The 255654-nt window shown below is 38.7% G+C and overlaps 9 protein-coding genes across 20 annotated transcripts in view; 3 read left to right on the forward strand and 6 right to left on the reverse strand.

The window, feature by feature from the left end:
• The first annotated feature begins 47507 nt into the window (after positions 1 to 47507).
• On the forward strand, positions 47508 to 82329 carry scarb2a (scavenger receptor class B, member 2a). Of its 2 annotated transcripts, XM_062025059.1 has the most exons (14): positions 47509 to 47683; positions 47763 to 48206; positions 59267 to 59424; positions 59512 to 59659; positions 59777 to 59971; positions 62457 to 62548; positions 65679 to 65798; positions 65997 to 66175; positions 69189 to 69307; positions 69396 to 69469; positions 69547 to 69598; positions 69679 to 69831; positions 73892 to 73939; positions 77076 to 82329. In XM_062025059.1, exons 2-14 carry the CDS (start codon positions 48084 to 48086, stop codon positions 77205 to 77207), a joined length of 1593 nt encoding a protein of 530 aa, XP_061881043.1. In that variant the 5' UTR covers positions 47509 to 47683; positions 47763 to 48083; the 3' UTR covers positions 77208 to 82329. The 2 variants fall into 2 exon arrangements, with proteins under 2 accessions (XP_061881044.1, XP_061881043.1); XM_062025060.1 differs by lacking the exon at positions 73892 to 73939 and having other exon boundaries at positions 47508 to 47683.
• Positions 82330 to 93955: 11626 nt separating this feature from the next.
• Positions 93956 to 138760, reverse strand: ppef2a (protein phosphatase with EF-hand domain 2a). Of its 2 annotated transcripts, XM_062025061.1 has the most exons (16): positions 138452 to 138760; positions 138229 to 138288; positions 125104 to 125231; positions 124980 to 125034; positions 124726 to 124901; positions 119431 to 119545; positions 113203 to 113249; positions 112863 to 113029; positions 108276 to 108312; positions 105736 to 105885; positions 105337 to 105669; positions 102513 to 102841; positions 102334 to 102440; positions 98541 to 98707; positions 98383 to 98470; positions 93956 to 94569 (listed from the first exon to the last, which is right to left on the reverse strand). In XM_062025061.1, the coding sequence occupies exons 2-16, from the start codon at positions 138278 to 138280 to the stop codon at positions 94316 to 94318; spliced, it is 2205 nt and encodes a 734-aa protein (XP_061881045.1). In that variant the 5' UTR covers positions 138281 to 138288; positions 138452 to 138760; the 3' UTR covers positions 93956 to 94315. The 2 variants fall into 2 exon arrangements, with proteins under 2 accessions (XP_061881045.1, XP_061881046.1); XM_062025062.1 differs by lacking the exons at positions 138229 to 138288; positions 138452 to 138760 and adding an exon at positions 131012 to 131039.
• A 3331-nt stretch (positions 138761 to 142091) lies between these two features.
• On the forward strand, positions 142092 to 200991 carry LOC133632591 (flavin reductase (NADPH)-like). 2 transcript variants are annotated; one of them, XR_009821689.1, is made up of 9 exons: positions 142092 to 142166; positions 142797 to 142932; positions 143122 to 143323; positions 144879 to 145043; positions 147337 to 148120; positions 151310 to 151391; positions 183142 to 183222; positions 200533 to 200762; positions 200867 to 200991. XR_009821689.1 is itself a non-coding variant. In XM_062025090.1 (4 exons), exons 1-4 carry the CDS (start codon positions 142798 to 142800, stop codon positions 147492 to 147494), a joined length of 660 nt encoding a protein of 219 aa, XP_061881074.1. In that variant the 5' UTR covers positions 142257 to 142797; the 3' UTR covers positions 147495 to 150538. The 2 variants fall into 2 exon arrangements, 1 of the variants encoding a protein (XP_061881074.1); XM_062025090.1 differs by lacking the exons at positions 142092 to 142166; positions 151310 to 151391; positions 183142 to 183222; positions 200533 to 200762; positions 200867 to 200991 and having other exon boundaries at positions 142257 to 142932; positions 147337 to 150538.
• On the reverse strand, positions 149642 to 175454 carry LOC133632584 (long-chain-fatty-acid--CoA ligase ACSBG2-like). Of its 2 annotated transcripts, XM_062025073.1 has the most exons (12): positions 174993 to 175454; positions 168792 to 168880; positions 168412 to 168532; positions 168254 to 168334; positions 168035 to 168184; positions 166927 to 167094; positions 166677 to 166858; positions 161548 to 161781; positions 161162 to 161376; positions 155301 to 155437; positions 154977 to 155217; positions 149642 to 151186 (listed from the first exon to the last, which is right to left on the reverse strand). In XM_062025073.1, exons 1-12 carry the CDS (start codon positions 175311 to 175313, stop codon positions 151101 to 151103), a joined length of 2025 nt encoding a protein of 674 aa, XP_061881057.1. In that variant the 5' UTR covers positions 175314 to 175454; the 3' UTR covers positions 149642 to 151100. The 2 variants fall into 2 exon arrangements, with proteins under 2 accessions (XP_061881057.1, XP_061881058.1); XM_062025074.1 differs by lacking the exon at positions 161548 to 161781.
• Positions 181594 to 200598, reverse strand: LOC133632583 (long-chain-fatty-acid--CoA ligase ACSBG2-like). The gene is made up of 15 exons (XM_062025072.1): positions 200524 to 200598; positions 195723 to 195782; positions 195545 to 195657; positions 192075 to 192358; positions 188877 to 188965; positions 188502 to 188622; positions 188344 to 188424; positions 188125 to 188274; positions 187041 to 187208; positions 186791 to 186972; positions 186408 to 186641; positions 185885 to 186096; positions 184460 to 184599; positions 184133 to 184376; positions 181594 to 182983 (listed from the first exon to the last, which is right to left on the reverse strand). The coding sequence occupies exons 2-15, from the start codon at positions 195767 to 195769 to the stop codon at positions 182907 to 182909; spliced, it is 2142 nt and encodes a 713-aa protein (XP_061881056.1). The 5' UTR covers positions 195770 to 195782; positions 200524 to 200598; the 3' UTR covers positions 181594 to 182906.
• A 2975-nt stretch (positions 200992 to 203966) lies between the features above and the next one.
• On the reverse strand, positions 203967 to 213650 carry hint2 (histidine triad nucleotide binding protein 2). 2 transcript variants are annotated; one of them, XM_062025091.1, is made up of 6 exons: positions 213290 to 213649; positions 211168 to 211305; positions 211005 to 211109; positions 208815 to 208887; positions 208622 to 208748; positions 203967 to 204284 (listed from the first exon to the last, which is right to left on the reverse strand). In XM_062025091.1, exons 1-5 carry the CDS (start codon positions 213374 to 213376, stop codon positions 208657 to 208659), a joined length of 495 nt encoding a protein of 164 aa, XP_061881075.1. In that variant the 5' UTR covers positions 213377 to 213649; the 3' UTR covers positions 203967 to 204284; positions 208622 to 208656. The 2 variants fall into 2 exon arrangements, with proteins under 2 accessions (XP_061881075.1, XP_061881076.1); XM_062025092.1 differs by lacking the exon at positions 203967 to 204284 and having other exon boundaries at positions 208511 to 208748; positions 213290 to 213650.
• On the forward strand, positions 211141 to 224628 carry mrps30 (mitochondrial ribosomal protein S30). 3 transcript variants are annotated; one of them, XM_062025088.1, is made up of 6 exons: positions 211141 to 211291; positions 215773 to 216428; positions 216507 to 216652; positions 223862 to 223967; positions 224045 to 224221; positions 224287 to 224628. In XM_062025088.1, the coding sequence occupies exons 2-6, from the start codon at positions 215828 to 215830 to the stop codon at positions 224541 to 224543; spliced, it is 1287 nt and encodes a 428-aa protein (XP_061881072.1). In that variant the 5' UTR covers positions 211141 to 211291; positions 215773 to 215827; the 3' UTR covers positions 224544 to 224628. The 3 variants fall into 3 exon arrangements, with proteins under 3 accessions (XP_061881072.1, XP_061881073.1, XP_061881071.1); XM_062025089.1 differs by lacking the exon at positions 211141 to 211291 and adding an exon at positions 213124 to 213241; XM_062025087.1 differs by lacking the exon at positions 211141 to 211291 and adding an exon at positions 214233 to 214347.
• A 3812-nt stretch (positions 224629 to 228440) lies between these two features.
• On the reverse strand, positions 228441 to 242812 carry emb (embigin). Of its 3 annotated transcripts, none has more exons than XM_062024077.1 (9): positions 242618 to 242812; positions 241998 to 242075; positions 241750 to 241933; positions 239519 to 239601; positions 239305 to 239441; positions 232409 to 232570; positions 232187 to 232307; positions 229041 to 229110; positions 228441 to 228958 (listed from the first exon to the last, which is right to left on the reverse strand). In XM_062024077.1, exons 1-9 carry the CDS (start codon positions 242778 to 242780, stop codon positions 228898 to 228900), a joined length of 1059 nt encoding a protein of 352 aa, XP_061880061.1. In that variant the 5' UTR covers positions 242781 to 242812; the 3' UTR covers positions 228441 to 228897. The 3 variants fall into 3 exon arrangements, with proteins under 3 accessions (XP_061880061.1, XP_061880062.1, XP_061880063.1); XM_062024078.1 differs by having other exon boundaries at positions 228442 to 228958; positions 232190 to 232307; XM_062024079.1 differs by lacking the exon at positions 242618 to 242812 and adding an exon at positions 242356 to 242398 and having other exon boundaries at positions 228442 to 228958.
• Positions 242813 to 244779: 1967 nt separating this feature from the next.
• malt1 (MALT paracaspase 1) overlaps positions 244780 to 255654 on the reverse strand; it is a 37601-nt gene continuing 26726 nt past the window's right edge. For 2 of the 3 annotated variants that reach the window (XM_062025081.1, XM_062025082.1), the window contains exons 8-10: positions 248150 to 248307; positions 247946 to 248071; positions 244780 to 245999 (exon numbers count right to left, since the gene is read on the reverse strand). In XM_062025081.1, coding sequence (XP_061881065.1) covers positions 245583 to 245999; positions 247946 to 248071; positions 248150 to 248307 — 701 coding nt within the window. In that variant the 3' untranslated portion in view covers positions 244780 to 245582. Of the gene's footprint in view, positions 246000 to 246240; positions 246477 to 247945; positions 248072 to 248149; positions 248308 to 255654 lie in introns of those variants that run through there. The other variant, XM_062025083.1, reaches the window with a different exon arrangement.

Here is a 255654-nt window from a genome sequence, read left to right on the forward strand (position 1 = left end):
TTGTCCGGGCACTAATCAGAGGGCTATTTAGTCTTCGCCCGGGCGGCACTCTGCCTGGCTTCCTAATTTGCTTTCACGCAACAGCTAACGACCACTTTGTTTCCTGCTAGCTCTCATGCTATATTATTTTGCTTGCTAGCTCCCACGCTAGTCGTTTTTGTTTTTTCCTGTCTGATTTAGTTCCTGAATAAATCATTTTCCTACCTGCAAGCTGTGTCCGAGCCCGTCTGCATCCTTGGGAGAACACCTCGCACCACGATGCGACCAGGTCGTTACATGAGTATTGGCCTGAAGAGTTTGCCCGTCTATGCTGTGCCATGTGTCGGCTCAGTGGTTGTTGTGTTTCCCCAATATATGAATCGGTGCATTCATCATTACACTGGATAGCATACACCAGATTGTTTTTGTGGGTGTGGGGCGTCCGGTCCTTAGGATGCACCCGTCTCTGTCTCTACACATATCAGAATATATAGTCGAAGTTTCTGTGGTTTATCTGTTACACAGTGCTCAATACCGGGGTAGAGCGGAATATACGTTAGGTCAGGAAAAAACACAGAGGCTATTTCATCCCTACTAGCCTGTTTCGCAGGTTTCCCTGCTTATCAGGGGATTTTATTTCATTTATTTTCCATCTATCCATCTTCTTCTGCTTATCCGAGGTCGGGTCGTGGGGGCAGCAACCTAAGCAGGGACGCCCAGACTTTCCTCTCCCCAGCCACTTCATCCAGCTCCTCCCGGGGGATCCCGAGGCGTTCCCAGGCCAGCCGGGAGACATAGTCTTTCCAACGTGTCCTGGGTCTTAACCATGGCCTCCCACCGGTCGGACGTGCCCGAAACACCTCCCTAGGGAGGCCTTCGGGTGGCATCTGACCAGATGCCCGAACCACCTCATCTGACTCCTCTCGATGTGGAGGAGCAGCGGCTTTACTTTGAGTTCCTCCCGGATGACAGAGCTTCTCACCCTATCTCTAAGGAAGAGCCCGCCACCCGGCGGGGAAACTCATTTCGGCCGCTTGTACCCGTGATCTTGTCCTTTCGGTCATAACCCAAAGCTCATGACCATAGGTGAGGATGGGAACGTAGATCGAGCGGTAAATTGAGAGCTTTGCCTTCCGGCTCAGCTCCTTCTTCGCCACAACGGATCGATACAGCGTCCGCATTACTGAAGACGCCGCACCGATCCGCCTGTCGATCTCACGATCCACTCTTCCCTCACTCGTGAACAAGACTTCGAGGTACTTGAACTCCTCCACTTGGGGCAAGATCTCCTCCCTAACCCAGAGATGTTACTCCACCCTTTTCCGGGCGAATTTATTTTATTGTATAAAAACCCCTAAAGAGCAGAGAAACCTGCGACACAGGCTTGTAGGGATGAAATAGCTTCTGTGTTTTTTCTGACCTAACGCATATAGGAATATAAATAGGTAGGAACCAGACCAAGAACATAATAGAACCCCTGGAAAAATAATGGGACCACTAAACTTGGACGATGTTCATTCAGTTGGTTATTTTGTAGGGAACAAAGCAAACAACACAAAACTATAATCATTTCGAATAGCATCTTTTCCCAAATGTTGACATTGTGTGTGAATGCATAAAAGTGAGCTTTGTTGACGTTACAACGTCTGTGTTTAGTGATCAGTGGAGTGCTCCGTGCCGGCTTTGCCGCTCCCAGGAGAAATTAATCATGTTGAATTTTTGCAAAGGGTGTAGCTTGTGTTACGTATTTCTTATATGATTCAAACAACCTTATCATTGAATTGATTTGCTCTTACCTTTTTATGACCGCAATTCTTTACAACAGCAAAGGGCAATGTTTTAGTGGTTATGCCATTTGTCTTAGGCCCCTTCTACACTAAGCCGGCTAAGATTAGCCAGGGTAAATGCGACCTAACCTTATCCTTGTCCACACACACCCAATGCCACCGTTTAAGACCCCCACACCCCTCTTGTCCGCCGGCACAACGCAACCTAGTACGCATGCGCGGAAAATACGCACGTCATAGTTGCTTTGTGTGCAAGTTTTTAAATTAAACTTATCTGAACAATATCCAGTGTTGTGGTATTTCAATTAACTGGAATCCAGCGTGCTGTGGGGCCCTATTGTAGGGAGTCACACCTGAGCCATCATAAATTAATCAAACCCTTAATGGACATGTGAAAGTAAACAACTTGTTAGCAAACTTCATATACTCTGGACCAAGACGCTGAATAATCGCTCGACATACATGGCGGACAATAACTGATACAGTCCAAATGCATTCGCCGTTTTCCGTAGTCTTCCCTCGTCGGCCAGGTGATACAAAGAACACGCTACCTTTTTTATCACATCCACGCATTCTCGTTGTCTCTCCTTCGACAATTGGACAACGTTTTCCGGTAAGTAGAATGACAGCTGACCTCGACATTCGAAAGTTCTCTTGCCGTTCCCCTGGCACAACGCGCTTATTGACGAACATATTTCCCCAGGCTGACATTCTTCTAGGATTTATCCAAAACCGTCGTGTGGTTGGGGGCGTGGTTAAGAGGGGAGGAGTATATTTACAGCTAGAATTCACCAACTCGAGTATTTCATATATATTTCATATATATATATATATATATATATATATATATATATATATATATATATATATATATATATATATATATACATATATATATATATATATATATATATATGTATATATATATATATATATATATATATATATATATATATATATATATATATATATATATATACATATATATATATATATACTGTGTATATATATTTATGTATGAAATACTTGACTTTCAGTGAATTCTAGCTATATATATATATATATATATATATATATATATATATATATATATATATATATATATATATATATATATATATATATATATATATATATATATATATATATATCTATGTATGTGTGGGAAAATCACAAGACTATTTAATCTCTACAGGCCTGTTTCATGAGGGGTTTCCTCAATCCTCAGGAGATTTTAATGGAAGCATTCACATACCATGGTTTATATAGGGCACAGAGCGGGTGGGTACAGGCAGGCGTGGGGGCGTGGTGATTGACTCATGTGTTACCTAGGAGGTGTTTCCTTCTGTGACGGCATGCTGATACAATTTCGCTGCGCTTGTTGAGGGATGACAACTCTGGACGGTATATGATAAACAGTTTCTCTTTTAAGCATAGGTTGCATCTTTTGTTACCACTGTTGTAAGGTGTGCTGGATGCAAGAATTTGCCATGTTATTGAGTATTCAACATTATTGTCTTTGAGATTCCCACACATATTTCCCACACATACATATTACGCTCTACCACGGTATCGAGCACTATTTTTTGGATAATCTAATTAAGACATATATATATATATATATATATATATATATATATATATATATATATATATATATATATATATATATATATATATATATATATATATATATATATATATATATATATATATATATATATATATATTTATTCTATTATACATATAAATAAAATAAATACTTGAATTTCAGTGTGCCGGAGGCTATCCAGTAGATGGCAGTATTGTCCTGTTTAAGAGTGTCACAACATTGCTGTTTACGGCAGACGAACTGCTTTACGGTAGACGAAAACGTGACTGCTGTTGTTGTGTGTTGTTACCGCGCTGGGAGGACATTAATGAAACTGCCTGACAATAAACCCACATAAGAAACCAAGAACTCTCCCTCGATCATTCTACAGTTATAACGTGACTGGGCAGGCACGCTGTTTATATAGTCGGAAAGCGGACGTGAAAACAGACTGTCGCCGCTGTCCCCACTCAGGTCCGCATGGAGCTGGAGGGGGCGTGGCCTCCAGCTCCGGCTGAATTCCGGGAGAAAATTTCTTCCGGGAGGTTTTCGGGAGAGGCGCTGAATTCCGGGAGTCTCCCGGAATTCAGCGCGAGGGTTGGCAAGTTTGAGTTAGGGCTGCATGGGATTTTGGGTATTTGTTCTGTTGCGTTTATGTTGTGTTACGGTGCGGATGTTCTCCCGAAATGTGTTTGTCATTCTTGTTTGGTGTGGGTTCACAGTGTGGCGCATATTTGTAACAGTGTTGTTTATACGGCAACCCTCAGTGTGACCTGTATGGCTGTTGACCAATTATGCCTTGCAGTCACTTACGTGTGTGTACAGAAGCCAAATTCAACATGTGACTGGGCTGGCACGCTGTTTGTACAGGTTGTAGAGGGCGCTAAAGGCAGTGCCATCATGGCACGTCCTTAATATTGTTGTTTGGGTGAAAATCTGAAGACATTCGAGAGAATGGTTTTCCTGAAATTCGGGAGTCTCCCGGACAAATTGGGAGGGTTGGCAAGTATGACGCTGTCAAGCGGCATTCATATTAAGGTGCGGGCCGCAAAATAATGTCTCGCGGGCCGCAATTGGCCCGCGGGCCGCGTGTCTGAGACCCCTGATGTAGAGGAAGGGGAAACACGGGCATGTCTGAAGGACTCGCCTCCATCTTTCCAGTGGTTAGCTCCGAGTTACGAAACCAGTTGTTATGAAGCTGGCTGTGGCGTGTTCTTTCTGACGTCACTTCCTGTGTGGGGCGCGGTCTTTCTGATGTCACTTCCTCTCCGAACTCAGTTCGTCAACGATCAATGAGTCCAATCAAAGCTAAGAGCCGGAGATTCAAGAAATACACGCACTTACCCATTGTGAACGACTCTTGCTGTCGTCCGGGTTCGTAGGACCACCAAGGAAGGACATTCTGGTGAGCATGTTTAGACTTCTTTATTATTTCAATAAGAAAAGTCAGTGTTGGTCGCTTTTCATCTCCGGCTCCACCTGCTCGCTCTTCCGCTTGCTTTTCAGCCGCGAGAGTCGTCGTCTCCCTTGCGCTCTCAGTCTCTTTCTCCTCGCTCCTTCGCTCCAGCTGCGTGCGTCGCCGTGGGCTCTTTGTCGCTCTCGCTCAGCTTCCGCTTCTCGTTGGCTCCTTCTCTCATTCCCGCCTCTCTCCCTGATGTTTACGTCTCTCGCCCTTTTATACGGTGCGAGAGGATAATTTAATTGTTTCCTTATAATGATTGCATACAATTAATCTCTGCCGGCGCGCCCCGCCTCGCTGCTCACGCGCCGTCCACGCCTCCTCGCCGCCATCTTGGAGCGGGCTCCGGTGTGCCCTGCCTCGCTGTCGGTCTGCCGGCCCCGCCTCCCCACACCTGTGTAAAAAAATTATCGAGTAGGGCAGGGGTCGGCAACCCGCGGCTCCGGAGCCGCATGCGGCTCCTTGACCAATCTGATGCGGCTCAGCTACATACATGCCGACCCCCCCAATTTTCCCAGGAGATTGATGGATGTCAGTGTCTCTCATAAATTACTCCCAGGGAAAAAATAATCCTATTTACACTGTAATTACTAAATAAAGGGCGTGCCCTAATTGCACTGCAGTAATTGTCCTCTATAGCATTTACATACAGCGTGCCAGTCCAGCCACATGTTGCATGTTGTTATTACTTGCACACACAGGAGACAGCAAAGCAAACTTAGTCATCAGCCACACAGCTTACACTGACGGTAGCCGTATCAAACAACTTTAACATTGTTACGTTACAAATATGCGCCACACTGTGAACCCACACCAAAAAAGAATGAAAAACACATTTCTGGAGAATATCCCACCGTAACATAACATAAACACAACACAACCATTACCCAGAATCCCATGCAGCCCTAACTCTTCCGGTCTACATTATACACCCCCGCTACCACCAAATCCCCCCACACATCAACCCCCCCCCCTCTCCGTGCGTTGGTTGAGCGGAAGAGTTAGGGCTGCATGGGATTCTGGGTATTGGTACCGTCAGTGTAAGCTGTGTGGCTGCTGAGTTAGTACGCCTTGCTGTCACTTACGTGAGCAAGCTGAAATTGCATTCTACGTGTGGTCGAGCAGGTACACTGTTAGGGCAGACTGTAGAGGGCGCCAAATGCAGTGTCATCATGCTCTGATATTCGGGAGTCTCCCGGGAAAAGTGAGAGGGTTGGCAAGTATGACGCTATCAAGCGCCATTAGTTCAAAACTCGCGGGCTGCACTAACATCAAATTTCCACATTAAAGTGCGTGCCGGTGCGTGTGTCGGAGACCCCTGGTTAACATAGCACAAAGCATTAAAGCTTTGTATGCAGTGTTTTTCATTTTAAAATTTTTTTTGTGGCTCCCATTACTTTCTTTAATTTGTGAAACTTGCCAAAATGGCTCTTTGAGTGGTAAAGGTTGCCGACCCCTGGAGTAGGGGAACCTTAAACGATGGGTTAGTGTGGCTGAAACTATGCTTAGGCTAAATAATTATTCGTTTAAGGAGTTACCCGGCTTAATGTAGACAGGGCTTTCGCAAGCTTCCTGATGATTGCAAAATGACCAGCTAGTACTCAAATATTGACCGGGTTGCATTTGAAGATGCGTAGCGAAGCCTGCTTTGTTTGTATTCCAAAGCTGTCCTAACGTGAAGTGGCTCATCTCGCCCGGGGTAGGTCGGGGGTGGTATCATGTCCTCCACCAAGCAGATTTTGTCTTCATGAAGCCGCAACCTAAAAGTGTGTGCGTCTTCTCTCACAAGTGAGGAAGATGACAGATTTTTTCTCAAATTTCAGGACACATTGCTCGAAAAATGTTTCCTATAATAGGGAACTAGTGTTGTCCCGCTACCAATATTTTGGTACCGGTATCAAAATAATTTCCATACTTTTCGGTACTTTTCGATACTTTTCTAAATAAAGGGGACCACCAAAAATTGCATTTGTAGAGGTTGCCCTCTCGTGGGTTCTCCTGACCACCACACACTGGCACGAGAGCCCGGTATTCAGGTTGTATCAAGTCTTTTAATCTCACACACCAGTATGGTTTGCTTTTCAGCACTATCGTTAGGACTTTTCAGTCCGGCGTGTCTCTACTTTGCTCTCTAATGTGTCTCTCTCACTCGCTCCAACTCCCACACTCGTGTCTCTGCCCGGCTGCTGCTAATAAGCATGGCAGGTGATTGGATGATCAGCCCCAGCTGGGTAATCCAATCACCTGCCAGCTGTACTTCAAGGCCGGTCCTCCCATACCCCGCTTCCGCGGCAGGCCCGCGGACCACGCCCCCCTCCACAGCATTATTGGCTGTATTTTAACAAAAAAATCTTACGGTACATTAAACATATTAAACATTAAACAACTTGTCTTTTAGTAATAGTACACAAACAAAGGCTCATAATTTAGTCTGCTGACGTATGCAGTAACATATTGTGTCATTTTCCGTTCTATTATGTTGTCAAAATTATTAAGAACAAGTGGTAGAAAATGAATTATTAATCTACTTGTTCATTTACTTTTAATATCTGCTTATTTTCTCTTTTAACATGTTCTATCCACACTTCTGTTAAAATGTAATAATCACTTATTCTTCTGTCGTTTGATACTTTACATTAGTTTTGGATGATACCACAAATTTGGGTATCAATCCGATACCAAGTAGTTACAGGATCATACATTGGTCATATTCAAAGTCCTCATGTGTCCAGGGACATATTTCCTGAGTTTATAAACATAATATACATTTTAAAAAAACGAAAGACGATGTGATGCCAAAAAATATCGACAATCATAGTAGCATGAACTAGAGACGCTCCAGTACTTGGTATCATTACAATGGATATCAGGTGTAGATCCACCCATGGCGTTTGTTTACATTGTGAGGCCAGTGAGCTACGGTGTGTAGTGAAGCATGTTTAGCTATTCCTCGTCCTGCAGGGATGATACCTGTAAGAAACTTACTTTATTTGTCGCCATGGTGACAAGGATTAGTGATTTAGAAGTAGCTAAAACACTGCCGACTGCAGCTAGAGATTAACTGCTAGCTAGCTAACCATGTCTTAAAGCACCTTTTACCATGAATTGATTAACGTGGACCCCGACTTAAACAAGTTGAAAAACTTATTCGGGTGTTACCATTTAGGTACTGTAGGTCTTTATGGTAGGTCTTTAGTGTCATTGCACAAGTACAACGAAACTTTGTTTTCAGCACAAACCCGTTCAAGATTAGACAAACAAACAGTGTACAGGGTTACAGAACAGGAACGCTGATGGGTCGCCACAAGGCGCCCCGTAAAAGATGGGGAAAAAGGTAAAACGCTGGGGAAGGATGAGTAAGAAAATACAATACAATCAATTAGTGGTAAATTGTGGGGAAAAACCTCTTCCTGAGGGCGTTGCAGTGTTATAGCTTCACCTTTATTGTTAGTTTTTAAGCCAAAATGCGTCCATTCTCCCTTTTCTGTCTACACGCTGTGTCTGCTTGTAAGTACTCCGTGTGTGTGCTTTGCCGAACATGCTCCTCTGCTCGTAAACCAGCAATGACACGACGTGACGACAACGAGGCGCGGGGGTGCGGGGGGCCGGTATTTTTCAGAGGCGGTATAGTACAGAATATGATGAATAAGTATCGCGGTGCTATACTAATACCGGTTTACCGTACAACCCTTTAGGGAACCTTTCATTGCTTTATTTAGCATGCTGCTAGCTTTTGTAGAAACACTTTGGCGAAACATTTTTTTTGTTTCTGTGTCCTCCCTGATGAGGGTGGTAAAGTGCACGTACTTTGTCGCATTCTGCCTGCTAGCACGAGTTCTTCCTCTGCCGCGGTTCTCTCCGAGGAAACCCGTAGATAAATCCAGCATGCTATACCTTTTAGTGGCCGGCCTTGCATGCATATATCAGCTCCAGTGAAAAGGGCCTGGCACTGCGCTCCCACAGCCTGGCTTGTATATCAGCACCTCGTCTTACACGGCCTGTCTCGGCGCGCCAAACCACCGTGACTTAATGCGCGGTACCAGGCTCCGCTCTGGTATTTACTCAACGTGTTAATGTTAACCCAGCCCCACCCCCGCACTCCTCATGTTCATGTAATGAAGCAGGATGCATCGTTTTACTGTGAATCCATCCCAAGGACCCAAATCCAACCACATTAAGTATTGTTAGGATACCAACATAAAGTTTATGATAATAATAATAACTAGAAAACTAGAAACCCCGTTTCCATATGAGTTGGGAAATTGTGTTAGATGTAAATATAAACGGAATACAATGATTTGCAAATCATTTTCAACCCATATTCAGTTGAATATGCTACAAAGACAACATATTTGATGTTCAAAATGATAAACATTTTTTTTTTTTGTGCAAATAATCATTAACTTTAGAATTTGATGCCAGCAACACGTGACAAAGAAGTTGGGAAAGGTGGCAATAAATACTGATAAAGTTGAAGAATGCTCATCAAACACTTATTTGGAACATCCCACAGGTGAACAGGCTAATTGGGAACAGGTGGGTGCCATGATTGGGTATAAAAGTAGATTCCATGAAATGCTCAGTCATTCACAAACAAGGATGGGGCGAGGGTCACCACGTTGTCAACAAATGCCTGAGCAAATTGTTGAACAGTTTAAGAAAAACCTTTCTCAACCAGCTATTGCAAGGAATTTAGGGATTTCACCATCTACGCTCCGTAATATCATCAAAGGGTTCAGAGAATCTGGAGAAATCACTGCACGTAAGCAGCTAAGCCCGTGACCTTCCATCCCTCAGGCTGTACTGCATCAACAAGCGACATCCGTGTGTAAAGGATATCACCACATGGGCTCAGGAACACTTCAGAAACCCACTGTCAGTAACTACAGTTGGTCGCTACATCTGTAAGTGCAAGTTAAAACTCTCCTATGCAAGGCGAACACCGTTTATCAACAACACCCAGAAACGCCGTCTGCTTCGCTGGGTCTGAGCTCATCTAAGATGGACTGATACAAAGTGGAAAAGTGTTCTGTGGTCTGACGAGTCCACATTTCAAATTGTTTTTGGAAACTGTGGACGTCGTGTCCTCCGGACCAAAGAGGAAAAGAACCATCCGGATTGTTATAGGCGCAAAGTGTAAAAGCCAGCATGTGTGATGGTATGGTGGTGTATTAGTGCCCAAGACATGGGTAACTTACACATCTGTGAAGGCGCCATTAACGCTGAAAGGTACATACAGGTTTTGGAGCAACATATGTTGCCATCCAAGCAACGCTACCATGGACGCCCCTGCTTATTTCAGCAAGACAATGCCAAGCCACGTGTTACATCAACGTGGCTTCATAGTAAAAGAGTGCGGGTACTAGACTGGCCTGCCTGTAGTCCAGACCTGTCTCCCTTTGAAAATGTGAGGCGCATTATGAAGCCTAAAATAGCACAACGGAGACCCCCGGACTGTTGAACAACTTAAGCTGTACATCAAGCAAGAATGGGAAAGAATTCCACCTGAGAAGCTTCAAAAATGTGTCTCCTCACTTCCCAAACGTTTACTGAGTGTTGTTAAAAGGAAAGGCCATGTAACACAGTGGTGAACATGCCCTTTCCCAACTACTTTGGCACGTGTTGCAGCCATGAAATTCTAAGTTAATTATTATTTGCAAAAAAAAAAAAAAAGTTTATGAGTTTGAACATCAAATATGTTGTCTTTGTAGTGCATTCAACTGAATATGGGTTGAAAATGGTTTGCAAATCATTGTATTCCGTTTATATTTACATCTAACACAATTTCCCAACTCATATGGAAACGGGGTTTGTACTATTCAGTAGTGACACCCAATGGAGGAACACTCTTTAATGACTCCAAATGTTCCGACAACCGCTCCATTGCGACACGCCTGTTTATCCATGGCGTCTTTGTTGACATGTGGCGATACGGGCGAGGACGCCTGCGTGTTGTTTGTACCGCGACCCACAAAGTACGGCACAATCGTCAATCGTCGATGACATGACTCAGTGTTTGATGGCCGGTCCTGCTTTGCTTTCTTAACCAATCGCCCTTTTAGCGAGAAAGCTAATGTGTTTTTGGCCGCATCCGAACTAGACAAGTGTTGTAATTATTTGCCTGATATTTTCCTGTCCTTTCTCATGAATGGACATGTTGTGCTTTGCTGTTGGGACCAAAAAGCTATCGCAGCATTTTTTTTTTTTCCCGGTGGTTTGAGTCACACTGAGCACAATGAGGGATTTGTATGGACAAGACTAAGATTCTTTTATCCAAAATCATTTACTTTCTGCAATAAAAGTATCCTTGTTGTGCTCCATGTGAATTTATTGTGGGATGTTTGCATGAAAAAAGCTCTTGTGAAGAACAAGGCTTCCTCCGAAGCTGGCTATGTCGCCATGACAGGGATGTCCAAAGTATGGCCCAGGGGCCATTTTCAGCCCGTAACATGTTTTTACAGCCATATTTGAATAATACAATTGAACAATATCTTCTTCCATCTAAATATGTAAAGGTTGTATAGTGTTTTTTTTTTATCTACAAAGACGAAACAAATGTTGGACATCCAATTTATGTGACATCACGTAGGTCCATGTCCGGTTCTATACACCTCTGTGCCAAATTTGATCACTTTTTTTCTAAGAGGACTGTCAGAATAATTGTATCTAAGTTATCACAAAACTTTGTGTTTCAATTAGTTCCCGGCTAGAAGACAAAAGCTGTCTTTGATCCTACCAAGCAAAAGGCTTGTAAAACTCCACTGTGTGGGATGGGGAGCGACATGAGGGTGTCGGTTTCTTTGATGCATTGTAATCCACAGGAAGATTTGGTCTTGACCCGAGATCTACAAAGCGGAGGGGAGGCAGGGCCTGACCTCCCTCCAGGCACCTTGTCTTTGAACTGTTTTACGACCTTTTCTTTGAACTGTTTTGTAACCAAAGGCGATGGCTGTTTACGACCCCCCCTCCCTTAGAAACAGCTGTTGCCATGTAATCAGGGAAAGTCCGAATAAAAGAGGAGGCGGACAATCTTTTCGTCAGAGCGTGGGACGACACTGTACACGGGTACAGTGTCTACGCCAGGGGTGGGCAATCAATTTTTTACCGGGGGCCGCATGAGCAACCCGAGCATTGCTGGATGGCCACACCGACAATATTTCAATAAAATTTTGCTGAAATTATTTTTGATATACCGTAAGATAAATACTACTACTACTAATAATAATAATAATAATTTCATTTAACCTAACTTAACTTTATACAAAAGCAGATTGCTTTTGATGGTTTTATTTTTAACACTGTCTTACACAACACTTCCTGATGTATAATACAATGCAAAAATGTCAATTTCTGTCACTTTATCCTGCATTCTCTTTAAAAGTCCAACATTTTTCCCCGTCAGATTTAGACAACCATCTGTTGTCACACCTGCCACCTGCCAGCTTGTCCCATTTCAGTCCTAACATGTCCAAACACGCATTTACCTATGTGAACAAGTCATTACCTGTGGTTGTCTCTTTAATTGACTGCATGGCTTGGTCTGGTCTACGCGTTTCTCCTCAATTGAGCTAAATTGAATTCTGCCTCTGTTTAATTCCTTGCTTCTTGTCTTGTTTAATAGATGTCATCAGTGTTTGAACCTGACAAGGACCATCTGCATGTTCAATGTGCACCGCAGAATAGTTTAGTTGCTCAGACAGTAATGTGTTTATATAAGTTTAGATTGGATTATGTAGATTATGAATGGGGAAAGACTAATGTCTAGGGCAGACCTGGGCAAATGAAGGCCTGCTAAACTTTTCAATCTGGCCCGCCATTCCCAAATGGACATTCCTAAATCATATTTTTAGATCTTTAAGATGGAAAGTGTAGCTGCCATTACGATGTGCAGTGATGTTTTCAAATGACCGTAAGTCTTGAACTATACAAAGTATTTAAATGGTTGGAATCTGCGCTTTTTGCATGATATACTAGTTACTATGGTAATGTAATTAGTTACTATGGTAATGTCATTAGTTACTATGGTAATGTAAGTCACAGCAGCTCAGACGTGGCACCAAGCAGTGTGGGTGGGGAGCGTTTCCACAGAGTGTTTCCAGAGCCTGAAATGCGGGTGTCAGGGACAGACGCGGAAGGAGATTTCTACAACAAAGTTCTAAAGCTTAGTGATTTATCAGATATTTCAGATTGTAGGTGGGTTTATTTTTTAACCTTTGCGTACATATTTTGCTGTGTTTGTTGCCTTTCGCTTAATTGTAAAATATGTGGATGGAGAGGGGGTGTGACGTTCTTATGTTGTCAATATTTAGTGTTTTATCGTTTATAGTTAATATCGTAAATCCCACGTTCTTTATGTTCATGTACATTCTGGGTGTCTCATTCAGTCAAAATAGTTGTCTGGGCCTGGTCTAGAGTACACAAATATCTATTTAATTCATATTAGCATTTAAGCAAATTATCCATTAGCACGCTAGCTTGATTCTCCAATAAATGAGCAGTATCACCAGTCCTTGAGTGGGGCTATCAATCACGTTTTTAAAGGCCTACTGAAATGAGATTCGGACCGAGAAAGCGGCGATTACCCCATTAATTTGAGCCAGGATGAAAGATTTGTGGATGAGGAAAGTGAGAGTGAAGGACTAGAGTGCAGTGCAGGACGTATCTTTTTTCGCTCTGACCGTAACTTAGGTACAAGCTGGCTCATTGGATTCCACACTCTCTCCTTTTTCTATTGTGGATCACGGATTTGTATTTTAAACCACCTCGGATACTATATCCTCTTGAAAATGAGAGTCGAGAACGCGAAATGGACATTCACAGTGACTTTTATCTCCACGACAATACATCGGCGAAGCTCTTTAGCTACGGAGCTAACGTGGTAGCATCGGGCTCAAATGCACATTGAAACAAAATAAATAAACCCCTGACTGGAAGGATAGACAGAAAATCAACAATACTATTAAACCATGGACATGTAACTACATGGTTAATAATTCCCAGCTTGGCGAAGCTTAACAATGCTGTTGCTAACGACGCCATTGAAGCTAACTTAGCAACGGGACCTCACAGAGCTATGCTAAAAACATTAGCGCTCCACCTACGCCAGCCAGCCCTCATCTGCTCATCAACACCCGTGCTCACCTGCGTTCCAGCGATCGACGGAAGGACGAAGGACTTCACCCGATCATCCGTGCGGTCGGCGGCTAGCGTCGGCTAGCGCGTCTGCTATCCAAGTCAAAGTCCACCTGGTTGTGTTGCTGCAGCCAGCCGCTAATACACCGATCCCACCTACAACTTTCTTCTTTGCAGTCTTCATTGTTCATTAAACAAATTGCAAAAGATTCACCAACACAGATGTCCAGAATACTGTGGAATTTTGAAATGAAAACAGAGATTTTTTGTATTGGATTCAATGGCGTCCGAATACTTCCGCTTCAACGATTGACGTCACGCGCGTACGTCATCATACATAGACGTTTTCAACCGAAAGTTTTGCGGGAAATTTAAAATCGCACTTTATAAGTTAACCCGGCCGTATTGGCATGTGTTGCAATGTTAAGATTTCATCATTGATATATAAACTATCAGACTGCGTGGTCGGTAGTAGTGGCTTTCAGTAGGCCTTTAATATGGTTTATCATTACATCCCTATATGGCAGTTTTCTTCCATTTGTGCATATTTTAGAGTGTTTTCTAGTACGTATTAGCAGGTGTTGGTTTCAGCCTGTTTAAACAATAAAAAAATGTCACAGCGGCCCTCGGAGGAAGAAGTTAGGACACCCCTGGTGTCGAAGAAGAAGAAGACAAATGATTGTCGCTCTGCTGAGCAAACACAAAAAGGTTTAAGCCATTTTAGCCCCTCTTCACCCGTCTTCCACCCTTTTCTTTCGGCCCAAACAAAGTTGCCGCAAACTGTTGTCCTTCCCCCCTGATGATTCTCTTCTGCGTTCTCTTGTTTGAACAGATGCCGGACCCCCCCGGCCTCCGACATCTCCCGTCCTCCAACACAATGAGGTAACACTCAGTGACCTTAATGTTAAGAGTTCAGCCCAGTGGGTTCCTTCCAGAGAGGACCACATCAAACGCCGCCATGCATGTCACTTCCTGTGCGCAAAAAAATTTAAGAATGGACTTACGCAAGAGGCGGTGACCGCGCTCACCTTGTGCAATACAGTACGGCCTTTTTATTATTCATCTTTTATATGTCAAATAAAACACAGTCATATTTCATAAACCCATTCAGGTGTTCACTAATGTCACAGGTGTCAAATCTGGCCCGCCACATTATTTTATGTAGCCCGCGAAAGCCTGGAAACAATATGCCTTAATAAAATGCTTAGTCTTTTCTTACTAAATATACTTATTTCCCTTTTGACATTAAAAATCATGCACTGCATGCAATTGCATATCTTTTACAATTCAATGTGGAAGTCGCTTCCTAGCAGCTCCACTGTAGAGCCAAGCGTGCAAGTTTTAACAAGGTTTTAATGGTCAATTGTTTCAACACAAGCTTTCTTTTAACACGTCCGTATCCTCTCTCCCTCTCTGCTCCCGGCTGCTCACTGTTAAAGACAACAGATGCTTAGGTTACCACGTACCACCTGTGAAATCTAATCACCTGCCAGCTGTGTCTCGCCGTCAGCACATGCCCCGCCCCTATCCGATGGTGCTCCGCCCTCAACCCCATCGACAGAGGCGGTGACCTTTGCTCCTGCTCCACATTCAATATAATCAAAATCTAAATATTATATTATCATGTATTCCCCCCAATTTTTTTTTTTTTTTAAATAAAGATAAATACTGTACTTAAATATCTGCTTGACTTATGATTTCCAAACAAATTATCAATCAAATTGTAGACTGTAAAATTTACAATAGATTTTACGGTTAAATTTGGTACGTTTTTTTTTGCATATACAGTAAGACACTAAACTATTAAAAAACAAACAAACAAAAAACATTAAAACAACAAGATTTTACGGTAAAAAAACAAAGCTGGCAGCTCTGTTGCTCGAATTTTACTGCTAAAAACAGTGGTATTGTTTTTCCACTCCATTTATTACATTTTTTTAAAACTGTAAAAAAAACACTGCTTTAACTATAAAATTCTGCTGACTGAGCAGCCAGTTTTTGAAGCAAAATTTAAAAAATTTTTTGCAGCTTATGTAAAAAAATATTGTGGATGTTGCCCTCCAGCGGGTTCTTCAGACCACCACACATTGACATGAGAGCCCAGGTTTCAGGATGTAATATTGTTTTATTTTCAATGTTCGCCATTCTTCTGCTTTCCAGCACAAAGTCTGTCTCTCTGAGTCGGTGTCGGTGTCGCTCGCGCTCGCGCTCTCTCTCCAGCTCCAACTACTTCTCTCCTACCGGCTGCTGCTAATGAAGGGCGACAGGTGATTAGATTAGATGACAAGGCCCACCTGGGCCATCTACGCACCTGTCGCTGTCTTCGAGGCCGGTCCTGGCACACCCCGTTCTGCTGCAGGCCCGCAGGCCACGCCCCCCTCCACAAACATATTGTTAATGTATTATATACAGCAGTGGTCCCCAACCTTTTTGTAGCTGCGGACCGGTGTCCCAAAATGTGTCCCACTGACCGGGGGGACACATTATTTTTTTATTTTTTTTTATTTTTTTCATAAAGAAATACAATCATGTGTGCTTACGGACTGTATCCCTGCAGACTGTATTGATCTATATTGATATATAATGTATATATTCTGTTTTTTATGTTGATTTAATTAAAAATAATAATAATTAAAAAAAATTTAATTATTATTATTATTATTTTTCTTGTGCGGCCCGGTACCAATCGGTGATGGTCCGGTGGTTGGGGACCACTGATGTACAGTACAGGCCAAAAGTTTGGACACACCTTCTCCTCATTCAATGCGTTTTCTTTCATTGTAGATTGTCCCTGAAGGCATCAAAACTATGAATGAACACATGTGGAGTTAAGTACTTATCAAAAAAAAGGGGAAATAACTGAAAGCATGTTTTATATTGTAGTTTATTCGAAATAGCCACCTTTTGCTCTTATTACTGCGTTGCACACTCTTGGCATTCTCTGGGTGAGCTTCAAGCACACCTGTGGGTGGCTATTTTTAAGAAACTAGAATATAAAACATTTTTTTAGTTATTTCACCTTTTTTTGTTAAGTACATAACTCCACATGTGTTCATTCATAGTTTTGATGCCTTCAGGGACAATGTACAATGTAAATAGTCATGAAAACAAAGAAAACGCATTGAATGAGAAGGTGTGTCCAAAATTTTTGGCCTGTACTGTATATATATAAATATATTCATATATTACTCATCGTTAAAAGCGGCCCTCAATGAAAACCAGTTTGACACCCCTGGCATATGCTATACAAACTGAATTATGTGCACTTACTGGTTACAACATTAGGTACTCCAACCCTTACTAAAAATAATGATAATCCGCTTTGATTGATACGGAGTCCCTAAAGCAGGGGTCACCAACGCGGTGCCAGCAGGCACCAGGTAGCCCGTAAGGACCAGATGAGTAGCCCGCTGGCCTGTTCTAAAAATAGCTCAAATAGCAGCACTTACCAGTGAGCTGCCTCTATTTTTTAAATTTCATTTATTTACTAGCAAGCTGGTCTCGCTTTGCCCGACATTTTTAATTCTAAGAGAGACAAAACTCAAATAGAATTTGAAAATCCAAGAAAATATTTTAAAGACTTGGTCTTCACTTGTTTAAATAAATTCATTAATTTTTTTACTTTGCTTCTTATAACTTTCAGAAAGACAATTTTAGAGAAAAAATACAACCTTAAAAATGATTTTAGGATTTTTAAACACATATACCTTTTTACCTTTTAAATTCCTTCCTCTTCTTTCCTGACAATTTAAATCAATGTTCAAGTAATTAATTTTTTTTTATTGTAAAGAATAATAAATACATTTTAATTTAAATCTTCATTTTAGCTTCTGTTTTTTCGACGAAGAATATTTGTGAAATATTTCTTCAAACTTATTATGATTAAAATTTAAAAAAATTATTCTGGCAAATCTAGAAAATCTGTAGAATCAAATTTAAATCTTATTTCAAAGTCTTTTAAATTTATTTTAAAATTTTTGTTCTGGAAAATCTAGAAGAAATAATGATTTGTCTTTGTTAGAAATATAGCTTGGTCCAATTTGTTATATATTCTAACAAAGTGCAGATTGGATTTTAAGCTATTTAAAACATGTCATCAAAATTCTAAAATTAATCGTAATCAGGAAAAATTACTAATGATGTTCCATAAATTATTTTTTTTATTTTTTCAAAAAGATTCAAATTAGCTAGTTTTTCTCTTCTTTTTTTCGGTAGAATTTTGAATTTTAAAGAGTCGAAATTGAGGATAAACTATGTTTCAAAATTTAATTGTCATTTGTTTCGTGTTTTCTCCTCTTTTAAATCGTTCAATTAAGTGTAAATATCATTAATTATTAATAATAACATAGAGTTAAAGGTAAATTGAGCAAATTGGCTATTTCTGGCAATTTATTTAAGTGTGTATCAAACTGGTAGCCCTTCGCATTAATCAGTACCCAAGAAGTAGCTCTTGGTTTCAAAAAGGTTGGTGACCCCTGCCCTAAAGGGACATGGGGGAAATTTTTATTTTTATAATTTTTATTTTTTATTTGTTAGACATGTATCTCGTGCGCACGAGAAACTTTTTATAAAGTTATTAAAAAATTTTTTTTTAAAAAAGTATAATTTAATTTTTTTATTTTTTATATCCCGTGCGCACGAGAAACTTTCTCGTGCGCAAGAGATACATGTCTAAAAAAAAAAAAAAAATTATACATTTTTTTTCATTTCTTTTATAACTTTATAAAAAGTTTCTCGTGCGCACGAGATACATGTCTAAAAAATTTTAAAAAATAAAAATAAAAATTATTAAAAAAAATATTTACCCCAATGTCCCTTTAGGGGCTCCGTAGATTGACACTGTTAGTGATGCTTTTTTTATTTTGTAATTTTTTTTTAGGAATACACAACACAAGCGGTCGGTTTGGAAACAAAATAATATAGTTTGGTCTTCTTCTAGGATGGATTGTGTGGTCTAAACATGAAGCTGACATAAGCAGATGGTGTTGTCTGTAAATAAGCTCGGTCACTAGTATCACGTTTCCTCCTGGGATATATAGTTGGAGTGCCGCAACGCAGAGGGGATCGTAAAAAAAAAACCCTGACATGTCACCTCTGACCTTCTTCTGACTTCAGAACCCGCTGGTCTTTCCTACCAACTTCTGGTAAAAAAAAAACACTGACTTTGCTGTTGGTCTGATGGCATTTGGAGGTGTGGGACGTCTTTGTGTTTGCTGTTTTCACATCGTGGCTCCCACTGCTGTGGAAAATCCTGGAGCAAAATCAGCTATGAGGCGAAATTATTAAAGTGTTGACTACCATATTTTTCAGACCATATGGCGCGCAGGTTCAGAAGGCGTGTTGTCGATGAACAGGTCTGTCCGGGTTTATAATCTTACAAAAGGTGCACCAGATTTGAAGGATTTTCAGATTTTAAAAACTAGAGATGTCCGATTATATCGGCAGTGTGATATTATCGGCCGATAAATGCTTTAAAATGTAATATCGGAAATTATCGGTATCGGTTCCAAAAAGTACAATTTATGACTTTTTAAAACGCCGCTGTGTACACGGACGTAGGGAGAAGTACAGAGCGCCAATAAACCTTAAAGGCACTGCCTTGGCGTGCCGGCCCAGTCACATAATATCTACGGCTTTTCACACACACAAGTGAATGGAAGGCATATTTGGTCAACAGCCATACAGGTCACACTGAGGGTGGACGTATAAACAACTTTAACACCGTTACAAATATGCGCCACACTGTGAACCCACACCAAACAAGAATGACAAACACATTTCGGGAGAACATCCGCACCGTAACACAACATAAACACAACAGAACAAATACCCAGAACCCCTTGCAGCACTAACTCTTCCGGGACGCTACAATATACCCCCCCCCCCCCCCCCCGCTAACCCCACACACCTCAACCTCCGCATGCTCTCTCAGGGAGAGCCTGTCCCAAATTCCAAGCTGCTGTTTTGAGGCATGTTAAAAAAAAAATAATGCACTTTGTGACTTCAATAATAAATATGGCAGTGCCATGTTGGCATTTTTTTTGTCCATAACTTGAGTTGATTTATTTTGGAAAACCTTGTTACATTGTTTAATGCATCCAGCGGGGCATCACAACAAAATTAGGCATAATAATGTGTTAATTCCACAACTGTATATATCGGTATCGGTAAGTAAGAGTTGGACAATATCGGATTATCGGATATCGGCAAAAAAGCCACTATTGGACATCTCTATTAAAAATGCTTCCTTGTGGTCTACATAACATGTAATGGTGGTTCTTTGGTCAACATGTTGCATATATTGTTGTTCTGACCGTCTAATCAGGATGCACCGTTTTTTTGGGCGGGTCTTCTTTTTCGTGTTTCCACTTCGACAGCGTCTTCTCCCCATTGTCTTATGTTGTGGTTTTAGCGCTTCCATAGTGAGTCTACTGACAGACGTATAAGTTCGAACTATACGCTACTTTATATTAAAAATGGCAACAGCTGAGGATGCATGTGCATGTATGAGCCAGTCTGCCCCACAACAAGAGGATCGATCAAAAAAAGAGCTTATTGACTACAGCGCGAACTACAATGACGACTGCGAGCAAGGCACTCTGGGTACATTAATACCATATTTGGATAATCCGGTGAAGTTTTTCCCGACCCGTGATATCACATGTTGTGCAAATTTGGCTTGTTTGGCGTAGGTAGGAAGAAAGGCAACAGTGTTTTATAAATATATCCACATTTTCGGGACTTATGCAGATCACAAATACACAACAGCAGGTAGCAAGAGGTAAGAAAAGCTGGTTTAGCGTTGTTAGAATAATTGTATCTAAGTTATCACAACACTTTGTGTTACCATGAGTTCCCGGCGAGAGGACAAAAGCTGTCTTTGAACCTACCAAGAAGAAGGCTTGTAAAACTCCACTGTGTAGGATGGGAAGCAACATGAAGGTGTTCTGTTTCTTCCATGTATTGTAATCAACAGAAAGGTATAGTCTTGACCCAAGAACTACAAAAGCGAAGAGGAAGCAGGACCAAACTCCCCTCCAGGCACCGCTTCTTTGAACTGTTTTACGACCTTTTCTGTGAACTGTTTACGACCTTTTCTTTTGAACTTTTCTGTAACCAAAGGCGATGGCTGTTTACGACCCACGTCCCTTAGAAACAGCTGTTGCCATGTAATCAGGGAACGTCCAAATAAAAGAGGAGGCGTACAATCTTTCACCAGAGCGTGTTGAGACACTGTTACAGTGTCCAGGCGTCTCTCCTCAATTTGAGCCAAATTTAATTCTGTCTCTGTTTAATTCTTTGCTTCTTGTCTTGTTTAATAGATGTCATCAGTGTTTGAACCTGACAGCGTAATAGGGCCCCTTTAAAGTTCAATATTGTAGGCAGTCGTACTGAAGGTGCGTCTCAGAAAAGTCTGCAAATTAAGTTGTTAAATTTGTTTTTTTGCAATAAAAACTTACATTATTGAACAAATGCATTTCTCATGAATCTGTGCCGGTATAAAACACGCATCAAATTAAATTAAAGTTTCATTTAAAAAAGTATATAAAAATCATCTCACGTGAATAAAAAAAAGTGTGGAAATTATTGCGCAATGGGTGGGTGGTCCTCCAAATAAAATTATACTTAGGCCCCTCACTCTAATTCTCTAATTCTCCATATACTTACATGATATGAGCAATATGAGGGAAATTTTCACATAGAAAGGATTTGTGTGTTATTGTAGTCTGTATACTGCAATGTTTAGCCTTGCTGTATAATAGTCATAAACTACGTCAATTAGAGATGTCCGATAATGGCTTTTTTGCCGATATTCCGATATTGTCCAACTCTTAATTACCGATTCCGATATCAACCGATACCGATATATACAGTCGTGGAATTAACACATTATTATGCCTAATTTTGTTGTGATGCCCCGCTGGATGCATTAAACAATGTAACAAGGTTTTCCAAAATAAATCAACTCAAGTTATGGAAAAAAAAATGCCAACATGGCACTGCCATATTTATTATTGAAGTCACAAAGTGCATTATTTTTTTTAACATGCCTCAAAACAGCAGCTTGGAATTTGGGACATGCTCTCCCTGAGAGAGCATGAGGAGGTTGAGGTGGGCGGGGTTGGGGGCAGGCGGGGTTGAGGTGTGGGGGTGTCCCAGAAGAGTTAGTGCTGCAAGGGGTTCTGGGTATTTGTTCTGTTGTGTTTATGTTGTGTTACGGTGCGGATGTTCTCCCGAAATGTGTTGGTCATTCTTGTTTGGTGTGGGTTCACAGTGCGGCGCATATTTGTAACAGTGTTAAACTTGTTTATACGGCCACCCTCAGTGTGACCTGTATGGCTGTTGACCAAGTATGCCTTGCATTCACTTGCGTGTGTGAAAAGCCGTAGATATTATGTGCTTGGGCCGGCACGCAAAGGCAGTGCCTTTAAGGTTTATTGGCATTCTGTACTTCTCCCTACGTCCGTGTACACAGCGGCGTTTTAAAAAGACATACATCTTACTTTTTCAAACCGATACCGATAATTTTGAAACCGATACCGATAATTTCCGATATTACATTTTAAAGCATTTATCGGCCGATAATATCGGCAGTCCGATATTATCGGACATCCCTAACGCCAATACATCTCTAGCAGGCTGCATATTCCATAGCAATAGATAGATAGATAGATAGATAGATAGATAGATAGATAGATAGATAGATAGATAGATAGATAGATAGATAGATAGATAGATAGATAGATAGATAGATAGATAGATAGATAGATAGATAGTACTTTATTGATTCCTTCGGGAGAGTTCCCTCAGGAAAATGTAAATTCCAGCAGCAGTGTACAAAATTGTAAAAAGTAAATAATGGGGGTTTAAATGGAGACAAAATAGAAAAATATTACAATAGAATAAAAATAAAAAGCAACGATGAGAATAAAAATATAACAGTAAAATAAGAATATAACAAGAGAAACTAGGCAGTAGTGACCATGTTATGAAAAAGTATTTCACTGTTATTGTTTTGACATTCTCGGTATCGCTAAATATGATTGGAAGTTGGAAGTAAACATTGCTGGACAATAACAACAATCTAACTGAACATCGCAGCACAATATTAACTATAAATGACAGCAACTTACTTGCAACAGAAGATCATTGACATTGGTGGATATCCGCAATGTATAGACGCTATTTGTTTTTTGAGTTTGTATATTAAATATTGAATGAATATTGTATGTATTTGTACTGAAAGCCCTTCCACTTCATCCACTCTAAAGCCTACATGATTCTCACATGAAAACTTTAATGGGTACTCCCAATCTCAATCTACTTCCAAATCGGCAATGCACTGAGACCACAGTAAGTGAACCGCAAAGTGGCGAGGGAACACTATATTATTCTCGGGGGCATTCGATCGATCGCAACAGGACAGTTCAGTTTTCCTGAGAGAATGTTTTGCCCGACGCCCCGATCAGGCTTCATCAGTTTTGACTTCGCTGGGTCACATCTCGTTCTGGTCTCTGACGAGATCTCACCAATCGAAGTCTATTGATTGATTGAGACTTTTATTAGTAGATTGCACAGTACAGTACATATTCCGTACAATTGACCACTAAATGGTAACACCCGAATACGTTTTTCAATTTGTTTAAGTCGGGGTCCACGTTAATCAATTCATGGGTGATGAGCATGAGGTGATGAAGCCTGCTCAGGAAACTTATGAAGCTTATTCTAAGACAAACTGAACAGTTGAGTAGTGATCGATGGAATAACCCGAGAACATCCATAGACAACAATATATTGTATACAGAAAGTCAGAACAACAACATAACACCCATAAACAAAGATTGGACTGCATCAACTAACGTCCATCAAATACGTACTTAGCCATCAGAAGTGGGTAGACTGGCCAAAAAATATAATTAAGTACCGTATTTTCTGGACCATATAGGCCAGGGGTGTCCAAACTTTTTCCACTGAGGGCCGCACACGGAAAAATTAAAGCATGTGGGGGCCATTTTGATATTTTTCATTTTCAAACCATAACAAAATATATGGATTTTTAAATTTATTTTACCTTTAGGAGTCCCGGGGACCATAAAGGGTCTCAGTCATTAAAATGTTAAAAATAAGTCCTTTTTTTTTTGTGTGTGTTATTATTTAACGCTTGCAGTAAATCTCTATAACAACTTCAAGTTGATATAAAGTAATAAAAAATAAAAAGGTTTCATGGCTTTTCTGTCAAAAACAACTTCGTTTTTTTTTTTTATAGTAAAACTGAAATATGCAGTATTTAGTCATTAGAGCCCTAAAAGATTAATAATGCAGGACACCATTGATTTTAATTATTTAATATTTTTGAGTAATCACAGTGAAAAGATAAATAAAATTCCACTAAATATATTTGGGATCCAAAAGGTGCCCCACTCATAAAGTGATACATTTTTATTAGGTTTTTATTTTACTATCAACACTTACACTACCGTTCAAAAGTTTGGGGTCACCCAAACAATTTTGCCTTCATTTCTAAGAACAAGAATAGACTGTCGAGTCAGATGAAAGTTGTCTTTTTCTGGCCATTTTAAACGTTTAATTGACCCCACAAATGTGATGCTCCAGAAACTCAATCTGCTCAAAGGAAGGTCAGTTTTGTAGCTTCTGTAACGAGCTAAACTGTTTTCAGATGTGTGAACATGATTGCACAAGGGTTTTCTAATCATCAATTAGCCTTCTGAGCCAATGAGCAAACACATTGTACCATTAGAACACTGGAGTGATAGTTGCTGGAAATGGGCCTCTATACACCGATGTAGATATTGCACCAAAAACCAGACATTTGCAGCTAGAATAGTCATTTACCACAAATGTATAGAGTGTATTTCTTTAAAGTTAAGACTAGTTTAAAGTTATCTTCATTGAAAAGTACAGTGCTTTTCCTTCAAAAATAAGGACATTTCAATGTGACCCCAAACTTTTGAACGGTAGTGTAAGTTACGAGATCAACTTCAGATATATCTGTCCATTTTACGTTTGAACTATTATGCGCTTTTGTCAAAGAAAACGTTGATGTTTTTATATGGCAACTACACAATATATGTAATATTTACCGCATACAACATTTTTAAGTGAAATATTTGAAGTAATTGGAGCCTTGAAAATAATTCATTATAACATGGATTTTTTTGTCTTTTTTTTTTTTTTTTTGGAGCAATGGCAAAAAAAATAAAAGAAAGAAAGACAAAAGAAAAAAATCAGCCTGCATGGCAGCTTTGTGTCAACGTTGCAGTTTTTTCCCGTTAGATTTCATCTCATTCCACTTTTTGTAATGTTCTTTTTTATTTTTGCAAAAGCATTTCCAGAATGTGTGGCACGCCGGTAAACAATTAGCTGCGGGCCGCAAATGGCCCCCGGGCCGCACTGTGGACACCCCTGATATAGGCACACAGGATTATAAAGCGCACTGCCAATGAGCGTGTCTATTCAGGTCTTTTTTAATACAAAAGGCTCTCCGGATTATAAGGCGCATTAAAGGGGTCATATTATGATTTTTTTCTAAATGTAAAAGACTTCCTTGTGGTCTACATCAGTGTTTTCCAACCACTGTGCCGCGACACACTAGTGTGCCGTGAGATACAGTCTGGTGTGCCGTGGGAGATGATCTAATTTCACCTATTTGGGTTAAAAATATCATTTGCAAACCAGTAATTACAGTCTGCAAATGATGTGTTGTTGTTGAGTGTCGGTGCTGTGTAGAGCTCGGCAGAGTAACCGTGTAATACTCTTCCATATCAGTAGGTGGCAGCCGGTAGCTAATTGCTTTGTATATGTCGGAAACAGCGGGAGGCAGTGTGCAGGTAAAAAGGTATCTAATGCTTAAACCAAAAATAAACAAAAGGTGAGTGCCCCTAAGAAAAGGCATTGAAGCTTAGGGAAGGCTATGCAGAACCAAACTAAAACTGAACTGGCTACAAAGTCAACAAAAACAGAATGCTGGACGACAGCAAAGACTTACTGTGGAGCAAAGACGGCGTCCACAATGTACATCCGAACATGACATGACAATCAACAATGTCCCCACAAAGAAGGATAAAAACAACTGAAATATTCTTGATTGCTAAAACAAAGTAGATGCGGGAAATATCGCTCAAAGGAAGACATGAAACTGCTACAGGAAAATACCAATAAAAAGAGAAAAAGCCACCAAAATAGGAGCGCAAGACAAGAACTAAAACACTACACACTGGAAAAAAGCAAAAAACCCAAAATAAGTCATGGCGTGATGTGAAAGGTGGTGACAGTACACCTACTTTGAGACAAGAGCTATAGTGATGCATGCTTGGTTATGCTTTAAAGTCATATCCAACAATTGCGACAACGACTTTTTACTGTCAACTGAGTTTCGTTTTTTAATGACTTCTTCTGGTGGTGTGCCTGCGCATTTTTTTCAGCACAAAAAATGTGCCTTGGCTCAAAAAAGGTTGAAAAACACTGCTCTACATAACATGTAAAGGTGGTTCTTTGGTCAAAATGTTGCATAGATGATGTTTTACAGATCATCTTCAAGACGCTTTCTGACAGTCGCTTCAGGATGCGCCATTTTGTGGGCGGTCTTATTTACGTGGCTCACCTTCGACAGCGTCTTCTCCCCGTCATCTTTGTTGTAGCGGTGTAGCGTGCAAGGACGGGAGTGGAAGAAGTGTCAAAAGATGGTGCTAACTGTTTTAATGACATTCAGACTTTACTTCAATCAACAACGGAGCAGCATGTATCCCGTGAAAAAGCGTCCGACCGGAACTCTCTAATAACTAAAGTTCCTTGGGTGAATAATGTAAACTCACTACACCGGTATGTTTTAGCGCTTTCATGGCGAGTTTACTGACAGATATAAGTAAGAACTTTACACTACTTTATATTAGAAATGGCAACAGCAGAGGATGAATGTCCCATAACAAGAAGATAGAGAAAACGAAGAAGCTTGTCAACTACAGACTACAAAGGCGGATGTGCGCAATTTTTCAGGATTTATGCAGATCCCAAATACAGATCAGCAGGTACCAAAAGGTAAGAAAAGTTGCTTTTGCATAATATCGTGAAACAAAACGGCAGATAATACACTACCGTTCAAAAGTTTGGGGTCACATTGAAATGTCCTTATTTTTGAAGGAAAATCACTGTACTTTTCAATGAAGATAACTTTAAACTAGTCTTAACTTTAAAGAAATACACTCTATACATTGCTAATGTGGTAAATGACTATTCTAGCTGCAAATGTCTGGTTTTTGGTGCAATATCTACATAGGTGTATAGAGGCCCATTTCCAGCAACTATCACTCCAGTGTTCTAATGGTACAATGTGTTTGCTCATTGGCTCAGAAGGCTAATTGATGATTAGAAAACCCTTGTGCAATCATGTTCACACATCTGAAAACAGTTTAGCTCGTTACAGAAGCTACAAAACTGACCTTCCTTTGAGCAGATTGAGTTTCTGGAGCATCACATTTGTGGGGTCAATTAAACGCTCAAAATGGCCAGAAAAAGAGAACTTTCATCTGAAACGCGACAGTCTATTCTTGTTCTTAGAAATGAAGGCTATTCCACAAAATTGTTTGGGTGACCCCAAACTTTTGAACTGTGGTGTATAATCTTAGAGAAAAATGCAATTTAAAACATTTGTATGCACGTACAACACTTAAGACCTTCAGTATATCAGTATGTGGAAATACATTATGGAATGGATTAAAGGCCTACTGAAAGCCACTACTACCGACCACACAGTCTGATAGTTTATATATCAATGATGAAATCTTAACATTGCAACACATGCCAATACGGCCGGGTTAACTTATAAAGTGCAATTTTAAATTTCCCGGAAAACTTCCGGTTGAAAACGTCTATGTATGATGACGTATGCGCGTGACGTCAAGGGTTGAAGCGGAAGTATTGGGACACATTGTATCCCAATACAAACAGCTCTGTTTTCATCGCAAAATTCCACAGTATTCTGGACATCTGTGTTGGTGAATCTTTTGCAATTTGTTCAATTAACAATGGAGACAGCAAAGAAGAAAGCTGTAGGTGGGATCGGTGTATTAGCGGCTGGCTGCAGCAACACAACCAGGAGGACTTTGAGTTGGATAGCAGACGCGCTACCGTGACTACAGCTTTGGCTTCCAAACATTTCATCGCTTGCCCGTACGTGCGTGGCGCTATGTGCATGTCACGTACGTAACTTTGGGGAAATATATTTATTCTTGCCGACTCTGATGGCGGCCGGGGTGTCATCGAAAGCTACGACGCCCGCCGCCGCCGCACCGCTGTCCTCACCTTGACTTCCTCCGTCTCCGGGCCGCCGACCGCATCGATGATCGGGTGAAGTCCTTCGTCGCGCCGTCGATCACTGGAACGCAGGTGAGCACGGGTGTTGATGAGCAGATGAGAGATGGCGTAGGTGGAGAGCTAATGTTTTTAGCATAGCTCTGTCGAAATCCCGTAGCTAAGTTAGCTTCAATGGCGTCGTTAGCAACAGCATTGCTAGGCTTCGCCAGGCGGTACAGCATTAACCGTGTGGTTACAGGTCCAGAGTTTAGTAGTATTGTTGATTTTCTGTCTATCTTTGCAGTCAGGGGCTTATTTCTTTTGTTTCTACCTGCATTTAAGCACAATGCTATCACGTTAGCTCCGTAACTAAAGTGCTTCGCCGATGTATTGTCGTGGAGATAAAAGTCACTGTGAATGTCCATTTCGCGTTCTCGACTCTCATTTTCAAGAGGATATAGTATCCGAGGTGGTTTAAAATACAAATCCGTGATTGATTGATTGATTGATTGATTGAGACTTTTATTAGTAGGTTGCACAGTGAAGTACATATTCCGTACAATTGACCACTAAATGGTAACACCCGAATAAGTTTTTCAACTTGTTTAAGTCGGGGTCCACTTAAATGGATTCATGATACAGATATATACTATCATATATACTATCATCATAATACAGTCATCACACAAGATAATCACATTGAATTATTTACATTATTTACAATCAGGGGTGTGGAGGGGGTGGGGTGGGGGGGGGGGTATGGACATCAAGTAGTGGACATAGAGAGAGAGAGAGAGAGAGAGAGAGAGAGAGAGAGAGAGAGAGAGAGAGAGAGAGAGAGAGAGAGAGAGAGAGAGAGAGATCAGAAGGCATAAGAAAAAGAAAAAGTATCTGCATTTGATTGTTTACATTTGATTATTAGCAATCCGGGGAGGGTGTTAGTTTAGGGTTGTAGCTGCCTGGAGGTGAACTTTTATTGCGGTTTTGAAGGAGGATAGAGATGCCCTTTCTTTTATACCTGTTGGGAGCGCATTCCACATTGATGTGGCATAGAACGAGAATGAGTTAAGACCTTTGTTAGTTCGGAATCTGGGTTTAACGTGGTTAGTGGCGCTCCCCCTGGTGTTGTGGTTATGGCGGTCATTTACGTTAAGGAAGTAGTTTGACATGTACTTCGGTATCAGGGAGGTGTAGCGGATTTTATAGACTAGGCTCAGTGCAAGTTGTTTAACTCTGTCCTCCACCTTGAGCCAGCCCACTTTAGAGAAGTGGGTAGGAGTGAGGTGTGATCTGGGGTGGAGGTCTAGAAGTAACCTGACTAGCTTGTTCTGAGATGTTTGGAGTTTAGATTTGAGGGTTTTGGAAGTGCTAGGGTACCAGGAGGTGCATGCATAATCGAAAAAGGGTTGAACAAGAGTTCCCGCCAGAATCCTCATGGTGCTTTTGTTGACCAGAGAGGAAATTATGTAGAGAAATCTCGTTCGTTGGTTAACCTTTTTGATTACCTTGGTTGCCATTTTGTCACAGGAAAGGTTAGCCTCTAGAATGGAACCTAGGTAGGTGACCTCATCTTTCCTGGTGATGACAATGTCACCCACTTTTATGGTGAAGTCATTGACTCTCTTAAGTTTGATGTGGGACCCACAATAGAAAAAGGAGAAAGTGTGGAATCCAATGAGCCAGCTTGTACCTAAGTTACGGTCAGAGCGAAAAAAACATACGTCCTGCACTGCACTCTAATCCTTCACGCTCATGTTCCTCATCCACAAATCTTTCATCCTCGCTCAAATTAATGGGGAAATTGTCGCTTTCTCGGTCCGAATCTCTCGCTGCTGGTGTAAACAATGGGGAAATGTGAGGAGCCTTTCAACCTGCGACGTCACGCTACTTCCGGTACAGGCAAGGCTTTTTTATCAGCGACCAAAAGTTGCGAACTTTATTGTCGATGTTCTCTACTAAATCCTTTCAGCAAAAATATGGCAATATCGCGAAATGATCAAGTATGACACATAGAATGGATCTACTATCCCCGTTTAAATAAAAAAATGTCATTTCAGTAGGCCTTTAAGCAAAGAAATAAAACAATGAACCAATATGATCCACTTCAAGAAACTCTTCAAACTTAAAGTGTTTACAAAGTATAAAGAAGAAGAACCATGATGAACATTCTGAATTTATTTCATCCATGAAATAAACCCAGGACGACCGATCACCTCCTCACAGCTGCAGGAGGCTGCCGGAGCTCCGGTCTGTCGGATCCCCGCCTATGGTGCGCCTACCAGCACTTGCTTTTCTCTCAGGGTGTGCTCCCCTAGCCTTATGTCTTCCCAGACTAACCCACAAGGCAGCGGGAGCATAATACTACCACCACCTGCTGTTCCTGGGATTAAAGGCCTCACCTTTTCTCCTCCAAACATAATGCTGGGTATTGTGGCCAAACAGCTCCATTTTTGTTTCATCTGACCACAGAACTTTCCTCCAGAAGGTCTTATCTTTGTCCATGTGATGTCAGATGAAACAAAAATGGAGCTGGTTGGCCACAATACCCAGCAATATGTTTGGAGGAGAAAATTGCAGTGAAACTTGCCAAGGGACATGTAAGCAAATATTAACGTTGCTGTATGTATACTTTTGACCCAGCACATTTGCTCACATTTTCAGTAGACCTGTAATAAATTCATAAAAGAACCAAACTTCATGAGTGTTTTTTGTGACCAGCAAGCAAGCTATCACAAAAAATAAGAGTTGTAGAAATTATTGGAAACTCAAGACAGCCATGACATTTTTTTTTTACAAGTGTAAACTTAACTTAACTTGACTTAACTTTTGACCAGGGGCCGTATTTATCAAGCGTCTTAGAGTGCCATTTTACTCTTAAGTCCTAAGAATTTGCGAAATTTAGTCCTACTCTCAAACTTAAGAATAAAAGCTATTCATCAACTTTCTTAAGTCTAAGAATCACTCCTACTCTCCACGATATTTAAGAGACCTTCGGAGGTGTCCTAAGTGGTTAGGAGTTGCCAGCGGGGGATGGCACTGAGGCGAGAGAGACGTGGGCGAACGTTCAGGGAGCGGAAGGATGTCCTGGCTTTGTTTGATGACGAGCAGCTGATCAAACGGTATCGTTTAGACAGAGCGGGTATTATTTTTCTCACAGATTTAATAATTTTCGATTCCATGTTGATTTCTGCATGTGGCTGCAGTGGGCTAGTACATTGGTCCCCAACCACCGGGCTGCAGCCCGGTACCGGTCCGCAGACCGATTGGTACCGGGCCGCACAAGAAATAGAAAAATAAAAAAATTATTATTAGGGTTCGCATGTACCCTGTATAAAGGAGTCCCACAGGGAGTCCTTTGTACAGGTACAAAGGAACCTATTGAAATTGTAAGGTTGATTATTATTCCGCAGCTTTGCGCACTACTTTGCCCCCCTTAACATGCTTCAAAACTCACCAAATTTTATACACACATAGAAAAACTGGGACAGCACACTTTAGTAAAAAAAAAAAAAACCCTAAAAATCAAAATTGCGCTCTAGCATCCCCTAGGAAAAAAACAAAAACAAACTGCCTGTAACTCCCACTAGGAAGGTCGTAGAGACATGAAACAAAAACCTGTATGTAGGTCTCACTTAGACCTACAATTCATAATTTCACATCCTCGGGCAAAAACCTACAGGAAGTTGGCAATTTCCCCTTCAACACAAAAAATGACTAAAAACAATTTTTGCCTCTTTGAGCTGTAATTTGACCCCCTTAAAATACTTCAAAACTCACCTAACTTTTTACACACATCGGGACTGGTGGAACTTGCGATATAAAAAAAAACCGAACCCCAAAACTCAAAATTGCGCTCTAGCGCAGTTTTTGAATAAAACAGAGACAAAACTGCTCCTCAGAGGAAAACTCCGACAAAACTGCTTGTAACTTCCGGTAGGAACGTCTTAGAGACATGAAACAAAAGCCTCTACGTAGGTCTCACTTAGACCTACATTTCATAGATTGACATCCTTCAGCAAAAATCAACAGGAAGTTTGCAATCCCTCGTTCAAAACTAACTTTTTGTTAAAACCGGTCACCTAACATCAAACATTATATCCTCTGAGCGCGTTTGTCGTTTCGGCTTCAAAATACTACAGGAGAGAGATTGAACCCTTCTGATTAAAAGCTGACAGAAGCGTTTTAATAAGTGCTACGGTTTTGATTTTACGAGCATTCAAAGAAAAGAACCATTGTGCCGCAGCACCTAGGAAAAAAACACAGACACAACTTCCTCTAACTCCCAGTACGAATATCGTAGAGACATGCAACAAAAACCTCTATGTAGGTCTGACTTAGAGCTACATTTCACACACTAACATCCTTCAGCAAAAATCAATAGGAAGTTGGCAATCACCCCTTCAAAACAAAAGTTTCATAAAAACACTAATTTTTGCCTCTTTGCGCTGTAATTTGACCCCCTTAAAATACTTCAAAACTCACCAAACTTTTTACACACATCAGGACTGGCGGAAATTGCGATCTAATTAGGACTAGCACCTGCCAAAATGCGGACCCGACCAACGCTGCTTGCAGCTTTAATTTTTTTTAATTTTTTTTTTTAATTATTAAATCAACATAAAAAACACAATATATACATTACATATCAATATAGATCAATGTAGTCTGCAGGGATACAGTCTGTAAGCACACATGATTGTATTTCTTTATTTAAAAAAAACACAAAAAAAACAACAACAACAAAAATTTATTTATTCTTAGACAAGGGGTTCCCTTCCGTGATTGGTCATTTCTATGGACACAGAAATGACGTCACCTAAAATTCCACATAGTAATGTCGTAATTCAGCTCTGAGTGTGACACTTAAGATTCAGTCCTACACTTCGCTGAAAGTGTGAGTAAGATGCTTGATAACTAACTTTTAAGTGCAGCTTTCAGCGAATAATTTCTTTACTCATAAGTCAACTCTTAGCAGACTTCTTAGGAGTAATTCTAAGAAGTTTGATAAATACGGCCCCAGGACTGTAAATGTAACGGAGAGTAAATGTAACCCACCTCTGTTACCTAAATCCAACATTGTCTTTCATGGTCTTGGTCCCTAATTCATGGACCCATCCAAATGTAAATCATGTGCCTCAATACTTTTGTACTTGTAGTGACTGTAGTCCTCGCAGATGTAGAGAGAAGTGTTGTCAATATGATAGTGTGTCTGTAAAGTCTTTCTTATTAGAATCTATCAATGCACCTGATCACATTCAGCTATTTTTTGTGATATCTGGCTTGTGCATTCCTCTCTAAACGTTAATCATACTCTGACATCTTTACAGCTTCTGTCAATTGAACGGAAGCTTTTGCATTGTTGGGCCCCAAGAGCGTTAACAGGAAGTGCCTCAACTGGAGGCAACGACCCAGCAATGCAGTTGCTACTGTACTTGCTACACAACTCTGGTCGCTGTGTTGGAAAAACAAAAGTGGATTTTCATGTGTTCATTTTGTTTAACTGCTGTTTCTCCCCCATTTACGTAGACTGACCATACGTCCTCTTTTCCCCGGACATGTCCTCTTTTGCGGGGCTGTCCGGGCGGGGTTTCTTAAATGCATTTTGAATTAAGGTTGCGTGTATTTTCAATGTACGTCCAGGGTTAAGAAGGGGTTGAAAACAAAACAAATTGTGAAGGTGTGCGCACGCAGCAGCATTCATGAGGGACGGGGATTGATTGATTGATTGAAACTTTTATTAGTATATTGCACAGTACAGTACATCCATCCATCCATTTTCTACCGCTTGTCCCTTTTGGGGTCGATGGTAACACCCGAATAGGTTTTTCAACTTGTTTAAGTCGGGGTCCACGTTAATCAATTCATGGTACAAATATGTACATAAAAAAGCAACATAAAAAAAATTAAAGCTGCAAGCAGCGATGGACGGGACCGACTTTGAAGGCTCATAAAATCCAAACCGGAGCAGTAATTAAAACTCTTTCATCAACTTGTAATCAGAAGGGTTCAATCTCTCTCCTGTGCTAATGTGAAGCCGACACGACAAACGCGCTCAGAGGAGATAATGTTTGAAAAAAGGTGACTGTTTTTACTCAACTTTTGTTTTGAAGGGGGAATTGCAAACTTCCTGTTGATTTTTGCTGGGGGTTGTCAGTGTATGAAATCTAGGTATAAGTTAGACCTACATAGAGGTTTTTGTTTCATGTCTCTACGACATTCCTACTGGGAGTTAGAGGCAGTTTTGTCTGTGTTTTCTTCCTAGGGAGCGCTGGAGCGCAATTTTGAGTTTTGGGGTTTGGTTTTTTGATTAGATCGCAATTTTCGCCAGTCCTGATGTGTGTGTCCAATTTGGTGAGTTTTGAAGCATGTTAATGGGGTCAAATTACAGCTCAAAGAGGCGACGGTATAATAATAAAACGCTAGAAATTCAATAGGGTCCTATGTCCCAAAGGGACTCGGTCCTTTTACTCAACTTTTGTTTTGAAGGGGGAATTGCAAACTTCCTGTTGATTTTTGCTGGGGGTTGTCAGTGTATGAAATCTAGGTCTAAGTGAGACCTACATAGAGGTTTTTGTTTCATGTCTGTACGACATTCCTGCTGGGAGTTAGAGGCAGTTTTGTCTGTGTTTTCTTCCTAGGGAGCGCTGGAGCGCAATTTTGAGTTTTGGGGTTTGGTTTTTTGATTAGATCGCAATTTTCGCCAGTCCTGATGTGTGTGTCCAATTTGGTGAGTTTTGAAGCATGTTAAGGGGGTCAAATTACAGCTCAAAGAGGCGGCGGTATAATAATAAAACGCTAGAAATTCAATAGGGTCCTCTGTCCCAAAGGGACTCGGTCCTTTTACTCAACTTTTGTTTTGAAGGGGGAATTGCAAACTTCCTGTTAATTTTTGCTGGGGGTTGTCAGTGTATGAAATCTAGGTCTAAGTGAGACCTACATAGAGGTTTTTGTTTCATGTCTCTACGACATTCCTACTGGGAGTTAGAAGCAGTTTTGTCTGTGTTTTCTTCCTAAGGGGCGCTAGAGCGCAATTTTGAGTTATGGGGTTTGGTTTTTTTGATTAGATCGCAATTTTTGCCAGTCCTGATGTGTGTGTCCAATTTGGTGAGTTTTGAAGCATGTTAAGGGGGTCAAATTACAGCTCAAAGAGGCGGCGGTGGTATAATAATAAAACGCTAGGAATTCAATAGGGTCCTATGTCCCAAAGGGACTCTGTCCTTTTACTCAACTTTTGTTTTGAAGGGGGAATTGCAAACTTCCTGTTGATTTTTGCTGGGGGTTGTCAGTGTATGAAATCTAGGTCTAAGTGAGACCTACATAGAGGTTTTTGTTTCATGTCTCTACGACATTCCTACTGGGAGTTAGAAGCAGTTTTGTCTGTGTTTTCTTCCTAGGGGGCGCTAGAGCGCAATTTTGAGTTATGGGGTTTGGTTTTTTTGATTAGATCGCAATTTTCGCCACTCCTGATGTGTGTGTCCAATTTGGTGAGTTTTGAAGCATGTTAAGGGGGTCAAATTACAGCTCAAAGAGGCGGCGGTATAATAATAAAACGCTAGAAATTCAATAGGGTCCTCGGTCCCTAACTAAAACATTTTGAAATGAGGGATAGATCTGAAGTTGATGTAGACTCCAGAGATTTAAGCGTTAAATATGAAATGTATGTATGCCCTGGCACACCATTATCATCATTTCATGACCCAAGCAAAACACTTTTTACACTTTTATACTGAAATAAATGCACCTACAACTTATTAAGTAAAATCATGGAAAAAACTACCAGCAGTGGTAAAGTTTAGATCCATGAAGGAAAGAAGAAAGTGAATGAATGTTTATAACTGAAAAAAATTACATCGCATACAAATTTGTTTTCTTTTTTTAAATTATTTTTTTAATGAATTAAGTGACGTTTACGACAACCTTTTTCCAAAACACAATGCAGAATGTGAGATAAAACAGGATACGTTTTCAAAACGCTTGCAAAAAAGTGGGACCCTAAAAATGTACTGTGGGACCCCATTTTTATGACTTGATGGGGTCTCTGGGACGCCATTTTGAAAATTCCTAGCGCCAACACTGCTGTCAACAGAGGAGAAAAAATGCTTTATTTAAATAAATATATTATTTATAAAGCAGTGGTTCTTAACCTTGTTGGAGGTACCGAAGCCCACCAGTTTCATTCACCGAACCCTTCTTTAGTTAAAAATAAAATGTTTTTTTTTTCAAATTCAAGACAAAGTTATGTTTTTGGTAACACTTTAGTATGGGGAACATATTCTAAGTAACAAAGACTTAATTTAGAGTTATTTGGTTAGGGTTAGAGGGTTAGGGCATACTTGCCAACCCTCCCGTTTTTAGCGGGAGAATCCCGGTATTCAGCGCCTCTCCCGACAACCTCCCGGCAGAGATTTTCTCCCGACAAACTCCCGGTATTCAGCCGGAGCTGGAGGCCACGCCCCCTCCAGCTCAATGCGGACCTGAGACTGAGTGGGGACAGCCTGTTCTCACGTCCGCTTTCCCACAATATAAACAGCTTGCCTGCCCAATGACGTCATAACATCTAGGGCTTTTAGAGAGTGGAGTGCACAACTGCGCACACAACAAGGAGACGTTCGAAGGGGAAGGTGTATGTTGCCTGTGAATATGTAGAACAGACTTCTCCATTGAACGCGGTGGCCGAAATGATATACTCATCATGAACGGAAAAGTTAAACAGGACAATACTGCCATCTAATGGATAGCCACCGGAACACTGAAGTTCAAATATTTATTTTATGTAAATAAAATAAATATATATGTATATATATATAGCTAGTATTCACTGAAAGTCAAGTATTTCATGCATATATATATATATATATATATATATATATATATATATATATATATATATATATATATATATATATATATATATATATATATATATATATATATATGAAATACTCGAGTTGGTGAATTCTAGCTGTAAATAACCACGCCCCCAACCACGCCCCCCCACCCCCCACCTCCCGATATTGGAGGTCTCAAGGTTGGCAAGTATGGGTTAGGGCCAAGGTTAGGGTTACTATAAGGCCATGCCGAATAAGGCATCAATAAGTACTTAGTAATGACTAGTAAAGAGCCAATATGTTACTAATTTGCAGGTTAATAAGCAACTAATTAATGGTGAATATGTTCCCCATACTAAAGTGTTACCATGTTTTTTTTACTGGTGCACAAAATGAACCGTGCATGAACATCACCTTGTTCAAACAACAAAACCAACACAAATTACACACCTGCAAATCAGTGTGACTTCAGCTGTTGCCGTATCCGTAATACGCCGATAGGGAGAAGTTTGTATTTGCACGATGAGTCGGGTGTGTTTTGACCTCCACCGAACCCCTGAGCCCGACTTACCGAACCCCTAGGGTTCAATCGAACCCAGGTTAAGAACCACTGTTATAAAGCAAGTTCGAGTATCATTGGCACATTTTCACCTAGTCCCGGCCTTGGCGTGCTGCCCGCCTTGGCACGCATATGTGTGTCCCCTTTTTGGGATTTCAGAAAAAGGTCAGCCTAATTTACGTCACAACATTTTGGTACGCCAGAGTACAAAAGGCCAAATTATGGACAAAAACAGAAAAGAAAACTTGATAGATGCATTAGTCAGATGTTGGAAGCCGTATCTCATCATTCAACAGTTCATGTTCTACCACCTATCCTGTTCAGGGTCACAGGTGAGCGGTCAATCACAGCCTTAATTTACGCTGTCAACAAAAAAAATCAAGGAAAAACAATTTCCTGGATCCAAATATAATGGCTTCTTCCTTGTCCTGAACTTCATCCGTCCACCAAATTTCACGGACATCCTACTGTCTGGTAAACATCGAGGTAAAAAGACAATTATAGAACCGTTCCTAGTGGAGGGCAAACCTGTGCTAGGGCCTAATAACCTAAACGGTCCCAGAGTATACTAACTCAGTGTTTTTCAAGATACAGTCTGGTGTGCCGTGGGAGATGATCTAATTTCACCTATTTGGGTTACAAATATTTTTGGCAAAGCAGTAATTATAGTCTGTAAATGATGTGTTGTTGTTGAGTGTCGGTGCTGTCTAGAGCTCGGCAGAGTAACCGTGTAATACTCTTCCATATCAGTAGGTGGCAGCCGGTAGCTAATTGCTTTGTAGATATCGGCAACAGCGGGAGGCAGACTGCAGGTAAAAAGGTATCTAATGCTTAAAACAAAAACAAAAACAAAAAAAAGGTGAGTGCCGCTAAGAAAAGGCATTGAAGCTTAGGGAAGGCTATGCAGAACGAGACTAAAACTGAACTGGCTACAAAGTCAACAAAAACAGAATGCTGGACGACAGCAAAGACTTACTGTGCAGCAGAGATGGCGTTCACAATGTACATCCGAACATGACATGACCATCAACAATGTCCCCGCAAAGAAGGATTAAAAACAACTGAAATATCCTTGATTGCTAAAACAAAGTAGATATATCGCTCAAAGGAAGACATGAAACTGCTACAGGAAAATACCAAAAAAAGACCAAAAAGCCACCAAAATAGAAGCGCAAGACAAGAACTAAAACACTACACACAGCAAAACAGCAAAAAACTCCAAATAAGTCACAGGGTGATGTGACAGGTGGTGACAGTACACCTACTTTGAGACAAGAGCTATATTGATGCATGCTTGGTTATTATTTAAAGCAGGGGTCCCCAAACTTTTTGACTTGGGGGCCGCATTGGGTTAAAACAATTTGGTCGGGGGCCGGGCTGTGTGTGTGTGTGTGTATCCATCCATCCATTTTCTACCGCTTGTCCATTTTTGGGGTCGCGGGGGGTGCTGGAGCCTATCGCAGCTGCATTCGGGTATGGGTGTATATATATATATATATATATATATATATATATATATATATATATATATATATATATATATATATATATATATATATATATATATATATATATATATATATATATATAAATATATATACACTACCGTTCAAAAGTTTGGGGTCACATTGAAATGTCCTTATTTTTGAAGGAAGATAACTTTAAACTACTCTTAACTTTAAAGAAATACACTCTATACCAGGGGTCACCAACGCGGTGCCCACAGGCACCAGGTAGCCCGTAAGGACCAGATGAGTAGCCCGCTGGCCTGTTCTAAAAATAGCTCAAATAGCAGCACTTACCAGTGAGCTGCCTCTATTTTATAAATTTCATTTATTTACTAGCAAGCTGGTCTCGCTTTGCCCGACATTTTTAATTCTAAGAGAGACAAAACTCAAATAGAATTTGAAAATCCAAGAAAATATTTTAAAGACTTGGTCTTCACTTGTTTAAATAAATTCATTATTTTTTTTACTTTGCTTCTTATAACTTTCAGAAAGACAATTTTAGAAAAAAAATACAACCTTAAAAATGATTTTAGGATTTTTAAACACATATACCTTTTTACCTTTTAAATTCCTTCCTCTTCTTTCCTGACAATTCTGACAATGTTCAAGTAATTATTTTTTTTTATTATTGTAAAGAATGATAAATACATTTTAATTTAATTCTTCATTTTAGCTTCTGTTTTTTCGACAAAGAATATTTGTGAAATATTTCTTCAAACTTATTATGATTAAAATTCAAAAAAATTATTCTGGCAAATCTAGAAAATCTGTAGAATCAAATTTTAATCTTATTTCAAAGTCTTTTGAATTTATTTAAAAATGTTTGTTCTGGAAAATCTAGAAGAAATAATGATTTGTCTTTGTTAGAAACATACCTTGGTCCAATTTGTTATATATTCTAACAAAGTGTAGATTGGATTTTAACCTATTTAAAACATGTCATCAAAAATTAATCTTAATCAGGAAAAATTACTAATGATGTTCCATAAATTATTTTTTAAATTTTTTCAAAAAGATTCGAATTAGCTAGTTTTTCTCTTCTTTTTTTCGGTTGAATTTTGAATTTTAAAGAGTCAAAATTGAAGATAAACTATGTTTCAAAATTGAATTGTCATTTTTTTCGTGTTTTCTCCTCTTTTAAACCGTTCATTTAAGTGTAAATATAATTAATTATTAATAATAACATAGAGTTACAGGTAAATTGAGCAAATTGGCTATTTCTGGCAATTTATTTAAGTGTGTATCAAACTGGTAGTCCTTCGCATTAATCAGTACCCAAGAAGTAGCTCTTGGTTTCAAAAAGGTTGGTGACCCCTACTCTATACATTTCCAGCAACTATCAATCCAGTGTTCTAATGGTACAATGTGTTTGCTCATTGGCTCAGAAGGCTAATTGATGATTAGAAAACCCTTGTGCAATCACGTTCACACATCTGCAAACAGTTTAGCTCGTTACAGAAGCTACAAAACTGACCTTCCTTTGAGCAGATTGAGTTTCTGGAGCATCACATTTGTGGGGTCAATTAAACGCTCAAAATGGCCAGAAAAAGAGAACTTTCATCTGAAACTCGACAGTCTATTCTTGTTCTTAGAAATGAAGGCTATTCCACAAAATTGTTTGGGTGACCCCAAACTTTTGAACGGTAGTGTGTATATATATATAAATATAGCATATTCCTCGCGCCCTAATTGACTGAAAGAGCGTGCACTTTGCCGATGATGTCATGTTATCGATGGGAAAATGCATTTATAGACAATATGATTTGCCTGAGCGGCTAGGAGACACAGAGAGTAACAAGCAGTAGACAATGGATTTCAAAGGACAGATTTTAAAAAACAATATAAAAAATAAAAAATAAAATAATAATAATAATAAATTTTTTTAAAATAAATTCAACCTGGGGCTTCCCGCGGGCCGGATTTTGGATACTGGTGGGCCGTAATTTAAAGTCATGTCCAACAATTGCGACAACAACTTTTTACTGTCAACTGAGTTTTGTTTTTTAACGATTTCTGCTGGTGGTGTGACTCCGCATTTTTTTCAACGCATAAAATGTGCCTTGGCTCAAAAAAGGTTGAAAAACACTGCACTAACTGACTGATGGATTTTAAGACGTGCAGCGAAGCCTGCTCTTTTTTTTTTTTACAAAGTGGTGGCCTCTTCTCTAATAAGTAGGTAAATAAGTGAGGGAGATTTTTCCTCATACTTAGTGCTCATAAACACTTACTACTGTTAGATATCACTAGACACGTCACGCCCCCTTTTAGTTGCATGCCCACGGCCAGCCTAAACTAGTTGGCACAAAGTGTCACAGTATTCCTTTGTTGTAGACCCAGGAACGGAGACAACAAGCATGCCGGTGTGGAGCAACCCGTCAAAATGAGCTCCCTAACGCTACTGAGAATGTGCACCAGGGATGCGAAGCTCTACGATTCTGTTTGTATCCTGATACATGGGTTACAACTCGATTAAAAAACAATTAATATATAAAACACAACGATTCAATGCAATTCAGAGTATGAACGATATTCAATAACATTGGATACGGTGTATGATCGATTCGATTCTATGGTTAACATTTGCTGATGGACACATTCTTTTTAACACCACATAAGAACATAAGCATTCCTTCCTGTGCATGTTAGGATAAATAGTTAGGACCTTAGCACCAAGCGCTCAGATCTGTCCAAGCTAAGTCTATGAGCATGAACTGATAATAAGTACTCAAACGTCTGCAAAAATGTCATTTAAAGCATTTGTGCGCACGTACAACACTTAAGACCTTCAGTATGTCAGTATGTGGAATTAAATGATGAAATGGATTAAGCCAGGGGTGTCCAAACTTTTTCCACTTAGGGCCGCATTCTGAAAAATCAAAGCAAGCGGGGGCCATTTTGATATTTTTTTATTTTAAAAACCAATACAATATATGTATAAAAAATATACATTTAGGCCTCCACTCAGGCTTGATCCCGGGGACCCCAAAGGGTTTTGGTCAAAAAAATATTAAAAATGTGTAATTATTCAGTATTATTATTTTTATTCTATTCAAGTTTTAAATCTCTTGATCAACATTAGGTCTATCTGTCAATGTAACGGTTTTAAAGATTTAAGTTGTATGCTCTTGTTGTCAAAGAAAACCCTGTTTTTTAATGGAAAAAATACAAAATATGCAATATTTTCACACAATAAAATTTTTAAGTGGAATATTTGAGATTATATAATAATTGGAGCCTTAAAAAGGTCAATAACTCATTACAACATTGATTTTAATTCATTATTATTTTTTGAGCAATGGCACTTAAAAACAAATCACACTAAAATTATTGGGGATCCAAATAATTATAGTGTTAAAAAATACATTCTTTTTTTTTTTTTTACTGTTTACTTTTAACACAATAATCTCGAGATCAACTTCAGATCTATCCGTCAATTATACGTTTTATTGTTGTTTATGTTTTTCGTTTGTTCGTTTTAGGCCCTTTAAAAAAAAACAGCTCAGTTTTTTATATGGCAAACACAAAATATGCAACATTTTCCCCAAAAATATCTCAAATGTGACATAATTGTACCCTTGAATAGGTCAATAATTCATAATGACATTGATTTTGATTCATTATTATTTTTTAAAGAAAGAAACGGCCTGCATGGCAGCTTTGTGTTATTAGAGTAAACATTGCGACATTTTCTTGTTACATTTCACCTGTTTGCTCTTTTATACCACTTATCATGTTTTTAATTTTTTTCAATCGTACTTTTAAAATGTGCCGTGGGGCCGTTAAAAAATGACCTGCGGGCCACAAATGGCCCCCGGGCCGCACTTTGGACACCCCTGGATTAAGCAAAGAAATCAAACAATGTACTAATATGATCCATTGGGGCGGTATGGCTCGGTTGGTAGAGTGGCCGTGCCAGCAACTTGAGGGTTCCGGGTTCGATCCCCGCTTCCGCCAACCTAGTCACTGCCGTTGTGTCCTTGGGCAAGACACTTTACCCACCTGCTCCCAGTGCCACACCCACACTGGTTCAAATGTAACTTAGATATTGGGTTTCACTATGTACAGCGCTTTGAGTCACTAGAGAAAAGCGCTATATAAATATAATTCACTTCACTTCACATCCACTTCAAGAAACCCTTCAAACTTAAAGTGTTGACAAAGTACAAAGAAGAAGAACCATAATAAACATTCTGAATTTATTTCATCCATCCATTCATTTTATAGAAAATCTTACTCATCTCACCATATGAAATGTAACTTACTTCACTCGTTATTATTTTATTTGGTAAATGGGTTGTACTTGTATAGCGCTTTTCTCGCTTTGACACTATTTCCACATTCACCCATTCACACACTGATGGCGGGAGCTGCCATGCAAGGCCCTAACCACCACCCATCAGGAGCAAGGGTGAAGCGTCTTGCTCAAGGACACAACGGACGTGACTAGGTCGGTAGAAGCTGGGGATCGAACCAAGAACCCTCAGGTTGCTGGCACGGCCACTCTCCCAACCGCGCCACACCGCCCCAGTTATTCAGTTATTAAATGTTTGGGTAGAATTTTATTTTAAAACATTTTTTTTAAGTAATACAAACATTTATCAGAGCTGTTTGTTTATCTTATGAAGGAATGTAGTTCATCATAGAAGTGGCACCTAATGTTATTAAAAAAGTAAAGATTTTGAATTGGGAATCGATTCTGAATTGAATCGTTACCCTCTAGATTCCCATCCGTAATAATTATATATTTAAATAAATTTTTGAAGATTATGAATCGATACCAAATCGCAATGAATAATAATTTGCGGATCCGATTTTTTTTGCGCAGACCCCATCACCTGCTACCACAAAGTTAGCATTTTGAACAAGTAAATACCCAAACCGAATTAAAATAACAGTAAGTCGGACCCGTTCCCAGTGAGGGTTGGACTCCGCCAAGGCTGCCCTTTGTCACCGATTCTGTTCATAACTTTTACGGACAGAATTTCTAGGCGCAGTCAGGGCGTTGAGGGGATCCGGTTTGGTGGCTGCAGGATTAGGTCTCTGCTTTTTGCAGATGATGTGGTCCTGATGGCTTCATCTGGCCAAGATCTTCACCTCTCACTGGATCGGTTCGCAGCCGAGTGTGAAGCGACTGTGATGGGAATCAGCACCTCCAAGTCCGAGTCCATGGTTCTCGCCCGGAAAAGGGTGGAGTGCCATCTCCAGGTTGGGGGGGGGGGGATCTTGCCCCAAGTGGAGGAGTTCAAGTACCTCGGAGTCTTGTTCACGAGTGATGGAAGAGTGGATCGTGAGGTCGACAGGCGGATCGGTGCGGCGTCTTCAGTAATGCGGACACTGTATCGATCCGTTGTGGTGAAGAAGGAGCTGAGCCGGAAGGCAAAGCTCTCAATTTACCGGTCGATCTACGTTCCCATCCTCACCTATGGTCATGAGCTTTGGGTTATGACCGAAAGGACAAGATCACGGGTACAAGCGGCCGAAATGAGTTTCCTCCGCCGGGTGGCGGGTCTCTCCCTTAGAGATAGGGTGAGAAGCTCTGTCATCCGGGAGGAGCTCTGTCATGTCTGTGTGATCATGTTTTGTTTTGGTTATGTTCGGTTTGGTTTTTGGACTCTTTGTGCACTCTTGTTTGTTTTGTGTCCATGACAACCCATTAGTTTTCACCTGTCCTCATGTCACGCACCTGTCTCACGTTTTGCACTCGCGCACCTGTCACTGATCATGTCGGTATTATTTAAGCTTTCAGTTGCCAGGCAGTCCGTCTGGCGACATTAACTCTGACTTCTGCTACCCTTGTCACCCATGCGTTCATTCCAAGCCATTGTTCCATGCACGTTTTTCATGCCACAGGAAGTGTTGTATATTTCATGTTCATAGTTTTTGCCTTTGTGCTAGTCTTTTGTTTTCATTAGCCAAGTTTGTACTTCTGCCTTGTGCGCGCTTTCTGTTCCTTTTTATAGTAATATTAAATCATGTCCTTACCTTCACGCCATGTCCACTCCAACTTTACTTGCACCCCGGGAAAACGAACACCCCATAGTCCACGTTATGACAAGCTCAAAGTAAAGCCGCCGCTCCTCCACATGGAGAGGAGCCAGATGAGGTGGCTCGGGAATCTGGTCAGGATGCCACCCGAACGCCTCCCTAGGGAGGTGTTTCGGGCATTTACGACCGGTAGGAGGCCACGGGGAAGACCTAGGACACGTTGGGAAGACTATGTCTCCCGGCTGGCCTGGGAACGCCTCGGGATCCCCCGGGAGGAGCTGGACGAAGTGGCTGGGGAGAGGGAAGTCTGGGTTTCCCTGCTTAGGCTGCTGCCCCCGCGAGCTGACCTCGGATAAGCGGAAGAAGATGGATGGATGGATGGAAATTAAAATAACAATTAAAGACCTACTGAAATGAATTTTTTTTTATTCAAACGGGGATAGCAGATCCATTCTATGTGTCATACTTGATCATTTCGCGATATTGCCATATTTTTGCTTAAAGGATTTAGTAGAAAACATCGACGATAAAGTTCGCAACTTTTGGTCGCTGATAAAAAAAGCCTTGCCTATACCGGAAGTAGCGTGACGTCGCAGGTTGAAAGGCTCCTCACATTTCCCCATTGTTTACACCAGCAGCGAGAGCGATTCGGACAGAGAAAGCGACGATTACCCCATTAATTTGAGCGAGGATGAAAGATTTGTGGATGAGGAACGTGAGAGTGAAGGACTAGAGTGCAGTGCAGGACGTATCTTTTTTCGCTCTGACCGTAACTTAGGTACAAGCTGGCTCATTGGATTCCACACTTTCTCCTTTTTCTATCGTGGATCGCGGATTTGTATTTTAAACCACCTCGGATACTATATCCTCTTGAAAATGAGAGTCGAGAACGCGAAATGGACATTCACAGTGACTTTTATCTCCACGACAATACATCGGCGAAGCACTTTAGCTACGGAGCTAACGTGATAGCATCGTGCTTAACTGCAGATAGAAACAAAATAAATAAGCCCCTGACTGGAAGGATAGACAGAGAATCAACAATACTATTAAACCGTGGACATGTAAATACACGGTTAATGCTTTCCAGCCTGGCAAAACTTAACAATGCTGTTGCTAACGACGCCATTGAAGCTAACTTAGCTACGAGACCTCGACAGAGCTATGTTAAAAACATTAGCTATCCACCTACGCCAGCCAGCCCTCATCTGCTCATCAACACCCGTGCTCACCTGCGTTCCAGCGATCGACGGAGCGACGAAGGACTTCACCCGATCATCGATGCGGTCGGCGGCTAGCGTCGGATAGCGTGTCTGCTATCCAAGTCAAAGTCCTCCTGGTTGTGTTGCTGCAGCCAGCCGCTAATACACCGATCCCACCTACAGCTTTCTTCTTTGCAGTCTCCATTGTTCATTAAACAAGTTGCAAAAGATTCACCAACACAGATGTCCAGAATACTGTGGAATTGTTCGATGAAAACAGAGCAGTTTGTATGGTGACACATTGGGTACGAATACTTCCGCTTCAACCATTGACGTCACGCGCATACGTCATCATACATAGACGTTTTCAGACGGAAGTTTAGCGGGAAATTTAAAATTGCACTTTATAAGTTAACCTGGCCGTATTGGCATGTGTTGCAATGTTAAGATTTCATCATTGATATATAAACTATCCGACTGCGTGGTCGGTAGTAGTGGCTTTCAGTAGGCCTTTAACAAGACTGGAGACAAACACCAGTTTACAATTTTCTAAAATCATCGAAAGGTGATTTCACAAAATATACGACACGGCGAGGTTGGCCATATTCATTCTTATTGTTATTACTTATGGAGTATATTGGGGATGAATCGAGAACAGGAAGGGAACAAAAGTTTTCGCAACTAAAGGAAAAGGGGTAGGATTAAATAAGCTCTGCTTCTTCCTACTCCCTTTTCGGACATGTTGAATAGAGAAACTAGGGAATTGTGATGTATCATGTTGTACTCAAACATGTATCCAGGCTCACAAAGCCGCCACATTCTTCTGCCGTTTCCCGCACGACCAGCATCACCTCCTGTGGTTGGATGGTGGTCATCTTCTCGTCCTCCATGGCTCCCCACTTTAAATACCAGTCCCGCCCCGAAATCAGTCGATCAAATTCGGCATCGTACCCACCGGCTGCGGGCCAATCGGCGCTCGGAGGGGCCGGTCTCGAGACGGTGGCGTGCAAGCGTCGGCCAATGGGAGGACGAGCTCGACGCGGGGAGGCGGGGGGGACGGGGTGTGACGTCAGCGCCTGTTGGCCAGTTGAAAGGCTCATTACGTCGTACATGTGGTGGCTTATTTAAATGAGGCAGCGAGCGTTATCTGGCTAGGACGCTTGGTTTTTAAAAGGTAAATATTGTCTTTTTTTTAACGAGGGGTGGACGTCACCCTTTTTTAAAGTGCTGGGATATGTTCACGGAGTCCAATGCTAATGCTAACGGGCAAACAATTCTACTTCCGGTCCGTGCGGCCGCACAACAAAGACCTCACAGAGAAGTCGCGTAATAAGTAAAGAGATGTAAGAGAACAAGGGTGTGACATGTTGTGTGTCAACTCTTTTATGTCATGGTTTTTTTTCTAACTCCACTCTTGCCCAGCCTCCAGCACGCCTGGCTCCGCCTCCACCCGGCCGGCTTCGTTCCAGCAGTGGCGGCTAACGTAGAGGCTCCTCCTCGTCTCCCACTTCAAAAAGACATTCCCACTCCCCGCAAAACTCGCCGGTCGTCCTCGCACTCGCTGTCCGTGGAAAGAGCCACACGGAGGAGGAGAAGTTGGACCACCGTCACCACCACTACGACTCACCACCGGACCGCCATCCCCGCCCTTCCTCTCCTCTCTTCCCAGGCTACAACCCACATTTTGGGTTCAATTTTTCATCCCCCCTTCTGGACAAAAAGGACCGTCATCCACGCCGCATCATGACCCGCAGGTCGTGTGCCATTTACGCCACCGGCATCGTGTGCGCCCACCTCCTCATCGTGGGGATCGCCCTGGTGGTGGCTCAAGTCTTCCAAACCACCATTCACAACCGCTTGAAAAAGGTAAGCGTTCCACTTTTACACATGGTCAATGCCACTTTACACATGGTCAATGCAAACAAACATTTCGGCTTCAGCCCTAATGTGCACGCCTTTGCACCGGTGTGAGTCTTATCTCTTCCAAGCCTGGCCGTTATTTCCAAATTAAAGCCATCCGTGCATTCGTTAAACTGGTGAAGTCAATCACCAGTCTGCAGTACTGTGACCCAGTGACACATTCCCTAATACGACTAGCATTTATTTATTCATTTCTTTTCATTCCAGTCCTCCACTAATCTCCCCCAAAGGACCGGGTTAGTCTCCCTGTTGTGCATTTTGCAAGGTCTCAAAAGGGTATATATAGGTATGTACCCTCTGGAGATGCAATTAAAGATTGTTTTAGTTGATGCATCCTGTGTGATGGAGGTTTTAATTGAATTAATATAGTTATAGACTTAGACGTCCATTTATTGTCATTCGAATTTGAATTTTACAGTACAGACAAAATTGTGTTGCATTAGTTCGTTGTAGTGCAGGATAAAAGAGCAATAAGATGCAGATATAAATAGATTACTGTACAGATAAATATATTGCACTTTTGTATACGCATCCACGTTTATGGATGTATGTTATATTGTCTTTATATTCCAGCGAGTTAATCCGTTTTGAGGGGGAATTGAGGAGATTATTATGATGCGTTCAAGAGTCTTATGGCTTGAGGGGAAATAGCTGTTACAGAACCTGGAGGAGGTTCTGCTACGGAGGCTGCGGAACCTCTTTCTAGAGTCCTATGTCTGCATGTTGAGATGTTAGTGGTTTGAAGGGTGTGATGGAGGTTTTAATTGAATTTTTAGTTATAGACTTAGAGATTTAGACTTCCATTTATTGTCATTCACATTTGAACTTTACAGTACAGATAAGAACGAAATGTCGTTGCATTAGCTCGTTGTAGTGCAGGATAAAAGAGCAATAAGGTGCAAATATAAATAGATAACTGTACAGATAAATGTATTGCACTTTTGCAAATGCATCCATGTTATATTGTCTTTGATATTCCAGCGAGTTAATCCGTTTTTGAGGGGGAATTGAGGAGAATTTTATGATGCGTTCAAGAGTTTTATGGCCTGAGGGAAAAAGCTGTTACAGAACCTCTGCTACGGAGGCTGCGGAACCTCTATCTAGAGTCCTATGTCTGCATGTTGAGATGTTAGTGGCTTGAAGGTGTGATGGAGGTTTTAATTGAATTAATATACTCCGGTAGTTCTAGACTTAGAGATTTAGACTTCCATTTATTGTCATTCAAATTTGAACTTTACAGTACAGATAAGAACAACATTTTGTTGCATTAACTTGTAGTGCAGGATAAAAGAGCAATAAGGTGCAGATATAAATAAATAGATTACTGTACAGATAAATGTATTGCACTTTTGCATATGCATCCATGTTATATTGTCTTTGATGTTCCAGCGAGTTAATCAGTTTTTGAGGGGGAATTGAGGGGATTATTATGATGTGTTCAAGAGTTTTATGGCCTGAGGGGAAAAAGCTGTTACAGAACCTGGAGGTTCTGCTTCGGAACCTCTATCTAGAGTCCTATGTCTGCCTGTTGAGACTTTAGTGGCTTGAAGGTGTGATGGATGTTTTAATTGAATTAATATACTCCGTAGTTATAGACTTAGAGATTTAGACTTCCATTTATTGTCATTCAAATTTGAACTTTACAGTACAGATAAGAAAGAGATTTTGTTGCAATAGCTCGTTGTAGTGCAGGATAAAAGAGCAATAATAAGGTGCAGATATAAATAAATAGATAACTGTACAGATAAATATATTGCACTTTTGCATATGCATCCACGTTTATGGATGTATGTTATATTGTCTTTATATTCCAGCGAGTTAATCCGTTTTTGGGGGGGATTATTGTGATGCGTTTAAGAGTCTTATGACCTGAGGGGAAAAATCTGTTACAGAACCTCTGCTACGGAGGCTGCGGAACCTCTATCTAGAGTCCTATGTCTGCCTGTTGAGACTTAAATGGCTTGAAGGTGGGCTGGAGGTGAGTTCTTAACCTTCAGGTGTAAAGTGACTTTTTGACGGCAAGCATCCACTTGTAAGACAATGTTTGCATTCCCAGCTCTGGAAAATTGCAGTCAAAAAAGCGCAGCCTTCTTCCATAAGGTGGATTTTTTTTTTTCCCCCTCCTGAATAGCAGCTCTTTTCCATGCTCTTAAGGTGCGCTCATACTAGTCGTGTTTGGTTTTGTTAAAAGAAATTATGTTCACTATGTTATTTGCACGGTGGAAGAGGGGTTAGTGCGAAGGTCCTGGGTTCGATCCTGCGCTCGGGATCTTTCTGTGTGGAGTTTGCATGTTCTCCCCGTGACTGCGTGGGTTACCTCTGGGTACTCCAACTTCCTCCCACCTCCGAAAACATGCACCTGGTGATAGGTTGATTGGCAACACTAAATAGTGTGTGAATGTTGTCTGTCTGTCTATCTGTGTTGGCCCTGCGATGGCGACTTGTCCAGGGTGTACCCCGCCTTCCGGCGACCCCCAAAGGGATAAGCAGTAGAAAATGGATGGACGGATGTTATTTGCTCTGCTGTTGCGGTTCTCGTGGACATGTGTATGCGAACTCTGGTGTAAACCAAGAAAGTTTGGTTTAGGACACTTGGGCTCAAATGTGAATGCTACACAAACCAGGGTTAAAATAACAGCAAAACGTCTGCAGAAATGACAAATATGAGAGAGAAAATGTTTGACAGCTGTACTCATTTAAAAGCTGTACAATGTTTATTGTCAATTCCTCCATGCATGCAAGACATAAGGCAGAATTGAGATACTGTTTGTTCTCTCACCTGTTCACTGGGGAAAATGTTACAAGTTCTAGGAATTTGTGAAATGCAACCCGATAAATGTATCAAAGTATGAAATAACATACATATTCAACCCTGAAGACAGCGTTTTGGTTTGGGATATTTCAGTTGTGCCCAAAGTGCGCACCACTTATCTTATTTTGGAACCAAAGCACAGGTGTGAACGCAGCATTAAGGTGCTATAGTAGCGATGCAGCAGCAATGGGGGGTCAGGCAGCTGACATGGCATCCCACCCGGCAGACCGACCGCTGCTTTGACCTTTTTGGGGATTGTTCGCATTCCTCTTACAGACATGAATCTAGCTCTTTGGTGCACTATGCCAACTAATCTGTACTTAAAGAGTCCAGCCTCCTTAAAGAGGGGAGCCAAAAAAAAGCGCTCCCCTCCTTTAGTCTAAATTAAGTTTCCTCATTGAGAATCTCCAAATGAGGAGAGTCTGTCAGCAGGGAGCGTCTGTCTGACTTTACACAACAGCTAATCCTCTTGAATTAAGCGATGCTGAACGCCCTCCAAAAATGAGCCTTATCTGATGTTTTCATTTGCCGGGTTTTATTTGTTGTTGCAAACCAGCTAACGGGCAACGGTGCACATACTCTTGAAAGGGTGTGGAAGGAAGCGGCGCATAAGTCATGTGAGGAATTTCTCGACTTCTTTAACTCCCGAGGGCATGAATTTTAGCCTGACGGCAAGCCTAGATAAAGCGTTGTATCTCGGGCAGAGGAAACAGAGCCTCAGCGGTGCCGCTCCTCCTCAGCCCGTCTTTCCAGGGTGACTGGTTGTGCTTGAAGCGTTTGGCTTTCAATGCAGAATGGTACGCCATAATCACCTTGTGGTACGTACGTCAGTTTTTAGGCCACGGTTCGATTAATTCTGGGTACTGTAAAGGAAGCCAGGCCATGCTTGCTACCCAAATGCTGGGCTGCCCTGTGTTTGTTTCATTCCACTTCATGTCCCTCACCTAACGTGTACCCAAGGGACAGGAAGTGTTACTAACAAACTAATGTTCCGTACACCCTTTTTGCCTTGTCTACTGTTTGTCTTGTGTACTCCCATGTTCGCGTCGTCTGCTCCTACTTGTTTTTTAGGACTGTCAAATTGAATGCATAAACTTGTGCAATTAATCACAAAAAATATCGCATTAATTATGTATGAACACTAATTAATCGTGCAATTTTCACCACAAATGATCCTTTACCTTAACCGCGGAGGGTTACTGAAAAAGCGGTGCCGGTTCCTGTACGGTCAGTAATCAAGTCAATGTGTACGCCAGTGCAAGGATGAGTGAGGAGACTCCCGACTGGTGGCAAATTTGCTTCAAAATACACCACCACTGATGACCAGACTTCAGTTAAAACTAAAGATGTCCGATAACACCGATAAATGCTTTAAAATGTAATATTGGAAATGATCGGTATCTGTTTCAAAAAGTAAAATGTATGACTTTTTAAACCGCCGCTGTACGGAGTGGTACACGGACGTAGGGAGAAGTACAGAGCACCAATAAACCTTGAAGGCACTGCCTTTGCGTGCCGGCCCAATCACATAATACCCACGGCTTTTCACACACAAGTGAATGCATTGCATACTTGGTCAACAGCCATACAGGTCACACTGAGGGTGGCCGTATAAACAACTTTAACACTGTTACAAATATGCGGCACACTGTGAACCCACACCAAACAAGAATGACAAACACGTTTCGGGAGAACATCCGCACCGTAACACAACATAAACACAACAGAACAAATACCCAGAACCCCTTACAGCACTAACTCTTCCGGGACGCTACAATATACACCCCCGCCGCCCCACCATCTCCCGAATTCGGAGGTCTCAAGGTTGGCAAGTATGCTCTAGTATACTCTGGACTTAAGCTGTGTGCCTTCATTGTTTTTGTAGCTGTTGTTTTGAGGCATGTTAAAAAAAAGAATGCACTTTGTGACTTCAATAATAAATATGGCAGTGCCATGTTGGCATTTTTTCCCATAACTGGAGTTGAAGTTGTTCTCTTATTTTGGAAAACCTTGTTTTTGATTGATTGATTTAAACTTGTATTAGTAGATTGCACAGTACAGTACATATTCCGTACAATTGACCACTAAATGGTAACACCCGAATAAGTTTTTCAACTTGTTTAAGTCGGGGTCCACGTTAATCAATTCATGGTAAAGTTACATTGTTTAATGCATCCAGCGGTGCATCACAACAAAATTAGGCATAATAATGTGTTAATTCCACGACTGTATGTATCGGTATCGGTAATTAAGAGTTGGACAATATCGGATATGGGCAAAAAAGCCATTATCGGACATCTCTAGTCAGTAATCAAGTCAATGTGTACGCTAGTGCAAGGATGAGTGAGGAGACTCCGACTGGTGGCAAATTTGCTTCAAAATACACCACCACGGATGACCAGACTTCAGTTAAAACCAAGGTCATTTGCACATTTTGCAGCGATTAATCCTCTTATCAGTATTTAAGTTACCATCTAACAGCAAAAACGTGTCTTTAAGGCAACAATGTTACAAGTACGTCGACAACAAGTGGTGGACGCTATGTTATCGAAAGTAAGAAAGAAAAGTTTGACACTTTTGTAGCAAAAGTGATTAATCTCATTTTGAAAAAGAATAATTTGACAGCACTAGTTTTTTTGTTTTTTTTGCAAAAGCACACCTCAACTGTGCCCCAGAGCTGTTTGTTTAAGGCCTGCCTGTTGTGCAACTAAACTCCTCTGCTCATGAGTGGAAAGAAACCTTCATGACTGCAACTAACCTCCACTTTGTCCCTCAGCTGATTGCGATAGTGATAGTGTCCACGTATCGCACACGAAGGCCGTTGAGAGATCAAGGTTTTTAAAAAAAACAAAAAAAAAACAAGGTCTGACTGCTTTAATTTGTGATTTTTGCAAAAAAGGAGGAACTTTTTATTTGAAAAGTATTTGTTCAATGTGCTGTCTGCTCACTGGGAATGGTCACGTGTCGTTGAACTGCTAACTCATGGTTCCGCTCCAGCTCTTAATTAAGCTGCAGAACGGTCAAACTCAGGAGAGGTGCAATACATTAAATACACCAAGTTCCTCATACGTGTGTTAAGTCCGTAACTCAACGCGGTAGATGTGAGTTACGTGCATCGTAAAATGCATAAAATGGACCAGTTGGCGCGTTTTTAGAAAGTAAGCCCCCCTAGATTTGTGGGTTTGCAGGACGCCCCGGCGGTGTTGAGAGGATACAATCGCCAAGAAACAAGTGAAGATCTGATATTGCTAACAGGAAGTGGCAGCCACGCCTCAAGTTACTTGTAAACATAACATGGAGCCTCCTTGTGAGAGTGTGAGGAGGCAATGTATATGTGCCTCTTCAGAGAACTTGCGATTAAACGAGACAAAAGGGGAAGTGATGTCTGTTGAAAATAGTCCGGAAGTGTTAGGCTTCCAAAAAAAAAAAGCTTACACATGCAAGTTGTTTGGTTCTAGTAATGTCATAGTTGTCAAAGATGGAGGCCAGATGTGTCTTAATCAAACCACATTTTGGTTTTGGTCTGAATATCAGATCCCTTTTTGTGTGTCACGTTTTCCAAAACAAAATTGCAATATCATCTCCTAACACAACTCTTTGCGTCAGAAAATATGCATTTAACAAATACAAATGTACTTTAAACTGAACATTTGCTTAGCGTATGAATCCCCTTTGGGCTGAACCATATTCCTCATTCCGCACATACAAGAACAAACATGTAAAAAAAAAAAGTCTCTATTAAAATCAAAGAAACCTCCGAACATGACAGAGCTGTTTGCTGGAGTAAGTGTAAGATCATTTCAGCTAATCAGAAAGTCATATCTGGAAGAGGCACAATGGCTAGTCAAGAAAAATGGTGAATATCACACACACATCAGACAGTTGGAAAAAATGGAGAGAAAATGTGTCGTTACGCACCTTGCTGAAGGTGCAAATATTTGTACTTGATATCTCTGAACACAACCTTCTTACGGTCATTCATCTTGTTTTATTAACTTTTCCAACAGGATATTTTGTGGCCCTCTTTTTATATTCATAGTTTAGTTTATTGTGGCCAGCACACCTAATCTTTAAATATATTACTACGACTATAACTCTATTAACTACAATAACAGTCTCAACCAGTGGTTCTCAAACTTTTTTCACCAATTTCTACCTCAGAAAAGACGTGGCTCTCCAAGTATCATCATAATGACTAACATTAAAATACAGTAGCGTAGTAGGCCCAAGTATTCATTAAAAACAAGGCAGAGGTTTTATTTAACAAGTATGTTTAATATTTTTGGCCACTGTGACATTACACTCAGCGTGAACAGTAACACTGTTTAAATATAGGAAAATAACACACTGTACTTTAATCAAGTGATTCTTTGGCATACCACTGGATCAAGATCAAGATGCTTTATTTAGTCCATTCTTTAACATGTACAAGACACATAAGTACTGAAATTGAATTCTCGGCACAGTCCCACTAAGAGCAGACATACGTTACAAGGGGACAAGACGGGACCGCCAACGGATCAGCCACTTACGGCACTCCTTAAAAAAAGGTGGGAAAAAGGTGACATTGGGAAAGGGGGAAGAGTAAAAAAAAATATCAATCTAAGGCTGGACCCTCAGGAGGGATCCAGACTGAGTCCGAGGAAAAAACCTCACATAGCATGGCACACATAAACATGATACATGTAATCACAACAACTCTCAACAGAGGGGGGGGGGGGGGATTTGGGGTCCTGGAGGCCGGCTGCTGCTATAAAGCGCTACTCAGCCATCCACAACCCCGGAGGAATTAAGCAGTGGTGAAGGTGTTGATTGGGGGAGGGGCGGGTGCGTGCATGTATGCCCAATTAACTTGGGTGAGATGTTGAAATGTTTTTGTGGACGGGCCGATCTCAAAAATCGAGACCAGGTGTTATTGATATGGTGCACATGTACCACTAGTGGTATCCTTACCACAGTTTGAAAGTCCCTGGTCTAGACAAACACACATTGGGCAACACAAAGAACAACTTCCCTTAAGCAAGCGGAAGTGATTCGACAATGTCAAAATATATACATTTTACTTTACATTTTAATTTAGAATGACTTACGGAAGGTTACAATTACAAAATATTTGCATATAAATAATAGAACTATTTCAAAACGGGTTACAAAGGCTCCTAATTTAGCTGCTGACATATACACTACCATATTGCACCATTCCTGGTTGTTTTTTCTCAAAACTATTATTAATCCATTTGCTCATTTACTGTTTATCTGGTGACTTTCTGCTGTAACATGTTTCTATCTACACTTTTGATAACATGAAATAAGCACTTATTCTTCTGTTGTTTGGATCTTTTACATACATTTTTGGCGATACTACAAATTTAGTTATCGATGCAATACCAACTAGTTACAAGAGCAAATATGGCCATATCAATGCTGATACTGATACTTAAAATTTTCAAGATCATTGAACGAAAAAAAGACAAAAACACAGGATGGTGGTATAACAATATCAACTGGATATTTAAATTAGTTCCTACTATTGGCTTTAAAATAAATCCTTTAGTTTTTGCCCTTAAAACGCCCCAGTGTCCAGGGACTTATTTCCTGCCTTTTGTAAACGATAACAACCACGACAAAAGATTTTTTAGTTAATACAAAATATCGATCTAACCATTGTAGTATCGACCAAATGATACTATACTTGGTATCGATCCGCCCACCTGTGTTTACTTTCAAAAGCTCTAGCTTGCGGTTAGCGTATAGTGTAGTATGTTCAGCTATTCCTGGGCCTCCGGGGATGATACTTGTTTACCGTATTTTTCAGAGTATAAGTCGCTCCGGCCGAAAATGCATAATAAAGAAGGGAAAAAACATATATAAGTCGCACTGGAGTATAAGTCGCATTTTTGGGGGAAATGTATTTGATAAAAGCCAACACCAAGAATAGACATTTGAAAGGCAATTTAAAATAAATAAAGAATAGTGAACAACAGTCTGAATAAGTGTACGTTATATGAGGCATAAATAACCAACTGAGAACGTGCCTGGTATGTTAACGTAACATATTATGGTAAGAGTCATTCAAATAACTATAACATATAGAACATGCTATACGTTTACCAAACAATCTGTCGCGCTAAATCCGATGACGTGAATGAGCTAAATAATATTATTTGATATTTTACGGTAATGTGGTAATAATTTCACACAAGTCGCTCCTGAGTATAAGTCGCACTCCCGGCCAAAGTATGAAAAAAACTGCGACTTATAGTCCGAAAAATACGGTATTTTCCGACATGGAGGCGAGGATTTCTGACTTGCATGTGTCTGTGTACTGTGGAGAGAAGTCCGTCGCCAGCTAGAATGTTGTCACTTTCAAATTTGCAGACTCATACATTATCACGATTATAACGACAGTATTAAGAACTCTGTCGGACAAATTTATATCAATTGTATAGTCTATATCGCGCAACTCTAGTATTTAATCATTTGGTTTTAACTTAAAACCCACCTGTGTGCAGTGACTTACATCCTGTTTGTAAACAATAACAAAAACGACAACAAAAAAATCAAGTGATTTAATAAATATCTATTTATACAATATATTGAACATATAATGAATGATATTTGGTATTGTTAGTCGATATTTATCAATCCGCTTTCCAGTGACTTGTTAGAAACTTTGTGTATCTGCCGGCATGGAGAAGCAAGGATTAATGACTTGCGGTTGGGCGTTAGCCACTAGCAAGGACGCTACATTGCGTTGAGGTTGCGGCCGTTCGCTTGTCGCTGTCAAAATTGTGAGACACATAGTGTGATATCAACTTGCATCATCACGATATAACGATAGTATTAAAATCTCTATCTTTGGCCAAATTGACATAATTCATATCGTCTATCACGCAATCCTACATTTAAGATAATTTTAGCCAATCAAAGTCCAATGTGGGAAAAAAACATGGCAAAAAAAGTTCAGACTATCACACATAAAGGTCACAAAAAAATGGTTTTCGTGTGAACCAAAGTTAAAGTACCAAAGGCTGAAACAAACATGGTGCAACTTGACTGTGCCACTGTAAGCCCGCATGAATGCATGAGCAACAACGAGACAAAGATGCAGTTAGATGTTTCATATCGGAGCTTACACTGTATCTGGTTCATGGTCCTGTCTGGGCTTGTTGAGGTGGGTGACTTAAAACCTTCCCTCCCCGAATAACCTCGGTGTCACTCCACGTTTTCTCATTCATACACTTTTCAAATGTTGTCAGACAATATTTTTGGTATAATGGATGGAATTTTTCAGATGTCCGATAATATCGGTCTGCCGATATTATCGACCGATAAATGCTTTAAAATGTAATATCGGAAAAATTATCGGTATCCGTTTCAAAATGATCAGTATCTGTTTCAAAAAGTAAAATGTATGACTTTTTAAAACGCCGCTGTGTACACGGACGTAGGGAGAAGTACAGAGCGCCAATAAACCTTAAAGGCACTGCCTTTGCGTGCCGGGCCCAATCACATAATATCTACGGCTTTTCACACACACAAGTGAATGCAAGGCATACAGTATTTGGTCAACAGCCATACAGGTCACACTGAGGGTGGCCGTATAAACAACATTAACACCGTTTCAAATATGCGCCACACTGCGAACCCACACCAAACAAGAATGACAAACACATTTCGCACCGTAACACAACATAAACGCAACAGAACAAATTCCCAGAACCCCTTGCAGCACTAACTCGTCCGGGACACTACCATATACACCCCCCGCTATCCCCCACCTCAACCCCGCCCACCTCAACCTCCTCACGCTCTCTCAGGGAGAGCATGTCCCAAATTCCAAGCTGCTGTTTTGAGGCATGTTGAAAAAAATAATGCACTTTGTGACTTCAATAATAAATATGGCAGTGCCATGTTGGCCTTTTTTTTCCATAACTTGAGTTGATTTATTTTGGAAAACCTTGTTACATTGTTTAATGCATCCAGCGTGGCATCACAACAAAATTAGGCATAATAATGTGTTAATTCCAAGACTGTATATATCGGTGTCGGTTGATACCGGAATCGGTAATTAAGAGTTGGACAATATCGGATGTCGGCAAAAAAGCCATTATCGGACATCTCTAGTTATGTGCTGTAACAACTGTTTAATTAGTGGGGTTTTTTAAGCGTCTTTCTCTTGTGTCGTTGACAGGAAATCACTCTGACCGAGAAAAGCCAAATGTTTGAGTCGTGGAAGAATCCTCCTCCACCTGTTTACATGGAGTACTACTTTTTCAACGTGACCAACCCTCAAGTGTTCTTAGCGGGCGGCAAGGCGGCCCTCCAGCAGATCGGACCCTACACCTACAGGTAACTGAACCTCACTGCCAGCGTTGTGGTGGTCTCCTCCCGTCCAATCTGGAGTCACCGGTCCTTTTTTGCCTTTCCGCGCTCCAGAGAGTACAGGCCGAGGGAAAACGTCACTTTCCTGGAGAACGGCACCAAAGTTTACGCCCTGAACCCCAAAACGTTTGTCTTCGTGCCAGAGAAGTCAGTCGGCAACCCAGAGGTGGACATCCTCAGGACCATCAACATCCCGTTAGTGGTAAGACCTTGTCCAAAAAACAAGTTCATTTTGTTGCAATTGTTTGTCCTTCTCTCTGTAGGCCATTGTTCTTATAATTGTGATCTGGATATTTCCCCGCTCACCTTCCTCCCTCAGGTCGTCATGAACGAGCTGAGCTCCTACTCATTTTTCCTGCGCACCTTCATCTCCATGTACATCAAAGGTCTGGGCGCCGAGCTGTTTACCACGCGCACCGTGCACGAGTACCTGTGGGGCTTCAAGGACCCCATCCTCACCAAGATCCACTCCCTCCGACCGGAGGTGGACGAATACTTCGGGCTGATGTGGAAGGTAGTGTGGAGCTTTCTAATGTTTTTTTTAAAACTCCTCGCTAAACGGGCAGTGAGAGAAGTAAGACTGTCCACATGCTGATAGAGAAACCTTGGAACTTCCTGTTTATCCGCAGAGTAACTTCTGCAAGGCTGCGGCGAGGCAATCAGCCTCGTCATTGTCCGGTCCAGTTTTTATCTTGATGACTCAGGCAGGGAGTTGACACAATATTCAACTAATGCATAACGAGGAAGACTTCTGAAGCTGGGTGACTGCAGTTTTTCTCCATTTTCATTTCCTCTCGGTGCATCTTTGACAATAATGGTGATATAATTCATGCCCTGTCTTGGGGGTGTGGTCTACAAAAGCAAATAACCTTTGGGATCTCTGATGAGCCCAGGGCTTTAATAGCCGTGGCTGTAAGCAACCTCCTTCTCCTCGCAACACTACAAAACAGCAGTAGGTGCATTTGCAATATTAGCATCGAGCAGTTTTATCTACCTTTTTGTATGCGCTTTTAAAATGCTATTTAAAGTTAAATCATCAGCACTAAATCTACTGACTGAGCGGTTTGCTCGCTATCGCTATCACAACATTGGTTCTGTTGTTGTGCAATGCACTTGTTAATAGAGATGTCCGATATTATCGGCCGATAAATGCTTTAAAGTGTAATATCGGAAATTATCGGTATCTGTTACAAAAAGTAAAATGTATGACTTTTTAAAACGCCGCTGTACGGAGTGGTACACGGACGTAGGGAGAAGTACAGAGCAGTTGCGTCTCCCAGTCATACTTGCCATGCCTCCCGATTTTCCCGGGAGACTCCCGAATTTCAGCGCCCCTCCCGAAAATCTCCCGGGGCAACCATTCTCCCGAATTTCTCCCGATTTCCACCCAGACAACAATATTAGGGGCGTGCCTTAAAGGCAGTGCCTTTGCGTGCCGGCCCAATCACATAATATCTACAGCTTTTCACACACACAAGTGAATGCAAGGCATACTTGGTCAACAGCCATACAGGTCACACTGAGGGTGACCGTATAAACAACTTTAACACTGTTACAAATATGCGCCACACTGTGAACCCACACCAAACAAGAATGCCAAACACATTTCGGGAGAACATCTGCACCGTAACACAACAAAACAAATACCCAGAACCCCTTGCAGCACTAACTCTACAATACACACCCCTCGCTACCCCCTACCCCCCAACCCCGCCCACCTCAACCTCCTCATGCTCTCTCAGGGAGAGCATGTCCCAAATTCCAAGCTGCTGTTTTGAGGCATGTTAAAAAAAATAATGCACTTTGTGACTTGAGTAATAAATATGGCAGTGCCATGTTGGCACTTTTTTCCATAACTTGAGTTGATTTATTTTGGAAAACCTTGTTACATTGTTTAATGCATTAAACAACAAAATTAGGCATAATAATGTGTTAATTCCACGACTGTATGTATCGGTTGATATCGGAATCGGTAATTAAGAGTTGGACAATATCGGATATCTGCAAAAAAAGCCATTACCGGACATCTCTACTTGTTAATGAATGACCATGTGGTCAAAGAGATAGAACTTCCTTTCTCCTTCTTTCATACTCTATACCAGTGGTTCTCAACCTTTTTTCAGTGATGTACCCCCTGTGAACATTTTTTTAATTCAAGTACCCCCTAATCAGAGCAAAGCAATTTTGGTTGAAAAAAAGAGAAAAAGAAGTAAAATACAGCACTATGTCATCAGTTTCTGATTTATTAAATTGTGTAACAGTGCAAAATATTTCTCATTTGTAGTGGTCTTTCTTGAACTATTTGGAAAAAAGATATAAAAATAACTAAAAACTTGTTGAAAAATAAACAAGTGATTCAATTATAAATAAAGATTTCCTACACATAGAAGTAATCATCAACTTAAAGTGCCCTCTTTGGGGATTGTAATAGAGATCCATCTGGATTCATGAACTTAATTCTAAACATTTATTTTGTTGAACTATTATTCAATAAATATATTTATAAAGGATTTTTAAATTGTTGCTATTTTTAGAATATTTTTAAAAAATCTCACGTACCCCTCGGCATACCTTCAAGTACCCCCAGGGGTACGCGTACCCCCATTTGAGAACCACTGCTCTATACCGTCTTTTAGTTAAAAAAAACAAACTTAAAATGTATGCGTTTTCTCATTTCACATTGTCTTTGCAGCTATACCTGACACATTTACAGTGTTCTACATTAGGAAAATGAGATTTGCCAGCAATTTGGAGAGAACACGCAGTACTGTGTCTTGCCTCCACCTCCAATTATTGGTGTTATTCATGCTTAGTTAGCTGTCGCTGGCTTATTGCGCACTAAGCGGTCATGTCTGTAAACACAAAGCAGTGTTTCTTTCCCGTTCTCCGTGCTCATTAAGTCGATAGACGCAAACCTCTTCTGACTCGGTGCCTCCCGAGCATGTGTCTGTCCCAGCGCCTTTGTCTCAACCTCCTCCACCGTCTCACTTTTTTTCCAGAAAAACGGAACCCATGAAGGGGAGTTTGTGTTCAACACCGGCGAGCAGGACTACTTGGAATACGGCAAGATCGACACGTGGAACGGCCTCCGGTAAACACGCCATGTGGCTAATATGCTATGTGTGATTTAAAAGATATATGTTTTGACTCCCAGTAACCCATTCCGGTCAGGACTTCCTTCCAAGGGTGGTGTTTACTCTGTTACACAACTTTTGAATAATGTCCACAAGGGAAAGCCTTTGCTCCCTGGATTTAAGTGGAAAATGATTGCAAAATGAATGTTTGGCTATCCAACGTGACTTTGCACTTTAACACTGAAATCTACCGGCATTCAGAGTAGCAGAACAATTCCAATGATTAATGATCTACTTATGGTATGTTTTTAAAAATATTTATTTAGTCTAATAGTAGTCAAGTCCAGTATAAAAACAAATTGTTAAGTACATGTAAAGCTGCAAAAACAGCCTTTGGTGTTATACCATACCATACCAAATGTACTTTTAAAGCCCTTTTAAAAACAACCACAGTTGAAGATAGGGATGATGTTTGATAAGAAATTATCGAGTTCGAGCCCATTATCGAATCCTCTTATCGAACCGATTCCTTATCGATTCTCTTATCGAATCCAGATAGGTTGTTGTATATGGGAGAGAAAAAAAACAATATTTGGTTTAACAAAAGCTCACTTTTATTTTATAAGAAAAAAATAAAATAAATAAATATTGACTGTTACCCCCCTTAAAAAAAATAAAATAAATATTGACTGTTGTTACCCAAAGTATATTAAGTGGGATTTTTCAGAAAAACAAATATATACAGTAACACAAAAACAACCTGTCTGTGTGATCACTATAGGTGAATAGGCATGCTTTGAGGCGTTTTTTTCCGGTCCATTATTTTTGCTGCTTGTGTCATTTCCTGTGATGTCCCACAGGGCATTTTTTGTGGGACGGATTCGTTCCCAGGGATTCGAATAAAGAACCAACTCTTTTTCTTTACTACAGTGGCCTCTATAACGGGAACCGGTTCTCAAAAAGGGATTCGAGTCCATTAAATCGGTTCTTTTCTTATCGAACAACCTGGAGAACCGGTTTCGAACATCATCCCTAGTTGAAGAACAAATGGCTGTACACCACAAAGAAATGGAGGCAAAGGACAGACTAAAAAATAACATTTAAAACAAAAGTAAAATACACATTGAAAAAGCAAATACAAATTATCCTAAGAACAATTTGTTCGATAAAAAGCAGTTAAAAAGTTAAAAACTGTTTGAAGTCTCATGCTGGGTTGAAAGCCAGTGAATAAAAATGGGTTTTGAGAAGGGTCTTAAAAGTAGCCTTATAGGTGGCGAAGTTAGTAGTGTAATATCTTATTACTGCATAAATTGCTTTTTTTTTTGGTTATGGACGACGGCCCCTGTGCCAATCATTGGACACCCCTGTCTTATGTGATTCATCTTTTTTGTACAAATGTTATGGTGTTTATTTCAAAGATGCATACAATTACAATATGATACATCACATATTACCAGTTGCTTATTACAGCATGTCCAAAAAGGAGTTGGAGGAATCAAAACGTATTTATTAATCCTACCCCTTTTCGTAGCATATCAATTTTTTACATATTTGTTTGTACGAAATCTGTAACACAACAGTGAATATATGTTGATAAATGAGTAGAAAAAATAGTAAGTAAATCGTTATTACCGGGTAAATACATGACAATTCGCCCTACAAATGGATTAACTCGCTGGAATATAAAGACAATATAACATACAGCCATAAACGTGGATGCATATGCAAAAGTGCAATATATTTATCTGTACAGTAATTTATTTATTTTTATCTGCACCTTATTGATTTTGTATCCTGCACTACCATGAGCTAATGCAACAAAATTTGGTTCTTATCTGTACTGTAAAGTTCAAATTTGAATGACAATAAAAAGGAAGTCTAAGTCTATAAAGTTCTCATAAATAAAAAGATAAGTAATTCATGGTTCACATTATGAGATGAATGAGATCACATTTTTGATATTCAACATGTGAAGCTAGGCGAACATACGTCTACAGGGCTAAATGTATCTTGTTGCATACTTGCCAACCTTGAGACCTCCGATACCGGGGGGTGGGGCTGGGGGCGTGGTTAAGAGGGGAATATATTTAAGCTAGAATTCACCAACTCAAGTATTTCATATATATATATATATATATATATATATTTATATATATATATATATATATATATATATATATATATATATATATATATATATATATATATATATATATATATATATATATATATATATATATATATATATATAATGAAATACTTGACTTTCAGTGAATTCTAGCTATATATATATATATATTTATCTTATACATATAAATAAAATAAATACTTGAATTTCAGTGTTCTGGAGGCTATCCAGTAGATGGCAGTATTGTCCTGTTTAAGAGTGTCACAACATTGCTGTTTACGGCAGACGAACTGCTTTACGGTAGACTAAACGTGACTGCTGTTGTTGTGTGTTGTTACCGCGCTGGGAGGACGTTAATGAAATTGCCTAACAATAAACCCACATAAGAAACCAAGAACTCGCCCTCGATCATTCTACAGTTATGACGTCATTGGGCAGGCAAGCTGTTTATATTGTGGGAAAGCGGACGTGAGATCAGGCTGTCTCCACTCAGGTCCGCATTGAGCTGGAGGGGGCGTGGCCTCCAGCTCCGGCTGAATACCGGGAGTTTGTCGGGAGAAAATTTCTGCCGCAAGGTTATCGGGAGAGGCGCTGAATACCGGGAGTCTCCCGCTAAAAATGTGAGGGTTGGCAAGTATGCTTGTGGCGTACCCCAGGGATCAATACCGGGACCAAAATTGTTCAATCTCTAAACGACATTTGTAAAGTTACAAAGAATTTAAAGTTAGTGTAATTTGCGGACGTCACGACTGTGTTTTGTTCAGGAGAGAGCGCACACGAGCTAATACAAATAACAGAAGAAATTAACAAATTAAATGGATGGTTTGACAAAAACACTATCTTTGAATCTCAGGAAAGCTAAAAATGCTATTTGGTAACAGTAGAAGAGAAAGTCAAACAAGTTTTCGGGTGTAATAATGGATGATAAAATGTAGTTTAACATGCCAGCAATAATTATTTGCACCACATTTAGTGTTAAAAACCAAACAAACATATTTGTCTTTTGTGTGTGTCGCTAGGGAGATGACGTTTTGGTCCTCCAATCAGAGCAACATGATCAACGGCACGGACGGCGCCGTCTTCCACCCCCTCATAAACAGGAACGAGCTTCTGTACATCTTTGCCGCCGATCTCTGCAGGTACGCACGTGTTTTTTTTCCTACTCATTGTTTACAGGCCGCATTGGGGCGGGTCAGAACTTCCAGTACTTGGGAATATGAATCACTAGATAAGGATCAACTGATAAGGCTCACATGGAGCGTATTGGGGTAGTTGTGGTGCCAGAAGAGTTGAGGCACAGGAAGGGACTTCCCTAATGATAGTGGCCGTCCTTTCAGGTCCATCCATTTGGCGTACGTGAAAGACGTGGAGGTGAAGGGCATCCAGGCGTACCGCTTCGCGCCCCCTGAGGACGTGCTCATGAGCCCTGACAACAACCCTGCCAACGAGGGCTTTTGCGTGCCAGCCGGAGAATGTCTCGGCACCGGCGTGCTGAAAGTCAGCGTTTGTCGGCAAGGTAGGAAACTGTCCGTCTCCTCGCCCTCCCTTCATCCACCCATCCATCCATCAGTCACCCTGACCCCTTTAGCGGCCCCTGACCCACTTTGCCACCACATGTCTCCACACCAGCGCCCACCCCCCCTGAAATTGTCCTTAAAACCAATAAGAGCTGGTGTTTCCCGCTTTGACTGGTTGAATGATTAACAGTGCTGAGTGTGTGTAATCATCGCAGTGTTTGACTCTTGAGTGGAGAGTGATTGCTCTGATAAGAGCAACTGAGATACGATACGCTAACCTCTCGACTCTTGTGTTTACATTCCTTTAAAGATTCAACCTTTTTTATGATCAGCTCGTGCTTGTGAGATCACGATTGTGACTCCATGTGACCCCACCGACGTATTGTTTTTTTCATCACTCTCTACTCCGCCATACATTTAGAACAGGGGTGTCCAAACTTTTTCCACTGAGGGCCGCACACTGAAATATCAAAGCAAGCCAGGGCCATTTTGATATTTTTTATTTTAAAAAACAATACAATATATGTATAAAAAAAATATACAATTAGGCCTCCACTCAGGCTTGATCCTGGGGACCCCAAGGGGTTTAGGTAAAAAAAATTATGTCATTATTTAGTATTATTATTATTATTATTCAATGTCTAAATCTCCAGATTAACATTAGGTCTATCTGTCAATATAAAGTGTTTTTTCAAGATTTAAGTTGTATGCTCTTTTTGTCAAAGAAAACCCAGTTTTTTTATGGAAAAAACACAAAATATGCAATATTTTCCCCCAATAACATTTTAAAGTGGAATATTTGAGATTATATAATAATTGGAGTTCATAGCATAACTCATAACATTCATTCATTATTATTTTTGAGCAACTTAAATAGACACTTAAAAAAAAGTCCCTCTAAAATTATTGGGGATCCAAAAGGGTCCTGCTCAGTAAAGTATTAAAAAATAAATCATACTTTTTTTTTAACTTTTAACACAATAGTCTCAAGATCAACTTCAGATCTATCCGCCAATTATAACTTTTGTTGTTTATGTTTTTTGTTTGTTCGTTTTAGGCCCTTATTTAAACAAAACAGCTTAGTTTTTTATATGGCAGACACAAAATATTTTCCCCAAAAAATATTCCAAAGTGGAATATTTAATGAGACGTAATTGGAGCTTTGAATAGGTCAATAATTCATAATGACATTGATTTAGATTCATTATTATTTTTTAAAGAAAGAAACAGCCTGCATGGCAGCTTTGTGTTATTAGAGTAAACATTGCAACATGTTCTTGTTACATTTCTCCTGTTTGCTCTTTCATACCACTTTATGTTTTTGTTTTTTTTTAAATCGTATTTTTAGAATGTGCCGCGGGGCCGTTAAAAAATTACCTGCGGGCCGCACTTTGGACACCCCTAATTTAGAACATGACCTATGCATGTAATGAGAAACAGTATGTTATAAAACATTTTTGTCAAAATTTAAAAATTAGTGAAAGCGTAAATAAAATATTTATTTCACTTAAAACAGTTAGGTTTTTGCCGCTTTCTTAACATTTCCAGCGAAGATACCCAACACATACACAGTACAGAAAAAATGATGTTAAATCCAAACAAATGTTTTAAAAAATAATTAAATAAAATATAAGATTTGCATAAATAGATTTTTCAATAACTGATTTTAAAAACACATTATTTTATTATGTCTAACCTGAAATCAAATCTAAATACAAAAAAATTATAAATAGAAAAAATAAATCTAAACATTTAAATATATTATCAACAATATTAATAAAAACAAAAACAAATGTACATATAAACAAATTTTAAAAACAAAATTAAAAAATAATTGGTTAAATGGGGGGAAAAAAAAGATTAAACATTTAAAATGACATGACAAAAAACTAGAGATTTCCGATAATGGCTTTTTTGCCGATATTGTCCAACTCTTAATTACCGATTCCGATATCAACCGATATATATACAGTCGTGGAATTAACACATTATTATGCCTAATTTTGTTGTGATGCCCCGCTGGATGCATTAAACAATGTAACAAGATTTTCCTAAATAAATTAACTCAAGTTATGGAAAAAAAATGCCAACATGGCACTGCCATATTTATTATTGAAGTCACAAAGTGCATTTTTTTTTTTTAACATGCCTCAAAACAGCAGCTTGGAATTTGGGATTTGGGACATGCTCTCCCTGAGAGAGCATGAGGAGGTTTGGTGGGGGGGGGGGGGTTGAGGTGGGAGGGTAGGGGCTAGCGGGGGGTGTATATTGTAGCGTCCCGGAAGAGTTAGTGCTGCAAGGGGTTCTGGGTATTTGTTCTGTTGTGTTATGGTGCGGATGTTCTCCCGAAATGTGTTTGTCATTCTTTGGTGTGGGTTCACAGTGTGGTGCATATTTGTAACAGTGTTAAAGTTGTTTATACAGGTCACCCTCAGTGTGACCTGTATGGCTGTTGACCAAGTATGCATTCACTTGTGTGTGTGAAAAGCCGTAGATATTATGTGACTGGACCGGCACGCAAAGGCAGTGCCTTCAAGGTTTATTGGCGCTCTGTACTTCTCCCTACGTCCGTGTACATGGCGGCGTTTTAAAAAGTCATACATTTTACTTTTTGAAACCGATACCGATAATTTCCGATATTACATTTTAAAGCATTTATCGGGCGATATCGGCAGTCCGATATTATAGGACATCTCTAAACAAAACAGTTGTTTTTGTTTCAAGTTGGATTAATTAATGTAGATATCATAATCATGTCCCGAGAAACACCCTGAAGCCACAAAATTAGATATGTTTTATGCATGTTTGGACATGCAATACTTGTAAGTGTTTGCCTAAAAAGTAAATCTAGATGTAGTGTACAGCAACATGGCCCCGCCCCCATCCCAATCACGTCCTAGCGTTATCTGCGGCTGTATATACATTTCTTCTCGACACAAACATCGCTTTTTATCTGCTGCCAAGCCTTGTCGAGGCTATGAGCGGCTATTGACTTTGTTTCTACCTCTGTAGGCGCTCCCATCGTGGTGTCTTTCCCGCACTTCTACCAGGCCGACCCCAAGTACATCAACGCCGTCGAAGGGCTCAGTCCCAACAAGGAGGAACACGAGACTTACCTGGATCTGCAACCGGTATGGCCCAAAATAGTCCTGGGATCACAGGATTGTAGTCTAAACTGTATTTTTTTTTAATATCATGAATACAATGTGTCTTTTATAGACCACCGGTGTTCCCATTCGCGCTTGCAAGCGAGCTCAGCTCAATGTCATCGTGAAAAGAGTGACGGGATTCCCGTGAGTCAAACTCTGTTTCCCCTTGACCTTCCATTTAGGACCATGTCCTCTTTAACCTGTCTCTTGCCTTCTCCCAGTGAAACCAAGATGATCAATGAGACCATTTTCCCCATCATGTACGTGAACGAGGTGAGACAAATGGCCGCCAAGTGTAACTGACGCAATGTGTCCTCAACTGAGCTTTAACGACGCATCCCTTCGCCGCACAGACGGCGACGGTGGACGACGACTCAGCGGCTCAGATGAGAACGCTGCTCTTAATCGTCACCCTGGTGTCCAACTTCCCCTTGCTCATCGTAGGCTTGGGCATCATCCTGCTGCTCGTGCTGGTCGTCTTATTCTGCCGAAACCGCCAGAAGAAGGTAAGATCCTGCGCCGCCATCGCCCCGGCTTATAAGTAGCAACAATAATATAGATGTGATGCTAGCAATAGTATACTAAATGCTAGCTTTTAGATGGTTTAGGTCTCACTTAGGAAAGCTTTTAAGCCCTAACTTTGTGCATGAGAACTAACACGCTGCATGTAAAAAAACAGCACGAGCATGTTTGTCTTTTTTGGAGTTTTGCTGTGCGTTTTCCAACTGTTATTGCATCGTTTTGTGAATTGTGTTAAGTCAGAAAAGATGCTAGGTGTCATCGCATCACACCACTACGCACGTCACACAGGAAGGCGATCCGGCTAAACTTGCACTTGCTGAAAAAAACGAAATTAGCGCTGTAATTAGTATCGTGCCTCTCGAACGTTGACCAGTTACTTTCCATTAGGGCTGGGCGATATGGCCTTTTATTAATATCTCAATATTTTTGGGCCATGTCACGATACACGATATATATCTGGATATTTTGCCTTAGCCTTGAATGAACACTTGATGCATATAATCACAGCAGTATGATGATTCTATGTGTCTACATTAAAACATTCTTCTTCATACTGCATTAATATATGCTTATTTTAAACTTTCATGCAGAGAGGGAAATCACAACTAAGTCAATTGACCAAAAGTGTATTTATTAAACAGTAATTAAGCAGTGGCACAAACATTCATGTCATTTCAAAACAGAAAGTGCAAGATTGTCAGAGACATTTTAAAACAAGCAAAAGTGCTGAGTGCACTTTTGTGCATGATGTCACTAAGATGACATATCAAAACACTACATTAAAGTGCACTTTTTGTACAGAACGCCACTACAATAGTTAAAAAAATGTTAAAAACGATGTCACACAAGATATTTCAAAAACTGTCAAATAAAAATGAGCTGCATAATAGGAAGGTCGGTTTTTTTTCATACAATGTTGATGTGGAAATTGTTGCGTCTGCATTTTGTGGGTGTGACATGCAGTTTCAAGCACTTTTCATTCTCTAGCGGGTGACTTTTCAAATGATGCTACAAATTAGCAGTACTGCTACTTTTTGTAGCAACGCTTTTGCCGCGCTTGAAGCCAAACCACCGCCAGACGATGGACCCCGTGCTGTTTTTCTTGGCAATTAATTATTCCTCCATTTGTTACCAGATTCGCACCTTCTTTCTCTCTTATTACCACTCGCAACGCACCGTTAGCATCACAGCTAATGTTACCCATGTCGCTCCCTCTCTTTTCGGGGAGGGCGTATGACGTTGCACGCGCGACAGTATGTGACGTATGTAAGAAGGTGCGCTTGTTTAAGTCTCTGTGAGAAGGAGAGACAAGAAAGAGTGGTAAACGCACGCAGTGTAATGCCCGCAGCTAAAAGCAACTGCGTGAGAATGTATACTCCAATATCACGATATAGTCATTTTCTATATCGCACAGAGACAAACCCGCGATATATCGCCCAGCCCTACTTTTCATACATGCCAACTTCTACTTAAACAACACTTTTCCTGTTTAAATCATTTAAGATACTTTTTGGCAGCCAAAACAAAGAAAGATGCTTTTACAATAGCCATGGAAGCTAAGTAGGTGCATAACTGTGCGTGTATTCTTAATCATGTGTATACTTTGTAAACAAATACAGTGCAGGCCAGCCTTTTCTACACTTCAATTCTCCTATTGGGCAACATTTGGGCTTCTGGGTTGTTTACCCCAAAGCTAAGCAGTTTTACATTTTAGTTCCCTTACGGTACTAAAAATAACCAAATTGTGGCCATAAAACTCAAGTATATACACTGCAAAAACTGAAACCTAAGTAAGATTAGATATCTCAAATAAGGGTGATATTTGCTTATTTTCTGTCTGATAAGATAATTCTTCTCACTAAGCAGATTTTATGTTAGTGTTTTACTTGTTTTAAGGGTTTTGGTCCTAAATGATCTCAGTAAGATATTACAGTTTGTTACTGAGATTTGATGACCTATATTGAGTAAAACATGCGTGAAACTAGAATATCAAGTGTTGCAAAGCTGTGTCATCAACACTCACAAGTATAAAACTACTTTTTTAAAGTAATAATTTCTTACTTCAAGCATGAAAAATAAGTCATGACTTTGACACAATTGTGTCTCATAATTAAAACAGATGACAGCCAAATGGACTTTGCTGTTTTATTTTCAATGAAACAATAAAAAACACGTACTCGTATAGTAGTACAGTTGGCACAGTACACTAAACTGACAGTTAATATTTAAACATTTAACATGTGACATTTCTAACAATTTTGAACAGAAATAGTTCATGCACATTCAGATAAATTCTTCAAAATTACAATTAAAAAAAAATTGTGGCCGGGGGCCGGGCTGTATATATGCGCACTAATTGACTGAAAGAGCACACACTTGGCGCGATGATGTTATGTTATCGATGGAAAAAGGCATTTTTAGACCATATGATTTGCCTGAGCGGCTAGGAGACCCCGAGAGTAACAAGCGCTTGCCTTGTTGCCTTTCCATTAAGAACACTAAATTAGTTTTTAGTATAAGTTTGATGGTTTCAAGAAATGTAATGCCGAGCGCATATCATCATGTCAAGATAATGGCACTAGCATTTACTTAATTTAAGAATATTTTTCAACATATTGAGCAAAAAGGTCTTTTTTTTTCCTATCAAGAAAAGTGCACTTGTTATTAGTGAGAATATACTTATTTTAAGGTATTTTTGGGTTCATTGAGGCTAGCTAATTTTACTTGTTTTGGAAAGTCTGGACAAGCCGACATTTCTTGTTCTGTTGGCAGATAATTTTGCTTAGTTCAAATAAAATACCCCTAACTTTAGTAAATTTTTTTCTTGTTTTTGGACACTGACTTTTTGCAGTGTATTTAACTGTGATTGTTACACCCTTAAAGTTAAGCCATATCTAATATCTAGTCAGTTTTCTCATCTAGTTTTCCAGCAAAGAACATGACATAACGAATACCGTATTTTCCGAACTACAGACCGCACCGTTATGTAAGCCGCAGCCACTAAATTTTAGGGAAAACATTCTTGTTCATATATAAGCCGCAGATATATATACGTTCTGAAATGAGTTATTTACACAGAAAGATTTTGTAAATGTTTATTTACATACCTTAATTGTTTCCAAATGACTACTGTAACACGGCAGTCAAAATGACTGATCAAACAAAATCGTCATGGACCCACTAGCTGTGGAATCTAGCTCTCCAATCAGCTAAACCCATTCAATAACTCCACGGTGACGTCTTGATGAATTTACTGAGGAATTTGTGAAACTGAAACGATACAAAAAGAACGCTATTGTAAGTTAATACCAACACAAACGCTTGTAAACGTGGTACTCGTGTCGGCATATTAGCTAATGCTGACGGCGCTAGCTTGATTACGTTACGACAGCACATACAAATATGCTTGAAAACACAACTGACAAATATGACGGTTTAGAAAGTATGAATTGTTTTAGTTATATTGTAAAACTTGTCCAAACAATAAAAGTCCTTTTCAGGGTCTGTTTGTGTATTAGAAAAACTATTCGTTGAATACAAAACACTACCGCCATTAGTGTGGAAAAAAAAATCCTTAAATTAGTCGCACCGTTTTATAAGCCACAGGGTGCAAAGCGTAGGAAAAAAGTAGCGGCTAATAGTCTGTAAAACACGGTAGTTATTTGACAACACACAGTAAGTTCATGCTATTAGCGTAGCATCTTGCCGAACACGGACATGAAACTGCTGGCTTGGTTAAAAGAAACATTTTAGTTTGATAAAATTGACAAACCACTCTTAAATGTTTCAGTGTTTTCACCAAATAGAAGCCAGCCGTTTCTCCTTGTTTGGAAGCTAAGCATGCTAAGCTAACGATGCAGCTCCACACATACATCATTTGTCATCTAAGTCATTTCTCAAATGTCACACGATTGTCAGCTTAGATTATAGCACTGTTTGAAAAAATGTTGAATATGCTTAATTGCAATGTGAAGCATTATATTAACCCTGTTGTTCAATTTTTTACATTTCTGTAACCCCCTTTTTTTCCCTTTTCTGTTTTAGAACGAAGTAAAACGTATTGATTTTACTGAGGCTTTTCATTCTTTTGCTGTAAGTCTTTATTCATTTTTGCCACCTTATTTGCTGTTCTCCTATGTTTAATTCAGTTTGTTAGCCAACAAATATGTTTTAATGTACATTTGGGTCTTAATTGGCACCTTGTAGTATATTTGCCTTTTATTTATTGACTTAAATGTATGTTGTGGTGCTTTATATTTATAGCTATGTCTATATGAACATGGATATTTTTACAACGCAAATCTTCCTTTTGCATTTTAACTTTTCGTTTACACTCAAAATGTCCACTTTTATCCTTAAAAACTTTGAAAAACTTCATTGTTTGTGGGTGGACGAGTAAAATGTAGCTTGCGATATGATCTCACTTGTTTAATCTTTACTTAATAACAGAACACCAGCCAGTAAGGTATTGATTCATGACTGCAGATGTGATTTTATGCAATAGTATTTGCGTGCCAGACTTAAAACATGCATAAGCGTTAAAAAAACATGTTTCCTTCGTTTTTTGTGAGTGTGTGTGTGCAGATTTTAAAGTTAATGTACACATCTGTATGTCTATCACTATATGAAATAATTTAAAGACAGTATACACATCTGTACATCACTATATTGATGAATTTACAGCTAATATAGCACTTAATTGATGAATTTGAAGATAGTATACATCTAATATATTACTATATTGATTAATTTAAAGATAGTATACACATATGTACATCTGATATATCACTATATTAATGAATTTACAGCTAATATAGTTGTGTATATATAATATATCTTTATTGATTAATTTGAATATAGTATAAGTCTAATACCACTATTTTGATTAATTGTAAGATAGTATAAACGTCTGTACAGCTAATATAGCACTTAATTGATGAATTTGAAGATAGTATACATCTAATATATTACTATATTGATTCATTTAAAGATAGTATAGACATATGTACATATAATATATCACTATATTAATGAATTTACAGCTAATATAGCTGTATATATATAATAATATAGCTTTAATGATTAAATATAGTATAGGTCTAATACCACTATTTTGATTAATTGTAAGATAGTATATACGTCTATACAGCTAATATAGCACTTAATTGATGAATTTGAAGATAGTATACATCTAATATATTACTATATTGATTAATTTAAAGATAGTATACACATATGTACATCTGATATATCACTATATTAATGAATTAACAGCTAATATAGTTGTGTATATATAATATATCTTTATTGATTAATTTGAATATAGTATAAGTCTAATACCACTATTTTGATTAATCGTAAGATAGTATAAACGTCTGTACAGCTAATATAGCACGTAATTGATGAATTTGAAGATAGTATACATCTAATATATTACTATATTGATTCATTTAAAGATAGTATACACATATGTACATATAATATATCACTATATTAATGAATTTACAGCTAATATAGCTGTATATATAATATAGCTTTATTGATTAATTTAAATAATATAGGTCTAATACCACTATTTTGATTAATTGTAAGATAGTATATACATCTATACAGCTAATATAGCACTTAATTGATGAATTTGAAGATAGTATACATCTAATATATTAATATATTTATTAATTGAAAGATAGTATACACATATGTACATCTAATATATCACTATTTTAATGAATTTACAGCTAATATAGCTGTATATATATAATAATATAGCTTTATTGATTAATTTAAATATAGTATAGGTCTAATACCACTATTTTGATTAATTGTAAGATAGTATATACGTCTGTACAGCTAATATAGCACTTAATTGATGAATTTGAAGATAGTGTGCATCTAATATATTACTATATTGATTCATTTAAAGATAGTATACACATATGTACATCTAATATATCACTATATTAATGAATTTACAGCTAATATAGCTGTATATATAATATAGCTTTATTGATTAATTTAAATATAGTATAGGTCTAATACCACTATTTTGATTAATTGTAAGATAGTATATACGTCTATACAGCTAATATAGCACTTAATTGATGAATTTGAAGATAGTATACATCTAATATATTAATATATTGATTAATTGAAAGATAGTATACACATATGTACATCTAATATATCACTATTTTAATGAATTTACAGCTAATATAGCTGTATATATAATAGCTTTATTGATTAATTTATAGTATAGGTCTAATACCACTATTTTTGATTAATTGTAAGATAGTATGTACATCTATACAGCTAATATAGCACTTAATTGATGAATTTGAAGATAGTATACCTCTAATATATTAATATATTGATTAATTGAAAGATAGTATACACATATGTACATCTAATATATCACTATTTTAATGAATTTACAGCTAATATAGCTGTATATATAATATAGCTTTATTGATGAATTTAAATATAGGTCTAATACTACTATTTTGATTAATTCTTAAATAGTATATACGTCTGTACAACTAATATATTACTATATTGATGTATTTAAAGATGGTATACATGTCTGTACATCTAATATACCACTATATTGATGAATTTAGAGGTAGTATACACGTCTGTACATCTATATCAATATATTGAGGAATTTAGAGGTAGTATAAGTATCCGTACATTTAATGTATCACTATATTAATTAATTTACAGCCAATATAACACTTTATTGACAAATTTAAAGATAGTATATACGTCTGTACAGCTAATATATGATTATATTCATGAATTTAAAGATAATATAGACATATGAACATCAAATATATCACTATTTTGATTAATTTAAATAATGTACATCTAATGTCACCATATTGATTCATTTAAAGATAATGTACACATCCGTATGTCTAATATCATTATATTGACAAATTTAAGGATAATATACATATTGTATCTATCACTATGGAGGAATTTTAAAGATAATATACACATGTACATCTAATATCACTATTTTGATAACCAAATTTTAAAGCTAATATACACATTATTTTATATATAATATATTGAGAGTGTCAAATATGTGTCGTTGACGTAGGGACGCTTAATTAAGTCAATGCTACCCGAAACAGCAGCACCTAGTGAGTTGTTATCAGCTGTTTTAGTTCATATTTTACATATTTCACGTGCTTTTCCACTAACGCCCGTGTTTCTTGGGACGCAGACGGCCAAAGACGAGACGGCTTACACGCAAGTCAGCGACAAGACGGACGAGTCGCCGGACGCGCCGGCCAGCCAGCCTATAAGGAACGGCTCGTACATCGCCATGTCTCCAGTGGAGGCCCAGAAGTGTTGATACAGGATGCTTGCCAACAACCACCCCACGCCCCAAACCCCTCACCCCAAGCCTGGCACATGGGAAGGGGGCTCGAGGGATCAGTGCACAGCAGGGGGGGGTCAACAAAAGACAGCGCTCCTCTCCCTGAGCCCTCCTAGGACGGTTTATTGCGTCATCACCTCCGACTTGACTCGCCTTCCTCCCCCTCCTCCTCCTCCTCGTCCTCTCTTGGTTGACTCCAAAGATGAAGGACTCGACCAGGACAAGCCTTTTTTTGTACCCCCTAAAAGGTAGCATAGGTGTCTCCATTCCTACACGGACGCATTCTTTGGCCGGCAAAACTTATTAGGAACCACTGAGCCAAACCTTGTTTCCTACACACACAAACTGTGTGTGTTTAATCCAACACTAGACGCATTTCAGAGTCCCCCTGGCTGTGAAAGCAGTCCCCCCCCCCCCCCCACCTGTAGCCCGATGCACCTTTTTGTAAGCGCCACAAGAACTAAGAAGGGAGACCTGCTTCCTGCCTTACCACCATGATATCTCATGACACTAACGTCGCACGCCAACACTGTTACTCAAGCACAAGATGGACTCCCGGCAGTCCTCCGTCGAAGCTACCAGGTCGTCTCCTTTTTTTTTTTCCTACCTTGGATGAGTCCAAGACGCTGTGGAGCGCCACCCGGTGTTACTGTGCAGCACTTGAATCACTCTTCGTGTCTTACACTGCACGGCGCCCCGCGTCACGCTTAAGACCGTACCGCCAAAAAAAAAAACGAAACGACAAACATCCCCGCACTTTTTGCCTGGAAAATGTGCCCTGTTGTATTTTTATTTTTTTGTCACGTCAACTTTGTGGTCCACGCGTTCAAAACATTTCAGTGTCTTCTTTTTCATGTTTGTTATTGCTGCTAGTGTGGCCATAACCTGTGGGAGTGGGGTTTGTGTGGAAGGGGTCACACCAGTCTTAAGTCCGTCATTTCATCGCAACGTTTTTTTTCACGACTTTTGTGTAGGCGGGCTAACACGTCAGTCTTAAGATTTTGTGCCACGGGTCAGTTTAAACTCTTACTTCACAAAGGGCCTTTTTGTTCACTCTTTCTCACCAGTAGAGGTTCAGTTCGCACTACTCGTTCGGTAAATTTCCAGTTTTGTTACCTTTTTCCGATCGCACGTTTTCATCGTTACGCAGGAGTGACGATTCGGTCGACCATTTCAAGTTAAACCAAGATGGCCAGTTTGATTAATTCTGGCGAGACCTGACTGCTGCCAATTCATCTCATCGCAATGCGATATTTTTAAGAGGTGCTTTTTTTTCCGTCAAAACCAATTCAAGAGCATAACATGTTGTTCCCATTCCGATCTGTGTCGATCCTACAAAATCGAGCTAAATCCTCCGACTGGAAAGTTCTCAGCTCTTTTGACGAATTTTCCAGTTTTGCTACCTTTTCCGATCGCACATTTTCATCGTTACAGAGGAGTGACGATTCGGTCGACCATTTCAAGTTAAACAAACTGGTTCTGTCAAGTTAGATCCTTTAACTCGCACCCGACAGAAACGGCAAAATATACGTACTCCACAGAACTGTACCGAACCACTTGTGATCACGAGGATTTTAAGTCTAGTTTCCACCAAGGAGCTCAAGTTAATTCGCACAAGTTCCTCTTTGTAATCTACAATATTTTTGGATGTCTTGCAGAAAAGTTGAAAAAATTGTCTTGCTCTGATCGTGAAATTTCATCGTAACAAGTGTGTCGACCAATGACAGTGCAAGCATGTCTAGCTCCGCCCCAAACAACTTCGGATCAGACCTAACAGTAACCGCAAAATATACGTACTGTACTGTACCGAACGTTTCCACCGAGAAGGTCGGATCGGTTAGGTCCAATCAGACTTTTCCACCCTCCGAACAGAAAAGTGACCATTCTGTCAACCGATCCGAGGACCCCAGTTAAGTCCGTCTTTGCCTCAACAGAAGGTTACTGCAAAATGGGTAGAAAAATATCGGACGTTTTTTTACCAAGATGGCCAGTTTGATTAATTCTGGCGAGACACGACTGCTGCAAATTCATCTCATCGCAATGCAATATTTTTAAGTGGTGCTTTTTTTCGTCAAAACCAATTAAAGAGCATAACATGTTGTTCCCATTCCGATCATTACAGAAGCAACGGTTGTGTCGATCCTACAAAATCGAGCTAAATCCTCCGACTGGAAAGTTCTCAGCCTTTATGACTGAACCCAAGCTCTTTTGATGAATTTTCCAGTTTTGCTACCTTTTCCGATCGCACATTTTCATCGTTACAGAGGAGTGACGATTCGGTCGACCATTTCAAGTTAAACAAAACGGTTCTGTCAAGTTAGATCTTTCAACTCGCACCCGACAGAAACGGCAAAATATACGTACTCCGAAGAACTGTACCGAACCACTTGTGTTCACGAGGATTTTAAGTCTAGTTTCCACCAAGGAGCTCAAGTTAATTCGCACAAGTTCCTCTTTGTAATCTACAATATTTTTGGATGTCTTGCAGAAAAGTTGAAAAAATTGTCTTGCTCTGATCGTGAAATTTCATCGTAACAAGTGTGTCGACCAATGACAGTGCGAGCCCCAACCAACTTCGGATCAGACCTAACAGAAACCGCAAAATATACATACTGTACTGCAACGAATGTTTCCACCAAGTAGGTCGGATAGGTTTGTTCCGATCAGAATTTTTTGTCGTAATGCAGGAGTGACGATTCTGTCAAGTTAGATCTTTCAACTCGCACCCGACAAACGGCAAAATATACATACTCCAAAGAACTGTACCGAACCACTTGTGATCACGAGGATTTTAAGTCTAGTTTCCACCAAGGAGCTCAAGTTAATTCGCACAAGTTCCTCTTTGTAATCTACAATATTTTTGGATGTCTTGCAGAAAATTGGAAAAAACCGTCTTGCTCTGATCGTGAAATTTCATCGTAACAAGTGTGTCGACCAATGACAGTGTAAGCGTCCAACAGCAACCAACTTCGGATCAGACCTAACAGAAACCGCAAAATATACATACTGTACTGTAACGAATGTTTCCACCAAGTAGGTCGGATCGGTTAGTTCCGATCAGAATTTTTTGTCTTAATGCAGGAGTGACGATTCTGTCAAGTTAGATCCTTCAAATCGCACCCGACAGAAACGGCAAAATATACGTACTCCAAAGAACTGTACCGAACCACTCTGTGGACACAAGGGTTATAAGATTCGCACAAATTCCTCTCTGTTTGTAATCTACAATATTTTTGGATGTCTCGCAGAAAAGTTGAAAAAAATTGTCTCGTTCCTATCGTGAAATTTCATCATAACAATTCTGTCGACCAATGACTGTGCAAGTGTGTCTAGTTCCGCCCCAACCAACTTCGGATCAGACCTAACAGAAACCGCAAAATATACGTACTGTACTGCAGCGAACGTTTCCACCGAGAAGGTCGGATTGGTTAGTTCGGATCAGACTTTTCCACCGTCCAAACAGAAAAGTGACCATTCTGTCAACCGATCCGAGGACCCCAGTTAGTTCGTCTTTGCCTCAACAGAAGGTTACTGCAAAATGGGAAACTTTGAATAGACTTGTTGCCACAAATGGTAGAAAAATACCGGACGTTTTTTACCAAGATGGCCAGTTAGTTCAGATCAGAATTTTCCGTAGTAACGCAGGACTGAAGATTCTGTTGACCGATTAAAGTTAGATCCTGCAAATCGCACCCGGCAGAAACGGCAAAATATACGTACTCCACAAAACTGTACCAAACCACTTGGTGGACGCGAGGATTTTAAGTTCTAAGATTCGCGCAAAGTTGAAAAAAATGGTCTTGTTCCAATCGTGGAATTTCATCGTAACAATTCTGTCGACCAATGACGGAGCAAGTGTGTCTAGCTCCGCCCCAACCAAAACAGTACTGTAGAGTGCGATGCTTCAGATCGGACCTAACAGAAACCGCAAAAGACACGTACTGTACTGTACCGAACGTTTCCACCAAGTCGGTCGGATCGGTTCGTTCCGATCAGACTTTCCATCGTAACACAGGAGTGACGATTCTGTGGACCGACGAAAGAACAGATGTCCATCTCGCTCCGCCCCAGCCAAAGAGTAAAAGTGGGACCCTTCGGATCAGAAGTACCGAAAGTTTCATGTTGGATCGGTTAGTTCCGATCAAAATGTTCCATCATGACACAGGAGAGACGGTTCTGTCGACCGCAGTTTCAGTTGATCTCCAGCAGGATACTTCCAATTGGACTCTTTGCGGGAAATGGATTTGCAGCGGATCGGTTATACCTGATCAGATTGAACAAGCGACACAAATTCATCTTGCTGTCACTTTTACCGATCTATTTCAACCCCTTTGTTGGATTTCTCTACCAAGACCATCGTAACAACTCACATATTCCGATCAAACATTCCATCCGAACACAAAAGTGACGACTCTGTCAACCGACCCGAGGACCCCAGTTAGTCCGTCTTTGCCTCACCAGAAGTTTACTGCAAAGTGGGAAACTTTGAACAGACTTCTTGCCACAAACGGTAGAAAAACAACGGACGTTTTTTTTACCAAGATCATCTCATCGTAATGCACGATATTTTTAAGTGGTCAAAAACAATTAAACAGCGTATCATGTTCCCATTTTGATCGTTACAGAAGCAACGGTTCTACCAAATCGAGCTAAAATCCTCCGACTGGAAAGTTCTGAACCCGACCTCTTTTGGTGAACTTATTTATTTTATTTTTTTTTGTGTACTTTTTTTTTGACACGAGACCTTAATCCCGATCACCTGTTCACACCTGAGCCATCGCTTCTCCGTTTTGGAAGACTGAGCCCGCATTCGCTCATTGGCTCGTGACCAAAGATGACCTTTAGCTTCCGTGCCACAAACCGCTCCCGCCTAGCTTTCCCTTCAAGACAAAAAAAACAAAACGTGTCACTGTTAAAGTATTTTGCTGCGTGGACACTTTTGTGTGTGTGTGTGTGTGTGTGTGTGTACGAGAATGTGTGTGTGTGTGTGTTATGTGCCTTCTTGACATCAAGGCCGAAAGAACACTGGCTAGTTTTTGCCTCTAAGTCTCAGTATTATGTAAAATAAAAGCAATACAAACTTGTAAAAAAAAAAAAATAGTAAGGGGCCACTCGATATTTATCCCCCCTCCCCCTCCCGGAATTGTGATATTTTTATTTTTTTTCTTGGTGTATATTGTTTGTAGATATTCTGCTTGGGTCCAAGCTTCATTTCACTTTGTTTTGACCAGAAAACGAGTAAAGTTACACATGGACGGTGGCGCGGTCACGTGACCTCGCCCAAGGTCACACTGGACGGTTGCTGACTTATCTTGACGCGAGTTATGCCAGCAAGATGAATGAAGCCCCTCCTCTTCCTCCTTCAGGACCAGCGGTCATGCCATAGCCTTCGCCCTGTTTGCAACAACAACAACAACAACAACAAAGTGTTTTTTTGGTGTCTGAGCAATGGCGGCGTGTGACCACCGGCGCCCCCGTGAGGTCACTGCTGGTTTTGTTTTGCTGCTGAGAATGACAATCTTTCCTTGTCATGTTTTGGTGCAAAAATGATTAAAACTCCTGTTTAGTTTTGATAATTTACACGGCACACACCTTTCTACTGTGCTTTTGTAAACATTTCTAGTGTATTTGCAAGAAAATAAACCTTGCCGTCAAGCGCAAACCTTCCTGCTCTTGTCATTTTTTCCCCCAAAAAATATTTACTGGAATGTGGAAAAATTGTAAAAATGTCTTCACGTGACCATAAAGATGGTGAAAATGTAGACTTTCTATTATCGGTAAAAATGATCAATAGTTTATGGACAATTTGTTGCTCGCCAAATATATTGTATGATTTTTAATCTATGGAGCACCAAAAGGGACACAATTAATTAAATAAACCTTAAATTACTTAAATGTGTCATTGTATATTTGTAAAGAATGTGTAAAATAACATTTTTTTATTATTTAAATAATGACACATTTAAAGTAATAGTTTAGAGCAGGGGTCACCAACGCGGTGCCCACAGGCACCAGGTAGCCCGTAAGGACCAGATGAGTAGCCCGCTGGCCTGTTCTAAAAATAGCTCAAATAGCAGCACTTACCAGTGAGCTGCCTCTATTTTTTAAATTTTATTTATTTACTAGCAAGCTGGTCTCGCTTTGCCCGACATTTTTAATTCTAAGAGAGACAAAACTCAAATAGAATTTGAAAATCCAAGAAAATATTTTAAAGACTTGGTCTTCACTTGTTTAAATAAATTCATAATTTTTTTTTACTTTGCTTCTTATAACTTTCAGAAAGACAATTTTAGAGAAAAAATACAACCTTAAAAATGATTTTAGGATTTTTAAACACATATACCTTTTTACCTTTTAAATTCCTTCCTCTTCTTTCCTGACAATTTAAATCAATGTTCAATTAAGTTTATTATTTTTATTGTGAAGACTAATAAATACATTTTAATGTAATTCTTCATTTTAGCTTCTGTTTTTTCGACGAAGAATATTTGTGAAATATTTCTTCAAACTTATGATTAAAATTCAAAAAAATTATTCTGGCAAATCTAGAAATCTGTAGAATCAAATGTAAATCTTATTTCAAAGTCTTTTGAATTTCTTTTAAAAATTTTGTTCTGGAAAATCTAGAAGAAATAATGATTTGTCTTTGTTAGAAATATAGCTTGGTCCAATTTGTTATATACTCTAACAAAGTGTAGATTGGATTTTAACCTATTTAAAACATGTCATCACAATTCTAAAATTGATCTTAATCAGGAAAAATTACTAATGATGTTCCATCAATTCTTTTTTTAATTTTTTCAAAAAGATTCGAATTAGCTAGTTTTTCTCTTCTTTTTTTGGTTGAATTTTGAATTTTAAAAAGTCGAAATTGAAGATAAACTATGTTTCAAAATGTAATTGTCATTTTTTTTTGTGTTTTCTCCTCTTTTAAACTGTTCAATTAAGTGTAAATATCATTAATTATTAATAATAACATAGAGTTAAAGGTAAATTGAGCAAATTGGCTATTTCTGGCAATTTATTTAAGTGTGTATCAAACTGGTAGCTCTTCGCATTAATCAGTACCCAAGAAGTAGCTCTTGCTTTCAAAAAGGTTGGTGACCCCTGCTCTAGAGATTTAATGACTTAATTGTGTCCTATTAGCTTCACAAATCAATTGTGTCTGTCAAACTCGGTGTCAGTGGGCGGATCCTAACACCTGATTGGTTACCACTTCCACTTGCAATGATTGGACGACATTTGTTGGCCCCGCCCACTGAGTTTGATGGCCGAGACACATGTTCATGAAATAATGGGCTCAATAACTAAATTGTAGAATAATTAAATCATTAAATAGTATTAAAATAATTTAATTAATTATCAAAATAATTGATTAAATCAAATCATTAGATAAATAAATAAATTAGTATTGAAATATTTAATTAAATGACTAAATAAATAATGTAATAATGAAATCAATAATGAAATTGTAAAATAATAAAATCATTAAATAATGTTAAATAATAATTACATAATTTAATTATTAAATAATTATCAAAATAATTGTTTAAATCAAATGATTAGATAAATAAACAATTACGTATTGAAATATTACATTAAATGCTTAAATAATGAAATCAATAATGAAATTGTAAAAATTATTAAATCATTAAATAATATTAAATGATAATTACATAATTTAATAAGTGAATAATTATCAAAATAATTGATTAAATCAAATAATTAGATAAATAAATAATTATGTATTGAAATATTACATTAAATTATTAAATAGATAATGAAATAATTAAATCAATAATTAAATTGTAAAATAATGTAATAATATTAAGTAATATTTCACAATTAAAAATCAAATAATGATCAAAATAATTGAATAAATCAAATAATTAGGTAAATAAATAAGTATTGAAATATTAAATTGAATGATTAAATAGATAACGATATCATGAAATCAATGATTAAATAGCGAAATAAATAACTAAATCACGGAAGAATGAAGTTAATTAAATCATTAATTGATTAAATAATAATTAAATATCTAATTAAATGATGAAATTCTTAAAACAAATAAATGATGATATAATAAATCTACCATTATATTAAATAGATGATTGGCAAATTAATTACTGATACATATAAGTAATTATCTAAAGATGTATCTTTTAATTTTGTCCCATTTGACCCTCCATACCTTTTAGTCCCCTAAAGGTGTGTACCCAATTTGGTGATGTTTTGACAAAAAAATAAGAAAAAAAGTTCCAGTGGGTGTTTTTAGTACACCTGTGGGAGAAATTTCATGTCATGTTTTTTCATTTTTGTTTAAAATGTTCACAACTGTTGAAAACAGGTGAGAACAATTAAAAGCTGTCCAACTAATAATAGTTGAAAGCTGTTAAGAACTGTTTAAAACTGTTCAAAACTATTAGAAACTGTTGAAAACTGTTGAAAATTATTAGGAACTGTTCAAAACTGTTCAGAATGGTTCAAAAATGTTAAAAACGCTTGGGACCTGCTGAAAATTCTTGAAAACTGTTGTGAACTGTTAGAATAATTGTATCAAAGTTATCACAAAACTTTGTGTTACATTGAGTTCAGCTCGCCCGGCGAGAGGACAAAAGCTGTCTTTGATCCTGCCAAGCAGAAGGCTTGTAAAACTCCACTGTGTAGGATAGGAAGCAACATGAAGGTGTTCTGTTTCTTTGATGTACTGTAATCCACAGAAAGATTTTGTCTTGACCCGAGATCTACAAAGCGGAGAGAAAGCAGGACCTGTCCAATCTCTTCTTTGAACTGTTTTACGACCTTTTCTTTGACCTGACCTTTTCTTTGAACTGTTTTGTGACAAAGGCGATGGCTGTTTACGACCCCTGTCCCTTAGAAACAGCTGTTGCCATGTAATCTGGGAAAGTCCAAATAAAAGAGGAGGCGTACAATCTTTCGTCAGAGCGTGGTGAGACTGTGCAAAGAGTACAGTCCAGACGTTTCTCCTCAATTGAGCCAAATTGAATTCTGTCTCTGTTTAATTCCTTGCTTCTTGTCTTGTTTAATAGATGTCATCAGTATTTTAACCTGACAAGAACTTTTCAAAACTTTTTAGAACTATTTTAAACTGTTGAAACCCGTTGAAAATTGTTCAAAACAATTCAAAACTGTTCAACACTCTTAAGAACTGTTGAAAACTGTTGAAACCTGTTTGATTAGGCATTTAGTAACAGCCTGACTGCGTGTTGTGTTTGTCAGAAAAATAATGGCAGACGCCGCACATTTTTGGTGAATGATTGGACTCGTGTTCCTCCTTTTGGAGACTCTTTTTTTTTTCCACACGCCTTGTGATTCCATTCACTTCATTTTTATCGTCTTTGATCAAAGTTGGATGAAAGGTTACTTAAAGCGTCAAGACGAGGTGAGGAGGAGCAAACAAACAATAAGTGTGTTGAAGTGCACTCAGGACTCCATTGGAGACACTTTGTTCTCTTGACACTGACTTCTTTAATTAAGCAGATGTCATTTTTAACGGCTCAAAATAGAGAAAAGAGAAGTTTGATTGATAGACATGAGTGGCGTTCATTGACCTGATGTGACCTGCAGGGCGTCACAGACACTTCTCACGTCTTCTTTGGGTCATGTGACTTCTTTTTGTGGCCTCTTGACGTGTTTTGTGTTTGCTGACACAGTGCTTCCTCTTTCTACCCGAACTTGAAAAAAACTGCACTTTATTGACCTTTTTAAGAACACACGCATGCTGCATGACCGACAATTTTTACTGCAGTTAATAAAGTTTATTGGATGCAAAAATATCTGTCATCTACTTTTTGTTACACGTGGAAACTCTTGTCCCAAACTGACCCACTTAAAAACAGACTTTGACTTCCATCAACGCACACAAAGGTTTATTGTTAGTGTGTGTGTGTGTGTGTGTGTGTGTGTGTGTGTGTGTGTGTGTGTGTGTGTGTGTGTGTGTGTGTGTGTGTGTGTGTGTGTGTGTGTGTGTGTGTGTGTGTGTGTGTGTGTGTGTTAATAACAGTTGAAAAGTGCTCATAAGTGTTAATAAATATATATATATATAGTTTGTTTTTTTTAATTGATAATGTACATTGCTATATTTTGTTCAAAACTGTTAAAAGAAACTGTTCAAAACTGTTAATAACTATTCGGAACTGTTGAAAACCATTGAAAATTGTACAGAACCATTTAAGAACTGGTGAAAACTGTTAAGAACTATTGGGAACGTTTGAAAATTGTTGAAAAATGTTAAGAACTATTCAAAACGGTTTAAATTGTTCACAACTTTTCAAAACTGTTAAAAACAGTTGAGAACTATTAAAAACTGGTGAAAACTGTTAAGAACCTATTGGGAACGTTTGAAAACTGTTGAAAAATGTTAAGAACTATTCAAAACTGTTTAAATTTTTCACAACTTTTCAAAACTGTTAAAAACAGTTGAGAACTACTAGAAACGGTTCAAAACTGTGTAGAATTGTTGACCACTGTTCAAAACTGTTGAAAACTGTTGAAAACTACCGGAAACTGTTGAAAATTGAAAATTGTTCAGGAACTATTGAAAATTGTTCAAAACTTTTCAAAACTCTTGAGACCTGTTGAAAATTGTTGAAAACTGTTCAAAATTGTTGAAAACTGTTCAAAACTGTTGTGAACTGTTCAAAACGTTTAAGAACTATTTTAAACTGTTGAAACCCGTTGAAAATTGTTCCAAACTCTTCAAAACTATTGAAAATTGGTCATAAATGTTCTGAACCATTGAAAATGGTTCAGAAACTGTTCAAAACTGTTCAAAATTTATCAAAACAGTTTAAAACGCTTCAGAACTGTTCAAAACTCTTAAGACCTGTTGAAAAGTGTTAATGAGTGTTAACAAAAGGTTAGGAGCTGTTGAAAAGTGTTAAGAAGTGTTGCTAACAGTTGAAAAGTGTTAATAAGTGTTAACAAAAGGTTGGGAGCTGTTAAAAAGTGTTAATAAGTGTTAATAACAGTTGAAAAGTTCTCATAAGTGTTAATAAATATAAATATATATATATATATATATATTTTTATTTATTTATTTATTTTTATTTATTTATTTAATAATGTACATTGCTATATTTTGTTCAAAACTGTTCAAATAAACTGTTCAAATCTGTTAATAACTATTCGGAACTGTTGAAAACCATTGAAAATTGTTCAGAACCATTTAAGAACTGGTGAAAACTGTTAAGAACTATTAAAAACTGTTTAAATTGTTCACAACTTTTCAAAACTGTTAAAAACAGTTGAGAACTACTAAAAACTGGTCAAATCTGCTGAAAACTGTTTAGAATTGTTGACCACTGTTGAAAACTGTTGAAAATTGTTGAAAACTGTTGAAAACTACCAGCAACTGTTGAAAATTGTTGAAAATTGTTCAGGAACTATTGAAAATTGTTCAAAACTATTCAAAACTCCTGAAACCTGTTGAAAATTGTTGAAAACTGTTAAAAATTGTTGAAAACTGTTCAAAACTGTTGTGAACTACTAAAAACTGGTCAAAACTGTTTAGAATTGTTGACCACTGTTAAGAACTGTTGAAAACTACCGGAAACTGTTGAAAACTGTTGAAAATTGTTAAAAATTGTTCAGGAACTACTGAAAATTGTTCAAAACTATTCAAAACTGTTAAAAACAGTTGAGAACTACTAAAAACTGGTCAAAACTGTTTGGAATTGTTGACCACTGTTAAGAACTGTTGAAAACTGTTGAAAACTACCGGAAACTGTTGAAAATTGTTCAGGAACTATTGAAAATTCCTGAGACCTGTTGAAAATTGTTGAAAACTGTTCAAAACTGTTGTGAACTGTTCACAACTTTTCAAAACTGTTAAAAACAGTTGAGAACTACTAAAAACTGGTCAAAACTGTTCAAAACTGTTTAGAATTGTTGACCACTGTTAAGAACTCTTGAAAACTGTTGAAAACTGTTGAAAACTACCGGAAACTGTTGAAAATTGTTGAAAATTGTTCAGGAACTATTGAAAATTCCAGAGACCTGTTGAAAATTGTTAAAAACTGTCCAAAATTGTTGAAAACTGTTCAAAACTGTTGCGAACTGTTCACAACTTTTCAAAACTGTTCAAAACAGTTGAGAACTACTAAAAACTGTTGAAAACTGTTCAAAACGGTTTAGAATTGTTGACCACTGCTAAGAACTCTTGAAAACTGTTGAAAACTGTTGAAAACTACCGGAAACTGTTGAAAATTGTTGAAAATTGTTCAGGAACTATTGAAAATTCCTGAGACCTGTTGAAAATTGTTGAAAACTGTCCAAAATTGTTGAAAACTGTTCAAAACTGTTGTGAACTGTTCACAACTTTTCAAAACTGTTAAAAACAGTTGAGAACTACTAAAAACTGTTCAAAACGGTTTAGAATTGTTGACCACTGTTAAGAACTCTTGAAAACTGTTGAAAACTACCGGAAACTGTTGAAAATTGTTGAAAATTGTTCAGGAACTGTTCCGAATCGTTCAAAACTGTTCAAAACTCATGAGACTTGTTGAATGTTCTTGAGAACTGTTCAAAACTGTTGAAAATTGGTCATTAATGATGAAAACCGTTGAAAATTGTTCAGAAACTGTTCAGAACTCTTCAGAACTGTTCAAAACTCTTAAGACCTGTTGAAAAGTGTTAACAAAAGGTTAGGAGCTGTTGAAAAGTGTTAAGAAGTGTTGCTAACCGTTGAAAAGTGCTCATAAGTGTTAACAAAAGGTTAAGAAGTGTTAAAAGTGGTTAAGACCACCTGCAAAGACAACACAATAGTAGCACCTCCCCCACTCCCACCCCTCCCCCCACGAGAAAACAAGGACCATCTTCTTTGTCCTGATGGTCAGCAATTGTTGTTTCACATGCTGGGGTCACGCAGGAAGGAGGGGGGTGGGGGGATCGTGGGGGGGGGGGGGGGGGACAAAAAGAAGACGGGTCTGGAAGAAGGGTTTGAAGACAGTGTTAGGGTTTGATATAACGCTTTTTGGTTTGACTCTCAAGTTCTGGTTCTGGTTCTGGTTGGGTATATCACTGTTTTATTTCCCTCCAAAGTCTTTTGCTTTTCAGCACAGTGTCTTTTCTGCGTCTGTGTCTCTCAGCAGCACCTCCAACTCCGACTACTCGTCTCGTCACAGCTGCTGCTAATAAAGGCGACAGGTGATTAGATAACAAGGCCCACCTGGGCCATCTACGCACCTGTCGCTGTCTTCGAGGCCGGTCCTGGCACACCCCGTTCCGCTGCAGGCCCGCAGGCCACGCCCCCCCTCCACAAGGACCATGATAACACGGGGCTTTTGTGTCTTTGTTTCCAATTAGGTTTGGCGTTTCGAACAATATTTTCCTTTAAATATCCTTAAAATATTTATTAGAACTTTTTAAGTCATGTACAATGTGTACTTGTATTTTTTTACGTTATGCTAACACGTTTTTTTGCATAAATCGTAAAATGACGCGTTCAGGATCACTCTCGCATGTCCGCAAATTGCAAAATCACTTATTAGAAGCCCTTTGGATCCAAAAGGAGACGAGCTGGTTGTTAGCGCTGACAGCTGAGCTTTTCTGCCCTCTGGTGGTGAGTCTGAGACACTGCACGTTAACCATGTCAACATTTTCATTCATTTTGGACCCTTTTCTTATCGTTCTGGTGTGCGTATTTGTACAATTATCTAACAAAAGTAATGTGAATTTAAGGAAAACGGATGAAAAAGTTACATTTTTATTTAGGATTCAAATGTTTTTGAGAATTTTCCTCCCTATGTGACCCAATAAATACATGTATTCATCCTTTTGGAACAAAATCCCACTGGGGGGGGGGGGGGGGGGGGGGGGGCGTTGAACTACCAACCACAAGTCATGTTAGTGTTAAATACATCATCAATAAAGACGTTCTCTCTTCTGTTTCAGGATGAAAATGGCTCTTTAAGGCACTCCTTACATTTCGTGGCAGCTCCTTTATGTGCTTCTATGACAACACAAAGTCATTTTTTAAAAAACAACATCTTTAGAGCAAGGTCCTTTTTTTTCATTAATTTCTTAGGTAATACAACTTACACTCATGTTGCCTTAATAATTAATAAACAATTGTTTACGCACAGTATTAATAGCTTGTATCAACATTCATGAATCCAAGTAAAGTCAATGCATTGTCATGAATTAGAGGTTATTCAAACTTGTAAATTTATTTACTTCTATTTTTGAGATGCATCTTATTGCTTATTTGCAAGAAATAAAAATGCTCTTAGCCTCTTAAGTCATTTTGTAAAGATGAAAAACAAAAACATGTATGTAAAAAAAAATTGGAACGTTGAAATCCGTTTAAAGATGTTTAGAACTTTTCAAAACTGTTGAAAATTGTTCAGAAATGGTTCAAAACTATTCATAATTGATCAAAACGGGTAACGGTTGAGAACTGTTTAAAAATGTTCATAACTGTTTAAAACGGTTCAAAACTGTTAAGAACTATTGAAAACTGTTCAAAACTGTTCAAAACTGTTAAAAACTGCGCAGAGTTGTTTAAAAATATTGAAAACTATTTAAAACGGTTTAAAACTGTTTAATTTGTTCACAACTGTTCAAAACAGTTGAACTATTAACAACTGTTCAAAACTGTTAAAAATGGTTGAAAACTGTTCAAAACTCTTAAGACCTGTTGAAAAGTGTTAATAATTGATAACAAAAGGTTAATAACTATTGGAAACTGGTAACAATTGTTGAAAACTGTTCATAATTGTTGAAACCCGTTGAAAAGTGTTTAGAACTTTTCATAACTGCTGACAATTGTTCAGAAATGTTCAAAACTGTTGAAAATTGTTCAGAAATGGTTCTAAACTGTTCACAGTTGATCAAAACTGTTAACAACTATTGGGAACGGTTGAAAACTGTTTGAAATTGTTCGTAACTGTTTAAAACTGTTCAAAACTGTTAAGAACCATTGAAAACTGCTCAAAACTGTCAAAAACTGTGCAGAATTGTTGAAAACTGTTGAAAACTATTTAAAACGGTTTAAAACTGTTTGAATTGTTCACAACTGTTCAAAGCAGTTGAGAACTATTAACAACTGTTCAAAACTGTTAAAAATGGTTGAAAACTGTTCAAAACTCTTAAGACCTGTTGAAAAGTGTTAATAATTGCTAACAAAAGGTTAATAACTATTGGAAACTGGTAACAATTGTTGAAAACTGTTCATAATTGTTGAAACCCGTTGAAAAGTGTTTAGAACTTTTCATAACTGCTGACAATTGTTCAGAAATGTTCAAAACTGTTGAAAATTGTTCAGAAATGGTTCTAAACTGTTCACAATTGATCAAAACTGTTAACAACTATCGGGAACGGTTGAAAACTGTTTAAAATGGTTTGTAACTGTTTCAAACTGTTCAAAACTGTTAAGAACTATTGAAAACTGCTCAAAACTGTTCAAAACTGTGGAGAATTGTTGAAAACTTTTGAAAACTATTTAAAACGGTTTAAAGCTGTTTAAATTGTTCACAACTGTTTAAAACAGTTGAGAACTATTAACAACTGTTCCGTCAGTCTACCCCAGGGCAGCTGTGGCTAAAAATGTAGCTTACCACCACCAGGTGTGAATGAATGATGGGTTCTCACTTCTCTGTGAGCGCTTTGAGTATCTAATAATAGAAAAGCGTGATATAAAATAAAATCCATTATAACTGCTCAAAACTGTTAAAAATTGTTGAAAACTGTTCAAAACTCTTAAGAGCTGTTCAAAACTCTTAAGACTTGTTGGAAAGTGTTAATAATTGCTAACAAAAGGTTAATAACTATTGGAAACTGGTAACAATTGTTGAAAACTATTGAAAACTGTTTTTTTAAAAACTGTTCAAATCTGTGAATAACTATTCGGAACTGTTGAAAACCATTGCAAATTGTTCAGAACCGTTTAAAACTTTTGAAAATTGTTCATAAAAGTTTAAAACTTTTGAAAATTGTTCTTAACTGTTCAAAGCCGTTGACAACAATTGAAAACTGTTCAAAACTGTTCAGAATTGTTCAAACCTGTTTAAAACACTTAAGACCTGTTGAAAACGGTTGAAAATTGTTCAAAATTTATCAAAACTGTTCAACACTCCTAAGACCATTTTAAAAATTGTTAAAAAAATATTCAAAACTGTTCAAAATTGATCAAACTGTTCAAAACTCTTAAGAACTGTTCAAAACTCTTAAGGTCTGTTGGAAAGTGTTAATAATTGTTACCAAACGTTAAGAACTATTGAAAACTGTTACAAACTGTTCAGAATTGTTGAAATCTCTTCAAAATCTGTTAAAATAAAAACCCGTTCAAACCTGTTTAAAACAATTAAGACCTGTTGTATTGAAAACTGTTGAAAACTTTTGAAAATTGTTCGAAATTGATCAAAACTGTTCAACACTCTTAAGACCATTTTAAAAATTGTTAAAAAAAAATCTAAACTGTTCAAAATTGATCAAACTGTTCAAAACTCTTAGATCTGTTGGAAAGTGTTAATAATTGCTAACAAAAAGTTCAGAACTATTGAAAACTGTTACAAACTGTTCAGAATTGTTCAAAACTCTTAAGATCTGCTGAAAAGTGTTAATAATTGCTAACAAAAGGTTAAGAACTATTGGAAACTGTTGAAAACTATTCAGAATTGTTCAAAACTCTTTACAACTGTTGCAAAATGTTCAAAACTGTTCAAGTCATTTTGGAAAGATGAAATCAAGTTTGAGGCGCTTCAAAAATAATTTTTAAAATATATATATACAAAAAGAAAACAACTTTGTTATTTTTGAATTAAAAAATATATTTAATATTTAATTTTATTTCACCATTTTTTTTTTTTCATGTAAAAAAAATCGGATGATTTTTGTTTAATTGAATGTTTTTTTTTTTGTCACACAAAAACTTTTCAATGTATTGATTTGAAGCTCAGTAAGTCCAGGGAGAAGCCCTTAAATGATGGTGAGGATCTGGATAAAGGCGCAGATTTAGGAAGTTATTTTGTTTGCAGTGCCCTGCCACGTCCAGCAGGGGGAGCTCCACCTCCAACAACATCAATCAGCAGCGTAACAGTGGTGGGAAAGTGTGCACCAGGTCACACGTTGGCGTCCCCCTCCAGCGCGCTGAGGTCGGTGGTCGTGGCCATGAACATGCTGCGGCCTCGCTCCAGCCGGCTCTTCTTGTCGGTGAGGCGGAAGGCCTCCATGAACTCGTCGATGTCGATGCTTCCGTCGTGGTTGCTGTCGATGGTGACGGCCAGGTCGGAGATGGCGTCGTCCGTGATCTCCATCTTCAGGTAGACGCTCAGCAGCTTCCACGTCTGACGGAAGTCCTCCATGGTGATGAAGCCTGAAGTGTGGACGTCACAACCGGTTCAAATAAAAAATAATAATTGTTCCCCTGTTTTTATATTAATTAAATAATTTTGCAGTAAAAAAAAATCCATGTAAAATACTTAAAATTGTGTAATGCAACTGCCGAGCCACTAGTTGGCGATGTCTGTATAGAAACGTTACACACCAACTTCTTGTTGGGCAGTAGATCAGCTGATAATAAAAACTATATATATATATATATATATATATATATATATATATATATATATATATATATATATATATATATATATATATATATATATATATATATATATATATATATATATATATATATATATATATATATATATATGTAATTTATTCTTACTGTAGTGTATCCATAAATTATTTTATTTTGAAAAATTTAATATGAATGACAGTTTAATTGTTTAATGCAAAATAGCAAAGCTCAATACATATATTGGCAATGTTGTTTCATAATGCTCGGGTTATAACAATAACAAACAATAGATTTTATACTTATTATCAGATCTAAAGTTTTTGTGTAATAATCGTGATATTTTAAGAATATTTAATTGGGTTGATTTATTTTATTCTACTAGTAGTGATGCACTGTAAAAAAAAAATTAAAAAATCTGTAAAAAAACGGTCATCTACTGGCAGCTACGGCTGCCAAACGAAAACCATAAAATTAAAGTAAAACATTGTAAACCAAATAAAGATCAAAAACATTATAATTACAGAAATTTTCATGAAATGTTTTACGGAAAAATATCGTAATATTACATGAATTTGAAAGTAATTTAATAAAACAGAAAATGCTATGTATAATTAATTTGGTATTTTTCTGTAAAAAAAATAGAAATATACATAGTTTGTCGTTACTGGCATATTACTTAAAATAACAGGCGGATTGTTTATTTACACATAATGTCTTCAATTCTACAGTTTTATAAACTATTTTTAAAAAATAGATCAATTACAGTAGAAATTTAGAGTAAATTAACCATACAAATAGGATTTTTTTTACAGTGTGGACATTCAACTAAAATATCTTTGATGCAGTAATTGAGAAAACACTTTTTTAATTACATTTTTTAATTCAACTAAAAATATTTGTAGAAAAATACATTTCTCTTTACAATTTTATTTTGTTATTCTATTAGGGATGGATAGCGGACTAAAATGTAATTGACCAATTCATTGGAAAAATATAGAACAATTTATTATGTAATATTTATTATTCTTAGATATTACATAATTATTATTTTTATAATAACTTAAAAATATATTATTATTTTTCAATTTACCCAAAAAACATTTTTATTTTTATCATTTTCAATTTACCGAAAAATAATTGATAAAAAAATATTTTAGTGTTGTTGCACATTTAGGTATGGACATTTTTCATATATTACATAATCATTTTGTTTTATAAGGTCTTTCAAAAAATATTATATTTTTTAATTCAACTTAAAACATTTATGGAAAAATTAATATGCATTAATAATTGTATTTTGTTATTCTATTAGGGATGTATAACGGACTAAAACGTCATTGACCAATTAATTGGAAAAACATAGGAATATTTATTATGTAACATTTATTATTCTTGAATATTACATAATTATTATTTCATAATAACTTAAAAATATATTATTATTTTTCAATTTACACAAAAAATATTTTTATTTTTATTATTTTCAATTTACCAAAAAATAATTTAGTTTTGTTGCACATTTAGGTATGGACATTCCTCATATATTACATAATAATTTTGTTTTACAAGGTCTTTCAAAAAATATTATATTTTTTATTTCAACTTAAAAAATGTATGGAAAAATGAATATGCATTAATAATTTTATTTTGTTATTCTATTAGGGATGTATAGCGGACTAAAATGTAATTGACCAATTAATTGGAAAAACATAGGAATATTTATTATGTAACATTTATTATTCTTAAATATTACATAATTATTATTTCATAATAACTTAAAAATATATCATTATTTTTCAATTTACCCAAAAAATGTGTTATTTTTTTATTTTCAATTTACTAAAAAATTATTTATAGAAAAATAACTGAGTTTTGTTCCACAATTAGGTATGGACATTTCTCATATATTACATAATCATTTTGTTTTATAAGGTCTTTCAAAAACTATTATATATTTTAATTCCACTTAAAACATTTATGGAAAAATGAATATGTATTAATAATTGTATTTTGTTATTCTATTAGGGATGGATAGCGGACTAAAATGTAATTGACCAATTCATTGAAAAACATAGAACTATTTATCATGTAATATTTATTATTCTTAAATATTACATAATTATTATTTTATAATAACTTAAAAATATATTATTATTTTAAAATTTACCCAAATTGTTTTATTTTTTAATTTTCAATTTACAAAAAAAATATTTATAGAAAAATAATTGAGTTTTGTTCCACAGTTAGGTATGGTCATTTCTCATATATTACATAATAATTTTTTTTTTTATATGGTCTTTCAAAAAATATTATATTTTTTGATTCAACTTAAAACATTTATGGAAAAATTAATATGTATTAATCACTTTATTTTGTTATTCTTTTAGGGATGGATAGCGGACTAAAATGGCATTGATCAATTCATTGGAAAACATGGGAATATTTATTACGTAATATTTATAATCCTTAAATATTACATTATTATTATTTTATAATAAGTAAAAATTATATTTTTATTTTATAATTTTTCAATTTACCCCAAAAATATTTGTATTATTACTATTTTCAATTTACAAAAAAATGTCTTATAGAAAAATGATTTTGTTTTGTTCCACAATTATGGACATTTATCATATATTACAAAATTATTTTGTTTTATAATATCTTTCAAAAAATATTATATATTTTAACTGAACTTAAAACATTTAAGGAAAAATTAATTTGTATTAAAACAATTATTTTGTTCTTCTGTGAGGGATGGCTATTTGACTAAGATGTCATTGATCGATTAATTGGGAAAACATATGATTTATTCTTATAATATAATTTCTATTCTTATTCTTCACATAGTTATTATTTTTATAATAACTTAATTTTTTTGTAATTACTTTTCAATTTGACAAATATATATATATAGAAAATGAATTTTTATTTAGTTCTACTATTACATATTTTATATATTACGTAATTATAATTTATAATAACGCAAAAATATTGTAATTTTATTGTCTAATTGAATTAAATTATTTATAGAAAAACAATATTTTGTTCTACTATGGAAATTTGAGTACATTTCTTTTACAATAAAAATGTTATATATATGCTTTTTTTATTGGTATTGTTATTTTGAATACTCGTTATTGTTAAACATTATTTATTTTTGGACATTTTATTGAATATGAATGTGTTTCTTTTTTTGGATACACAATATAATGATTGTATTATTTCAATGATTGTGTTGTTTATTTCCACAATTAATAATGTGGTTAAAAAAAAAGAGAGAGAGAAATTGATTGAGTAGCACTTTGGTAAATAAAACATTTTACGTTGAAGACGTTTTTGGGGAAAACCCCCCACTGGTGTGTCCGTCGAGGCGAGTGGATCAGTGGGTTAATCTCGTTGCTCTTAAATCCTGAGGACGTCACTTTCTGACGCCGATGTGGCCTCGGTGACACGTAAACTGCGGATTAACGGGCGCAATGTTGTCACATGATGCTGACACCACAGCCAAAGGTGTCGGCAACAAGGAAGTGTGATGATAACCATAGAACCAGGAATTGTCTTCATTTTGGCACACTTGGTGGAAAACCGCTACACCTTTACCTGAGTTGTCCGTATCGACGATCCTGAAGATGGTCTCCACCGTGGAGCGGTGGCGGTACAGCGTCTCCAGCAGACCCTGGTCAATGTGCTGCGCGGAGAGAGACGAGTCACACGAGACGCCTGGGCGCGGTTACCTGCGGCGGATGGCGTTCTCTTACGTCGGCGTTGGCTCCCTTGATGGCGAGCTCGTTGAACCACTCGTGGTAGTCGATGAGGCCGTCGGCCGTCTTACTCGTGACCAGCTGGGAGCGCAGCATCCTCCACGGGAGACCCAGGCGCATCACGCTCTCCACCGCAGATGCCCAGTCGTTCAGGGAAAGCAGACCTAGTATCGGGGGAGGGTACATTTACTAATTAACACATCGAATTAATTCATCGACACGTCAATCGCTGAAGATCTTTTTGAAAGTCGGTTTCATGCATCAATTGAATTAGTTTTAGTCCGCCCCTTAAGTTTTACGAGCACATCAGAGGGACTATTTAAGCCTGCCTTTGCCGGTCAGTCGGGCTGGCTTCATTCTGCCACGTGGAGGGTGGGGGGGCGCAGCTTACTGCGGGGTTTGTTTCCCCGGGATGCAAACGAACCACTCCGGACAGGACGTGCAGGTAGGAACATGATTTATTCTCGAAAAAAATCAAAGAAGTACAAAAACAGAAAACAAGCCGAAGGGACAACGTGCCGATCGCACTCGAAGCTAAAGCTAACACTCGGCATAGACTAGAGATAAGGAATACTCACGTAACCGTGGTAAGAAGCAAACAATGAAGCCAGGCCGACTGACCGGCAAAGGCAGGCTTAAATAGTCCCTCTGATTAGTGCTCTGAAAACAGGTGAGCATCCCGAGCACCAATCAAACAGGTGGAAACAATACACACCCATGGTAACTAAAAACAAACAAGGGTGCACAAAAACAGGAACTCAGGGAGTCCAAAACTAACAGAATATGACAAAAACATGATGCGGGCCACGGATCATGACAGCTTGTGCGTAACTGTGCCAGTTTGCACGAACTTTTCCGACGTGCTAAATGTAGACGCAAAATAGCCCCCGCAGAACATCTTCAGCCTTGATAAATCACAAACCGCGTGCTGAAAAACTATATTTGAATCTTCTCCTCCCAGTATTGTGAGCGTTCCGACAATTAGCATATATTCTGCATATTGTAAAGACAGACACGCTAAATGGATTGCGCTCCTTATTTTTGCTCACTTAAGCGACACAATCCTAGGCTCATGACCTTAGTAGATCAGTTTTTGCGCTGACTATCAGGTTTGCACATGTTTTAGTACACTCAAACCTTTAGTCGATCAGGCCCAACGTGTATTCTTACAATCCTGGACTCGTTCTATAAGTCATATTTGTGAGGTTGCTACCAGTGATGGGCACGCTACTGTACATAAATATATATATATATATATATATATATATATATATATATATATATATATATATATATATATATATATATTTTTTTTTTTTAAATGTATTTATTTATGTACATAAATAATAATGTATATATATATATATATATATATATATATATATATATATATATATATATATATATATATATATATATATATACATATATATATATGTATGTATATATATATATTTATGTATTTATTTATGTACATAAATAAATACATAAATACATATATATATATATATATATATATATATATATATATATATATATATATATATATATATGTATATATATATATATATATATATATATGTATATATACATATATATATATATATTTTTAATGTATTTATTTAGGTACATAAATAATATATATATATATATATATATATATATATATATATATATATATATATATATATATATATATATATATATATATGTATGTATATATATATATATATATATGTATATATATATATACATATATATATATATATATATGTATATATATATATACATATATATATATATATGTATATATATATATATATATATATATATATATATATATATATATATATATATATATATATATATATATATATATATATATATATATATATATATGTATTTATTTATTTACATAAATAAATACATAAATACAGTAAAAAACAACAACACGCATCTATCTACATCTTGACAAAAAAAACAATGACCTTGTGGAGGGGGGCGTGGCCTGCGGGCCTGCAGCGGAACGGGGTGTGCCAGGACCGGCCTCGAAGTCAGCGACAGGTAGTTGACAAGGCCCACCTGGGCCATCTAGGCAACTGTCGCTGACTTCGAGGCCTGGCACACCCCGTTCCGCTGCAGGCCCGCAGGCCACGCCCCCATCCACAGACCTGTAAGTTGAGACCTCCGAATTCGGGAGATGGGGGGGGGCGAGGTTGAGGTGGGCGGGGTTGGGGGGGCGGGGTTTGGTGGTAGCGGGGGGTGTATATTGTAGCGTCCCGAAAGAGTTAGTGCTGCAAGGGGTTCTGGGTATTTGTTCTGTTGTGTTTATGTTGTGTTACGGTGCGGATGTTCTCCCGAAATGTGTTTGTCATTCTTGTTTGGTGTGGGTTCACAGTGTGGCGCATATTTGTAACAGTGTTTATACGTTCACCCTCAGTGTGACATGTATGGCTGTTGACCAAGTATGCTGGCATTCACTTATGTGTGTGAAAAAGCCGCATCTATTATGTGACTGGGCCGACACGCTGTTTGTATGGAGGAAAAGCGGACGTGACGACGGGTTGTAGAAGACGCTAAAGGCAGTGCCTTTAAGGCACGCCCCCAATATTGTTGTACGGGTGGAAATCGGGAGAAATTCGGGAGAATGGTTGCCCCAGGGAGATTTTCGGGAGGGGCACTGAAATTCGGGAGTCCCCAGGGAAAGTCCGGAGGGTTGGCAAGTATGCCTTAATGTGTGTTCCTAAATTTGTTTTCCATGTCTTCGATGAAGAGAACAGTTCTGATTTTGGTTTCCAGAGTAAACAACTACAAACTAAAGTTTTGTGCATTGTTTTCTCCAAACACACAAATGTGTCTAAATATGGCCGAAGACACGCATTATTGTGGGTTTCCTGCACAAAGTCTTCATTACTAAAGGAAAAATGTAATCTTCGGGAGAAAATCACTCTGACATTTTCGAGAATTGTTTATTTTATTTTATTTTGAGTCGTCAGCTTGAAGCGTCCCTCTGTCTCCGACTCCCTCGTCGTCATGTGACATGAGAGCGTTTCTGTTATGATTTTTGCTTCTTGCCTCTGATTGGCCAGTCTCTAATGTTTCGCCCTAACCTTAACCAATTGTGACTCATCATACGAACACCAACCAATCATCATGGATTTTCTAGGTATTTTTTGTTGGCCTGGACTCCCAGTCCGTTTTCTCTCTTTGTGGCTTGTAGCTTTGATGTAAGCTACCTCACTACATGGGTCTAAAAGTAACTAAGCTACAGGAATAGCTACTTGTTCAAAAAATAGTGAAGTTACTGCCGAGCTACCGGGAAATGAAGTTAAGCTACGCTTCGCTACATGTAGCTTGTTACTGCCCATCTCTAGTTGCTACTGAGACTGAGTCTAAAAGGCTAATGGGTGAAATGAAAATATGTATTTATTTTTTTCACGCTCAAAAGAATCCTTTGTTTTGAGTAAATTTGTTTTTTGGAATTACGCAGGGTTAGGTCCAAACATATATGAACCCATGACCGAAGATCTCCCAGTGTCTGTAAGCAAACTTGTACAATGCTAACCGACTGAAAGAAAGCAGAGTGAATAGAATCTGGTCCCGGCGGATTGTATCACGTGAAAGGATTAAAAAAGCGGTCTCTGAGAAACTGGGATGGTTTTTGGATCGGTTCCATTCTCCTTTCATCTGGAAGGTTTATGACAGTGAGTACAAAAGTCTTGGCAGCCTGTGTAATACACGGACTTGACCACACCTGACGAGTAAAACCTGATCCGTTGACGAGACTCACCTGTGTTCTTGCCGTCCAACCTCTTAAAGGCACAAATGAGGTCCGACTTGTGGGAAAACAGCTGCTCCCGGAGGACTTTGAGGGCGGAGCGCTCGGTTTTACCCACGCTGCCGACAACCACAGAACAAAAGGCTTCAGATCTTGGACAAAACAAGCGAACTCAAGACCATGTGGGGTACCTCTGACGCACGGTGAGCTCTCTTGTCATGCTGCTGGCCTGATACTGAACCACATAAGGCACCAGGTTGGGTCCCAGCTTCACGTAGGCCCCTCGGTTGCTTCCCACGTCGTAGTAATTGGAGGCGGAGAAGAGCGTGAGGACCTTGCGGTTGTGGCAGAACTCGTAACCGTCCTGCTTGCACTCGTGCGAGCGGATGATGAGCTGCAGGTGGTGTTTGCCCAGGAAGTCCTCGGTGACGTCGGGACCCCAGTAGCAGCCGCCGCCCCTCAGCTCGTTGGGTATGCAGCCGTCCTGCGACATCGGGTCGCTCCATAGCAGGTCCAGGATCTGGTAGCACACAAGCGTTTTCACGCTAAGTTAAGAAATTATGTATGGAGTTCCTTTTGTGTAGGCTTGACCCGCGCGGTTCAGTCCCTGCTTTCTGTTCCACCCGGGACTCTAACCTGGGTCGCCGGCATAAGAGACGAGTGTGCTAGCCACCGTGCTGAGACCGAACCACGAGGGCTCCAGTGGGGCCGTGACCCGGATGAGAGTGAGGCAGGGCCGTGTGTACATCGGTAAACCTCGCTCCCTGACTACCTTAAGAGCAGGGATGGCTATCGGGTTGATAGCCGGGCTTTTAGCTCAGTAGCTCTAGTCACGGGCGGAACATAGAGCTATATAGAACATAGACACTCATCTGTTCTCATGTAAAGTACAACCGTTCCTGAACTTTTAGTAGAAAAAGACCTATAGCTTCAAAATCCCAGCACTTGCATGCCTCAGGAGATCACGATGCTGCATATGTCTAGTGTCAGTCCCACTTCCTGAAAAACCACGGTTCTTAAAAGCGTTCCTTTGGAAATGGTTAAGCTGAACCCTTAACTGTGGGTTCAGAATATTGCTCAAGGACACCTCAAAGTCCACGATGGCTAACACATAAGGGCGCATTCATGCATTTGCTCGGTATGCTAAGTCACACAATGCTAACCCATTCAGATACTGTCATACAGTTTTAGCTCCCCAGGGCTCTTGCTGTTGTTATTGTGTCAGGCAATCTTTGCCAACCTTTGGGTCAGGCCCCAAAATCCTGATCCTAAGTTTACAATTGTGTTTGGATGTTGGACAGGAACCACATATAGGGTTTACGTTGAAACAGTTTGGGAAACTGTGGTATCTTTAAAGGCCTACTGAAAGCCACTACTACCGACCACGCAGTCTGATAGTTTATATATCAATGATGAAATCTTAACATTGCAACACATGCCAATACGGCCGGGTTAACTTATAAAGTGCAATTTTAAAATTCCCGCCACACTTCCGGTTGAAAACGTCTATGTATGATGACGTATGCGCGTGACGTCAATCGTTGAAACGTCGGACACCATTGAATCCAATACAAAAAGCTCTGTTTTCATCTCAAAATTCCACAGTATTCTGGACATCCGTGTTGGTGAATCTTTTGCCATTTTTTTTAATGAACAATGAAGACTGCAAAGAAGAAAGCTTTAGGTGGGATCGGTGTATTAGCGGCTGGCTGCAGCAACACAACCAGGAGGACTTTGAGATGGATAGCAGCCGGCGACCTCACCTTGACTTCCTCCGTCTCGGGGCCGCCGACCGCATCTATGATCGTCGCTCCGTCGATCGCTGGAACGCAGGTGAGCACGGGTGTTGATGAGCAGATGAGGGCTGGCGTTGGTGGATAGCTAATGTTTTTAGCATAGCTCTGTGAGGTCCTGTTGCTAAGTTAGCTTCAATAGCGTCGTTAGCAACAGCATTGTTAAGCTTCGCCAGGCTGGAAAGCATTAACCGTGTATTTACATGTCCATGGTTTAATAGTATTGTTGATTTTCTGTCTATCCTTCCAGTCAGGGGTTTATTTCTTTTGTTTCTCTCTGCATTTAAGTCCGATGAGCTATCACGTTAGCTGCGTAGCTAAAGAGCTTCGCCGATGTATTGTCGTGGAGATAAAAGTCACTGTGAATGTCCATTTTGCGTTCTTAACTCTCATTGTCAAGAGGATATAGTATCCGAGGTGGTTTAAAATACAAATTTGTGATCCACAATAGAAAAAGGAGAAAGTGTGGAATCCAATGAACCAGCTTGTACCTAAGTTACGGTCAGAGCGGTAAAAGATACGTCCTGCACTGCACTCTAGTCCTTCACTCTCACGTTCCTTATCCACAAATCTTTCATCCTCGATTAAATTAATGGGGTAATCGTTGCTTTCTCGGTCCGAATCGCTCTCGCTGCTGGTGTAAACAATGGGGAAATGTGAGGAATATTACCTCCTGTGACGTCACGCTACTTCCGGTACAGGCAAGGCTTTTTTTATCAGCGACCAAAAGTTGCGAACTTTATCGTCGATGTTCTCTACTAAATCCTTTCAGCAAAAATATGGCAATATCGCGAAATTATCAAGTATGACACATAGAATGGATCTGCTATCCCCGTTTAAATAAATAAAAAATCATTTCAGTAGGCCTTTAACTGCTGCTTACTCATTTCCTTTGACACTGATGGTGTAAAATGTACACCAGACATGTTTCAACTGCTCGCGCCTTCCCCTGTGTGACCATGTGCCGTGGTGCATGTTTGAGCGTGAACCTCTTACAGCTCGGACTTAGAGGTGATGACGGAGAGTTGGAAAAGAAGATTGATCTGAGGGATTACTGACGTGTGGATTAGCGCCAGCATCTGAATGGCCGCGGAGGCAACGAGCGCTGATCTTGAGGGTTGATTACTGAGTGCGGGCGGCTTTAGTCCACCGGGACCAAATGACGTCCCCGTGACGGTTTGGGACTAAGGATGAACATGCAAAAACATGCAATCCCACTCACCTGCTTCCACTCTTCCTTGGCACTGTCGCTGACGACCGGGTCGAAGGACGCGTCCACTCCTTTCGCCACCGGGTCGATCCCCGCGTCGAGGAGCGCCGCTCCCTGTTGGCACACCTTCACTTCATCCTCCTTGTCGACTTTGATCCGATCGGAGAAGTCCTGCAGGGAGCGGTTTAGGAAGTTTCCCCGGCTGGCCAAATTTTTCATACACGTGAGGGAAGCCCGGCGCTGGAAGAGCCTGTGGTGGCCGCAGTCGTCGTCCGCCTCCGAGTCGATGGATGTCCTGCTAGAGCTCTGGAACTTCTTCTTAGGGGGCCTCAGCGCTGACACGTACTGTAAAAACCATGCCAGGTGGACTTAGCAAATAATGATCTAATACATTTAAATTGAGCTGCTCACATTGTGTCGGTCCACTTTAACCAGGATGCCGAGGTCCGTGGTGTCAGAGATCCCACCATGGAGGATCAAAACTTTCTGGTCAATCACCGTCGCTAATGGCAACCAGCTGAAAATCTTCTGGAGCAACTTTAGGATCCGTTTGCCGTGCATCTGTCGAGCAAAAGACTTTAGTTTTTCTATCCATCCATCCATATGAATATATATATATATTCAGTATATACGTGTATACATGTATTTGTATATATGTGTATATATACATATATATATATATATATATATACATTACATATATACATATACAACATATATACACTGTATATACTCACATATATTCAGTACATATATACGCGTGTATACATATATATTTATATATATACATATATATGTGTGTATATATATATACACATATATATGTATATATGTATATAAATACACATATATATATCAGTATATAATGTGTATACGGTACATATATATGTATATATATAAATATATATGTATACACGCGTATATATGTACTGAATATATGTTTGTGTATATATATATATATATATATATATATGTTATATATGTATATATGTAATGTATATATACAGTATGTAATGTTTATATGTATACATTTATGTGTATATGTACATATATATATTCAGTATATATGTGTGTATACATATATATGTATGTTTATATACACTACCGTTCAAAAGTTTGGGGTCACCCAAACAATTTTGTGGAATAGGCTTCATTTCTAAAAACAAGAATAGACTGTCGAGTTTCAGATGAAAGTTCTCTTTTTCTGGCCATTTTGAGCGTTTAATTGACCCCACAAATGTGATGCTCCAGAAACTCAATCTGCTCAAAGGAAGGTCAGTTTTGTAGCTTCTGTAACGAGCTAAACTGTTTCCAGATGTGTGAACATGATTGCACAAGGGTTTTCTAATCATCAATTAGCCTTCTGAGCCAATGAGCAAACACATTGTACCATTAGAACACTGGAGTGATAGTTGCTGGAAATGGGTCTCTATACACCTATGTAGATATTGCACCAAAAACCAGACATTTGCAGCTAGAATAGTCATTTACCACATTAGCAATGTATAGAGTGTATTTCTTTAAAGTTAAGACTAGTTTAAAGTTATCTTCATTGAAAAGTACAGTGCTTTTCCTTCAAAAATAAGGACATTTCAATGTGACCCCAAACTTTATATATATATATATATATATATATATATATATATATATATATATATATATATATATATATATATATATATATATATATATATATATATATATATATATATATATATATATATATATATATATATAGGTGTCCCGAGCCGATATTGATACAGTTCCGATATCAGCAACAAAAAAACAAGCATCGGATTATGCTGACTGGTATCTCGACTCTCCGATACAATGCTTCGACAGAAGCAGTTCTACAGTACAAAGTTGGACAGCCAGTTAACATCTAAATGTCATACAGCAAAAAGCACACAGGGTTGGTCTTTTTCAGTGTTTTAGTCAAGTCATTTATAAAAGGTAAACATGGTCGGCTATAGGCTCCTAGGAGCTAGCAGCTACTCAACAGCAAAGCACACAATCGCACCCAAGCTCGACATGCGTAATACGTGTCCTTAATCAAACAATATTGCCGTCTAAAACAGCACATTTGTCAATATAAACAAGCATCAAGTAATTAAAGTTGCATAATACTTACAGATAAAGTCTCAAAGGCAGAAGCGTATTAGAAAGTATACAGTAACAAAGGTGTCCGCATCATCCAATTTACTCCATCATGAGCTTAACTATGCGAATTATTGTGGCCACTTGGTGTCACCAAAAAAGCAATTAACACTCCACTTCAACTTAAAGATAGCATAAGTCCATTCCAGACGGTGAATAATAAATAGGTTAGTGTTTTCCATGCCTACCATTGTTCTCTGTTTGACTCCCTTCACTTGATCAAACTTTTTTCTAATATTCCAAAATAAAAAATAAAAAGTATGTACTGTCCTGTAAAAGTACTATGATTGGTGCTGATATCGTATTCGATTAATACTCTAGGCTCCAATATCGGTAACGCTGTATCAGGAAATCCCTAATATATTCTCATTGAAACAACAGTAATACTGATTAGGATTGTTTGACAAATCCTGAAACAATATTAAACATGTTATGAATAAGAAATAATTCATTTATAAACATTTAAAAACATATCTGGATCTCAATAATGATGATTACTTATTTAATTCAAGCATTTTTTAAACTGAGTGTTTGTTTATTGCTGCTTTTACTATTACTACCACAGTACCAACTCTTTTAAAACAGGAATGTTCCGGCCATTACTATCAAGCCCCATCCTATCCTGCCTGACGCATCAGATGTCAACAGAGCCAAACGTCCTGCGGGAATCTAAATTAAAGACCTTCAATCCTCTTAGTGGCGAGGAGTGACGCTGGGCAGTACGAGTGTATGGGGACTGCGCTCACAAATAGAAGGGATAGAGTTTCCCTTTGTGTCGTTTTGCACGCACCTACCTTGTATTTAGTCAACACTTCCTTAGTGAAGCCGTACCTACGACAGTCAGAGAAGGAAGGACATTAGTTGTTGTATTGTTTACACTCAATTCACATGTTGGCAGTGTTGGGTTAGTTACTGAAAACCAGTAACTAGTTGCAGTTACTAGTTACCTTATTTCAGAAGCAACTCAGTTACTAACTCAGTTACTTACACCAAAAAGCAATGCGTTACTGTGAAAAGTAACTATTTAGTTACTTTTTTTTTTTTTAGGGCTCCCATTAATGCCCTTTTAGCCTTCATTTCAGTACTGTTATTGCACTGGAGAATAATACAATGTGTTGATCAACTTGACATGCATTTGCGTCACTGAACTCTGCTAAGCAATGTGCTCTACATACAACACACAAAGACAAAGATATGTTACAACGGGCCAATTTATTTCGGGCCAGAACAAATTGACAAAACTATTTTAAATAGCTGCAACATAACATACATAAGTAACAAACAGCATAATAACAACAAAGCTGTAAAGCTGGCTTCACCCAAGGAAGGCACACGTGACATACACAAAGCCTAACCAGGCATTTTTTTTCTCTCAAGGAATTGTGAAATAAAATCATGTCTTCAGGAGATCAACACTGTACTGAAGCCCAGAACACTCTACGCATTTCCCCAGTTTTAGTTTAGAGAAAAGGAAAGATTGGCCTGGCCCACTAGCATCCCTCTTTATGTTTGTGAACTTTATAGTCTATACATTTAGAGTGATTTGATAATCAAACACTCTAGAAGTCTAGAATGAAAGAGTATATTAGAGAATTGACAGAGTGTGTGTGCCTTCAGTGCTGAATGATGAGCAGAGTGTTTTCTTTAGCTCGCTTTCCATTTTTATGTACTCACTGTCCAGGTGCCATTTGCCGTTTAATGCCCGGTATCATGCTAATTAGCTGCCTGAAAGCGGGTGACTCCACTGTAGAAATGGCCTGCATGTCTTCTAGCACATACGCTGCAATGGCTCTATCAGTGTTGTCCTGGCTAGCAGTCCCTCCGTTAAAATCCAGCCACTGTTGCTTAGGTGGAGGTGGAGGTGAAGTGTGTCTCTCTTTATTAGCTTCGTCGAAGCATGTTGCTTTTGTATGTGTTTCAGCAGATTTGAATTGCTGTTTTGGGCAGTAAGTAGGATCTTTGATCCAAGACACAATTTACGGTACATTTTAAGGCCTACTGAAATGATTTTTTTTTATTTAAACGGGGATAGCAGATCCATTCTATGTGTCATACTTGATCATTTCCCGATATTGCCATATTTTTGCTGAAAGGATTTAGTAGAGAAAATCGACGATAAAGTTCGCAACTTTTGCTCGCTGATAAAAAAAAGCCTTGCCTGTACCGGAAGTAGCGTGACGTCACAGGAGCTAGTATTCCTCACAATTCCCCATTGTTTACAATGGAGCAAGAGAGATTCGGAGCGACAAAGCGACGATTACCCCATTAATTTGAGCGAGGATGAAAGATTCGTGGATGAGGAACGTTAGAGTGACGGACTAGAATGCAGTGAAATACATATCTTTTTTCGCTCTGACCGTAACTTAGGTACAAGCTGGCTCATTGGATTCCACACTATCTCCTTTTTCTATTGTGGATCACGGATTTGTATTTCAAACCACCTCGGATACTATATCCTCTTGAAAATGAGAGTCAAGAACGCGAAATGGACATTCACAGTGACTTTTATCTCCACGACAATACATCGACGAAGCTCTTTAGCATGAGCTAACGTGATAGCATCTGTCTCAAATGCAGATAGAAACAAAATAAATAAATCCCTGACTGCAAGGATAGACAGAAGATCAACAATACTATTAAACCATGGACATGTAACTACACGGTTAATAGTTCTCAGCCTGGCAAAGCTTAACAATGCTGTTGCTAATGACGCTAAGGCTAACTTAGCAACTTAGCAACCGGACCTCACAGAGCTATGATAAAAACATTAGCGCTCCACCTACGCCAGCCAGCCCTCATCTGCTCATCAACACCCGTGCTCACCTGCGTTCCAGCGATCGACGGCGCGACGAAGGACTTCACCCATCATCCGTGCGGTGGGCGGCTAGCATCGGCTAGGCGCTGCTATCCAATTAAGTAGTCATTGTTGTGTTGCTACAGCCAGCCACTAATACACCGATCCCACCTACAACGTTCTTCTTTGCAGCCTTCATTGTTCATTAAACAAATTGCAAAAGATTCACCAACACAGATGTCCAGAATACTGTGGAATTATGAAATGAAAACAGAGCTTTTTCTACGGGCTCCGAATACTTCCCTTGCCCTCGTGACGTCACACGCATACGTCAGCATAATAAAACGTTTTTAACCGGAAGTGTGGCGGGAAATTTAAAATTGCACTTTATAAGTTAACCCGGCCGTATTGGCATGTGTTGCAATGTTAAGATTTCATCATTGATATATAAACTATCAGACTGCGTGGTCAGTAGTAGTGGCTTTCAGTAGGCCTTTAAGTAAAATGTTATTTTCTTTGTGCTCGACAAAAGAAAAGTAGTGAGAATATCTCCATGTTAAGAAACTCGGCTTCGGCTCCGCCATGATGTCTTGTTAGTAAACACATACACGCCCCCTCCCACACACACACACATACGCACACACAGAGCGCGCCTCTTCTCCGTCGCCTCTTCTGCAGCGCTCCAATAAAACACACTCAGATCTTCTCAGTTTCTAGCCGATACTACATAAAAAATAAGGTAAAATAACGCAGTAACGCATCACGTAGTAACGGTAACTGAGTTACTGAATATAAAAAATAACGCATTAGATTACTATTTACCGCTGAAAGAAACGGCGTTACTGTAACGCTGTTAGTCCCAACACTGCATGTTAGCATGTTAGCATCCCTGTACACTCATTTCACATGTTAGCATGTTAGCATCCCTGCTGTTTGTTAGCGGGATTATGATCAAGTTCACACATCGGTCGTAGATGTCGGTTGGGGATAAAACTATTTTTTTGTTTTTCCTCCATGTTTCAATGATATTTATAGCAACATTATGTTATATTTCTAAGCAAATAATAGTGTTATATATTTCATACCAAATTTCCTTTAACACTTAAAAGTGTTCAGTTTAACATATTTTAATCAACCTCATCTGTTTTAATGTTTTTTTTTTCTTTCTTGCCTCATATTTCCCTGATATGAATTTACATTTGTATGTTTATCATATTAATTTAAACATGATTTGATATTTTACAGTTTTGTATCTATAGGATGTAATACTGTTGCTATTGTATACTGTACTATTTTTTTTATTTTTTTTACAATAACATTGTTTTTTATATTTCGCATGGTGTACTTTAGCACAGTGTTTTTCAACCTTTTTTGAGCCAGGGCACATTTTTTGCGTTGAAAAAAATCCGGAGGCACACCACCAGCAGAAATCAGTAAAAAACGAAACTTAGTTCACAGTAAAAAGTTGTTGGATATGACTTTAAAGCATAACCAAGCATGCATCACTATAGCTCTTGTCTCAAAGTAGGTGTACTGTCACCACCTGTCACATCACGCCGTGACTTATTTGGAGTTGTTTGCTGTTTTCCTGTGTGTAGTGTTTTAGTTCTTTTCTTGCGCTCCTATTTTGGTGACTTTTTCTGTTTTTTTGGTATTTACCTGTAGCAGTTTCATGTCTTCCTTTGAGCGATATTTCCCACATCTACTTTGTTTTAGCAATCAAGAATATTTCAGTTGTTTTTATCCTTCTTTGTGGGGACATTGTTGATTGTCACGTCATGTTCGGATGTACTTTGTGGACGCCTTCCCTGCTCCACAGTAAGTCTTTGCTGTCGTCCAGCATTCTGTTTTTGTTTACTTTGTAGCCAGTTCAGTTTTAGTTTGGTTCTGCATAGCCTTCCCTAAGCTTCAATGCCTTTTCTTAGGGGCACTCATCTTTTGTTTATTTTTGGTTTAAGCATTAGACACCTTTTTACCTGCACGCTGCCTCCCGCTGTTTCCGACAGCTACAAAGCAATTTGCTACCGGCTGCCACCTACTGATATGGAAGAGTATTACACGGTTACTCTGCCGAGCTCTAGACAGCACCGACACTCAACAACAACACATCATTTGCAGACTATAATTACTGGTTTGCAAAAAATATTTTTAACCCAAATAGGTGAAATTAGATAATCTCCCACGGCACACCAGACTGTATCTCACGGCACACTAATGTGCCGCGGCACAGTGGTTGAAAAACACTGCTTTAGTGAATGGAAAAGCACCTATAATGAATAAAATGTCTGAAAAATCTATTATTTTTTTAAGTGTAATATAATATACCATAATATATAATAATAGTAATAATAATAATAATGGATACAAGTAAAAAAAAAATCTAAATTGGTTAAGCAGTTTTAAGAATTTAACACAAAATAATTTAAAATGTGTATTATATTATTATTATCATTATTACATAACTGTATTGCTATTTATTGTTAATTCTTACTATATAATTTTGTAATTTCCCTTACTAACAAAGGGACAACAAATGACATGTCTAGCCTTCTATTCTATTCTACCATTCCAGTTGACTTGTGTGCACCTCAGGTTGATGATATGGTCCTCGTGGTTGCCTCGGTTCAGATGGACCTCGGTCGGATAGACCAGCAGGAAAGCGAAGAGGATGATGAGGATCTCGATGGAGTCTTTGCCTCGGTCCACAAAGTCTCCGTTGAACACGTACGGTTTCTCCAAGGACGGCATTCCGTTCTGAGAAGGAAAAGGCCATTAAAATGCTAATTGTGTAATCCATATGTACCGTAAACAGATGATTAGTGCTGACCCAAACACTGGACTACAGGTTGTGTTTTTAAACAATGTATTGGACTAAATACTGAACACGTTATTTACGTCCAAAATGTTCCGTGAGATAGTCTTGATACCTTGTAGAAGATCAATAGCAGGTCTTCCAGCTGCCCGTGCAAATCCCCTGTAGAAAAAGAGCAAAGACAACATGTAGTGACGCTGCTTGTATCGGAGTGCTTCCATTGGTGATTTTCCATGCAAACCAAAATAATCTGATACAGTAACTCCTTGTTTATTGCTGTTCATTTGTTCCGGAATTATTAATTATAAATCAAATATTTTCATATAGAGCATAAAATACTTGTTTATGAGCTTCAAAATAGGTTTTTTAAAACAATATCAGAGCCCTTTAGACATGAAATAACACCCACATAGTCACCTTTACATTCCTTTAATCCAATATAGTAGTGCTGCCTGAGGCTGAGCCAATCAGTGGCCACGATACTTAACAGCACGTTGTGATTGGTTTGGTCTCCAGTGCCCCATACTACTGTAGTACTGATATTTTTTGTTCATTTAGCAATTTTAATGCTTCAAAATGCTTAATTTAGACCAGAAATATGTAGAAAACCATTTAAAAAAAATATTGACTCCCAAATAATCTGCGATAGAGTGAAGTTGATGTGGTGAGACACGACTGTAGTTTTTGTACTTGTTTAATTTAGCAGCTTACATATGCAATAACATATTCCTGCATTTCCAGCTGTATTATTTTCTCTCAACTATTATCAAAATAATTGATAATATACTGTTAATATCTGGTCACTCTCTGCTGTAACATGTTTCTATTGACACCTTCGTTAAAATGTAATAAACACTTATTATTCTGTTGTATGGATACTTTACATTAGTTTTGGTGATACTACATATTTTGGTATCATCCATTCATTCATTTTATTTTATTTAACCAGGTAAAAACTCTTTGAGATTGACATATCTTTTGCCAGAGTGACCTGGCTAAGAGGACAGCAAAAACAGGTTTCATAAATACAAAGAACAACAACAACAAAAAACAGGAACAGTCACACACCATAGTTAAAAGTACAAATTACTTACAACATAAACATAACAACACACAATGGGTAAAAAAAATGTAATGTTTCAATCAAATCAAATTAAAAACAAGTACAGTGCCCAATAGAAAGAGTTTTTCGATCCTTTAAAATGGCCTGTAATTCCCCCAAAGTGATGAGTTTAGGTAGCCACAGATCCTTTTGTAATTCATTCCATGACCATGGAGCAGCAAATCTGAAGGCTTTTTTTTACCGAGACTCGTGTTGGCTCTGGGAACCAACACGCCAAACAGGTCCTGTGACATTAAACTGTAGCAACTGCAGTCTCCACACATAAAAAGAACACAAATAAGGGGGAACCACACCAACATAAATAAGGGGGAACCACACCAAAAAGTGATTCATATATAAAAAAATCCATTGCGGACTGACAAAGATGGACAATTTGCCGTCGCAAACAATGTGCAATGGTGGACAAGGTTGGCACAACCAGTAATAAAACACAAGACTGTATCCAGTTTTTTCAAATAAGTCCATAAAAAGAAAGTCTCCATAATCTAGCAAAGGCTTAAAAATGGTCAGAATCTAGCATTTCCTAACATGTAAAAAAAAAACAGGACTTGTTTCGAAAGAAAAAAAAAACATTTAAAGGCCTACTGAAATGAATTTTTTTTATTTAAACAGGGATAGCGGATCCATTGTATGTGTCATACTTGATCATTTCGCGATATTGCCATATTTTGCTAAAAGGATTTAGTAGAGAACATCGACGATAAAGTTCGCAACTTTTGGTCGCTGATTAAAAAAAAGCCTTGCCTGTACCGGAAGTAGCGTGACATCACAGGAGCTAGTATTCCTCACAATTCCCCATTGTTTACAAAGGAGCAAGAGAGATTCAGACCGAGAAAGCGACGATTACCCCATTAATTTGAGCGAGGATGAAAGATTCGTGGATGAGGAACGTTAGAGTGAAGGACTAGAGAGGCAGTGCAGGATGTATCTTTTTTCGCTCTGACCGTAACTTAGGTACAAGGTCTCATTGGATTCCACACTCTCTCCTTTTTGTATTGTGGATCACGGATTTGTATTTTAAACCACCTCGGATACTATATCCTCTTGAAAATGAGAGTCGAGAACGCGAAATGGACATTCACAGTGACTTTTATCTCCACGACAATACATCGTTGACGCACTTTAGCTACGGAGCTAACGTGATAGCATCGGGCTCAAATGCAGATGGAAACAAAATTTTAAAAAACCCTGACTGGAAGGATAGACAGTAGATCAACAATACTATTAAACCATGAACATGTAAATACACGGTTAATAATTTCCAGCTTGGCGAAGCTTAACAATTGAAGCTAACTACGGAGCGGCGGTGGCGGTGGGCGTTGTAGCTTTGGACGACACCCCGGCCGCCATCAGAGTCGGCAAGAAACATATATTTCCCCAAAGTTACGTACGTGACATGCACATAGCGACATGCACGTACGGGCAAACGATCAAATGTTTGGAAGCCAAAGCTGTACTCACGGTAGTGCGTCTGCTATCCAGCTCAAACACAACACAACCTCCTGGTTGTGTTGCTACAGCCAGCCGCTAATACACCGATCGCACCAAAACTTTCTTATTTGCAGTCTCCATTGTTTATTAAACAAATTGCAAAAGATTCACCAACACAGATGTCCAGAATACTGTGGAATTGTTCGATGAAAACAGAGCTTTTTGTATGGTGACACATTGGGTATAAATACTTCCGTTGCCGTCGTGACGTCACGCGCATACGTCATCATACATAGACGTTTTCAAGCGGAAGTTTTGCGGGAAATTTAAAATTGCACTTTATAAGTTAACCCGGCTTTTCAAGCGGAAGTTTTGCGGGAAATTTAAAATTGCACTTTATAAGTTAACCCGGCCGTATTGGCATGTGTTGCAATGTTAAGATTTCATCATTGATATATAAACTATCAGACTGCGTGGTCGGTAGTAGTGGCTTTCAGTAGGCCTTTAAATTTAAGTTTGGGCTTAAGTTTTCTACGTGTGATTTAAAAGACAACTTCTCATCGTTGACAATCCCCGAGTACTTATATGTCGTGACCATTTCAAGTTCAACCCTATGAGCAGTTCATATTTCTGGAATGTTCAATGGCAGTCGTTTTTCATTTGAAAATAACATCACCTTAGATTTCTCTGCATTGAGCACTAGTCTCAGCTGAGTCAGCTGGGACTGAACAACATCAAAAGCAGACTGCAGGAGCTCAAATGTTTGCATGAAAATGGACCTCAGCATACGACACGTTATCACAGAGATTATTGACATAGATGGAAAAAGACTACAGACATAATATGGAACCCTGAAGTACACCATTTGATACAGGGAGGAAAGACGAGGAGAACCCAGCAAACTGGACACATTGCGTTCTATGGGACAAGTAATTAGAAACCACTTGACAGCATGATGAGATAGTCCGAATCCATCCATCGATCCAATACCAAGTAGTTACAGTGGCAGTATTGGTCATACCTGTTAGAATAATTATGTATAAGTTATCACACAACTCTTATGCTTAAAGGCCGTTGCTGTAGTTATTATCAATTGTGCTGAAGTTGTACTTTTATATCTGTGCAAGGACTTGCTATCTTGTAAGGAGTTGTCGTATTGCGAGTTGTATCGTAGTCAGCAGTTTGTTTCTAGGGTGTCCTCGCAGGACACCAAGCTCGGCACGTCAACGCGGCGAAATCACGAGGAGGAGAGTCAGCACATTTCCATTTCAATAATCATGTATTGTGTTACTGGGGCTGCTTGCATTACCCTCCCTCAGAAGCAGCCTCAGTGATGTTAACTATGGACCTCCCGAATAAATAGAGGAGCACGTGGGACTGTACCTTAGAGCGTAGGGTGATCTGTAACTGAGTGTACAGCCAATTACGTCTCTCCTCATGAGCAAAATTTAACTCGTCTCTGCCTGATTCTTCTTCTTGTCTTGTGTAATAGATAGTTTGGTGTTTGAACCTGACAATGCAAATGCTGATACTTCAAATGTTCAACATCATTGAATGATTACATTTTTGAGCACATTTATAATCAGACAAAAACACAGGATGGTGGTGTAACAAAATCAATTAGATATTAAAAATTATTTTCTACAATTGGCTCTTTTTCAAAATCTTTGTTTTTTCCCCCTTGAAGCCCTCCTGTATCCTGGGTCTTATTTCCTAAGTTTGTAAACAACAACAAAAACGACACAATATTTGATTGTAAAAAATATCAATCCATCCTTGGGCAAGACACTTCACCCTTGCTCCTGATGGGTGCTGGTTAGCGCCTTGCATGGCAGCTCCCTCCATCAGTGTGTGAATGTGTGTGTGAATGGGTGAATGTTGGAAATAGTGTCAAAGCGCTTTGAGTACTTGAAGGTAGAAAAGCGCTATACAAGTATAACCCATTTATCATTTATTTACAACCACTTTAGTATCGAACATATACTGATACTATACTTGGTATCGTTACTGTCAATATCTGTATCGATCTGCCCACTCCTGTTTACATTCAAGAGCTAGGTAGTATATGCATATGTATGTGTAGCGTAGCATGCTTAGCTAACGACCTCCAGTGATATGATACTGGTGAGAAACATACTTTAATTGCCGCCACGGGGGCGAGGATTAGTGGTAGAAAGCGTCTTTGCACTGTGGAGGGACGTTAGCGGCTAACGTGTTAGCGTACATACTACATTGCGTTGAGGACGTGCTTGTTCACTTGTCAGTGTCAATTATGCAGGACAGAGCTATAACATGCATTATCACCAATAACAATAGTATTAGAAGTAAAGATGTCCGATAATGGCTTTTTTGCCGTTATCCGATATTGTCCAACTCTTAATACCGATTCCGATATCAACCGATACCGATATACACAGTCGTGATATCAACACATTATTATGCCTCATTTTGTTGTGATGCCCCGCTGGATGCATTAAACAATGTAACAAGGTTTTCCAAAATAAATCACTCAAGTTATGGAAAAAAATGCCAACATGGCACTGCCGATTTATTATTGAAGTCACAAAGTGCATTATTTTTTTTAACATGCCTCAAAACAGCAGCTTGGATTTGGGACATGCTCTCCCTGAGAGAGCATGAGGAGGTTGAGGTGGGCGGGGTTGGGCGGGGCGGAGTTTGGGGGGTAGGGCGTAGCGGGGGTGTATAATGTAGCGTCCCGGAAGAGTAGTGCTGCAAGGGGTTCTGGGTATTTGCTCTGTTGTGTTTTATGTTGTGTTACGGTGCGGATGTTCTCCCGAAATGTGTTTGTCTTCTTGTTTGGTGTGGGTTCACAGTGTGGCGCATATTTGTAACAGTATTAAAGTTGTTTATACCAGTGGTCCCAACCTTTTTGTACTGCGGACTGGTCAATGCTTGAAAATTTGGGTAGTAAAAAAAAAAGTTGTTTTTTTTTTGTTGTTTTTTTTTGTCATAAAGAAATACAATCATGTGTGCTTACGGACTGTATCCCTGCAGACTGTATTGCTTTATATTGATATATAATGTATATATTGTGTTTTTTATGTTGATTTAATTTTTTTTTTTTTTAATTATTATTATTATTATTTTTTTTTTTAATTTCTTTTGCGTATGCGGCCCGGTACCAATCGGTCCACGACAGGTACCGGGCCGCGGCCTGGTGGTTGGGGACCACTGGCTTATACCACCACCCTCAGTGTGACCTGTATGGCTATTGACCAAATATGCCTTGCATTCACTTGTGTGTGTGAAAAGCCGTAGATATTATGTGACTGGACCGGCACGCAAAGAAAGTGCCTTTAAGGTTTATTGGCGCTCTGTACTTCTCCCTACGGCCGTGTACACAGCGCCGTTTTAAAAAGTCATGCATTTTACTTTTTGAAACCGATACCGATAATTTTTAAACCGATACCGATAATTTCCGATATTACATTTTAAAGCATTTATCGGCCGATAATATCGGCAGTCCGATATTATCGGACATCCCAAAATTAGAAGCTCTATCCTGAGCCAAATGTATATCATTATATGGTCTATATTATATCTATATTACACAATCACATTTAACATTTGTTAATAATCCAACTAAAAAAAATGTTTTATATGCATTTTTGCCAATGTTTCCACACTTTGCAATTCAAAGCAGTGTGACTGTTATATGCCGTGTTCCCACTGGCCTTTGGGCAAGGATTCTGCCTAGCAACAGGTCAAACTTGTGACATCAAAACACAGCTTCCATGGTAACCAGTGCCAAAGAGAAAAGGAACCTACCACAAATGGTGATTTCTTTGCTGTGGCAGGTGGAGATGCGGCTGATGTTGGGCAACATGCGCAGCAGCTTCCACGTCTCCAGGAGGAGCTGCAGGACGTAGCGCGAGTGCAGCTGCTACAAGGAGAGAGAACACGGCAAGCAAGTGATGTGAATCGTTGGGCACCTGGCGATCCAGTCCGATTACGATTCCCGGGCTTGACGATTCCATTCAGAATTGCTGACTCAATGCGATTCTCGTAATGTATTATTGCACTGCAAAAACTGAAATCTAAGTAAGATGAAATATCTCAAATAAGGGTGATATTTGCTTATTTTCTGTCTGATAAGATCATTCTTCTCACAAAGCAGATTTTATGTTAGAGTGTTTTACTTGTTTTAAGTGTTTTGCTCCTAAATGATCTCAGTAAGATATTACAGCTTGTTGCTGAGATTTTATGACCTATATTGAGTAAAACATGCTTGAAACTAGAATATCAACTGATGCAAAGCTGTGTCATCAACACTCACAAGTATAAAACTGCTTTTTTAGAGTAATCATTTCTTATTTCAAGCATGAAATAAAAAGTCATGACTTTGACACAATTGTGTCTCATAATTAAAACAGATGACAGCCAAATGGACTTTGCTGTCTTATTTTCAATGAAGCAATAGAAAAGATGTACTCTTATTGTAGTACAGTTGGCACAGTACAGTAAACTGACAGTTAATATTGAAACATTTGACATTTCAAACCATTTTGAACAGAAATAGTTCATGCACATTCAGATAAATTCTTCAAAATGACAATAAAAAACAAATTGGCTGGGGGCCGGGCTGTAAATATATATATATATATATATATATATATATATATATATATATATATATATATATTATATATATATATATATATATATATATATATATATATATATATATATATATATATATAAATATATATTCCTTGACCACTAATTGACTGAAAGAGCACGCACTTGGCGCAATGATGTCATGTTATCGATGAAAAAATGCATTTTATACCATATCAATCAATCAATTATATTTTATATAGCGTTTTTCTCTAGTGACTCAAAGCGCTTTACATAGTGAAACCCAATATCTACACTACCGTTCAAAAGTTTGGGGTCACCCAAACAATTTTGTGGAATAGCCTCATTTCTAAGAACAAGAATAGACTGTCGAGTTTCAGATGAAAGTTCTCTTTTTCTGGCCATTTTGAGCGTTTAAATGACCCCACAAATGTGATGCTCCAGAAACTCAATCTGCTCAAAGGAAGGTCAGTCTTGTAGCTTCTGTAACGAGCTAAACTGTTTTCAGATGTGTGAACATGATTGCACAAGGGTTTTCTAACCATCAATTAGCCTTCTGAGCAATGAGCAAACACATTGTACCATTAGAACACTGGAGTGATAGTTGCTGGAAATGGGCCTCTATACACCTATGTAGATATTGCACCAAAACCAGACATTTGCAGCTAGAATAGTCATTTACCACATTAGCAATGTATAGAGTGTATTTCTTTAAGTTAAGACTAGTTTAAAGTTATCTTCATTGAAAAGTACAGTGCTTTTCCTTCAAAATAAGGACATTTCAATGTGACCCCAACTTTTGAAGGTAGTGTATATATATATTAATATATATATAATATATAATAATATATATATATATATATATATATATATATTAATATATATATATATATATATATATATATATATATATATATATATATATATATATATATTCCTTGACCACTAATTGACTGAAAGAGCACGCACTTGGTGCAATGATGTCATGTTATTGATGGAAAAATGCATTTTAGACATATCAATCCATCAATAAATATTTTATATAGCGCTTTTCTGTAGTGACTCAAAGCGGCTTTACATAGTGAAAACCAATATCTAAGTTACATTTAAACCAGTGTGGGTGGCACTGAGAGCAGGTGGGTAAAGTGTCTGCCCAAGAACACAACGGCAGTGACTAGGATGGCGGAAGCGGGATCGAACCTGGAACCCTCAAGTTGCTGCACAGCCGCTCTACCGACCGAGCTATACCGCCTGTGGGACACAATCCTTTTTGGTTCACATGTTCTATCACAATTATTGTTTTCCTTGTGTTATTGTTACATTTACTAACTAATACGTTTATTTTATTTTGGAGAAACTCACTCATCTGTTCATCCCGTAGAGAAGACTTTAAGAGCTGAAGAAGCAGGATTGAAATGCCATTCATCAATCTTTTATAATCAATAGGATTCATGTCAATAATATATTTTTCACAAATTATTATGTTTGAATGAAAGTCCATTTCTGTCAAAATAATAGAAAAACAGCATATATTAGTTTTCTTATTAAATGTTCTTGTAGTCAGACATGATTTGCCTGAGCGGCTAAGAGACCCCGAGAGTAACAAGCGCTTGCCTTGTTGCATTTCCATTAAGAACAATAAACTAGTTTTTAGTATAAGTTTGTTGGTTTTAAAAAATGTAATGCCGAGCGCATATCATTATGTCAAGATAATGGCACTAGCATTTACTTCATTAAGAATATTTTTTCAACATATTGAGCAAAAAGGTCTCGTATTTGTTTTTTCTACCAAACAAAGTGCACTTGTTATTAGTGAGAATATACTTATTTTAAGGTATTTTGGGTTCATTGAGATTAGCTAACTTTACTTGTTTTGGAAGTCTTGACAAGCAAATTTTCTTGTTCTATTGGCAGATAATTTTGCTTAGTTCAAGTAAAATACCCTCATTTTGTATTTTTTTTTTCTTGTTTTTGACACTGACTTTTTGCAGTGTGGGACCGTATTTTCCGGACTAGTTTTTCTCAAAACTTGACAGTGCGCCTAATATACGGAATAATTCTGGTTTTGCTTACCGACCTCGAAGCAATTTTATACGGTACATGGTGTAATGATAAGTGTGACCAGTAGATGGCAGTCAAACATAAGAGATACATGTAGACTGCACTATGATGGCAATATGACTCAAGTAAACAACACCAACATTGTATATGTTCCATTGAGAATATAGAACATTACACACGGCGCTCAAACAGCCATCAAAATGTTTTAGTACGACTTTGGTAAGCTATGAAGCCTTGATGGATTGTACTGTGCTTCAACTTACCAGTATTATTATGGTGTGTGTATAAGGTATGACATATCTATTGTTTTGTTTCGCAATATTATGCAAAAGCAACTTTTTTTTACCTTCTGGTACCTGCTGATCTGTATTTGGGATCTGCATAAACCAAAAAATTGCGCGCGCGTCCGCCTTTATAGTTTGTGCTGACACCATAGTCGATATGCTTCTTCTTTTTCTCTATCTTCTTGTTATGGGACATTCATCCTCCGCTGTTGCCATTTCTAATATAAAGTAGTGTAAAGTTCTTACTTATATCTGTCAGTAAACTCGCCATGAAAGCACTAAAACATACCGGTGTAGTGAGTTTACATTATTCACCCAAGGAACTTTAGTTATTAGAGAGTTCCGGTCGGACGGTTTTTCACGGGACACATTTCCGGTGTTGTTGTTTCCGGATGAGGAGATGCTGCTCCGTTATTGATTGAAGTAAAGTGTGAATGTCATTAAAACAGTTAGCGCCATCTTTTGACACTTCTTCCACTCCCGTCCTTGCACGCTACACCGCTACAACAAAGATGACGGGGAGAAGATGCTGTCGAAGGTGAGCCACGTAAATAAGACCGCCCACAAAACGGCGCATCCTGAAGCGACGGTCAGAAAGCGACTTGAAGATGGTCTGTAAAACATCATCTATGCAACATTTTAACCAAAGAACCACCATTACATGTTATGTAGACCACGAGGAAGTCTTTTACATTTAGAAAAAAATAATGATAATATGACTCCTTTAATGCGCCCTATAATCCAGTGCGCCTTATATATGAAAAAAATATCGAAAATGGACCATTCATCGACAGTGCGCCTTATTATCCGGTGTGCCCTATGGTCCGGAAAATACCGTATATTAATTATAGGTAAACTTTTACAAAATAGGTTAGAAAAATTCCTTCTGGTTGCATGGAGTTGGCCTAAAAACAACTTTTTTTAAATAGATTTTTTTAAAACAATAAAAAAAAATGTTTACCTTTTTTTAGTTGATTTTTTTAAAGCAAGATTCGACTTGGACAAGAATCGCGATTTGAATGTGAATCGGTTTTTTTTGTGCACCCCTACAATTGACGGTGACATTCATGCACTTTTTATTTTTTTGGATTTTTGTCCAACTAAAAATAGTGTAACGTATTTATAAAACACTGGCACAAACAGCTGCATCCAGGAGCTCACCTGCTTCTAATTGATCTATCAAAGTGATTCTCAAACTGTGGTGCAGGCTCCACCTAGTGGTACGCCAAAAAAAAAAAAAAAAAAAAATCACTTGATTAAAGTACAGTGTTTTATTTTCCTATATTCAAACTAAACACAGTGTTACTGTTCAAACTGTGTGTGGCCAAAATATTAAATATACTTGTTAAAATAAAAACTCTGCCTTGTTATTAATGAATAGCGGTATAGCTCAGTTGGTAGAGTGGCCGTGCCAGCAACTTGAGGGTTCCAGGTTCGATCCCCGCTTCTGCCATCCTAGTCACTGCCGTTGTGTCCTTGGGCAAGACACTTTACCCACCTGCTCCCAGTGCCACACACACTTGTTTAAATGTAACTTAGATATTGGGTTTCACTATGTAAAAGAGCTTTGAGTCACTAGAGAAAAGCGCTATATAATTCACTTTACTACTTAGGCGTACTACGCTACTTTATTTAATGTTGGTCATTAAGCTGGTACTTGGAGAGTGTTTTTTAAGTTAAAGTTAAAGTTAAAGTACCAATGATTGTCACACACACACTAGGTGTGGTGAAATTTGTCCTCTGCATTTGACCCATCCCCTTGATCACCCCGTGGGAGGTGAGGGGAGCAGTGGGCAGCAGCGTAGCCGCGCCCGGGAATCATTTTTGGTGATTTAACCCCCAATTCCAACCCTTGATGCTGAGTGCCAAGCAGGGAGGTAATGGCTCCCATTTTTATAGTCTTTGGTATGACCCGGCCGGGGTTTGAACTCACAACCTACCCATCTCAGGGCGGACACTCTAACCACTAGGCCACTGAGTAGGTTTTTGAGGTGGTACTTGGGGGAAGAAAGTTTGAGAACCACTGATGTACTACTAGTGGTCATTCATAAACAAAAATAAATGTTGGCATTAATTGCATTTTCAGACAAATAATAAACCACTGTCAGTGAATGCAACACGAAGAGGGTCAACCGCTTACTTTCTTGTTCCTGAAGGCCTCCACCAGGCCCACGGCCTGCTCCACAGTCAAAGGGAAACACAGGTGAGGTCCCGAGTAGATCTCGGGCACCTGGATGTTCTTGTAGCAGAAGTAGCGCTCCCACTCCGCGTCCTGACACACCTCGTTCTCCCTGAAGATGTGCGAGATCAGGTTTCCTGGTAGGACGCGTCAATGAAAAAGTCTATAAAAGGGGTCAATACGAGAAGTCCAACTGTGCTGTGTGAAAAGCTCACGCTCATTGCTGGACGGTGTGAAGTTGTCCATGAGGTAGCCCAGGAAGTTGTAAAGCTGCGGGAAACGAGTGAGTGCGTCGTTATTGTTTAGGGGCCTGCTGGCTGCTTGCTGGTGGCTTCTCACCTTGATTTGAGCTTGCTCTCCTGAGTATTCGATGGACTGGAAGATGTGCCAGGTGTACCTCCGCCTCATCTCCGTGCGGGCCACGTACTGACGGTACCACTTCTGGATCAGGACGGCCGCTCTTATGGCTGCAAAACAAACAGGAATTATGATTCATATTTTTTTTTATTTTTTTTTTACGTTTTGATTTCTATTTACTGTTTTAATGGGTTTTTCCCTTTAAAACCGTTTTTATTCATATTTATTTTTATATTGTTTTTATATTGGTTCTATATTTATTTTTTTATTTTTATTTTTATTTTTTTTTGTTCTTATTCAGTCATTGGTGGAGCTAAGGATAATATTTGATTATTGTTTTTAATATTGTTTTTAATATTGTTGTGCAGCACTTTGGAAACATTTTTGTTGTTTAAATGTGCTATATAAATAAAGTGGATTGGATTGGATTGATATTTATCCTTAAATAGTTCTCAGGGAAGAACTAATCGAGCAGCGACTTCAACACACTCCATGCATAACCACATAAGGCTAAACAGACTAGTATTTTTTGGGTTCTAACACATTTACACACTGCAAAAACTGAAATCTAAGTAAGATGAAATATCTCAAATAAGGGTGATATTTGCTTATTTTCTGTCTGATAAGATAATCCTTCTCACTAAGCGGATTTTATGTTAGAGTGTTTTACTTGTTTTAAAGGCCTACTGAAATGATTTTTTTTAATTTAAACGGGGATATCAGATCCATTCTATGTGTCATACTTGATCATTTCGCGATATTGCCATATTTTTGCTGAAAGGATTTAGTAGAGAACATCGACGATAAAGATCGAAACTTTTGGTCTCTGATTAAAAAAAGCCTTGCCTGTACCGGAAGTAGCGTGACGTAGTCAGTTGATCGCCTCCTCATATTTTCCTTTTGTTTTCAACGCAGCTAGAGCGATTCGGACCGAGAAAGCGATGATCACCCCATTAATTTGAGCGAGGATGAAAGATTCGTGGATGAGGAACGTTAGAGTGAAGGACTAGAATGCAGTGCAAGACATATCTTTTTTCACTCTGACCGTAACTTAGGTACAAGCTGGCTCATTTGGATTCCACACTCTCTCCTTTTTCTATTGTGGATCACGGATTTGTATTTTAAACCACCTCGGATACTATATCCTCTTGAAAATGAGAGTCGAGAACGCGAAATGGACATTCACAGTGACTTTTATCTCCACGACAATACATAGACGAAACACTTTAGCTACGGCGCTAACGTGATAGCATCGTGCTTAAAGGCCTACTGAAAGCCACTACTACCGACCACGCAGTCTGATAGTTTATATATCAATGATGAAATCTTAACATTATAACACATGCCAATACGGCCAGGTTAACTTATAAAGTGACATTTTAAATTTGCCGCTAAACTTCCGGTTCGAAACGCCTCTGAGGACGACGTATGCGCGTGACGTAGACCGGCGAACACGGGTATGCCTTCCACATTGAAGCCAATACGAAAAAGCTCTGTTTTCATTTCATAATTCCACAGTATTCTGGACATCTGTGTTCGTGAATCTGTTTCAATCATGTTCATTGTATTATGGAGAAGGAAGCTGAGCAAGCAAAGAAGAAAGTTGTCGGTGCGAAATGGACGTATTTTTCGAACGTAGTCAGCCACAACAGTACACAGCCGGCGCTTCTTTGTTTACATTCCCGAAAGATGCAGTCAAGATGGAAGAACTCGGATAACAGAGACTCTAACCAGGAGGACTTTTGACTTGGATACACAGACGCCTGTAGAGAACTGGGACAACACAGACTCTTACCAGGATTACTTTGATTTGGATGACAAAGACGCAGACGTGCTACTGTGAGTATGCAGCTTTGGCTTTTTTTTGCGTATGTACGTAACTTTTTTAAAATATATAAGCTTTATGAACCTTGGGTTAGGTGAACGGTCTTTTGGGCTGAGTGATTGTGTGTGTTGATCAGGTGTTTGAATTGTATTGGCGTGTTCTATGGAGCTAGGAGCTAGCAGAGGAGCTAGGAGCTAGCATAACACGTACCGTACCGTACGTGCGCGTCACGTACGTAACTTTTTAAAAATATATAAGCTTTATGAACCTTGGGTTAGGTGAATGGTCTTTTGGGCTGAGTGATTGTGTGTGTTGATCAGGTGTTTGAATTGTATTGGCGTGTTCTATGGAGCTAGGAGCTAGCAGAGGAGCTAGGAGCTAGCGTAACAAACACGCAGGTGTTATTATGCAGGATTAATTTGTGGCATATTAAATATAAGCCTGGTTGTGTTGTGGCTAATAGAGTATATATATGTCTTGTGTTTATTTACTGTTGTAGTCATTCCCAGCTGAATATCAGGTCACCCCCGGCTCTCACAGCATCTTCCCTATCTGAATAGCTTCAACTCCCCACTAGTCCTTCACTTGCACTTTACTCATCCACAAATCTTTCATCCTCGCTCAAATTAATGGGGAAATTGTCGCTTTCTCGGTCCGAATCTCTCTCACTTCATGCGGCCATCATTGTAAACAATAGGGAACTTTGCGTATATGTTCAACTGACTACGTCACGCTACTTCCGGTAGGGGCAAGCCTTTTTTTTATCAGATACCAAAAGTTGCGATCTTTATCGTCGTTGTTCTATACTAAATCCTTTCAGCAAAAATAGGGCAATATCGCGAAATGATCAAGTATGACACATAGAATAGATCTGCTATCCCCGTTTAAATAAAAAAAATTCATTTCAGTAGGCCTTTAACTGCATATACAAACAAAATAAATACATCCCTGACTGGAAGGATAGACAGAAAATCAACAATACTATTAAACCACGGACATGTAACTACACGGTTAATGCTTTCCAGCTTGGCGAAGCTTAAAAATGCTGTTGCTAACGACGCCATTGAACCTCACAGAGATATGATAAAAACATTAGCACTCCACCTACGCCAGCCAGCCCTCATCTGCTCATCAACACCCGTGCTCACCTGCGTTCCAGCGATCGACGGAAGGACGAAGGACTTCTTTACGATCATCCGTGCGGTCGGTGGCTAGCATCGGCTAGCGCGTCTGCTTTACGAGTCAAAGTCTTCCTGGTTGTGTTGCTGTAGTCCGCCGCTAATACACCGATCCCACCTACAACTTTCTTCTTTGCTGTCTTCATTGTTCATTAAACAAATTGCAAAAGATTCACCAACACAGATGTCCAGAATACTGTGGAATTATGAGATGAAAACAGAGCTATTTTGTATTGGATTCAATGGGCTACCGATACTTCTGTTTCACTGGTTACGTCACGCGCATACGTCATCATACAAAGACGTTTTCAACCGGAAGTTTAGCGGGAAATTTAAAATGTCACTTTATAAGTTAACCCGGCCGTATTGGCATGTGTTGCAATGTTAAGATTTCATCATTGATATATAAACTATCAGACTGCGTGGTCGGTAGTAGTGGCTTTCAGTAGGCCTTTAAATGTTTTGGTCCTAAATGATCTCAGTAAGATGTTACAGCTTGTTGCTGAGATTGATGACCTATATTGAGTAAAACATGCGTGAAACTAGAATATCAACTGTTGCAAAGTTGTGTCATCAACACTCACAAGTATAAAACTACTTTTTTAAAGTAATCATTCTTACTTCAAGCATGAAAAAAATCATGATGCCGAGCGCATATCATTATGTCAAGATAATGGCACTAGCATTTACTTAATTTAAGAATATTTTTCAACATATTGAGCAAAAAGGTCTCTTTTTTTTCTACCAAGAAAAGTGCACTTGTTATTAGTGAGAATATACTTATTTTAAGGTATTTTTAGGTTCATTGAGGTTAGCTAACTTTACTTGTTTTGGAAAGTCTTGACAAGCCGAATTTTCTTGTTCTATTGGCAGATAATTTTGCTTAGTTCAAATAAAATACCACTAATTTTTGTATTATTTTTTTCTTGTTTTTGAACACTGACTTTTTGCAGTGCAGTACTCTGCAAAAGGCTGAGGTCACCACTACTTTTGCTGCTTTATCATTTTTGTATGCAGTTTTTTGCAATTTTTTCAGTTGAAATGGAAAAAAGATAACAAGTAAAGAAATATATAAATCAGTGATTTTAAAACTGAAAAATCAATAATTTTAAAAATAATTTAAATTAAAGAATATAAATTATTAAAAATGGTTAGCCTAAAAATATTTCAAAGAATAAAAAAATAAGTAAAATACAAATAAATAAATGTAAAAACATTTAAGTTTGCTTGATAAAATACTTTATTGGTCATGAGTAGAGATGTCCGATAATGGCTTTTTTGCAGATATCCGATATTCCGATATTGTCCAACTCTTAATTACCGATTCCGATATCAACCGATATCGATATATACAGTTATGGAATTAACACATTATTATGCCTAATTTTGTTGTGATGCCCAGCTGGATGCATTAAACAATGAAACAAGGTTTTTCCAAAATAAATCAACTCAAGTTATGGGAAAAAATGCCAACATGGCACTGCCATATTTATTATTGAAGTCACAAAGTGCATTATTTTTTTTAACATGCCTCAAAACAGCAGCTTGGAATTTGGGACATGCTCTCCCTGAGAGAGCATGAGGAGGTTGAGGTGGGCGGGGTTGGGGGGGGGGGTTGGGGGTAGCGGGGTTGTATATTGTAGCGGCCCGGAAGAGTTAGTGCTGCAAGGGGTTCTGGGTATTTGTTCTGTTGTGTTTATGTTGTGTTACGGTGCGGATGTTCTCCCGAAATGTGTTTGTCATTCTTGTTTGGTGTGGGTTCACAGTGTGGCGCATATTTGTAACAGTGTTAAAGTTGTTTATACGGTCACCCTCAGTGTGACCTGTATGGCTGTTGACCAACTCTGCCTTGCATTCACTTGTGTGTGTGAAAAGCCATAGATATTATGTGATTGGGCCGGCACGCAAAGGAAATACCTTTAAGGTTTATTGGCGCTCTGTACTTCTCCCTACGTCCGTGTACACAGCGGCGTTTTAAAAAGTCATACATTTTACTTTTTGAAACCGATACCGATAATTTCCGATATTACATTTTAAAGCACTTATCGGCCGATAATATCGGCAGTCCGATATTATCGGACATCCCTAGTCCTAACACATTTACAGTACTCTGCAAAAGGCTGAGGTCACCACTACTTTTGCTGCTTTATCATTTTTGTATGCAGTTTTTTGCAATGTTTTCAGTTAAAATGGAAAAAAATAACATGTAAAGAAATATATAAATCAGTGATTTAGAACTGAACAATAAATAATTCAATAAAACATTTTAATTAAAAAATATAAATTATTTACAGTGATTAGCCTAAAAATATTTCTAAGAATAAAAAATACATAAAATAGAAATAAATAAACGTAAAAAACATTTAAGTTTGCTTGATAAAATAATTTATTGGCCGTGAGGGAAAGTAATGTTTTCGGTTTATGGCTACAACCTTCTACTATCCAAGTGAAAGGCATAATTTATCATCTAGAATAAACTTTTACCAACTCAGAGGTGATGCAGCTGCTCACCAGTTCAGTATATCAAAATAGCAGCATAAGCTAGTTAGCGCTCTGTTATCACGGCACAGCTAAAAATAGTTTGTCTGCGTTGGCGCTTATAATAACAATATCGCTAATACTTGGTTAATATTCAGGTCACGACATGTAAATGGATGTTTTTGGAGTGCCATTAGCTGCATTGTTAGCCACCTCCTACTTGCTGGGTTTTACGACTTAGAATGCATTAAACAAAAGGAAAACATAGGGATTGTGAATGATAGGAAAATAAAATAAAAAAAGTGCAATTCCCCTTTAAAAAGGCAACTTTCTGCTACAGTGTACTTCTTGTTCAACGCCACAAAGGACAGCACACACACAACAACAGAAGAACGAACAGATGTCTTACATGTGACGGCTGCCGAGAGGAAAGCAGGAAGAAGACAATACATTCAATCATGAGCGAAGGTCACGTTAAAATTTGTGTCAGTCAAAGGCGTATTTCCTGCACTTCAACATGTTTGTCGCCTTTTAATTCCAAAAAAGGTACACTAACCCAGCAGGCACAAGACATTGATACAACGTTGATTACACATACCTGTCCTTTAAATCCGACTTTGAAACAACGTTGCAAAATAGTTCGATTTGTAAATTGAAACAACGTTGATGTACAAAGTTGGATCCACGTTGTTGGTTGGGAAAATGACCAAATTTTAATGGTCAAATCAACATCACAACCTGACATTAAATAAACATTGACAAAAAGCATGTTGTTTCAATGTTGTAGGAAAGGACCAAAATTCAAAGGTCAAATCAACGTCAGAACCTGACATTGAATAAAGGTTGTCAAAAAGTATGTTGTATTTGTGTTGTAGAATAATAGCGGGGAAATGACTAAAATTCAAAGGTCAAATCAACGTCACAACCTGACATTGAATAGAGCAGGGGTCACCAACGCGGTGCCCGCGGGCACCAGGTAGCCCGTAAGGACCAGGGGCCGTACTTATCAAGCTTCTTAGAGTGCCATTTTACACTTAAGTCCTGAGAATTTGCGAAATTTAGTCCTACTCTCAAACTTAAGAATAAAAGCTTTTTATCAACGTTCTTAAGTCTAAGAATCACTCCTACTCTCCACGATATTTAAGAGACCTTCAGAGGTGTCTTAAGTGGTTAGGAGTTGCCAGCAGGGGATGGCACTGAGGCGAGAGAGACGTGCGCGAACGTTCAGGGAACGGAACAATGTTGTTGTTTTTTTGATGACGAGCAGCTGATCAAACGGTATCGTTTAGACAGAGCGGATATTATTTTTGTCACAGATTTAATACTTTTCGATTCCTTGTTGATTTCTGCATGTGTCTGCAGTGGGCTAGTATATATAGAGCCACCCACACCAGTTTCAAATTAGTTGCCTAATTAATGAATTGGAAAGAAAATGTTATGACAGTAGCGTATGTGTGTGGCCGTGAGGTGAGTGACGTCAGTGAGTGTGTGGGCGATAGAAGAGAGGGAGCGGTAGCGTGAGTGCCGGCGGGGACTAGTTTGTTTTGTACTATTTTGTAGTTTATTGTCAAAATATACACTCCCATTGTCCACTTAAATATTTCCAAGATATTTCTTTATTCTTAGACAACGGATTCCCTTCCGTGATTGGTCATTTCTATGGACACAGAAATGACGTCACCTAAAATTCCGTTTACGGCACATAGTAATGTCGTAATTCAGCTCTGAGTGTGACACTTAAGATTCAGTCCTACACTTCGCTGAAAGTGTGAGTAAGACGCTTGATAACTAACTTTTAAGTGCAGCTTTCAGCGAAGAATTTATTTACTCTTAAGTCAACTCTTAGCAGACTTCTTAGGAGTAATTCTAAGAAGCTTGATAAATACGGCCCCAGATGAGTAGCCCGCTGGCCTGTTCTAAAAATAGCTCAAATAGCAGCACTTACCAGTAAGCTGCCTCTATTTTTTAAATTTTATTTATTTACTAGCAAGCTGGTCTCGCTTTGCGCGACATTTTTAATTCTAAGAGAGACAAAACTCAAATAGAATTTGAAAATCCAAGAAAATATTTTAAAGACTTGGTTTTCACTAACTGACGGTCCAGTTCAAAGTGTGACATGATTTATTTAAAAATTTGAGAGTTGACTTTTGTATTTTACATGAGTTATTATTTGTACAAAAATGGTGCAAAGTAATTCATGATTTGTTAAAAAATGTTAGTGGCTAGCTAGTTAAAATGGGATATTGTGATTTCGCAAGACTGTCTTAGAAGTGATCATTTGAAAATGTTCAATTTGAAAAATGTGCACTTAGAGAAACTATAAAAATAAAGTGTTGCATATTGATATTTATCTGTTTCTATATATATTTATTGTGAGAAATCAATAAGATTTTAAGTGTTTCCCCAAAGATAAATATCATTAATTATTAATAATAACATAGAGTTAGAGGTAAATTGAGCAAATTGGCTATTTCTGGCAATTTATTTAAGTGTGTATCAAACTGGTAGCCCTTCGCATTAATCACTACCCAAGAAGTAGCCCTTGGTTTCAAAAAGGTTGGTGACCCCTGGAACAGACGTTGTCAAAAAGTATGTTGTTTCAATGTTGTATTTGTGTTGTAGAATACTAGTTGGGAAATGACCAAATTTCAATGGTCAAATCAATGTCAGAACCTGACATTGAATAGATGTTGCCAAAAAGTATGTTGTTTCAATGTTGTCTTTGTGTTGTGGAATATTGGTTGGGAAATGACCAAAATTCAACGGTCAAATCAACGTCACAACCTGACATTGAATAGACGTTGCTAAAAAGTATGTTGTTTCAATGTTGTATTTGCGTTGTAGAATATTGGTTGGGAAATGACCAAAATTCAACGGTCAAATCAACGTCACAACCTGACATTGAATAGACGTTGCTAAAAAGTATGTTGTTTCAATGTTGTATTTGCGTTGTAGAATATTGGTTGGGAAATGACCAAAATTCAACGGTCATTTCAACATAACAACCTGAAATTGAATAAACGTTGCCAAAAAGTATGTTGTTTCAACGATGTATTTGTGTTGTAGAATATTTGTTGGGAAATGACCAAAATTCAATGGTCATATCAACATAACAACCTGACATTGAATAAAGGTTGTCCAAAAGTATGTTGTTTCAACGTTGTCTTTGTGTTGTGGAATATTGGTTGGGAAATGACCAAAATTCAACGGTCAAATCAACGTCACAACCTGACATTGAATAGACGTTGCTAAAAAGTATGTTGTTTCAACGATGTATTTGTGTTGTAGAATATTTGTTGGGGAAATGACCAAAATTCAACGGTCAAATCAACGTCACAACCTGACATTGAATAGACGTTGCTAAAAAGCATGTTGTTTCAATGCTGTATTTGCGTTGTAGAATATTGGTTGGGAAATGACCAAAATTCAACGGTCATTTCAACATAACAACCTGACATTGAATAAACGTTGCCAAAAAGTATGTTGTTTCAACGATGTATTTGTGTTGTAGAATATTTGTTGGGAAATTACCAAAATTCAATGGTCATATCAGCATAACAACCTGACATTGAATAAAGGTTGTCCAAAAGTATGTTGTTTCAACGTTGTCTTTGTGTTGTGGAATATTGGTTGGGAAATTACCAAAATTCAATGGTCAAATCAACGTCACAACCTGACATTGAATAGACGTTGCCAAAAAGAATGTTGTTTCAACGATGTATTTGTGTTGTAGAATATTTGTTGGGAAATGACCAAAATTCAATGGTCATATCAACATAACAACCTGACATTGAATAAAGGTTGTCCAAAAGTATGTTGTTTCAATGTTGTATTTGTGTTGTTGAATACTGGTTGGGAAATGACCAAAATTCAATGGTCAGATCAACGTCACAACCTAACATTGAATAGACGTTGTCAAAAAGTATGTTATTTCAATGTTGTATTTGTGTTGTAGAATACTAGTTGGGAAAGTACCAAAACTCAATGGTCAAAACAATGTCAGAACCTGACATTGAATAGACGTTGTCAAAAAGTATGTTGTTTCAATGTTGTATTTGTGTTGTTGAATACTGGTTGGGAAATGACCAAAATTCACTGGTCAAATCCATGTTAGAACCCTGACATTGAATAGACGTTGTCAAAAGTATGTTGTTTCAATGTTGTATTTGTGTTGTAGAATATTGGTTAGGAAATTACCAAAATTCAATGGTCATATCAACGTCACAACCTGACATTGAATAAAGGTTGTCAAAAAGTATGTTGTTTCAATGTTGTATTTGTGTTGTAGAATATTGGTTGGGAAATGACCAAAATTCAATGGTCAAATCAACGTCACAACCTGACATTGAAAAAACGTTGCCAAAAAATATGTTGTTTCAATGTTGTATTTGTGTTGTAGAATATTGGTTGGGAAATGACCAAAATTCAACGGTCAAATCAATGTCAGAACCTGACATTGAATAAACTTCAAAAAGTATGTTGTTTCAACGTTGTATTTGTGTTGTAGAATATTGGTTGGGAAATGACCAAAATTCAATGGTCATATCAACGTCACAACCTGACATTGAATAGACGTTGCTAAAAAGTATGTTGTTTCAACGATGTATTTGTGTTGTAGAATATTTGTTGGGAAATGACCAAAATTCAATGGTCATATCAACATAACAACCTGACATTGAATAAAGGTTGTCCAAAAGTATGTTGTTTCAACGTTGTCTTTGTGTTGTAGAATATTGGTTGGGAAATGACCAAAATTCAACGGTCAAATCAACGTCACAACCTGACATTGAATAGACGTTGCTAAAAAGTATGTTGTTTCAACGATGTATTTGTGTTGTAGAATATTTGTTGGGAAATGACCAAAATTCAATGGTCATATCAACATAACAACCTGACATTGAATAAAGGTTGTCCAAAAGTATGTTGTTTCAATGCTGTATTTGTGTTGTTGAATACTGGTTGGGAAATGACCAAAATTCAATGGTCAGATCAACGTCACAACCTGACATTGAATAGACGTTGCTAAAAAGTATGTTGTTTCAACGATGTATTTGTGTTGTAGAATATTTGTTGGGAAATGACCAAAATTCAATGGTCATATCAACATAACAACCTGACATTGAATAAAGGTTGTCCAAAAGTATGTTGTTTCAACGTTGTCTTTGTGTTGTAGAATATTGGTTGGGAAATGACCAAAATTCAACGGTCAAATCAACGTCACAACCTGACATTGAATAGACGTTGCTAAAAAGTATGTTGTTTCAACGATGTATTTGTGTTGTAGAATATTTGTTGGGAAATGACCAAAATTCAATGGTCATATCAACATAACAACCTGACATTGAATAAAGGTTGTCCAAAAGTATGTTGTTTCAATGTTGTATTTGTGTTGTTGAATACTGGTTGGGAAATGACCAAAATTCAATGGTCAGATCAACGTCACAACCTGACATTGAATAGATGTTGTCAAAAAGTATGTTGTTTCAATGTTGTATTTGTGTTGTAGAATACTAGTTGGGAAATTACCAAAACTCAATGGTCAAAACGATGTCAGAACCTGACATTGAATAGATGTTGTCAAAAAGTATGTTGTTTCAATGTTGTATTTGTGTTGTTGAATACTGGTTGGGAAATGACCAAAATTCACTGGTCAAATCCATGTTAGAACCCTGACATTGAATAGACGTTGTCAAAAGTATGTTGTTTCAATGTTGTATTTGTGTTGTAGAATATTGGTTAGGAAATTACCAAAATTCAATGGTCATATCAACGTCACAACCTGACATTGAATAAAGGTTGTCAAAAAGTATGTTGTTTCAATGTTGTATTTGTGTTGTTGAATATTGGTTGGGAAATTACCAAAATTCAATGGTCAAATCAACGTCACAACCTGACATTGAAAAAACGTTGCCAAAAAATATGTTGTTTCAATGTTGTATTTGTGTTGTAGAATATTGGTTGGGAAATGACCAAAATTCAACGGTCAAATCAATGTCAGAACCTGACATTGAATAAACTTCAAAAAGTATGTTGTTTCAACGTTGTATTTGTGTTGTAGAATATTGGTTGGGAAATGACCAAAATTCAATGGTCATATCAACGTCACAACCTGACATTGAATAGACGTCGCTAAAAAGTATGTTGTTTCAACGATGTATTTGTGTTGTAGAATATTTGTTGGGAAATGACCAAAATTCAATGGTCATATCAACATAACAACCTGACATTGAATAAAGGTTGTCCAAAAGTATGTTGTTTCAACGTTGTCTTTGTGTTGTAGAATATTGGTTGGGAAATGACCAAAATTCAACGGTCAAATCAACGTCACAACCTGACATTGAATAGACGTTGCTAAAAAGTATGTTGTTTCAACGATGTATTTGTGTTGTAGAATATTTGTTGGGAAATGACCAAAATTCAATGGTCAGATCAACATAACAACCTGACATTGAATAAAGGTTGTCCAAAAGTATGTTGTTTCAATGCTGTATTTGTGTTGTTGAATACTGGTTGGGAAATGACCAAAATTCAATGGTCAGATCAACGTCACAACCTGACATTGAATAGACGTTGTCAAAAAGTATGTTATTTCAATGTTGTATTTGTGTTGTAGAATACTAGTTGGGAAATTACCAAAACTCAATGATCAAAACGATGTCAGAACCTGACATTGAATAGACGTTGTCAAAAAGTATGTTGTTTCAATGTTGTATTTGTGTTGTTGAATACTGGTTGGGAAATGACCAAAATTCACTGGTCAAATCCATGTTAGAACCCTGACATTGAATAGACGTTGTCAAAAGTATGTTGTTTCAATGTTGTATTTGTGTTGTAGAATATTGGTTGGGAAATGGCCAAAATTCAATGGTCAAATCAACGTAACAACCTGACATTGAAAAAACGTTGCCAAAAAATATGTTGTTTCAATGTTGTATTTGTGTTGTAGAATATTGGTTAGGAAATTACCAAAATTCAATGGTCATATCAACGTCACAACCTGACATTGAATAAAGGTTGTCAAAAAGTATGTTGTTTCAATGTTGTATTTGTGTTGTAGAATATTGGATGGGAAATGACCAAAATTCAATGGTCAAATCAACGTAACAACCTGACATTGAAAAAACGTTGCCAAAAAATATGTTGTTTCAATGTTGTATTTGTGTTGTAGAATACTAGTTGGGAAATGACCAAAATTCACTGGTCAAATCAATGTCAGAACCTGACATTGAATAAACTTCAAAAAGTATGTTGTTTCAACGTTGTATTTGTGTTGTAGAATATTGGTTGGGAAATGACCAAAATTCAATGGTCATATCAACGTAACAACCTGACGTTGAATTAACGTTGCCAAAAAGTATGTTGTTTCAATGTTGTATTTGTGTTGTAGAATACTAGTTGGGAAATGACCAAAATTCAGTGGTCAAATCAACATCAGAACCTGACATTGAACAAACATTGTCAAAAAGTATGTTGTTTCAACGTTATGTTTGAGTTGCTCAACGTCAGGACCTTATTCAACGCGTTGTTTTAATGTCTTGTTCCTGCTGGGATGTCACCAATCTGTGCACAGAAGCGCGAAGGGAGCACCCATCTGACAGGAGAGGTTGAATAATGTGACCAGCTTACCTTTTGCGGACTGCTTTTGGAACGGGTTGGACTTTGAGACACCACATCCCATGACTGTTGCTGCTCAAAAAACAAACACAGCGCATTATCCACTTATTTTGCAGCAAATGTTGGCCACTTTTGGCAACTACACCAATGAATAACAATGAATAGCTTGGTTCTGGGCCCCGGAGCCTACATAGGTCCCCGCTAAAATCAGATAGGCTTAGAGTTGGAAACTTACGTGGTCACCACGTCCGTGAGCATCTATTAGGACAATCGGGGCGTGTCATCGTCCACACACTCCAGGGTCACCATCACTCTCAGACAAAAGTGAAAGAAATCCAGACAAAAAACTCAACAGCAGAGAATCACCTCTTGGGTGCATCACTGCGCAAAAGTGCCGACCGTCAAAGCTGCTTCGGTCTTTAGTCCCTCAGGAGGCGGCATAATGAAGGCGTCCAGGCACAAGCGGATTAGTCGTGCTAATTGCTTGATGCGACTAGACGGGCCTGTTACAGGAGCGCACGAGAAGGAGGCTGACGTCAGCGCCCCCTTGCAGCTGTTCTTCACCTGAACATCAAGAAAGTCACCGTACATTAGAATTCTACTTCTTTTGAGTGAAAAATGTCCGCCTTCCAAAATCTCTGAAGCAAGTTTTCTTGATGTAACTCTCTCAAAATAAACGTAAAAACACTTTTTCAACACTAAATCTGATAATACACAAATTAAACTTGTTAAAAATTTGTTTTTTAAGCTAAGCTGAATGTGAGTAACAGGACTGCAAGTCACAGCAGTGAGTTTTTAGGCGTAGATGTAGCAAATACAGCCACGTTATGTTGACACTAAGCACATTTCTTTCACTCAATAACAACAATCATTTAGGTAAGGGTAACAGGACTGAGTGAAAACACAGGAACTTAAGTAAATCATGATTTTTTTCAATTTTTTCAAAATTTTTTTAAATCACTGCTATTTTGAAATTATTACTAATATTGATGCTGTTGTCGATAATGTTCATTTTTGTTTCACTACATTTGTATTGTTCCGTGTCATGTTTGTGTGTCCTCAATTGCTCTCAATTGCTCTGTTTGTTGTTATTCCTAACATTGGTGGGACGGGTTTGGTTTTGGAATTGGATTGCATTGTTGTGGTATTGTTTTGTATTGTTTTGTTGATTGATTAATAATAAAAATAATAAATTAAATAAATTTAAAAAAAGAATAAAATAAGTATAGTTGGGATAAGGAGTAACACAAATATGTGGAAAAAAATCTGAAGGAATCGAATTTCCTGGTAAAGTCTGATGTTAGCATTTTCATAATGAAGCTTGTTTAAACAAATGTTTAGATTATGCAATATACAATCAGATTAATGTGCACAACATTTGTGTTCATTTCCTGCGGACGCAAAATTCATCCATTCGGTAGAGCGGAAAAAGGAAAAAAATATAAATATTTAGACAAGTTAGTTAGTTGGTGGTTAAAAAAATGTTGGTAGAGTTAAAACAATTCAATATGCTGGTTGCTGTTGTTGTCTTAAAATGTTAGCTGTCATGTCAAACTTTGCTTTAAAACAACATACTACAAGATAATCATACGTATTAATACAAGACAGATAACTTTACATTTTATTATTTTTATGCCAATTTTTTTTTTTACGTCTACGTTGCTGATATTTATCTGCGATGCTAACAGCTAGCAACACTTTTCGTTTCGGCTAATCTACATGTAACCTTATTTATGGATAATAACGCTCGTCAGTACGCTCGCCTTTTACCTGCGAAGCCTGTTTTAATTCACTAGTTGGCAAGAAAATAATAGTACATTATTAAACACGGCACTACAAACGTTTTGTTTTGTTTTGTTTTGTTTTGTTTTGTTTTGTTTTGTTTTGTTTTGTTTTGTTTTGTTTCGTTTTATTTTGTTTTGTTTTGTTTTGTTTTGTTTTGTTTTGCCCCTGCAACCCCAAAGGGAATAAGCAGCAGAAAATAGAAAATGGATGGATGGATTTTTTTGTTTTGTTTTGTTTTGTTTTGTTTTGTTTTGTTTTGTTTTGTTTTGTTTTGTTTTGTTTTGTTTTGCCCCTGCAACCCCGAAGGGAATAAGTCGTAGAAAATAGAAAATGGATGGATGGATTTTTTTGTTTGTTTTGTTTTGTTTTGTTTTGTTTTGTTTTGTTTTGTTTTGTTTTGTTTTGTTTTGTTTTGTTGTGTTTTGTTTTGTTTTGTTTTGCCCCAGCAGTCCCGACGGGAATAAGCGGTAGAAAATAGAAAATGGATGGATGGATGGATGTAATGTTTTGTTTTGTTTTGTTTTGTTTTGTTTTGTTTTGTTTTGTTTTGTTTTGTTTTGTTTTGTTTTGTTTTGTTTTATTTTATTTTATTTTATTTTATTTTATTTTATTTTATTTTATTTTATTTTCTTTTGCCCCCGCAACCCTGAATGGAATAAGCGGTAGAAAATAGAAAATGGATGGATGGATGGATGTGATGTTTTGTTTTGTTTTGTTTTGTTTTGTTTTGTTTTGTTTTGTTTTGTTTTGTTTTGTTTTGTTTTCTTTTCTTTTGCCCCCGCAACCCCGACGGGAATAAGCGGTAGAAAATAGAAAATGGATGGATGGATGGATGTAATGTTTTGTTTTGTTTTGTTTTGTTTTGTTTTGTTTTGTTTTGTTTTGTTTTGTTTTGTTTTGTTTTGTTTTGTTTTCTTTTCTTTTCTTTTCTTTTCTTTTCTTTTGTTTTGCCCCCGCAACCCTGAATGGAATAAGCGGTAGAAAATAGAAAATGGATGGATGGATGGATGTGATGTTTTGCTTTGTTTTGTTTTGTTTTGTTTTGTTTTGTTTTGTTTTGTTTTGTTTTGTTTTGTTTTGTTTTGTTTTCTTTTCTTTTCTTTTATTTTATTTTATTTTCTTTTTTTTGCCCCCGCAACCTTGCAGGGAAAAAGCGGTAGAAAATAGGAAATGGATGGATGGATGGATGGATGTGATGTTTTCTTTTCTTTTCTTTTCTTTTCTTTTCTTTTCTTTTCTTGTTTTTTATTTTCTTTTGTTGTTTTGTTTTATTTTGTTTTGTTTTGTTTTCTTTTCTTTTCTTTTTCCCCCGCAACCCTGAAGGGAATAAGCGGTAGAAAATAGGAAATGGATGGATGGATGGACCGATAGATGGATGGATGTGATGTTTTCTTTTCTTTTCTTTTCTTTTCTTTTCTTTTCTTTTCTTTTCTTTTCTTTTCTTTTCTTTTCTTTTCTTGTTTTGTTTTGTGTTATTTTGTTTTGTTTTGCCCCTGCAAACCCGAAGGTAATAAGCGGTAGAGGATGGATGGATGGATGGATGTTTTGTTTTGTTTTGTTTTGTTTTGTTTTGTTTTGTTTTGTTTTGTTTTGTTTTGTTTTGTTTTGTTTTGTTTTGTTTTGTTTTGCAACCCCGAAGGGAATAAGCGGTAGAAAATAGAAAATGAATGGATGGATGTTTTGTTTTGTTTTGTTTTGTTTTGTTTTGTTTTGTTTTGTTTTGTTTTGTTTTGTTTTGTTTTGTTTTGTTTTGTTTTGTTTTGTTTTGTTTTGTTTTGTTTTGTTTTGTTTTGTTTTGTTTTGTTTTGTTTTGTTTTGTTTTGTTTTGTTTTGTTTTGTTTTGTTTTGTTTTGTTTTGTTTTGTTTTGTTTTGTTTTGTTTTGTTTTGTTTTGTTTTGTTTTGTTTTGTTTTGTTTTGTTTTGTTTTGTTTTGTTTTGTTTTGTTTTGTTTTGTTTTGTTTTGTTTTGTTTTGTTTTGTTTTGTTTTGTTTTGTTTTGTTTTGTTTTGTTTTGTTTTGTTTTGTTTTGTTTTGTTTTGTTTTGTTTTGTTTTGTTTTGTTTTGTTTTGTTTTGTTTTGTTTTGTTTTGTTTTGTTTTGTTTTACAAACACAGCAGAACGCAGCTACTGCTCTTGAACAACGCCCTGAAGAGGACAGTTGACGAAGGTGAGTGTTTGCGGAAGCGCTGTCGTAACAATTGTCAACACTTTTAAAACTATGTTTTGTAATCGCTATAAGTGTGATCACATCATTATTTATATGAATACGAGTCATTTTCGTGATATCTTTTTTGTTCCCCTTTCAGCTTTGATTTCAAATGATTCCACAACAACATGGAAACATTTCGTAATGACAACAAAAGTCCATCCATTTTCAGGGATTTAAAAAAAGTACTTTTCTCATAGGAGGCTCCATTGCAAAATACATATTACACAACAGCACAGCGGCAGACGTATTACATTTGCCTTAAGCTAATTCAACGCTAATGTTCCAATTTAGACTAAAACGACCAAGCTTTTTATTCCACCCATTCAGGAGTCGCCCTCTAGTGGTAAATAGAAGCATTGCAGCTTGAAGGCCCAAAGCTGTTCACCCACAAACACATGATGAAGCCACTGAGTGTTCAGATGACAAACCACAATTCCTCCATGTTGGCTTTATATTCATTTTGTTACGGCCGATCTTATAAAACGAGGGCGGGGACATGTCTGAACTGTCAGGCTGTTGAACACTTCAGGGGGGCAAAGTCTCTCTTGCTCCTGTGAAGTAAAGGGACAGTGTGTGTGTGCGTGTCAGGATGAAGATCGCCGTCCTGGGAGCCACCGGGCAGACTGGGCAGTTTGTGGTGAGCCAGGCAGTACAGCAGGGCCACACCGTCATCGCCGTGGTCCGAAACCCGGCCAAACTGGCCGTGCACCATGACAACCTCAAGGTAAAGGTGTCTTCACTCAACTATGCGCTGTGTGGGAGGGGTCAAAGTTCACCATGGCATCACGGGATGGCTTTAACTGGCTTCTCTCATAGACCGTGTATCAATACGCTTGTGAAAGTAGTCCCTTGCAGTTTTTTCATACTTAAAAAAAAAAATGTTTTTATTAATTACCTGGCGCTCTGCCTGCAGGTGGTGGAAGCCAACATTTTCTCGCCGGACAGCCTCAAGTCCCACTTTAGTGGGGTGGACGTGGTCGTCTCCTGCCTGGGCTTCCCCACCTCCTTCTTCTACAGCGTGACGGGATACACCCTCTCCATGAGCGCCGTGATCACCGCCATGCAGGAGGCGCGGGTCAACAGGCTCATCACCATGACGTCATGGTACACTGACCGTGAGTCCAAACTTCTGATTATTTTTTATTTTTTTTCGGGGGTAATAAACAGTATATGAATAATTAGCTGTGTCCCATTACAACTTTTTTTAACTTACAAAATGACACCGACCAATCAAGTGAAATGAGTCAAAAAGGGAACGATATTATTAACTGTCTGAAATGGACTTATGCTGTCTTCAAATTGAAGTGGAGTGGCAATTGTTTTTTGGCGACACATAGTAGCCACCCTAATTCATGACGTGGTAAATTTAATTATTAGACTTAGACTTCCTTTTTATTGTCATTCAAATTTGAACTTTACAGCACAGATAAGAACGACATTTCGTTGCATTAGCTCACGGTAGTGCAGGATAAAAAATCAATAAGGTGCAGATAAAAATAAATAGATTACTGTACAGATAAATATATTGCACTTTTGCACATGCATCCAGGTTTATGGATGTATGTTATATTGTCTTTATATTCCAGCGAGTTAATCCATTTTTGGGGGGAATTATGATGCGGACACATTTGTTACTGGATACTTTCTAATACACCTCTGCCTTGGAGACTTTGTATGTGTAAGTAATATGCAACTATATATATATATGATACATGTTTATATTGACAAATGTGTTCAATTAAGGACACTTATGTATGTCTAGCTTGTGTGCTATTGTGTGCTTAGCTGTTGTGTAACGGCGAGCTCCTAGTATAGTAGCCTACCATGTTTACCTTTTAAAAAAGAACTGGCTACGACCGAGTCATACCAAAGACTATAAAAATGGGAGCCATTACCTCCCTGCTTGGCACTCAGCATCAAGGGTTGAAATTGGGGGTTAAATCACCAAAAATGACTCCCGGGCGCGGCCGCCGCTGCTGCTCACTGCTCCCCTCACCTCCCAGGGGGTGAACAAGGGTGATGGGTCAAATGCAGAGAATAATTTCGCCACACCTAGTGTGTGTGTGACTATCATTGGTACTTTAACTTTAACTTTAAATACAAGGAAAGACCAATTTGTTGGCATGGAAACAAAGGTACCATGGACTTATTGTTATTTATAGGTAATTATGTTATGATTGTAGTGGTCCGGCCCACTTGACATGTAATTAGCGTTTATGTGGCCTCAGAACTGAACTGATTTTGACACTGATTAAACATTTATTCCGTCATATTATTTTTTATTTGTTATATTTTATTTAAACTTTATTTAACCAGGAAAAAATCCAATTGAATTTAAAAACCTCTTTTTCAAGGGAGCCCTGGCCAAGAGGCAGCAAAGTTACACGTACAATTACATTCGCGTTACACATTAAAATGACAGGATGGACATCAAGTGAAACAGTTACGGATAAATAATAATTAATCAGGTAGATCTGGTGGGGCACTGCCTCACTTGCCCCAAGTGCAAAATCTTCCCTATAGTTCCAACAAAAAAGTTGAGCACGCAGGTTGACTTCCAAGGTTCTATGGCTATCATCACCATCTTATTTGCCAACTCTAAATTGTGTCACATTTGAGATGTTCCATTGTATACAAATTCTCATTTTTTTGAGTATTTTTCCTTACCAGCCAACTCCGGAACTCAGTCGCCGTATCTTATCCGCTTCCTGCTGCTGCCCATGATCCGAAGTGTCCTCACCAACATGTTTGAGATGGAGCAGTTCCTGCAGAGTGTGGACGACATCAACTGGACCGTGGTTCGCCCGCCGGGTCTCAAGAACCTGCCCTCCTCAGGTAAAGACGGGGAGAGAGAGGCGCGTGTTTGTCACGAAGCGGCCGGAGACAACATGGAGGACCGTCTAGCCTCAGGAAACATTCGGTCACATTGCAAGCCTGTTAGCTTTGACTTGTTAATACAACATTTGTCTGCATGAATGGCTTCTTTATTTTTAATAGCCTAATTCATTACGTTGATGATTTGAGCGCTTGTACGTCATGGTGGAAGATTTGGAATAGTGTAGGAAAGCAGACCACATGTCAGGAAAACACGCACGAGTGCAGACAGGAAACCAGGGCGCACTTCCGTACTTGAACTTTTCATTTTGAGTGCATACATACTGATAAGTATATATATATATATATATATATATATATATATATATATATATATATATATATATATATATATATATATATATATATATATACATGTATATATATATATATATATATACATACAGTATATACATGTATTTATATATATGTATGTATATATGTATATGTATATATATATATGCATATGTGTATATGTATGTATGTATATATGTATATAAATATGTACAGTATATATATGTACAGTATATGTATGTATTTATATGTATATATACAAACCCCGTTTCCATATGAGTTGGGAAATTGTGTTAGATGTAAATATAAACGGAATACAATGATTTGCAAATCCTTTTCAACCCATATTCAGTTGAATGCACTACAAAGACAAGATATTTGATGTTCAAACTCATAAACTTTATTTTTTTTTTGCAAATAATAATTAACTTAGAATTTCATGGCTGCAACACGTGCCAAAGTAGTTGGGAAAGGGCGTGTTCACCACTGTGTTACATGGCCTTTCCTTTTAACAACACTCAGTAAACGTTGGGAACTGAGGAGACACATTTTTGAAGCTTCTCAGGTGGAATTCTTTCCCATTCTTGCTTGATGTACAGCTTAAGTTGTTCAACAGTCCGGGGGTCTCCCTTGTGCTATTTTAGGCTTCATAATGCGCCACACATTTTCAATGGGAGACAGGTCTGGACTACAGGCAGGCCAGTCTAGTACCCGCACTCTTTTACTATGAAGCCACGTTGATGTAACACGTGGCTTGGCATTGTCTTGCGGAAATAAGCAGGGGCGTCCATGGTAACAAAGCTTGGATGGCAACATATGTTGCTCCAAAACCTGTATGTACCTTTCAGCATTAATGGCACCTTCACAGATGTGTAAGTTACCCATGTCTTGGGCACTAATACACCCCCATACCATCACACATGCTGGCTTTTACACTTTGCGCCTATAACAATCCGGATGGTTCTTTTCCTCTTTGGTCCGGAGGACACGACGTCCACAGTTTCCAAAAACAATTTGAAATGTGGACTCGTCAGACCACAGAACACTTTTCCACTTTGTATCAGTCCATCTTAGATGAGCTCAGGCCCAGCGAAGCCGACGGCGTTCCTGGGTGTTGTTGATAAACGGTTTTCACCTTGCATAGGAGAGTTTTAACTTGCACTTACAGATGTAGCGACCAACTGTAGTTACTGACAGTGGGTTTCTGAAGTGTTCCTGAGCCCATGTGGTGATATCCTTTACACACTAATGTCGCTTGTTGATGCAGTACAGCCTGAGGGATCGAAGGTCACGGGCTTAGCTGCTTATGTGCAGTGATTTCTCCAGATTCTCTGAACCCTTTGATGATATTACGGAGCGTAGATGGTGAAATCCCTAAATTCCTTGCAATAGCTGGTTGAGAAAGGTTTTTCTTAAACTGTTCAACAATTTGCTCAGGCATTTGTTGACAAAGTGGTGACCCTCGCCCCATCCTTGTTTGTGAATGACTGAGCATTTCATGGAATCTACTTTTATACCCAATCATGGCACCCACCTGTTCCCAATTTGCCTGTTCACCTGTGGGATGTTCCAAATAAGTGTTTGATGAGCATTCCTCAACTTTATCAGTATTTATTGCCACCTTTCCCAACTTCTTTGTCACGTGTTGCTGGCATCAAATTCTAAAGTTAATGATTATTTGCAAAAAAAAAAAAAGTTTGTCAGTTTGAACATCAAATATGTTGTCTTTGTAGCATATTCAACTGAATATGGGTTGAAAATGATTTGCAAATCATTGTATTCCGTTTATATTTACATCTAACACAATTTCCCAACTCATATGGAAACGGGGTTTGTAGAATAAAAATGTATTTACGAAACAAACCATTATATTGATGCCATGTTGTTGCTAGGCAGAGTATTCGTAGGCGGTGCACATCTTTAAAAACAAATCTCGATCTTGCCTGTGTCGTCCCCACAGCGTTGGAGGTCTTGTCCCACGAGGGCTACTTTGTGCCGGACAGCAGCGGCCGCCCGATGGGTAGCGCCATGGCGCGGGGCGACGTGGCCCGCTTCATGCTGTCTCTCCTCAACAGCAACGCCTGGGTCAAGAGGGGAGTCGCCATCATCACCAAATGAGAAGCAGTGTGGTGATTACACCAAATCATTGTGTGCCAGGCCAAATATAACATCAATGTCGTGTCTCCTGGATGTGTAAATTAATTGTTAACATGTTTTTTAATACGGTGCAAGGGGATGTTTATTGCTTAATTGCACTGCATGTTGACCACTTTTAAAATATTCATGCATCAACCTCTTTAATGCTTATTATAGTGTGTTTAAATTGACAAATATCTACCCAAACGGCTAGCCTTTTCATAAATTTGAATATTTTCCTTCCTTTTGAGAGCTATGTAGTAGTTATTGTAATACAGTACATTGTGATTGTAGTAAATTATTTATTTTGTTCTCTTACTTGTACTGATCATTAAAAGTAAGTAAGTAAACGTTTCGGGACAGCACACATAATGAAAATATAACGAAATATCTGAATAACAAATCCTACATTTGCCAAGATAATAAAAAACTTACTTGATGCAAAAAGAACCGTTTTCATTGACGTGCAGTACCTCTTTCTGCCCTCTAAGCGTCACTGTGGGCTGTAGTGCTTCTTTATGCTTCCATCCGGTAATGTTCGGCTCCTCTTTACTTTTTCATTTAAACATTATTTTGAACTTATATATCAGAACCAAGACCCACGAATGGTAAGCAATGAACAATTAATAAAATATACACACAACCATAAGTCATTTTGATAGTTATTCCACAGGACGAGAACATTTGAAGCAGTATCGGCGTCAATATATGTTAGCTTTTAGCATCTCTAGCTAACTTTAGCTAGAGATTAGTCGCTACATTCACATTATAAGAATCATATATCGGTATAATGTAACCTATATAAATAAATGTTATTCTAGATTAAATAATTAATCAGTCAGCAGTTAAACTTTTTTTACTTTTTATTTTTAATTTTAATTTTTTTTTTTAATAAATTGCAACATTTACAAACAGTTGAGAAATAATAATCAAAATAAGAACAAAAACAGTACAAAACAGCGCCAGGGGGTTGTAAATTCATTAAAGTAACTAAAATAGAATGCAATATATAAATATAACAAACAAAGTGCACAAAATTTCAGCAAATAATCCAAATTTGGAACACAGCATCATCGTTTTCACAGCTTTTTGGTTGTTAGAGGTAGAGGGTTTTTTAACATAGAGTTCTAATTATTTTTTAAAGGCACAAAAAACAGGTCGGGTATTGAGAAACTTACATTTATGAATATAAAACTTAGCCAAAAGTATAATGAGGTTGCAAAGGTAAAATTCCTTTTCACATTTTTTTTCATACAGTGTAAATCCAAATAGCACATCTTTAAAACAAAGCACAAATGTGTCATAAATATGTTGTCCAGGATGAAGCGACAGATGCCCTGCCATAGTGAACGAGTGCTTTCACAAGTCCAAAACAGGTGGTGAACAGTCTATGGATGCATGTTACATCAGTGTTTTTCAACCACTGTGCTGCTGCACACTAGTGTGTCGTGAGATACAGTCTGGTGTGCCGTGGGAGATTATCTAATTTTATCTATTTGGGTTACAAATATTTTTTGCAAACCAGTAATTATAGTCTGCAAATGATGTGTTGTTGTTGAGTGTCTGTGCTGTCTAGAGCTCGGCAGAGTAACCGTGTAATACTCTTCCATATCAGTAGGTGGCAGCCGGTAGCTAATTGCTTTGTAGATGTCGGAAACAGTGGGAGGCAGCGTGCAGGTAAAAAGGTGTCTAATGCTAAAACCAAAAATAAACAAAAGGTGAGTGCCCCTAAGAAAAGGCATTGAAGCTTAGGGAAGGCTATGCAGAACGAAACTAAAACCGAACTGGCTACAAAGTAAACAAAAACAGAATTCTGGACGACAGCAAAGACTTACTGTGCAGCAAAGACGACATCCACAAAGTACATCCGAACATGACATGACAATCAACAATTTCCCCACAAAGAGGGATAAAAACAACTGAAATATTATTGATTGCTAAAACAAAGTTGATGCGGGAAGTATCGCTCAAAGGAAGACGTGAAACTGCTACAGGAAAATACCAAAGAAAGAGAAAAAGCCACCAAAATAGGAGCGCAAGACAAGAACTAAAACACTACACACAGGAAAACAGCAAAAAACTCAAAATAAGTCACGGCGTGATGTGACAGGTGGTGACAGTACACCTACTTTGAGACAAGAGCTATATTGATAAATAGTTGGTTATAGTTTAAAGTCATATCCAACAATTGCGACAACGACTTTTTACTGTCAACTGAGTTTCGTTTTTTAATGATTTCTGCTGGTAAAACACTACCGCTTTGGTCCGCCGGCGCCGCCAAAATCAACCAAAACTCAAAGTTGTTAAGAGGCGCTTTAAAAACGGCAAAAAATAAAATATTTCTGCGCAGAAGAAGCAACAATCCACCCCTATCTGTGTTGTGATGATAGTCTTTGATTGATGGTGCATGCTGTAAAAGAACACTTGATAGATAAGATGCAAAGATAGCTCAGGCCTGCATTTTATCCAAAATGTAATCTGAAAAAGCGATACAATTACGTCAAATAATGTTATAAATTCACGTATGAGCAAAAGCTAATTGATTCTATGTGTTTTCAGTACATATGTGCTGCAACTGAGCGGCTCCATTACGTGTATTTACACATCCTTTCCCATGTCCCTGAGTGGCTCCTGTCTTGAGTTATGTATTACCTAATGAGCTTTTCAATAATGAGGAAGTAAGATGAAGCCAAAAAGGCTTTTTCAGGGATGGACATTTATTCTGGAAACAGCTGGAAGTGACACAAGATGAAATATTCATTATTTACATTTCCTACGTTGTTTCATTTTAACAACAAGCTCTATGTGGAAAATCACGATTATAATGTTCTATATTATGCTCAAAGTTTTGAGGATCCTTTAAAGAGGGTGCAAAAATATTCGGCGATATTATCGGACTTTTCTAGTTCTTACTGATTGTTTGTTGATCAATAAACATGCAGTGTTTCCCAAACTTTTTCAGCTCAAGTTTCAAATGAGAAAGTTGCTTCCTTGCCATGTATGACATATACTGTACATTTACACTTTTATTATAAAGAATGTAAACATGAGAAATGGTATGCCTGCCTGGTAATTATTCAAACAGTTCACAGCGTTTTACTCTGACTATTTGTGACCAACACAAAAATTACCCTAAATTTGAGAAACCCTGATTAATTCAAATCTACGAGATTTTTATTAAGAATACAGTCACTCAACAGCCAATTTATGAGGCAACACCAAGTAAAAATATGGTTAGAGATAACATATGTCCTTCATTATGATTTTACTACACTTTTCATACATATTCTTATTAATTTTACATTACTATCGGGGTGTTCCTAATAGATTGCCAAACGAGCCTTCCTACGCCAACCCAACGTGGCTTTAAGTGTTGAGTAAGTCATGCGACTTAGTGTTGCTCTTTGGCCGTGATCGGGTGGCTTTATTTACAAAAAGAAAAGAAAAAAGTGCATAGTAAATGTTTTTAAGGCTATCTTAAATACTTATCTGGAACAACAACAAAAATGGAGATCAGCTTTTTGTTAGTAGCTGCAAAGTTGTCCATTTCTTCTTAACACAAAATTGGTGGAGGTCTTCAATGGGGTTTTATTTTTTTTCCACGCTGTACATCTCATGGATTTTGTCTCGGTACTTTTCGACGACAAAAGCCCTCCTCAGCTTCATGGTGGGCCCTGCAAGTACACAACACACACACACACACACACACACACACACACACACACACACACACACACACAGAAAGAAAGACGTAAACATTCCACGTGAATCTTACAGTGTGATTCGATCTGCTTTAGAACGCTGCTGGAATGTCGCCTGGAATGCCATGACCTTGATTGGAAAGCTGATGAGGCCGCAAAGGGCTGCGTTCCAGAAAAGGTAAAAAGGTAGTCTTTGGTCATCACTCATACAAAAATAAGATGCACGACTTGGCTTCAACCAGCAGAGGCGCTACTGGTTCAAGTTTTACGAGTTTTTGGTCTGAAGAAAATGTCACTGTGGCATTCAATTACCGCAATGATCCGAATGCAGTGTTTCCCATAAACTGCCAAGATACCTGTGGCGGTGGGGGCGTGGCTATGGGCGTGGTCACCATGACATCATCGAGTAATTTGCATAATTTACTACAATGATATGATTTTCTCTAAAAAGGCTCAAAAAATGTATACTTACTAATTAATAATAACAGTTTTGTTTTACACTTCCATCTATCCATCCATCCATCCATTTTACAATATAATTACAACACTTTATGTACATATTTATATACAGATTTGAACAATAAGTTATTCACTGAAATATATTTATTAATTGTGTTTCTTACAAAAAATATATCTTATAAAATATAAAAGCTAAAATGTCTCTTAAAGCTCTGCCCCTTTAATTAGTGCATACTAAATCATTTAACTTTAGCCTACTACTACAACCATATTATTTACCAGCAACATAAAGTGAAACAGAGGCAGAGGTGTCCTGCCACAGTCAGTAACAAATAAACAGAAAACAGTAGTGGTCAAATACAAATAAGGCAACAAGAGAAGTATCCTACACTTCTCTTTTGTAAAGTAAATCTGCACAGCTTATATGGGCATCTACATCAACTATATAATTTTCCTGAGAAGCTGGACAGGACAACAAAAAAAAAAAATTTTTTTTTTTTTTTTTTAATTTGTGGCGGACGTAATTCTTTTGTGGCGAGCCGCCACAAATAAATGAATGTGGGGGAAACACTGGAATGTAAAACACAAATATAAGACCAAATTGATATTTGTATTTAATACCAGTCAAATGACAAACTAGTAGAGCTCCTGAAGTTTCATGTCCAGGGGATCAATAAAGTTGTATTTAGTCTAATATAAAAAAGATGATAAAGATATTGCCCCACAGCAAACAAATAATAATGTTTAAGGACTTTACCTTATTGATACCCATTATCAAAAACATTGCATTATAACTCTTATTGTGTTGCCTGCTAACTTGCTAACAACATTTCGGACACTTTGTTTCCGAGCGTGTCTCAGTGTTGTGGCTGCATCTTTCCATATCGCTGGTCTCTCTGTGTGTGTGTGTGTGTGCGTGTGTGTGTGTGTGTGTGTGTGTGTGTGTGTGTGTGTGTGTGTGTGTGTGTGTGTGTGTGTGTGTGTGTGTGTGTGTGTGTGTGTGTGTGTGTGTGTGTGTGTGTGTGTGTGTGTGTGTGTGTTCTGGCAATGTTTACTTAATGGGGACATCGCTCTGTTTACACAGTCACCTTTAAGGGACCTCTGACGGTATGGGGACAAAAAAACAGGTGCCCTAAAGGGAAACCTTTTTAAAGGATAGTCAGATCCATTCTGAAGAGGCGTAAGTGATTTATAAGCTTTGGCCCATAAAGCATGTTTACTGGTTAGTTTGAGTGTGAGATTTGCTTTAAACATTTAAGTGGTGAAACTTCCTATAAGAGGACAGCTGTAGTGCTGTATTCTGAGGATCATGTCATATTTCATTTGAACTTTTTTTTTTTTTTTAATGGTCCTCAGTAGTCACGTACAAATTTGTGTGAATCATGCAACATTATTTAAATTTGGTCCCCATGAACCATATTAACTCTTTTTCCGCAGGGTCCCCAGTAAGAATGATCAGCACATTACTTCATCAATCCAGAGACTTAAAGACGTGTATGAGCTAACTGGGCAGTGGCCATTTTACACAATTTTTTTATGCCTCCACAACCTGTAGAAAGGGTGATCCCCACAAGTGATGATCAAAAACTTGGTCCCCATTCCAAAGGATAACCAGTGTGTGTGTGTGTGTGTGTGTGTGTGTGTGTGTGTGTGTGTGTGTGTGTGTGTGTGTGTGTGTGTGTGTGTGTGTGTGTGTGTGTGTGTGTGTGTGTGACAGATTGGTATATGAAAAAAATCTAAACCGTTTTCGTCGACCTGACACAGTTCGGATCATATGTTGTTTCTCTCTTCTTTATTTTACTAATCAGTTTGAAGCCTGTCTGTGTAGTTCTGCCCACATGCGAGGGGAAGAAGAAGCGGAAGGGTTGTGGAGGTGTTGTTGGCGAACGGAAAAGAGTTTTACTGTCAACTATGACAACAGCGATAAGAAAGTAATGGATAAAACTGCGAGTGTGTGCAGGCGCTGTGTAACAAGTAACGGTAACTTAGCCCTGCCCCCACCCCTAAGGTGGTGCGCTGCGACCGGCTCTGAGTCATTTGGAAAAACTCGGGATTTTACAGCTGCCGTCTTCAGGACCCAGGACCAAGTGCTTCATGCGCCCTCTCTCCCCACAGGGAAGTGATGGAGCCTCCTTTCTTCCCCGGTCACACATCCAACATGTCAGGTCGTCCGCGTACACCCAAGTGTGTCAATTGACAGTCAAGAAGGAAAGAGTCGGGTAGGAAGCCTCAGTGGTGAAAAACTTTACTGAAAGTACTGAAGACTTGCTGACAAAGGTGGGAATGAGTGGAGAGAGAGGAGGGGAGAGGCACCTCCTGTCTTTGCAGCCTTATCCAAACCATGAATTTTGGGAACTGTTCCACCCCTACTAAGACTCAAAGACTTCTACCTAAATATCTCAAGATCTCTGTGCGAAAGGGGATACTGATTGGGATAAGTGCCACCTTGGTAGTGCTGCACGTTTAATCGACATCAAGATTTTAATTAGTGCGGTACACTAACCGCAAAAGGCTAAGAGTTTTTTATTTCTACACCGTCACTGGCGTTTGAGTGACAGACATGTTCGCCAGTCAGAATTGTCGAGCCTCGCGTCCTTTGCTTCCTGGCCGATCAAAAGTGTTTCTCTCTTCAAACAGGGAGAAAGACGTCTCACTCTGTGCATCGCTCTCAGCACCTGGGCGTGTTTATTCAACAGTAGAATTAACTGAACGCAGTGAGCCCTCGTTTCAGTCATTCACAATCTTTGTCTGCGGGGCGCCAGTTTGCGCACACAATAGAAGATAGCATGGACAGAGCCTCGCCAGTCGTGACTCGTCAATGAGAAGTACAGCAAAGTAACAAAAATTAGAAGGATGAGGGTCCATTCTATTTTAGTTTGTTTGTTCATTTATCAGAATCAGAATCATCTCTATTGGCCACGTATGTAACACACAAGGAATTTGACCTGGTACTGTGCTTTTTTTGTCATTTAGGATAGGTCTGGGCGGTATACCGATATTATAGTTAATACCGGTGTATTTTAGAAAGCGGTATATATTCGAGACAATACCTCCATATCTTTTGATGTGCTTTTTTTACGTCCGTTTGCTCTTCTCTGCGCCTAACGGGCAAAGTGCAGGGTATCCTCTCTGGCTCACCCCCTTCCCCTCCCGCACCTCCTTTGAGTGTTGAAGTTTTATGCATTTATATGTATTAATTACAAACATCGCAATTTTAGAGAGACAAATAACATTCAGGTTTTTCTCAAAATCGTGCAGCCCTACACCCCGGACTCCGCAACGTTACGCCCCTGCTCCCACTCACCGAGCTCCCCTCCAGGAATGGAGAAGTCTTTTCCCAGGATGACAAACTTTTGGACCTGTGCGATTGACGCGGCCTTGGCGTTGACACGCTCCATGCCTTCTCGGATAGCCTTGTAGACAGCTGGCTCCTTGTTGTCCATGATCTCGGACACCTTGGTGGCACTCACGCCAATCTCTCGGCAGAACATTATGGCCTCGTCGGTCAGCTGATCCGTTGGTTCACCGTTTTCATTCACGACACACTATGGCAGCAGACAATGAGTTCACTTTTTAAAATGTTTATAATCCATGGAGTTATCAGCTTCACTAGTGTGCTGGAGCTTACTTTAAGCGTGAGCAGCATAGAGAGGAACCTGTATTTGTCATCGATCAACATGGCGTTGCTGATGATGTTCACCTCAGCCTTAATAAAGTTCTCGATGGGCACAGGCGCCACGTCCTCTCTTGGAATGAAGGTACTCTCTTCAGGAGGCCAATAAAACATCACCACCATCATCATCACTTTCTCACCCTTTTTTAATTTTTTATTAGACCACGGCTTACCAGTCGTAATACTTAACCCTCTTTCTCATTAAATCAGAGTTTTTTTCTGAAAAATGTAATCAGAAAATAGTACAGTTTTATTCTCTCAAAAATTTGACTTGACTTATAATATTCTGATATCATTCTCGTAGTATTAAACTTTCTTTTTATAGACTTCTAACAATGTTACTTTATACTTTATATATAGCGATGGGAAATGAGTTCCTAGTGTATCAATTCCTTTGAATCGCTTGCCAATTTTTCAAACTATTCCCTTAAAGGCCTACTGAAACCCACTACTACCGACCACGCAGTCTGATAGTTTATATATCAATGATGAAATCTTAACATTGCAACACATGCCAATACGGCCGGGTTAACTTATAAAGTGACATTTAAAACTTCCCGGGAAATATCCGGCTGAAACGTCGCGGTATGATGACGTATGCGCGTGACGAAGTCAGAGTAACGGAAGTTATGGTACCCGTAGAATCCTATACAAAAAGCTCTGTTTTCATTTCATAATTCCACAGTATTCTGGACATCTTTTGCAATTTGTTTAATGAACAATGAAGGCTGCAAAGAAGACAGTTGTAGGTGGGATCGGTGTATTAGCAGCGGACTACAGCAACACAACCAGGAGGACTTTGTTGGAGTGCTAGCCGCGCTAGCCGCCGACCTCACCTTGACTTCCTACGTCTCCGGGCCGCCAAACGCATCGGGTGAAGTCCTTCGTCCTTCCGCCGATCGCTGGAACGCAGGTGAGCACGGGTGTTGATGAGTAGATGAGGGCTGGCTGGCGTAGGTGGAGAGCTAATGTTTTTAGCATAGCTCTGTGAGGTCCCGTTGCTAAGTTGCTAAGTTAGCTTCAATGGCGTCGTTAGCACAGCATTGTTAACCTTCGCCAGCCTGGAAAGCATTAACCGTGTATTTACATGTCCACGGTTTAATAGTATTGTTGATTTTCTATCTATCCTTCCAGTCAGGGGTTTATTTTTTTGTTTCTATATGCAGTTAAAGCACGATGCTATCACGTTAGCTCGTAGCTAAAGCATTTCGCTGATGTATTGTCGTGGAGATAAAAGGCACTGAATGTCCATTTCGCGTTCTCGACTCTCATTTTCAAGAGGATATAGTATCCGAGGTGGTTTAAAATACAAATCCGTGATCCACAATAAAAAAAGGAGAGTGTGGAATCCAATGAGCCAGCTTGTACCTAAGTTACGGTCAGAGCGAAAAAAGATACCTCCATCACTGTCTCTCAAGTCCTTCACTGTAACGTTCCTCATCTACGAATCTTTCATCCTCGCTCAAATTAATGGGGTAATCATCACTTTCTCGGTCCGAATCTCTCTCGCTCCATTGTAAACAATGGGGAATTGTGAGGAATACTAGCTCCTGTGACGTCACGCTACTTCCGGTACAGGCAAGGCTTTTTTTTATCAGTGAGCAAAAGTTGCGAACTTTATCGTCGATTTTCTCTACTAAATCCTTTCAGCAAAAATATGGCAATATCGCGAAATGATCAAGTATGACACATAGAATGGATCTGCTATTCCCGTTTAAATTTAAAAAAATCATTTCAGTAGGCCTTTAACGATTCCTGCGGGCAGGAATGACGTTGTTACGCAACTTGTGTAGTTACGTCAGACATCAATATGGCGCCACCCGGGTGGAAGAAGCGCTTCAAAGTTTGGCTACATTTTACAAGAAAAGATTGCAACGGCAAAACTTGTAATTGGAAGGTTGCTATTTCATCAAGAGGAGGACATAGGAGCAATATGCTGGAATGTTTGAACACACAGCATGCAATAACTATAAATAATGGTCGCATTTTTTTTATCACTCCAGCAGTGGTTCTCTGGCGTAAATACAAGAGGTACTAACTAACATTGCCTATAATGTGAGCGCTAATACCTGTTAAATCGAAATTAAGGCCTCATCATTTAGATGAGCATGACGAGAGACATATTCTGACTGGTTTCGAGGCGGGCAGTAAATACTAGATCCAGGTCATGTCCGTCTCTGGCGCCTTAGTTTCACCGCGGCAGGGAAGCGCACACTCAGGCCAGGAACGACGAATGTCACCGAGCAGTGACTAAGTTTGTGGTCAAAAGCTTGCAAACATTTGCCACAGTACTCCTGATTTTCGGCCCGTGAATGTTCAATTGTAGTCTGCGAAAAGTTGCATTGTATTTTACAGGTGGAATTAAAATAAATTGAGTATCATGTAAAAGTCCATTCATGTCATCAATTTAACACAGACTGTTAAACTAATATGTGATATAATCTTATTACATGCAAAGTGAGATATGTCAAGCCAGTGTTGGCGTTAACGCACTTTTTGTGTCTTTTTACGCATTGAAATCAGAAAGGACGCCAAATTCTGGATTGATCATTGCTTTCCACCGGTGTTTTGTTTATATTTGCCGGATCAAATTTCCGTCCCCGTTTATTGCGTTTTTATTGGTTGTAAAGTTTGATTTGCCGAAAGTTTTATCAATGACAAATACTGCCTCAGTTTGCACTGGGACAATTTCAGCGCTATGGGGCTGTCAAAAGAAAGACCTCATGGTAAACACTAAGGTGAGTGTAAAGTCAACCTTTTTAACTTCATCCATTTCTCCAGTAAATGACTAGTTTTAGTCTTTGTGAGACCATGGAAACTTCACTTTTATCTCCCACTGGATCGACATCGTTCGAGGATGGAGACAGGCTAGCTGTTAGCTTCAAGCTAACCAGCACCCGACCATACTCCTCCACCCCAAAAACATACTTTGCAGGTCAACAAACGGGGCAAATATGTGCCTTTAGAAGTATTTATGTGTGAGGTGTGGTAAAAAGGAGTCTCTTGGAGAAGTGGCTGACAAGTTAGCAAGTGTCGCTCGCATCGCTGACAGTGACGTCATCACCGTCATTGTTTACTGAAGCAGAGATGCTGACTGTGCGCTATGATAAACGCGCATGCGTCGCTGCAGGCTCTGCTTTTTATCGATAGACTTATCAGATTTAATTTTTTATTATCTATAGCAGGGGTGTCAAAAGTGTGGCCCGGAGGCCATTTGCGGCCCGTAGTTAATGTGTTAAAGGCCCTAAAAATACTATTAATATAAACAAAAACATGGCGACTTGTCTAGGGTGTACCCCGCCTTCCGCCTGAATGCAGCTGAGATAGGCTCGAGCACCCCCCGCGAACCCGAAAGGGACAAGCGGTAGAAAATGGATGGATGGGCATAAGAAAAGTGGAATAAAAAAGCTTACAGGTGAAATGTAATTTAGAAAAAGTTGCAATGTTGACTATTGACAGCTGTTTTGTTTCTTTAAAACTGTCATAATAATATTGAATCAAAATCAATGTTTTCATGAATTATTGACCTATCCAAGGCTCCGATTACTTCACATCAAATATTCCACTTTGAAAACTATTTTTTGTGGAAGATTTTGCATATTTTGTGTGTTTGCCATAAAAAAAAAAGTTTTCTTTGACAAAAAGGGCAGAAAAAAAACAACATAAAAAAAACCCCCCAACAACTTAGAATTGACGGATAGATCTAAAGTTGATGTAGACTCTAGAGATTTAAGCATTAAATAAATAATGTATGTATGCCCTGGCACACGATTATCATAATTTCATGACCAAAGCAAAAACGTTTTATACTGAAATAAATACACCTACAACTTATTAAATACAAATATAGAAAAAACTACCGGCACCGGTAAAGTTTAGATCCATGAAGGAAAGAAGAAAATTAAGTAATGTTTATAACTGAATACATTTACATATGCATAAAAATGTGTTTTCTTTTGTATTATTTTTTTTAATGAATTAAGTAACGTTTATGACAACCTTTTTCCAAAACACAATATAGAATGTGAGATATAACAGGATAATGCATACATCTATTATTTGTTTTCAAAACGGTTACAAAAAAGTGGGTCCCCAAAAATTTACTGTGGGACCCCGTTTTTATGACTTGAGACCCCCATTATGAAAATTCCTAGCGCCAACACTGTCAAGCCATTATTTTTTTAAATAATTTTGATGATCATGGTTTTCATATTTTTAAAGGTTTTCAAGGTTTCCATAATCTGTAGGCCATAATCATCAAACTACTATCAAAGGAAGGTTTGAAATATTTAGAGTTGCATGTTATGAGTCTTATTTTGAGTGAGTGAGTGAGTGAGTGAGTGAGTGAGTGAGTGAGGGAGGGAGGGAGTGAGTGAGTGAGAAAGCAAACCTTTGCAAGATATCCTATATTTTTAGGGAGATGACAAAGATTCTTTAACGTTTTGAAAATTTTACTAAACTTTATTTTGTCAAATTCTACAGAACAATATTTATTTCTTTAATGTATTTTCAAAAAAGTTTTTTTTTTCTTTGCAATGTATGTGCCTCCTAAGATCTCACTGTTGGCTTTGTAAGGTCATGTTACCTGTAAACCAAACAAAATTGATGCTAATCCACCTTTTTGTTCTCTCTTTTTTTTCCAAATAAGAATTGACAAGAGAACCGATAAAGAACCGAATCGTTAAGTAGAATCGAAACTGGAAGAATCTTATCAATTCCCATCCCTAGTTATATAAATATATTCTGTTAGTACAAAACCAGTGAAGTTGGCACGTTGTGTAAATCGTACATTTTAACTTCATTCTTTCTTTTCTTTCTTAACAGTGGCCATAAAACTTGATCAAAAGGATTAAAATAAATTTTGTTATTTATAATGTTGCAGTAGAAAGTATTGTACAAAGTATTACCTTGATTCTCATGAGCGGTGGGAGTCTTTGGGCACCTCACGATTAGAATCCGATTGTGATTCAGGGGCTACGGTTTGATTATAAATCAATTATTTATACATCTATAATTATAATATTGTATATTATTATTACAATATTGTATATTGTTAATATAATGTATTATTATATATTATCTTAATATGTCTAAAAGGCTCCTCCTGTGGCTACTGATGTATGCAGTATTGCATAATTTCTGTTTTTTGGATGTTAGTGTGCACAGTATAGATACCGGTACATGTGAAAGACAAGATACGTTAGAACTGTAGGAGCCTGCTAAGTGAAAAAATAAATAAAAAACCCTGCTCGGCGAGAAGGCATCCATGATTTAGTTTGTGTGCCTTCTAAAACTACATTTATCAGACACTTTGGCCTCAGTCGCCATACACTTGAGGCTCAAAGACGTGTGTAGTCTATCTTCTTATTCATATCAATGGTTGACAGACATGTTGCTTTACGATGTGGATATTACTGTCTCTCTTGACACATTAATCTACTTACTAATTTCCGCTTCTTAGCTGGCTACTACTCTATGCTGTAATGTGGTTCCTATTATCCTTCTGTTGAAATGTACAAAGCATTTAATATTTTCTTGTTTCACTACTTCACATTGAAGCTAGATTAGCGCCACGGCTAGCATAGCTTGTCCTCTGCTCCTCCCCCTTCAGCGCTAACCAACTAACACATAACGTTAAAATAATGTTATCTATTGCTTCTCCCTTGGTTAGTTACAACCAAACCTAGAACTAACTTTTAGAGAACATTAGCATTATTGCCGCATTATTTGGACATTTGTCCATTGATTCATAAATCGCTCATGTTCTAATCGTGATGCATCGGAGAATCGATCATTTTCCCACCTCTTGTTCTCACCTTTAGTCTTCCTTGTGATGAAAAGGAAGTTTCGCACTAACTCTCCCACCTCGCCAGAGTGCAGCCATCCGTCCTGGTCCAACACCTCTTCTGTTTCCTCATAGTTGTTCAGGTAGCCCATGAATATGTTCCTTCCCCAGAAACAGATCTCTCCGTGGTCTTTTGTGTCTCCTTTGTCTATTTTCACCTTGCAGCCTGCCATTGCCTTACCACAGCTAGGAGGGCAGTTTAAAAAAAGTTAGCTGGTTTCCAAAATAGAACAAAAACACCACTTGCGACACCATTGTTTAAATGCTGTATGAAATTATTTTTAAGAAAAAATATGGGTTCATGTTAGCCTTGTTATCGGGGTTCAAATACATCCAAGATGAAGCTTATATGCTGACCTGCCGATCTGGTAGTCCGCATTTGTGGACATGGTGTGTGGACCAGTGCTTTCACTCATGCCGTAAAGTTCCATCAATGGCATGTTGACACTCATAAAATAATCCAGTGTGTCTTTGGAGATGGGGGCCGAGCCTGTAAACAAAGTCCTGCAGCGCCCAAGGCCCAGGGCAGCTTGCACCTTCTTGAAGACCACTTGGTTAGCTAGCATGAAGCCCCATGGAACACGATTTTCCCTGTCACCACAAATATTTGAATAATAAAGACAGGAATATACTGTACAGTGCTAGAAAGGCAGGCATGTAATTTGGGTCACATGCTGAATTGGTCTGAAATCCTAAGGTATTTGTAAGATCCCAAACCAAGAGCGGTGCGTCCGATTCTTCTGACCCCTAGACACTCCACTAACATCGCAACATGGAACGTCAGGACCATGTATGCAGGAGGAAAGACATGAGGAGATACAGAATATCTCTCCTGGGTAGGGATGATGTTTGATAAGAAATTATCGAGTTCGAGTCTATTATCGAATCCTCTTATCGAACCGATTCCTTATCGATTCTCTTCTTATCGAGTCCAGATAGGTTGTTGTATATGGAAAAAAACACACAATATTTGGTTGAACAAAAGCTCACTTTTATTATATAAGAAAACAATTTAATCTAATAAATAAATAAATATTGACTGTTACCCTAAAAAAAAAAAAAAAAATAAATAAACATTGACTGTTGTTACCCAAAGTATATTAAGTGGGATTTTTCAGAAAAACAAATATATACAGTAACACAAAAACAACCTGTCTCTGTGATCACTATAGGTGTATAAATAATAATATAGTGTTAAATAAAATCAGTCCCTTGGGCACAAAACTGGAAATAATACAGCTCTCCAAAAAGTGCAATTCTGCTGCTATTTGACATAACTGTTTATGATGCTTTGACATTTTTGCACTTTAAAGAAAGAAAGAAAATTCTATGAAGAGAAAAGTTGTTTGCAAATGTGGTTACAATGCTAAAAAATGAAAAGTTAAAGCTAAAAAAAGAAATACACTTTATTGAGTTAACATTATTTCTTTATAGGGGGAAAGATGTTACGAGCTAGGGAATATAACAACTACACTACCCATCATGCAACGGGAGTGACGAGCATGCGCGGTAGCCCCGAAAAGTGTTGTTGCATGTCGTCACCCGTGAAAGTAAACGTCAAGAACTCTGCCAACACGCCTCGTCTGCATTATTTATAATTAGACAGACAACACATATACAGTGTGAAAAACAAAAGTTAAAAAAGGGAGATGTGTTGTATATATATGTATGTGCTGCGGTTGCTTTAAGAACGTTGCGCCAGCTGCCGTAAAGGAGGTGCGTTGCTAGCCTGGTTGCTATGTTTCCGGTGGGTCGTAAAAGTGTTCTTCATGTGTTTGTACCCTGCTCAAATCTCTCAGTCAAGTTATTCATTAGATTATACCTTTTGTTTTGAACTTTATTACACCTTGGAGTGCTTTTTCCCGTCCATTGTTTTCCTGCTTTCGCTATCTGCGCCTAATGACTGAACTACGTGACTGATTTATTGTGATGTCACACGGAGCATTTCTGGTCGGGACGGGATTCGTTCCGAGGCATTCGAATAAAGAACCAACTCTTTTCTTTACTATAGTGGTCTCGATAACGGGTACCGGTTCTCAAAAAGGGATTCGAGTCCGAGGACTCGGTTATTTTCTTATCGAACAACCGGGAAAACCGGTTTCGAGTATCATCCCTACTCCTGGGTCTGTGCGAAACCAGATGGCTCCCGTCGGGGCAGGTTAAACTGGCCACTGGTGAGTCCATATTATATTCAGGGCACCCAGAAGACTCTGCACCACATACAGAGGGTGTAGGGTTCATGCTATCCAAAGAAGCTCAGAGGGCCCTCATCAGTTGGGAACCCATCAACTCAAGGATCATTACTGCAAAATTACATACCACGCATAAGAAAATAAACCTTCAAGTAGTACAATGGTATGCCCCCGCCCCCTACCAACGATGCAGAGGACAAAACGAAGGACAACTTTTACAATCTTCTATACCACATTCTTCAGACAAAGAAAGGAAAGGACATCATGGTCTTAATGGGGGACATGAATGCGAAAATAGGAGGAAATAACAATGGCTATGAGCTGATAATGGGAACGCAAGGGTGTGGAACAATGAATGTAAACGGAGAAAGGTTTGCTATAGCATGTGCAGACAACAGCTTGGTTATTGGAGGTTCCGTTTTCCCACACAAGGACATCCACAAAGCAACATGGATTTCTGCCAACCACACAACTGAAAACCAGATTGATCACATCTGCATTAGCCGGAAATTCAGGCGCTCACTGCTTGATGTCAGAGCGAGAAGAGGAGCTGAGGGTGCATCTGACCACCACCTAGTCACAGCAAGGTTCCAGATGAAATTGAAATGCATCAAACAAAGAGGAGGAAGGATCAAATTCAACATACAGCAATTCCAAGATATAGGCACTTTGGCACTATACCAAGTCACATTACACAACCGGTTTCAAGCACTACAGGACCAGACAACACAAGCACCAGGAACTGTAGAAGGGATTTGGGAAGGTTTAAAGACCACATGGAAGGAGACCTGTGCTGAAGTGGTAGGGAGAAAAAAGTCCACAAACAAACTTTGGCTATCCAAAGAAACCCACAAGAAAGTGAGTGAGAGAGGGGAGAAAAAGGAGGTAGTTAACAGATGCAGAACTAAAGCAGGAAAGGCAGCAGCACAAATAGAATATGAAGTAGCAAACAAAAATGTGAAGAAGAGACAAAAAGAAGTACATCGAGGATTTAGCACAGCAGACAGAGGAAGCAGCAGGAAAGAATAATCTGAAATAACTCTATCTAACCACAAATATGCTCACCGACAAATTTAAACAAACCCAAATGCATATTAAAGACACAAATGGTACACTCCTCACAACCAAGGAAGGTCAACTCCAGAGATGGACTGATCACTTTCAAGACCTACTCAACAGAGAGCCCCATCAACTGACTGCAGATATTCCACCAGCTCCGATCATGCTTGAAATAACTCCTCCCCCCCACCAAACTGGAAATCAGGAAGGCCATCAAAGCCCTGAGAGTAGGAAAAGCAGAAGGGCCAGATGAGCTACCAGTAGAAGCTCTCAAAGCAGATATCGAAACATCCTCCAGCATGCTTTTCCATCTCATGCAAGCTATCTGGGAGGAAGAAAAAGTCCCATCAGACTGTAGAGATGGCAACATCATAAAGATTCCCAAGAAAGGAGACCTCAGGGAGTGTAAAAACTACAGGGGAATTATGCTCCTCTCAACGCCAGGGAAGGTGCTCAACCACATACTACTTGAAAGGATGCGGAAATTGGTCGATGCACAACTGAGGGAAAACCAGGCTGGTTTCAGAAAGGGAAGATCTTGTGCTGACCAAATGGCCTCCCTCAGGATTATAATAGAACAATCCATGGAATGGAACACACCGGTATATATTAATTTAATAGACTTTGAAAAGGCGTTTGACAGTGTCGACCGTGAGACACTGTGGAAGCTGATGGCACACTATGGCATCCCACCGAAGCTTATCAACATCATCAAGAGCAAGGGATGCGACGTCATGTCCTACATGACGGATGCCCATCGGAGGCCTTCGAGGTCCTTACTGGGGTGCGTCAAGGATGTGTGCTCTCGCCCTTCCTTTTCCTCCTCTGTATTGACTGGACCATGAACCAAACAACCAAAAACAGCAAAACCGGCATGCAGTGGAGCCTTTCCGAACAACTGGAGGATCTAGACTTTGCAGACGATCTAGCTCTCCTGGCTCACACCCACCAACAGATGCAGGACAAATCACAAAAACTAAAAAGAGCCGCTGCATTTATTGGACTTAAGATCAATTCACAAAAAACAAAGGTCATACGTATCAATAACAAGAACAATACACCAATAACAATGGACCATAATCATTAAGAGGAGGTAGTCAGTTTTACATACTTGGGGAGCATAATCAGTGTAGATGGAGAGGCAGATGAAGATGTCAAAACCAGAATAGGGAAAGCAAGAACATCATTCAACATACTGAACAAAATATGGAGAGCAAAAAACATTTCTCTCAAAACCAAACTGAAAATCTTTAACTCAAATGTCAAATCCATCCTGGTGTACGGATCAGAAACATGGAAAACCACCAATAGCATACTCACTAAACTACAGACATTCATAAACCGTTGCCTTCGTCGGGTCCTAGGAGTCTACTGGCCAGACACCATCACCAATGCCAACCCGTGGGAACTCACCAAACAAGAACCAGTGGAATTGCAAATTTAGGAAAAGGAAGTGGAGGTGGATAGGCCACATACTCAGAAAACCCAATAAATCAACCTCCAAACAGGCACTAACATGGACCCCACAGGGAAAAAGAAACCGAGGGAGACCAAGAACAACCTGGAGAAGAAGCACGGAACAGGAGATGAGGGCTGAGGGGCTGTCATGGCAACAACTCGACCAAAGGGCACAAGTGTCACGTTCTGGATGCACGGTGCGGCGGGATTTTTGTTCTCCCAAGATGCAAAGGACGAAAACCGGACAGGACTTGCAGGTAAAGACATGATTTAATTATCAAATAACACAAAACTGGTACAAAACAGAAAACAACCCGACAGGACGAGGTGCCGAGCGCACCGGAAGCTAAGGCTAACACTTACCACAGATAGTATCTACTAGCAGGAGTTAGGAAACGAGAACAAACCTACGTGGCAGTCGGGGGATGCAAAACAAAGAAGCCAGAACGACTGACTGAGAAGGCAGGCTTTAAATAATAATGTCAATGATGACCAACAGGTGCGTGTCGGGAACCCCAGCGGCAGGTGAACGTAATTAGTTAATATGGTAACCAAACTCAGAGGTGCTTAAACAGATACTAAGAAGGAGTCCAAGACTATCAGAAAAACACAAATGACTAGAAAACAAACAGAAATATGATCCGGGCAGCGGATCATAACAACAAGACCGGAATGGATGGAAGGCTTTCGTCGACGGCCTATGTTCCTCAGGGAATACTAAGGCCTAACTAAGTAAGTAAGTATGTAAGTAAACCAAGAGCATGTCTTTCGTCTCACCCGTTCATGGCACTGTAGTTGTACTGCAATCCGATGGACTTGGCCCAGTCGGCCACACTCTTCTTTAGCGGGGACACCTTGGCTCCGGCAGCCTTCATTTTCTCCTGCATCTTCTCCCAAATGCGAGGAACTCCGAGGAACGAGGTTGGAGACACCTCTTTTAGCGTTGTTACCAATGAGCCCTTTAGGGAAAATCACATCTTGGTCAGGAACGTTTTCATACCACTTGGACAACATTGACTAACCACACCTCGCGGGCATCCGGCTCTGCAAAATAGGTGGTGGCTCCAAACCTCATGGTTATGTACATGTCATTGACATGTGCCGCCACGCGGCTCAGCGGTAGATAACTGACCACAATCTCCTCAGCGTATTTCAGGTTGGCTACGAGTCCTGCTCTATGGGCTGTCCATGTGAGCTACATGCAACGAAAGTGAAAGTTGTTAGTTGCTTTTTGACAGAAGCACTAAGACATGTTGATAAATCTCTGCCAGGACTTCTTCAAATCAACCCCGTTGTCTAACAAGTGGTACAGTTCCACGATCTCGACTGGGTTGAATTAAAAAAGACCACCTGCCTGAGTCCAGCCTCCAAGGGTGAGTTCACACACTCTGCGGAGGAAGTCCACTTTCACTCCTTGTATCCGTGATCTTGTCTTTGGGTCACTACCTTTAAAGACCCCATGACTGTGAACACTACATCCATCCTTGGTAGATCTCAAGATTCCTCTTTTTTTAACTCTTGAACAAGACCGCAAGGTATTTGAATTCATCCGCTTGAGTCAGAGCTTCAGTCCCGACTCAGAGGGCACACTCAATCCTTTTCCAACTGGTAACCATGGCCACAGATTTAAAAGTACAGTGCCTCATCCTAGCCCATAAAATAGCAAATGTTAAAGCTTAATAAAGCCATCTGGACCATGTCATCTGGAAATTGCAGAGAGTGGCTCCTAAGACCACCAAACGGGATATCCTTTATAACTTGAAAGCACCTACAAATTCTGTCCATAAAGATGACAGTACACTGTCTACTGTAAACATCCATTGTTGCGAATGCGTACCAAAGTCCTGCTACCAAAGGAACCGAATATCTTATTCCAATTGTTGGAGCACAGTTTGGAATCAGGGTCCACAAAAGCATGCGTAGACTGGTTGGGAAAACTGGTCTAGTGATTCATGATCATATTACACATCTGGAATTTCCTGTAGTCAGGAATAAACTTCCCCAAGAATTCTGAGTCATGTGAACCCATTGTAGTACAACCAGATTTTGAAAAAAACTACCAGCCATCAGTTTGTATAAAAGACAAACACAAATACAGCATTTTTTGTCAAAAATAAAAAAAGACCAGTCCTCACGTTGTCGTGGCTCAACATGACTTCTTTTGGGGGGCCAGTGGCTCCTGAAGTATAGATGAGGGTGCAGCATTCATTAGCACGAAGGCTGTTGATAGAATCGTCTAGGTCCATGTCAGGGACATCCTCGCCCAGCTTCATGAAGTCTGCCCACTGAAGTAAAAGTGCATGTGAAACCGTTAAAGACCATGCCTGCATCCTCTTAAGAAACTGCAACCGTACCGTATAGAGGGATGGTAGTTGTTGCTGCAGCTCGCCTTTGTATTGGACGATTGCTCTAAGATGTGGCAACTCATTTTTTATCTGTGGAAACAGATCAGTTAACAGGCGGGGTTGAGTCTGTGACAGACCGCCATTGAGATCATGCAAGTGTTCCGCACCTGCAGGATTTTATCAAGCTGCTTTTGGTTCTCCACGACCAGGATGTTGGCTTTTGAGTTTCCAGCCACATCCAAACAAGCTAGAGGTGTGTTGGTGGAGTAAATACCTGTCGCCAGGCCCCTGAAACATGCATCAGGTCATTCAAGTAAGCAGATCATAAAGAAACAGGACAATAACCTTAAGATTCATCAGTAATGTAAATTATTTAATCTATTCATGTCATTAGGATAGTCATCTAACTGTCTAAGCAATGTACCAACATAGGGTTTTGATGTAAGCGATAAATTGCTGTGTCAGGACAAAAGATGTCGAGTCACTGTACACAGGTGCATTGTGGCACCTGCAAACAACATCTGTTGTTCAGTTTCCCGTGCCTTACCCGGCGAAAATGCAGCCCATGTCTGCAATGAACCACTCGGGGGCATTGAACCCCAGGATCCCCACACCATGGTACCGCTCCAGGCCCAGCTGAGAGAAGTCACACAAGGATTTTTAATGGCATTTCAGGGACTTTGCCTCCATTACTTTTGACCTTCATTCAGTTTCGTAAGCTGTGTGTGGCACAAACACAGCCTTGAAACGGGATCTGTAATCAAAGCTGTAGATTTCACACGCCCATATACAGTATTAAAGGCCTACTGAAATGAATTTTTTTTATTTAAACGGGGATAGCAGATCTATTCTATGTGTCATACTTGATCATTTCGCGATATTGCCATATTTTTGCTGAAAGGATTTAGTATAGAACAACGACGATAAAGATTGCAACTTTTGGTATCTGATAAAAAAAAGGCTTGCACCTACCGGAAGTAGCGTGACGTAGTCAGTTGAACATATACGCAAAGTTCCCTATTGTTTACAATGATGGCCGCATGAAGTGAGAGAGATTCGGACCGAGAAAGCGACAATTTCCCCATTAATTTGAGCGAGGATGAAAGATTTGTGGATGAGTAAAGTGCAAGTGAAGGACTAGTGGGGAGTTGAAGCTATTCAGATAGGGAAGATGCTGTGAGAGCCGGGGGTGACCTGATATTCAGCTGGGAATGACTACAACAGTAAATAAACACAAGACATATATATACTCTATTAGCCACAACACAACCAGGCTTATATTTAATATGCCACAAATTAATCCTGCATAAAAACACCTGCGTGTTTGTTATGCTAGCTCCTAGCTCCTCTGCTAGCTCCTAGCTCCATAGAACACGCCAATACAATTCAAACACCTGATCAACACACACAATCACTCAGCCCAAAAGACCGTTTACCTAACCCAAGGTTCATAAAGCTTATATATTTTTAAAAAGTTACGTACGTGACGCGCACATACGGTCAAGTTATCGAATGTTTAGCAGCCAAGGCTGCATACTCACGGTACCTGATATTCAGCTGGGAATGACTACAACAGTAAATAAACACAAGACATATATATACTCTATTAGCCACAACACAACCAGGCTTATATTTAATATGCCACAAATTAATCCTGCATAATAACACCTGCGTGTTTGTTATGCTAGCTCCTAGCTCCTCTGCTAGCTCCTAGCTCCATAGAACACGCCAATACAATTCAAACACCCGATCAACACACACAATCACTCAGCCCAAAAGACCGTTCACCTAACCCAAGGTTCATAAAGCTTATATATTTTTAAAAAGTTACGTACGTGACGCGCACTTACGGTACGGTACGTGTTATGCTAGCTCCTAGCTCCTCTGCTAGCTCCTAGCTCCATAGAACACGCCAATACAATTCAAACACATGATCAACACACACAATCACTCAGCCCAAAAGACCGTTCACCTAACCCAAGGTTCATAAAGCTTATATATTTTAAAAAAGTTACGTACATACGCAAAAAAAAGCCAAAGCTGCATACTCACAGTAGCACGTCTGCGTCTTTGTCATCCAAATCAAAGTAATCCTGGTAAGAGTCTGTGTTGTCCCAGTTCTCTACAGGCGTCTGTGTATCCAAATCAAAAGTCCTCCTGGTTAGAGTCTCTGTTATCCGAGTTCTTCCATCTTGACTGCATCTTTCGGGAATGTAAACAAAGAAGCGCCGGCTGTGTACTGTTGTGGCTGACTACGTTCGAAAAATACGTCCATTTCGCACCGACAACTTTCTTCTTTGCTTGCTTGGCTTCCTTCTCCATAATGCAATGAACATGATTGAAACAGATTCACGAACACAGATGTCCAGAATACTGTGGAATTATGAAATGAAAACAGAGCTTTTTCATATTGGCTTCAATGTGGAAGGCATACCCGTGTTCGTCGGGCTACGTCACGCGCATACGTCATCCTCAGAGGCGTTTCGAACCGGAAGTTTAGCGGCAAATTTAAAATGTCACTTTATAAGTTAACCCGGCCGTATTGGCATGTGTTATAATGTTAAGATTTCATCATTGATATATAAACTATCAGACTGCGTGGTCGGTAGTAGTGGGTTTCAGTAGGCCTTTAAATTCCCTTGAGAGATGATGGTGATAGTTGGTGTAGCTCAGTAGGTTCTGGGTGGCCAGAATTCCCTGAAATAATGTAAGTGTTGTGGTAGTCATTGACGAATGTTATGTCTTCAACAAACTTAATGTATGTATGCATTAATAAACAATTTAGTCATCAAATAAAGCCGATGAACGCGTTTTTGTAATACTGAAAACAACTTTGTCACGGCATTGTGTTTTCTACAGTGTTGGGTTAATTACTGAAAACCAGTAACTAGTTACAGTTACTAGTTACTTTATTTCAAAGTAACTCAGTTACTAACTCAGTTACTTACACCAAAAAGTAATGTGTTACTGTGAAAAGTAACTATTTAGTTAATTTTTTTTTCTTCGTTTTTTTTTTTTAAAAGCTCCCATTAATGCCCATTTAGCCTTCATTTCAGTACTGTTATTGCACTGGAGAATAATACAATGTGTTGATCAACTGGAAATACTGTCAAAGCGCTTTGAGTACTTTGAAGGTAGAAAAGCGCTATACAAGTATAACCCATTTATCATTTATCATTTGACATGCATTTGCATCACTGAACTCTGCTAAGCAATGTGGTCTACATACAACACACAAAGACAAAGATATGTTTCAAAGGGCCAATTTATTTCAGGCCAGAACAAATTGGCAAAACTATTTTAAATAGCTGCAACATAACATACATAAGTAACAAACAGCATAATAACAACATAGCTGTAAACCTGGCTTCACCTAAGTAAGGCACACGTGACATACACAAAGCCTAACCAGGCAGGTTTGAATTGTTGTTTTGGGCAGTAGACGGGATCTTTGATCCAAGACACAACTTACATTTAACTAAAATGCTCTTTTCTTTGTGCTTGACAAAAGAAAAGAAGTGAGAATATCTCCATGTTAAGACACTCGACTGCGGCTCCGTTGTTAATAAACACAGACACGCCCCCCTCTCCCCTACCCTCCCCTCCCGACACCCACACCCATACACACACAGAGCGCGCCTCCGGCTTGTGACACAAGAACATTCAGAAGGACGATACCGCAGCACTCCAATAAAACACACTAAGATCTTCTGTTTCTAGCCGATACTACATAAAAAATAACGTAAAATAACGCAGTAACGCATCATGTAGTAACGGTAACTGAGTTACTGAATATAAAAAATAACGCGTTAGATTACTAGTTACCGCCAAAACTAACGGCGTTACAGTAACGCGTTAGTCCCAACACTGGTTTTCTAAATATTGAAGCTAATTCAAAGTCTTAAATGAACCTAAGGTACACATTTGTATACTGAAGACAATTTACAGGATTCAGCTGTATTGTTTTTGAAAATATGACTTCAGAGTCCTCATTAAACCAAATGTACATCTTTTCATAAATTGTGAAGACCTTAAAGTTTTTTATGAACCTAATGTATGCGTTTTCAAGGGGAACTACACTTAGTTATTGGATTTTTACCTACCATTCACAATCCCTATGTGAGACCAGAACACGTATGTATTTTTTTTAATGCGTTCTATGTTATGATCCGGGTAACTGATCATAGTTTGTTTACGTTTTGTCTGTTTTTGGCTTAGTTCTGTTTCAGCACCCCTGTTTTGTGTCTCCTTGGTTGCCATGGTTATTTATTGTTTTCACCTGTCTCTGATTAGTGTTCGGGACGCTCACCTGTTTCCGAGCGCTAATTAGAGAGCTATTTAGTCCTGCCTTTTCCCATCACTCAGTCTGGTGCTTTTGTTTGCTTTAAACTGTAACATTTGATGTTTTCCAGTTCCCAGTGTGTGTCTTACGTTAGTGTTTCCTTGTGAGCTATTCTGCTAGCTTTCCTTGTGCTAGGCACGCTTGTTTTGTTTGTTTCCTGTCTTTTTTTTTTTACTTATATAAATAACTTACCCGCAAGCTTCTCCTTGTCGTGGAAGGACAACTTCCGGCATCGACATGCCACGACCCCGTTACATTCTAACTCATAAATAAACGCGGGCACATCCTTCTACTATGCAAGTGAGTGGCATGATTTAAAATCTAGAATTAACTTTTACTAACTCAGAGGCGATGCAGAAGATATTTTAATAGCTGCATAAGCTAGTAAGCTCAATGTGATCACAGCGCCGCTAAAAGTAGTTCTTTGAAATTAGCGCTCATAATAACAATGGTTGGTATACTTTTAGTTCACAACTTGTAAATGGGAGTATTTTTGGCGGTTTTTGGATGTTTTAAAGCGCTTTATGTACGCAATAGATAAGTCCCATTAGTGTCATTGTTAGCCACATCATACTTGCTGTATTTTACAAATTAGAATGCATTTTTAAAATAAAGACATAGGTATGTGTTTTTTGCCTTACATAGGGATTGTGAATGATAGGCAACATTTTTTTTTAAAGTGCAGTTCCCCTTTAAACATTAAAGATAAATTTGTCCTCAACTAACTTTATAGCCCTATTTTTGTACATGTCAGAGAGAGCGATTTTTTCTTCAATGAACCCAATGTACATGATTTGTAAACCTTTTCAGTGCACAAAACATTGTTATTATTTTAAACACTTAGAAACGTAAGAGTGTTCAACGATGATGAATGTATGTACACCAAAAAATATTTTTTCTTAAAGGCCTACTGAAATGAAATTTTTTTATTTAAACGGGGATAGCAGATCCATTCTATGTGTCATACTTGATCATTTCGCGATATTGCCATATTTTTGCTGAAAGGATTTAGTATAGAACAACGACGATAAAGTTCGTAACTTTTGGTCGCTGATAAAAAAAAGCCTTGCCTATACCGGAAGTAGCGTGACGTCACAGGAGGAAGGATTCCTCACAATTCCCCGTTGTTTACACTGGAGCGAGAGAGATTCGGACCGAGAAAGCGACGATTATCCCATTAATTTGAGCGATGATGAAAGATTCGTGGATGAGGAACGTTAGAGTGAAGGACTAGAGAGGCAGTGCAGGGTGTATCTTTTTTCGCTCTGACTGTAACTTAGGTACAAGGTCTCATTGGATTCCACACACTCTCCTTTTTCTATTGTGGATCACGGATTTGTATTTTTAAACCACCTCGGATATTATATCCTCTTGAAAATGAGAGTCGAGAACGCAAAATGGACATTCACAGTGACTTTTATCTCCACGACAATACATCAGCGAAGCTCTTTAGCTACTGAGCTAACGTGATAGCATCTGGCTCAAATGCAGATAGAAACAAAATAAATAAATCCCTGACTGGAAGGATAGACAGAAGATCAACAATACTATTAAACCATGGACATGTAACTACACGTTTAATAATTCTCAGCCTGGCAAAGCTTAACAATGCTGTTGCTAACGACGCTGAAGCTAACTTAGCAACCGGACCTCACAGAGCTATGATAAAAACATTAGCTATCCACCTATGCCAGCCAGCCCTCATCTGCTCATCAACACCCGTGCTCACCTGCGTTCCAGCGATCGACGGCGCGACGAAGGACTTCACCCGATCACAGATGCGGTTGGCGGCTAGCATCGGCTAGCGCGTCTGCTATCCGAGTCAAAGTCTTCCTGGTTGTGTTGCTGTAGTCCGCCGCTAATACACCGATCCCACCTACAACTTTCTTCTTTGCAATCTCCATTGTTTATTAAACAAATTGCAAAAGATTCACCAACACAGATGTCCAGAATACTGTGGAATTGTTCGATGAAAACAGAGCAGTTTGTATGGTGACACATTGGGTACGAATACTTCCGTTGCCGTCGTGACGTCACGCGCATACGTCATCATACATAGACGTTTCCAACCGGAAGTTTAGCGGGAAATTTAAAATTGCACTTTATAAATTAACCCGGCCGTATTGGCATGTGTTGCAATGTTAAGATTTCATCATTGATATATAAACTATCAGACTGCGTGGTCGGTAGTAGTGGCTTTCAGTAGGCCTTTAAACTAACCTTTTGCAAATATTTTTGTAAGCATCAAAGACAATGTTTGCATCTAACCTATTGTACATATACATATTAAGAATAATTTAGTGTCTTCAGCAAATATAACATAGCGTATAGTAACAGTAACAGTAGAACAAAGCCTCCAGATGTGTGTGTTAGTCCAAAAGTAGTTTCTGTTCAATACAAACAAACCTTTAGAAAGCTCTTGGCAGCCGCTCGACACTGCTCGTAGTACTGCCTCCAGCTCAGCGTCACCCACTGGCCGTCCTCCTTGTGGGCCAAGGCCGGGTGATCCCCGAAGCTCTGCACCGTCTCCAGGAAGGCCTGATGCACGGTGAGGGGAGTCTCCGCCGCAGGTCCCGTGTCCTCCATCCTCAGCCTTACCGCCTGGCACCTGTTGGTGGTCCACAGCTGCTTGGCCGGAGCCAGGGCGGTCGTCGCGGCAACCTGCGGCCTCAGCGGTATGGCCTTTGGCTCTGGGGGGCAACAGGGGCGGATGCATTTACCCGCCATTGATGACTACTCACACTGGGACGACTAAACTGAACCACAGTGAGGAGTGACACAGGTGAGCAGGCATGGCTGGACGTCCCCGTGTGGGTGTGTTACATGGCGAGTGTGTCGCCCCACCAGGGAGGCGATGTCTTGTTGATACCTGAGATACAGCAGGAAGATGTGCAGCTTGCATGCATACTTGCTAGTCAGGTTTGAAGAATGAAGCCATTTTATTTACTTGCGACAAACATTGCATTTGTTTGCATTTTTGTGTCCTAGTTTTTACATTATCACAGTATGCTGACTGTCCACTATGATTGGCATATCTGCAAATGTTATGCCTGTAAGGTAACCCAAATATTAGCAACAGTCCTCAGTTTGACACCACTGCGAGCTACAACTTGTTAGATTAAAGTGTGTGTTATACTTGATACTACTCTTTTGCATTTGGTGTGACAGTGTACATATTTGTCCATTGAGTACATTGTTCTGTGTTAAATATAAATGTGGAAGAAGAATCATTTTCATTGAAGCTCAAAAAGCAAGTTGCATACATGCAGAAATGCTCTTTCTGAAGTGGGTCATTAGTCCACAAGCCTATTGTTAAATAAGTCGTTGAAAAGCCTGGTCAGCCTCCGAAGACTGCACAAAAGGAACCTGAGAGGATGTTAGTCTATTTAAAAGTTGAGCTACTTTACTAAAGTCTCTAATAAAACGTCTGTAAAAGTTTGCAAATCCCATAAACCTTTACAGCAGCTTCCTGGAGGACGGCGTTGGCCAGTCTACCACAGCTAGGACCTTAGCTGGGTCTGGCCTAACCTGCCCTCTCTCCACAATGAACCCCAAAAACGACACTGTGGGAGAATGAAAAGTGTACTTTTGAGGCTCAACAAATAGTTAGTTCTACAAAAGTCAATGCAAAACAGACATGCTGATGGTGCAGTTCATTGGAGTGTGAAAAAATAAGTATGTTGTCCAAGTAGACTACCACAAAACTGCCTATCATGTCCTGGAGACGTAATTATTTAAACACTAAAAAACCCCAGGAGCATTTGTGAGGCCGAACGGCAAGATGCAATACTCCAAGTTGCCACAAGGGGTGGTAAAAGCAGTCTTCTATTCATCTCCTTCACGAATACGCACGAGGTGATACGCGTTACGTAGATCCAGTTTAGTAAATACTACCATGCCATGCACAAGAGCAAACGAAGAGGATGAGGGTATTTATTTTTACCAGTATTTTTGTTTAGGGAGCAACCCACCATCCTTCTTAAGAAAAAAGAACCCAGCCGCCACAGGGGCTGAAGAGGGACGAATGTGTCTGGCGGCGAGAGAAGAGCACATATACTCCTTCATTGCATGCTGTTAGGGACGCAAAATATTGTGCAGCCGCGAAGAAGGTAGTGGAGACCCTGGAAGGAGGTGGTTGAACCCTAGTTACTTTTTTCTGATACTCTTCTGCCTTGGAGACTGAAGCTATGACTCAATTCGGCGGCTGCCTCCTTCGCAGTACGCATTTGTGGCGGTGCTCTTCTCCTGTGCAATTCATTTAAACCAGGGGTGTCCAAAGTGCGGCCCGGGGGCCATTTGTGGCCCGCAGGTAATTTTTTAACGGCCCCACGGCACATTCTAATAATACGATTTTAAAAAAAACAACATAAAAAGTGGTATAAAAGAGCAAACAAATGACAAGAAAATGTTGCTATGTTGACTCTAATAACACTAAGCTGTCATGCAGACTGTTTCTTTCTTTAAAAAAAAAAAAAAGAATCAAAAACAATGTTATTATGAATTATTAACCTATTCAAGGCTCCAATTACGTCCCATTAAATATTCCACTGAGATATTTTTTGGGGAAAATGTTGCATATTTTGTGTTTGCCATATAAAAAACGTTTTTTGTTTTTTTTTAAAGAAGGGCCTAAAACGAACCAACAAGGAACATAATAAACAACAATAAAAGTTATAATTGACAGATAGATCTGAAGTTGATCTCGAGACTATTGTGTTAAAAGTTTAAAAAAAATGTACGATTAATTTTTTAACACTTTACTTAGCAGGACCCTTTTTTTTTATCCCCAATAATTTTAGTGGGACTTTTTTTTTTTTTTAAGTGTCATTGCTCAAAAAATAATAATAAATTAAAATCAATGTTGTTATGGGTTATGTTGTGAGCTCCAATTATTATATAATCTGAAATGTTCCACTTTAAAATTTTATTGGGGTAAAATATTGCATATTTTGTGTTTTTTCTATAAAAAACAGGGTTTTCTTTGACAAAAAGGGCATACAACTTAAATCTTAAAAAAAAAAAAATGTTATATTGACAGATATACCTAATATTGATCTAAATATTTAAACTTTGAATAATAATAATAATAATAATACTAAATAATGACACTTTTTTTTTTTTTTTTTTTTACCTAAACCCTTTGGGGTCTCCGGGATCAAGCCTGAGTGGAGGCCTAAATGTATATTTTTTATACATATATTGTATTGGGTTTAAAAATAAAAAAATATCAAAATGGCCCCCGCTTGCTTTGATTTTTCAGTGTGCGGCCCTCAGTGGAAAAAGTTTGGACACCCAATATAACGAGGGATCCGAATAACAAATCCTGCATTTCCCAAGTTAATAACAAAAAAATACATAGTTTTCATTGACGTGCAGTACCTACTCCTGTCCTCTGAGCGTCACTGTGGGCAATGATGCGCTGTTTTTCTGTACCTGTTATGCTTCCCTCCGGCAATGTTCAACTCCTCTCAATGTTTCTTTATACATTTTCTACACTTATATATCACAATCAAGATCCACGAAGGGTAAGCAATGAACAATTAATAACATATATCATACTTGGGTTGGGGGCGTGGTTATTTACCGCTAGAATTCACCAACTTGAGTATTTCATATATATTTCATATATATATATATATATATATATATATATATATATATATATATATATATATATATATATATATATATATATATATGTATGAAATACTTGACTTTCAGTGAATTCTAGCTATATATATATATATATTTATTTTATTTACATAAAAGAAATACTTGAATTATGTATCCATTAGATGGCAGTATTGTCCTGTTTAACTTCTCTGTTCATGACTGAGAAATCATTTCGGCCACCGTGTTCAATGGAGAAGTCTGTTCTACATATTTACAGGCAACATACACCTTCCCCTTCGAACTGTCCTGGATGAACTGAAATTCTTGTTTCCATTCGTTTTGGAACTTGCAAGCGTATTTATATTGTGGGAAAGCGGACGTGAGAATAGGCTGTCCCCACTCAGTCTCAGGTCCGCATTGAGCTGGAGGGGGCGTGGCCTCCAGCTCCAGCTGAATACCGGGAGTTTGTCGGGAGAAAATCTCTGCCGGGAGGTTGTCGGGAGAGGCGCTGAATAACGGGATTCTCCCGCTAAAAACGGGAGGGTTGGCAAGTATGACATATATACACAACCACAACTAATGTTGATAGTTATTCCACAGAACAAGAACATTGGAAGCAGTACGTAGTAGAGATGTCCGATAATATCGGACTGCCGATATTATCGGCCAATAAATGCTTTAAAATGTAATTTCGGAAATTATCGGTATTGGTTTCAAAATGATCGGTATCAGTTTCAGAAAGTAAAATTTATGACTTTTTAAAACGCCGCTGTGTACACGGACGTAGGGAGAAGTACAGAGCGCCAATAAACCTTAAAGGCACTGCCTTTGCGTGCCGGCCCAATCACATAATATCTACGGCTTTTCACACACACAAGTGAATGCAAGGCATACTTGGTCAACAGCCATACAGGTCACACTGAGGGTGAACGTATAAACAACTTTAACACTGTTACAAATATGCGCCACACTGTGAACCCACACCAAACAAGAATGACAAACACATTTCGGGAGAACATCCGCACCGTAACACAACAGAACAAATACCCACAACCCCTTGCAGCACTAACTCTTCCAGGACGCTACAATATACACCCCCCCCCCCCAACCCCGCCCACCTCAACCTCCTCATGCTCTCTCAGGGAGAGCATGTCCCAAATTCCAAGCTGCTGTTTTGAGGCATGTTAAAAAAAATTATGCACTTTGTGACTTCAATAATAAATATGGCAGTGCCATGTTGGCACTTTTTTCAATAACTTGAGTTGATTTGTTTTGGAAAACCTTGTTACATTGTTTAATGCATCCAGCGGGGCATCACAGCAAAATTAGGCATCATTTTCCTGCTGTTAATTCCACGACTGTATATATCGGTATCGGTTGATATCGGAATCCGTAATTAAGAGTTGGACAATATCGGAATATCGGCAAAAAAGCCATTATTGGACATCTCTAGTACGTAGCCATTAGTATCGAGCTAAGATTAGCTAGTGGATTAGTTGCTACATTCGCATTTATAATCATATATAGATATGGTATAATCTTTACAAACACATGTATTTCTTAAATTAATTAATTAACCAGTCAGCAGTTAATTTAATTTCTATTTAAAATGTTTTATACAATTGCTTTCCTGATTGGATGGTAGAAATGGCTAGAAATAAATATTTGTACGCAGAAAAAGCAACAATCCGCTCCGATCTGTGTTGTGATGATAGGATTTGATTGATGGTGCATGATGTAAAAAAACCACCTGCTGGAAACAATGAAAAGAAACCTCAAGCCTGCACTGGAGACATTTTTCTTCCAAATTTAATCTGATAAAGAGAAACAAATATATCCAAGAATGTTACAAGTTCAGGAATGTGCAAAAGAAACTTGCTCCTAGATGTCTTGTCAGTCCATACGTGCTGCAACTGAACACCTGGTCACCTCAGGCTCCATTACGTGTAATTACACACATCCTGTACCTTTCCCATTTCCCTGAGTGACTCCTGTCTGAGTTATGGTTTACCTAACGAGCTTCTCAATAATGAAGAAGTAAGATGAAGCCAAGAACGCCTTTTTCAGGGAATGACACAAAATGAAATATTTATTATTGACATTTTCTAATTTTTAAAAATTTTCAAAACAAGCTCTATTTCAAAAATTATGATTATAATCTATAGTATTCTCAATGTTCGGATCTTTTAAAAAGGCTGCAAAAATATCCTGCAACATACATTCTTACAGTTTGTGCGGCATTTCCTGCTAAAAGATACCATCATCAATTAAAAAAAAAAATCACTTGAACTAAAAATTTGGCCACAGTTTGTATCATCATGTCCTCAACTGTACACAGTACAACCACAGGAATGTCTGAAAGAAAGTCTTCATAATACACAGTTATTTTCTCAGCATGAGGTCCACACAGCAGAATCAGATTGGCAACGCCCGTTTAGATTCAATATTTCTCACAAAAATGGATATATAATAATCCAATATAGTAGTCCTTACTGAAAAAGAAGTTTCAATTTGTTGACCATTAAACATGCAGGGTTTCCCAAACTTTTTCTTCTGAAGGTCCAAATTAGAAAGTTGCTTCCTTGACATATACTAAACTTTTATTTTTATTCTTACAAATTGCACGTCTGTCTTGTAATTATTAGAAAAGTACACATTATTTTTCTCTGAGAGTTTGCGACCCAATAAAAAATCTCACCCTAAGTTTGGGAAACCCTGATTAATTAAAAACTACACGACTATTATTAAGAATACAGTCACTCACCAGCCAATTCTTTAGGCAACCCCAAGTAGAAACATGGTTATAGGCATGCCCTTCATCGTGAATTTTACTATATTTATCATACATATTCTTATTAATTTTACAATTGCGATGTTCCTAATAGTTTGCCAAGTGACCCTACCTGCACCAGCCAAACATGGCTTTCAAGGGGAACTTTTGGGGAAATTTTGCTTATTGTTCACAATCATAATGAAAGACATTACGACAAATTTATTTTTTTAATGTATTTTAAATTCTATTCTGCCTTAAAGCCCTTAAAAAACATCCAAACACCTCCATTAAGATGATGTAAGTATATATATATATATGTATATATATATATATATATATGTATGTATGTATGGAGATCATCTCCTGATGATTGAGGAAACCCTCATGAAACAGGCCTGTAGAGATGAAATAGTCTTGTGATTTTTTTTCCCACACATACATATTACGCTCTACCAAGGTATCGAGCACTATTTTTTTTATTTTATTTTTTGGATAATCTAATTAAGACATATATATATATATATATATATATATATATATATATATATATATATATATATATATATATATATATATATATATATATATATATATATATATATATATATATATAATGTAGTAATGAGCACATTTATAATAACATATCATATTTATGTATTTTGATCATTTTAAGCATGTGGCGTAATAATTTTAAAAAAGCATCACTATGTTAGCTTTTTTTTTTAACTACATCACTAATTACTGCTCAGTGCAAACTTTATGAGAGCCAACAAACATAATAAATAACCACGTACTGTACAAGGTCTGCTGTCATTAGATGCAGACTGCTAGGATGTTATAAATTCCCATTTAGATGAAGAATGACTCGTAATCCTCACAAAGAAAAGGGGGGTGGAACCAAGCGTCTTTTCGTGTCGTTCTCGCCATTTCCGGGTTCTAAATTGGCTGTCAAAATTGACCAACTTGTTGGAATATGTCCTTGTTCTTCTATTATGGGACAACACCTCCCACCCACTACACTCGGACCTTGCGGAGAGAATGAGCACGTCCAGTGGAAGGCTCAGACTCCCAAAATGCAACACGGAACGACACAGGAGGTCCTTCATACCGACAGCCATCAGACTGTATAATGCATATGTTCCTTCTTGACTGCACTTAAATGTAGAGTATATGTAGAATATATTTATATTATTCATATATTATATATATAATATATTATATATATTATATTATTTATATATTATTATTATTGTCTATTGTGAGCGAACTGTGGTGCTGAATTTCCCCCAGGGATCAATAAAGTACTTTCTATTCTATTCTATTCTATTCTACTATCCAGGTGAGAGGCATGATTTATGGTCTACAATAAAGTTTAACGAGCAAGGAAACAAGGAAGCAGCTGATCAGTCGATCATGTCAACATTGGCACACAAGCTCGTGATCACGGCGCCGCTATAAGTAGTTTGTCTGTTTTAGCGCTTATAATAACAATATCACTAATACTTGTTTAATATTCAAGTCACGAAATGTAAACATTGTTTTGTTGGCGCTTTTTGGATGTTTTTTATGGGGTTTTATAGACGAATTATAGGGCTTTAAGCATACTTTTATTTACGTTTATTTTCATGTATGAATGCATAAAAAAAAATACATTCGTCGTCACTTCTTTCATAATAATCGTGAACGAAAATCAAAATTCCAAAAAAAAGGGCAGTTCCCCTTTTTGTTGAGTGAGTCATGTGACTTAGTGTTGCGCTTTGGCCGTGATTGGGTGGTTTTATTTACAAAAACAAAAGAAAATAGTGCACGTAAATGTTTTAGGGCGAACTTAAATAATTCTCTGGAACAACAACAAAAATGGAGAGCAGCTTTTTGTTTGTAGCTACAAAGTTGTCCTTTTTTTGGTGGAGGTCTTCAATGGAGCTTTAGCTTTTTTAGACGGAGTACATCTCCTCAATTTTGTCATTGTACATGTTGACGACAATAGGCCTCCTCAGCTTCATGGTGGGCCCTGCACGCACACACGCACGCACACACACACACACACACACACACACACACACACACACACACACACACACACACACACACACACACACACACAGAGAGAAACAGAAAGAAAGACGTAAACATTCCACGTGAATCTCAGTGTGATTTGATCTGCTTTAGAACGCTGCTGGAATGTTGCCTGGAATGCCATGACCTTGATTGGAAGCTGATGAGGCCACGAAGGGCTGCGTTCCAGAAATGGTAAAAAAATTGTCTTTGGTTATAACTTTTGCAAAAATAAAGTGCTCTACTCGCTTTCAACCAGCGGAGGCACTACTGGTTCAGGCTTTACGAGGTTGTGGTCTAAAGAAAATGTCACTGGGGCCTTTTTACAACAGTGGCCCCATACCCTTGGTCCGGGGACCAGTACCAGTGTGACGCGTTTGCTAACGAGCCACACAGAAACATAAAATAATTTATAACTGACCGCATTTTCTTTGACATAACTTCCGTCTGTCCCGCTAGACACACCAATAAACTTGTTCACACAGTCGATGTATAATAAAACTCCTAAAGGAAGTCGCCATTTGCTGTATGTTGGTTACATGGGACAATGCACATCAATGAACACGTCAAATGTAAATGTGCCAGATTGTAGCCAAAGGCTCATTTCCATCTGTTGCCCCCAACAGGTTGATGGCAAGGTCCAATAAAAGTTAAGTTAGACTGCAGCAGCATCAGAAACAAACAGTACAATAAAATACAGAGACTCAGATATAATAATACAAATAAAATAACACGCAGACCCATATAGAACAGTGGGTTGGTACATGACCTTAGCTCAGGACACATCGAGAAGAAAGTCACCATCGTAGTTAAATTAATCAATCAATCAATCAATGTTTATTTATATAGCCCTAAGTCACAAGTGTCTCAAAGGGCTGCACAAGCCACAACGACAACCACGGTACAGAGCCCACATAAGGGCAAGGAAAAACTCACAACCCAGTGGGACGTCAATGTGAATGACTATAAGAAACCTTGGAGTGGATTTTGTGAAGCGTTCCACCCCTACTAAGACTTCTGCCTAAATATCTCAAGATCTCTGTGCGAAAGGGGATACTGATTGATATAGGTGCCACACTCACGCCACGCCCCTGCTCACACTCACCGAGCTCCCCTCCAGGAATGGAGAAGTCTTTTCCCAGGATGACAAACTTTTGGACCTTCTGTGCGTTTGCCGCGGCCTTGGCATTGACACGCTCCATGCCTTCTTGGATGGCCTTGTAGACAGCTGGCTCCTTGTTGTCCATGATCTCGGACACCTTGGTGGCACTCACGCCTTTTTGTCGGCAGAACATTATGGCCTCGTCGGTCAGCTGATCCGTTGGTTCGCCATTTTCATTCACAGCACACTATGGCAGCAGACAAAAAGTTCACTTTTTTAATCTATTCTAATTCCTGGAGTTATCAGCTTCACCAGCGGGCTTGCATTTACCTTGAGCGTGATCAGCATGGAGAGGAACTTGCGTTTGTCGCCGATCAACATGGCGTTGCTGATGATGTCTACCTCAGCCTTCATTAAGTTCTCGATGGGCACAGGCGCCACGTTCTCACCTCCTGCTGTGATGATTAACTCTGTGGTTAGAGGCCAAACAAACACATCATCATCATCACCTGTTAACTGTTTTTTTTTTTAAATTTTCATCAGACTACTGAGAAGTAGTTGTAATATTTAAACCTCTTTCTAATTGAATAAGTTGTTTTTATGAAAAATTTATTCACAAAGAAGTACAGATATTATTTACTTGTATTGTTATATTCTGATTTTATTCCTGTAATATTAAACTTTATTCTTATAGACTTCAGAATATCCAAATGACATAATATATCAAATTCAGATTTGTTTTAATAAAATTAAGATTTGTGTTTATTTTTTAATTTTGGTTTCTTTATTCCAATAGTCACTCTATTCTTAAAAATATTATTTTTTTCATGATATATTGATAGCTTTATTCAGTGAATATTTATACTTTATCATCAAGTAAAGTATTTTTTAATTCACATATTTTAGTTTCAGTCTTCCGAAAAATTCTAACTTTCTCTCAATTATTTTTGTAAAAGAATGGCTCTATTCTAAAGCTGTCAAATAATAAATGTTTTTAATTTGATTAATCATTATAAATCGCGATTAATCACAGGTGATTACTGTTATAATTAAAATTTGCTAAATAAAAGACCCAAACATTTGTACACAAATGCAATTTTACTGTCAGAATGTCATTTAGGAACTTTTTAAACGTTTTACTTGAATGCATGTCATTTATTTGCATAAAACTTGGTCACAGTTTTATCTGAAGTTCTTCCAGGCTGTATTTTGGAGTGAAATTTGCCAGCGAGCACACCAGTCGGAGTCTTCTCACTAATTTTTGTATTGACAAATCTATGGATCTGATCACTGACCGTAGAGCGGTGTGGTAAAAGAGTTTGTACGGTGAAAATAAATGATACATACATGATGATTATAATGTTGGGGACAAGTGTTGTAAATTAGCTTTGGCTACAAACACTATGATGCATACATTGGATAACTGTTTCAGATGTCTATGTTTTTGTATCTGTCCCTATTTCACATAAACCTCTATAATAATAATTATAATACATGATTAGTCTAAGCGTGTACATGATTAATGCAATAGTTTTTTGTGATTAACCACCAGTTAACTTGGTAATTTTGACAACTCTACTTTTGTCACATAGTATTTTGACTTTGTTCACTTAAAATTGTGACTTTTTTCATAAAACTATATCCAGGTGATATAATAACTATATTCTTAGTTTTCTGTCTTCACAGTGGCCTTGATCAAAAATACAAATAATAATGCAGTAAAAAGTATTGTAGTTACATTGCTTGGGTTCTCACCTTTAATCCTCCCTGTGATGAATAGAAAGTTTCGCACAAACTGTCCCACGTCGCCAGAGTGCAGCCATCCGTCCTGGTCCAATGCCTCTTTTGTTTGGTCAGGCTTGTTTAGGTAGCCCATGAAGATGTTCCTCCCCCAGAAACAGATCTCTCCGTGTCCTTTGTCTTCTTGGTCTAGCTTCACCTTGCAGCCTGCCATTGCCTTCCCGCAGCTAGGAGGGCAGTTAAAAAAGAGTTAGCTTGTTTTGACAATTGGACAAAAACACCACATAAGTCAAAAAGATTGTGAGATGGTTCACAAGTAGTTAGGGTGGACGTGAATTCACGCTTATTTACGAAGTTAAAATAGAAAAAAAAGCTTGTGTCATACTTCTTTTCCAAGATCCTTTGATATTAAATGCTAACTTTTGCATGCTAACAAACATGCGGAACTATTGTTTACATTCCGTTTGGAATAATTTTTAAGGGAACAAAATGTGTTATTGTGGTTCAAATACGTCCAAGATGGAGTTTATATGCTGACCTGCCGATCTGGTAGTTCGCATTTGTGGAGACGGTGTGTGGACCAGTGCTTTCACTCATGCCATAAAGTTCCATCAATGGCAAGTTGAGACTCATAAAATATTCCAGTGTGTCTTTGGAGATGGGGGCCGAGCCTGTAAACAAAGTCCTGCAGCGCCCAAGGCCCAGGGCAGCTTGCACCTTCTTGAAGACCACTTGGTTAGCCAGCATGAAGCCCCATGGAACACGATTTTCCCTGTCACCACAAATATTTGAATAATAAAGACAGGAATATACTGTACAGTGCTAGAAAGGCAGGCATGTAATTTGGGTCACATGCTGAATTGGTCTGAAATCCTAAGCTATTTGTAAGATCCCAAACCAAGAGCATGTCTTTCGTCTCACCCGTTCATGGCACTGTAGTTATACTGCAATCCGATGGACTTGGCCCAGTCGGCTACACTCTTCTTTAGCGGGGACACCTTGGCTCCGGCAGCCTTCATTTTCTCCTGCATCTTCTCCCAAATGCGAGGAACTCCGAGGAACGAGGTGGGAGACACCTCTTTCAGCGTTGTTACCAATGAGCCCTTTAGGGAAAATCATATCTTGGTCAAGAACGTTTCCGTACCATTTGGACAATATTGGCTAACCACACCTTGAGGGCATCCGGCTCTGCGAAATAAGTGGTGGCTCCAAACCTCATGGTTATGTACATGTCATTGACTTGTGCCGCCACGTGGCTGAGCGGTAGATAACTGACCACAATCTCCTCAGCGTATTTCAGGTTGACCTCGATTCCTGCTGTTTGGGCTGTCCATGTGAGCTACACACAAGGAAAGTACAAGTTGTTAGTTGTTTTTTGACTGAAGTACTGAGACATATTGATAAATCTCTGCCAGGAGTTTCTCAAATCAACCCCGTTGTCCAACAAGAGGTACAGTTCCACAATCTCGACTAGGTTGAATTAAAAAAGACCTCCTGCCTCAGTCCAGCCTTGAATGGTGAGCTCATTTCCAGTCCTCGTATCTGTGATCTTGTTTTTTGGTCACTACCTTTAAAGACCCTATGACTGTGGACACTACATCTATCCTTCGGTAGATCTCAAGATTCCTATTTTTCTCACTCCTGAACAAGACCGCAAGGTATTTGAATTTATCGGCTTGAGTCAGAACTCCAGTCCCGAATCAGAGGGCACACTCCACCCTTTTCCAAGTGGCAGTTAGGGCCACAGATTTAAAACTACAGTGTCTCATCTTAATCCAGAAAATAGAGAAGGTTACAGCTTGACAACGCCATCTGGACCATGTCACCTGCAAGTAGCAGAGAGTGGAACCTAAAGCCACCCAACGGGACGCCCTCTACAACTTGAAAGCACCTACAAATGCTGTCCATAAAGACGACAGTCCAGTGTCTTCTGTTAATAACCGGCATTGCAAATGCGTACCGAAGTCCTGCTTAGATTGGACAGGAACTGAGTATGTTAGTCCCATAGGTGGAGCACGGTTTGAAATCCAAGTCCACAAAGTTATGGGTGGACTGTTTGGAAAAACCGGTCCAGTGATTCAGGAAATTACATTCTGGATTCTCCTGTACACTGGAATAAACTTTCCCAAAATGCTAAGTCCCAGGATCCCATTGTAGTTTGAACATTGAAAAGTACTACCACCCATCAGTTTTTTTTAAAAGACAAACACAAATACAGCATTCTTTGTCAAAAATCAGAAAGACCAGTCACTCACGTTGTCGTGGCTTAACATGACCCCTTTTGGGGGCCCAGTGGCTCCTGACGTATAAATGAGGGTGCAGCATTCGTTAGCATGAAGACTGTTGATAGAATCGTCTAGGTCCTTGTCAGGGACATCCTTGCCCAGCTTCATGAAGTCTGCCCACTGAAGTAAAAGTGCATGTGAAACCGTTAAAGACCATGCCTGCATCCTCTTAAGAAACTGCAACCGTACCGTATAGAGGGATGGTAGTTGTTGCTGCAGCTCGCCTTTGTATTGGACGATTGCTTTAAGATGTGGCAGCTCATTTTTTATCTGTGGAAACAATTCAGTTAACAGGCGGGGTTGAGTCTGTGACAGACCGCCATTGAGATCATACAAGCGTTCCGCACCTGCAGGATTTTATCAAGCTGATTTTGGTTCTCCACGACCAGGATGTTGGCTTGTGAGTTTCCAGCCACATCCAAACAAGCTGGAGGTGTGTTGGTGGTGTAAATACCTGTCGCCAGGCCCCTGAAACACGCATCAGGTCATTCAAGTAAGCAGATCGTAAAGAAACAGGACAATAACCTTAAGATTCATCAGTAATGTAAATAATTTAATCTATTCATGTCATTAGGATAGTCATCTAAGTGTCTAAGCAACGTACCAAAATAGGGTTTTGATGTAAGCGATAAAATGTAAGGCCAAAAGATGTCAAGTCACTGTACACAGGTGCATTGTTGCACCTGCAAACAACACCTGTTGTTCAGTTTCTAGAGCCTTACCCGGCGAAAATGCAGCCCATGTCTGCGATGAACCACTCGGGGGCATTGAACCCCAGGATCCCCACACCATGGTACCGTTCCAGGCCCAGCTGAGGGAAGTCACAGAAGCATTTTTAATGGCACTTACGACACTTTGCCTCCGTTACTTTTGACCTACATCAAGTTTCGTAAGCTGTTTGTGGCACAAACACAGCCTTGAAACGAGATCTGTAATGCAAGCTGTAGATTACACACACCCATGTACAGTATTAGATTCCCTTGAGAGATGATGGGTTTCGTTTAGGTGTAGCTCAGTAGGTTCTGGGCGGCCAGAATTCCCTGAATTGTTCTTCATTTCAAAGCAGCAAACAGGAGAAACGGCATTAAAATGCTGTTTTTATATACAGCATAGATATTGGGTAAGTGTGACAGAGTGTTCTGATGCAATCCAGGTCATCTTACAGTAGTTAGTAATCCGTGTCTATAAATAAATACTAAGTAAATAAATACTTATAACACAATAGAATACAATACGTCTGACCGGTTGAGGTAACATGCAGGTGAGCTGGCGTCTGTCTGGTAGCTGCGTGTTGCTTACAAGCACGACAAAAGCGATTGACACTTGATAACATACTGTGGTTGTGCGTGTGCACTGTTTCATACGGAATCTTAACGTTAGTTAATTCAGACGCTACAATTTCATTAGCAATTCTCAATAGTTAAGTACTTCAATTCATTGATGGCTTAAGAAGCGGTTTCATTTACTTAAAGTCAGTGAATCCAACTTAACGTTTTGTAAACACCTAGCATACCTTGCATACCGTACGTGTCTTGGAGGAGTAGGCTATTTCAAGTATTCAATTAGTTTACAACGAGTTGTGGTCAATACTAAAGACTTAAGTCTTCAATAAATTCAACTTACGAGAGTTCATTAACATTGAAGACTAAAGAATGTGGGGGCCATATTGATATTTGTTTTATTTTCTAAAAAGGCTACAGTGTTACCACAATTATCACAGGGGTTATGTGGGAGGTGAATTTCTGCGAATTAGGGAGGCTATTAATTTTATGATGCACATTAATTTTATATGCATTTAAAGTCTTTATAAATCATCCACACAGCTTTTACACACACTTCATATGCTCCTAAAACACTCTAAAACCTACAACATTTTAATAGGAAAAGTCAGTGCTATTTCAAAATCCGCAATTCACCGAGACGATGGAAGTTTACATATTTAAAGACAAAGCTTTGCGTAATTATTAGTTGTAAGTATCAACAATTCAGTTTTTGATCCCAGGCTGCATTTTTGACACCCCTGATTTTAGAGTCTTCAGTGAACCTAACAAAACTGTTTTCCTAAACATCAAAAAGGATTTAGTCTTCAACTAACATCCCGTACGTGTTTTCGTAAACACTAAAAAGGGTTTTGTCTTCTGTAAACCTAATGTACAAGGTTTTGTAAACATCTTTCATGAGCCTAACATTCTTACTTTGTAAATACTGAAAAAGGTAGTCTTCAACAACCCTAATCATGTAAATGTTATGGGAGTCATTGACAAATGTGTCTTCAAGGTACTTAATGTACGTATGCAATAAAAGACTACTTAGTCGTCAAATAAAGCCGATGTACGCGTTTTCGTAATACTGAATACGACTTAGAGTCACGTTGTTTTTTGTAAACATTGAAGCTAATTTAAAGTCTTGAATGAGGCTAATGTACGCGTTTATATACTAAAGACGATGATAACAAAGATGATTCAAAGTGCTTAATTAACCAAACATACATATTTTCGTAAGAAGTGAGGACATTAAAGTTTTGGATGATCTTAATGTACGCGTTTTTTATTATTTTGTCCTCAACTAACCTTATGGTCGTATTTGTGTACGCCTCAAAGAGATAGCGATTTATTCTTTAATGAACCCAATGTATGTGTTTTTGTCAATGCTTTAGAGTCTTCAGTGTTCTAATTTTGTAAGAATTTAGGAGTGTTTAACGACCCGCTTTGTAGTAAACTTTGCAGAATTATTTATCCTTAACTAACAACGTGCATGTATTATTGCAAGAATCAAAGATAACTATTACGTATTTTCATAAATCGTAAAAACATTAAAGTTGTACACACTTTAAACATTGAAGATCATTGTGTCTTCAACGAACCTCATGGTCGTATTTTTGTACGCGTCGAAGAGAGAGCGATTTATTCTCCAGTGAACCCAATCTACGTGTTCTGTAAACGATGTGGAGTCTTCAGTGCACATAACGTTTTTATTTTTGGTAAACACTAAGGAACTTCAAGAGTGAACTTAAAGAGTGTTCAGTGACACTTGAAGGTTTTGTCTTCAACCTACCCTGTGTTCGTATCATTGTAAGCATCAAATACAAAGAATGTTCGAGGTACACTACCGTTCAAAAGTTTGGGGTCACCCAAACAATTTTGTGGAATAGCCTTCATTTCTAAGAACAAGAATAGACTGTCGAGTTTCAGATGAAAGTTCTCTTTTTCTGGACATTTTGAGCGTTTAATTGACCCCACAAATGTGATGCTCCAGAAACTCAATCTGCTCAAAGGAAGGTCAGTTTTGTAGCTTCTGTAACGAGCTAAACTGTTTTCAGATGTGTGAACATGATTGCACAAGGGTTTTCTAATCATCAATTAGCCTTCTGAGCCAATGAGCAAACACATTGTACCATTAGAACACTGGAGTGATAGTTGCTGGAAATGGGCCTCTATACACCTATGTAGATATTGCACCAAAAACCAGACATTTGCAGCTGGAATAGTCATTTACCACATTAGCAATGTATAGAGTGTATTTCTTTAAAGTTAAGACTAGTTTAAAGTTATCTTCATTGAAAAGTACAGTGCTTTCCCTTCAAAAATAAGGACATTTCAATGTGACCCCAAACTTTTGAACGGTAGTGTACATACTTTGGTAAACGGGACATTTTAAAGTCAAAGCTTAAAGTTTTTGTAAATATTGAAGACACTTTACTGTTTGCTGAACTTGTGTGCACAATATATTTTTCAACTAACCTTTTGCAAATACATTTGTAAGCATCAAAGACAAATGTTCGCAAAGAAACCTAACGTACATTTTATTGGGTTTTTGTAATTATTCAGAAGAATATAAGATATCATTAACAGTAACAGTAGAAGAAAGCCTCCAGATGTGTGTGTTAGTCCAAAAGTAGTTTCTGTTCAATGCAAACAAACCTTTAGAAAGCTCTTGGCAGCCGCTCGACACTGCTCGTAGTACTGCCTCCAGCTCAGCGTCACCCACTGGCCGTCCTCCTTGTGGGCCAAGGCCGGGTGATCCCCGAAGCTCTGCACCGTCTCCAGGAACGCCTGATGCACGGTGAGGGGAGTCTCCGCCGCAGGTCCCGTGTTTTCCATCCTCAGCCTTACCGCCTTGTCCCTGCTGGTGGTCCACAGCTGCTCGGCCGGAGCCAGGGAGGTCGTCGCGGCGACCTGCGGCCTCAGCGGTATGGCCTTTGGCTCTGGGGGGCAACAGGGGCAGCTGCATTTACCCGCCATTGATGACTACTCACACTGGGACGACTAAACTGAACCACAGTGAGGAGTGACACAGGTGAGAAGGCATGGCTGGACGTCCCCGTGTGGGTGTGTTACATGGCGAGTGTGTCGCCCCGCCAGGGAGGCGAGATCTTGTTGATACCTGAGATACAGCAGGAAGATATGCAGCTTGCATGCATACTTGCTAGTCAGGTTTGAAGAATGAAGCCATTTTATTTACTTGCGACAAACATTGCATTTTTTCGGCGTACCTGCAAATGCTATGGCTGGAAGTCCAATAAGGTAGCCAAAATATTAGGAAGTCGTTAGTTTCACACCACTGTGAGCTACAATTTGTTAGATTAAAGTGTGTGTTATTGTTGATAATATTATTTTGTATTTGGTGTGCCAGTGTGCATCATTTTCCATTGAGTACGTTATTGTGTATCCTTGCCTTTGAAGCTCAAAAAGCAAGTTGCATACGTGCAGAAAAGCTCTTTCTGAAGTGGGTCATTAGTCGACAAACCTGCTGCCTTTTTTCCCTGCGACTAATGCTTGGAGGGAAATAATTGTGTTGTTTTTTTCTCTTAAAGGATTGGAGTCTTTAAACATTTTTATACTCATTACCCTTTGTAGTCAGGTGTATTAGCAACTAAGTTAATCTTGGTCCCTGTGTATCAAGTGTTTTAAGTGTGTTTGAGTTCATCTTGGTCCCTGTGTGTGTGTGTGTGTGTCTATAAAACTTTAGATGCATATAATATTTAGTGCCAGCAGAATTTCACAGGCTTTTTGGTGATTGTTGCGGCCTAAAATGCCTGAATTCGCAGCATTTTTTTCAATAACATTGACACAATAACTTGTGATTTTATGAAATTTCTATCAATGTTTTAAGCTTTCCATGTAACTAGAGATGTCCGACAATATCGGGCTGCCGATATTATCGGCCGATAAATGCTTTAAAATGTAATATCGAAAATTATCGGTATCAAAAAGTAAAATGTATGACTTTTTAAAACGCCGCTGTGTACACGGATGTAGGGAGAAGTACAGAGCGCCAATAAACCTTAAAGGCACTGCCTTTGCGTGCCGGCCCAATCACATAATATCTACGGCTTTTCACACACACAAGTGAATGCAATGCATACTTGGTCAACAGCCATACAGGTCACACTGAGGGTAGCCGTATAAACAACTTTAATACTGTTACAAATATGCGCCACACTGTGAACCCACACCAAACAAGAATGACAAACACATTTCGGGAGAACATCCGCACCGTAACACAACATAAACACAACAAACAAATACCCATAACCCCTTGCAGCACTAACTCTTCCGGGACGCTACAGTATACACCCCCCCCCCCCCCCACCTCCACCTCAACCCCGCCCACCTCAACATCCTCATGCTCTCTCAGGGAGAGCATGTCCCAAATTCCAAGCTGCTGTTTTGAGGCATGTTAAAAGAAATAATGCACTTTGTGACTTCAATAATAAATATGGCAGTGCCATGTTATAAATGATAAATGGGTTATACTTGTATAGCGCTTTTCTACCTTCAAGGTACTCAAAGCGCTTTGACAGTATTTCCACATTCACCCATTCACACACACATTCACACACTGATGGCGGGAGCTAGCCATGCAAGGCGCTAACCAGCAGCCATCAGGAGCAAGGGTGAAGTGTCTTGCCCAAGGACACAACGGACGTGACTAGGATGGTAGAAGGTGGGGATTGAACCCCAGTAACCAGCAACACTCCGATTGCTGACACGGCCACTCTACCAACTTCGCCACGCCATTTTTTCCCGTAACTTGAGTTCATTTATTTTGGAAAACCTTGTTACATTGTTTAATGCATCCAGCATGAATTGATTAACGTGGACCCCGACTTAAACAAGTTGAAAAACTTATTTCGGGTGTTACCATTTAGTGGTCAATTGTGCGGAATATGTACTGTACTGTGCAATCTACTAATACAATTTTCAATCAATCAAAAAAAAGCGGGGCATCACAAAAAAAATTAGGCATAATAATGTGTTAATTCCACGACTGTATATATCGGTATCGGTTGATATAGGAATCGGTAATTAAGAGTTGGACAATATCGGAATATCGGCAAAAAAGCCATTATCGTACATCTCTACTTGTAACCTTAACCTAAAACAATTCGGAAAAAAAATACTGTATTGTTGTTTTACTAATTTTAAACCGCACAGACTTAAAAAAAAATAGACACTAGATGGCAATAAATGCAGATATTTAGAGCTCATCGACAAATTACTCTACTGTTTGAGTTTGAGTTTATTTCGAACATGCAAGCATACAACATGATACATCACAATTTCCAGTTTCTCTTTTCAACATGTTCGAAAAGGAGTAGGAAGAAGCAGAGCTTATTTAATCCTACCCCTTTTCTTTACATAACAGTTGCAAAACTTTTTGTTCACTTCCTGTTCACAATTTTTTCACAATAAACTTGAATCAAGTTATGACCAATAATAGTAATAACTGTTCATATATACAGAAATAAGGAAAGAAAGTGGTGTCTGCAACTTGTGTCGTTTATTTTATTAATATAATGTGCTTTTCTTCCTGAGTGTAACTTTTCAATCAACATTATCACCTTTTGTCACTGATTGGCTACCTTTTAGTGACACTTTTGTTTTTCTTTGTTAAATGCAATTTATGTTACTTAGTATAGTTCTTTGCCTAAAAAGGTCTACACAGGGTCATTAAAATCATGTGATCTCCCCAACCAATCAGTGGAAAAGGGTACTGCTAATAATAAACATATGTCATAAAGTAACATTTATACTTAAATATAAAGGGTGGAATATATTGGTGTATACATATAATCCTCATGTATTGTTTTGTAAAATATTACCCCAAAAATTGTGTACAATATTTGAGTAGTGTTTGTCATATTGATTTCAAAAAGCAGAATAAACAAATAAAATGTGTATAATAAAATAAAAGTGTACTTTCTACATCATTAATATCAATATAATACAAATTCCATGCATAATTAACAAACATTAATGTGAGTAATACCTTAGTTTTGTAATGTTATATTGATATTTTCCGGGTGTTTAAAAAAATATGTTTTGTGTAAAATAAATAATGTAATACAAATGTTGCTTTAAATGTTAAAAAAAAGAGCCCTTGTTACCTGGTTTGGGTCGCTCTTGTGCTTCAGCTTCATGTGTCCCCCTTCTGGGCGCTAAAGCCGTGTCAATGGTGAGACTAGAGAAGGCCAGAGGGTCCCCATTGTGGTGTGGCATGCTGGGAATGAAGACATGTTGAAAACCTATGTGCTGTTGGGGATGTTTGGCGTCCGTGGCGAGTACCTTGTCACGTGGGCCGCCGCCATGTTGCTCAGCGCAGCGTCACCCATCTTCACTCGTCTGCTGCGGCACAAAATAGGAGCATTAATGTCTCGATGAAGGACTCTGCTCTTTTATACGAGTCACGTTGCAACACTGAACCATCTTTGTGTCGAAACGTTGTGGAGTTCCGGGCCAGACGGCGTTGGGACATCTTTGTCATGCAACCTCCAGGCTTCAATCACCTTTGACCCAAATACTAGTGAAGCCCAAACATATACTTTTGTCAAAGTGCCAGAAGAGCCTCTGGCATGTTTATGTCCTCCTTAGGGAGGAATGGCGCCATCTAGTGGTCAGTCGGACTGCAACAAAGTGGTCACAGTTATTCACCAGGAATGCGCTAATTAAAAATATATGTTTGATCAAGTCTCCTATAGGTCAACAACATTGTCATTAACAAATGTGGCTGTAGGCCAGGGGTCTGCAACATGCGGCTCTTAAGCGCCGCCCTAGTGGCTCCCTGGAGCTTTTTCAAAAATGTATGAAAATAAAAAAAGATGGGAGAAAAATATATTTTCGTTTTAATATGGTTTCTGTAGGAGGACAAACATGACACAAACCTCCCTAATTGTTAGAAATCCCCTCTGTTTATATTAAACATGCTTCCCTGATGAGAGTATTTGGCGCGCGCCATTTTTCCTGATTTCGGAGGTCCTTGAACGCACCGTAGTTTGTTTATATTAAACATGATTGTCTGATGAGAGTATTTGGTGAGCGCCGTTTTGTCCTACTAATTTTGGCGGTCCTTGAACTGACCGTAGTTTGTTTACATGTATAACTTTCTTCAACGATGCTACAGAAAGACATATTTTATGCCACTCATTATTTGTCTCATTTGGTCCACCAAACTTTTTATGCTGTGCGCGAATGCAAAAAGATGAACTTTGTTGATGTTATTGACTTGTTTGGAGTGCTAATCAGGCATATTTGGAAAGCTAATCGATGCTAACATGCTATTTAGGCTAGCTGCATGTACATATTGCATCATTATGCCTCGTTTGTAGGTATATTTGAGCTCATTTAATTTCCTTAACTTAACTTAAACGGTCATTTTGATAGTAGGCTAATATAGCTAATAAAGACACTTATATCATGTGTTGACTTCATTATATCACTTATAGAAGGCTTGAATTTTTTGGCGGTTTTTGTATTTTTGGTCCAATATGGCTCTTCCAACATTTTGGGTTGCAGACCCCTGCTGTAGGCAACCTCCTGCTTTTTAAAAAAAAATCAATACCACAATATTTAGGTATCCCCATTCATCAAATGCAGCAATTCATCATTTGTCTACAGCAGTGATTCTCAAGCGGGTTCCATTTAGTCGTATCTCAAAGAGTCGTCATCTAATTTTATTTGATTCATTATTTAAATACACTGTTTAATTTTCCTATATTCAAACACAGTGTTACTGTTCAATCTGTGGCCAAAAATATTAAATATACTCGTTAAATAAAACCTCTGACTTGTTTTTAATGAATACTTAGGCCTACTAAGCTACTGTATTTTAATGTTGGTCATTATGTTAGTACTTGGAGAGCCAAGTGTTTTCTGAAAAGGTGCATGGTGAAAAAGGTTTGAGAACCACTGACAGTATCAAAGATGGCTGTCGGTCATTTTATCTGCCTCTGCATGCACTTCAAAATGTAGGTTGTTGGGGTGAACCTTTGAATATTTGACATGGCCACGATTACTCCTCAGCACTATTACTTTGTTGGCTCCTTACTGGTTCTGTTGCTGCTGTGTTGGTCAATATGCTATGAAGTGTTCTTTCCACTTTCTCATGCACTCCAAATGATTAGACAAGAGGTGTCCAACGTGCGGCCCACAGCTAATTTTTTTAACGGCCGGCGGCAAATTTTTAATAAAAACATTAAAAAAGTGAACAAGTGAAATGGAACGAGAAAAAGTTGAAATGTTGACTTGAATAACACAAAACTGCCATACAGACTGTTTTTTTTTTCTTTAACGCTGTCACTGCTCAACAAATAATAATGGATTAAAATCAATGTTTTTATGAATAATTGACTTTCAAGGCTCCAATTACTCCCACATCAAATATTCCACTTTGAAATATTTTTTGGGTGGAAATGTTTCATATTTTGTGCCATTGCAATAACAAATAAACTAAGTTTTCTATGACAAAATGGCATAAAATAGACCAAAAAAAAACTTTGATAGATAGATCTGAAGTTGATCTAAAGATTTAAGTGTCAAAAGTTTAAAAAAACAATGAATTACCTTTTTTTTAACAATTTCATGAGTGAGGCTCTTTTGGATCCCTAGGAATTTTAGTGGGGTTTTAAAACATTTGTTAAACTGTCATTGTTCACAAAATAATAATGAATCAAAATCAATGTTTTTATGAATAATTGACCTATTCAAGGCTCCAATTACTCCCACATCAAATATTCCACTTTGAAATATTTTTTGGGTGGAAATGTTGCATATTTTGTGTCGTTGCAATAGCAAATAAACTAAGTGTTCTATGACAAAATGGCATAAAATAGACCAAAAAAAACTTTGATAGATAGATCTGAAGTGTGAAAAATAATGAATGACCTTTTTTTTTAACAATTTTATGAGTGAGGCTCTTTTGGATCCCCTGGGAATTTTAGTGTTTTTTTTGTTTTTAAACTGTCATTGTTCACAAAATAATAATGAATCAAAATCAATGTTTTCATGAATGATTAACCTAGTCAAGGCTCCAATTACTCCCACATCAAATATTCCACTTTGAAGTATTTTTGGGTGGAAATGGAGTGAGGCCCTTTTAGATCCTTGAGAATTTTAGTGGGATTTTTAAAAATGTTTTTCATTGTTCAAAAATAATAATCAATATCTATTTTGTTATAAATTATTGACCTATTTAAGGCTCCAATTATTTCACATCAAGTATCTCTTAGAATTTTTTTTATGGATAAATATATTGCTTATTTTGTGTTTTTTGCCATAAAAAACCGGGGTTTCGTTAACAAAAATGTCATAAAACATACAAAACATTTGAATAAAGCTTCATATTGACAGATAGCTCTGAAGTTGATGTAGAGAGTTAAGCGTTATGGTAGGACTTATTTTTTTTAATTTTTATGGACTAAACTTGAGGGTTTTTTTAATTAAGAAGTGCCATGCTATTATGTTCCACTTTAGTTCTGTAGATGGCAGTAAAGTGCCATTACAGACTTTTTACCACAGCATGACCCCCATAAGTGGACTGTAACTTCAAATAGTAGAAAATAAATTTCTACATCTGCACCAAAAGGAAGTTATTTTCGCGGCCAGTTCAAGCCCAGTCCGCTACTATGAGGCTACCAGGAACCAATGTGTCCCAACAGCACTCAAGTGTGACCTTTGGCCTCCTTTTTTAAGAGCGAAAAGTGACTTTTGGTCAAGTTTTCTCTTGCAGAAAAAAGAGTGTAGCAAGTCAAGATCCATCAAAGTCCACTCAAGTGCACAAAAGTCACTTCTCATTATATTTGACTCATTTCTATACTTGTATATATCATCAGTACTCAACGCACACTGTAAAGGCGAAACATTTTATTTAAATCATTATTTAAAAAATAAGTAAAAACACAGAAAAATGTAATTCCTGGTGAATATTGTGCTTTGTAATTTTGTGATTTATTAATTATTTTTAAACACAAAATTACAAAGCACGATATTTATCAGAAATTATTTTTTTCTGTTTTACTTATTTCTTTATAATAATTTAAATAGCAAAACATTTTTTTATTATAATTTATTCAAATCACAAAATTACAAAACACAGTATTCACCAGGAATTAAATTTTTCTTCTTTTTTATATATATAGTCATTTAAATAACAAAACATTTTTATTAAAATTTGTCATTTAAAATTACAAATCACAATATTCATCAGGAATAAACATTTTCTGTGTTTTACTTATTTCTTTATAATAATTTAAATAAAACATTTTTATTATAATTTGTCATTTAAACCACCAAATTACAAAGCACAGTATTCACCAGGAATTACATTTTTCTTCTTTCTTTTTTATATAGTCATTTAAACAAAACATTTTTATTAAAATTTGTCATTTAAAATCACCAAATTACAAATCACAATATTCATCAGGAATAAATATGTTTTGTGTTTTACTTATTTCTTTATAATAATTTAAATAAAACATGTTTATTATAATTTGTCATTTAAACCACCAAATTACAAAGCACGGTATTTACCAGTAATTTATTTTTTCTCTTTTACTTTTTTTTTAGAAAAATGATTTAAATAACAAAACATTTGTATTAAAATGTGTCATTTAAATTGCAAAATTACTAAACTAAATATTCACCAGGAATTTAATTATGTGTTTTAACCTTTTTTTTTTAAATAATGATTTAAATAAAACATAATTTTATTAAAATGTATATTATTTGTTTTAACCCCTAAAATTATTACACAACTGCTTGACTTGTGAGAATATTGACATATTTTGCAGAGAACATGGGTGCTGGTCGACACTAAACAACCACAGTGCATCCTATAATATTAATACAAATTACAAGGATATATAATAAATTCAGTTTCACTGAGTTATGAACTCACAATAACAAAAAAAAAAAATAGCTCAACACGGACATCAGCATTTTTTTTTCAATTAGCAGTCAATTGAAAGCGAATCCATTTTGAAAATAACATGTCATTTAATTGTCATGTTGTGTGTAACAGTAAATGATAAAAGTAATATTTAAATATGAGAGTAACGTAAGGTCAAACCAAGATGAATAAACAATCTCTTACCTCCTGCAGGGATCTTGATGGAGACCTGATGGAGTGTTACCGACCTGAGCAGGTGTTCCTTCCGCTCTGCTGGAGGTGAGCGGCAGCCAATAGGAAGCCTGCGTGGGGGGCATGCCATGCAGGCGCCCCTACACCACGCCTCCCGCCTCGGGTCCAGGGAGCCTTACGCAATCCGGCCAGGCCGCGGTGCCCGGTTAAAGATCCACCGCCCGACTCGAGCCAAGGTCACAACTCACAAGGTGACAAAGACCCGAAAGCCGACACTTGTCGGCCTTGTTTGTGTTCACATCACACGACCGCTTTTGGCGCCAGTGACTTACTCACTTTGTTTGGCTCTCACTAGATCCCTGTACCTAATCCTATGGCCCAGCAAACTCCCCCTAAAAGTTGTACAACGAAGAAATCAAGTGTCTTTTTCTTTGGCTTTCGGACGTCAAAGAAAAGTGTGTCGATTACCATAGAACCGGAATCAAAGGGTATGGCTGCTCAGTACAATTTGAGCAGTGCATGATTAAATGGTTATGATCTTCTGGAGACAAAAGTTTAGAGACACTTCCTAATGCTATTCCTTTACAAGGTGTGTACTAAAGTATTTAACAATCCCAGCATTATACAAAACACCACTAGGTGTCAGTATCGCTCTGCTAACACCTTCATTAGAGGGTGTGACATTTTGACTTTAAGATGTTCAAAAGGTTATTCTAAAACACAGGTGTCAAACTTAAGGCCCGGGGGCCAAATCTGGCTTGTTATATAATTTAAAGTGGCCCAACACATCATTTTATGTGGTCCTGCAGCTTCATTTTAACTGGCCCGCTAGATAATTTTATGTGGTACAACCGCAAAATTTGTGTGGCCCGCCGTAACATTTGATGTAGTCTCACCGCATCATTTTGTGGTCCCATCGCATCATTTAAAGTGGCCCGCGAGATCTATTTATGTGGCATGCAAGATCATTTTATGTGGCCTGCCGGAATATTTGATGTAATCTCACCGCATCATTTTACGTGGCCGAAGGCATCATTTTTAGGTACGCGAGATCAATTTATGTGGCCCGCGAGATCAATTTATGTGGCCTGCCAGAATATTTTATGTAGTCTAGCCGCATCATTTTACGTGGCCCAACGCATCACTTTGTGGTCCCATGGCAGCATTTAAAGTGGCCCACGAGATCAATATGTGGCATGCAGGATCATTTTATGTGGCCTGCCGGAATATTTGATGTAATCTCACCGCATCATTTTTCATGGCCGAGGGCATCATTTTGAGGTCCGATCGCGTCATTTAATGTGGCCCGCGAGATCAATTTATGTTTGAGTTTGAGTTTGAGTTTATTTCGAACATGCAAGCATACAACATAATACATCACAATTTCCAGTTTCTTTTCAACATGTTCGAAAAGGAGTAGGAAGAAGCAGAGCTTATTTAATCCTACCCCTTTTCTTTACATAACAGTTGCAAAACTTTTTGTTCACTTCCTGTTCACAATTTTTTCACAATAAACTCCATAAGTAATTACAATAAAAATAAATAAATAAATAATAGTAAGAATTTAATAATAATAATTGGTGAAGTAAGTCATATTTCATATGATGAGATAAGTAAGATTACTTTAAGAATGAATGAATGGATGGATGAAATAAATTGAGAATGTTTGTCATGGTTCTTCTTCATTGTACTTTGTAAACACTTTAAGTTTGAAGAGTTTCTTGAAGTGTATCATATTAGTAATCATTTTATGTGGCCTGCCGGAATATTTGATGTAATCTCACCGCATCATTTTTCGTGGCCGAGGGCATCATTTTGAGGTCCGATCGCGTCATTTAATGTGGCCCGCGAGATCAATTTATGTGGCCTGCCAGAATATTTTATGTAGTCTAGCCGCATCATTTTACGTGGCCCAACGCATCACTTTGTGGTCCCATGGCAGCATTTAAAGTGGCCCACGAGATCAATATGTGGCATGCAGGATCATTTTATGTGGCCTGCCGGAATATTTGATGTAATCTCACCGCATCATTTTTCGTGGCCGAGGGCATCATTTTGAGGTCCGATCGCGTCATTTAATGTGGCCCGCGAGATCAATTTATGTGGCCTGCCAGAATATTTTATGTAGTCTAGCCGCATCATTTTACGTGGCCCAACGCATCACTTTGTGGTCCCATGGCAGCATTTAAAGTGGCCCACGAGATCAATATGTGGCATGCAGGATCATTTTATGTGGCATGCAGGATCATTTTATGTGGCCTGCCGGAATATTTGATGTAATCTCACCGCATCATTTTTCGTGGCCGAGGGCATCATTTTGAGGTCCGATCGCGTCATTTAATGTGGCCCGCGAGATCAATTTATGTGGCCTGCCAGAATATTTTATGTAGTCTAGCCGCATCATTTTACGTGGCCCAACGCATCACTTTGTGGTCCCATGGCAGCATTCAAAGTGGCCCACGAGATCAATATGTGGCATGCAGGATCATTTTATGTGGCCTGCCGGAATATTTGATGTAATCTCACCGCATCATTTTTCGTGGCCGAGGGCATCATTTTGAGGTCCGATCGCGTCATTTAATGTGGCCCGCGAGATCAATTTATGTGGCCTGCCAGAATATTTTATGTAGTCTAGCCGCATCATTTTATGTGGCCCAACGCATCACTTTGTGGTCCCATGGCAGCATTTAAAGTGGCCCGCGAGATCAATATATGTGCCATGCAGGATCGTTTTATGTGGCCTGCCGGAATATTTGATGTAATCTCACCGCATCATTTTACGTGGCCGAAGGCATCATTTTGAGGTCCGATCGCGTCATTTAATGTGGCCCGCGAGATCAATTTAAGTGGCCTGCCAGAATATTTTATGTAGTGTAGCCGCATCATTTTACGTGGCCCAACGCATCGCTTTGTGGTCCCATGGCAGCATTTAAAGTGGCCCACCAGATCAATTTATGTGGTCTGTCACATCATTTAATGTGATATGTTGCAATAATTAATGTAGCCTACCACGTTATTTTAATTGATATGCCGCATTATTTCATATGGCCTGCCAAAAAACAGGCTGGAAATAAAAAGTGAAGTGAATTATATTTATATAGCGCTTTTCTCTAGTGACTCAAAGCGCTTCTACGTAGTGAAACCCAATATCTAAGCTACACTTAAACCAGTGTGGGTGGCACTGGGAGCAGGTGGGTACAGTGTCTTGCCGAAGGACACAACGGCAGTGACTAGGATGGCGGAAGCGGGGATCGAACCTGGAACCCTCAAGTTGCTGGCACGGCCACTCTACCAACCGAGCTATACCGCCCCCGGTAAAAAGTACTCTCTGACAAAAAGCATGTATTATTCTGACAGAACGTGTCCTGCGTCACTGTAATATTATCTGATCCTGCAACAAGCAAAGAAAGTGACTATCAGTCAGTTAAGTTCATCAAAGAGTTTCCTATGCAAATGAACATCACATGTACAGGTAATAAGGGTTTTAATAGGGTGACAGTTTGACCCTGGAACAGATTGCCTGATTTTCTGTGGGGGGAAAACATGTTTGACTTGGAGGGTCCACTTGTTTGTAGGATTTCCACGGCGTGAACACGACAACTTGACGTGCAGCCAAAAGACGCAAATGTGACACAAGGCAAACCTGCAGCATTTTGTTGTCGGAAGGAAATGTAGGTCAAAGTTCATGTTGGCTCCCGGGTGACTGGCAGTAACCTCCTCGAAGTGCACACAGGTCAGTGGATCGCACCACGTCTGACACGTCACACTCGCAGCTGGGAGGGGATAGTCAATCATTGGTGAGGACGCTCAGCACTTCAAGCTTTAAAACAGGCAATTCAATAGTAAACTTAGGGTCCGATATCAGCAATGATATTGACGTGCATCTAAACTCCGTTACAAACAGTAAATATCCTCCAATAAACACACAAGGTTGGTCGTTTCTTCTATTTTAGTCATTTACAAAAGGTAAACATGGTAGGCTACAGGCTACTAGAAGCTAGCACAGGGTTGGGCAATTAATTTTTACCGGGGGCGCAAGAGCAACCCGAGCACTGCTGGAGGACCACATCGACAATATTTCAATTAAATTTTGCTCAATATTATTTTTGATATATACCGTAAGATAAATAATAATAATAATAATTAATAATAATAATAATACTTTCATTTAACCTAACTTAACTTTATACCAAAAGCACTGCTTTGGAAATCATTTGTACCCCTTTCAGAGATCACATTTAGTTCCCCTTAAACATCCTCATGTTGCACAATGAAATGTAAGCATAGAATGAAGTGTGCATTCCTGTAACTTTCTCTAGTAACAGCATTCCATGATTAATATCAATAAATTAACATTAATAATAAATGACAGTAAAATAAGCACACGTATGACTGAGGAGTCATAGTGTAACTTTGTGTGGTGTTTGAGTTGTCCGACTTTTTGTGTGGCCATAAACGCACCAGTGGTTTAGTGGTATGCGTGTTGGTGACAGATGACAAGTTGGTTTTGGCCTGGTTTGTACGGCAGAAAATGACTACTTTTTCGAGATAAAAGTGTTTTACTCATGTTTTTGGTGTGGTTATGGCCGAATATAAACAGTTTTTCTCAATAAAGTGATCGATATAATTCCTGGCCTCGAAGCATCTCGTTACAATAATTGAACGGTGTTCATTTGAACGGTGTTGACGAACACCGTTAGGGCCGCTTGTTGTCACTGTCACTCAAAGTTGCATTGCAAAATTACACAGAATAAATGTGTTTATTTTGTTTAGAATTCAAATGGGATTTGATTTGGTGCGCGGCATATATTTGCTGTGCGCAGAGGACGCTTGAGCAGTGCGCAATTCCGCAGGCGCGCACCTTAGAGGGAACGTTGCTTGGCAGTCCATGTCTTGTTGAAAACACGCCATTCCTCATCAACTTTTCTCTTTTTAGCGTCTCGGGTGTAAACCGTGCATCACTTGACGCTGTGCACCTTCACTCACAAGTTACACACGGACATACGCCCATAAATAACACTTTTCAAAATAAAAGCAGCACAGTTGTATTGCGCGCACGACATAGATGTTTTTTCAACTTTATTTTGTAATTTTTGATTGCAGCTGTTCACATTCACTCACAATCACGCACGCGCATACGTCCACACGGAAGTAATACAAATAACGTTTTTCAAAACAAAAGCAGCACCGTTGTATTGCACACTCGACATAGATACTTTTTTAAATTTATTTTGTCATTTATGATTGGCCTCACGCGGGCCGGACAGGGACGCACAAAGGGCCGGATGTGGCCCGCTGGCCGCAGAATGCTCAGGTCTGAGCTAGCAGCTACACAACAGCTAAGCACACAAGCTAGACATGCGTGAAAAGTGTCTAATTGAACAACATTGCAGTGTAAAACATGACATTTGTCAAAATAAACAATATATCAAATGATTATAGTTGCATATTCCAAAGTCTCAGAGGCAGAAGTGTACCGTATTTTTCGGACTATAAGTCGCACTGGAGTATAAGTCGCATTTTTGGGGGACATTTATTTGATAAAACCCAACACCAAGAATAGACATTTGAAAGGCAATTTAAAATAAATAAAGAATAGTGAACAACAGGCTGAATAAGTGTACGTTATATGAGGCATAAATAACCAACTGAGAACGTGCCTGGTATGTTAACGTAACATATTATGGTAAGAGTCATTCAAATAACTATAACATATAGAACATGCTATACGTTTACCAAACAATCTGTCACTCCTAATCGCTAAATCCCATGAAATCTTATACATCTAGTCCAGGGGTCGGCAACCCGCGGCTCTTTGACCACTCTGATGCGGCTCAGCTGCATACTTGCCGACCCCCCCGATTTTCCCAGGAGACTTATGGATCTCAGTGCCTCTCCTAGATAACTCCCAGGGCAAATATAATCCTATTTTCACTCTAATTACTAAATTAAGGGCGTGCCCTAATTGCGCTGCAGTAATTGTCCTCTGTAGCATTTACAAACAGCGTGCCAGCCCGGCCACATGTTGTATGTAGTTTTTACTTGCACACGTAGGAGACAGCAAAGCATACTTAGTCATACTTAGTTCCGGTCTAGATTATACACCCCTGCTACCACCAAACCCCCCCACACATCAACCCCCCCCCCCCCCCCTCCCTGCGTCGGTTGAGCGGAAGAGTTAGGGCTGCATGGGATTCTGGGTATTTGTTGTGTTGTGTTTATGTTGTGTTACAGTGCAGATGTTCTCCAGAAATGTGTTTGTCATTCTTTTTTGGTGTGGGTTCACAGTGTGGCGCATATTTGTAACGTAACAGTGTTAAAGTTGTTTTATACGGCTACCGTCAGTGTAAGCTGTGTGGCTGTTGAACTAGTACGCCTTGCTGTCACTTACGTGAGCAAGCTGAAGCTGCATTCTACATGTGGTCGAGCAGGTACACTGTTTGGGCAGGCTGTAGAGGGCGCCAAAAGCAGTGCCATCACGCCCTGATATTCGGGAGTCTCCCGGAAATAATGAGAGGGTTGGCAAGTATGGCGCTATCAAGCGCCATTCATTCAAAACTCGCGGGCCGCACTAACATCAAATTTCCATATTAAGGTGCGTGCCGGTGCGTGTGTCTGAGACCCCTGGTTAACATAGCACAAAGCAATTTAAGCTTTGTATGCGGTGTTTTTCATTTTTTTAAAAATTTTGTGGCTCCCATTATTTATTATGTGAAACTTGCCAAAATGGCTCTTTGAGTGGTAAAGGTTGCCGACCCCTGGTCTAGTCTCTTACGTGAATGAGCTAAATAATATTATTTGATATTTTACGGTAATGCGTTAATAATTTCACACATGAATCGCTTTTGAGTATAAGCCAAACTATGAAAAAAACTGTGACTTATAGTCCGAAAAATACGGAATAGAAAGTATCCAGTAACAAACGTGTCTGCATCGTTGAACTGACCGCGTCATGAGCGTAACTTCGTGCCTTATTGTGGCCACTAGGTGTCGTCAAAAAACATCTACCACTCCACTTCTACTTTAAGACAGTCCATTCCAGACAGATAATAATAGACCCCCAAAGGGACAAGCGGTAGAAAATGGATGGATTGATGGGTGTTAGTGTTTGTCATTGTTCTGTTTGACTAACTTCACTTGTGCATGCCTTCTTAACATTCCACACTACAAAATGATAAAAGTATGTATGATTCTTGCTGATATCGTATCGTCCAATATCGGAAGTATCAGGACACGCCTACTACGAACTCTTTGCCTCAATGTATAGTATTCCATATGTCAGTTAACAGAAAAGGGGACACAAAATTAATATTGCAATTTCAACAAAGATCAAAACGTTATCATCCTCTTAAATTATGACTGAACTTGAACTCTGTTAAACTTTTGTTTTTCAGTTGTGTTTGTATCATGGAGAAAAGGTGTTTACATGTAGGTTTGAATCTAGATTCCTCTTGTCCTGTTTAGTATTGTTACAATCCACTGACATTAAGGCCAGTGGGGCAGTGCCCCACCATGTCCATCAAATGGATATTTGTTTTTATTTGTTACATTTGATTGAGTGATTGATTGATTGAGAAGTTTATTGACATCTTAAAGAATTTAATGCATGTAATGCTTTAAAAAGGCAAATTGATGGCACAAAAAGCCAAAAGGCTTGTTTCCATTTTTGTCAATATGCTACAGTTATCCAAACGGCTATTTTTCATCTGCATTGCATAGATAGTTAAGTCATCCTAACAGAATAAAATGACAAACACAAAAAAGATAGCAATTATAATAAAATACTTCCAATGTTTTGCTGCCACCTACAGAGGTGGTGTGTAACCAGACATAAACTAAATATACATTGTGGTTGTCTACGTGCTTCTAGCTATTTTGATTGTTTACATTTTCATTAATTTTATTGACTTTATTTATATTTTTCAATTCACTTTGTTCATTTTATTGTCTTTCTGCAAATACAACCACTTTGTTGAAAATAAAAAATAAAATAAGGACATTATTGTTGCTGTAAAATAATATTTTGCAGAAACTTCTTTATTTATTACCAAAAAAGATAATCTCCCATGTTTTAACACGTTAGCAAGCATAGTTAGCAAATAAGTCTTACTTGTTCGCAATCAAAGGTTTAAAAACAGCTGTTATTCATCCTGGCGGCCATGTCATCTGTCTCCCTCCTAACACGTGGACGTGAAGGTGGTAGACGGACTGAGCGCCGTGTTTTCCGTCGTTGATGACTGCGGACAGGAACGGGAATGTACTCACAACAACAACAACGGGAGGAGTGCGTTCAAGCGACTTACCCACTCGGTAACCTTCGGTTAGCGATTGTTGCTCGGCCACATTCTTGGCCACCACCAGTAAATGTCCTAAGAGCTGCACGTGTCAGAACAAAACACAACAGAAGTGGTTTTACTTTAGATTCCTCGCTGATGCCCACTAGGGGGCGTATTTACACTCTAGTCCAGTGTTTGTCAACCTTTTTTCAGCCAAGGAACATTTTTTGCGTTGAAAATATCCGGAGGCACACCACCAGCAGAAATCATTAAAAAAACAAAACTCTGTTGACAGTAAAAAGTTGTAATTGTTGGATATGACTTTAAAGCAACTATGTATCAATATAGCTCTTGTCTCAAAGTAGGTGTACTGTTACGACCTGTCACATCATGCCATTTTTTGCTGTTTTCCTGTGTGCAGTGTTTTGGTTCTTGTCTTGCGCTCCTATTTTGGTGGCTTTTTCTCTTTTTTTTGGTATTTTCCTGTAGCAGTTTCATGTCTTCCTTTTAGCGATATTTCCCGCATGATTTTGGCGGCGCCGGCGGACCAAAGCGGTAGTGTTTTTCCAGCAGAAATCATTAAAAAACGAAACTCAGTTGACAGTAAAAAGTCGTTGTCGCAATTGTTGGATATGACTTTAAACAATAACCAACTATTTATCAATATAGCTCTTGTCTCAAAGTAGGTGTACTGTCACCACCTGTCACATCACGCCGTGACTTATTTTGAGTTTTTTGCTGTTTTCCTGTGTGTAGTGTTTTAGTTCTTGTCTTGCGCTCCTATTTTGGTGTCTTTCTCTTTTTTTGGTATTTTCCTGTAGCAGTTTCATGTCTTCCTTTGAGCGATATTTCCCGCATCTACTTTGTTTTAGCAATCGAGAATATTTCAGTTGATTTTATCCTTCTTTGTGGGGACATTGTTGATTGTCATGTCATGTTCGGATGTACATTGTGGACGCCGCCTTTGCTCCACAGTAAGTCTTTGCTGTCGTCCAGCATTCTGTTTTTGTTGACTTTGTAGCCAGTTCAGTTTTAGTTTTGTTCTGCATAGCCTTCCCTAAGCTTCAATGCCTTTTCTTAGGGGCACTCACCTTTTGTTTATTTTTGGTTTAAGCATTAGATACCTTTTTACCCGCACACTGCCTCCTGCTGTTTCCGACATCTACAAAGCAATTAGCTACTGGCTGCCACCTACTGATATGGAATAGTATTACACAGGTTACTTTGCCGAGCTCGAGACAGCACCGACACTCAACAACGACACATCATTTGCAGACTATAATTACTGGTTTGCAAAAAATATTTTTAACCCAAATACGTGAAATTAGATAATCTCCCACGGCACTCCAGACTGTATCTCACGGCACATTAGTGTGCCGCGGTACAGTGGTTGAAAAACACTGCTCTAATCTGAGGTAGGCTATGATCTGCTGTAACCAAGTGTTCAAGTCAACATTAAAAGAGCAGCAGCTCAGCGATGACGAAAACTACTAAATCACACTAAATAATACATTTATGTATTTTTTTAAATTACAATATCAACTATAAATGTCAATTATTATACATTATGCTTTATTTAAATGTACCTAATTGCCAATTATTTGTTCTCAAATAGTAGGGCAGGGGAACATGTTTATCAGTATCACGCCTCAAACCCCGCTTCGAAAAGCTGTGCACAACAAAATGTACTCATTAATCCGGACTTCCTCATTCTGATTTAAAAATATACATTTGCACAAATCCTTGTATTCATTTTTGTTGCGTACGTTAGTGTTTTCTATACTGTTTATGTTGCTGATTAATTTTAATGTATTATTATTTATCGAGTTTATTTTATTTTAATGTTCAGGATCAAATGGTTCAAGTCGGTCAAAAAAAATGTTATAGTTTAAAAAAAAAATGTTTTAATGTTTTCAGGCAAATTAATACACTTTAAATATTTTCTGTTACAGACCAAAAACAACATTAATGAAGTTATTATTTGCTGTGTGTTCCTTTCTTTTCTTTTATTTAATGTTAATAAGGATACAATGTTATGCAGAGGTGTACTTATAACACTTTTATAGACAAATGATACTATTTATAGTCGTGAAATATTTTCTTTGATTTAAGTGGGTTTCTTTGAACAGTTTTCCATCCACCTTTCACTGTTACAGTCCACTTGCATGAGGGCCAAGCGATGCATAAATTACTTATTTTTTTGTGTGACCATCTCACCTCAGCATCATCATCGTGGGCTTGACTTATCCTGGGAATGGCGATCCTTGGAATGACCAGGAAGTGCACCGGGGCCTGCGGACTGATATCCCTAAAAGCCAAGCACTGGACAGGCGCAGGGTTACTAGAGTTTGTTTTCTTGACGATCCGTTACCACATTTACCTTGTCGTCCTCGTAGATGATGTCTGCAGGGATGCTTTTGTCGATGACTTTGGAGAAGATGGTCGGAGCCTGGGAGCCATACTTCCTGCTGGCCTCCTCTGCCAGGCGCACCTCGTCACTTCCGGTACAAAGCGGACTCTAATTAGGACATAGGAGATGATGAAAGGTGGCGTTTAAAAACCTCTAAAGCATGGGTGTCAAATTTGGCCCGCGGGCCAGAGTTGTGTAATTTCATTTGGCCCTTGAGGCAATATCAAATTAACATTAGAGCTGGCCCGCCGGTATTATACAGCGGAGGTGCCGCTGTAACACCGCATTCACCGCTAATACTCATACTTGCCAACCCTCCCGATTTTCAGTGCCCCTCTCGAAAGTCTCCCGGGGCAACCATTCTCCCGAATTTCTCCCGATTTCCACCCGGACAACAATATTGGGGCGTGCCTTAAAGGCACTGCCTTTAGCGTCCTCTACAACCTGTCGTCACTTCTCCTTTTCCTCCATACAAACAGCGTGCCGGCCCCTGTCACATGATATATGCGGCTTCTACACACACATAACCCTAACCCTTGATCAACAGCCATACAGGTCACACTGTTACAAATATGCGCCACACTGTGAACCCACACCAAACAAGAATGACAAACACATTTCGTGAGAACATCTGCACCGTAACACAACATAAACACAACAGAACAAATACCCAGAACCCCTTGCAGCACTAACTCTTTCGGGACGCTACAATATACACCCCCCCCCCGCTACCACCAAACCCCGCCCACCTGAGCCCCGACATTAATGAGCTAGCATCCAAGAAAAGATGGCAGGTATCTGGCTTGGGCTCATCAGATTAGATCAGTGTGTCGCAAACTGAGCAGTAAAAAGTCCTGAATGGTTGATTTATTCATTGTTATTTTATTTTCAAATTTATTAGCCTGTGGAAAAAGTTCATGTTGAAATTTACCTCAGAAGGCTGCAAATAGAAAAGAGGCATTCCATTTTTTATTTAAATTGTATTTAATAAACCATTGATGTTTTTTCGTTTGTTTCTTGAAAGTTGATTTTGCACTATTAAGTTATATAAGCGTTGCTTGTTCCATATTCAGTGTTAAAGCAAATCAGGGTAGCAAACTGAGCAATAATTTACGTTTTATTCATGCACTTTCTCTTGCTACTTCAAGGCTTGAATGTCTGATTCATTCATTATTGTTATTTTATTTTCAAATGTATTATTAGCCTGTGGAAGAAGTTTATTTTGATATTTACCTCAGAAGGCTGCAAATAGAAAAGAGGCATTCAATTTTTATTTACATTTTATTTGATATGCCATTGATATTTTATTATTATTATTATTTGAAACTCGATTTTGCATGTCACTATAAAGTTATATAAGCCTTGCTTGTTCAATATTCAATGCAAAACTTGTTTGGGTCCCTATTAAAAGGTTCATTTGTTCAACCTCGGCCCGCGGCTTTGTTCAGTTTTAAATGTTGGCCCACTCTGTATTTTAGTTTGACACCCCTGCTCTAAAGGCTTAGTGGCCACATGCGTGGACAGCACCTTTTAGCTCTTATTTCCAAAATTGTGTACACTACTGAATTGGGGTCTTATGGGTCTTATGTGGACACTTATACTGCCATCTGGTGGTGTCAGAAGAGTATAACATACAATGGAATTTGGGGAAAAAAGTGTAAAAATAAGAATTAGCATGTCACTAAACATGAAGTACACGTTTGTGTACTTATGGACTAAGTACATCATATCAAAAGATTATTTTTAGTTTTTATTCTAATTAGGGTCCAATAAACCCAAATAGCAAAGACAAATAAAAAAAAGCATGTAAACAAACAAACTTAGGAGGTTTTTAAGACACGCACGGGCCACAACATTAGGTACAGATGCTCTGCTGTCTAACACACGATCTTTGATGCGTATCTCGCAAAAGGACCGCCGAATGTAACCTTATTACGACCCTAACCTCTTGGTGTTGGGGCAATGCAGGTGTTGTCCCACAGGCACCACCGTGGAGGGTTTGGTGATGACGACAATGTTCGGCGGCGTTTATCGAACACAAAAGGCAAGTTTGTAGCAGAAAGAGAGGAAATAGTCCGACGTGAACAGCTACCTGGGCTCTGTAAACAGGTGGCAAACGACCGAGTTGTGCCACTCTACTCGGGAATAAACATGTCCGTAAAATGTGTCGATGAAACATGGCCGAGGTGAGGTATTCCAATCTCAAGTAGTAGTTTAATCTGACTTCACCACACCGAAGCAACTACTCAAGGAACTGTGCCGCCATTGCTATGTTGGTGCCGCCTTCAGGGAACCTGGTAAAACCGAGACCTTATTACCTCTGCGCGTCGGGAGGCAAGTTAAACAAATAATCTCGGGGTTTTATTTCTGGTATTGCGTATGATAATATTTTGACTAACAACAATCTCCTATTTCTATGTCTAAATTCATACTTGCTGTACATTGAAAGTGTTGAACATTCTAAAATACGACGTTGTTGTGACTGAAACGTCGCATTCCAGCGTCGTTTTGAGATGGTGGTTCAACATCACTAATGTTGTTAAGTGTTAACCACCACTCTTTGGACGTAAAGAAATGTGACCTAATCGTTCATTATTTTGTATTAAGTGTTTTACAAAAAGGGGAATTCAATTCAAGTTTGACATGACGATAGAGCCGGGCTTTTTTTTTTTTTTTGAGTTATACAAGTACAGCTGGGATAGGCTCCAGCCACCCCCAAAGGGACAAGCGGTAGGAAATGGATGGAAAATAAAATGTAATGACAATGATAACGACTAAATACTTAAACACTAGTCAAAGAGTACATATTTTATGAAGTGAAATTACTGCCAAAACTCCACCAACACACAAAAAGGTTTTTACTCACGCTCAACTCAATTGGAAAAAAAACAATTTGCAAGTATAAAACACTTTTCTTTAACTGAAAAAACCCCGATATGCAGGTATGAAAACTTTTCGTCCAAATTAAAACTTCTGGCAGTATTGTTCCACCCTGCATGATCAACACACCCGTAATTCACAATCGACATCAATAGGTGGTGCTGCTGAGTCAATTTAAGGCTGTCAGAGCTACTGGTATTTGCGCATGGTGCCAGAAGAAGAAGCAGGCTGAGGATTAAAGAGACAGAAGAGAAGAGGAAAGCTCAACCTGTAAGTTTCCCCTCCCTTCTGTCTGCCACTGTACTCCCCACCCTGCTTCTTCTTCTTTCTTATTTTTGGCACCATGTGTGGAATACTACTGCCAAAAGCTTCAAGTTGAAGAAAATAGTTTTTAAACTTTCAAATCGTTTTCTTAATTGAAGAAAAAATGTTTTTATAACTACAAATGGTTTTTTACTTACAGAAAATAGTTGTTCTTTACTTTATATATATATATATATATTTTTTTTTAAATTATTATTTATTTATTTATTTTTATTTTTTATTTTTTTACTTACCTTTATTTTTTCCCATTGAAGAAAAAAAATATTTGACCTGTGAATGGTTGGGCGTAAGTAAAACAATTTTTGGCAGTAATTTCACTCCATAGTCTATGAATGCTTGTTATCAATCAAGAGGTTTTTTAAGTCACTTTGCTGTTTTTATATTATTCACATGTGAATAATGCTGTATAATAGACTGTATTTATATTATTCACACGTGAATAATGCTGTATAATAGACTGTATTTATATTATTCACATTTGAATAATGCTGTATAATAGATTATATTTATATTATTCACATGTGAATAATGCTGTATAATACACTATATTATTCACATGTGAATAATGCTGTATAATAGACATTATTTATATTATTCACATGTGAATAACGCTGTATAATGGACTGTATTTATATTATTCACATGTGAATAATGCTGTATAATAGACTGTATATTTTATTCACATGTGAATAACGCTGTATAATAGACTATGTATATTATTCACATGTGAATAATTCTGTATAATAGACTGTATTTATATTATTCACATGTGAATAACGCTGTATAATAGACTATTTATATTATTCACATGTGAATAACGCTGTATAATAGACTGTATATTATTCACATGTGAATAAGGATGTATAATAGACTGTATTTATATCATTCACGTGTGAATATTGCTATATAATAGACGTATTTATATTATTCACATGTGAATAATGCTGTATAATAGACATATTTATATTATTCACATGTGAATAATTCTGTATAGTACTGTATTTGTTATTCACGTGTGAATAACACTGTATAATAGACTGTATTTATATTATTCACCTGTGAATAATGCTGTATAATAGACTGTATTTATATCATTCACATGTGAATATTGCTGTATAATAGACTGTATTTATATTATTCACATGTGAATATTGCTGTATAATAGACTGTATTTATATTATTCACATGTAAATATTTCTGTATAATAGAATGTATTTATGTTATTCACATGTAATAAATAAAAAATACCAAAGTGTTTATTGTTTATTGTGAGCGAACTGTGGTGCTGAATTTCCCCCAGGGATCAATAAAGTACTTTCTATTCTATTCTGTTCTGTTTGTGTTTGGCCCGCTTTCTCTTTCCTGTGCTAGGGGGCGCTGTTGTGGTGACGTGCGGAAGTCAAAGAGTAGAAGAAGTAACTCCAACATGGCGGTGCGCGCACGGCTGTCCTTTCGCCTCCCACCCCACCTGCTTCTACCGAGGAACCACAAGCTCGTCCACTCTGAAGCGGCCGTCAAAGAGGCCGTCTACCCGCCCATCAAGCCCTCTCTCACGGCCAAAAGCCAATTGGCCCGGCAGCATCAAGCCCAGGTGCAAATAGAGCGGATTAAAGGCTCCCCGGTGGAGGAGAAGCTGCACCTCCTCACTCGCATCCAGCGGAAAAAGTTCGTGGTTTACCCGCAGACGTTCGCCCGTGACGCGGACAGATGGTACCAACACTTGACCAAGACCGCCTACATCCCGGGCCTGCCGGAGACATTAGGCCTGCAGCGGCCGCTCGTCGCCGGGGAGGAAAGCTCGCAGTCTGCGCCAACTCAAGTCCCCGGCATCGACGATGAGGCGTTTGAGGAAATCCGCTCCCTGGTGACCGGCGTGATCCTCCAGGAGCACTGGGACGTCAACAAGCGCAAAGTCTTCTTGTACCGAAAGCAGGAACTCATCGAGGGCCCTTTTCTGAGGGCCCTGATCACCGCCCTCACCCACCGGCTGGCTGTTTATAACCCGCTGCTCCTCCTCTCCAGCCTGGGTAGGACTTTTCCAACGCCCTGCGAACGCAACACCTCTCGACGTTTAACACCATTGATTGTGTTTGTTGTTGTTTTAGATAGAAACCCTCAGGTGGGGTTTTACTGGAGGAAAGGAGAGAGGATCCTGCCTAAGGGACACAGGAGAGGACATCTGGAGCCAACAAGGTTCCAGATTGACGACCAGCCCCTCTGCCAGATTAGAGTCACAGAACAGCTGCCTCAGGTAAGTAAAGTCTAATTCAGTGGTTCTTAACCTGGGTTCGATGGAACCCTAGGGGTTCGGTGAGTCGGCCTCAGGGGTTCGGCGGAGGTCAAAACACACCCGACTCATCGTGTAAATACAAACTTCTCCCTATCGGTGTATTACGGCAACAGCAGACTGATTTGCAGGTGTGTAATTTGTAGTGAGTGTATGCACTGTGTTGGTTTTGTTGTTTGAACAAGGTGATGTTCATGCACGCTAAGGCTGCAGCTAACGATTATTTTTCTATCGATTAATCTATAGATTATTTTTCGATTAATCGGTTAATCTATAGATTATTTTTCGATTAATCTATAGATTATTTTTCCTTTTGCCGATTATTTTTTATTCAAAATGAAGATGAAAAAATAAATGTAGGCCAGTTTTTTCAAAAAGCATGGCTTTTATTTACAAAAAAAAAGAAGTATGGCCACTCAGTCAACATTGACAACAACATGACTAAATATTCTGTAACAATGTAAACATTTAAAACTTTTAACATTTAATAAAATTAAAAGTAGCTTATTTGCTTTTTAATGTGCAAATATAAAAGTCAACATCCAGTGCAAATCTTAATATTCTGCAATAGTATAGGCATTTCAAAAGTAAAAGTATTGCTTATTTTGCTTTAAAATGTGCAAAAATAAAGATAAACATCCAATACAAAAAAGTGCAAAACGAAATATTCTGTAACAACAGTGTAAACATTTCAACATAAGTGAAAGTATTGCTTATTTGCTAAAATGTGCAAAAATAAAGATAAACATCCAATACAAAAAAGTGCCAATCTAAATATTCTGGAGCACTGTAAACATTAAATATTGCTTTTAAAATGTGCAAAATAAACATCCAGTCCAACACAGTACACAATAACCAATTCTACTCATTCCAGTGAGTGACTAACAGTTGTAATGAAGAAAGGTTAGCATGTCTACATGCTCTGCTTCTTTTCTTGTTTACAATATTCCCAGCAGCTGAAAATAGGCGCTCAGAAGGGGTCGATGTGGCTGGAACTGAGAGCTAATTAGCCTTCACCTCAAGCCAGGACTGCGAGTGAGCTGAGCTGCAGTTTATATTTCTAGAAGGTCAACGGGCTCATAGTGATGTTACTAGTAGTTGACTGGGAGATGTTTATTATCATTTGGGGAGAGTCCGCTGCCTGATGCTCACCTGCTAAACACCTATATGGGCGGTATAGCTCGGTTGGTAGAGTGGCCGTGCCATCAACCTGAGGGTTGCAGGTTCGATCCCCGCTTCCGCCATCTTAGTCACTGCCGTTGTGTCCTTGGGCAAGACACTTTACCCACCTGCTCCCAGTGCCACCCACACTGGTTTAAATGTAACTTAGATATTGGGTTTTCACTATGTAAAGCGCTTTGAGTCACTAGAGAAAAGCGCTATATAAATATAATTCACTTCACTATCTGCTCCACGCTGAAGCACTGACTACATGCGCTCTGAATACACACTGCTGATTGGCTGATAATGCTTCGTGTGTACCAATCAGATGGTTGTGTGGGTGGGACAATGCTGCGTGTGTACCAATCAGATGGTTGTGTGGGTGGGACAATGCTGCGTGTGTACCAATCAGATGGTTGTATGGGTGGGACAATGCTGCGTGTGTACCAATCAGATGGTTGTGTGGGTGGGACAATGCTGCGTGCTGAGACAGACGCAGAGGAGCGAAGCAGCTTGTTAAGACTTTAGCAGCTAAAGTTAGCTTTAGCTTAGAAACTCGTTCGGTACACCCCCGTACCGAACCGAAAGCCCCGTACCGAAACGGTTCAATACAAAACACGTACCGTTACACCCCTAGCAGATACAAATGACACATTCATGTTTTTGTGTAATGATGACAACGTATGCTCGCGCGGACGATTGACTAGTTGATGGTTTTCTTTCAAATGTTCGTTCATAGCCGTTGTGCTGCTATGATAGGCCATTCCCGCTCGACACAGTGTGCATACAACAACATTATTTATTGAAATACTCCCACACTTTTGACCACTTTTGGCGTGATTTTCCCCCTCGCTCGCACCGATCGTATCGTCTGCTTTGATCGTCTGCTTTGCGGTCCGCCATGACGGTAGTGTGACGTAAATATGCGACGCGTCGACGCACATAAACGGCGTCGACGTATTCACGTAACCGATGACGTCGACGCGTCGTTTCAGCCTTAATGCACGCTTCATTTTGTGCACCAGTAAAAAAAACATGGTAACACTTTAGTATGGGGAACATATTCACCATTAATTAGTTGCTTATTAACATGCAAATTAGTAACATATTGGCTCTTAACTAGTCATTATTAAGTACTTATTAATGCCTTATTCCGCATGGCCTTATTATAACTCTAACCCTAACCAAGTAACTCTAAATTAAGTCTTTGTTACTTAGAATATGTTCCCCTAGTGTCCAAAAAACTCTAAATTAAGTCTTTATTACTTAGAACAGGGGTCACCAACGCGGTGCCCGCGGGCACCAGGTAGCCCGTAAGGACCAGATGAGTAGCCCGCTGGCCTGTTCTAAAAATAGCTCAAATAGCAGCACTTACCAGTGAGCTGCCTCTATTTTTTACATTTTATTTATTTACTAGCAAGCTGGTCTCGCTTTGCCCGACATTTTTAATTCTAAGAGAGACAAAACTCAAATAGAATTTGAAAATCCAAGAAAATATTTGAAAGACTTGGTCTTCACTTGTTTAAATAAATTCATTATTTTTTTTACTTTGCTTCTTATAACTTTCAGAAAGACAATTTTAGAGAAAAAATACAACCTTAAAAATGATTTTAGGATTTTTAAACACATATACCTTTTTACCTTTTAAATTCCTTCCTCTTCTTTCCTGACAATTTAAATCAATGTTCAAGTAAATTTATTTTTTTTATTGTAAAGAATAATAAATACATTTTAATTTAATTCTTCATTTTAGCTTCTGTTTTTTCAACAAAGAATATTTGTGAAATATTTCTTCAAACTTATTATAATTAAAATTCAAAAAAAATATTCTGGCAAATCTAGAAAATCTGTAGAATCAAATTTGAATCTTATTTCAACGTTTTTTGAATTTCTTTTAAAATTTTTGTTCCGGAAAATCTAGAAGAAATAATGATTTGTCTTTGTTAGAAATATAGCTTGGTCCAATTTGTTATATATTTTAACAAAGTGTCGATTGGATTTTAACATGTCATCAAAATTCTAAAATTAATCTTAATCAGGAAAAATTACTAATGATGTTCCATAAATTCTTTTTTTAATTTTTTCAAAAAGATTCGAATTAGCTAGTTTTTCTCTTCTTTTTTTCGGTTGGATTTTGAATTTTAAAGAGTCGAAATTGAAGATAAACTATGTTTCAAAATTGAATTGTCATTTTTTTCGTGTTTTCTCCTCTTTTAAACCGTTCAATTAAGTGTAAATATCATTAATTATTAATAATAACATAGAGTTAAAGGTAAATTGAGCAAATTGGCTATTTCTGGCAATTTATTTAAGTGTGTATCAAACTGGTAGCCCTTCACATTAATCAGTACCCAAGAAGTAGCTCTTGGTTTCAAAAAGGTTGGTGACCCCTGCTTTAGAATATGTTCCCCTAGTGTCCAAAAATTTCTAAATTGAGTCTTTGTTGCTAAGAATATGTTCCCCATACTAAAGTGTTACCAAAAACATATAACTTTGTCTTGAATTTGAAAAAAAAAAAACATTTTATTTTTCACTAAAGAAGGGTTGGGTGAATGCGCATATGAACCTGCTGGGGTTCGGTACCTCCAACAAGGTTAAGAACCACTGCTCTAATCATCATCGTCAGCCGTTGTCAGTCCACTGCTGGACGAAAGCCTCAGCATGTTTCTGCCATAGTGAACGATCTCTTGGCGTACTCTTCATGCTGGTTATTAGCCTACACCTTCCACGCTGGCTTGGTGCGGGTTGGAAGGGGTATTTTATATCAGAGATCCTTCTCCTAGACTAATTGCCTTACTGGGCTGTTGAACTTAGTCTGTCCTGTTGGTTGTCCGCGCCCCAATTACCCAGGGACCCGCTCAGCTTTATGGCGCTGACCGCCCGCCAGTCACAAGAGAAGGTGCAAACGGTTCTTTGTGTGCATTTTATAGACGTTAGTTGGGACTCATTAACCCCACACACAACCTCCCATCTCATGCCTGGATGTAGTTTAACGTCATACCCAGGACATACTGCTCTAATGTATAATATTTATTTTTTGTTTTGTTATAGGCATGTTTTTTTTTACACCACTGGTGAGTTGGAGCTACACGGCAGTAATTGTATAAAACAGAAAATATAAGTACAAGTACAGTTGGACCTCGGTTTACAAATGTAATTGATTCTTAACATGAGTTCATAAACAGAACAGTTTGTATATTAAAACACATTTCATAAGGAATAATGTAAACATGCACATTTAGACACCCCTCATTTAGAATTGTAACAAAGGGCTCATTTTATTAACAAACAAGCTAACACACACAAACATCCATCCATTTCCTACCTTTCGGAGTCAAGGGGGGTACTGGAGCCTATCTCAGCTACAATCGGGCGGAAGGCGGGTTACACCTTGGACAAGTCGCCACCTCATCACAGGGCCAACACACATAGACAACATTCACACACTAGGGCCCATTTAGTGTTGCCAATCAACCTATCCCCAGGTGCATGTCTTTAAACAAAGGCTCCTAATTAGTCTGCTGACATATGCAGTAACATATTGTGTCATTTATCTACCTATTATGTTGTCAACATTATGAAGGACAAGTGGTGGAAAATTGATTATTAATCTATTTACTGTTAATATCTGCTTACTTTCTCTTTAACATGTTCTATCTACACTTCTGTTCAAATGTAATAACCACTTATTCTTCTCTTGTTAGGATGCTTTACATTAGTTTTGGATGATACCACACAGTTAGGTATCAATCCGATACCAAGGGTGTCATACATTGGTCATAGGGGTGTAACGGTACACAAAAATTTCGGTTCGGTACGTACCTCTGTTTAGAGGTCACGGTTCGGTTCATTTTTGGTACAGTAAGAAAACAACAAAATATACATTTTTGGGTTATTTATTTACCAAATTTGCAAAATCTTCCACCAAAAATATTTTTCTTAGTGGAATATTTGATGTGAAGTAATGGGAACCTTGGATAGGTCAATAATTCATAATAACATTGATTTTGATTAAATATGTTTTGAGCAATGACAGTTTGAAAGAAAAAAAAAAACAGCTTTGTTTTATTAGTCAACATTGCAACTTTTTCTAAATAACATTTAACCTTTAAGCTTTTTTATTTCACTTTTGTTATGTTTTTGTAGTATTTTTAGAATGTGCCTTTAAAACATTAGCTGTGGGCCGCAAATGGCCTCCGGGGCACACTTTTGACACCCCTGCTATAGATAATAAACAATTAAATGTGATAAATCTATGGATAAAAAGCAGAGCCTGGCGACGCATGCGCGTTTATCATAACTCTCTCTCTCTCTCTCTCTGCCCCTCCCTCACCAATGCTGCTGCGCGCACAATTTGTTTTGTTTTTAACCCCTTCTTAACCCTGAACGTACATTGAAAATACACGCAACCCTAACTCAAAATGCCGGACATTTTGAGGCATTTAAGAAACTCCGCAAAAGAGGACATGTCCGGTGAAAAGAGGACGTATGGTCAGTCTATCCTAGCCCGTTAGCTGCTAGCATGCCATGTGTTGTGCCTCGGTGTGCATTGTTTACACAACGTGCGTTACGCTACTTAATATGTCCGTGTGGAAACTCGTTCGGTACACCTCCGAACCGCACCCCCGGTTCAATACAAATACATGTACCGTTACACCCCTAATTGGTCATATTCAAAGTCCGTATGTGTCCGTGGATGTATTTACTGAGTTTATAAACACAATATAAATGTTTTAAAAACGGAAAAAGATTTTGTGATGCTAAAAAAATATCGATGTGATTATAGTAGTATCAACTAGATACACTCTTGTACTTGGTATCATTACAGTGGATGTCAGGTGTAGATCCACCCATTACGTTTGTTTACATTGTGACGCCGGTGAGCTACAGTGTGTAGTGAAGCATGTTTAGCTATTCCTCGTCCTGCAGGGATGATACTTGTAAGAAACTTACTTTATTTGTCGCCATGGAGACGAGGATTAGTGATTGAGACGTAGCTAAAACACTGCCCATTGGGGATGGACATTAGCCGCTAACTAGCTAGCCATGTTTTAAAGCACCTCTTCCTGAGGGCGTTTTAGAGTAGAATGGAATAGAATGCCTTTGATTGTCACCATACACAGGTACAATGAGATCAAAAGCAACTCCAGTATCAGTGTGACAGTCTACAAATATGCAAAACATAGGAAGGACAGATAAATAAAAATAGTGCCAAAGGAGGTAAGGTGCACAGTCCAGTCCTGAGAAGGAATGTTCTGTTATAACTTCACCTTTATCTTTAGTTTTTAGTCCAAAATGCGTCCGTTCTCCCTTTTCTGTCTGTACTCTGTGATTGTGCGCTGCCGAACATGCTCCTCTGCTCGTAAAACCAGCAATGACACGGCATGACGACGACGGAGGGAGTGGGGGACCCGTATTTTTTTCAGAGGGGGCGGGGGTGTATATTGTAGCGCCCCGGAAGAGTTAGTGCTGCAAGGGATTCTGGGTATTTGTTCTGTTGTGTTTATGTTGTGTTACGGTGCGGATGTTCTCCCGAAATGTGTTTGTCATTCTTGTTTGGTGTGGGTTCACAGTGTGGCGCATATTTGTAACAGTGTTAAAGTTGTTTATACGGCCACCCTCAGTGTGACCTGTATGGCTGTTGATCAAGTATGCTTGCATTCACTTGCGTGTGTGAAAAGCCGTACATATTATGTGATTGGGCAGTGCCTTTGAGGTTTATTGGCGCTCTGTACTTCTCCCTACGTCCGTCACAGCTGCGTTTTAAAAAGTTATACACTTTACTTTTTGAAACCGATACAGATAATTTCCAATATTACATTTTAAAGCATTTATCGGTTGATAATATCGGCAGTCCGATATTATCGGACATCTCTAGTTAACATTTAATATTTTTCCCCTGGTCCGTATTTTCCATAGTTGCTAAAAAACATCAATTATTAATACAGACTAATATGAAAAGGTACATGTGGATACAGTGGAAGTAAAAAGGTGATCATGTTGTGATGACAGATGGTCCCGATGGAGGACTCGTACAGCGCTGATGTTCCAGACGTTCCCTTCGCCCCCAACCTGATGCCCATGTTCAAGCGCCAGTGCACCAATCACATCTTCACAGGTCACCTTCTCCTCCTTCCGCCTCACTTGCAACGTCTTCCGGCGCCAACAAGTCGCTCTTCTATGTGCACCCGTCAGGTTCCAAGCTCCCAGACCCGGCGTGTTTCGGCCACACTCAGTTCCACCTGGTGCCAGACCGCTACCACCGAGAGCGCATGGCCAGGAAGCAGCAGTCGGACCAGATCGAAGTCTTCCTGAGAGCCAACGCCATCGCTAGTCTCTTTGCTTGGACATCGGCTCAGGCGTCCTATCAAGGTTTGATCTCGTCTTCTCCAAATATGACAGCAAAGTCCAATCTGCTTTCTTTGGACACTTTGCAGGTTTCTGGAACCACGAAGACCTGAGCCGACCCTTCGTGTCGCAGGCGGTGATCACAGACGGAAAGTTCTTCTCCTTCTTCTGCTACCAGCTCAACACGCTGGCTCTGTCGGCTCAGACGGACGTCAACAACCCCAGGAAGAACCTCCTGTGGGGCACGCAGAGCCTGCGTCTCTTTGAGGGCGTGGAGGACGGGCGAGTGGTGGGTCTGAGTGACGACACCCTCAAGCTGCTGCTGCGCTTCTTCCTCCAGCGCTGAATCTGCCTCTTACACCACCAAGTGGGAATTTGTACAAAATGTTGCAGAAATCTACTTGTATTTATGAATAAATGGTTTCCATGGTAACGTGGTATGCCTGTTTTTTTTTTTAAAGAGTAATAGAACACATGTATTGAATTTTTTAGCACATTTTAGTAGAGATGTCCGATAATATCGGCCGATAAATGCTTTAAAATGTAATATCGGAAATTATCGGTATCGTTTTTTTTATTAAATCAACAAAAAACACAAGATACACTTACAATTAGTGCACCAACCCAAAAAACCTCCCTCCTCATTCACACAAAAGGGTTGTTTCTTTCTGTTATTAATATTCTGCTTCCTACATTATATATCAATATATATCAATACAGTCTGCAAGGGATACAGTCCGTAAGCACACATGATTGTGCGTGCCGCTGCTCCACTAATAGTTAGGGATGTCCGATAATGGCTTTTTGCCGATATTCCGATATTGTCCAACTCTTTAATTACCGATACCGATATATGCAGTCGTGGAATTAACACATTATGCCTAATTTGGACAACCAGGTATGGTGAAGATAAGGTACTTTTTAAAGAAATTTGTAAAATAAGAAATAAATTAAAAACATTTTCTTGAATAAAAAAGAAAGTACAACAATATAAAAACAGTTACATAGAAACTAGTAATGAATGAAAATTAGTAAAATTAACTGTTAAAGGTTAGTACTATTAGTGGACCAGCAGCACGCACAATCATGTGTGCTTACGGACTGTATCCCTTGCAGACTGTATTGATATATATTGATATATAATGTAGGAAGCAGAATATTAATAACAGAAAGAAACAACCCTTTTGTGTGAATGGGGGAGGGAGGTTTTTTGGGTTGGTGCACTAATTGTAAGTGTATCTTGTGTTTTTTATGTTGATTTAATAAAAAATAAAAAAATAAAAAAAACGATAACGATAATAAAAAAAACGATACCGATAATTTCCGATATTACATTTTAACGCATATATCGGCCGGCCGGTATTATCGGACATCTCTACTAATAGTACTAACCTTTAACAGTAAATTTTACTCATTTTCATTCATTACTAGTTTCTATGTAACTGTTTTTATATTGTTTTACTTTCTTTTTTATTCAAGAAAATGTTTTTAATTTATCTTATTTTATTTTATAATTTTTTTTTAAAAGGACCTTATCTTCACCATACCTGGTTGTCCAAATCAGGCATAATTATGTGTTAATTCCACGACTGTATATATCGGTATCGGTTGGTATCGGTAATTAAAGAGTTGGACAATATCGGATATCGGCAAAAAGCCATTATCGGACATCCCTACATTTTAGTGTCTTCATGAATATTCTCCCTAATAAATCTCCCATTTTAAACATTGATTGACTGAAGGGTGGAAATAGGTTACCAAAAAAGGGAAATTCCTGGAAATGTGTTGAATGTGGAAAAATGGTAGTTTGAATGTCTAGGATGAGAATGTGGAATGGTTTGAATCAGTTGAAGAATGTGGGAATTGTGGAAGTTTGTAAAATGGCCAATTCATTTTAAAATGAGGAAAATGACACAAAAAAAAAGGAATTACGGGATACCTGGGAATTATTTTTTTTTTTTAGAATTGTTGAAGTAGAGCACACACTTCCTGAACAGGCTAAATATTTTGAAGTTGGGACAGTTTGAATCAGATGAAAAATGTGGGAATTGTCTATTTTTACACTTTCCATCCTTTGTAACTGAGCTACATGTGGAACAATTTCCCCTGTGGATCATTAAAGTTTGTCTTAAGTCTAACTTTGAAAAATGTCATTTTAAATGGGAAAAATGTCCCGCGAAACAGGGAATTCTGGGAAATCTAGGAATTTTTGGAATTTGTCAAGGGAAAGCCCGCGATTCCCGAATAGGCCGAACAGTTTGAAGTTGGAATGGTTTGAATCGGGTGAAAAATGTGGATGGTAGAACGCGGCAAAATCTGGAGAAGAAGAAGAAGTTGAATAATAATGCGGAAATAGTGTCAAAGCGCTTTGAGTACCTTGAAGGTAGAAAAGCGCTACACAACAATGGGAGACCGGGCTTTCTGCTCCGCCACTCCCAGTCTGTGGAACGCTCTCCCTGACCACCTGAGGGCACCACAGACTGTGGATGCTTTTAAAAAAGGCTTAAAAACCCTTTTTAAAAAAGCCTTTTTTTAGATATATGCATACTAGTTCTAGCTATTTGGCTGTTCTAGTTTTTATTTGTATTTATTTTATTTTTTCAATACACTGTAGCACTTTGAGGTTGTTTACTCAATGTAAAGTGCTTTTTACAAATAAAATCTATTACAAGTATAACCCATTTACCATTTTATAAATATGTATGAGACTTATTGTATGACATACTTCAATTATTTGTACATATCAATTTTCTTGACATGTCACTTTAATGAGGAAAAACAGCCGTTTCCTATCTAGGTATGGTAGTAAGTAGATAGTGGCAAGTTGTGCAGTACTCACTACACACAGCAGATGGCACTGTTGTGCAGATTCCAAATATGTATGTTGTACTGATATCATGTGTAAATTCATTTAAAGCACAGCTGTCTGAAGTGTGGCTCATTATTTTTTAACAGCCCTGCGGCACAATCGTTAGCATTCCTATATTAGCATGCTAGTTGTTTTGTAAATGCACACCTCACATCAAATATTTACCTGTTAGCATGCTAGCTTTGTTTTAGCTAATTTTGTAGTACACACCTCAGTCATATTTTGATACTTTTTTGATGCATGCTAACTGTCAGAATAATTGTATCTAAGTTATCACAAAACTTTGTGTTTCAACGAGTTCCCGGCGAGCAGACAAAAGCTGTCTTTGATCCTACCAATCAAAAGGCTTGTAAAACTCCACTGTGTAGGATGCTAAGCGACATGAAGGTGTCGGTTTCTTTCATGTATTGTAATCCACAGGAAGATTTTGTCTTGACCCGAGATCTGCAAAGCGGAGAGGAAGCAGGACCTGACCCCTCTCCTGGCACCTTTTCTTTGAACTGTTTTGTAACCAAAGGCAACGGCTGTTTATGACCCCCATTCCTTTAGAAACAGCTGTTGCCATGTAATCAGGGAAAGTCCAAATAAAAGAGGAGGCGTACAATCTTTCGTGAGAGCGTGGTGGGACACTGTCCAAGAGTACAGGTCTACGCGTTTCTCCTCAATGAGCCAAATTTAATTCTGTCTCTGTTTAATTCCTTGACTAGATGTCTTCAGTGTTTGAACCTGACACTAACGTTAGCAGACTAGCATTTTATACACATTTTTCAGGTAAACGCCTCAGAGTGATATATTTTGGTACTTAACGAATGTTACAGTTAGCATTTTAGCATGTTTTTTTAAAGCTAATTTAGCAGCTATACACCTCAGTCAGTGTTGTATATTTTGACATTTCACTAACGCTAACCGCTATTAGCTTTAGCTCATTTTGATCACATTTTTTGTTACTTGACGTGCCAACTGTTAGCATTTCAGTTTGGCTTTGGCTCGTCAGCATTCACACACATTTATACTAAAATAGCATTTTGTAGTTTAAAAAAAAATACAGAATTGGTTTTGAAGGTGAAAACTACCAAAATGGCCTCCACATCCTTTGATTTGTAAGTCTGTGGCCCTCAGCTTTTGACTGATCACGGCTCCGATGGTGGGGGAGGATGCCAGACAGACCTGGCAGGGCCAAACGCGTAACGAGGGTCGGCTGGAAGAACTTGGAACATGTCACGAGGGAGACTCTGGACATAAGCTAGTGGATGCCAGCCGCCCTGGGAATGCGTCGGGATCCCCCGGGAAGAGCTGGACCAAGTAGCTGGGGAGAGGGAAGTCTGGGCTTTTTTGCTTAGGCTGCAGCCACCGCGACCCGACTTTGGATAAGCGGAAGAAGATGGATAGATGGACAACTGTTTACTTTTATTTTAAGCAGCCAGATGACATGTGTGGATATATTTCATGTGTCATGATTAAAGTCATACAAGCATGATTATGTTGGCACACTCCAATACAAAAACAGCTAATATTGCATGAATATTCCATTATTTGCTCATTAGGTGGGGTTAATAACATATTTATATAATACTGTTGTACCAGTCAAAAGTTTGTGGACAATTTTGCACTTACTGAGAAAGTGTCTCCAAACTTTGATATGTAAAAATCAAGTATTTACGTATTCAGGCTCACATTTTAGCACCTCAACAGGAAGTGGAAAGAAGCGAGGTTCCTTCTGGATAAATATTAAAGAGGTTATTGCTTCTGGCCGTTCATTTCTAATGTTACAAAATGTTTGGATAAACATCAACTATTGCTGAGTGTTTTGTTCAATACCGTGTCTGAGACTTCACATTTTGCGTTGCCTGGTGGAGGTGGTCTCCTCCAGTCCGTTGGCTTCTGCCTGCAGCCTAAATCCACACGTCACAGCAACAAGACACAAAGTCAACATGCGCACACTCGGCGTCCGCGCGATAAATGATGGATACTCACGTGGTGGTGGTGGTGGCGGCAGCGGCAGCGTTAGTAGCGTGCTCGGTGTCTCCTACATGGTTCCCTGAGGCTGAGACACACACAGACTGTTTTATTACTGCAGCATGTCCGCTCTTCTTTAAACTCATTTATGGCTTTTTATGATTAAAGGGAATTTCATTTCCAGGCTTTTCCACCTACTCCCAAAAGACAGCCAAAAGGCTCGATTAACCGACCAGTTTGTCCCCATTGTTCTGTTAATGAGATTATTATTCTGTTTGTTCTGGTGTCTCTAAGGAAGACACTTTTTATTTTTTTTATTTTTAAAGCTGCAAGATTTTGAGAAAAATTTCCATACAAGAATTTGTAGGAATATCCTCACAATTTTTCATTTTATTTTACAAGACAAAAGTATGTCATTTTAAAAAATTAAAGTCAAATGTATGATGATTGTTTTTTTTTAAGAAAACTAATGTGAAAAAAAAGTTGTCATTGTACAAGAATTATGTCAGAATATTTAGAGAAAAAAGTTAGAATTTTACACAAAAAATATTATGCACTTTTACAGGATTAAAGTAAAATATATTGTAAAAAAGAAAGTATTTTATTTTTAGAAAACCAACATATTGTGAGAAAAAAAGTTATTTTACAAGAATTGTTTAGAAATATTTGAAGAAAAAAACAATATTTTTTAAAAAATATTTTAAGAAAAAGTAAAATATATTCTGAAAAAAATTATTTTTTAGAAAGAAAATTTGCAATAATGTGAGAAAGTTTTCATACAAGATTTTTCAAGAATATTCTGACATTTGAATTTTTTTATTTTACGAGACAAAATGATGTAATTTTACATAATTAAAGTCAAATATATTATGAAAAAAGTATTTTTTAAGAAAACAATAATATTGTGAGAAAAAAGTTGCCTTTGTACAAGAATTATGTCAGAATATTTTGAGAAAAAAGTTAAAATTTTACACAAAAATATTATGCAATTGTACAGGATTAAAGTAAAATATATTGTAAAAAAAAAGGCATAAAAACCACAATATTGTGAGAAAAACAAGTTATTTTACAAGAATTGATTATAAATATTTTAAGAAAAAAAAAATTTTTTTTAATTACTTTAAGAAAAAGTATGCCATTTTACATGATAAAAGTCTAAAATATTCTGAAAAAAGTAAATTATTTTTACAAAAAAAGTTGCAATATTGTGAGAAAAAAATTTCCTACAAAAATGTTTTGAATATTCTGACAATGTTTTATTTTATTTTACAAGACAAAAGACTTTTACATAATTAAACTCAAATATATTATGAAAAAAGTAGGTTTTTTTTAAAACAGTAATGGTATGAGAAAAAAGTGGCCATTGTACAAGAATTTTCTCAGAATATTTTGAGGAAAAAGTTAAAATTTACACAAATAAAATTATGCAATTTTACAGGATTAAAGTAAAATATATAGTAAAAAAGAAAGGATTTTATTTTTAGAAAACCAAAATATTGTGAGAAAAAGTTATTTTACAAGAATTGTTTAGAAATATTTTAAGAAAAACAATATTTAAAAAAAAAGTATTTTAAGAAAAAGTATTACATTTTACATGATAAAAGTAAAATATATTCTGAATAAAGCATTATTTTTAGACAAAAAATTGCAATAATGTGAGAAAGTTTTCATACAAGATTTTTCAAGAATATTCTGACATTTACATTTTTTTTATTTTACGAGACAACATTATGTAATTTTACATAATTAAAGTCAAATATATTATGAAAAGTCTTTTTTAAGAAAACAGTAATATTTTGAGAAAAAAGTAAAAATTTTACACAAAAAGATTATGCAATTTTACAGGATTCATGTAAAATATATTGTAAAAAAAAAAAAAAAAAAAAAAGAAGTATAAAAACCACAATGTTGTGAGTTATTTTACAAGAATTAATTAGAAATATTTTAAGAAAAAAGAAATATATTTTTTAATTATTTTAAGAAAAAATATGCCATTTTACATGATAAAAGTCTAAAATATTCTGAAAAAAGGAAATTATTTTTAGAAAAAAAGTTGCAATATTGTGAGAAAAAGTTTTCCTACAAGAAGTTTTAGGCATAATCTGACAATTTTTTTATTTATTTTACAAGACAAAAAGATGTAATTTTACATAATTACATAATTAAACTCAAATATATTAAGAAAAAAGTACTTTTTAAAATAAGAAAATGGTAATATTTTGAGAAAAAAGTTAAAATTTTACACAAAACAAATATGCAATTTTACAGGATTAAAGTAAAAATATATTGGAAAAAAAATAGTATTTTATTTTTAGAAAAACGCAATTTTAGTGAGAATTTTTTTATTTTACAAGAATTGTTTAGAAATTGTATTTACAAATCAATCAATTAATCAATCAATGTTTATTTATATAGCCCTAAATCACAAGTGTCTCAAAGAGCTGTACAAGCCACAACGACATCCTCGGTACAGAGCCCAGGAAAAAGTATGCCATTTTACATGATAAAAGTCAAATATATTCTGAAAAAAGTAAATTATTTTTTAGAAAAAAGTTGCAATATTGTGAGAAAAAGTTTTCATACAAGAATTTTTAGGAATATTCTGAAAACATTTTACAAGATTGAAATTCAAATATATTATAAAAAAAAGTGTGTTTTTTTTTAGAAAAAAGTACGTTTTGAGGGAAAAAACTGTCATTGTGCAACAATTAAGCACCGTAGGGACATTTTGAGACAAGTTTGAATTTGAAAGGAAAATGTGGGCCATTTTACATAATTAAAATATTGTGGAAAAAAAAGTTTGTTTTCTTTACAAAAAAAGTTTGTAATTTTGCGGGAAAGAAGTCGTCATTGTTCCACAATTATTCACTGTAGGAATATCTCAAGAAAAAGGATTACGTTTTACAAGCTTCTCTCTAGTCAATTACAGCCCAACCCTAGTCTGAGCATTGGAGCGGTCCATGGCTGCATTTACAGAAAAAAGGAGGCGAATTGTTGGTCGTTGAGAGATACATTTTGAACTAACAGCCTTTTGGCTGCCCTCTGGGAATTGCAGGGGGAGTAAGAAACCCCTGGGAGTTGCAGTGTCTTCTCTGATCATGCAGCTTGCAAACATTGGAGCATCAATCTTCATAAAAGGTTATGATGATGGCTGTGAGACCAACAACCTGCTGCCTTGCGCTTCTTGGCCAGACTCCTCTCAAACATGAGAATGACGGCCACCAAGACGAGCACCTCCACCACGATGGCAACAAACGGCTTCAGCGGCTCGTAAATGGTGATCACCTTTGAAGGACCACATTGTTAGTTTGTCATGTGACACGCGTTCACCTTATTTTGTCATGTGACACGCGTTCACCTTATTGTGTGTGGGGGGTGCAGCTGACCTTTAGCTCCACGTGGCTCATGGCGGTGCTGATGGCGTAGACGGCGCCGCAGTGAAACAACCCGGAGTCCAGGTGGGTCAGATTGTGCACCAGGAGTTTGGTCACCTTGCCGTCCATTTTGATTTCGTACCTCTGGGGCTCCGCTGTGGCGTCAATCTCCTCCTAAAAGGAGGCAAAATGTAGTTCGATGAAATACTTGCTCCTGCCCGATGAAAATGATGTACAGATGGCAGCAAAACATCATCAACATATTTTACGCCCGTGCAACGTCTTTGTGCTTGCATGCAGGTTCTGCTTGCACAGGTGACGTGTCCTCCTCTATGCACGCAACCTTCCTTCCTCCCTTTTGCCAATTAGGAGTGGCTGTTAAATACATGGTCCTACACAGCACTGACTCTTTATGCACTAGCACAACCTCTGTTTTTACACTAGAGCAAACTTTTTTTTGACGCTGGCGCAACCTCTTTTTTTTATGCTGGCGCAACCTCTTTTTTTCACTGTTTGCAACCCCTTTTTTTCAAGCTGGCGCAACCCCTTATTTACGCTGGTGCAACCTCTTTTTTTCAAGCTGACGCAACCTCTTTTTACACTAGTGCAACCTCTTTTTTTACACTAGTGCAACCTCTTTTTTTACACTAGTGCAACCTCTTTTTTTACACTAGTGCAACCTCTTTTTTTACACTTGCACGGCCTCTTTTTTTTTACACTAGTGCAACCTCTTTTTACACTAGTGCAACCTCTTTTGTTTACACTAGCACAGCCTCTTTTTTTTATACTAGCACGGACTCTTTTTTTTACACTAGCACGGCCTCTTTTTTTTACACTAGCACGGCCTCTTTTTTTACACTAGCGCAACCTCTTTTTTTTTTTTACACTCGCACAGCCTCTTTTTTTACACTAGCGCAACCTCTTTTTTTTACACTAGCGCAACCTCTTTTTTTTTTTACACTCGCACAGCCTCTTTTTTTTACACTAGCGCAACCTCTTTTTTACACTAGCGCAGCCTCTTTTTTTTACACTAGCGCAGCCTCTTTTTTTTACACTAGCACAGCCTCTTTTTTTACACTAGCGCAACCTCTTTTTTTACACTCGCACAGCCTCATTTTTTTACACTAGCGCAACCTCTTTTTTACACTAGCGCAGCCTCTTTTTTTTACACTAGCACAGCCTCTTTTTTTTACACTAGCACAGCCTCTTTTTTTTACACTAGCACAGCCTCTTTTTTTACACTAGCACAGCCTCTTTTTTTACACTAGCACGGCCTCTTTTTTTACACTAGCACAGCCTCTTTTTTTTAACACTAGCACGGCCTCTTTTTTTACACTAGCACGGCCTCTTTTTTTTACACTAGCACGGCCTCTTTTTTTTACACTAGCACGGCCTCTTTTTTTTACACTAGCACGGCCTCTTTTTTTACACTAGCACGGCCTCTTTTTTTTACACTAGCACGGCCTCTTTTTTTTACACTAGCACGGCCTCTTTTTTTTACACTAGCACGGCCTCTTTTTTTACACTAGCACGGCCTCTTTTTTTTACACTAGCACGGCCTCTTTTTTTACACTAGCATGGCCTCTTTTTTTTACACTAGCACGGCCTCTTTTTTTTACACTAGCACGGCCTCTTTTTTTTACACTAGCACGGCCTCTTTTTTTACACTAGCGCAGCCTCTTTTTTTTACACTAGCGCAGCCTCTTTTTTTTACACTAGCACGGCCTCTTTTTTTTAACACTAGCGCAGCCTCTTTTTTTTACACTAGCGCAGCCTCTTTTTTTACACTAGCACAACCTCTTTTTTTACACTAGCACAGCCTCTTTTTTTACACTAGCACAAACTCTTTTTTTTACGCTAGCGTGACCTCTTTTTTTACGCTAGCGTGACCTCTTTTTTTACGCTAGCGTGACCTCTTTTTTTTACGCTAGCATGACCTCTTTTTTTTTTTTTTTTTACACTAGCGTGACCTCTTTTTTTACGCTAGCGTGACCTCTTTTTTTTACGCTAGCGCGACCTCTTTTTTACACTAGCGCAACCTCTTTTTTTTTTTTACACTGGCACGGCCTCTTTTTTTTACACTAGCGTGACCTTTTTTTTTTTTTTACAACTCCTCTCCTTTCTGATTAGTGACTCTAAAGGCCTACTGTCTCCTGGTCGGAGCCAATCTGAAGGAACCTGTTGTGTGTTCCTTCCGATAAAGATTAGTCTTTGGACAAAATAAGCCAATATTAGTGTATTTTGTCATTTAATAAACATGTTTTACTATACAACCTATGAAACGATGACATCAGCATTTATCATCAGTGTATTCTCAGAGTTTGTTGCTGATCTAGTGACGCACGCCGACAATATAATCATAATGGGGGACTTTAACATCCATATGAATACCCCATCGGACCCTCCGTGCGTGGCGCTCCAGACTATAATTAATAGCTGTGGTCTTACACAAATAATACATGAACCCACGCATCGCAACGGTAATACGATAGATCTAGTGCTTGTCAGGGGTGTCACCACCTCTAAAGTTACGATACTCCCGTATACTAAAGTAATGTCCGATCATTACCTTATAAAATTCGAAGTTCTGACTCTTTGTCAACAAACTAATAATAATAATAACTACTATAGCAGCCGCAACATTAATGCTGCCACAACGACGACTCTTACTGACCTACTGCCTTCGGTAATGGCACCATTCCCAAATTATGTCGGCTCTATTGATAACATCACTAACAACTTTAACGACGCCCTGCGCAACACCATTGATAGTGTAGCACCGCTAAAGCTAAAAAGGGCCCCTATAAGGCGCACCCCATGGTTTACAGAAGAAACTAGAGCTCATAAATTATGTAGAAAGCTGGAACGCAAATGGCGCGCGACTAAACTTGAGGTTTTCCATCAAGCATGGAGTGATAGTTTAATAACTTATAAACGCATGCTTACCTTAGCTAAAGCTAAATATTACTCAAATCTCATCCACCTCAACAAAAACGATCCTAAACTTTTGTTTAGTACAGTAGCATCGCTAACCCAACAAGGGACTCCTCCCAGTAGCTCCACCCACTCGGCAGATGACTTTATGAATTTCTTTAATAAGAAAATTGAAGTCATTAGAAAGGAGATTAAAGACAACGCATCCCAACTACAACTGGGTTCTATTAACACAAATACGACTGTATATACGACGGATACCGCCCTCCAAAATAGTTTCTCTCTCTTTGATGAAATAACCTTAGAGGAATGGTTAAGATGTGTAAATGGGATAAAACAAACAACATGTTTACTTGACCCATTTCCTGGGAAAGTTATCAAGGAGCTTTTTGTATTATTAGGTCCATCAGTGCTAAATATTATAAACTTATCACTTTCCTCTGGCACTGTTCCCCTAGCATTCAAAAAAGCGGTTATTCATCCTCTAATCAAAAGACCTAACCTCGATCCTGACCTCATGGTAAACTACCGGCCGGTGTCCCACCTTCCGTTTATCTCGAAAATCCTCGAAAAAATTGTCGCACAGCAACTAAATGAACACTTAGTGACTAACAATCTCTGTGAACCTTTTCAATCCGGTTTCAGGGCAGATCACTCTACGGAGACAGCCCTCGCAAAAATGACTAAAGATCTATTGCTAACGATGGATTCTGATGCGTCATCTATGTTGCTGCTTCTTGATCTTAGCGCCGCTTTCGATACCGTCGATCATAATATTTTATTAGAGCGTATCAAAACGCGTATTGGTATGTCAGACTTAGCCTTGTCTTGGTTTAACTCTTATCTTACTGACAGGATGCAGTGTGTCTCCCATAACAATGTGACCTCGGACTATGTTAAGGTAACGTGCGGAGTTCCCCAGGGTTCGGTTCTTGGCCCTGCACTCTTTAGTATTCACATGCTGCCGCTAGGTGACATCATACGCAAATACGGTGTTAGCTTTCACTGTTATGCGGATGACACCCAACTCTACATGCCCCTAAAGCTGACCAACACGCCGGATTGTAGTCAGCTGGAGGCGTGTCTTAATGAAATTAAACAATGGATGTCCGCTAACTTTTTGCAACTCAACGCTAAGAAAACGGAAATGCTGATTATCGGTCCTGCTCAACACCGACATCTATTTAATAATACCACCTTAACATTTGACAACCAAACAATTACACAAGCCGACTCGGTAAAGAATCTGGGTATTATTTTCGACCCAACTCTCTCGTTTGAGTCACACATTAAGAGTGTTACTAAAACGGCCTTCTTTCATCTCCGTAATATCGCTAAAATTCGTTCCATTTTGTCCACTAGCGACACTGAGATCATTATCCATGCCTTCGTTACGTCTCGTCTCGATTACTGTAACGTTTTATTTTCGGGTCTCCCTATGTCTAGCATTAAAAGATTACAGTTGGTACAAAATGCGGCTGCTAGACTTTTGACAAGAACAAGAAAGTTTTATCATATTACGCCTATACTGTATATACCTTTATACATATATACCTATATATATACACTGTATATACTGTATATACCTTTATACATATATACCTATATATATATCTATACTGGCTCACCTGCACTGGCTTCCTGTGCACTTAAGATGCGACTTTAAGGTTTTACTACTTACGTATAAAATACTACACGGTCTAGCTCCATCCTATCTTGCTGATTGTATTGTACCATATGTCCCGGCAAGAAATCTGCGTTCAAAGAACTCCGGCTTATTATTGATTCCCAGAGCGTTTTCTGTTCGGGCTCCAGTACTCTGGAATGCCCTCCCGGTAAAAGTTAGAGATGCTACCTCAGTAGAAGCATTTAAGTCCCATCTTAAAACTCATTTGTATACTCTAGCCTTTAAATAGACCCCCCTTTTTTAGACCAGTTGATCTGCCGTTTTCTTTTCTCCTTTGCCCCCTCGCCGGGTTATTCCGGTTCCGGTGACCATGGATGAGGTGCTGGCTGTCCAGAGTTGGGACCCGGGGTGGACCGCTCGCCTGTGCATCGGTTGGGGACGTCTCTGCGCTACTGACCTGTCTCCTCTCTGGATGGTCTCCTGCTGGCCCCACTATGGACTGGACTCTCACTGTTATGTGGATCCACTAGGGACTGTACTTAGAGGGGGGGTTACCCACATATGCGGTCCTCTCCAAGGTTTCTCATAGTCATTCACATCGACGTCACTTGTGTGGGCTCTGTGCCAAGGATGTCGTTGTGGCTTGTGCAGCCCTTTGAGACTTTTGTGATTTAGGGCTATATAAATGAACATTGAATGATTGATTGATTGATTATGATGTCATGCGAACGTGTCAAAAATCTTGATGTCAGAGAAAGATGAATTTAATCATTTTCTGTATATTTGCTCCTCATGTTATTACAATGCTGCATCATAGCAGGGCTGCTCAGTTATTTTCTCTCACGTCTGCCCAGGGAGTGTTTTTCAGGTCCCTCCTTAAGTGAATGTTTATTTTCTTATTTCTCTGAGTCAATATAGTTGTTTACGAATACTAAAGCTGCTATTACCTCTTACACCTACCTTCCCCGACACTCCTTATTAAAGGGGCCGTTTGGAACTCGTCCACAGTTACATTTGTCTCTGTAAAGCTCTGTAAAACTTGCACCTGGCTCGCTGACAACAAGCTATCCATCCACTTGGGTAAAACAGAATCCATCCTGTTTGGGTCCCACATCAACCTTAAGAAAGTCAATGACTTCACCATAAAAGTGGGTGACATTGTTATCACCAGGAAAGATGAGGTCACCTACCTAGGTTCCATTCTAGAGGCTAACCTTTCCTGTGATAAAATGGCAACCAAGGTAATCAGAAAGGTTAACCAACGAACGAGATTTCTCTACAGAATCTCCTCTCTGGTCAACAAAAGCACCATGAGGATTCTGGCGGGAACTCTTGTTCAACCCTTTTTCGATTACGCATGCACCTCCTGGTACCCTAGCACCTCCAAAACCCTCAAATCTAAACTCCAAACATCTCAGAACAAGCTAGTCAGGTTACTTCTTGACCTCCACCCTAGATCCCACCTCACTCCTACCCACTTCTCTAAAGTGGGCTGGCTCAAGGTGGAGGACAGAGTTAAACAACTTGCACTGAGCCTAGTCTATAAAATCCACTACACCTCCCTGATACCGAAGTTCATGTCAAACTACTTCCTTAACGTAAATGACCGCCATAACCACAACACCAGGGGGAGCTCCACTAACCACGTTAAACCCAGATTCCGAACTAACAAAGGTCTTAACTCATTCTCTTTCTATGCCACATCAATGTGGAATGCGCTCCCAACAGGTATAAAACAAAGGGCATCTCTATCCTCCTTCAAAACCGCAAAAAAAGTTCACCTCCAGGCAGCTACAACCCTAAACTAACACCCTCCCCGGATTGCTAATAATCAAATGTAAACAATCAAATGCAGATACTTTTTCTTATGCCTTCTGATCTCTCTCTCTCTCTCTCTCTATGTCCACTACTTGCTGTCCATATCCTACCCCCCCCCCCCTCCACACCCGTGATTGTAAATAATGTAAATAATTCAATGTGATTATCTTGTGTGATGACTGTATTATGATGATAGTATATATGATAGTATATATCTGTATCATGAATAAATTTAAGTGGACCCCGACTTAAACAAGTTGAAAAAATTATTGGGGTGTTACCATTTAGTGGTCAATTGTACGGAATATGTACTTCACTGTGCAACCTACTAATAAAAGTCTCAATCAATCAATCAAAGGGGACAGAATGAAGTGAATGTTTATTACCTGTATGTGACAAGACATACGCTACTGCCACCCCATTATTTGAGAAGCACTTAATTTGATAGACATACTTGAAATGATAAAAGGTGACTCATTTATCGGTGTTCTCTTGTCAGAGCGGTGATTACACACCGATCTCCACCTACCTTTTCCGTGTGGTTGACTTTGAACCACAACCAGGTTTTAGGACTCGGCTTGGCGTCGTCCATCTTGCACACCATCACCACAGAATCGCCCACGTAGCTAACGATGGGTTTGTCGCGCACGTCGCTGATCTGCGGCACTGCAAGCGAACATTAGCATTAGCTTGGTAGCAACAGCAACAACAAAGAGGTACAGTATGTACTGCAAGTGTTGTACCTGCCAAAACAAAATCGATCTTTGCCTCATTCCCAAACATGCAGGTGTATTTCCCCAGGCTTTCTTCATCTTTAATAGTGAACCTTGGCAAATAAACAACAAATATTATTAGTTCCCCAAAAACAGCAATTTTGGCATCATCCTATAAGACAACACTACATTACCCAGAATGCCTCGCAACAGTTGTGGTGTCGCTAGCATGGTGCTTCATACAACCTGTTAAGACTTGTTGCTAGTGTTGTGCGATACCATACCACTGTATTTCTTTACGATCCGATACCGATTAAAATTCAGGCTGGTATTGGCGATACCGATGCAAAACCGACCGGCCGAGTCATACCAAAGACTATAAAAATGGGACCCATTACCTCCCTGCATGGCACTCAGCATCAAGAGTTGGAATTGGGGGTTAAATCACCATGAATTGATTTACGTGGACCCCGACTTAAACAAGTTGAAAAACGTATTGGGGTGTTACCATTTAGTGGTCAATTGTACGGAATATGTACTGTACTGTGCAATCTACTAATAAAAGTTTCAATCAAAACCAAAAATGATTCCCGGGCGCGGCCACCGCTGCTGCTCACTGCTCCCCTCACCTCCCAGGGGGTGATCAAGGGTGATGGGTCAAATGCAGAGAATAATTTCGCCACACCTAGAGTGCGTGTGACTATCATTGGTACTTTAACTTTAAAATGAGCAAACTACATAAACAACATACTGTAATTTGATTTTGATATCATTTTTATTTATCTTGATAGGTTGAAAATGAACACCAATGAGTTGACTGATGAACATTATCACATCATTTATTCCGAAAATATAAATAACGACAAATAAAGATAGAATACTATTAACCGCAACATGAGTGTAAAAAAAACAACATTATGATTTGTACATTTTCAGAATGTGCTTGTTCGATTTTTAAACAAAGAAAACATCCTGAGGTTTTCTTTATTTTTAAGGTATCTGCTGTGATTTTACCAGTCCGGCCCACTTGGGAGTAGATTTTTCTCCATGTGGCCCCCCATCTAAAACTAGTTTGAGACCCCTGGTTACTGGATACAGAAGCTGGGTCAGGCTGGGCGCAACAAAATATATATATTTTTAAATCTAACATGCACTTTTTAATGAATTCACCTTCTTTGAATGGCTTTCCCGCCCTAGCAACCATCTCACTCACCATGTAGCTAGCTTTGACTGCTGCATCGCTCTTTTCGCTTGCTTTCTTGAAGAAATCTTGTTGCCTCAGTAGACTAGTTTTAAAATTTGCAACCCGGTTCACCCTCTCATCTCCCTGGTATTTTGCATACTCCTCAGCATGTCTAGTTGTATAATGACGTTCCAAATTGTATTGCTTGTGCACCGCAACTTTCTCTGTGCAAATAAGACACGTCGGGGTGCCCCTGTGCTCAACAAAGAAATACTGCATCTCCCACTTTTCCTGGAATTGTCTTTGCTCATCACTAAGCTTTTTCTTCACTGCAGGCTTTGAAAAAGACATGTTTTGGGTTGTGGAATATACTTGTATTTAGCCGACGCACGGAGAATAATGTTATTTCTGCAATGTGTGTCGTGGGGAGGCGGGATTTGGTGGTAGCGGGGGTGTAAATTGTAGCCCGGAAGAGTTAGTGCTACAAAGGATTCTGGGTATTTGTTCTGTTGTGTTTATGTTGTGTTACGATGTAGATGTTCTCCCGAAATGTGTTCGTCATTCTTGTTTGGTGTGCGGGTTCACAGTGTGGCGCATATATGTAACAGTGTTACAGTTGTTTATACGGCCATCCCTCAGTGTGACCTGTATGGGTGTTGACCAAGTATGCTGTGCATTCACTTAGTGTGTCTGCAGAAGCCGCATATATTACGTAACTGGGCCCACACGCTGTTTGTATGGTGAAAAAGCGGACGCGACGACAGGTTGTAGAGGACGCTAAAGGCAGTGCCATTACGGTACGTCCCTTAATAATGTTGTCCGGATGAAAATTGGGAGAATGGTTGCCCTGGGAGATTTTCAGGAGGGGCACTGAAATTCGGGAGTCTCCCGGGAAAAATCAGGAGTGTTGTCAAGTATGCTCGCGGGCCGCACTAACATTAAACTGTCATATTAAGGTGGGGGCCGCAAAATAACCTCTGGCGGGCCGCGTGTTTGAGACCCAAACAGCTAATTAAAGCAGTATATCAAAATGGAATATTTTCTTCCTGCATTGACCACAAATTAAATCAAAACTTACATTCTTTGAAGATTAAACTGTTGGTTCTCAAGCCGCAATGTGCTGCGACTGTTGTCGATATCTTCTCCATCTTTGCTCCAGTATCCCGTTACGTTGTCCACTTTGTTGCCACTTCCGGTCCAGGTGCACTGGAGCGTCAGGTTAATTGGGCTCGACACCTCCACGTGAGCGGTGTAACTTTGACCTGAGTTGCCCACACATTCATCACAAAATGTCTCCAAAATGTACAGAACGGCTCAGGTTTTTACCTTTGAGGACGACGCTGCGCACGTCCGCGGGGAGCTGGCCGACAGGTTCCGCCGGAGACGAGGTTTGGCCAACTGTCTCTGGTTAAAACAAAACATTTTAGCGCGGTCTTTTGGCCTTGGGAAGCAAAATAGGATGACTCATTTAAGCAGCTAACACTACATTGCCCACAATGCACCGCGACAGTGCGTTTACGAAGCTGCCCGTCTTCAATTAGTATTTACGTTCACGTGGCTCATTTAAACCTATTTTTAGTGGTATTTTATAAACACATGACCGTTTTAGATGTTACCATGTCATATTTGTTTACTATGTCATATTTGTTTGCGTCGCCGAGTTCGTTCGCCGCCATTAGCTTACTTAGCAATTTCCGGAAACCCATCCGACTATGGCGTCCGACGAGGCTCAAAAATGATTTGATTTTAGTAAAAGTAAGACCTGTAATTACTAAGGTCACTTTGAGGAAATACTGCATATGATATAAAATCAATCTAAAATGTCTATAAAAAATACAGTCAAAATACAACAACAAAAAAAAGATACATTTAGTTTTTCCCTTGCACCACTATTAGGATAACTACACACATTCCATTCAAACAAACAACAACAAAAAAACATTTACTTGCGTTGATGTGTGTGCAGGAGAGCAGGAGCACAAGAGAGCAGAGATGCATCCAGGAGTCCGGCATGATGAAGATGAGACGGTGTCCTCCTGCAAGAGGGAAGTAGCTTTCTCCCTCCTGTGCAGCCCCCACCCTCTTCACACACTGCTGCTGCATCATCATCCCTCCACCCTCACCAGGAGGCAGAATTTTATTTTGAAAATTTGAACTTTGTGGTAAGAATTAATGTGAAGCACCCGGTCATTGGTTACTGATAATTGATGTCAGAATAATTGTATCTAAGTTATCACAAAATGTTGTGTTTCCGTGAGTTCCCGATGAGCAGACAAGAGCTTTCTTTGATCTTACCAATCAAAAGGCTCGTAAAACTCCACTGTGTAGGATGGGAAGCGACATGAAGGTGTCGGTTTCTTTGGTTTATTGTAATCCACAGGAAGATTTTGTCTTGACCCGAGATCTACAAAGCGGAGAGGAAGCAGGACCTGACCCCAATCCAGGCACATTTTCTTTCAACTGTTTTGTAACCAAAGGCGACGACTGTTTACGACCCCCCTTCCTTTAGAAACAGCTGTTGCCATGTAATCAGGGAAAGTCCAAATAAAATAGGAGGCGTACAATCTTTCATCAAGAGCGTGGTGGAAGACTGTGCAAAGAGTACAGTCCAGACGTCTCTCCTCAATGAGCCAAATTGAATTCTGTCTCTGTTTAATTCCTTGCTTCTTGTCTGTTTAATAGATGTCATCAGTGTTTGAACCTAACAATTGACATTTTACACGCACTTCTTCATGCAAAACAGGGGCCCCTACAGCGATTAGGAGGTGGTGACTTGGTATGGGGCCCGAATCCGGTACCTTTTTTGGCACTGACCGCACCTGATTCGCGTAAAATTAAACAGTGCCATTTTACGGTACCTGGGTTGCGCGTGACGTCACGCCCGGTTGCACTCTTTGCACTTTGGCACTTAGCGATCACTCCAGCAGCACTGAGAGCATACTAATTACCTTTACCTAATGTTGCAATTTTCAATGCCAACAAAGACATTGACTTACGCTCTAACGTAAGTAAAGTAAGACTTCACCTTTCCAAAAAAAACGCTAACTTGATGCTAATATACATTAGCTTTGCTATTGGCATGCGACCATACTTGCCAACCTTGAGACCTCCAATATCGGGAGGTGGGGGGTAGGGGGGGGGGGGGTAGGGGGCGTGGTTATTTACAGCTAGAATTCACCAACTCGAGTATTTCATATATATATATATATATATATATATATATATATGTATATATATATATATGTATATATATATATATATATATTTATTTTATTTACATAGAAAAATAAATAAATACTTGAATTTCAGTGTTCCGGTGGCTATCCATTAGATGGCAGTATTGTCCTATTTAACTTCTCCGTTCATGATGAGTATATCATTTCGGCCACCGTTTTCAATGGAGAAGTCTGTTCTACAAAATGTACAGGCAACATACACCTTCCCCTTCGAACTGTCCTGGATGAACTGAAATTCTTGTTTCCATTCATTTTGGAACTTGCAAGCGTATTTCTTCATCTTGCTCGTCGACGGCGTCGCCATGTCTGTAATTTCCTCGTGCTTCTGCTTCGTCTCCTTGTTGTGTGCGCAGTTGTGCACTCTAGTCTCTAAAAGCCCTAGATGTTATGACGTCATTGGGCAGGCAAGCTGTTTATATTGTGGGAAAGCGGACGTGAGAACAGGCTGTCCCCACTCAGGTCCGCATTGAGCTGGAGGGGGCGTGGCCTCCAGCTCCGGCTGAATACCGGGAGTTTGTCGGGAGAGGCGCTGAATACCGGGATTCTCCCGCTAAAAACGGGAGGGTTGGCAAGTATGCATGCGACTGATTAGCATTTTTGATGTTGCATGGTAATTTCAACACCTTCAAATTTGTTCATGAAATCTACAACTGAGAAGCACGTTACCAGTACCGATATATAAGTATAATATTAAAAGTATTAACACTTTTTAGGGTGCAACAGACAGCAAAGACTAAACTGATCCACACGCCATACTAAACATCATTGCCATCTTGGACTTGCAATGGCAACTTTGTGTCATAAATGATACCTGCAAATGGGACTCAGAAATGTGATATTGAAACAAGATTAAACAATTGAACAGCAGTTATAATAATCAGGTCATTTTGAAATAAAAAATGACATTTTATTTTTAAAAACAATTCACATTTATTAACACACACAAAAGTACCAAAAATTGCTACCGTTATCGATTCCCAGTTACCCATACCCATCTACTGGCGACCCTGAGCGTGTGGCCTGCAAGCCTCAGACATTAATTATTCCGTGTTTGTGTGCTATTTTAGTGCTTCATGGAACTACACAGTTAAGCAGAATGTTTTTGTTTTTCTAATTAGATTTTTTTTTTTTTAAATGATTCACATTTCAGTAAATAGGATTCTTTAGCACATAACATTTTCTGTCTCTGTGTCCACTACTGACTCTATTGTACATTATAACACGTGTATTTCAACACATACCCAAAATTAAAATGGACATTATACACATTTAAAAAAATATATACAGTATATATATGAAAATGATGTAAAATGTAAATTTCATTGTATTTATTCATATTATATTATTGGCTGTGTTAAAAGAATACAATTGTGTGGAACTAGCTAATATTAATATATATTTTAATTATAATTACTTTTTTTTTTACATCCTGCAGCAATAATTCCACAACAATCTTTTTTGCAGCTTGACCGCAATTTTGTGCACATTTTATGTTTTACCAAGAATTTAGAGCCTCAAGTCCATATATAGAGGGGAGATGTTAATTAGAACTTGTAGCTTCCGGGCTGGAATTTTGGAAGAAACATTTCCGGAGTGAGAACAATTCTTAGTGAATTCTAAATGTAAGAAATTTCAGTGTATTAAAAGTCACCTTCCAGATGATGTTTGCCACGTCTCACGACTGCTGGAGCTGCAAGCTGTTGATGAACGCCGTCTGCAGCTCGTCCATGTCGTCGCTGGCCTCGATGGGCATGCTCGTGCTGCGTGCCACCTTGCTGCAGCCCGTGTTGCCGTGGCCGTGCTCCACACCGCCGACGGCGGGCACGTGGAGGTGGTGACACTGGGGAGACGGCAGGCCTGCAGGGTGCTCCTTGGGATGCTGGTGCGTACGGTGCACGGTGGCGGGGCTCTGACCGGGGCTGTGGGGCATCAGGCACGTGTGCAGGCAGCTATTTTGCCGCGTGGCTTCATGCAGGTCCAAGCGGGCGATCAGAGGCTTGCCGATGTTGACTTTTTTTGTCCAGCAGACGACATCGTCGTCGTCCATGGCGGGCGAGGTGCCCCTGAGGTACACGGTGAACTCCAGCTCCTCCTAGTGGAGAGTTGAAATAAATTAACAACTTTTAGTTTTCATTAAGGCACACAATCCCACACTGCAATTGTAATTTCTTACTTCTTACTTTCTGATGAAAAACAGAGATCACTCTATTTTTCTGAGTTTTTCCATATCATGCACAATTTACCAAAATGTATTTTTTTAATGAGGAGAAAAGACAACATTTCACTACATACTGACATTATGCTCTCCAACCTTTTACTTTGAAGTCAATTTCAAGAAAAAAAAAAAAAAAAAGGTATATGTCAGAATAATTGTATATAAGTTATCACACAAATTGTTTTTCCATTAGTTCAGGCTGCCCTGCGAGAAGACAAAAGCTGTCTTTGTCCTCATCAAGCAAAAAGCCTGCCGCTTGTAAACCTCCACTGTGTGCGATGGGATGCGACGTGGAGGTGTCGGTCTCCCTGATCTATTGGACAGCCACAGGAAGACCTTGTCACGACCCGAGATCTACAAAGCAGAGAGGGAGCAGACCTTTTCTTTGAACTCTCGAGTGCAACAGCTATTTATGACCACCTCCCCTTAGGAGCAGCTGCGTAATGTAATGTAATGCTATGTAACCAGAAACGGCCCAAATAAAAGAGGAGGCGTGGAACTCCCTCGTCAGAGCGGTGTGGTGACGCTGTACGAGGGTGCAAGAACACAGGCGCTCTCCTCATGAGCTAAATTGAATCCTGTCTCTGTTTGATGTCCTTTGCTTCTTGCCTTGTCTAATAGATGTCATCTGTGTTTGAACCTGACAGGATATATATACACTGTATATACATATATACTGTATATACATATATATTGTATATATAAGTAGAGCTTATATTGTAGAAGTATTTGACTTAAGTAAAAACAGAATTAAAAATGTTATCAAACAAAACAAAACTGTCAGTGGTGTTGTAAAAAGTTGATATACAATATATGTAATAATAAAAAAATACATACACTACCGTTCAAAAGTTTGGGGTCACATTGAAATGTCCTTATTTTTGAAGGAAAAGCACTGTACTTTTCAATGAAGATTACTTTAAACTAGTCTTAACTTTAAAGAAATACACTCTATACATTGCTAATGTGGTAAATGACTATTCTAGCTGCAAATGTCTGGTTTTTGGTGCAATATCTACATAGGTGTATAGAGGCCCATTTCCAGCAACTATCACTCCAGTGTTCTAATGGTACAATGTGTTTGCTCATTGGCTCAGAAGGCTAATTGATGATTAGAAAACCCTTGTGCAATCATGTTCACACATCTGAAAACAGTTTAGCTCGTTACAGAAGCTACAAAACTGACCTTCCTTTGAGCAGATTGAGTTTCTGGAGCATCACATTTGTGGGGTCAATTAAACGCTCAAAATGGCCAGAAAAAGAGAACTTTCATCTGAAACTCGACAGTCTATTCTTGTTCTTAGAAATGAAGGCTATTCTACAAAATTGTTTGGGTGACCCCAAACTTTTGAACGGTAGTGTATATTGGACAGTACTATGAAACAAAATGTTTTTACTTTGGTTTTGGAGCGTGCTTACTGTGATTTTGAACTGCAATTCCTGAAATAACAATATACTATTTAGTAAATCAAACTTTCTTGTTTTATATATTTTATATATCAAGATCCTAAATCCTACTAATGTATTTGACATTTAAACACAATACCCACAAAAAATGTTGAGAATCACAAATACTGTTGCGCTTCTTATTTGTCTGCTCATTTTTGCCAAAATACTTACATTGCTGGATTAATTCAACTTCATTCTGCCTGAAAATATTATTGCAGTTCCAAAAATAATGGTCTTTTTCTGCAGAACTCATTTGAAAGTAAAGTCATCCCTGCACCTCTCAATACCCCGAGGGGGCATTTATGCACATTATCTGGTGATTAGTACTATGATGCTAACATAAATATTTGAGTAGGTTTTGACTGCGTTCTTACCTTGAGTTTCTGCAGTGAGCCGAGTCTGGTGTAGAGGCAGTGCTGTGGCAGGCTGCTGGACAGAAGATAGACACCCGTCTCCTCCGGAGTCTCCCTGTTCATCTCTTTGGGGTCCACGTCCAGCTCCTGACGGGAGTAATGAGGCACAAAGACGCCGTCACAATCCAGCCTTCCATTTTTCATATGGCCGGTGTTTTGACGGACCTGTGGGAAGTCGGTGACGTGAGCCTGGCACGAGGAGAGCTCGGCAGGCTTCTTGATGATGTGCGTGTAGATGACGAGCACGTTGGAGAACTCTGCCGCGAACCCCAACTTGATCTGAGCGCCGCACTCAAAGTCCAGACTCATACTCTCTGGAAGCTCTGCAGTAAAGAATTGAACATTTATTCATGCAAAAGGTGGTTTAAAAAAAATTAAGATGACAGTTTTGATCTAACTCTGCATGTACTTTAAAATGTTGCTACTCAGCAGTTAGTGTGAAAGTCATGCGTGTTACACGTGCCCGCTCTTACAACATTGGTTGTGTTGCTGTGTTGTGCAACATACAGCTGCATCTCATTGAATTTGAATATGTTGCAAAAAGTTGTTTGATGTCAGGAGTTTAAAGAAGACAAAAAAGGACAATTAAAGGCTCAGGAAGATTTTCAAATGCACTTGTTAATTTGTACATAAGTGACCATGTAGTCAAAGGCAGCTTTTAATTTGTCATGCACTCCAAACCATTATGAAATATTAAAATGTTTATGTTTGTCGTTTAGGTAAATAAACCATTAAATAAAAATGTATTTAAAAAAATATACGTTAGGTCAGGAAAAAACACAGAGGCTATATCATCCCTACAAGCCTGTTTCCCAGGTTTCCCTGCTCGTCGGGGGATTTTACGATATTATGAAAAAATATACACTACCGTTCAAAAGTTTGGGGTCACCCAAACAATTTTGTGGAATAGCCTTCTTTTCCAAGAACAAGAATAGGCTGTCGAGTTTCAGATGAAAGTTCTCTTTTTCTGGCCATTTTGAGCGTTTAATTGACCCCACAAATGTGATGCTCCAGAAACTCAATCTGCTCAAAGGAAGGTCAGTTTTGTAGCTTCTGTAACGAGCTAAACTGTTTTCAGATGTGTGAACATGATTGCACAAGGGTTTTCTAATCATCAATTAGCCTTCTGAGCCAATGAGCAAACACATTGTACCATTAGAACACTGGAGTGATAGTTGCTGGAAATGGGCCTCCATACACCTATGTAGATATTGCACCAAAAACCAGACATTTGCAGCTAGAATAGTCATTTACAACATTAGCAATGTATAGAGTGCATTTCTTTAAAGTTAAGACTAGTTTAAAGTTATCTTCATTGAAAAGTACAGTGCTTTTCCTTAAAAAATAAGGACATTTCAATGTGACCCCAAACTTTTGAACGGTAGCGGGGTTTGGTGGTAGCGGGGGTGTATAATGTAGACCGGAAGAGTTAGGGCTGCATTGGATTCTGGATATTTGTTGTGTTGTGTTACGGTGCGGATGTTCTCCAGAAATGTTTTTGTCATTCTTTTTTGTTGTGGGTTCACAGTGTGGCGCATATTTGTAACGTAACAGTGTTAAAGTTGTTTTATACGGCCACCGTCAGTGTAAGCTGTGTGGCTGTTGAGCAAGTATGCCTTGCTGTCGCCTACGTGTGCAAGTAAAAGCAACATATAACATGTGGCCGGGCTGGCACGCTGTTTGTAAATGCTATAGAGGACAATTAATGCAGTGCCATTAGGGCACGCTCTTGATTAAGTAATTAGAGTGAAAATAGGATAATATTTGCCCTGGGAGATTTCTAGGAGAGGCAGTCTCCTGTGAAAATTGGGGGGTCGTTAAGTATACTGGGAAAACCGGGAGGGCCGGCAAGTATGCAGCTGAACCGCATCAGAGTGGTCAAAGAGCCGCATGTGGCTCCGGAGCCGCGGGTTGCCGACCCCTGGTCTAGAGTCCCATTAGGCTACTGTTTATTTACCTGAGTCAGTGCAGATTTGGGCGTATTTTGAAAGGTTCAGAGGCAAATATATAAGCGATCATGAACATTTAAAAAAAATTTGATTTAGTGGATTTATACACTCTCAAGAAAAATATTTATTTAATGATTTAAACCCTTTATCATCACCAAAACGTTACTGTTGGCTACAAACTCACTTCATTTGTCACTCACGGTATTTAGAGAAGAAGAGATTAGAGGCACATCATGTCTTTACATCTGAGGGGTTCACAAATTAATCGGTAAAAGACAAAGTTGGACTTATTCGCACAACGCTAAGTAACGTATTTAATGGACATAACGAGTTCCGTGCTGCTGTGATCGTGGTAAGTTTGTTTGCAGTTGATTTCCTGCTACAAATATTAGTCTCATCTACAATTCATGTGTGCAGTTGTTTGTTTGTGTGAAGTTCATATTGTGTCTCATTATTTAGCTATGCATGTCCCTGTTGTTCAGCAATGTTTACTAGCGATATCAAGATTCAGTATATGCTGTTGAGCCTACCAGAGATTTATTCATCTAGTTTATTAATACTTTTAGGATTATTTTCTTGATGCTAACAAATAGCACCAAAGACACTAAAATAAAGCACTTGGCTTTCCTGCACAACAACAACTAAGCTTTTAGTTTCTGTTATGAAAATGGACAACAAAAATACGGCGGTTTAGACCAACAATCACAATATTTAATACGAGGACTTAACATGACGTTATTTTATTTACACAACCAGGTCTTTGTAGTTATATTTAAGCATAGCAACCACAAAAGAACACAAACTAATACGATGTCTTGTCCTTTTCTTACGTTTAGTTCTGCTCTCAAACACTACTAACATAGTAGAGAATAAACTCGATTGCATCACAGAAAGTTTGTCAAACAAATCAAATGTTCAAAGAAACATTTTACAAAGTGATGGCTGCAGACACAAGCACGGTCCCATTGTATTCCACAAGATGATGAAAGTGATATTTTTAAGAGCCATTTCCTTCGACGCACTTTTGTTTTCCCCTGACTTTATTACCTTTATGAACCACTTATTTCGGGAGTCTATGAAAGCTCTTTCCTATCTCTATTTTTGGGGTCGGGAACCTTTTTGGCTGAGAGAGCCATAAAACCCAAATATTTTCAAATGTATTTCCATGTGATATTTTTTTAACTAAATGTGTGCATTATGAAGACAAAATAAATATAAGATGTTTATATGTATTCTTCATAATAACACTATACTGTAGGGAACCAATAATAAATAAAATACTTTTTAGCTCTAATGCGACTTCTGGTGCTGCATTATTTTGCAGATGGCTTTGTAGTCTGGTTGATACGTGGTAAAATGAAGCTTCATGCATGTGTTGACGCTTCCATCCATTATACGTGATCATAGGTTGGTTTTAGTGGGTTTCAGATACGAGAAAGACTGCTCACATGCATATGTAGCACCAAACATGACATGAAGCATTTATCAGGTTTTGACAATCAGCAGTGTTGTTTTCGTCAACGATGACGATGACGAAATCATTTCGTTGACGCCACTTTTTTTCATGACGATAACGAGACGGTGACAAGATAAACTTGTCTCTCTGATGACGAAAACATGACGAGACGTGTGTGAGTTTTCGTTGACGAGACGAGAACGGACGAAAATGTTAGTGGGTAATCTGTCAGACGTTTAAAATGCATGACATTTCTGTTTATTGTGCGTGTCAACTAAAACCACGCCCACCAACTGGCGTGCAGCGCACAACGTGCTCAACACGTCAGACTGTTGTTACTCGTCAGGCAATGGAGCGTGATGGCGGTCGGCAGTTTCAACACAGGGGCTCGGTGGTCGCAAACGTAGAGACGACATATGGGTGTATTTGAAATATAACCCAGCAGATAATAAAACAGAGTGTATTGTGAAGGAAGACGGTGACAAATGTGGCCACAAAATATGCGGAAAAAATACGACCAACCTTAAGCGGCACCTTAAAGCTAAGTTAAGTTACAAATGCTGTTAACATAATCGATAAATGTCATAGTAAGCTAATACATTAGTACGTTTTCCACATACTCCTGGCGCAAATGGGCTGCTAACTTCAGGCTAAAGTTAGCTTTTGTTCCGCTAACGTCAATTCACTATGTGTGTGTTACTTTAGCAGCATGTTTAGCCATGTTTACATTCAGTGACGGTGTGGTTATCTCTTTGTGAGTACGTTCTGTCAGCACGTAACTTGATATGTTAAACAGGTCGACTTACTGTTATACGTAGAGTCTGCTAGCTTTAGCCTAAAAGCCACAAGTGACGTTGTGCAGCCCCATTAAGGAATCAGGAATTAATTGATTATTTTATTACATGGTTTGCACAAATGAAAGAGAGTGGGGTTGTATGATATCAGTTGTAATTGCACTGGCAGACAGGGCCAAGGTGTTCCTCACCCATCACTCATATTTTGGGCATGTTTATGTTCATTGTACTTTAACAAATTCTGAGAAATAAAGCCACAATTGCTGAAGTAGAATGTTTTTGTTTTTTGGCTTTTTTGGAGTAATGAACTTTGATTCCACTGTTACCACTTTATCTGTGTGTAATACACAATCCTTGGATCAGAAATTTGCTGTTGGGTGGAAACCTTATAGGTCTAAAACCATTCCTTTATTGTTATTATTTGTGAAAATAGCAGATCTGCAAGCTTACAATGGGTTGAACTTATAGATCTGCTGCTATTTTCACAACTTATGTGTGACACTGCCCAACAGCAATCTCCAATACTTATTGACCTAAATTAATTTGTTAAAAGACTATACTTATATAATACTTTTTATTCTTTTTTTTTGGACTAAAGCTAGACTAAAACCTTTTTGACTTTTCATCGACTAAAACTAGACTAAAACCCTTTTGAGTTTTCGTCGACTAAAACTGGACTAAAACTAGTACATATAAAAGTGACTAAAATGTGACTAAAACTAATAAGTATTTTAGTCCAAAAGACTAAAACTAAGACTAAATGTAAGATGGTTGTCAAAAACAACATTGACAATCAGCTGGTCTTCAGGTTGAAGTTTTTTTAATTTCTCAATATACATTTTCTCTCTCTGTCCATTTGTCCTGAAATGTACAGTACTTGTCATGCAACTATTTACAAAAAGGCTTTATCTACGTAGATGAATATTTGATTAAAAGCCAGGGCGATTACTTGACCTCACAACAAGTGTGGCTTTGATTGGCTCAATGAATGGATGGATTAAAATGCATGAGAATGTTTTAAGGCGCTAAAATGAATCTGCGAGCCAGATGCAGTCATCAAAAGAGCCACATCTGGCTCTTGTGCCACAGGTTCCCTATCCCTGCTCTATTTGAATGACTGGAACACTCAACAGAACAGCAATATGACCTTTTCTGCTCAAACTCTACACTCACTTGTTTTAATGCTACGCTCAAACTGCTTGACCATCGTGTGAATTAAGCCACGAGAAGAAAAACGGATGCGATGTCATATGCAACCCAGCTATAAGTTCATACTTCTTTTCATTTGATTATTTTTTAATGTTGTATCAATTATTTTCATTTAATATTGAGTGAATGAAATGAAGATACAAATGTGGATAACTTGCATTTAAATGTTAAATAAGGGTGACATGCAGATATTTACCGTATTTTTCGGATTATAAATCGCTTCGGAGTATAAATCGCACCGGCCGAAAATGCATAATAAAGAAGGAAAAAAACATATATAAGTTGCACTAGAGTATAAGTCGCAATATTTAATATTGAGTGAATGAAATGAAGATAAAAATGTGGATAACTTGCATTTAAATGTTAAATCAGGGTGACAAGCAGATATCTACCGTATTTTTCGGATTATAAATCGCTCCGGAATATAAATCGCACCGGCCGAAAATGCATAACAAAGAAGGAAAAAAACATATATAAGTCGCACTGGAGTATAAGCAGTGTTGGGATTAACGCGTTACCAAGTAACGCGTTACTGTAACGCCGTTAGTTTCGGCGGTAACTAGTAATCTAACGCGTTATTTTTTTATATACAGTAACTCAGTTACCGTTACTGCATGATGCGTTACTGCGTTATTTTTATGTAGTATCGGATAGAAACTGAAGATCTGAGTGTGATTTATTGGAGCGCTCCGGTGGAAAAGAAGAGGCGTGCTTTCCCCCACCCACAGAAAGCACGCCTCCCCGCAGGGGAGACGTTCCTCCAGAGCCGTACTTCGGGTCTAACAACCTTCACTTTACCCGGAAGAGGGTCTTTACAGCAGAGGGTGAATGACGAGCCCGGCGGTTTGTTGCAACTTTGTGACTTTATTGGACGCAGCCATCCACCAAGCTAGAGCACCTACACGCACTCACTGTCGCCGCTCCCTCACCTCTCTCGCCCACTCACTCACTGACGTCACTCACCTCTCACGCTGTCATATCTTAAAGGGCCACACACACACACACACATATACGCTACTCTCATAACAACTAACAAGACATCATGGCGAAGCCAGAAGTCGAGTTTTTTAACATGGAGACATTCTCAATACTTTTCTTTTGTCGAGCACAAAGAAAACAACATTTTAGTTAAATGTAAGTTGTGTCTTGGATCAAAGATCCTATCTACTTAGAGTTAAAGTTAAAGTGCCATTATGTTGCAGCTATTTAAAATAGTTTTGTCAATTTTTTCTGGCCTGAAATAAATTGGCCCTTTGAAACATATCTTTGTCTTTGTGTGTTGTATGTAGACCACATTGTTTGTGTGTTGTATGTAGACCACATTGTTTGTGTGTTGTATGTAGACCACATTGTTTGTGTGTTGTATGTAGACCACATTGTTTGTGTGTTGTATGTAGACCACATTGTGTGTTGTATGTAGACCACATTGTTTGTGTGTTGTATGTAGACCACATTGTTTGTGTGTTGTATGTAGACCACATTGTTTGTGTGTTGTATGTAGACCACATTGTGTGTTGTATGTAGACCACATTGTTTGTGTGTTGTATGTAGACCACATTGCTTTCTGAGTTCAGTGATGCAAATGCATGTCAAGTTGATCAACAGATGGTATTATTCTCCAGTGCAATAACAGTACTGAAATGAAGGCTAAAAGGGCATTAATGGGAGCCTTAAAAAAAGGGCGAAAAAAAGAAGTAACTAAATAGTTACTTTTCACAGTAACGCATTACTTTTTGGTGTAAGTAACTGAGTTAGTAACTGAGTTACTTTTGAAATAAAGTAACTAGTAATTGTAACTAGTTACTGGTTTTCAGTAACTAACCCAACACTGAGTATAAATCGCATTTTTGGGGAAATTTATTTGATAAAATCCAACACCAAGAATAGACATTTGAAAGGCAATTTAAAATAAATAAATAGTGAACAACAGGCTGAATAAGTGTACGTTATATGAGGCATAAATAACCAACTGAGAACGTGCCTGGTGTGTTAACGTAACATATTATGGTAAGAGTCATTCAAATAACTATAACATATAGAACATGCTATACGTTTACCAAACAATCTGTCACTCCTAATCGCTAAATCAGATTGAATCTTCTTCCTCTGTGTCGCTTCTAAACAACTTTGCCAACTCCAAAGGTAGACAATGCGCCGCTTCCTCTTCTATTGGCACGTCGCTTACGTCAGAGTCATCATCAGTTGCAGTTATAATTATTCCAGCCTTTTTTAATCCGGACAGGATGGTTTCGGTTGTCACCG

This window comes from Entelurus aequoreus, linkage group LG17 (genome assembly GCF_033978785.1).
Source record: "Entelurus aequoreus isolate RoL-2023_Sb linkage group LG17, RoL_Eaeq_v1.1, whole genome shotgun sequence".
Classification (NCBI taxonomy): Eukaryota; Metazoa; Chordata; class Actinopteri; order Syngnathiformes; family Syngnathidae; genus Entelurus; species Entelurus aequoreus.

Bases quoted from the DNA above. Each gene is read 5' to 3' on its own strand.
- mrps30 (XM_062025088.1), top strand. From the start codon at position 215,828: ATGGCGGTGCGCGCACGGCTGTCCTTTCGCCTCCCACCCCACCTGCTT. The intron at 216,429-216,506 runs GTAGGACTTTTC...TTGTTGTTTTAG, and splicing joins GCTCCTCCTCTCCAGCCTGG to ATAGAAACCCTCAGGTGGGG. The intron at 224,222-224,286 runs GTTTGATCTCGT...GACACTTTGCAG, and splicing joins GGCTCAGGCGTCCTATCAAG to GTTTCTGGAACCACGAAGAC.
- LOC133632591 (XM_062025090.1), top strand. From the start codon at position 142,798: ATGAAGATCGCCGTCCTGGGAGCCACCGGGCAGACTGGGCAGTTTGTG. The intron at 142,933-143,121 runs GTAAAGGTGTCT...CTCTGCCTGCAG, and splicing joins TGCACCATGACAACCTCAAG to GTGGTGGAAGCCAACATTTT. The intron at 143,324-144,878 runs GTGAGTCCAAAC...TTTCCTTACCAG, and splicing joins GACGTCATGGTACACTGACC to CCAACTCCGGAACTCAGTCG.
- scarb2a (XM_062025059.1), top strand. From the start codon at position 48,084: ATGACCCGCAGGTCGTGTGCCATTTACGCCACCGGCATCGTGTGCGCC. The intron at 66,176-69,188 runs GTAGGAAACTGT...CTACCTCTGTAG, and splicing joins AGTCAGCGTTTGTCGGCAAG to GCGCTCCCATCGTGGTGTCT. The intron at 69,832-73,891 runs GTAAGATCCTGC...TTTCTGTTTTAG, and splicing joins GCCGAAACCGCCAGAAGAAG to AACGAAGTAAAACGTATTGA.
- emb (XM_062024077.1), bottom strand. From the start codon at position 242,780: ATGATGATGCAGCAGCAGTGTGTGAAGAGGGTGGGGGCTGCACAGGAG. The intron at 239,602-241,749 runs GTAAGTTTTGAT...TTATTTGCCAAG, and splicing joins CAGTTTAATCTTCAAAGAAT to GTTCACTATTAAAGATGAAG. The intron at 239,442-239,518 runs GTACAACACTTG...GTTCGCTTGCAG, and splicing joins GATCGATTTTGTTTTGGCAG to TGCCGCAGATCAGCGACGTG.
- LOC133632583 (XM_062025072.1), bottom strand. From the start codon at position 195,769: ATGGGTGACGCTGCGCTGAGCAACATGGCGGCGGCCCACGTGACAAG. The intron at 188,275-188,343 runs GTACGGTTGCAG...CTTTTACTTCAG, and splicing joins AACTACCATCCCTCTATACG to TGGGCAGACTTCATGAAGCT. The intron at 186,642-186,790 runs GTGAGACGAAAG...TTGTGGTGACAG, and splicing joins AACTACAGTGCCATGAACGG to GGAAAATCGTGTTCCATGGG.
- hint2 (XM_062025091.1), bottom strand. From the start codon at position 213,376: ATGTTTCATCGACACATTTTACGGACATGTTTATTCCCGAGTAGAGTG. The intron at 211,110-211,167 runs GTAAATGTGGTA...GCGCCTGTCCAG, and splicing joins TCATCTACGAGGACGACAAG to TGCTTGGCTTTTAGGGATAT. The intron at 208,749-208,814 runs GTAAGTCGCTTG...TCCTGTCCGCAG, and splicing joins AACCGAAGGTTACCGAGTGG to TCATCAACGACGGAAAACAC.
- LOC133632584 (XM_062025073.1), bottom strand. From the start codon at position 175,313: ATGGCGGGTAAATGCATCCGCCCCTGTTGCCCCCCAGAGCCAAAGGCC. The intron at 161,782-166,676 runs GTGAGACGAAAG...TTGTGGTGACAG, and splicing joins AACTACAGTGCCATGAACGG to GGAAAATCGTGTTCCATGGG. The intron at 155,438-161,161 runs GTGAGAACAAGA...GGCCTCCTGAAG, and splicing joins CATCACAAGGAAGACTAAAG to AGAGTACCTTCATTCCAAGA.
- ppef2a (XM_062025061.1), bottom strand. From the start codon at position 138,280: ATGGGATGTGGTGTCTCAAAGTCCAACCCGTTCCAAAAGCAGTCCGCA. The intron at 113,030-113,202 runs GTATCAAGACTA...TTTCCTTCTCAG, and splicing joins TGCTATTGATCTTCTACAAG to AACGGAATGCCGTCCTTGGA. The intron at 108,313-112,862 runs GTGCACACAAGT...TGACTGTCGTAG, and splicing joins GACCATATCATCAACCTGAG to GTACGGCTTCACTAAGGAAG.